Genomic DNA, 288,358 nt, shown 5'->3' with positions numbered 1-288,358 from the left:
GGAACGTTTTCAGCGTTGCAGGAGCTGCATTTTCTTTGCTTTGTTCCAGGACATTGTGGACCGCGCTGACTTTCAATGTAGCAACTGCTTGCTTGCGGAGGACTACAGGAGCGAAGTAGCTACTCTTAGCAAGCAAGTAGCAAACCTACATAAGCTACTGGGGAACCCACGCCTACCTACTTTTTCTTTTTCTTCCACCCCAGTAGCCAGACGCCGCTCTGGTCTGGTGGAAGTGTCGCCGCCGTGTCGGCTCTCCACAGTCAACAACCATACAAGTTTTTTTTGTTTGTTTATGTTTTATGACAGTTCGACATACATTTCTATAGCATGCAATAAGGCACCTATCTAACACAAGGAATACGCCTATGCTACTGTTTGAAGCACAATTGTTATTCAAAAAGGGGTAAAAGACTAAAGGCTGCTCAAAATCCCTGAAGGGGTCTCCCCCTTCCCTGGAGAACGGAGCTGATCTCGACCGTGGAAGTCGAAGAAGGTGTCCTCTGGCAACAGGGGTCTCCATCGAGATGTTGAGCCCGGAACTGACACAGACCAGAAACAGCTTTGCCGCCCTGGATCCAGAGGTTCCGGCGCCTTCGTCCTTGGTGGCTTCCCTATCAAGAACGAATCCAGAAGTACCTGCGTCTTCGTCCTCGGCTCTGTCTCCCTCTCCGGTGGCTTCTACCTCGGGTTCAGATCCTCGGAGCTCCCAGCCTCACCAGACCGTGAGGCTACCTGAGAGACCGGCCCATTCAACATCACAGGCAGCTCTATGGTGAGAAACATCTCGGTCCCAAAGGCAAAAACCCTGTGCTACCCAGGAGCATGATTACAGGACATAACAAGGCTGCTTCTGACTGTTCTACCACAGATGCCAGGAGCTGACACTGTTGTAGTCCATGTGGGGTCAAACGACATCAGGAGGACTAGCTCGGAACATTTAAAAATTGATTTTAAAGAATTGATTTTAACATTAAAAGACTCCAAAAAACTACCAATAATTTCAGGTCCAGTACCATCGTTGGGCCGCGGATGTGAAAGATTCAGCAGACTGCTGGCATTACACATCACAGCTAAAAGACTACTGTAGCTCTTCTGGAGTCACTTTTATTGATAACTTTGACACCTTCTGAAAATAGAAGATACTCTACAGGAATGACAGAGTCCATCCAAATCATCTTGGGTCCTGGACTCTGTCCACACATTTCAAGGCTGCATTGAAACAATGACTGGTAAATGATCCAAGACCAGCTCCGTTAATCCCTACCATTGTGACAATGAGTCGCCATAATGCTGCATCAAATGTACATGATCTTAGGGGCATTGGCAAACACAATGTAAGTCATTTTATTTATGTAGCCCTAATTGCACCGAATACATCTGTTTATCCTACAGATAAAGAGCCGTTGTGTTGAACACTGTGCAATGTTTAACAGTGAGAATGGCAGAATGGTGAACTTACTAAATGAAATGAGAGTTTGACTGTGTGATATTAGGTTGCTTCTTGTGTAAATATTTTCCGTCTGGATTTTAATGATTTGTAGTAATCAGTAGTAATCATGAGCCTATAAATCAGAGTTACACTGTTAGCACTGAGGCAGTGTGCAATAGTAGGAAGACCACTTTATGCAGCTCACCCTGCACTATCAGCTCCAATAACATGAGTAAGTCTACCTCTGATAAGCTTCCCAGTAAAACATTAAAAACAATCAAGCAACCCAAAAAAGTGCTAAAAATAGCCCATATTAACATATGTAGCCTAAGAAACAAGGTCCATGAAGTCAATAACGTGCTTGTACAGATGACATTCATATTCTGACTTTCTCTGAAACTCAGTTAGATAATACCTTTGATGTGGTGGTACAGTGGTGGCAATACATGGTTATAGCATCTACCGAAAATACAGAAATGCCAAGGCGGTGTTGCGGTCTATATTCAGAACCACATTCCTGTAAAGCTTAGAGACGATCTAATATTAAATTCTGTTGAAGTAATATGGCTACAGGTTTGTCTGCCTCTTGTGGGAAGCTGCTATAGACCACCAAGTGCTAACAGTCAGTATCTGGATAATATGTGTGAAATGCTTGATAATATATGCGATATCAACAGAGAAGTATATTTTCTGGTGATTTAAATATTGACTGGCCATTATCAAGCTGCCCACTCAGGAAAAAACTTCAAACTGTAACCAGTGCCTGCAACCTGGATCAGGTTGTCAGTCAACCTACCAGGGTAGTTACAAACAGCACTGGAATTAAATCATCAACATGTATTGATCACATTTTTACTAATGCTGCAGATATTTGCTTTAAAGCAGTGTCCAAATCCATAGGATGTAGTGATCACAATATATTAGCCATATCTAGGAAAACCAAAGTTCCAAAGGCTGAGCCTAATACAATGTATAAAGAGGACATACAAGAAGTTCTGTAGTGATTCATATGTTGATGATGTAAAGAATATTTGCTGGTCTGTGGTGTGTAATGAGGAGCAACCAGACGCTGCACTTGACGCATTTATGAAACGACTTATTCCAGTTACTAATAAGCATGCACCCATTAAGAAAATGACTGTAAAAACTGTTAAATCCCCTTGGATTGATGAGGAATTGAAAAATTGTATGGTTGAGAGGGATGAGGCAAAAGGTATGGCTATTAAATCTGGCAGCCCAACTGATTGGCAAACGTACTGCAAATTAAGAAATCATGTGACTAAACTAAATAAAAAGACAAATAAACTACACTATGAAACAAAGATAAATTATATAAAGAATGATAGTAAAAACTTTGAGGCTCCTTAAATGACATTTTGGGAAAAAAGCCAACTCGGCTCCATCACAAAGCCCACTGATATTGCAAACTACTTTAATGACTTTTTCATTAGCAAGATAAGTAAGTGTGCCCTCAGGCCTGAAGGGAAGCTAAAGTTATTCCCCTACCTAAGGATAGTAAAGCCCCCTTTGCTGGCTCAAATAGCCTATCAATCAGCCTGTTACCAGCCTTGTAAACTTTTGGAAAAAATTGTGTTTGACCAGATACAATGCTATTTTACATTGAACAAATTGACAACAGACTTTCAGCACGCTTATAGGGAAGGACATTCAACAAGCACAGCACTTACACAAATGACTGATGATTGGCTGAGAGAAATTGATGATAAAAAGATTGTGGGGGCTGTTTTGTTAGACTTCAGTGCAGCTTTTGACATGACCGATCATAGTCGGTTGCTCGAAAAACGTATGTGTTATACTGCTATATTGTGGATAAAGAGTCCCTGTCTAACAGAACACCAGAGGGTGTTCTCTAATGGAAGCCTTTCCAACAAATCCAGGTAGAATCTATAATTCCCCATGGCAGCTGTCTAGGCCCCTTCATTTTTTTAATTTTTTGAGTAAAGCCAGTATGTTTATGTATGCGGATGACTCAACACTATACACGTCAGCTACGACAGCAACTGAAATGACTGCAACACTTAACAAAGAGCTGCAGTTAGTTTCAGAATTAGTGGCAAGGAAGAAATTAGTCCTAAATATATCAAAAACTAAAAGCATTGTATTTGTGACAAATCATTCACTAAACCCTAAACCTCAACTAAATCTGTATAGATTACTGTGGTAATTGAGCAAGTTGAGGTGACTAAACTGCTTGGAGTAACCCTGGATTGTAAACGGTCATGGTCAAAACATATTGATACAACAGTAGCTAAGATGGGGAGAAGTCTGTCCATAATGAAGCGCGTGTCTGCATTCTTAACAGCACTATAAACAAGGCAGGTCCTATGGGCCCTAGTTTTGTCGCACCTGGACTACTGTTCAGTCGTGTGGTCAGGTGCTACAAAGATCGACTTAGGAAAATTGCAATTGACTCAGAACAGGGCAGCACGGCTGGCCCTTGGATCTACACAGAGAGCTAACGTCAATAATATGCACATCAATCTCTCCTGGCTCAAAGTGGAGGAGAGATTGACTTCATCGTTACTTGTATTTGTGAGAGGTATTGACATGTTTCCTCTAGCATCTGCTGTTTTGGGATTGATTTGCACTTTTCGCACCAAAGTACGTTCATCTCTAGGACACAGAACGCGTCTCCTTCCTGAGTGGTACAACGGCTGCGTGGTCCCATGGTGTTTATACTTGCGTTCTATTGTTTGTACAGATGAACGTGGTACCTTCAGGCATTTGGAAATTGCTCCCAAGGTTGAACCAGACTTGTGGAGGTCTGCTATTTTTTTTGAGGTCTTGGCTGATTTCTTTTGATTTTCCCATGATGTCAAGCAAAGAGGCACTGAGTTTGAAGGTCGGCCTTGAAATACATCCACAGGTACACCTCCAATTGACTCAAATTATGTCATTTAGCCTATCAGAAGCTTCTAAAGCCATGATATCATTTTCTGGAATTTTCCAGGCTGTTTAAAGGCACAATCAACTTAGTGTATGTAAACTTCTGACCCACTGAAATTGTGATAGTGAATTATAGTTGAAATTATCTGTCTGTAAACAATTGTTGGAAAAATGACTTGTCATGCACAAAGTAGACTTGTCAAAACATAGTTTGTTAACAAGAAATTTGTGGAGTAGTTGCAAAACGTTTTTTAATGACTCCAACCTAATGTGGACTTCTGACTTCAGCTGTGTGTGCGTGTGTGTGTGTGTGTGTGTGTGTGTGTGTGTGTGTGTGTGTGTGTGTGTGTGTGTGTGTGTGTGTGTGTGTGTGTGTGTGTGTGTACACTGCTCAAGAAAATAGAGGGAACACTTAAACAACACAATGTAACTCCAAGTCAATCACACTTCTGTGAAATCAAACTGTCCACTTAGGAAGCAACACTGTTTGACAATAAATTTCACATGCTGTTGTGCAAATGGAATAGACAACACGTGTAAATTATAGGCAATTAGCAAGACAGTGGTTCAGCAGGTGGGGACCACAGACCACTTCTCAGTTCCTATGCTTCCTGGCTGATGTTTTGGTCACTTTTTAATGCTGGCGGTGCTTTCAATCTAGTGGTGGGTTGTAGGCGGTGCTTTCACTCTAGTGGTAGCATGAGACGGAGTCTACAACCCACACAAGTGGCTCAGGTAGTGCAGCTCATCCAGGATGGCACATCAATGCGAGCTGTGGCAAGAAGGTTTGCTGTGTCTGTCAGCGTAGTGTCCAGAGCATGGAGGCGCTACCAGGAGACAGGCCAGTACATCAGGAGACGTGGAGGAGGCCATAGGAGGGCAACAACCCAGCAGCAGGACCGCTACCTCCGCCTTTGTGCAAGGAGGAGCAGAAGGAGCACTGCCAGAGCCCTGCAAAATGACCTCCAGCATGCCACAAATGTGCATGTGTCTGCTCAAATGGTCAGAAACAGACTCCATGAGGGTGGTATGAGGGCCCGACGTCCACAGGTGGGGGTTGTGCTTACAGCCCAACACCGTGCAGGACGTTTGGCATTTGCCAGAGAACACCAAGACTGGCAAATTCGCCACTGGCGCCCTGTGCTCTTCACAGATGAAAGCAGGTTCACACTGAGCACATGTGACAGACGTGACAGAGTCTGGAGATGCCATGGAGAACGTTCTGCTGCCTGCAACATCCTCTAGCATGACCGGTTTGGCGGTGGGTCAGTCATGGGGTGGGGTGGCATTTCTTTGGGGGGCCGCACAGCCCTCAATGTGCTCGCCAGAGGTAGCCTGACTGCCATTAGGTACCGAGATGAGATCCTCAGACCCCTTGTGAGACCATATGCTGGTGCGGTTGGCCCTGGGTTCCTCCTAATGCAAGACAATGCTAGACCTCATGTGGCTGGAGTGTGTCAGCAGTTCCTGCAAGAGGAAGGCATTGATGCTATGGACTGGCCCGCCCGTTCCCCAGACCTGAATCCAATTGAGCACATCTGTGACATCATGTCTCGCTCCATCCACCAACGCCACATTGCACCACAGACTGTCCAGGAGTTGGCGGATGCTTTAGTCCAGGTCTGGGAGGAGATCCCTCAGGAAACCATCCGCCACCTCATCAGGAGCATGCCCATGCTTTGTAGGGAGGTCATACAGGCACGTGGAGGCCACACACTACTGAGCCTCATTTTGACTTGTTTTAAGGACATTACATCAAAGTTGGATCAGCCTGTAGTGTGGTTTTCCACTTTAATTTTGAGTGTGACTCCAAATCCAGACCTCCATGGGTTGATAAATTGGATTTCCATTGATTATTTTTGTGTGATTTTGTTGTCAGCACATTCAACTATGTAAAGAAAAAAGTATTTACTAAGATTATTTTTTTCATTCAGATCTAGGATGTGTTGTTTGGGTGTACCCTTTGTTTTTTTGAGCAGTGTATATATATATATATATATATATATATATATATATGTACAGTGCCTTGCGAAAGTATTCGGCCCCCTTGAACTTTTCGACCTTTTGCCACATTTCAGGCATCAAACATAAAGATATAAAACTGTAATTTTTTGTGAAGAATCAACAACAAGTGGTACACAATTATGAAGTGGAACTAAATGTATTTGTAAGTCGCTCTGGATAAGAGCGTCTGCTAAATAACTTAAATGTAAATGTAAATGTTGAATGCACCGAGCAGTCTGTTTGAACTACTGGCACACAGCTCAGACACCCATGCATACCCTACAGGACATGCCACCAGAGGTCTCTTCAAGTCCAGAACAGACTATGGGATACACACAGTACTACATAGAGCCATGACTACATGGAACTCTATTCAACATCGAGTAACTCATGCAAGCAGTAACATTAGATTAAAAAAAAACAGATTAAAAAGACACCCTATGGGGACTGTGATGTCAATACAAACATAGGCACGGACACATACATACAAACACACGATAACATACGCACTATACACACACGTGCACATGGATTTTATGTTGTGGATATGTGGTAGTAGAGTAGGGGCCTGAGGGCACACATTTAATATGTTGTGAAATATGTGGGGGATTTATTATAATGTTTATTTTTTTTAATGTATAACTGCCCCAATAAATACAAATACAGCAAAAGCTAGAAAATCTGACATTATATGTGTCATTACCAAATAGGTACTTAAAATAGTTTTTTTAAAGTTACTTAATGTGTATGTCAGGCATAAGTGAAGGATTTGGCAAAAGCAATTTGTTCATTAAGTTAACTCATTATCCTACACAGCGGTGCAACTTCCTGCTTACAGAGATCAACAATAGAAAAATTCTAATCTGAAAAGTCTGTCACGTCCTGACCAAAGTAAGAGGTTATTTTCTATGGTAGAGTAGGTCAGGGCGTGACAGGGGGTGTTTTGTGTTTTTCTATGTTTTGTATTTCTATGTTTAAGTTCTAGTTTTTCTATTTCTATGATGTTTTTTGGGGGGGGGTTGATCTCCAATTGGAGGCAGCTGGTCCTCGTTGTCTCTAATTGGAGATCATATTTAAGTAGGGGTTTTTCTTCCTGGGTTTTGTGGGTTATTATATTTTGAGTAGTGTTTGTTTCTCTCTGCGGCACGGTTTGTTGTTTTGTCATATTCAGTTATTTATGTATTGCAAAGTTTCACGGATTAAATAAAATGTGGACCTACAACCACGCTGCACTTTGGTCTGCTCCTTTCGACAGCCGTGACAAAGTCTTCCATTATTGGCAATAAAGGACCGCTCATTAACTTGGTTTGTAATTAACTGCTTATCAATTACCATTCTCTTGTCACTGTAAATATTTTGTTTATCATTCACAAGGCACTGCAAATATATTTCATGATGCTTGCCCTCACCAATACAGCAGTAGGCCTATTTATTGAGAAACTGGATTATTGCCTGGTGGTTGCAAACATAACTTTAGGTTTTACAACATTTCTGAACTCTTCCATTTCCTGAGCTTTAGTAGTTCTGCAATTTGTGCCCCAGGAAGCTTGACTTGAAGCTCGCCAGCAAAACCAATTTGTGGCTGTTGCCTAAAAGGTATGTGAATGAAATTGTATTTTGTGACTCTAAAACATTTCCCCTGAGAGAGAATACATGATTTATTTTCATATAATTTAATCCTTTTCTTTATTCTGGCCACTTGTGGTGCGGATGTGTAGCTGGGTTTGAAACTCTGAGGGACTGTGTACATAACCTGGTGCTTTTAAATCAAATACACACGGCAACCAATCCCAGAATGACTGATTTCTAAAGCTTCCGACACAATACAAACGTTTCTCCCATGTATACACAAATATAAATTATACTATGACATATACTATGTTGTGGTGGATACTTCCCATCTTTCTCCAATGAACAGAGTCTTGTTTCAATGCTAGAAGAAGGCATACAAAGAAAAAGGCTTCTGGCCTGTTGGGTGATTTACCAGTCAAGGCAGTGCATTAAAGTGTTTATACAGCACTATTCCATTGGGTAATTTAGGATTCTTTTTGAGAGCCAATTGATTTTTAACATTAATAATACAGTATATCAGAAAAGTTTGAGATATTCATCATTTGGCTATAGTATCTCCGACATGCAGTATGTGGTTCTACCATACTTTATTTAATGCTTTTTGGAGTTCAGACTGAGCAGTGTTGCACCCTCACTAAAATGCTGACACAAACATGCAATGGAATATAAATGCAGAGTGGTTTGTATGAAGATGTAATTTACAAATATGATGCATTACTTTGATTTGTAATACCAGAACACTATAAATAATCTATGATGCTTTTTTTGTATGGACAAAGTTCTCACTAGAGACTTTGCACACACAGGCCTACAGACAGTATCATTTCTCATTTTGCTTTTGTAGCGCTAGATACCAATGATAACATAGCAATGACATTTCAAATGATTTCTCTTTGCAAGATACTGTTGATCATTTTATCATTGTAATATCCAATTTGTCCTTATAGTTATAGCTCAGTCGGTGAAAGAGTTGAGAAAGATGGCTTGGAGAGTTGTGAAAATGACATGGGATGTTAGTGAATGGCCAAAGCACTACACATGTGTAACGTCTGCTTTCAACTCACACCCTCAAACATATAGATCCCCTGAACACAGCTCACATTCCAGCTCACTCTCAAACACCTAGATCCCCTGAACGAGGCTCACTCTCCAGATCCCAATCACCTGAATTCTAATCACATGTTCACATGCCTGTCTGTCATTATCACACAATATTGAGTTCAGTTCTTTGCACTCCATCACTGAGGTATTGTTTGTTTTGTGACATGTCTGGCAGAGTGCTGTGGTTCCCATGAGTTACTCCTCTCGTGTATGATAGTTTTTGCCTGCCTTACTAATGATACCTTTTGCCTATTCACTGCCTGTACTTTAGCCTATCGGATTTCATGATCTCCCGGACTATATTACTAGCCTTTTCTCTGCCTGTACTGTTGCCCTTTTGGAACCCCTGTGTATGACCTTCTGCCTGGACCCAGCTACCCGCCGCCTCCTGTGGTCCTTTGCAATAAACACCTGCTGTGCCCTGCGCTTGAAACCAGCTCTGTCTCCCCTCGTGTTCATTAAAACATGTGAGTAAACACAACAATAGCTCTGTTCTTATCAGAAAGCAATTTGGTGAGTTTTTTTGATAAAACATTGTTCCATATCACCTTCCAGTTCAACTGTTCTCCAAAACCTGTAACTTCTCTTTTTCAGATGGAAGTGACCGCAGGTCCATTCTTGTCAGAGTTAAGCTTTAGAGTAGAGGATGGAGAACAGGCCAACAGATTTGGGAGTATTCAAAAAAGTCTCAACCAGGGGATGGGTGGCAATAGGGAATCACAGGGTACTCTGTAGGCTTTTAGAGCTGAGCAGAGCCTAAGGTTAAAAAAAAGGATGATGTCCCTGGGAGAGATGATTCTTTGAAGTCCTGAAAAGATCTAAGACCTGAATTGGTGACGATGTCTCTGAGGGTGAAATTATTTCTACTAGACCATTGAGGAAAAACTAAAGGCCTGATCATATTAGGTTACTTTTCCATAACGGAGAATAGTTGTGAAAGGGGTTGAGATCATGTCTTTTGGCCTGTTTTCACACTTCAACTGCATTAGGGATCATTGTTAACAGCCCTCTTATTCTCTAATAAGAGGTATTGTAGTCCTTTTGCAGGGATGAAGTTGTAGCTTTCCATCATAATATAATGTGTGTCTGCACATTCAGACATACAGTACCAGTCAAATGTTTGGACACCTAATCATTTAAGGGCTCTTATTTTTACTATTTTCTGTATTGTAGAATAATAGACATCACAACTATGAAATAACATGAAATCATGTAGTAACCAAAAAAGTGTTAAACAAATCAACATATATTTTAGATTCTTCAAAGTAGCCACCCTTTGCCTTGACAGCTTTGCACACTCTTGGTCATCTGATGCAGCACTCCATCACTCTCCTTGGTCAAATAGCCCTCCCACAGCCTGGAGGTCTGTTGGGTCATTGTCCTGTTGAAAAACAAATGAAAGTCCCACTAAGCACAAACCAGATGGGTGGCGTATTGCTGCAAAATGCTGTAGTAGCCATGCTGGTTAACTTCTCAGGGCTACGTGGGACACACTATTCAACAGCCAGTGAAATAGCATGGCGCGAAATACAAAACAGCAAAAATCTCATAATTTCATTTTCTCAAACAATCAACTATTTTACACCATTTTAAAGAAACTTCTCATTAATCTAACCACATTGTCCGATTTCAAAAAGGCTTTACGGCGAAAGCATAAAATTAGATTATGTTAGGACATAAACTTCACAAGAAAAACCACACAGCCATTTTCCAAGCAAGGACATGCATCACAAAAAACAAATACAGCTAAAATATTCACTAACCTTTGATCTTCATCAGATGGCACTCATTGGACTTCATGTTACACAATACATGTATGTTTTGCTCGATAAAGTTCATATTTATATCCAAAAACCCCATTTTACATTGGCGTGTGATGTTCAGAAAATGTATTCCCACTGAAACTTCCGGTGAATGTGCACATCAACTTACAAAAATACTCATAAACGTTGATAAAATTTACAACGGTTATTGAAAGAATTATAGATATACTTCTCCTTAATGCAAGCGCTGTGTCAGATTTTAAAATAGCTTTACGGAGAAAGCACATTTTTCAATATTCTGAGTACATAGCTCGCCATCAAAGCAAGTTATACAGATACCCACCAAGTTCTGGGGTCAACTAAACTCAGAATTAGTATTATAAATATTCTCTAACCTTTGATCTTCGTCAGAATGCACTCCCAGGACTCCAATATTATTTATGGTCGAAATGCTCCATATTTATGTCCAAATACCTCAGTTTTGTTCGTGCGTTCAGATCACTATCCAAAGGCATAACGTGCGAGTGTAAATCCAGACACAAAAAGTCAAATAGTTCCATTACCGTTCGTAGAAACATGTCAAACGTTGTTTACAATCAATCCTTAGGGTCTTTTTAACATAAAACATCGATAATATTCCAACCAGACAATAGCGTATTCGTTCAAGAAGAAAAAGAAGGAACGGTGCGCTGGCGGGCTCGCACATCACCAAGTCCTTTGTCCTCAGGCAGTCCACTCATTGACTGAGCTCCTATTTTCTGCCCAGTAACAGGAGAAGGATGAAACATGTTTCTAAAGGCTGTTGACAGCCAATGGAAGCCTTAGGAAGTGCAACTTGACCCCACAGACACTGTAGTTTCGATAGGGATTCAAAAGAACTACAATTCTCAGATTTCCCACTTCCTGGCTGGATTTTTCTCAGGTTTTTGCCTTCCATATGAGTTCTGTTATACTCACAGACATCATTCAAACAGTTTTAGAAACGTCCGAGTGTTTTCTATTCAAATCTACTAATAATATGCAAATATTTGACTCTGGGCCCGAGTATTAGGCAGTTTACTCTGGTCATGCTTTTCATCCGAAAATGAAAATATTGCCCCCTATTCCTTAAAAAGTTAAGTGTGCCTTGTATTCTAAATAAATCTGACAGTGCTTTACTGGTGACACTATCACACCTTGTTCATGCTTCACGCATGCATGCAGAGATCATCCATTCACCTACTCTGCGTCTCACAAACAAATGTCGGTCAGGAGCTCTTTCTCTTTTTCCTGTTTCCTGTTTCCGGTCACAACTTGCAGACTTGTTTACGCTGCTGTGCGTTTTGTTGCCGATCTTACTTTTTACTTTTTCATTACCGTATATTTTTACTTTTTCCCTCACTCAACTTTTTTCATTCAACTTTTTCACCCCGGAGGTTTTATCTGGACATGGTTCGTCAGGACTTCAAACAGCCGAAGCTAAGTAACATTAACATGATGCCTTCTAATTGCAGTCGTTGTACTTATAATATACAGGAGAACGATCGCCTTACGGCAAGGATAGCTGTGCTGCAAGCCCAGCTTCAGACGCGATCGTTAGGCAAGGGTAATTTCAGTGTAGGAAAGGATGAAACAGCGTCTGTGCCACCAGTAAGTACAGATAGTAACGTTAGTATAAACCCCCTCGCACGGTCCCCGCAGCCGGACATCTTTCTCATGGCTTCTGGAGGGAAACGCTGTAGGAATGCTCAACCGGTGTCGCTTATTCAGCCGACAGAAACTTTCAACCGGTTCTCCCCATTAAGCGAGTCGGAGTCGGAGGCCGAGACTTCTCTGGTCTCTACTCCTCTCGTTGTGGGGTCTGAGACGCCGACGGCTCCCACCATTAGCTCTGACAAATTGAAAACCCTAGTCATTGGCGACTCCATTACCCGCAGTATTAGACTTAAAACTAGTCATCCAGCGATCATACACTGTTTACCAGGGGGCAGGGCTACCGACGTTAAGGCTAATCTAAAGACGGTGCTGGCTAAAGCTAAAACTGGCGAGTGTAGAGAGTATAGAGATATTGTTATTCACGTCGGCACCAACGATGTTAGGATGAAACAGTCAGAGGTCACCAAGCGCAACATAGCTTCAGCGTGTAAATCAGCTAGAAAGATGTGTCGGCATCGATTAATTGTCTCTGGCCCCCTCCCAGTTAGGGGGAGTGATGAGCTCTACAGCAGAGTCTCACAACTCAATCGCTGGTTGAAAACTGTTTTCTGCCCCTCCCAAAAGATAGAATTTGTAGATAATTGGCCCTCTTTCTGGGACTCACCCACAAACAGGACCAAGCCTGGCCTGTTGAGGAGTGACGGACTCCATCCTAGCTGGAGGGGTGCTCTCATCTTATCTACGAACATAGACAGGGCTCTAACTACTCTAGCTCCACAATGAAATAGGGTGCAGGCCAGGCAGCAGGCTGTTAGCCAGCCTGCCAGCTTAGTGGAGTCTGCCACTAGCACAGTCAGCGTAGTCAGCTCAGCTTTCCCCATTGAGACTGTGTCTGTGCCTCGATCTAGGTTGGGCAAAATTAAAAATGGCGGTGTTCGCTTTAGCAATCTCACTAGTATAAAGACCTCCTCCATTCCTGCCATTATTGAAAGAGATTGTGATACCTCACATCTCAAAATTGGGTTACTTAATGTTAGATCCCTCACTTCCAAGGCAGTTATAGTCAATGAACTAATCACTGATAATAATCTTGATGTGATTGGCCTGACTGAAACATGGCTTAAGCCTGATGAATTTACTGTGTTAAACGAGGCCTCACCCCCTGGTTACACTAGTGACCATAACACCCGTGCATCCGGCAAAGGCGGAGGTGTTGCTAACATTTACGATAGCAAATTTCAATTAAAAAAAACAAAAAACAATGACGTTTTCGTCTTTTGAGCTTCTAGTCATGAAATCTATGCAGCCTACTCACTCACTTTTTATAGCTACTGTTTACAGGCCTCCTGGGCCATATGCAGTGTTCCTCACTGAGTTCCCTGAATTCCTATCGGATCTTGTAGTCATAGCAGATAATATTCTAATTTTTGGTGACTTTAACATTCACATGGAAAAGTCCACAGACCCACTCCAAAAGGCTTTCGGAGCCATCATCGACTCAGTGGGTTTTGTCCAACATGTCTCTGGACCTACTCACTGCCACAGTCATACTCTGGACCTAGTTTTGTCCCATGGAATAAATGTTGTGGATCTAAATGTTTTTCCTCATAATCCTGGACTATCGGACCACCATTTTATTACGTTTGCAATTGCAACAAATAATCTGCTCAGACCCCAACCAAGGAGCATTAAAAGTCGTGCTATAAATTCTCAGACAACCCAAAGATTCCTTGATGCCCTTCCAGACTGCCTCTGCCTACCCAAGGACGTCAGAGGACAAAAATCAGTTAACCACCTAACCGAGGAACTCAATTTAACCTTGCGCAATACCCTAGATGCAGTTGCACCCCTAAAAACTAAAAACATCTGTCATAAGAAACTAGCTCCCTGGTATACAGAAAATACACGAGCTCTGAAGCAAGCTTCCAGAAAATTGTAACGGAAATGGCGCCACACCAAACTGGAAGTCTTCCGACTAGCTTGGAAAGACAGTACCGTGCAGTATCGAAGAGCCCTCACTGCTGCTCGATCATCCTATTTTTCCAACTTAATTGAGGAAAATAAGAACAATCCGAAATTTCTTTTTGATACTGTCGCAAAGCTAACTAAAAAGCAGCCTTCGCAAATGGAGGATGGCTTTCACTTCAGCAGTAATACATTTATGAACTTCTTTGAGGAAAAGATCATGATCATTAGAAAGCAAATTACAGACTCCTCTTTAAATCTGGGTATTCCTCCAAAGCTCCATTGTCCTGAGTCTACACAACTCTGCCAGGACCTAGGATCAAGGGAGATACTAAAGTGTTTTAGTACTATATCTCTTGACGCAATGATGAAAATAATCATGGCCTCCAAACCCTCAAGCTGCATACTGGACCCTATTCCAACTAAACTACTGAAAGAGCTGCTTCCTGTGCTTGGCCCTCCTATGTTGAACATAATTAACGGCTCTCTATCCACCGGATGTGTACCAAGCTCACTAAAAGTGGCAGTAATAAAGCCTCTCTTGAAAAAGCCAAATCTTGACCCAGAAATTATAAAAAAACTATCGGCCTATATCGAATCTTCCATTCCTCTCAAAAATTTTAGAAAAAGCTGTTGCACAGCAACTCACTGCCTTCCTGAAGACAAACAATGTATATGAAACGCTTCAGTCTGGTTTTAGACCCCATCATAGCACTGAGACTGCACTTGTGAAGGTGGTAAATGACCTTTTAATGACGTCAGACCGAGGCTCTGCATCTGTCCTCGTGCTCCTAGATCTTAGTGCTGCTTTTGATACCATCGATCACCACATTCTTTTGGAGAGATTGGAAACCCAAATTGGTCTACATGGACAAGTTCTGGCCTGGTTTAGATCTTATCTGTCGGAAAGATATCAGTTTGTCTCTGTGAATGGTTTGTCCTCTGACAAATCAATTGTAAATTTCGGTGTTCCTCAAGGTTCCGTTTTAAGACCACTATTGTTTTCACTATATATTTTACCTCTTGGGGATGTCATTCGAAAACATAATGTTAAATTTCACTGCTATGCGGACGACACACAGCTGTACATTTCAATGAAACATGGTGAAGCCCCAAAATTGCCCTCGCTAGAAGCCTGTGTTTCAGACATAAAGAAGTGGATGGCAGCAAACTTTCTACTTTTAAACTCGGACAAAACAGAGATGCTTGTTCTAGGTCCCAAGAAACAAAGAGATCTTCTGTTGAATCTGACAATTAATCTGGATGGTTGTACAGTCGTCTCAAATAAAACTGTGAAGGACCTCGGCGTTACTCTGGACCCTGATCTCTCTTTTGAAGAACATATCAAGACTGTTTCAAGGACAGCTTTTTTCCATCTACGTACCATTGCAAAAATCAGAAATTTTCTGTCCAAAAATGACGCAGAAAAATTAATCCATGCTTTGTTTACTTCTAGGCTGGACTACTGCAATGCTCTACTTTCCGGCTACCCGGATAAAGCACTAAAGAAACTTCAGTTAGTGCTAAATACGGCTGCTAGAATCCTGACTAGAACCAAAAAATTTGATCATATTACTCCAGTGCTAGCCTCCCTACACTGGCTTCCTGTTAAGGCAAGGGCTGATTTCAAGGTTTTACTGCTAACCTACAAAGCATTACATGGGCTTGCTCCTACCTTTCTTTCCGATTTGGTCCTGCCGTACATACCTACACGTACGCTACGGTCACAAGACGCAGGCCTCCTAATTGTCCCTAGAATTTCTAAGCAAACGGCTGAAGGTAGGGCTTTCTCCTATAGAGCTCCATTTTTATGGAATGGTCTGCCTACCAATGTGAGAGACGCAGACTCAGTCTCAACCTTTAAGTCTTTACTGAAGACTTATCTCTTCAGTAGGTCCTATGATTAAGTATAGTCTGGCCCAGGAGTGTGAAGGTGAACGGAAAGGCTGGAGCAACGAACCGCCCTTGCTGTCTCTGCCTTGCCGGTTCCCCTCTTTCCACTGGGATTCTCTGCCTCTAACCCTTTTACAGGGGCTGAGTCACTGGCCTACTGGTGTTCTTCCATGCCGTCCATGGGAGGGGTGCGTCACTTGAGTGGGTTGAGTCACTGACGTGGTCTTCCTGTCTGGGTTGGCGCCCCCCCTTGGGTTGTGCCATGGCGGAGATCGTTGTGGGCTATACTCGGCCTTGTCTTAGGACGGTAAGTTGGTGGTTGGAGACATCCCTCTAGTGGTGTCGGGGCTGTGCTTTGGCAAAGTGGGTGGGGTTATATCCTGCCTGTTTGGCCCTGTCCGGGGTATCATCGGATGGGGCCACAGTGTCTTCTGATCCCTCCTGTCTCAGCCTCCAGTATTTATGCTGCAGTAGTTTATGTGTCGGGGGGCTAGGGTCAGTCTGTTACATCTGGAGTATTTCTCTTGTCTTATCCGGTGTCCTGTGTGTATTTAAATATGCTCTCTCTAATTCTCTCTTTCTGTCTTTCTCTCGGAGGACCTGAGCCCTAGGACCATGCCTCAGGACTACCTGGTATGATGACTCCTTGCTGTCCCCAGTCCACCTGGCCGTGCTGCTGCTCCAGTTTCAACTGTTCTGCCTGCGGCTATGGAACCCTGACCTGTTCACCGGACGTGCTTGTTGCACCCTCGACAACTACTATGATTATTATTATTTGACCATGCCGGTCATTTATGAACATTTTAACATCTTGACCATGTTCTGTTATAATATCCACCCTGCACAGCCAGAAGAGGACTGGCCACCCCTCATAGCCTGGTTCCTCTCTAGGTTTCTTCCTAGGTTTTTGGCCTTTCTAGGGAGTTTTTCCTAGGGAGTTTTTCCTAGCCACCGTGCTTCTTTCACATGCTTTGCTTGCTGTTTGGGGTTTTAGGCTGGGTTTCTGTACAGCACTTTGAGAATATCAGCTGATGTACGAAGGGCTATATAAAAATAAATTTGATTTGATTAATGTCCATTGCTTGTTTCTTGGCCCAAGCAAGTCTCTTCTTCTTATTGGTGTCTTTTGGTAGTGGTTTATTTGCAGCAGTTCAACCATGAAGGCCTGATGTACAGTTTCCTCTGAACAGCTGATGTTGATGTCTGCTACTTGAAGTCTGAAGCATTTATTTGGGCTGAAGTTTGAGGCTGCTAACTCTAATGAACTTATCCTCTGCAGCAGAGGTAACTCTGGGTCTTCCTTTCCTGTGGCGGTCCTCATGAGAGCCAGTTTCATAATAGTGCTTTTGCGACTGCATTTTGAAGAAACTTTCAAAGTTCTTAATTTTCCGGATTAACTGACCTTCATGCCTTAAAGTAAAGATGGACTGTTTCACTTTGCTTATTTGAGCTGTTCTTGCCATAATATGGGCTATCTTCTGTATACCACCCCTACCTTGTCACAATACAAGTGATTGGCTCAAACGCATTAAGGAAGGAAATTTCACAATAAACTTTTAACAAGGCACACCTGTTAATTGAAATGCATTCCAGGTGACTACCTCATGAAGCTGGTTGAGAGTATGACAAGGGTGTGCAAAAGCTGTCAAGGCAAAGGGTGGCTACTTTGAAGAATCTCAAATATAAAATATATTTCTTTAACACTTTTTTGGTTACTACATGAGTTATTTCATAGTTTTGATCGCTTCACTATTATTCTACAATGTAGAAAATAGTAAAAATAAACAAACTGTGGAATGAGTAGGTGTCTAAACCTGACTTGTACTGTAGGTATGAGTGAGCTCTGTTTTACAGATCACTCTCACTTGTCATTCTTTAGCTAGCATTGAAAATGATAGCATTGTTCCAACTGGTTCCAATACCAGTTCTTTGCCAAGAGGAAATGCGCACTTAGTAACTCTTACAAAATGTATAGTGAAGAATAATATAAACGCAAAGGTAATCTTTGAAATTGTTGCATGAGTTACATTTCATATAAGGAAATCTGTCAAATGAATACATTCATTATGCCCTAATTTATGTTTTTCACATGACTGGGCAATGGGAGAGCATAGGCGAACCCACTTGGGAGCCAGGCCCAGCCAATCAGAATTAGTTTAACTCGACAAAGGGATTTATTACACACACAAATACTCCTGACAACACAGTTTCTTCATGGACTACTGGAGTGTGGCAATGTTGGGGCAAAGACCCCTGAATACAAAGAGAGCCTTCCTTTTTCATAACTCTCTCAAAGCATTGGAGAAACAATTAATAAATGATAGAACCTAAGTTCAGAGAAACTAATGGTATCATGCTAAGGGGAAATGACAGCAGACAAACAAACAGACATAAGACTGGCTTCTTTATAAATAAAATGCATCTCGCTCCAACAAACATTTTTAATCACATTTGATGTGATGTATTATTCATTGTGTAATTTTAAAATGTACTCTAAAGAGTTTACATTTTATTATTTGAAAGGAATAACCATTCCGGATGCTCAGATCAAACATCAGACATCATTAAAGAGTAAGACTGAGAAACAAATACTTACTTTGTTTGCTGATGTGAGTGCTACACGTTGTGTGAAGCCTCACCCCTTCAAAGGCCTCTGGTTTTCATTTGTAATACTCTGTGCTATTAAAACAGTGACTCAGAACTTCAGCTGTGGACTGAGAGATTAAAGAAATAGGTTACTATGTATGTGACCTTCTGTGTCCACAAAAAGGCATTGAGTGTTGGACAGTCAAAGTTAAATACACACACCCAGTGAAATGAAAGAGGAGTTGTGTGAAAAGTAATCTCTCAAAGATTTGTCCTTACCAAAGTCAAGGTAAACTACAGTGTCATCAACATGAGGAAACGTACTTAGATCAGCGGTTACTTGATTTATCAGCCTATGAAGGTGGAATGTTTTTCATCTTTTCATTCCTTTCCTATTGCACAAGACAGTAGTAAAATACTTTTAGAAAAGAGGGTGTGAGATTTTTCTGCTATAGTCCAAAGGGATCCCTGCCAGTAAAGCTTCTGAAGGAAGACCAAACATAACCACAAACTTGGCGGCATGACTGCAATCCCTATGTTATCATTAATTCAAAGTAATTTCCTTTCATGTTAAATTACTTATGAGTAATTTTGCATTCATGTCTTAATGCCTTATTAGTATAATACCTTATTAGTGGCTAATACAAAGAAAAAGTATTCTTGGAAATCACCACCAACCACTTCGTTTGCATTAACTTAACAAAGTCACATTTTACATGAACAAAATAACCTTCAAAACAAACAAATTACTTCAGACAACAGACCGGCAGCTCTTCAATACACCAAGAGATAGTCGAGACACAGCGACATTATCAATAGAACAGCATGACATAAAACCTGGCAATTAATTGTGAAACGTGCCAAAGGATATCACCGAAAACCACACTGGTATGAAAAATCTGTCTATTTCTTTATTAACTACATTTATATTTCACTTCATAGCAGTCACTGTAGGCTCTGGGTAGTATTGTGAAGCTGTTTGCTAAAAGACTGATCCCCAAAGAATGTTATTTTAAATTAAGGGTGGACATACACTTTATATACACAAAAGTATGTGGACACCCCTTGAAATTAGTGGATTCGGCTATTTCAGCCATACCCATTGCTGACAGGTGTATAAAATCGAGCACACAGCCATACAATCTCCATAGGCCATTTTACAGCCAATGTTTCTCTTACTGAAGAGCTAAGTGACTTTCAACGTGGCACCGTCATAGGATGCCACTTTTCCAACAAGTCAGTTTGTGAAATTTCTGTCCCGCTAGAGCTGCCCTGGTCAACTAAGTGCTGTTATTGTGAAGTGGAAATGTCTAGGAGCAACAACGGCTCAGCCGTGACGTGGTAGGTCACACAAGCTCACAGAACGGGACCGGCGAGTGAGTCTGTCCTCGGTTGCAACACTCAACACACTACCAAGTTCCAAACTGCCTCTGTCAGCGCAAGAAGTGTTCGTCGGGAGCTTCATGAAATGGGTTTCCATGGCCGCTATTTTACAGTAAACAAATTTACAACAGACTTTCAGCACGCTTATAGGGAAGGACATTCAACAAGCACAGCACTTACACAAATGACTGATGATTGGCTGAGAGAAATTGATAAAAAGATTGTGGTGGCTGTTTTGTTAGACTTCAGTGCAGCTTCTGACATTACCGATCATAGTCTGTTGCTCGAAAAACATAAGTGTTATGGCTTTACACCACCTGCTATATTGTGGATAAAGAGTTCCCTGTCTAACAGAACACCAGAGGGTGTTCTCTAATGGAAGCCTCTCCATTCTCTCCATTTGTCAGGGGGCGTTTGTCTGAAAGCAGCAGCCCTGTTTGGTTTTCATGCACAGCAGCACTGTGGAACAGGTTTAGATGCAACAACGATCCGTCACCGTTGGTTCCAGGCCCTGAAAGCTAGAGCAGCTTAAGCAGGAGAGTGCATCTCCCGCTGGTGCTAACTCACTATAGACTAATGATTTTCTCCCGCTGGTGCTAACTCACTACAGACTAATGATTTTGTCAGGGAGGGTACAGTCTGCATTCATAATTTCTTATCTGCTGATGATGATACTGGGAACTGCATCTCGGCTCTCGTAGGGTCAAGGACTATGTGATTGAGTTGGAGCTATTGACCCCCTGCATTTTAAACCCACACATGCATGTGTACCTGTGCTCGTGCATGTTATCAAATAAAATTGTATTGGTCACATATACATCTTCAGAAGATGTTATTGCGAAATGCTTGTGTTTCTACCTTCAACAGTGCAGTAGTATCTAACAGTCCAGTATGTTAGCACACACATCTACATACACATGCATGTACACACACACATGGACTCACTCACACATGCACACACACACACTACTTGCACTGCATACTGTAATATGTACAGCATGGATTGCTCTCATACAGCACTAGGCTATGTTCTGAATCAGGATGTGATCTTGCCACATAAAGTCTGTTTTAGCTCTGTCCATTTTTTTTATGTCTAGGGATAACCTGAGTCTCTCTGCTTACGTACTTCAGGGCAGGACTGCCATTGTCAGATAAGACCATTTACTCTATAAGATGATCCTTGACCCACATTTTCAGTTAGTAATGGGGTGTAACAGCATCCCAAATGGCGTCCTATCCCCTATATACTGTTGTGCACTATTTTTGACCAGAGCCCTATGGGCCCTGGTCAAAAGTAGTGCACTATATAGAGAATAGGGTGCCATTTGGAAACATCCTTAGTTGCCAGACTAATGAATGGAAATGTATGCAATACTGTGGAATACCAAAGTGGGTTAAATGCGTCTGCAGTGAGCACACACCCAGCTGAGCACAGACTATATATTCTGCCCATCATAAAATGCAACTGAGCATAGCCAATGTGCTGTTGCACTATGACTTGTTTTATGACGCACCATTACATGTGAGTGAATCATAATTTTGAAGTCCGCCCGTTAAGGTTAGCTGAGGTCCTTCTCCCTTTCATATCATGTAACACATTGGAGGATGCTTCGAATCATAAAAGACCTGTTAATTCTAGAGTTCTGGGGCAGGAGATTTCATTTCTCTGTTCTCTTTGTATAGGTCTCTTCACACTGCCCTTGCCTTTGAATGAGGACTCAACACTTATCTCTTAACTTCACCTATTTTGTGGTCTGAGTCCTCTTTGCGTTCACATTGCGATGTTTAGAAAAGAACCAAGATCTTTTTTCAACATTCACTCAATGCACTCTGGGTTTTTACAAAGTGCAGGACAAGCCATTCCATCAGAACGTGTTAATGGACAGCTAGATATACCTACCACAGGAGGTTGGTGGCACCTTAAATTGGGAGGACGAGCTTGTGGTAATGGCTGGAGCAGAATCAGTGGAATGGTATCAAACACATGGTTTCTATGTGCTTGTTGCTGTTCCATTCGCTCCGTTCCAGCCATTATTATTAGCCGTCCTGGAGGCAGTATGCATTTTAAAAACATATACTTAATCGTTTGAAACCGGAACTTTTTAATACATATTATGAGGCATGTCTTACCTTGCGTCAAAGTAGCTTATTAGATCTATCTTTCAAACTGATATTTCCATCTCTGTCACATTAAACCGCTCGCAGGTGGCAAAGGTGTTTTCTTGGGAATTGCATTATGGAATGAACTTTGCTTGTAGCCAACTGCCTTGTGCACATTACACTTTATAATAATAGTTTAACAACATTTTAAGCTAAATGTTCTGATGTTCCATCAGACTCATTGCTTTAAAAAAACTAAAATAAAGTTTTTGTTTTATGCCTACTGGTTGTATGAATTTGGGATCTACTATCCCTCAATTGTCCCAGAGTCTGTTTGGAATAGGCTATTTATTTATTGACAAGCTCACCAATAGATTAGGTGGCCTAAACTTTTCTACTGTAGTAGATTGACATAGGCTAGTGATATTGTTTTTTCTTTGATTAGTGAATCTAAATTCTTGTGCTATAAAATCAAGTTGGTTTCATCAGCAAAAAGTCTTACATCTGAAAAAGAGAGAATAAAGAGAGGGCAGTTCAACCTCCTATTAACCACTTGTGGGAGAAGAGTTAATTGGGATAAACAGTCAGTTGCAGGAACATAGGAGAGAACTCCTGTTATCGCCTGTGTACAGGTGCAATTTAGGCAGCACAACCCTCACACACAGAATTTACAACCAGGAGAAGTCAGTCCAAGATTAATTCTGTCTTGTTTTAAGGAGCCTCCAGAAATGCTCCACTACAATTTGCATAACATCCAGGTCTGCATTTTTTGTAAGAGTATTGTAAGTAAATTCCTGCCACATCCCACCTAGAAAAAAATACCACGCTATTCAATTGATCATATCTGAAACAAAATGTAGATGAATAAGAAGTAGGCTGGAGTCAGAGTAGGGTCATTGTACACCTGATGAGATACTGCAGGACAGAGAAGTGAATCTGTGGAAAAAAATCTATGGACACTTAAAAATAAAAACATTTTGCAATCTGCATCCTGTAAAACCACTGTTTAATTATTATAAACTACATATTAACAAATAATTAACTGTCAATTAATCATTAGACTACTTATAATTTACAACCCCCTTATAGGGACACCTAAATATAAAGTTTTGCCTTTAAGTCATCATAACATGACTTGTTCATTGCATTGACCTATAATAGACAACAACTGCTTCATCACTCATACAGAAAACAACAAATTAAGTTGTGGAAACAGGGTAATCAGCATCCTTTTAGTTCATCTAAATAGTTTCACACTATCCACCCAACCAAAATGGCAAGCTTAGGTAACAAATTAATTAGTCATCATATGCAATCACTGATTGTTGGTCATATGCAAATAGCAGTAGGATGTGGAGAAAGTCTTTCTCTCTGGCGGCATCTGGCTAAAATAGCAGAATGAGGACTTTGGTTTGCTTGAGTGATGGCTCCTTCCCTCCAGCGGTATCTTATGCTGTTGTAAGGAGAAGTGAGCGGCAATGGTTCAGAACAGAGCAGGGCTGGATAGAGCACCTTTAATTAGATTGGCTGCGGATGGAGGGGGTGCTCTCTCTCTCTCTCTCTCTCTCTCTCTCTCTCTCTCTCTCTCTCTCTCTCTCTCTCTCTCTCTCTCTCTCTCTCTCACACACACACACACACACACACACACACACAGTTTATGGATTCCCTTTGCACGCCTCATTTAGATTCTATTGACTCATGTTTGTGTCGGCTGTCAATCCGGTCAAAACAACCTCCTTTTCTAACCCATTTTAGGGCTCTTTGAGGGGAGATGGGCAATGATTGAATAGGCAATCTAATCACAGATGAAACATGATGGTGACCCGGAGGCTTTTCTCTATTCAACGGTGCTGAGGGGAGGTTTCGAAGAGACATCTTCTGAGGTAATCCGGTGTCTGCAAGGCACACATTCTGAAATTGAATCCCTTCAACGACTAGCTCTCTCGTCAACGCACGACGGATTCATATAAAGGTCACCAAGTCAGTGTAACTGCCCCCATAAGATTCAATGGTGGCATCTATGAACGCAAACTTATTTTCATGGAAGTCCTCAGTTTGTCTCTCTCTAAATCACTCTAGGAGTTTTTATTTTATTTTATTTAACCTTTATTTAACCAGGTAGGCAAGTTGAGAACAAGTTCTCATTTACAATTGCGACCTGGCCAAGATAAAGCAAAGCAGTTCGACACATACAACAACACAGAGTTACACATGGAGTAAAACAAACGTACAGTCAATAATACAGTAGAAAAATAAGTCTATATACAATGTGAGCAAATGAGCTGAGATAAGGGAGGTAAAGGCAAAAAAAAGGCCATGGTGGCAAAGTAAATACAATATAGCAAGTAAAACACTGGAATGGTAGATTTGCAGTTGAAGAAAGTGCAAAGTAGAAATAGAAATAATGGGGTGCAAAGGAGCAAAATAAATAAATGAATACAGTAGGGGAAGAGGTAGTTGTTTGGGCTAAATTATAGATGGGCTATGTACAGGTGCAGTAATCTGTGAGCTGCTCTGACAGCTGGTGCTTAAAGCTAGTGAGGGAGATAAGTGTTTCCAGTTTCAGAGATTTTTGTTGTTCGTTCCAGTCATTGGCAGCAGAGAACTGTAAGGAGAGGCAGCCGAAGGAGGAACTGGCTTTGGGGGTGACCAGAGAGATATACCTGCTGGAGCATGTGCTACAGGTGGGTGCTGCTATGGTGACCAGTGAGCTGAGATAAGGGGGGACTTTACCTAACAGGGTCTTGTAGATGACCTGGAGCCAGTGGGTTTGACAACGAGTATGAAGCGAGGGCCAGCCAACGAGAGCGTACAGGTCGCAGTGGTGGGTAGTATATGGGGCTTTGGTGACAAAACGGATGGCACTGTGATAGACTGCATCCAATTTACTGAGTAGGGTGTTGGAGGCTATTTTTTAAATGACATCGCCGAAGTCGAGGATCGGTAGGATGGTCAGTTTTACAAGGGTATGTTTGGCAGCATGAGTGAAGGATGCTTTGTTGCGAAATAGGAAACCAATTCTAGATTTAACTTTGGATTGGAGATGCTTGATGTGAGTCTTGAAGGAGAGTTTAGTCTAACCAGACACCTAGGTATTTGTAGTTGTCCACATATTCTAAGTCAGAACCGTCCACAGTAATGATGCTGGACGGGCGGGCAGGTGCAGACAGCGATCGGTTGAAGAGCATGCATTTAGTTTTACTTGTATTTAAGAGCAGTTGGAGGCCACGGAAGGGGAGTCGTATGGCATTGAAGCTCATCTGGAGGGTTGTTAACACAGTGTCCAAAGAAGGGCCAGAAGTATACAGAATGGTGTCATCTGCGTTGAGGTGGATCAGAGACTCACCAGCAGCAAGAGCGACATCATTGATGTATACAGAGAAGAGAGTCGGCCCAAGAATTGAACCCTGTGGCACCCCCATAGAGACTGCCAGAGGTCCGGACAACAGGCCCTCCGATTTGACACACTGAACTCTATCAGAGAAGTAGTTGGTGAACCAGGCGAGGCAGTCATTTGAGAAACCAAGGCTATTGAGTCTGCCGATGAGGATGTGGTGATTGACAGTCGAAAGCCTTGGCCAGGTCAATGAATACGGCTGCAAAGTATAGTCTTTTATCAGTGGCGGTTAAGATATAATTTAGGACCTTGGGCATGGCTGAGGTGCACCCATGACCAGCTCTGAAACCAGATTGCATAGCGGAGAAGGTACGGTGGGATTCGAAATGGTCGGTGATCTGTTTTGGTAACTTGGCTTTCAAAGACCTTAGAAAGGCAGGGTAGGATAGATATAGGTCTGTATCAGTTTGGGTCTAGTGTGTCTCCCCCTTTGAAGAGGGGGATGACTACAGCAGCTTTCCAATCTTTCGTGATCTCAGACGATACGAAAGGGAGGTTGAACGGGCTAGTAATAGGGGTTGCAACAATTGCGGCGGATCATTTTAGAAAGAGAGGGTCCAGATTGTCTAGACCAGCTGATTTGTAGGGGTCCAGATTTTGCAGCTCTTTCAGCACATCGGCTATTTGGGTGAAGGAGAAATGGGAGAGGCTTGGGCAAGTTGCTGTGGGGGGTGCAGAGCTGTTTACCGGGGTAGGGGTGGCCAGGTGGAAAGCAGGGCCAGCCGTAGAAAAATTATTCTTAAAATTCTCAATTATCGTGGATTTATCGGTGGTGACACTGTTTCCTAGCCTCAGTGCAGTGGGAAGCTGGGAGGAAGTGCTCTTATTCTCCATGGACTTTACAGTGTCCCAGAACTTTTTGGAGTTTGTGCTACAGGAGGCAAATTTCTGTTTTAAAAAGCTAGCCTTTGCTTTCCTATCTGCCTGTGTATATTGGTTTCTAACTTCCCTGAAAAGTTGCATATCATGGGGGCTGTTCGATGCTAATGCAGAACGCCACAGGATGTTTTTGTGTTGGTTAAGGGCAGTCAGGTCTGGAGAGAACCAAGGGCTAAATCTGTTCCTGGTTCTAAATTTCTTGATTGGGGCATGCTTATTTAAGATGGTGAGGAAGGCATTTAAAAAAAATAACCAGGCATCCTCTACTGACGGGATGAGGTCAATATCCTTCCAGGATACCCGGGCCAGGTTGATTAGAAAGGCCTGCTCGCAGAAGTGTTTCAGGGAGCATTTGACAGTGATGAGTGGAGGTCGTTTGACCGCTGACCCATTACGGATGCAGGCAATGAGGCAGTGATCGCTGAGATCTTGGTTGAAAACAGCAGAGGTGTATTTAGAGGGCAAGTTGGTTAGGAATATATTTATGAGGGTGCCCATGTTTACGGCTTTTGGGTGGTACCTGGTAGGTTCATTGATAATTTGTGTGAGATTGAGGGTAGCAAGCTTAGATTGTAGGATGGCTGGGGTGTTAAGCATGTCCCAGTTTAGGTCACCTAGCAGCACGAGCTCTGAAAATAGATTGGGGGCAATCAGTTCACATATGGTGTCCAGAGCACAGCTGGGGGCAAAGGGTGGTCTATAGCAGGCGGCAACGGTGAGAGACTTGTTTTTAGAGAGGTGGATTTTTAAAAGTAGAAGTTCAAATTGTTTGGGTACAGACCTGGATAGTAGGACTGAACTCTGCAGGCTATCTCTGTAGTAGATTGCAACACCGCCCCCTTTGGCTGTTCTATCTTTTCTGAAAATGTTGTAGTTAGGGATGGAGATTTCAGAGTTTTTGATGGTCTTCCTAAGCCAGGATTCAGACACGGCTAGGACATCCGGGTTGGCAGAGTGTGCTAAAGCAGTGAATAAAACAAACTTAGGGAGGAGGCTTCTAATGTTAACATGCATGAAACCAAGGCTATTACGGTTACATAAGTCATCAAAAGAGAGCGCCTGGGGAATAGGAGTGGTTCTAGGCACTGCAGGGCCTGGATTCACCTCTACATCGCCAGAGGAACAGAGGAGGAGTAGGATAAGGGTACGGCTAAAAGCTATGAGAATTGGTCGTCTAGGACGTCCAAAACAGAGAGTAAAAGGAGGTTTCTGGGGGCGATAAAATAGCTTCAAGGTATAATGTACAGACAAAGGTATGGTAGGATGTGAATACAGTGGAGGTAAACCTAGGCATTGAGTGATGATGAGAGAGATATTGTCTCTAGAAACGTCATTGAAACCAATTGATGTCATCGCATGTGTGGGTTGTGGAACTGAAAGGTTGGTTAAGGTATAATGAGCACGCTAGAGGCTCTACTGTGAAATAAGCCAATAAACACTAACCAGAACAGCAATGGACAAGGCATATTGACATTAAGGAGAGGCATGCTTAGCCGAGTGATCATAAGGGTCCAGTGAGTAGTGAGGTTGGTTGGGGTCACGGCCATGGGTAGCAAGCTGGCAGAAGATGGACTGTTTTTAGCCACCTCGTGCGTTTCCGTCGGTAGATTAGTGGGGTTCCGTGTGGTAGAGGGGACCAATCCAATTGGCAAAATAGTTATAGTGGCCCAAGAAAATTGTCCAATAGACCTATTCAGATAGCAGCCGATAAGACAGCTAACGATTAGCGGGCCGCAGATGGACATTCAGGTTACGTCGCGACGGAGGGGCTAGTTGGATAACTCCCTTGGGCAGATAACGTCGGTAGTCCAGTCGTGAAGGCCCGGTGGGGCTCCGCATCGGCAGTAAAACGGGTCCGAATAGGTGATTGTAGCCCAGGCGTGGCTGATGGAACTCTTCAGCTGACTAGCTCCGGAATAATTGATGTTTGCTCCGGGACCGACGTTAGCCAATAGACACTCGGATAGCAGCTAGCTAGCTGCAAGATCCAGGTGTAAATGTCCAGAGCTTGCGGTAGAAATCCGGGGATATGGAGAGAAAATAGGTCCGGTATGCTCTGGTCTGAGTCGCATTGTACAAAACTGGCGATAACTCTTCGAGCTAAAGGATAGCTGATGACCACCAACCGTGGTTAGCTGAATACTAATGGCTAGCTTCTGCTGTGGATTTCAGATTTGAGGTAAATAATACTTAAAAAAAGAAAAATTGGTGAGGCGGGCGCAGGAGAGTGTTTTGAAGTTGAGTTTTTAGAAGAAAAAATACATACATAAAAAAGATATGCGAAGAAAAGATGTAAATATATATACACGGGACACGACAAGGACAAAGGACGCCTGACTGCTATGCCGTCTTGGATAATATCGAAGGTGAAAGAGATGAAAGAGAATACTTTGAAGAGAAAGGTGATTACTCTCAGAAAAAGGCCTATGGGCCATTAGGAGACTCATGGTGGGACCAAAACATGACTGTCCTTTGATGAAGTGCCATAGTGTTCTGCTTCAAGTGTGATGTGATGCAATGTACTGTACTGTATGAGCTTAATGAAGTGTCTCAGCAAATCAGTCCTCTTCTGTGACCTGGACCTTGTTTTAATATATATTTTTTTGCTTCCATGACTGGTTTAACATTCATCTCCATTGATCATAAGGAAAAATAATCTAAATGTCATGTGTGCTCCCTCTCCAGCCTCTAGGTCACCAGGCTGCTCATTATGACTCATACCTGTCATCATCGTTACACGCATTATGACACTCACCTGGACTCCATCACCTCCTTGATTACCTGCCCTATATATGTCACTCCCTTTGGTTCCTTCCCCACGTGTCATTGTTTCTGTTTCATGTCTGTGAGTTGTTTGTGGTTTGTATTATGTTTCATTTGATTAAATCACTCACTCCCTGAACTTGCTTCCTGACTCTCAGCACACCCGTTACACTAAAAATAATTGCCATGTGTATTTACAATCCCCTTCTCCAAATGGATTACTAATTTACCTAACTCTTATCAATAGCTCGTATCAAATTCAAAATTACAGTGCATGGAGAATGCAGTTATTTCTAATCAGAAAAAAACCCTGAAAAAATTATGAAATAAATCTTGTTTTTCTGTTTTATTTTACAATTTGTATCATGTTAAATATTAGCCACTTTCGGGAGCCACCGTCAGTAATACCCACATACATTTATAACTGTCACTTTCGTGTTAGTTTCCTTCAATTTGTAGCCTACATTTTGCATAATTTCATTCCATTCTGTTTAGCTATTTTTCCTCGGTCAAGTCCGTAGTTGTTACTGAGGTCGCTAGCATTAGTGGATCATATTAGGCTAACGTTGTTCAACAATTTGGGACGTGTAGCCTATTTGAATCATTATGGAACTCTGACCACATATACCTAGAAGTTTAAACCTGGAGCCTGGCGCACAGCTCACGATGACTGGACCGTTGTCATAAAGTTCCATGACTAGTGAGGATTAGGGTATATTTATAGGACTATTGTTCAACCCCTATTGTACACTTTATTCCACCTTTCAATATTTCATGGCCTGAACTTGAATATGGCAACTTTCAGGATGAATCAAACCAACATATTTTGTGCGTAAAGGCTCTCCAAACCTGTTTTTTATGATTCATACATAGTTGAAGTCGGAAGTTTACATACACTTAGGTTGGAGTCAATAAAACTCGTTTTTCAACCACTCCACACATTTCTTGTTAACAAACTATAGTTTTGGCAAGTGGATTAGGACATCAACTTTGTGTATGACACAAGTCATTTTTCCAACAATTGTTTAGACAGATTATTTCAGTTATAATTCACTGTATCACAGCTCCAGTGGGTCAGAAGTTTACATACACTAAGATGATGGGCCTTTAAACAGCTTGGAAAATTCCAAAATGATGTCATGGCTTTAGAAGCTTCTGATAGGCAAATTGACATTTCAATCATTTGGAGGTGTAGCGGTGGATGTATTTCAAGAACTACCTTCAAACTCAGTGCCTCTTTGCTTGACATCATGCGAAAATCAAAAGAAATCAGCCAAGACCTCCACAAGTCTGGTTCATCCTTCGGAGCAATTTCCAAATGCCTGAAGGTACCACTTTCATCTGTACAAACAATAGTACGCAAGTATAAACACCATGGGACCACACAGCCGTCATACCTCTCAGGAAGGAGATGCGTCTGACTCCAAGAAATGAATGTACTTTGGTGCGAAAAGTGCAAATCAATCCCAGAAAAATAGCAAAGGACCTTGTGAAGATGCTGGAGGAAACAGGGACAAAAGTATCTCTATCCACAGTAAAATGAGTCCGATATCCACATAACCTGAAAGGCCGCTCAGCAGGGAAGAAGCCACTGCTCCAAAACCGCCATAAAAAAGCCAGACTACGGTTTGCAACTGCACATGGGGACAAAGATTGTACTTTTTGGAGAAATGTCCACTGGTCTGATGAAACAAAAATAGAACTGTTTGGCCATAATGACCATCGTTATGTTTGGAGGAAAAAGGGGGAAGCTTGCAAGCCGAAGAACACCATCCCAACCGTGAAGCACGGGGGTTGCAGCATCATGTTGTGGGGGTGCTTTGCTGCAGGAATGACTGGTGCACTTCACAAAACAGATGGCATCATGAGGCAGGAAAATTATGTGGATATATTGAAGCAACATCTCAAGACATCAGTCAGGAAGTGAAAGCTTGGTCGCAAATGGGTCTTCCAAATGGACAATGACCTCAAGCATACTTCCAAAGATATGGCTTAAGGACAACCAAAGTCCAGGTATTGGAGTGGCCATCACAAAGCCCTGACCTCAATCCTATAGGAAATTTGTGGGCAGAACTGAAAAAGCATGTGTGAGCAAAGAGGCCTACAATCCTGACTTAGTTACACCAGCTCTGTCAGGAGGAATGGGCCAAAATTCACCCAACTTATTGTGGGAAGCTTGTGGAAGGCTACCCAACATGTTTGACCCCAAGTTAAACAATGTAAAGGCAATGCTACCAAATACTAATTGAGTGTATGTAAAGTTCTGACTCACTGGGAATATGATGAAAGAAATAAAAGCTGAAATCACTCTCTGCTATTATTCTGTCATTTCATATTCTTAAAATAAAGTGGTGATCCTAACTGACCTAAGATAGGGAATTTTTACTATAATTAAATGTCAGGAATTGTGAAACTGAGTTTAAATGTATTTGGCTAAGGTGTATGTAAACGTCCGACTTCAACTGTACTTTAAGCTAAAAATGTGTCTAAATGATATACAAGATTAGAGTATTTTTAAATTGGACATTTTAGTAATTTAGCAGACGCTCTTATCCAGAGCGATTTACAGTAGTGAGTGCATACATTTCATACTTTTTCAAACTGGTCCCCATGTGGGAATCAAACCCACAACTCTGGCATTGCAAGCAACATTCTCCACCAATTGAGCCACACGGTACCCATTTGGTGCTGAAATGGAGATGAATATGCATGTATTTAAATGGTTTTATTTCATTTATCCCTATTTTCTGAACCCGTTCTTTATGTTTTCTAGTGAGTCCATCAACAAAATTTGAATTAAAATGTATACTGAATTTAAAGGGATGGGAGGGTTTTTAACAGTTGAATTACATGTATTCAGTGTGTGCAAGGTAGACACCTGAATGCCAACTATTGAGAAGTGTGTAGGAAAGGCTTACAAGTCTGAATCGGGCCCCTTGTACATTAAAGGCCCAATGCAGTCATTTTTATCTCAATATCAAATCATTTCTGGGTAAAAATTACATACCTTACTGTGGTTGTTTTCAATCAAAATGGTAAAAAAAAAAAGAAACTGCTTCTTAGCAAGAGCAATCTCATTGCGCACAGATGTCAATTCAACGTCTATTCCACGTAGGTTCAATGGAATTTCAATGGAATGACCAGGAAACAAAGTTGATTCAACTAGTGTGCCCAGTGGGATTTCTCAAGCAAGAATTTTGCTAGTACTGTCTAGGAGTGGTCTGAGTGTGGAGGGAAAATCTGAGACTAGCTGTTGTTGGCTGAGGTTTGGAACTCTTTCTTATTGATCTAATAACCAATTTACCTCCTTGTGAAGATGTCACCAGGCAGGCCAAAAAATTTCAGGCGGTCTTTTGAAACAGCTCTTACACTAAAAGGGCATTATCATAATTTTCACAATTTCACAGTATTATTACAACCTCAGTGTGGAAATATACTGTATATAAAACACAGGAAAAATAATGTGTTTGAGTGCACAGGTTCTTTAACATTTTACTTGACCACTGCATAGGAATAAAAATCGCCAAATGTAGCCGCTTTGTTCATTATATGGTCCATTTGTAGAGGCATGAGTGTTTTTGGAAGTGAATCTGAGAATGACTCCCAGGATGTTGAAGAGTAATAGATTGGTGTTAAAAGACCAATGGTGTCTCTCAAAGATCAGGAGGCAGGATGTCCTTTTCACCTACAGATGTGGCCTTTATACAAATCAAATCAAATTTTATGTCACATGCACCGACAACAACAGGTGTAGACCTTACAGTGAAATGCTTACTTACAAGCCCTTAACCAACGATGCAGTTTTAAGAAAATACCTAAAATAAAAATTCAGAAAAAAGTACGAGATAAGAAAAACAAATAATTAAAAAGAGCAGCAGTGAATAAAAATAGCAGGGCTATATACACGGGGTACCGGTACAGAGTCAATGTGCCAGTGCACCGGTGTCAAGGTAATTGAGATAATTATGTACATGTAGGTAGGGTTGTTAAAGTGGCTATGCATAGATAAGAGAGTAGTAGCAGCATGGGGGGGGGGGGCAAATTGTCTGGGTAGCCATTTTATTAGCTGTTCAGGAGTCTTATGGCTTGGGGTAGTACCACCCCTTTTCCACATTTTGTTGTGTTACAGTTTGAATAATTTTTTAAATTTAAATTTAGATTTTTTTTGTCACTGGCCTACACACAATACTCCATACTGTCAAAGTGGATTGTGTTTTTAGAAATTCATTAATAATGAAAAGCGGAAATGTCTTGAGTCAGTAAGTATTCAACCCCTTTGTTATGGCAAGGCTAAATAAGTTCCGGAGTAAAATGTTTGGGGAAAATATACTGCTCAAAAAAATAAAGGGAACACTTAAACAACACATCCCAGATCTGAATGAAAGAAATAATCTTATTAAATACTTTTTTCTTTACATAGTTGAATGTGCTGACAACAAAATCACACAAAAATAATCAATGGAAATCCAATTTATCAACCCATGGAGGTCTGGATTTGGAGTCACTCTCAAAATTAAAGTGGAAAACCACACTACAGGCTGATCCAACTTTGATGTAATGTCCTTAAAACAAGTCAAAATGAGGTTCAGTAGTGTGTGTGGCCTCCACGTGCCTGTATGACCTCCCTACAACGCCTGGGCATGCTCCTGATGAGGCGAATTTGCCAATCTTGGTGTTCTCTGGCAAATGCCAAACGTCCTGCACGGTGTTGGGCTGTAAGCACAACCCCCACCTGTGGACGTCGGGCCCTCATACCACCCTCATGGAGTCTGTTTCTGACCGTTTGAGCAGACACATGCACATTTGTGGCATGCTGGAGGTCATTTTGCAGGGCTCTGGCAGTGCTCCTTCTGCTCCTCCTTGCACAAAGGCGGAGGTAGCGGTCCTGCTGCTGGGTTGTTGCCCTCCTACGGCCTCCTCCACGTCTCCTGATGTACTGGCCTGTCTCCTGGTAGCGCCTCCATGCTCTGGACACTACGCTGACAGACACAGCAAACCTTCTTGCCACAGCTCGCATTGATGTGCCATCCTGGATGAGCTGCACTACCTGAGCCACTTGTGTGGGTTGTAGACTCCGTCTCATGCTACCACTAGAGTGAAAGCACCGCCAGCATTCAAAAGTGACCAAAACATCAGCCAGGAAGCATAGGAACTGAGAAGTTGTCTGTGGTCCCCACCTGCCGAACCACTCCTTTATTGGGGGTGTCTTGCTAATTACCTATAATTTCCACCTGTTGTCTATTCCATTTGCACAACAGCATGTGACATTTATTGTCAATCAGTGTTGCTTCCTAAGTGGACAGTTTGATTTCACAGAAGTGTGATTGACTTGGAGTTACATTGTGTTGTTTAAGTGTTCCCTTTATTTTTTGGAGCAGTGTATAATACAACACATCACTGAGTACCACTCTTCATATTTTAAAGCATGGTGGTGGTTGCATCATGTTATGGGCATGCTTGTCATCAGCAAGGACTAGGGAGTTTTTTAGAGTATAAAAATAAACAGAATAGAGCTAAACACAGGCAATATTCTACAGAAGAACCTGGTTCAGTCTGCTTTCCAATAGACACTGGGAGACAAATATATGGCAAAGCTAATAAATGGCTGTCTAGCAATGATCAACAACCAACTTCAGAGCTTGAAGAATTAAAAAAATAATGTGCAAGTATTGTACAATCCAGGTGTTCAAAGCTTTTAGTCTTACCCAGAAAGAGTCACAGCTGTAATCACTGCCAAAGGTGATTCTAACGTGTGAATACTTGTGTAAATGACATTTCTGTATTTAATTTTCAATACATTCACAAAAAAAATCTAAAAACATGTTTTCACTTTGTAATTATGGGGTATTATGTGTAGATGGGTGAGAAATCTATTGAATCAATTTCCTGAAGCCACTGTATGTCTTTGTCCTTCCTGATTAATTCAGTGGTTAACAGGTAATAGGATTGTGCCGTTGGGAAAGCTTGGTATACAGGCACTTCTTTGAGCAACAAAATGCTCAATTTAATGGAGAAATAATGAATTGAGAGTACTTGTTTCGCAAGCTTGTTACACATCCACTATGATAATGGCCATTTGTCTTGCCTGTATATGTGTGTCTGCACCTTCCTCCTTCTGATGCTAGTTTCCAGCACAGTGTTTGAATGCCTCACCCCAGTTGTCATTCACATGTTATTCACCAATATCCAAAGTGACAGTGTCGTGAGGTCGCAGTCAAACAAATTCCATTTTCAAGCTTTTGCTCAGGTTAACACTAAGCCAGATGAAAGGGAAGACCAGAGCAGCCAATTCCCCCCTGTTGGTCCCTCTGAAGGTCAGAGACCAAAGCAGCAGATAGCAGAACCACCCCGTACCGAGACCACAGTCAATGTTTTTATTCCATGTGTTTCAAACACTCCTTTTGTGTTTTTAATTTGATCTTTTTCAAAGCAATGCCAACTTGTTGGGAGTTTGCTTCTGTGCATGACACCATATGGATTCAATGTTGAGTCTACAATATCTTATTTAGAAATCTACTTCTGCTAGGTGGGGACCTACTGTAGGCTAAAGCACAATTGAGGGTCAGTTAGGGGTTATAAGCCTGCTGAAGGGAGAAATAGGGGCCACAGAGAAATCCCCAGTGGAAGAGATCTGTGGCATACACAGAGATCACAGGAAATACATCAGAAGACTTAACACATACTCAGTGAGGGTTTAGAGAGTAATAGTCATACTCTATGCTGCATCCGAAATCGCACCGTATTCCAGTGTTGTAGTACTCAAGTCCAGGATGTGGACTTGAGTCCTTGTGACTCGACTTGGAATCGACCACTCAGACTTGACCAGCTGTTGTCAGACAATCTCTTTTTTTTCATAATTCAACATACTAGTTACGACAGCAAATGTTAGATAACTGTATTTTGCCTTACAAATGTGCAACAGTGTTATTAAATGTATATTTAAAATGCTTTGACAGCTACTTTTAGCACTACCAAGGGACTTGTGACTCAAGTATAAAGGACCGGACTCAAACACTAGGGAATTGACTCTGACTTGAGGTTTAGTGACCTGACTACATCACTGTCCTATTCCTTATATGCACCATGTTCAAAAGCAGTACACTATATAAGTAATAGAGTGGAATTTCAGACATGTCATTCTGAGAGACTTTGTGACGCTTCCCATCAACACAATAGAAAAAAAGGACAACAGTCAATAATACAATTTAACACCACTTCATGTAAAAGATCTCACAGAGCTTTCTGTTAATCATGCCTAGTGGATATTTTGCATGCACTTTATCACTCATATATTATGTTTGATGTGGACGTCCCCCTCTTTCACTAGCAGACAATTACTGCTGCATTGACCCACCACTTAATCTAGCTCACCGCTGAACGGATTACATCACCGCCAGGCAAGGAGTGACATCATCCATATCAATCTAAACAAAGCTTTATTGAGACGTCAGTCAGTCAAACACATGTAAGCCAGAGGCCATTCAGTGCAAAATCAAGCTATAATGTTCCGGTAAGCAAAATGATGAGCTAACACAAAATCAAGACGGGTAAGCTGAATTCAAAACGAGAGTAAACCTTTAGTTGACACAAACAATAAGTATTAGTGGTAAGTAATCCTTCCCTACATATTTATTTGGTCAGTGAAGCTAAAACGTTTCATTTGGCTCTATACTCCATTTTGTATTTGAGATCAAATGTTTTAAAGTTAGAGGCATAAATAGGCATAAACAGAGGCATGATCTTTGTACACCTGGAACTTTCTCTCTCATCATTATTCACGATTCATTCATGAATACCCGTAATCATGGTAGCATCCACATTCATGTAGACGTGTTCAGAAACATTCATCACAATAAAATTGACTACAAAATGACAGAATCAATTATTTACCAATAATTTATATTAGGCACAACATAATCCAAAAGACAACCAAAACAAACTGCAAATGCATCTAACAAGTTTGTAGTGTCACAAGCTTATGTAGTCATTGCGTGCTAGGAATATGGGACCAAATATTAAACCTTTGACTAAATTGAATACACTATAAGTGAATTTGTCCAAATACTTATGACACCTTCAAATGGGGGGACTAGATACATAAAGTTCATTGATTTCGAAAAGGTCAAAAAATGTCAACATAAAATACCCTCAAATAAAATGTGACATTCTGTACTGTAGCCTCATATAAAACATTTGATCTCAAATCCAAAATGCTGGAGTAATGAGCCAAATTAAACATTTTAGTTTCACTGTCCAAATGAATACGTAGGGGAGAGTAAATAAGTCCATATAATATCGATACGAGCAAGGCATATCATGATATTGTGTTGGAGAGATTTGCACACACGTCATCTGAACTATCCTCGTCTAAATCCCCTGTCATTATTTTAATTCGATTTTGCCTTCATTTAACCAGGTATTTGAGAACACATTGTCTTTTACAATAACGATTTGATATTAGAAATGTCATTGTTACTACCCATTCTATAAAAATAATTTCCTAGAACTGAGCAACCCACTTATGGCTACTACGAAAAGGAATTTCCAGACAATATGTAGCGGTCTAATTTTTCTCCACTTACCACCCACACTCAGACAAAATAGAAAATCTATTTAAGTATGATGTATCGTAGCCATTAATTCCACAGACATTAAGTTCCCAATGCTTTTACATGGTAAATAAAGGAGAGTGGCCAACAAGGTAGCTGTCCAGTCATAATTATATTCCACAGTACAGTTTTTGGAAAGCAAGAGAGAGACTTGCTCTTTTCGTTACTAAATTGAGATGCACATTTGCTTGGTGGGGTTGTCACAAGTGACAAATGGCCTTGCTTGTTGGGGCCTTCAGACCATAAATTACATTTACAACATAACCTAATGGCGAGGCCTCAAATCATTGCCGACTACAAGATCAGGCTAAGGGCAAAGGTTGGAAAATCATTGAGTTAAATTAAATCACATTACCCAGACGTTTTGGCAAATGAGAAGAAAAAACTGTGTATGGTGATGGTCCACAGGGCTGGCTCTAGGCATAAGCGACATAAGCAGTCGCTTAGGGCCCCCGGCCACAATTCTTTTAATAATATATATTTTGGAGGGATCTGAGTTGGGATCTCAACTTAGTACTGAAAGTAAGAATATGTTATGTGAATTAATTTATCAATGTTCTTAAACTGAACTTCAATTTAACTACTCAGTTTGTATACCAGAAGGTGTAAGGTTCCGGTTGAAAGAAACAGACTGAGACCCAGCTAACAATGGTCAGAACGATTATTTACGAGAGCTCTAAAATCCATACAATGCACAAAGCCTTTTATATTACCACACACACCCAAATGAACTCGCATCAGTAGAGAACTCCACCCTGCTTTAGGCGGCTGTAATTTTCCACAGTACACATACATTCATTATCAAACCTTGCAACCTGTCTTCTAATCTCCTGCCAGCTAAGCCGTTCTCAGGCCGTTGTTTCTCTCCCTAACTTAGGGAGGCCTCTTCTCCTGTTTCTTTCCCAAGGTTGTCTTATCAACTCTGCCCTGCTCATTTTGAAGTAGTAACAGTGTCCTAGTCTTACAAATCTACTCACACACAGCATTGGATTATAGTCTTTAACACCTAATAATTTCTAATACATTTCAACAGGTTATATGGTTTCTGAGTGAAATCATTTAGTCAAACCTTTAATCATATCATTTCCATTACCGAATAGTAGAATAAATCAGGTGCAATTTCGAAATGTGGTTATGCATCAGCATCTTTTCTCTTGTTATGTAAGTCAGTAACAGTCACTCAATTAGCTATGTCAGCTAAAATTTTTAGATTGTTAATTAGTCTGGCCAGCTATCTAAACTTGTAGCAATCATGTCCGAATACCGACCAGGCACGTGCCCTGACCATCAGGGGGCCCCAATTTATTTTGTTAGTAATTCTCACTCAGAATTCATATTAACATGGCATAAGTCATTTTTTATAGAATTGCAGGAAATTCGCTCTAAAACGGCAAAATAATTATCTCCGCCCCATGGCAAAATGTGTAGATTTGCAGGAAAGAGGGGGGCTACTGAAATGTTTGGACCCTCAACCAACTCTCGCTTAGGGCCCCCTAAAGGCTAGAGCCGGCCGTGATGGTCCATGATGCGGGGAGAGTATTTCAGAGAAGCAAAGCCATGAGATGGTTTTGGAGGAAATCAACCATGACAAAGGGTGGTTGACACCCAAGTTAATATCTGCGATTGAAGAGAATGTAACTTCTTAAATAACACTAATACAAAACTAAAGCAATACATACACATACAGTGCCGTCGGAAAGTATTCAGACCCCTTGACTTTTCCCACATTTTGTTACGTTACAGCCTTATTCTAAAATGGATTTTCAAAATCCTCAGCAATCTACACACAATACCCCATAATGACAAATCGTAAACAGGTTTTTAGACATTTTTGCAAATGTATAAAAATAAAAAAACAGAAATACCTGATTTACATAAGTATTCAGACCCTTTGCTATGAGACTTGAAATTAAGCTCAGGTGCATCCTGTTTCCACAACTTGATTGGAGTCCACCTCTGGTAAACTGAATTGATAGGACATGATTTGGAAAGGCACGCACCTGTCTATATATGCTGTGGGGATGTTTTTCAGCGGAAGGGACTGGGAGACTAGTCTGGATCATGGCAAAGATGAATGGAGCAAAGTACAGAGAGATCCTTGATGAAAACCTGCTCCAGAGTGCTCAGGACCTCAGACTGGGGCGAAGGTTCACCTTCCAACAGGTCAACAATCCTAAGCACACAGCTAACACAATACAGGATTGGCTTCGGGACAAGTCTCTGAATGTCCTTGAGAGGCCCAGCCAGAGCCCGGACATCTCTGGAGAGACCTGAAAATAGCTGTGCAGCGACACTCCCCATCCAACCTGACAGAGCTTGAGAGGATCTGGAGAGAAGAATGGGAGAAACTCCCCAAATACAGGCATGCCAAGATTGTTGCGTCATACCCATGAAGACTAGTTGTAATCGCTGCCAAAGGTGCTGCAACAAAGTACTGAGTAAAGGGTCTGAATACTTATGTAAAAGTGATATAGATTTGTTTTTATTTTTTATAAATTACCAAAAATGTCAAAAAAACTGTGTCGATTGATGAGGGGAAAAAATGATTTTATCAATTTTAGAATAAAGCTGTAACCTAACAAAATTTGGAACATGTCAAAGGGTCCGAATACCTTCCGAAGGCACTATACATTACTTCTGGAGATTGTTTTCTATTCAATTGTGTGCCCTACTAGAGCTGCCCCGGTCAACTGTAAGTGTTATTATGAAGCGGAAACAACTAGGAGTAACAATGGCTCAGCCGCTGTTTTAGGCCACACAAGGTCACAGCACAGGACAGCCAAGTTCTGAAGCGCATAGCATGTATGTTTTTCAACATCTCCACAAATTTCCTGTTAACAAACTATAGTTTTGGCAAGTCAGTTAGGACATCTACTTTGTGCATGACACAAGTAATTCATTTCACTATCACTATTCCAGTGGGTCAAAAGTTTACATACACTAAGTTAACTGTGCCTTTAATGAGCTTGGAAAATTCCAGAAAATTATGTCATGGCTTTAGAAGCTTCCGATAGGCTAATTGGCATCATTTGAGTCAATTGAAGGTGTACCTGTGGATGTATTTCAAGACCTACATTCAAACTCAGTGCCTCTTTGCTTGACATCATGGGAAAATGAAAATAAATTAGAGAAAAGAAACAAAGACTTCAGAGAAACAATTGTAGAATTCCACAAGTCTGGTTCATCCTTGGGAGCAATTTCCAAACGCCTGAAGGTGCCACATTGATCTGTACAAACAATAGTATGCAAGTATAAACACCATGGGACCATGCAGTCGTCATACCGCTCAGGAAGGAAATGTGTTCTGTCTCCTAGAGATTAACGTACTTTGGTGAGAAAAGTGCAAATCAATCCCAGAACAACAGCAAAGGACCTTGTGAAGATGCTGGAGGAAACAGGTACAAAAAGTACCTATATCCACAGTAAAACGAGTCCTATATCCACATAACCTGAAAGGCCGTTCAACAAGGAAGAAGCCACTGCTCCAAAACCGCCATAAAAAAGCCAGACTACGGTTTGCAACTGCACATGGGGACAAAGATCGTACTTTTGGAGAAATGTCCTCTGGTCTGATGATACAAAAATAGAACTGTTTGGCCATAATGACCATCGTTATGTTTGGAGGAAAAAGGGGGAGGTTTGCAAGCCGAATAACACCATCCCAACCGTGAAGCACGGGGGTTGCAGCATCATGTTGTGGGGGTGCTTTGCTGCAGGAGGGACTGGTGCACTTCACAAAACAGATGGCATCATGAGGCAGGAAAATGATGTGGATATATTGAAGCAACATCTCAAGACATCAGTCAAGACATCAAGACATTTTTACTAGGATTAAATGTCAGAATTGTGAAAAACAGTTTAAATGTATTTGACTAAGGTGTACGTAAACTTCCGACTTCAACTGTATATTTCGTATATATTTTAATCTCACTTTCCATCTACGGACTGAATATACTCTCCTGCAACCCGCCTCACCCAATGTGATACGGATCTGCTATTTTTATACTTTAGAACCGGAACCCCCTTCAGAAGCTAGCCAGCTAACTAGCCACTAGCTAGTAGTCAGTTAGCCACTGCTAGCGGTCCTCACCGTTAACTCGGACATCAGCCAGCCTCAGCTCGGTCAATTCCTGCCAGTCTACACAGCCGCAATATCAACCCAGAGCATATCGGACTGCTTTTTCTCTACCACATCTCCGGACTCCTACCGCAAGCTCTGAACCTTTACACTGGATCATCACAACTGCTATCCGAGTGGCTACTCCTGGCTAATGTCTCTGTCCCGAAGCAAGCACCAGTTAGCCTGCAGCTAGCCTCGAGCTAGGCCAATCTCCCGGCTACCCAAAGAGGTCCATCAGCCAAATCTTGGGCTACAATACCAATTTTGTCAAATGGCCTGGACCCTTTACTGCCGACACGGAGCCCCGCCGATCCATCACGACTGTTCTGCCGATGTAACAGTCTGAGGTGGTTTCAACAGGCTCTTCCGTAGCCCCGGCCCGCTGTCTGAATCGCCATGTCTCCAGCTCGCCTAGCGTAGTAGCGACTACTGAATTGGGTCCCTGCCTCATCTATTGCTACTCACTGGACCCTATGATCACTCGACTACACATGCCTCTTCCTAATATCAATATGCATTGTCTATTGCTGTTTTGGTTAGTGATTATTGTCATATTTCACTGTAGAGCCCCTAGCATTGCCCAACATGCCTTAGATAGCCCTTTGTTCCACCCCCCACACATGCGGTGACCTCACCTGGCTTAACTGGTGCCTCCAGAGACAAAACCTCTCTCGTCACTCAATGCCTAGGTTTACCTCCACTGTACTCGCATCCTACCATACCCTTGTCTGTACATTATGCCTTGAATCTATTCTTCCGCGCCCAGATATCTGCTCCTTCTACTCTCTGTTCCGAAAGCACAAGACAACCAGTTCTAACAGCCTTTAGCCGTACTCTTATCCTACACTCCTCCTTTGTTCCTCTGGTGATGTAGAGGTTAACCCAGGCCTTGCAGCCCCCAGCACCAGTCCCATTCCCCAGACACTCTCTTTTGTTAACTTCTGTAACCGTAAAAGCATTGGTTTCATGCATGTTAACATTAGAAACCTCCTCCTTAAGTTTGTTTTATTCACTGCTTTAGCACACTCCGCCAACACTGATGTCCTAGCCGTGTCTGAATCCTGGCTTAAGAAGGCCACCAAAAATCCTGAAATTTCCATCCCTAACTATAATATTTTCCGACAAGATAGAACTGCCAAAGAGGGCGGAGTTGCAATCTACTGCAGAGAGAGCCTGCAGAGTTCTGTTATACTATCCAGGTCTGTGCCCAAACAATTCGAGCTTCTACTTTTAAAAATCCACCTTTCCAGAAACAAGACTCTCACCGTTGCCGCCTGTTATAGACCCCCTTCAGCCCCCAGCTGTGCCCTGGACACCATATGTGAATTGACTGTTAGGAGATCTAAACTGGGACATGCATAACACCCCGGCCATCCTACAATCTAAGCTAGATGCCCTCAATCTCACACAAAACATCAAGGAACCTACCAGCTACAACCCTAAATCCATAACCATGGGCACCCTCTTAGATATCATCCTGACCAATTTGCCATCTAAATACACTTCTGCTGTCTTCAACCAGGATCTCAGCGATCACTGCGTCATTGCCTGCATGCGTTAATGGGTCCGTGGTCAAACGACCACCCCTCATCACTGTCAAACGCTCCCTAAAACACTTCAGCGAGCAGGCCTTTCTAATCAACCTGGCCCGGGTATCCTGGAAGGATATTGACCTCATCCAGTCAGTAGAGGACGCCTGGTTGCTCTTTAACCTGTTGAGGGTAGGGAGCAGTATTGACACGGCTGGATAAAAAACGTACCCGATTTAATCTGGTTACTTCTCCTGCCCAGTAACTAGAATATGCATATAATTATTGGCTTTGGATAGAAAACACTCCAAAGTTTCTAAAACTGTTTGAATGGTGTCTGTGAGTATAACATAACTCAAATGGCAGGTTAAAACCTGAGAGATTCCTTTACAGGAAGTGGCCTGTCTGACCATTTATTGTCTTTCTTTGACATCTCTTTCTAAAACTTAGGATCTCTGCGGTAACGTGACACTTCCCACGGCTCCAATAGGCTCTCAGAGCCCGGGAAAAACCTGAATGTCGTCATTCCAGCCCCAGGCTGAAACACATTATCGCCTTTCTCAAGTGGCCGATCAAGGGACAATGGGCATTAGGTGCGTGCACTGGCCGCCCCCGTCTTTGTGAATTTTCCTCTGTTTACCGAAAAGGAGATTCCCGGTCGGAATATTATCGCTTTTTTACGAGATAAATTGCATAAAAATTGATTTTAAACAGCGGTTGACATGCTTCGAAGTACGGTAATGGAATATTTAGAATTTTTTGGTCACGAATTGCGCCATGCGCGCGACCCTGATTTACCATTTCGGATAGTTTCTGGAACGCACGAACAAAACGCCGCTATTTGGATATAACGATGGATTATTTGGGACCAAACCAACATTTGTTATTGAAGTAGAAGTCCTGGGAGTGCATTCTGACGAAGACAACAAAGGTAATAACATTTTTGTTATAGTAAATCTGATTTTGGTGAAGGCTAAACTTGCCGGGTGTCTAAATAGCTAGCCCGTGATGGCTGGGCTATGTACTTAGAATATTGCAAAATGTGCTTTCACCAAAAAGCTATTTTAAAATCGGACATATCGAGTGCATAGAGGAGTTCTGTATCTATAATTCTTAAAATAATTGTTCTGCTTTTTGTGAACGTTTATCGTGAGTAATTTAGTAAATTGTTTGTAAATTCCCCGGAAGTTTGCGGGGAGTATGCTAGTTCTGAAAGTCACATGCTAATGTAAAAAGCTGTTTTTTGATATAAATATGAACTTGATTGAACAAAACATGCATGTATTGTATAACATAATGTCCTAGGGTTGTCATCTGATGAAGATCATCAAAGGTTAGTGCTGCATTTAGCTGTCTTCTGGGTTTTTGTGACATTATATGCTAGCTTGAAAAATGGGTGTCTGATTATTTCTGGCTGGGTACTCTGCTGACATAATCTAATGTTTTGCTTTCGTTGTAAAGCCTTTTTGAAATCGGAAAGTGTTGTTAAATTAACGAGAGTCTTGTCTTTAAATAGCTGTAAAATAGTCATATGTTTGAGAAATTGAAGTAATAGGATTTTTAAGGTATTTGAAAATCGCGCCACTGGATTACACTGGCTGTTGCGTAGGTGGGACGAATTCGTCCCGCCTAGCCCAGAGAGGTTAAAAGTGCTTTCCTCACCATCTTAAATAAGCATGCCCAATTCAAAAAATTTAGAACTAAGAACAGATATAGCCCTTGGTTCACCCCAGACTTGACTGCCCTTGACCAGCACAAAAACATTTGTTGTCCAGACCTCTGGCAGTCTCTATGGGGGTGCCACAGAGTTCAATTCTCGGGCCGACTCTTTTCTCTGTATATATCAATGATGTCGCTCTTGCTGCTGGTGACTCTCTGATCCACCTCTACGCAGACGACACCATTCTGTATACATCTGGCCCTTCTTTGGACACTGTGTTAACAAACCTCCAAACGAGCTTCAATGCCATACAACTCCCCTTCCGTGGCCTCCAACTGCTTTTAAATGCTAGTAAAACTAAATGCATGCTCTTCAACAGATTGCTGCCCGCACCCGCCCGCTCGACTAGCATCACTACTCTGGACGACTCTGACTTAGAATATGTGGACAACTACAAATACCTAGTTGTCTGGTTAGACTGTAAACTCTCCTTCCAGACTCACATCAAGCATCTCCAATCCAAACTTAAATCTAGAACCAGCTTCCTATTTCGCAACAAAGCCTCCTTCACTCATGCTGCCAAACATACCCTCGTAAAACTGACAATCCTACCGATCCTTGACTTTGGCGATATAATTTACAAAATAGCCTCCAACACTCTACTCAGCAAACTGGATGTAGTCCATCCCAGTGCCATCCATTTTGTCACCAAAGCCCCATATACTACCCACCACTGCGACCTGTATGCTCTCGTTGGTTGGCCCTTGCTACATATTCGTAGCCAAACCCACTGGCTCCAGGTCATCTATAAGTCTTTGCTAGGTAAAGCTCCCCCCCCTTATCTCAGCTCACTGGTCACCATAGCAACACCCACCCGTAGCACGCGCTCCAGCAGGTATATTTCACTGGTCATCCCCAAAGCCAACAGTTCCTTTGGCCACCTTTTCTTCCAGTTCTCTGCTTCCAATGACTGGAGCGAATTGCAAAAATCACTGAAGCTGCAGTCTTATATCTCCCTCTCTAACTTTAAGCATCAGCTGTCAGAGCAGCATACCGGTCACTGTACCTGCACACAGCCAATCTGTAAATAGCACACCCAACTACCTCATCCCCATATTATTCATCCTCTTGCTCTTGCTCTTGCTCTGGCCTCCCCTCATAGCCTGGTTCCTCTCTTGGTTTCTTCCTAGGTTTTTGTCCTTTCTAGGGAGTTTTTCCTAGGGAGTTTTTCCTAGCCACCGTGCTTCTTTCACATGCATTGCTTGCTGTTTGGGGTTTTAGGCTGGGTTTCTGTACAGCACTTTGAGATATCAGCTGATGTACGAAGGGCTATATAAATACATTTGATTTGATATCTCTACTTGCACATCATCTTCACATCTAGTGTTAATGCTAAATTGTAATTATTTCGCCTCTATGGCCTATTTATTGCCTTACCTCCCTACTCTTCTACATATATTTTTCTATTGTGTTATTGACTGTACGTTTGTTTGTGCAACTCTGTGTTTTTGTCGGACTGCTTTGCTTTATCTTGGCCAGGTCGCAGTTGTAAATGAGAACTTGTTCTCAACTGGCCTACCTGGCTAAATGCTAAGCATCGGCTGGAGTGGTGTAAAGCTCGCCGCCATTGGACTCTGGAGCAGTGGAAATACATTCTCTGGAGGGATGAATAACGCTTCACTGTCTGGAAATCCAACGGATGAATCTGGGTTTGGTGGATGCCAGGAGAACGCTACCTGCTCCAATGCATAGTGCCAACTGTAAAGTTTGGTGGAGGAGGAATAATGGACTGGGGGTGTTTTTCATGATTCAGGCTAGGCCCCTTAGTTCCAGTGAAGGGAAATCTTAACGCTACTGCATACAACGACATTCTAGACAATTCTGCGCTTCCAACTTTGTGGCAACAGTTTGAGGAAGACCCTTTCTTGTTGCAGCATGACAAAGCCACAGTGCACAAAGCGAGGTCCATACAGAAATGGTTTATCGAGACTGGTGTGGAATAACTTGACTGGCCTGCAGAGCCCTGACTTTATCCCCATCGAACACCATAGGGTTGAATTGGCACACTGACTGCGGACCAGGCCCAATCGCCCACCATCAGTGCCCGACCTCACTAATGCTCGTGGCTGAATGGAAGCAAGTCCCCATAGCAATGTTCCAACGTCTAGTGGAAAGCCTTCCCAGAAGAGTGGAGGCTGTTATAGCAGCAAAGGGGGGGACCAACTCCATATTAATGCCCATGATTTTGGAATGAGATGTTCGACAAGCAGGTGTCCATATATTTTTGGTGTTGTAGTGTATTTTGCACAGTTTCGGGATAATATTGGTTGGCCAAATTTCCAATGTGGATACTGTCCGATTATTGAGGAATATACAGTAATGTCTGAGTAAGCAAATTGAGACATTGCAGCGCATCCTGGATAGGTCCCACTAAGACATTTTACTTTTCTACTCCTCAGCCTGGTCATCATGCCACTGCCTCGCCACCGTGTTGCCACTCTCTGACTGATTTGCCAGGTCTGCCCTGCAGAGACCCCCTCCCTAGTGAAGCCACCTCTCCCCTCCCATCTCACCCACCCTTCCCATCCTACCCCAACCTCCCATAAAGGAGCAAGGACGCTTTATGAGGAGCTGGCGGATGCCATGGTTATTGATCATGCATCCCAGTGGAAGCACGTCACACACAGTAAGCCCATCGCAAGGGAGCGGTCTTTGGTGAATGGGGCTGAAATGGCTTTGGTGGTCCCATACTGCTGACCAAAGGTTTCGCCCACCTGCTCACAGAGATTCATGCTCCTTCATCCTCTACCCTGTCTACTGAGGGTCCAGTTCAGGGGGTCTCTACCACAGGCAAGTTAAGGGGTCTCTACCACAGACTCTACTACCGAGCTCCCTCTCACACCAGGCCTGAGGGTATTTGAGGCTCAGAAAAGGCTGGACGTCCACAACCACTCACTTTCCTCCAGCCATCATCATCATTGGTAGTTCCATAATGAGGCACATCTTGGTTCCTGGAACAAAAACCCTGTGCTACCCAGGGGCTACGGTGAAGGATATCACAGGATTTCTTCTGTCCGTCCTACATCAGCAGCCAAGGGCTGCTGCTGTCGTAGTGTATGTGGGATCAAATGATATAAAAAATGGTAAATCAGAGCTAATGAAACAGGATTTTATTGTGCTGATCAACACCCTAAAAGGCTCTGAAAAGCAGCCAATTATCTCTGGTCCCGTGCCATCGCTGTGTCGCAGCTGCAAAAGGTTCAGCAGGCTCTTAGCACTTCATATATGTCTTAAAGACTACTAACACCTTGTTGGCATAACTTTTATTGACAACTTCAACACTTTTTGGAAACAAAATATGCTCTACAGGGATGATGGACACCCAAACCATCTAGGAGCCTGGACCCTCATCATATTTCAAGGCCCTGTTAAAATATTGACTCAGGGACAGACCAAGCCCCGCTCAGGTAATATCTCCCATCCTTTCTAAGTGTTATTGTCGTACTGTTGTCTATACTGCCAGGGGATGTTGTCATTTGTAAATATCTACAAAAGAGGAGCCCACTATGGTTTGCTCACCCAGTGCTTTTAGATCAGATGTGAATTCCATAAACTTGAATACCCCCTCGGTTTTCAAATCACATAGAGGGCTTGGGATGTTGCATGATAGCAACCCAAGCATATATAAGTCAGTTTATAACATTCCATCATTGGTTACTCTGAGAGTTCCTCATATTGACATTGGCTGCAGCCTCAGGTCCTATGGTGCTAACCTTGGAAAAGTAATTCCAATTTCTTCACCTCCTCTATTTCTAATAGGGATAGACAAAATGGTGCAGTTCTATGCAATCTTAAAGCCATACCAACTATATCAACATCAACCATCAGAAAGGGCCCGCAACCGCCTATTGAACATAGCTTGTTTGAGTTTCCATGGACTTTAGATATCTTAATGGACTTGGTTTGATGCATCTGAACATTAGGAGCTTACTTCCTAAACTGGATTACATCAAGATCTGGGCTATGCAGAAGTATCCAGACATTCTGGTATTGACTGAAACTTGGATCTCTGGGGACATTCTGGACTCTGATATTGATATTGAGGGTTATCATGTGTTCAGAGCTGACAGACAGGGTAGAGGTGGTGGAGCGGCATTTTTATAAAAAATGATTTATCGGTCTCTTTACTGAAATCCAAAAATGTGCTACTATCCTTAAGCCTTTGTCTGGGGAAAAATGTATCCATAACTGTTATAGCGGTCTACTGTCCTCCCTCGGTTAACCTTTGTGCACTCGAGGAGTTAACTAGTTTGTTGTCGTCTTTGACTAAATCAGAAGTTATTATCCTGGGTGACCTAAATTATGATTGGGAAATTCAGGCTTCAGGCAATCTAAAAAACATGTGTAATGATCTAAAGCTAACCCAGCTGGTGACCAAGCCTACACAGCCCAACCCTAGAGATCCTTCAAAAGTCAACTCTGATTGATCTTATTTTAAGGACAACAACAAAAATGTCTACTGGTGTCTTCGCACAAGACATTAGTGACCATTGCCCAGTTGTTTCTGTTAGAGATGTGAGAATACAAAAATCAAAGCCTCATGTCATCACAAAGAGAGAATTTTTTTATTGAACAGGCTTTTTTTTTTTTTTACATGATCTTTATTTTAGTGACCTTGATTGTATTTCAGCTATCCTTGAACAGGATTTAGCTTTGAGCCTCTTTGCAGATGTCTTCAATACTATTGTGGATAATTAATCATGCTCCCTTCAAAAAATGAAGGGTGAAAGGTAGATTGAATGCCTGGTACACTCTGGAATTATCAGAAGTCATTCATAAAAGAGATGATGCTTGGGTCAAGGTCAGGAACACAGGCTTAGGCCCGGACTGGCAAGCTTTTAAGCAACTGAGGAATCATTGTGTTAAACAAATCAGAAAGGCTAAATTTGATTATTATGTAACCTCTTTCAGATTGTAAATGGAAACCCGGCTAAATTCTGGAAAACTGTCAAATCTCTAAAGGGTTTCTACTTCGTCCGCTCTGCCACAATAAATTAATTCAGACACTGGCCTCATTACTGGCCTCTCTCTTTGAAAGAACTTCTAAGCCTATTCACAATGATATTGGGCTGGATCCTGACAGGGGGAACTTGCTGAATGATCAGAGAAATTATAGTCAAAGCTTTTCTTTTAGGCTATTTACAAATAAAGAAGGCCTGAACGCTTTGCTAGCAGTAGACAAGAAATCCACATGGGCCGACCAATTGGATGCTTAAGTCCTTAAGTGTGTAGTGCTCGTCATTGTTGGCTCAATAACCCACATTTTTTATTTAACATTGTTATCAGGAAATATTCAAAAAGTATGAAAATCAGCTCATGCTGTCACTCCATGAGGGCGGGGATAGTAGTAATCTTAATAATTATTGTCCCATTTCAAGGCTTCCTTGTCTAGCTAAGATTCTCAAATCCTTGGTAAATGTACAACTTTGCTCTTTTTTATTTGAGAAATCTATTTTGAATGTAAACCAATCAGGGTTTAGGCCTGGGCATAGCACTATTAGAGCAACCACTTTAGTTGTTAAGGATCTTTTCAATACTTTAGACACTAAAATGAAACGTGTTGCTTTGTTTGTGGACCTGTCAAAAACTTTTGATCATGCTATTTTATTGAATAAGTTGTCGGGTGTAGGCCTAAGCTCTAATGCCTGTTCTTGGTTTCATGATTATCTTAGTGACAGAACTCAGGCCAACGTGATGGATGGGGTTAAGTCAGAATTTTATCTGTTCTTAATTATGGTGACATTTATCAAAGTGCATGTAACGAGTACGCTGAGAGTCGGGAAGCAAGTTCAGGGAGTGAGTGTTTTAATAAGTAAATGCAACTAAATACAAACAAGAAACACAACGCACAGACATGACATGAACCGAAACAATGACGCCTGGGGAAGGAACCAAAGGGAAGTTTACATACACTTTAGCCAAATACATTTGAACTCAGTTTTTCACAATTCCTGACATTTAATCCTAGTAAAAATGTCCTGTCTTAGGTCAGTTAGGATCACCACTTTATTTTAAGAATGTGAAATGTCAGAATAATAATAGAGAGAAGGATTTATTTCAGCTTTTATTTCTTTCATCACATTCCCAGTGGGTCAGAAGTTTACATACACTCAATTAGTATTTGGTAGCATGGCCTTTAAATTGTTTAACTTGGGTCAAATGTTTTGGCTAGCCTTCCACTAGCTTCCCACAATAAGTTGGGTGAATTTTGGCCCATTCCTCCTGACAGAGCTGGTGTAACTGAGTCAGGTTTGTAGGCCTCCTTGCTCGCACACGCTTTTTCAGTTCTGCCCACAAATTTTCTATGGGATTGAGGTCAGTGCTTTGTGATGGCCACTCCAATACCATGACTTTGTTGTCCTTAAGCCATTTTGCCACAACTTTGGAAGTATGCTTGGGGTCATTGTCCATTTGGAAGACCCATTTGTGACCAAGCTTTAACTTCCTCTGACTGATGTCTTGTGGTGTTGCTTCAATATATCCACATCATTTTCCTGCCTCATGATGCCATCTGTTTTGTGAAGTGCACCAGTCCCTTCTGCAGCAAAGCACCCCCACAACATGATGCTGCCACCCCCGTGCTTCACGGTTGGGATGGTGTTCTTCGGCTTGCAAGCACCCCATTTTTCCTCCAAACATAACGATGGTCATTATGGCCAAACAGTTCTATATTTGTTTCATCAGACCGGAGGACATTTCTCCAAAAAGTACGATCTTTGTCCCCATGTGCAGTTGTCAAACCCATTCACAGGATTGGTTAACTCTTGCTTTTAGTTACTATTTTCTACATCAAAACTATGAAATAACACACATGGAATCATGTAGTAAGCAAAAAAAGTGTGTGTATATATATATATATATATATATATATATATATATATATAGTACCAGTCATAAAATATATTTAGATTTGTTTAACACTGTGTTAACACAATTGAAAAATCTAAATGTTATTCCATATGTGTTATTTCATAGTTTTAATGACATCACTGTTATTCTACAATGTAGAAAATAGTAAAAATATTGAAAAACTCTTGAATGAGTAGGTAAAAGTGTACTGTACACACCCGGATTATGCCACATAACTTGCGTGGTAACTAGTCCACAGTTAGCTGAAATAACTTGTGTTTTCTTTTCATACAAGAAAATAACCCTAAATGTCAATTGGTTGTCATATGTACAGTATTTCCCCTGGAATAAACATCCTCAATTGATGGGTTTCGATAGTATTGGAAGTCTATCAAATACTTTGATTGTTTGCTTGAGTCTGCCTGGAGTGCTAGATGGGCACTTTTGGGACTATCCCATTGGTTCCATTGCGGCAGGCAAGCGGAATCGAGCACAGCTTAATTAAAATATATATTTTGAATAAGGTTTCAAATACTATTTGAACCCAGGTTTGCCTCAACATGTACAGCGTTAGACAAGTCAGTGTCAGATAAACACTCCAAGAATAGTAGAGTGTGGCTCAACTGTGATCGTGGCTATGAAAACAATTTAAATCCTGTCAAACCCTTTAGACTCGAGGGTCATCCACATACTGATAAGTGCGAGAAACAAAAAATCTAAAACCTCCTGTGTTCACACTTTTAGAACATTCAGGTAAACTTTTGCATACTAGACTAGCTATCAGCGGGGCCATATGTTCCCTGGCTAATATGCATGAGGGAGTCTTTGTACTGTACCTGGGAGCAGATGCACCTGCAGATGGGTGCCCTCCTGGCCAGATGTGAAACATGTCCATCTCATCTGCACCGAGAGAAGACGCTTTGCCTGGTGGCTCTGGAGAGATGGTTTACTTACTGAATACATAAACAATGTTTGAATGGAGAGAACACACGTTGTACAGTCAACACATTGCATTACAACTCAAGGTAAGGTCGGTTAGGTATCCCCAGGGCTTACAGTGTATGATATAAATATTTCAATGTTTAGCAGGGCCTAACCAAAGGCCAAGGGACAGTAAAAACGTATAATGAAAGTCAACAGAAGTTGTAAGGGTGGCTGTGGTCAGAAAACAGCAATCAGGTGTAAAGAAGCTTTCTGAGAATCAAAGAATTGTGACAACTAACGAAATCTACTGAAAAAGAACGATTTGTTCATATTCAGTTGTATTTTTATATATCACTGTAAATAATAAATACATCTCTCTCATCAACTCACTTCCAGACACATTCTACAAAGATGTATTTTCTCGTGATGAGTAGCAAAGTCGTGAAATATTACTGATCATCTCACTGACAACAAACTGTTGTCTAATAAAATAACAGATGACAAGATGGAAAACTACATTTAATGTATATTTATTCATAATAATGCGATGTAATCATCTGGGAAATCAAATCCAAATTATGACAGGAAGTCTATTGCAGATAATTATATAAAAAATAAAAGCATTCTGATACATTTAGACAAAGTTCTGTTCTGTGGGTTTTGTTGTCAAGAAAACGATTACCTCAAATAATACATGTATTTTGTTCCCATTAGAGGAAATCCATTATTGAGTTAAAATCCCTATTGAAATCTGCTGTACAATATAATATATGGGTTTTCTTTTGGGTAGAATTTAAACACTTGCTTGGCTCATTGAAGTCAAGATGGTAGCCTGGGGTAGAAAAAAATCAAGAAAAAAATCGACAAAAGCAATGAATTTCTCTAATAAAATCTGTTTGCTGGTGGTAGTTACGTAGAAAATGACAGAGGACCAGAAGCAATGGAGGGGGGGAGTTGTCAAGTTCCATTTCACTGTAAGTGCTGAGAGAGCAATTTGCCTGAACATTTTTATTTTTACCATTCCTTTGAAATAACACAAGTAGTCATGGGGGAGTTGTTAATTTCAGCACAAATTTGTAGATAAACAATGCAATAAAACATTGAATTGCGAGACATGGGGAAATGGAAGTTATAACTAATTGTTCAATATATATTTTTTATTTTTCATTATTAAAAGTGACCGACCACACATGCTAGGATTTACATGAATAATTTAATTGAACAGGGGAAATGTATATGCCTAAATCTTTGTCAAAATCAGTTTGTATTCCATTTTGTGTCATCTTGTGCTTTTTATATGAATACTGACAAATGGTTTCTTATGGAATCTTTTGCACTGTGGTGTTTAGCAAATTGATTAGCTTATAGTCTATTTATGATTATTCTGTAAAGAAAAAGGAATCAGAAAACAAAAAATATCCCAAATAAAATAAAATGGGAAATGTAAAACCTTCCCCCAAAACATTGTTACGAACAATAGTAGAGTCATTTTACAATATTTTTTTTCAAAAACCAGCTGGTTAAGGTAACTCATGGTCTCAGGTAGTTCCAATGTTTTTACAGTTTCTGTAAAAGTAGAGTTACACTCTCATTTGAGTAGTAAAATATGTAGGTCTGTGAGAACCAGATAGTCTGATCCAATTGACTGACAAACACCCAGGTAAACCAAGTCCATTATCAGCCGTAAGAGTCACACCTGAAAGGTCCTCCTTTCACAGTCCTTGGACATCGTCACAAAAATGTATTTTTCTCAGCAGGTCCAGTTGAAATGAATGGGGAGACTTCAAAAGCATCCCTCCCTCCAAGTAGTTTTTTTGTCGGAGCCCATTGTTTATGTCCAAGAGCTCCCCGTTCTCACTCAGTCACTCTGACAAAGCTGGACCACCATCCTTCCTCCGCTCGAGCACAAGTCCCACTCAAAAAGCCTGGACTGTCAAGGGTAGTAAGTCATTTCCAAGGTCAAAATAAAAAGAGCTGTGTGGCGATGGGAGTTAGCTGCAGATCACATAATTTTCTTCTCTGTATAAAATGTGCCTACGGTGTAAATGCTTGTATGGTAAAATAGCCCATGTTGGTTTTTCCATTCATGAGAATTTCCACTAAGTCTGAAGGCACTTAATTTTATGTCAGACAGCAGTGCCTTATCTTATCCCGAGAGGACTAGCTGTTGAGATATGACCAAAAGATGCAAAAACTGCTCTTTTGACTGCTCATAAAGTAACCTTCCAAAAGACTGTATGGGAACTGTATCATGATCAATGAGCAACTCATGCAGGGAGAGAAAGATTGTTGACATTCAATGTTTTTCTTTTTTGCACCTATTTTTATGTTCTTTATGGAGCCATGCTGAAATCAAAGGTCAAGATAATGACTTCTATTGGAAACGGGTGTTAATCTTGGCAGTTGCAAGAAGGAGAGCGAGTCAAACTACTACAACCTAAATTCAAATGAGCTTGAATTTCCTTCAATGTCCTTAAAGTAAGGTATGTTACAGGAGGATGATTCAGAGGGCATTGGAATACACACTGCTCTGGTCTTTAAGCACCACATATGACTTGACCTGACTAAATTATGATTGGTCAGGAGGTGAAAGGATAAAGAAGGCTCCAATCGAGAAGCTTAGCTAGATAATGGCAACTAAAAAAAGAGAGATGAGGATAGAAGCTCACCTTTCATACAAAGGGCTTGTTATTGGCTGTTTTCTCTGCTATCGCACGGCAAGCGGTACCGGAGCGCCAAGTCTAGGACCAAAAGGCTCCTCAACAGCTTCTACCCCCAAGCCATAAGACTGTTGGACAATTCATAAAATCGCCACCGGACAATTTACATTGACCCCCCCCCCCCCTCCCTTTGTACACTGCTGCTACTCGCTGTTTGTTTGTTACCTATGCATAGTCACTTCGCCCCCACCTACATGTACAGATTACCTCGACTAGCCTGAACCCCCGCACACTAACTTGGTACCGGTGCACCCACAACATCAATTGGGGCAGCAGCATAGCCTAGTGGTTAGAGTGTTGGACTAGTAACCAAAAGGTTGCAAGTTCAAATCCCCGAGCTGACAAAGTACAAATCTGTCGTTCTGCCCCTGAACAAGACTAATAAACCCACTGTTCCCAGGCCGTCATTGAAAATAAGAATTTGTTCCTAACTGACTTGCCTAGTTAAATAAAGGTAAAATATAGCATTGCTATTCATATTGTGTTACTTTTTATTTTAGTCTACTTGGTAAATATTTTCTTCTTCTTGAACTGCACTGTTGGTTAAGGGCTTGTAAGTAAGCATTTCACGGTGAAGTCTACACTTGTATTCGACGCATGTGACAAATAAAGTTTGATTTGATTGCAATTACCATTGTTAATAAAGCCTAGAGTACTTAAGGGAGGGAAAAACACAATCCCTCGTCAATCCCTTTTAGGTAATGAAAGAAAGATGTGTCATGTCCCTGTTTATTAAATCACCTTCTGAAATTTTAGGGCAGGTGGGACACAGAGAAGCCCCTACAGTACATCGAAAGGATCTAAGTTCTCAATCTCATAGTGCTTCGACTACGAGGACTCTAGAGGTTGATTACACATGAGGCATACAATGCACCATAGTTCAGCCACTGCATAATAGAGTAACCTAGCGAACAAGTGTATGCACACTGTAATGAAACCAACCTTACGCAAACCTTGAAGAGAGAAAAAAAAGGGAAAAAAGAACAGAAAGAAATAATTATGATGAATTGACTTACAGATATACATATAATGCACCAAGCAGTCAAAGTTTAGCCTCTGGGTAGAAAGTATGCAAATGTATTTGTTTATGCACATTTTGATGAATCCGACCATAGGCAGGGCAGCCTCCAAGTATTAAGAGAGGTGAAAAGCCACAACCCAGAGGAATACTAGCCTCTATCATATTCATGAGAAAATAGCGTCGGGGTCACTGTGGGTTGTTGAACAAATTTTGTACATTTCTCGACATACTTTAACATAAAATCAAACTCTTCCACACCAATCAATTATCATCATTCTGTGGCCCATTTAATAATAAATGGAACCCCACCATGCGTCCTTGTGCTTTACAGAAATGTACCCATACTCTGCATCGATTGCTTCAGCTGCAGAAAAAATGATGAACTGGAGTCCCTAATACGGAGACTATGGAGAGCTCGACTCTCCATCTTGACCTTGGAGTGCGCTCTGTGCATATTACGGAAAAATCCGGATGAACTGAGTTTTTTTTGTTTCCTTCATGCTCCACCCTGGACCAGTGCTGGGCTGCTGCTCTCCTGCAGACTGAAAAGGAGTGAATCTTTGGTAGTTTTTGGGGTTTGGACAGTCCAAGTCTGCAAACTCTTCCACTGGGTTTGGGCCAACGTCAGGTTGCTCCTCCTGGGAGAGAGGGGTCACCTCTGAAGGCCCACAAAGACCAGGGTCAGGGTGACCAAGAACTGCCATATATGGGGTGTGGTAGGAGGAGACAGTGACCTTAGATCTGTAGGGATAGAGAAAGAAAGCTGGTGACTTAGATAATCTAGGGAGCATGGTCCTTTTTCATTGAGCTAATGGGATGACGTGTGGGGAACGTGTACGATTCTATGTTTGATTTACGGAAGACTTTTCAACATATTTAATTGTTTTTAGTTGTTCTGAGGAGGACCATACTCTTGCTCCCTGGAGGAGACTCTGGCATGTACAGTGCCATGAAAAACAATTTGCCCCCTTTCTGATTATCTCTATTTTTGCATATTTTTGATACTGAATGTTATCAGATCTTCAACAAAATATTAGATGAAGGGAACCTGAGTTTACAAATAACAAAAAATTTATGTTTTATTTATTTAAAAAAGTTATGCAACACCCAATTCCCCTGTGTGAAAAAGTAATTGCCCTCTTACAATCAATAACTGGTTGTACCACCTTTAGCTGCAATGACTACAACCAAATGCTTCCTGTTGTTGTTGATCAGTCTCTCACATCGCTGTGGAGGGATGTTGGCCCACTCTTCCATGCAGAACTGCTTTAACTCAGTGACATTTTTGTGTCTTCAAGCATGAACTGCTCATTTCAAGTCCTGCCACAACATCAATTGGGATTAGGTTTGGACTTTGACTAGGCCATTCCAAAACATAACATGTGTTGCTTTTAAGCTATTTTCATTTAGACTTAATTGTGTGTTTTGGATCATTGTATTGCTGCATGACCCAGCTGTGCTTCAGCTCACAGACGGATGGCCTGACATTCTCCTGTAGAATTCTCTGATACAGAGCAGAATTCATGTTTCCTTCTATTAAGGCAAGTTGTCCAGGTCCTGAAGCATCCCCAAACCATCACACTATATGCAAAATGTGCAAAAGTAGAGAAAATTAGAAAGGGGCAAATACTTTTTCACAGCACTGTAGATGTGGTGTGATTTCTCCCAATCTAGTACCACAATACTTCAGAGGCAGCTCATCCACAAGTATGCTGTGTACTTATTGGTGAAATACAGTGGAAGTCGGAGGTTTACATACAACTTAGCCAAATACAATTCAACTCAGTTTTTAAGAATGTGAAATGTCAGAAAAATAGCAGAGAAAATGATTTATTTCTGCTTTTATTTCTTTCATCACATTCCCAGTGGCTACATACACTCAATTAATATTTGGTAGCATTGCCTTTAAATTGTTTAACTTGGGTCAAACGTTTTGAGTAGCCTTCCACAAGCTTCCCACAATAAGTTGGGTGAATTTTGGCCCATTCCTCCTGACAGAGCTGGTGTAACCGAGTTAGGTTTGTAGTCCTCCTTGCTCGCTTTTTCAGTTCTGCCCACAAATTTTCTATGGGATTGAGGTCAAGGCTTTGTGATGGCCACTCAAACACCTCGACTTTGTTGTCCTTAAGCCATTTTTCCACAACTTTGGAGGTATGCTTGGGGTCAAGCTTTCACTTCCTGACTGATGTCTTGAGATGTTGCTTCAATATATCGACATCATTTTCCAACCTCCCCATTTTTCCTCCAAACATAATGGTCATTATGGCCAAACAGTATTGTTTCATCAGACCAGAGGACATTTCTCCAAAAAGTACGATATTTGTCCCCATGTGCAGTTGCAAACTGTAGTCTGGCTTTTTTATGGCGGTTTTGGAGCAGTGGCTTCTTCCTTGCTGAGTGGCCTTTCAGGTAATGTCGATACAGGACTCGTTTTACTGTGGATATAGATACTTTTGTACCCGTTTCCTCCAGCATCTTCACAAGGTCTTTTGCTGTTGTTCTGGGATTGATTTGCACTTTTCGCACCAAAGTATGTTCATCTCTAGGAGACAGAACGCGTCTCCTTCCTGAGCGGTATGACGGCTACGTGGTCCCATGGTGTTTATACTTGTGTACTATTGTTTGTACAGATGAATGTGGTACCTTCAAGCGTTTGGAAATTGCTCCCAAGGATGAACCAGACTTGTGGAGGTCTTGGCTGATTTCTTTTGATTTTCCCATGATGTCAAGTAAAGAGGCACTGAGTTTGAAGGTAGGCCTTGAAATACATCCACAGGTACACCTCCACTTGACTCAAATTATGTCAATAGCCTATCAGAAGCTTCTAAAGCCATGACATAATTTTCTGGAATTTTCCAAGCTGTTTAAAGGCACAGTCAACTTAGTGTATGTAAACTTCTGACCCACTGGAATTGTGATACAGTGAATTATAAGTGAAATTTGTGGAGTGGTTGAAAAACAGGTTTTAATGACTCCAACCTAAGTGTATGCAAACTTCCGACTTCAACTGTACATGAAGTATAAGACAATTCCTCAAACAGTTAAGAGGTTCTTTAAACATTACCATTTGTACATTTTTTGGTAGTATTTTCACTGAACCTTGTTTATCAGCAAAGAGACCCAGCCGACAGTCTCAAGTGTACAAGTGAGAAAGCATCTAATGCCTAATATTTCATGGAAGTGGCTGATATCTTCCATTTGGGAGGATACTTAACATGATTTAAAAAGCCATTACCAAGTTAAGTAATATAAGTAATGAGTAAAATAACATTTTCGATTGCATTAAACATCTATCTTTTTTAGGTCAATAAGACAGTAACATTTTCTGGCTTGCATAACATTTAAAAGCAGCTGTTCGATCATTCCCTCTAAAATGTAATTTCACTGACGATACCTGAAACATCCATAAAGAAAAATACAGCGGCATAGCTATACTCTTGGAGAGCAAATGTGAGAGAGCTAACAATAGAGCTCTCTCAGTCCTTGAATTTTAGTTCCCAAGAGGAATGATATAAATGTATATGTTATTATAAGCCTTGCCTCTTCATGGTTGATTGGTTCTGGATGATGTATAGGTCCATGGTTGTCATGGATTCCCAGGTATAAACAAAAAAAAGCACTTACTGTTGGGTGGAGGGTCTTTACATTCTCCTTCCTCAATGGTGACATCATCTATGGCGATATCGCCTTCTATACCCGGACCACGAATTCCTTCCAGAACCAACTACCAAAACGGGATAAGACAGACAAAAACAAAACTTGTTAACATCAACTGCTTAAATGTCTTACTGCTACTAAGTCAATGGCTCATTCTGTGAAACATATACTGTAGCAAAATATATAAGACAAATATTTATATAAGACATGGCATAAGAGGGGAAGCACAGATGAAGGCAGTTTTGTACTTTGTACCTTGGGGCCACCATAGTTCTGCATTGGTGACCCACTGCTCCTCCCAAAGAGTTGTACCCACCTGGAAAGAGGCTATTGGGTGGATGTTGACTTTGGCTTGCTTCCATCGGTCCCCTTGGTTCCCGACCAAGTTCCACAAGGAACTGTCTGAGCCCGAGTGGCCCTTCTGCCGTAGGTACGCGTTCAACGCCCCTAGAGGAGAGAACATCATTCACTTTATGGACAACATGGCAAGCTCAATCAAGCACAGCTTTAGTATTTTAAAGATTTCAAGTACAATTGGAACACAGGTCTGATATCATCGATCATATACGGCCTCATCATGGTAGCACTTATCCTTTTGTGTTGAGACTTTACTCATTATTAATGTATGACCTTATACCATTAACAAAACACATAAAAGCTCATTACTGCAAATACTAAATGTCTCAAGGGGTCCACACATTAACTTTCCCTTATTGAGTGTGGCTTTTACTGAGTGGAATGTATGAATTTGCTAACATAATTTACTCTCAAGGGATGATCAGGAGAGTTAAATCTTGTATGTTTTTTTTTCAGTGCAAACGAGGAGATGCCAAAGTAGACGAGCCGTCAGCTACAATATGCCACATCCCTGTGAGGGGAGCCTTAAGTGGACCTCACTGGATGATCAAAAAGCAACAACGACAGATTCCTGAAAATACCCACTTACTTCAAATGAGAATTCAAAGTCTCTCCACCACTCACTCACTCACTCACTCATTCTGCACCGAATAAAAAAGGACTGAATGCAGGTTGCCTTTCTTTCTCTAACGGAAACCAATGAAAAAGAAAGACAGGTAAGAAGGACACGCCATCAGCCATTTTTGACTCCGGCTGCTGGTTGCTGGTTTCTGAGGCTGAGCAAGCAGAGAAAGAGAGGGCCCATTGAGACCTACGTGGATTAGGTTGACACGTCCTATTCAGAATCCCGACAGCTTTGCGGAGCAGAAAATTGAAGTTGCAGGCATGTCTGGCAGGTCAGAGGACACACCCATCGCTCAGATGCAACTGTCTGACACCGCAACAACAGGATGGCATGAGCAGGGTGTGAGAAGGCAACCTTGGTGACAGAAGCAGGGGAGCCTGACTAGATTTTGATGGATGATAAGGTTATTAATATTCAAATGGAAGGTTTGTAAACACCCAGAAATAGTTTTTTTTTTTTCTTGTGCAGTGTTCAATTTCCATTTCCACCAATGCCCGGGGGGCTTCACATATTCCAGTATGGAAGTGTTACTGAGTGGTTGTCAAATTAAAAAAGAAAGGTGGGAGTACAACTTGAGTGGTAAGCAAACACTTATCTAATCATCAGGGAGGTACCGAACAGGGAAATAGGGGATTTGATTGCAAGTGGATGCTAATGGAAAGCTCTCAGGTGTGTACTTAACAAATCAAACACACTCCATGCTAGATTTGCCTGATGAAATAGCTACAGTGCAGGATTTGCATTAATCCTTGTAATTTACACTACATTACCAAAAGTATGTAGACACCTGCTCGTCGAACATCTCATTCCAAAATCATGGGAATTAATATGGAGTTGGACCCTCTTTGCTGCTATAACAGCCTCCATTCTTCTGGGAAGGCTTTCCACTAGATGTTGGAGACTTGCTCCATTCAGCCACAAGATCATTAGTGAGGTCGGGCACTGATGTTGGGTGATTAGGCCTGGCTCACAGTCGGCATTCCAATTCATCCCAAAGGTGTCGATGGGGTTGAGGTCAGGGCTCTGTGCAGGCCAGTCAAGTTCTTCCACACCGATCTCGACAAAACATTTCTGTATGGACCTCACTTTGTGTATGGGGGCATTGTCAAGCTGAAACAGGAAAGGGCTTTCCCCAAACTATTGCCACAAAGTTGGAAGCACAGAATCATCCAGAATGTTATTGTATGCTGTCGTGTTAAGATTTCCATTCATTGGAACTAAGGGGCCTATCACAAACCATGAAAAACAGCCCCAGGCCATTATTCCTTCTCCACCAAACTTTACAGCTGGCACTATGCATTGGGGCTGGTAGCGTTCTGCTGGCATCCGCCAAACCCAGATTTGTCCATCGGACTGCCAGGTGGTGTAGCATGATTCATCACTCCAGAGAACGCATTTCCACTGCTCCAGAGTCCAATGACGGTGAGCTTTATACCACTCCAGCCGATGCTTGGCATTGCGCATGGTGATCTTAGGCTTGTGTGCGGCTGCTCGGCCATGGAAACCCATTTAATGAAGCTCCCGATGAACAGTTCTTGTGCTGACGTTGCTTCCAGAGGCAGTTTGGAACTCTGTAGTGAGTTTTGCTACGCACTTCAGCACTCGGTGGCCCCATTCTGTGAGCTTGTGTGGCCTACCAATTCGCGGCTGAGCTGTTGTTGCTCCTAGACTTTTCCACTTCACAATAACAGCACTTACAGTTGACCGGGGCAGCTCTAGCAGGGCAGAAATTTGATGAACTGACTTGTTGGAAAGATGGCATCCTATGACGGTGCCACGTTTATAGTCACTGAGCTCTTCAGTAAGGCCATTTTACTGCCAATGTTGGGCTATGGAGATCGCATGTCTGTGTGCTCGATTTTATACACCCGCAGCAACGGGTGTGGCTGAAATCGCGAAATCCACTAATTTGAAGGGGTGTTCACATATTTTTGTATAGTGTACATTTAATTCCTAATAGCACTAAGACAGGGTTCCCCAACTGGCATTTGGGAAGTGGGTGATTTTATGTAAATGGAAAGTGTATTCCCACACATAATAGAGAGATATATGTGATCACATACAAATGTAAGCAAGGTTAGAAATATGATATTGTTTGGGTCAATTTGCAGTCCACAAATTATTTGTAATTGCAGTTGAAGTCAGAAGTTTACATACACATAGGTTGGAGTCATTAAAACTAATTTTTCAACCACTCCACACATTTCTTGTTAACAAAATATAGTTTTGGCAAGTCGGTTAGGACGCCTACTTTGTACATGACACAAGTAATTTTTCCAACAATTGTTTACAGACAGATTATTTCACTCTATCACAACTCCAGTGGGTCAGAAATGTACATACACTAAATTGACTGTGCCTTTAAACAGCTTGGAAAATTCCAGAAAATTATGTCATGGCTTTAGAAGCTTCTGATAGGCTAATTGACAACATTTGAGTCAATTGGAGGTGTACCTGTGAATGTATTTCAAGGCCTACCTTCAAACTCAGTGCCTCTTTGCTTGACATCATGGGAAAATCAAAAGAAATCATCCAAAACCTCCGGAAACAAATTGTAGACCTCCACAAGTCTGGTTCATCCTTGGGAGCAATTTCCAAATGCCTGAAGGTACCATGTTCATCTGTACAAACAATAGTACGCAAGTATAAACATCATGGGACCACGCAGCTGCGGCGTTTAATCAAAAGCTGCGGCGTTTAATGTGGCGTTTAATCAAAAGCTTTGATTTGGGAATTCTAAATTCCAACAGAACAAAGTGTATAAATCAATATCAAATATTTCAATGCCCATGGACACGGGAAAAATGGGTCACCTTTTTTTAACACAAATGCTACCTGATTCAAAGTATGGAATGACCCTGTGTAGTGGTTGTTTAAGAGAGAGATGAACGCACTTTGGTGGGAAAAGTGCAAATCAATCCCAGAACAACAGCAAATGACCTTGTGAAGATGCTGGAGGTACAAACAGGTACAAAAGTATCTATATCCACAGTAAAACTAGTCCTATATCGACATAACCTGAAAGGCCGCTCAGCAAAGAAGAAGCCACTGCTCCAAAACTGCCATAAAAAAGCCAGACTACGGTTTGCAACTGCACATGGGGACAAAGATCGTACTTTTGGAGAAATGTCCTCTGGTCTGATGAAACAAAAATAGAACTGTTTGGCCATAATGACCATCGTTATGTTTGGAGGAAAAAGGGGGAGGCTTGCAAGCCAAAGAACACCCTCCCAACCGTGAAGCACGGGGGTGCCAGCATCATGTTGTGGGGGTGCTTTGCTGCAGAAGGGACTGGTGCACTTCACAAAACAGATGGCATCACGAGGGAGGAAAATTATGTAGATATATTGAAGCAACATCTCAAGACATCAGTCAGGAAGTGAAAGCTTTGTCGCAAATGGTCTTCCAAATGGACAATGACCCCAAGCATACTTCCAAAGCTGTGGCAAAATAGCGTAGGACAACAAAGTCAAGGTATTGGAGTGGCCATCACAAAGCCCTGACCTCAATCCTATAGAACATTTGTGGGAAGAACAGAAAAAGCGTGTGCGAGCAAGGAGGCCTACAAACCTGACTGAGTTACACCAGCTCTGTCAGGAGGAATGGTCCAAAATTCACCCAACTTATTGTGGGAAGCTAGTGGAAGGCTACCCGAAACGTTTGACTCAAGTTAAACAATTTAAAGGCAATGCTATAAAATACTAATTGAGTGTATGTAAACTTCTGACCCACTGGGAATGTGATGAAATAAATAAAAGCTGAAATAAAACATTCTCTCTACTATTATTCTGACATTTCACATTCTTAAAATAAAGTGGTGATCCTAACTGACCTAAGACAGGGAATTTTTAATAGGATTAAATGTCAGGAATTGTGAAAAACTGAGTTCAAATGTATTTGGCTAAGGTGTATGTAAACTTCCGACTTCAACTGTATATTCCGGCCCCCACCTGCTCAAGAAAAAAACAGAAGAAAAAAACCCACCCCCGGCTGAATATAGTTGATGATCACTTCACTAGGGGCACCTTACCTATGTGTTTCCCATACATATGGTAGTAGAAGCCAAAGCAGTAGGTGGGAGCGGCGGTCACAGTCCCATAGGGGCTTTTGGGGGCGACGTTGAATGTGGGGGTCAACAGTCGAGCCTTTTCTCCCTCCAGGCGAGGTCGAGACGTCTCAATGTACATGTAGAAACCTGTATGTTGAAAAAACAACAATCAATGTCCATGTAGAAACCCGTATGATAGCAAAACAACACTGATTAAACATTACATCATACTTTTTGAGAGACCATTACAATTGAGAGACCATTAGAATTCTAAACCAAACAGCAGAGTTCATCTCTCTACCTATAATAACTGCTACAAATCTGTAGCTAAGGCACATGCCGTTAGCAGTCCTTAAACTGTTGTGGTATCGGGAGAGTTTTCTGAACACTGCAGTGCAATTTTCTGACGAGGGAGATGAAAAGTTGAAATTGTGTACAGTGCAATCCATAAAACTGGCTTGCTCTGTGGATACCAATCAGATAAAAAGAGTAATCTTCTTAGAACAAGTTATGTTGGGAATTCAAAAAGCAGATGACTTGAACTGAAAGAAAAACAAACGGACTGGGAAACTTTGAGCCTCGTGTTTCATTGTAAAGCAATGCATTACTTATGACATTATCCATCGTAAAATGCCCTAAAACACAAACAAATGTATCTCGAGGAGTCCCACCATTTAATTGGTTTATTTTAACGGCTGGGGCTTTTGGCATTTAACAAGTGGATGGAATTGTGGGAGATTCTACATTGGGGGAAAAGCTACTGCTAGCTCCCTCAGGCGGTCGTCGATGGGCAGGTAGTGACAGACACTAATATTTCATAATGCTGCACACGGCGCTGCAGATGTCCATCACGGCTCACACACACCCTATAGAGACAGAGCACAAAGAGGAGGAGGAGGAGGAGGAGGAGATGGAGGCAGGTGAAGTGGTACTATACAGCAGGGGAGCATACCCAATTCCAGAAAAGAAAAGTACAAATGGGAACTGCAAAGAAAACTAACATATCACACGCATGACAAGTCTTACAAAGCATTATAAGTGCATCATATACCTGTTGGCTAAGTGTTACCTTCTTTTGCAAGGGTCATGACTGGGGTTAATTGATCGCAATTACGTATGTAGCTACCTTTGTGTATTTACTAGCCTTCCGCTAGACCGGAGAATTCAATAAATCATTTTAATATGAATAAAGGCTTGCTAAATTCAGCATTTTGACATCCTTCCGTCAACCCTGTCAGTGTCACTTCAAGGTAGATTTTAACCCACCCACTCCCAAAACTTCTCCAAGTTTCACCATCATTGTAAAGCCCTAGTTATTTTGTTACTTTGACATTAATTTCTGAAGATCTTTTTTTTATTTCATGTGATTAGCGATTCATTTACATCTGTCCCTGATTTTAAAGTCAACCTTGTTATGTGAACTTAACTCTCATTTTAATATGGTGAAACTATTGTTTTTTTTAAATAATTTTATAAAAAGAAACATTGAACATCTAATAGTCAAATCATAGTAAAAGCAGCTGGTTCATAGCCATTTTCTGGTCTTTTGTGGTGGAAAACTGAGTGGGATGGGCATAGCACGTAGATAGACAGGCTAGAAATTGTTTTAACAGTAAAAACATTTTTGTGAAGCTTGCATTCAATTGCCACTCCCTGTTGCACACAACAAGCTTCCATTCCCCCTGTCACAATGGAATTTATGACTGATTTAAGAAGAAATAATCAACCCTGATATGGACAACCCTGTTACTTTTTTTGGAACTTAATAGGCAAATGGGAATACTTGTTTTTTACGAAGTTGAAAGTGTTCTTTATGACAATGTTAAAATAAGGTGAAATGACCAAGTTACACTTCCACAAAAGGCACTGAATTGGTGGAATGACACAGGTAACATGTAGAGCAGTGGTCACCAACCTTTCCTGAGTCAAGATCACTTTCGCAATCAAAAAGCAAGCTGAGATCTACCGCTCAGATTTTTTTACTTAGAAAATGTAACATTAACCTAATTAAAAACAGTTCTGTAGGAATTACATTTGTGCAGTAGGCCTAAAACATTATCACAGCATATTGGCTATATGCCTGCCAATATTGTTCTTCTCAGACCATATAATATTTTAAAACTATAGCTTTTATAACAAAATAGACCTGTTGGTGTAGCACTTGCGAGGCACAGCTGAGCATAAATTGAAATAATTCGCTTTTTATTTTACTGGACTGATGGTCATGGTGCTTTCAAGACAACTCGGAACAAAAAAAAACGAGGTGAAATCATGACGTAAGTGATCTTCAGGTCGGAAAGTCGGTGCTCTAGAAAGGTACCCGAGTTTCCGACTTGGAATTCCGAGTTGGATGACCGTTCACTCGATTTAGCCACAGAGCTCCCGGTCCGCCAGGTAGGTGGAGTTTGTCTTTTCAGACAAATGAAATGGTAACACTTTTCCTACCCGGTGCGCAGGGCTTCTGAATCAAGTGCACCTACCACCAACAGTGCAACACCAATAAAAACACCAAGCCATCATTGGCTTTTCTACAGAAATGTTTGGTGATCGACTAGGAATGCTTTGATCGACCGGTTGGTGACCACTGATGTAGAGAATACTAAGTACATTTCAAACATTGTTTCAAATATGGATTCCATTCAACAATACACCTGCATAAATGTCCTTGAAATGTTTTCCACATTAATGCACTTGTATACTTGCATGGCTAAAGCGACAGACTGAGGCTGACTCCAGAGTCTGGGGAGGCTCTTTGATGTTGTCGGCATGACACGTCGATAATGAAGGGGGCTGTGCTTTTACAGTGGATGTCTCTCCTCCGTGTCTCTCTTACTCACCAAACACCCACACACTCAGCCACGAGTACCGCCCCCCCTTGCTTTACAACTGATGAGTGTGATAAACAATCAGCGCGATCACTCAAAACTAAGCAAAAACTTATTTTAACGTGGTGGGACTCAATGAGAGTTAAAAGCTTGATTGTGCCACATGGTCTGGTGTCAGCCAGTCCATTTGCATACATCGTCCCTTAGAAATTTACATTTTACATTTACATTTACATTTAAGTCATTTAGCAGACGCTCTTATCCAGAGCGACTTACAAAATGGTGCATTCACCTTATGATATCCAGTGGAACAACCACTTTACAATAGTGCATCTAAATATTTTAAGGGGGGGGGTTAGAAGGATTACTTTATCCTATCCTAGGTATTCCTTAAAGAGGTGGGGTTTCAGGTGTCTCCGGAAGGTGGTGATTGACTCCGCTGTCCTGGTGTCGTGAGGGAGCTTGTTCCACCATTGGGGTGCCAGAGCAGCGAACAGTTTTGACTGGGCTGAGCGGGAACTGTGCTTCCTCAGAGGTAGGGGGGCCAGCAGGCCAGTGGTGGATGAACGCAGTGCCCTTGTTTGGGTGTAGGGCCTGATCAGAGCCTGAAGGTATGGAGGTGCCGTTCCCTTCACAGCTCCGTAGGCAATCACCATGGTCTTGTAGCGGATGCGAGCTTCAACTGGAAGCCAGTGGAGAGAGCGGAGGAGCGGGGTGACGTGAGAGAACTTGGGAAGGTTGAACACCAGACGGGCTGCGGCGTTCTGGATGAGTTGTAGGGGTTTAATGGCACAGGCAGGGAGCCCAGCCAACAGCGAGTTGCAGTAATCCAGACGGGAGATGACAAGTGCCTGGATTAGGACCTGCGCCGCTTCCTGTGTGAGGCAGGGTCGTACTCTGCGAATGTTGTGGAGCATGAACCTACAGGATCGGGTCACCGCCTTGATGTTAGTGGAGAACGACAGGGTGTTGTCCAGGATCACGCCAAGGTTCTTAGCACTCTGGGAGGAGGACACAAGGGAGTTGTCAACCGTGATGGCGAGATCATGGAACGGGCAGTCCTTCCCCGGGAGGAAGAGCAGCTCTGTCTTGCCGAGGTTAAGCTTGAGCTGGTGATCCGTCATCCACACTGATATGTCTGACAGACATGCAGAGATGCGATTCGCCGCCTGGTTATCAGAAGGGGGAAAGGAGAAGATTAATTGTGTGTCGTCTGCATAGCAATGATAGGAGAGACCATGTGAGGATATGACAGAGCCAAGTGACTTGGTGTATAGCGAGAATAGGAGAGGGCCTAGAACAGAGCCCTGGGGGACACCAGTGGTGAGAGCGCATGGTGCGGAGACAGATTCTCGCCACGCCACCTGGTAGGAGCGACCTGTCAGGTAGGACGCAATCCAAGCGTGGGCCGCGCCGGAGATGCCCAACTCGGAGAGGGTGGAGAGGAGGATCTGATGGTTCACAGTATCAAAGGCAGCAGATAGGTCTAGAAGTATGAGAGCAGAGGAGAGAGAGTTAGCTTTAGCAGTGCGGAGAGCCTCCGTGACACAGAGAAGAGCAGTCTCAGTTGAATGCCCAGTCTTGAAACCTGACTGATTAGGATCAAGAAGGTCATTCTGAGAGAGATAGCAGGAGAGCTGGCCAAGGACGGCACGTTCAAGAGTTTTGGAGAGAAAAGAAAGAAGGGATACTGGTCTGTAGTTGTTGACATCGGAGGGATCGAGTGTAGGTTTTTTTCAGAAGGGGTGCAACTCTCGCTCTCTTGAAGACGGAAGGGACGTAGCCAGCGGTCAAGGATGAGTTGATGAGCGAGGTGAGGAAGGGGAGAAGGTCTCCGGAAATGGTCTGGAGAAGAGAGGAGGGGATAGGGTCAAGTGGGCAGGTTGTTGGGCGGCCGGCCGTCACAAGACGCGAGATTTCATCTGGAGAGAGAGGGGAGAAAGAGGTCAAAGCACAGGGTAGGGCAGTGTGAGCAGGACCAGCGGTGTCGTTTGACTTAGCAAACGAGGATCGGATATCGTCAACCTTCTTTTCAAAATGGTTGACGGAGTCATCCGCAGAGAGGGAGGAGGGGGGGGGAGGGGGAGGAGGATTCAGGAGGGAGGAGAAGGTAGCAAAGAGCTTCCTAGGGTTAGAGGCAGATGCTTGGAATTTAGAGTGGTAGAAAGTGGCTTTAGCAGCAGAGACAGAAGAGGAGAATGTAGAGAGGAGTGAGTGAAAGGATGCCAGGTCCGCAGGGAGGCGAGTTTTCCTCCATTTCCGCTCGGCTGCCCGGAGCCCTGTTCTGTGAGCTCGTAGTGAGTCGTCGAGCCACGGAGCAGGAGGGGAGGACCGAGCCGGCCTGGAGGATAGGGGACAGAGAAAATCAAAGGATGCAGAAAGGGAGGAGAGGAGGGTTGAGGAGGCAGAATCAGGAGATAGGTTGGAGAAGGTTTGAGCAGAGATGTCAAACAACAATTATAGATTTGGCAATCAAATTTTTGAAAGTACCAACGTTAGTTGCAAATGATCAGCAAAGCGATTTTGCAATAACCAATCGACTTCCTGATATGTCATCCCATCATTGTCCACTACATGAGAGCAGAACAGAATGGAGAAATTAGTTGAAAGATATAGAGCCCAGTGTTGTGTATTCTTGGGTAAGAGTGTGCATGTGTGTGTGTATATTTGTGTGTGTGCTAACTTTGCTTGGAGCCCGCTCGGTCACTGCTGGGCCCGGTGTTGGGCGTGTACTTGGTGTCTCTGGTGGCGGCGCTGTGTCGGGTCCAGTCAAAGTCATCCGTCTTGTCTTGGGTGAACATACACACGGCCTCATCTTCAAAGCTGCACTGGAACTCTCCTGGTGGGGAAGACACACAGAGAATACATTCAGATGCTACTGCACAGGTCAGGAAAAATAGATGTTATGCATTTTCAAACACGTTACTACAGATTACAAAAGGGGCTTAAAATGCATTATGAAGAATGTATTAATAGGTAATAATGTTGGACATTAAGGACCTGTGTATTACGATTGATGATTAACATTAATAAACTGTGTATTACATATTAAAACTCTTCACTTCTTTGTATTTATCTATGGCCTGTGTTAACTAAAATATTATGGTTGGCTTGGCTTATTAAATATTTCGATCAAAATGCCTAAGGTAGTCATAGCATTCATAGGAGTGATACTTACTCAAGTGAGGGTTGACTGGTGCTGAAAGAAAAAACAAAAGAGACAAATCATTTAGGTGTTCAAACTTCTGAAAGGAATGCCTGCGTTTAAGACTTAATTTCTACTCTCTTTAAAAGTGTTGTGTGGAAATATAAAAATGAAGAACTACTTTGTTTGTCCCCGCAGTCTAATTTGCGGCAAAGTTCAAGGGAGTAGTGATGTGCCATCGTTCCCTCTTATCATCTGGAGAGAGAGAGGGCTTATATACTGCAGAGGTCTAATGGAAGAGAGGAAGCACAATGCTCAAGTGAACTATACAGACCTGCATCTTTCTTAATTTAATTCACCACCTTCCCTATCTGCGCTCGCCAGGAACAGCGGCTGAGTCCTTCCCCAATCCCAATGAGGGCAGAACTGCATGCTGGGCAGAGGTTTCGCAACAATGTGCCGTGGAGATAGTTGACCTGAAATTGATCCCAATTTCAACCAATCAACTCCCAGAACCTAATCTGTAGAGAAAGCATTCTTTAAGCACAGTAGGAGTTTGGGAGATGTATTCAGGCTGTAAACTTTCACGGTGAGCCGTCTGCACTAGAGTAAACAGTGTGTCCATTTGGTGGTGTAACAGATCAGTGCGGCCCAAGAGAAGTACAGCCACAGGCCCATTGAATAGACTAATAAGGAATTATCAGATATTTATTTTACCTTTATTTAACTAGGTAAGTCAGTTAAGAACAAATTCTTATTTACAATGACGGCCTAGGAACAGTGGGTTAACTGCTTTGTTGAGGGGCAGAACGACAGATTTGTACCTTGTCAGCTCGGGGATTCGATCTTGCAACCGAGTCCAACGCTCTAACCACTATACTACCTGCCTGATATGACCAGAACGCAAAAACAATAACACATTCGAAAAACAAAAACAACAGCAGATGTTCAAGGGAAGAAGCTGCTATTATTAAAATGACGTCTGTACAAAATAAATTGCATAGAAATTATCCCATTGTAAAGAGAACCGCCAATTGATTTATTTCATATTGAGGATTAAATATGAAAATACATGCACCGGCATCAAATGATTGTCATTTGGGCAACTGTATAATATGGAGGTGTGGGTGGGTGGTTTTGTGGCAAATCGCATCAGATTTTCATTATTTTCCCATTTTTTACATATATTTCCCCCTTTCAGAGCTGCAATATTGAAGCCAATTATGCATCGGGAAGTTTCACTTCCCCCACTACTAAACCACCCAGCTGTTTCCAAATTGAGTGAGGAGGAGGTCGCCTTGGTGGAGAGGAGCAGATGCTGCTAGTTTGGAAACATGCTCTGCATTAGCACTGACTCTAATTGATAGGCTCTGTGCACTCGGTGCAGCAAGACAGCAATTAGGACTACAGAGGCAGGGAGGGGTGTAGGGAGGAAATAGGCTGGTGGGCGACGGTGGAAAACGCACATTTTCTCAACATCGTTAAATACACATTCAAATTGGTGCATCGCTCTTTCGCTCGTCGTGTAGGATAGACTACATATCTGGAAGACTTAGGTAGTTGCACGAACACATTTCAGTACATTCTGCTTTTCTCTTGTAGGCGTCACTTCATGAGACCATCTGAATATCCTTGTATTCTTTATCAAACAGCTGCTGTACAATATTTACAGTGTGATCAAGAAGTAAACACGATTCTTGAGGCTAAAGTTGCTCAGAGAAAAACACATACTGTAACTCTAACACCAACAACTTGTGGTTACGAAAGATGATCCAGTGTATCACACTGAAGTGGCTGCCCTGGCATGTCCTCGGGCCTTGAATGCTGTTATCCAGAGGACACAATTGTACGCAGTGCCACTGCACGTTGGAATCGAAAGGTGCAATGCTAGTATGCTACTGTACATATATGGGACGTCAGAATCATATCTCCATACATTTCTGAGCAATTACCTCCAGTCATACATGATTATTATCTACACTCATCTAACAACACTAAACGCACACCGCTGTACTACAGTATATTTCTGTGAGAAATAATGCTCAACTAGCCAGGTCCCAGACCTGCTTGTGTTGTCTTGCCAAGTCCTATGAACACAAACAGATCTGGCACCAGGATAATGCTCATCATCTTCTTACAGAATCCAAGGTCAATTCATTTAAGGCTTACTACACAAGCACTGTTAGCCTAGCTAAATTCTTTCTCAGAGCAATGACAATCTGGGGCATTGTCTTAGGTCAGATCTGTCTTGTAGAACGTTGATCCAAATTTGGGGATTCCAGAGCATCTGCCATTCAAAAATTAAAACATAGTTCCTATTTTTTGATAGTCATACAAGAGTGCGGTGATATCTATGAAACAGGCAGAATAGATAGCAAAATTACATGACAGTGATTTAATATACTGCTCAAAAAAATAAAGGGAACACTTAAACAACACAATGTAACTCCAACTCAATCACACTTCTGTGAAATCAAACTGTCATTGAGACCATTAAATATATTTAAAACAATGGTAGAAGAGAGTGTAGTTCTGTTCAGTTTATCGCTAACCTTATCACAGGGACTTTGAAGCACTAACTTACATGCATGCTGATCTTGGAATAAATTGACGATAGCAAAGATTCCATCTTTGACGACGCCACATAAATGGAATAGGTACTAGCTAGCTTAATAGTTAATATTTGTGCGCTAGCTCTGCATATTCAGCTAGTGTGTGTGCGCGATTGACTGGATTAACCTCACGCCAGTTACGTTCATTGAGTCTCTACGTTACCTCGCAAGCTAAGGAACTGGCAGTGGATCAAACCATTGTGAGGCAAAGGGTGGGGGGGGGGTCGCAATCTTTTGAAACTTAAAAACGAGCTATTAACCTCTTGGCGTTTCCCTAGGATAGGGGGCGCTAAAGCGATTTTTGAGAGGGCCATCACCATTATGATGCCGACGCCCCTGGTTACCCTCCCCTTTCGAAACGTTTTGAAACACAATGCAATCGTCCCCCTCGAATCTTATTGGCTCTCTTGTTGAAAAACGCCCTGAAGATTTATGTTATACAACGTTTGACATGTTTGAACGAACCTAAATGGGAAAAAAATGCATTTTATCGAAATGGCTGTCCCGTGGCCGACGGAAGTTTTGGAGCAGCCTTCAGACAAGAACAAGCTCTTGGAACATAAAGGAGTATTTTTTTCGAACGAAAATACATTTGTTGTGGACCTGGGATTCCTGGAAGTGCTTTCTGATGAAGACAACCAAAGGTAAGGGATTATTGACAATAGTATACAAGACTAGATGTGATATACGATTGTTCCAAGATGGCGCTGACCTGTAACGTTAGCCTATTTTTCAGAGTATCGCATCCCCTTTCATCGCAAAGTATGATTACCCAGTAAAGTTCATTTTAAATCTGGCATTACAGGTGCTATCAAGAGATATTCATCTATAAATCTTAGAATGACGATATTACATTTTAAAAATGTTTTCGAATAGTAATTTAGTAAATTGTAGCTCTGTTTCATCGGATGCATTTGAGGGAAAATAGTTAGTCAACGTTACGCACCGATGTAAAATGCTGTTTTTGTATGTAAATATGAACTTTATCGAACAAAAGAATGCATGTATTGTGTAACATGATGTCCTAGGTGTGTCATCTGATGAAGATTGGCAAAGGTTAGTGCTGCATTTAGCTGTTTTTTGGTTATTTGTGATGCATGTGGTTGGTCGGAAAATGGCTATGTGGCTACTTTTACGATATACTCCTCTAACATAATCTAATGTTTTGCTTTTGCTGTAAAGCCTTTTTGAAATCGGACAACGTGGTTCGATTCAGGAGAGGTGTATCTATAAAACGATATAATTTTAATTTTTTTTGTAATTTTTTGTATTATTAAATTTTGTTATGCTAATGGCGATATTATTTTTCGCTGGATGTGCGGGACGGAGGTCGCACAGGGGTTAAGTGTCTATAATCAGCACAATTGCTTTCATTGCGTATTATTAATATTATTTAAATTACATAGTTATGTTTCAGTGATATATTGAGGGGGACAAATCATATTTTTCCCAGGATGGGGGGGTCGTGTCCCCCCCGGGATTTCCGCCCCTGCATACAGGCACGTGGAGGCCACACGCACTACTGAGCCTCATTTTGACTTGTTTTAAGGACATTACATCAAAGTTGGATCAGCCTGTAGTGTGGTTTTCCACTTTAATTTTGAGTGTGACTCCAAATCCAGACCTCCATGGGTTGATAAATTGGATTTCCACTGATTATTTTTGTGTGATTTTGTTGTCAGCACATTCAACTATGTAAAGAAAAAAGTATTTAATAAGATTATTTCATCCATTCAGATCTAGGATGTGTTATTTTAGTGTTCCCTTTATTTTTTTGAGCAGTGTACTTTCCAATTCAATTTGCAAGAAAATAAAAACAAAATTGTGGCTAGGCCCTGCTAAAATTATTTGCAACCACTAACATTGGGGTCAGTTGAGCGCAGCAGCAGATGAGCTGACGGGAAGCTACTGACTTGTGGCAGAACAGGCTGCGCTAGCGGCTTTATTGTGATAAAATAATGTTGCTAAAGTAGCTTTCTAGCTAACTTATGGAGGAAGCATTTGGTGTTCAGCATTGAATGTGTACAGGTTAGCTTCCTATTCATATGAAGTGACTAGCTAAGAATTGCTTTAGCAAGCTAATGGACACATTTAAGCTAGTTGTCATGCACATGGTCAAACTCCAGAAATACTGGCAGAATAGAAGCTCTATCTGGGCTCCCGAGTGGCACTGCGGTCTAAGGCACTCCATCTCAGTGCTTGAGGCGTCACTACAGACACCCTTGGTTTATATTCCAGGCTGTATCACAACCGGCCGTGATTGGGAGTCCCATAGGACGGCGCACAATTGGCCCAGCGTCGTCCGGGTTATGCCGGTGTAGGCCGTCATTGTAAATAAGAATTTGTTCTTAACTGACTTGCCTACTTAAATAAAGGTTACATAAAAAATGTAATCATCTGATATAAGACAATGAATCTGAACAGTGAAATAATGTATTGCTGTATTCCCTATATAGGCTACTTGCAATAATCTCCCTGTCTAGCTTGCTTTCAAAGGCCCCTTCACCAAGCAATGTTTCTGATCTATGATTACAGCAACTTAAGCTCTGCCCGGTGATATACAACTAAAATGGTATCTAACGTTTTCTAATGATGTACAGCAGTAGCCTATCTGATGCTAAACCAACTAATGGTTTTGTCATCAAGCTCAGTATAATTTCTTAGTTTAAGAGCCTGTGTACAGTGTCAAGGAATAAACAAAGGCAGGAAAGTTTGGGAACAAGTTTGAAGGTGCCCTTTGGAGGAGCTCATTGATGTTTCCTCATGCAATGAAAATGCAATTACTAATGTATAATATAATAACAAGTTAATACAATGTTGTTAGAAGGGTAATTACAGTGTAAAGTCTTGCTACACAGGTATAATGTGCAACCAAAAGTGATTCAAGGCACTCCTCAGATTTTAAACTGTAGTGATTAAAACAGTATCGAGGTTCTGGTTTATAAAATTAACAAATATGCAAAAAGAGGTCATTTGATGTTAGTGTGCATTGTGTAATCTTGATGCAACTCACGCAGAGGGAGATTAAACGTTTCAGGTCTGATAAATTTGGAGGAATCATCTGTTGATTGTCAGATAATCTGCAAATCATTGAAGTACAATGTTGTATCACTGGAGAAAAACACGAAAATAAATCTCAATATTTCAGGTCACGGTATCATCTTATGTGAACAATCATGTGTAAGAATGTTTTCTCTCATATTCAAATAAATGTTATCCACAGGCCCTTAGTGTGTGTGTGAGTTTTGAGCATTTTATTGTATAATATGAGATGACTGAGCAATTATATTTTCCCCCATTGGTTTGCCAATTTGTTTGGCACCATCCGAGCATGCATTTGAACTGCAGCCATTGCAAATCTTGTTTAACAAACACAACTCAACCTTTGCCACAGGTCGTAACTGCCGGCTTAATAGCTCTATAAGACAAACTCATTGAAAGGAGAACCAACAGGCACATTCAAAGATGAATATTAATCTCAATAAGTCACATGTCAGTCTTACTAGGGGAGTAAGGGAATAGTCGTACATTAACTTACAAACATTCCCTTACCAATGTCCTTAGTGGTTGTATAAATTGTATTTGGAGAGTTTAATATAGCCTAAATAATTGTATGAGGAGGATAAGGGTCTCATACTGGTCATTACAGTATAGACATTCCTGTATACAATAAAATGTGCTTTCCCATGGGCTTAAAACTGTACACCGATGGGTTAAGTGTGTCACTGCTTCAACGGCGACCTTTCGAGTCCTGATGTTGTAGTTGCACCACAACCTATGGTCACACGGGACCTTAAACACTGTTAAGAGGAGACCGTAGAGTAGAGGTTGAAATGTCAAGTCAGGCGTGCCTGTCAGTATGGGCAACAACCATAACATGGATACAGCATATAGCATCGTCTCAAACTACAGGTCTGCAGGCCACAAATAAGCACCTTGGGGGCTGATGTGGGCCGAGGGCCGGGAGTTTCAGACCTCTAAAATGGAACATATAGCATACTCCCCCCCTAAAAACAGGATAATAAGTGGGTGGATGGAGCAATGCACTCTAGTGCTGCTATTACCTCACCTCACCTGGGCGCAGAGAACACATAATTAGAGAAAATAGGCTGGAAGCATCTAATTAGTGCATAAGGTCAGTGAACTGTTGTGTTTGCTTGCTAGTCAGAGCAACTCGTCACCAGACTGTAATTTTGTGTTTCTATGGGGTGGAAATAGCTGGCTGCGTGTGTGCGTGCATACTTCACATGCTAGGGCTGACAGCTGTAGGTTTGCACCAGGCGTGGATTTCAAAGGGTGGCACTAGCATAGACCCAGGCTAGGCTATTCATACCTGGGAGAAAAAGGTCTCAAAACCTGGACAGAATTGTTTATTGTGTTGTAGTGCTGCACTACAAGGGCTTCCATCTGTGTTGGTGTTGAAGCATTGAAGCAATGCTCAGGCTGTAATTCTAATTCCGCAGCCTGTTGTCCAGTCTTGAAAGGAGTTAATTTGTTGAACAGGTGGATTGGGCAGACATTTTCTGTGACTCTTTTCATTCCTTTTGTAAGAATGTACCAAAAAGAGGATGGATTGAGACAAATCAGTAAATGAGAGTGAAAGATAGATAAACACTAGTTAAATAGACAATGATTCTTCTCTGATGTGGAACGTTGTCTACATAAAGACCAGTAATAACAGATAGGTAATTCAAATCCGCCCCCCAACTACATTAAAATTGCATTTCATTCAAAATTCCTTTAAGTTTGTACCCTCGGCTGAAATCCTTCATGGATGACTCCTGATACTTTTAAGTTTGTCTGCCCGTCCACGATGATAATGCTTTACTTCCTCCTTTTAAATATGAACACTTTTACTCAGTCAGTGACCTATGTAATTATATTTTCCTAACCAGTAGGGGTCCCTATTATCATAGAAATACTCACAAAATATGACAGCGTCTGAGTGGCTCTTACTGTGATATTTTCTTCAAGCCATGTTTACATGACTGTGTAATTATGACAACATCCATACAGGGCTAGGATAGGACCTAGTAATCAATGCTAATAGTCTACATCAGGGGTGTCAAAATACATTTTCTCCCGGGTACGCATATGGTCTTCAATGAGGTCCGGAGAGCCGCACTGAAAATGTGTTATATTTCCACGCCATCAAAATTTCAAAAACATAGTCCTCTATCAAATTTTTTTAATTTAATTTTTGACACTCACTGACTGTCCATCTTTCCTTTAGTTGATTATTAGCGAGCTGGACACAGTCGAGAAACTGTATGAATGTAGGTCCATTATCATTTCGACACAGATTTGGTTTTGGTCATTTTAAAGTATATTGAGTTTGTCTCACCCCCATTTTTTTGTATTTTTTTTTGACTCAAACCAGCCTGCCATATGTTTGACACCCATGGTCTACATAGAACATTATGCCCATGTTACATATGGCGCTAGTCCTTGCTGAAGAACATTCTGTCTTTACAGTACAATGCTGAGGGTCACATACATTGTGTACAATATACAATACATGGCCATGCTAGTCCCTACTGAAGAACATAGTCTGTACAATGCTGAGGGTCAAGTACATTAGTATACTACAATACAAAATTGTGAGCATACACAGCATCTAGTTGGACAGTATGTACAGTCCAACTAGACAGAATGATTTCTGCTCACCACTGTATCTGATGATTCTGTCTGTGGAGTCTCCCTCTCCGAAGCGTGTGATGGGGGTGAGGCGGACCAGGTAGGCCTCGGGCTTGATGAGTTCCGTCAGGTTGTGGGTGATCAGCTCGCCCTTGGCAATTGCTCCCTCCATGGGGATCTCCTGCTCCCACCACCTTGACTGGCCCGTCTAGACAAAACAGGATTTTTTGGAAAAATCATTAGAATCCCCTTTTGTAATGTTTTTTTTTTTTTTACACATAGGCCAACCTGACCACATTATAATCAATTCCCATTGATCCCCTTTCTGAACTCAAGGTCAAAGAAAACATCCTTAAAATCCATACTATTAGACAGTGGTGGAAAAAGTACTAAATTCTCATACTTGAGTAGAAGTAAAGATACCCTAATAGAAAATAACTCAAGTAAAAGTAAGTCACGCAGTAAAATACTACTTGAGTAAAAGTTTGAAAGTATTTGGTTTTAAATATACTTAAGTATCAAAAGTAAATGTAGTTGCTAAAATATACTTAAGTATCAAAAGTAAAAGTACAAATAATAAAAAATTCCTTATATTAAGCAAACCAGACGGCACAATTTGTATTTTATTTACAGATAGACAGGGTCACACTCCAACATCATTTAAAAACAAAGCATTTGTGTTTGGTGAGTCCACCAGATCAGAGGCAGTCTGTCTGGTGTTAGCTAGTGTAACCGATGTGAAATGGCTAGTTAGTTAGCGGTGGTGCGCGCTAATAGCGTTTCAATCGGTGACGTCACTCGCTCTGAGACTTGAAGTAGGGTTGCCCCTTGCGTTGCAAGGGCCGCGGCTTTTGTGGCGCGATGGGTAACGATGCTTCGTGGGGTGTCAGTTGTTGATGTGTGCAAGGGTCCCTGGTTCGAGCCCAGGTTGGGGCGAAGAGAAGGACGGAACCTACACTGTTACACTAGTTACTGGCTAGCTAGGTCTTCATCTGTCTGGTGTTAGCTAGTTACTGGCTAGCTAGGTCTTCAGCCAGCATGGAACAAAAAGGGGGGTAAGGGTCATTCTAAACTCCAATGCAGTTGTCAAGTCAACACATCCGTCAGTGCTGCTGTGAACCACATCACAAGAGACATGCCAAATGGGAGATGCATATCAAAAAAATCATTATCCACGTTTCTATCCACAGTTTCTTTTGCGATTAAAGCCATACCGTATAAAAAAAATTACGTCAGCTGTGATGGAAACAGGTAGTTTTGGTACAATTTTATAAATGCTGAGAGATCATTTGTTCGTTCAACATGGTGGGATCTTTTTGTGTCGGTAAAATTAATTATGCGAGAAATGGCGGTGGAAATATTGATATAACAACCATCAAAATAAAGTAAACTTGGAGTCACGCGATGACATGGTGTGTGGTCCTCCCAATGCAGTTTATTAGGCTACAGATGAATTAAGTTATGATGAACTTCACAGGGTTGTGAAAGTGCAAGGTGATCTTGATGCTCCTTTCCAATAAATAGAGGGTATTATTCTGGTGACATTTTGATCGATGCTTGACTGTAGTGAAGTAAAAGGAAAAGTTGGCAAAAATATAAATAGTAAATCAAAGTACAGATACACAAAAAAATGACTTAAGTAGTACTTTAAAGTATTTTTACTTAAGTACTTTACACCATTGCTAATAGAATACATTTTTTATTTAACCTTTATTTAACTAGGCAAGTCAGTTAAGAACAAATTCTTATTTACAATGACGGCCTACTGGGGAACAGTGGGTTAACTGCCTTGTTCAGGGGCAGAATGACAGATTTTTACCTTGTCAGCTCGGGGATTCGATCCAGCAACCCAACGCACTAACCACTAGGCTACCTGCCGCCCCATATTTAATGAATTACGTATTTTGCAAGGAAGTGCAACCATCACTACAGCCTCCAAAACACTTGATCTTAGTCCCATCTACCATATAGTCAGACCAAACCTCTGATTTAACAGCATTATCCAATAAGTTAAGTTGGATTTCAATTGTATTTCCTTAAATCCTTGTGTTCTCCGTCCCTTGATCACGGATATACAATTGAGATTCTCCCAAGTTTGCCCTCACTTAGCTGTATGTTAGTTTGTGTGATTCTGGAGGAATATCAAGTGAAGACAACCCCTAGAGACTGGGGCTACGTCACAATTCTCTGCCCTTTTCTCCAAGTGTGCACTTGCACACTTCCAGTCAAGAATTGAAAAAATGGTGGAATCTCTCTCCAGCCAATACTTACATCAATCTAAGATTGTTTTATTCATGATGGGAAGTGCAGACTTGGGGATAAGGGTGGACAATCAGGACGCAACCTGGGAGTCTTCACATGGCCTCTGCTTCCCTCCTTAGAACACCCCACCCAGCCCAGGTTTTCAATGTCTCAGAGCTGTGAATCACTACATGCCCAGCTAGCACATTTGGTTCCTTGGAAGTTGTGGGAACGAAGCCATACATTTCCTGACCGTAAATCTGAAAGTTGTTTAACGTTCTGAAAACAGCAGTGAAAATGTTGCCTGTTCTGGGAACGTTTATTTTTATGTTGCAGGGAGGTTCTGAGAAAATTGTATTAACGTTTTGACAACGGAAATGTTAGGTTATTTTGAGTTATTATTTTTATAACTTCCTTAACTTTCACTGAATGTTTCAATAAGACTTAATAACACGGCTAGCTTATTTTGGGTTATCTTTTTTGAACTCCAACCACAGATAGGCATTAGTCATACGAACACATGTATTTTTTATTGTGACATGGCATCAGTGCGATATGAACCTATGATCTTCTGTTTTCTGTCTATGGAATTACTCCACTGCGCCACCAGAATAGAGCAAGCATGACATGTTTTTTTATGCCAACTGTTCCCTGTTCCTGGAGAGCTACCCGCCTGTAGGTTTTCGCTCCAACCCCAGTTATAACTAACCTGATTCAGCTTATCAGACAGCTAAGCACTAGAATCAGGTGTGCTAGATTAGCGTTGGAGCGAAAACCTATAAAACGGTAGCGCTCCAGGAACAGAGTTGGAAAGCCCTGGTCTATTCAAACAGACCCCATTTCAAAGGAAACAAACACTCATTAAGATCAGATGGGCGTGTCCAACACACCTAAACTCACAACTAGATAGAAGATAGTTTTGTTGATTGCGATAATGGAACGCTTAAGTATTCAAATAACATTCTTAGAATGTTCTCTGAACGTTGCTAAAGTCTTTTATGGATAGTTTTGTTAACGTTCTTGGAACAATTTGAGAACATGTCTTTAAATAGAACCATGAGGAAACCTGTAGGAAACGTTCTAATGAAGTACTGAAATTCCCACAGAAGAACATTGTTTCTTAACGTTCTCTGAACTATTTGAGAACATTCCCAATATTAAACCAGTTAGAGAACGTTCCTAGAACATTAAAAACATTTAAATTAAATGTAACCATGTTTGTACTTTTAGGAAACGTTCTGTTAAAGTAATGAAACACCAAGGTTTTGTCATGTTCCTTAAATATGCTGAGAATGTTCCAAAGCCAAGCTATCTATCCTGCACCAAAGGTCATACTCCCAAGACATGCTAGCCTCTCACCATAACCAATAACAGGGGAGGGTAGCATTTTTTTGGGGGGGTATGATATTTATGCCTCTAGCTTTCTTACTCATCATTATTCATTCATGATTATCTGTAATCATGGTAGCATCCACATTAATGTAGAAATGATTAGAAACATATTCCATTCTACATAATCATTGTATAATTTCAAATCCAAAGCCAAAACAACAAAACAATTGTCACTGTCCAAATACTTTTGGACCTTTCTGTATATGACCACACTTGTACTGTACACTCTGTTGTACAGTACTGTCTATCACTATGGCTTTTTATTTCTGTCTTTCTTACAAATAACACAGCCTGCCAAGAAACATATTGTGAAACTTCATAATGAATTGACCCACAGTTTTCAGTTAATTACAAATGGCACCTCAACATAATGAAAAGTGTTGTTTCCAGACATAATCAAAGACATTAACAAATGCATTTGAACATAACAAGCAGGCAGATGCGCGCACACACACACACACACGCACACACACACTACAGCTGCAATGACGACAATAGACTATTACTGCAGAGAAGATAAGAAATCTGTTCATGAATAGGTGACAATTATGAAATTGACAAACATGCTAAAGTGCAAAGACACCTAATTGGAACTGTGGTGCAACCGTGTTGGAAGCATTGAGACATGATAGGACGCTTTAGCGTTCTGAAATTCCCACCTGCATTGAAAACAAGTTGTACAAAAGAAACGTACAGTTGAAGTCGGAAGTTTACATACACCTTAGCCAAATACATTTAAACTCAGTTTTTCACAATTCCTGACATTTAATCCTAGTAAAAATGCCCTGTTTTAGGTCAGTTAGGATCACCACTTTATTTTAAGAATGTAAAATGTCAGAATAATAGTAGAGAGAAGGATTTATTTCAGCTTTTTATTTCTTTCATCACATTCCCAGTGGGTCAGAAGTTTACACACACTCAATTAGTATTCGGTAGCATTGCCTTTAAATTGTTTAACTTGAGTCAAACGTTTCGGGTAGTCTTCCACAAGCTTCCCACAATAAGTTGGGTGAATTTTGGCCCATTCCTCCTGACAGAGCTGGTGTAACTGAGTCAGTTCTGCAGGCCTCCTTTCTCGCACACGCTTTTTCAGTTCTGCCCACACATTTTCTATGGGATTGAGGTCAGGGCTTTGTGATGGCCACTCCAATACCTTGACTTTGTTGTCCTTTAGCCAGTTTTCCCCAACTTTGGAAGTATGCTTGGGGTCATTGTCCATATGGAAGACCCATTTGTGACCAAGCTTTAACTTCCTGACTGATGTCTTGAGATGCTGCTTCAATATATCCACAAAATCTTCCTCCCTCATGATGCCATCTATTTTGTGAAGTGCACCAGTCCCTCGTGCAGCAAAGCACCCACACAACATGATGCTGCCACCCCCATGCTTCGCGGTTGGGATGGTGTTCTTCAGCTTGCAAGCCTCCCCCTTTTTCCTCCAAACCTAACAATGGTCATTATGGCCAAACAGTTCTATTTTTGTTTCATCAGACCAGAGGACATTTCTCCAAAAAGTACGATATTTGTCCACATGTGCAGTTGCGAACCGTAGTCTAGCTTTTTTTATGGGGGTTTTTGGAGCAGTGGCTTCTTCCTTGCTGAGCGCCCTTTCAGGTTATGTCGATATAGGACTCATTTTACTGTGGATACAGATACTTTTGTACCCGTTTCCTCCAGCATCTTCACAAGGTCCTTTGCTGTTGTTCTGGGAGTGATTTGCACTTTTCCCACCAAAGTACGTTCATCTGTAGGAGACAGAACGCATCTCAATAAATTTGTGGAGTGGTTGAAAAACGAGTTTACATGACTCCAACCTAAGTGTATGTAAACTTCAACTGTATCTTCAAATCAAATATTAAAAGGAATAATTTAAAGCATGTAGGTTTTAATCTACAAACTCTCGCTGTCTTAGTTCCCTTGTTGGTTTCTTTGTCGAACGATTCATCTAGAACCAGCTAAGCATGTCAAATTAAACTCACCACCACCACTCCCTCGGTCCTCAGGTACTTAGAAAAGTATACCAGTGCATTAGTCAAAAGAGATGAGTCTCAAAATCATAGGCTTAATATGAGTACAATATATACAGTGCCTTCAGAAAGTATTCATACTCCTTGACTTATTCCACATTTTCTTGAGTTACAGCCTGAATTCAAAATGGATTGAATAGATTTTTTTCTCACCCATCTACACACAACACCCTATAATGAGGGAAAAGATGTTTTAAGAAATGTTTGCAAATATATTGAAAATGAAATACAGAAATATCTAATTTACATAATTGTTCACACCCCTGAGTCAATGCTTTGTAGAAGCACCTTTGGCAACAATTACAGTCTTTCTGGGTAAGTCTCTAAGAGCTTTCCACAGCTGGATAGTGCAACATACAGTGCCCTCGGAAATAATTCAGACCCCTTGACTTTGTCCACATTTTGTTAGGTTACAGCCTTATTCTAAAATTGAATAAATCGTTTCCCCCCCCCTCAATCTACACACAACACCCCATAATAACAAAGCAAAAACAGGTTTTTAGAAATGTTTGCTAATTTATAAAAAATAAAAAACTGAAATATCATATTTACCTAAGTATCCAGACCCTTTACTCAGTACTTTGTTCAAGCACTTTTGGCAGTGTTTACAGCCTCGAGTCTTCTTGTGTATGACACTACAAGCTTGGCACGCCTGTATTTGGTGAGTTTCTCCCATTCCTCTCTGCAGATCCTCACAAGCTCTGTCAGGTTGGATGGGGAGCGCCGCTGCACAGCTATTTTCAGGTCTCTCCAGAGATATTTGATCGGGTTCAAGTCCGGGCTCTGGCTGGGCCACTCAAGGACATTCAGAGAGAAGTCACTCCTGCGTTGTCTTGGCTGTGTGCTTAGGGTCGTTGTCCTGTTGGAAGGTGAACCTTCACGCCAGACTGAGGTCCTGAGCGCTCTGGAGCAGGTTTTCATCAAGGATCTCTCTGTACTTTGCTCCATTCATTTTAGCCTCGATCCAGACTAGTCTCCCAGTCCCTGCCGCTGAAAAACCTCCCCACAGCATGATGCTGCCACCACCACCATGCTTCACCGTAGGGATAGGGCCAGGTTTTCTCCTGATGTGACACTTGGCATTCAGGCCAAAAAGTTTCGTTTCATCAGACCAGAAAATCTTGTTTCTCATGGTCTGAGAGTCTTTAGGTGCATTTCGGAAAACTCCAAGCGGGCTGTCATGTGCCTTTTACTGAGGAGTGGCTTCCGTCTGGCCACTCTACCATAAAGGCCTGATTGGTGGAGTGCTGCAGAGACGGTTGTCCTTCTGGAATGTTCTCCCATCTCCACATACGAACTTTGGAGCTCGGTCAGAGTGGTCACCTCCCTGACCGTGGTCCTTCTCCCCCGGGTGGGCCAGCTCTCGGAAGAGTCTTGGTGGTTCCAAACTTCTTCCATTTAAGACATTTTTTGGTAGCCTTCCCCAGATCTGTGCCTCGACACAATCCTGCCTCAGAGCTCTACGGACAATTCCTTCGACCTCATGGCTTGGTTTTTGCTCTGACATGGACTGTCAACTGTGGGACCTTATATAGACAGGTGTGTGCCTTTCCAAATCATGTCCAATCAATTGAATTCACCCCAGGTGGACTACAATCAAGTTGTAGAAACATCTTAAGGATGATCAATGGAAACAGAATGCACCTGAGCTCAATTTTGAGTCTCATAGCAAAGGGTCTGAAAATGTATGTAAATAAGGTATCTGTTTTTTTTTCTTTTTAATACACTTGCAAAAAAAAAATCTAAACCTGGTTGTCGCTTTGTCATTATGGGGTATTGTGTGTAGATAGAGAAAAAAATATTTAATACATTTTAGAAGAATTTAACAAAATGTGGAAAAAGTCAAGGGGTCTGAATACTTTCCGAATGCACTGGAGTGTTATACTTTTGGAGTGTTATAATGTGCTTAATATTAGGAAAGTTGAGAAATAAATATAGTAGGCCTAGCCCATAGAAAGCTGATGGGATTCTCGTCTTTTTATTAGCGGCCATCACTCTGTTTTCTCCCGCAATTTCATAGCCTATAGAAATGTTGCGCAATATGAGCTCATGAGCTCCCATGAAGTGTTTGATTAGATTTTCGAAGACATTTGCATTGATGTCAGAGTGATTACAGGGACAATAGAGTGCTGCGTACCAGGCAGTTAGCACATTTTGTAGACTACTAATGACAAGCAGCAGCATCAGAGCTTGGAGAACTCTAATTACCGTGACTAAACGGTCATGTGGAATTTGACTGCCTTCATGACTTGTGACCGCCGGTGTGACGGTAATACAGTCACCGCAACAGCCCTAGCTACCACTACGCTTGAAAATATGGAGAGTGGTACTCAGTAATGTGTTGTATTGGATTTGCCCCAAACATAACACTTGGTATTCAGGACAAAAAGTTAAATCGGTTTGCCACATGTTTTGCAGTACTACTTTAGTGCCTTGTTGCAAACAGAATGCATGTTTTGGATTATTTGTACACAGTATAAATAAAAGTGTTAATTTAACTCCTATAGAGTTGAATTCAACACTGTTTCAGATAACATTTGGTCCCAATCTACATAGTGTTGAAGTTACTCCACAGGTAGTGTCACATTTTCAGAGTAAATTTGACTCAAAATGGTGTTAAAATTCATACAAACGTTTTTTCATTCCACTGAATTGAGTTGAATTTACACAGCAATGACTGCATCATTTTACACTCCGTTTTAATTCCGACACTGGATTATTTGTCAGAGTAGAGAACACACGATTTTGTGTGACAAAAGTGTACACTGATCCAGGAAAAAAAGGACCTTGTGCATTTCAGGTAAAATAACAACCAATGTTTATATCCCAGGACAAATTAGTAAGCAACAGCAAGCTAGCTAGCTAAATGTCCATGAATGTTTCATGTGATTCGACCTGTCCCCAAATTAATATAGTTGGTTCAGAGTTCATTTTGATATTTCAACCTGTGTGTCCTGATCGCGTCTGGTGAGGATAGACAGAAATCAACATGCAGCCAAGGTAAAAATCCACGATTCCAACATGGATTGTCTACTCAGGGAAAACAGGGTGATGAAGGAGTCGCTACTAGACGTAGCATGCGTGAAAATAATTATTTTTCTGGGATTCCTGAGGACGCATCCAATAATCCAGAGGGCATGATCAGAGAATTCATGCAATCCGCCTTGAAACTTCCTATTGAGACTGTAAACAAGCTGGCTTTCCAGCGAGTACACAGACTTGGAGCTCAGAGCGACAAGACCAAGGGTCCCCAACCGATCATTGCAAAATTTGAACACTACCAACAAAAGGAGCTGATCAAAAGCTGGGGAAGGGAGCTTAAAGGGACCACATTCGGTCTCAATTACCAATTTCCAAGGGAGATAAACGAACATCATAAGAAACTGTATCCGGTATAAAGGCAACAGAGTGAGAAGGGTGCCTTTCTCATTGTGGACAAACTCTTTACAGATGGACAGCTATTCCAAGACAGCTCCATAACGCCATGGCTGTACTAAATTCTACAGGTTCAGATATAAAAATATCTGAACACTATGAAGTGGATATGAACACACACGTACTCAATTACATGCTCGCTTACACATACGGACTTATACATACACACACACACACACACACACACCTGATCTCGCTCTCTTCTCACTCTCTTTTCTCTTCTCTCCCGCTCTCTCTATTGTCGAGAAATGTTTTATAATTTAGTATGTGTTCGTCTATCTTTTTTATGTATTTGTCTACAAGTTTAGAAATGTTTACAACAAGCAAGGGGAAGACATCAAAATAGGGGCATTGGGGAATAATACATATTGTACGGAATACATTTGTACTGTAGTGAAGCCGTCTCTAGAGTAATGCAAGGTCTCTTTCATGATCATGTGAAACGTCAATTGCTATGGAAATGCTGGGATGTGTTTTTCAATTATGTTAAAGGTAATTATTATGCAACTATGATGGTGATATATGGATTACAATTATCATCATGAATATTAAGGCTATACGCACTACATGTTACACAAATAGACAATCAACAATGCAAATTGTTGGACATCACACATTATAGTCTTACTCTTATACATACATCGTACACACTCTCACTAAATCACATCCAATATCATACACATCAACCTACTCAGATTTCCTACACACATAATATCTTGTCTCAATTTTCTAACATCTGTGGCATTGGCTCACAGGCAAACAGGCAAGGTAATAAAACAAATATTGCTAGTACCTATTTCTTGAATTCTAAATTTCAGACATTTGAAAGCTCTAGTTTTGACCTTCATAATACTTCTGATAGCAGTAACTTTCCAAGGACTAATTATGGTCAATTTAGACTGAGAATAGTATCTAGTTATGGTAAGGGGTGAAATAAGTATAGCCAGTTATAATTGTAACGGTTTAGCAGATTTTTAAAAAAGACATTCAATCTTTACGTGGCTAAAAGAAAAGGAATGTAACATATACTGTTTACAGGAAACTCACTCTACATCCTTAGATGAAGTTGCGTGGAAAAGGAAAGGGGTGGTGAAATAATTGTCTGTCATGGCCAAAGGAACTCAAAAGGTGTGATGATATAAATTAACAAAAATTTCAATCTGAATGTGCAAATAGTCAGGAATGATTCGCAACGAAGGTGGATCTTTTTGAATATGAAAGTGGCCGAAAAATATATTTGGCTCATTAATTTATATGGTCCAAATCAGGATGATTTGGTTTCTCAAATGATTGCCTCGCCTGGTTCACCAACTACTTCTCTGATAGAGTTCAGTGTGTCAAATTGGAGGGCCTGTTGTCCGGACCTCTGGCAGTCTCCATGGGGGTGCCACAGGGTTCAATTCTTGGGCCGACTCTCTTCTCTGTATACATCAATGATGTCGCTCTTGCTGCTAGTGATTCTTTGATTCACCTCTACGCAGACGACACCATTCTGTATACTTCTGGCCCTTCTTTGGACACTGTGTTAACTAACCTCCAGACAAGCTTCAATGCCATACAACTCTCCTTCCGTGGCCTCCAACTGCTCTTAAATGCAAGTAAAACTAAATGCATGCTCTTCAACCGATCGCTGCCCGCACCTACCCGCCTGTCCAGCATCACTACTCTGGACCATTCTGACTTAGAATATGTGGACAACTACAAATACCTAGGTGTCTGGTTAGACTGTAAACTATCCTTCCAGACTGACATTAAACATCTCCAATCCAAAATTAAATCTAGAATCGGCTTCCTATTTCGCAACAAAGCCTCCTTCACTCATGCTGCCGAACATACCCTCGTAAAACTGAGCATCCTACCGATTCTCGACTTCAGCGATGTCATTTACAAAATAGCCTCCAACACTCTACTCAACAAATTGGATGCAGTCTATCACAGTGCCATCCGTTTTGTCACCAAAGCCCCATATACTACCTACCACTGCGACCTGTATGATCTCGTTGGCTGGCCCTCGCTTCATATTTGTCGCCAAACCCACTGGCTCCAGGTCATCTACAAGTCTCTGCTAGGTAAAGCCCCGCCTTATCTCAGCTCACTGGTCACCATAGCAGCACCCAAACGTGGCACGCGCTCCAGCAGGTATATCTCACTGGTCACCCCCAAAGCCAATTCTTCCTTTGGCAGCCTCTCCTTCCAGTTGTCTGCTGCCAATGACTGGAACGAACTGCAAAAATCACTAAAGCTGGAGACTCTTACCTCCCTCACTAGCTTTAAGCACCAGCTGTCAGAGCAGCTCACAGATCACTGCACATAGCTCATCTGTAAATAGCCCATTAAATCTACCTCATCCCCATACTGTACGTATTTATTTATCTTGCTCCTTTGCACCCCAGTATCTCTACTTGCACATTCATCTTCTGCACATTCTACCATTCCAGTGTTTAATTGCTCAATTGTAATTACTTCACCACTACGGCCTATTTATTGCCTTACCTCCCTAATCTTACCTCATTTGCACACACTGTATATAGACTTATCTATTTTCTTATTGATTGTATGTTTGTTTATTCCATGTGTAACTCTGTGTTGTTGTATGTGTTGAACTGCTTGGCTTTATCTTGGCCAGGTCGCAGTTGTAATTGAGAACTTGTTCTCAACTGGCCTACCTGGTTAAATAAAGGTACTTTTTTTAAAGTATCCCAAACAATAAGGGGATTTGCTGAACCCATATTATTATGAAAAAATTCTGTTATAAATTATTTTGTCTTAGTTAAAAATAAGTTGTCCTCCGTAAACTTTGATTACATTTCCAATATCCCCGTGGAAAATCTATAAGAGTTATGTGAATGCCAATTAGATGATGATCCGATCACATTCTGATATAAATAAGCTCTCCACAATGAATTTCAATAGGTAGTAGGCTCCTGATGATTTGTTTTTCAAATTATTTGAGCAAAAAATATTTTGCTTTATCTGGGACGCTTAACCAGACAAAATAAAGCGATTAATTAATTTTGATTAATTGAAAATTATACTTTTTTCAAAGTATCTCTCTTTTTCAAACAAGCATTGCAGAGCTGGCTACAATTTCAATTTCATCCCCCTGAAAAGATAGAACAAATATTACAACAAATATTATGGCTGAACTCAAATGTGCTGGTTGATAAAATACCTGTATTTATGGGAAAAATGTTTGAAAATTTTATTTTGTTCTTAAATGATATTGTAAATTGGAATGGTAGAGGAGGTAAGGAACTGGTCTGTCTGCCCAATATAAAAGATCAAAACTGTGGAGGAATAAAAATAGCATAAATAGGAAAGTATACCAGTTTCATTTGAGGACCAGGATGTTGACAACTGTGCCATACAGATTGCAAAATAGTTGGGAAGAGATTTTTGATGTACCAATTCCATGGTACAGGGTGTATAAGTTGATATTAAAACAACTCAAGATTCAAGACCGTGCTTTTCAGCTAAAATTATTATATAGAATTCTTGCCACCAACAAAATGTTGAATATTTGGGGCATAAAATCATCGAAGCTCTGCAGATTTTGTTATGAGGTTACAGAATCAATAGACCATTTATTTTGATATTGCCTGTTTCTGGCTGAAAATGCATAGCATTGATCTTAAATTGACACTAAAATTGACACTAGAAATAGTACTGTTAGGAGATCTGGAGAGACCGGGTCAGTCAATTACTAATATACTAATACTCTAAGTAAAAGTATTTATCTTCAACTCGCAATTTGTAGATTCTGTTTGATTAGATAGATTCAAATTGTATGTTAAACATCACAGCATGGTTGAAAGATATGTGTTGCGTAGGAGACAAGTGGGAGTGGAGTTGCTGTGTGGGAGATGGGGTGGCAGCGTAGCCTAGTGGTTAGAGTGTTGGACTAGTAAACGAAAGGTTGCAAGTTCAAATCCCCAAGCTGACAAGGTAAAAATCTGTCGTTCTGCCCTGAACAAGGCACTGTTCCTAGGCCGTCATTGAAAATAAGAATTTGTTCTTAACTGACTTGCCTAGTTAAATAATGATAAAAATATCTAAAAATAGAATGATGGTCAAAGATAAAAGTAAAAAATGTTTTTAAACTAATAATAATAGTACGTTTGAATGACACTGAGGAATTTGTTTTTACAGCTAATGACGGTTTGCCTGAGGCTGATGCCGTGAAGGTGTTTGTGTACAAGCATATACACACACTCTCATTCAAATAAACACATACAAGAACACACATATACATGTAATAGCGCCAGACATGCACACAAACATATACAGTTGGCATTGCTGTTATGAATTTAGTTGTCCTTGATGTCCATTGTTTTTATTTGCATTGTTTGCTTGCTTCTGTCATTTTCTTTTTTCTCTTTAGTTTATTCTCTTGGTTGTTGGTGCATGGGGGGGGGGTTCTTGGGGGTGGGGAATGGAATTAATAGTATTTTTTATTTTTCCACTTGGGGGGGACTGTGGGAGGGGTCTCGAATGGTTGAGGGTAAGGTATTGGGGAACTGTGGGGGGATCTTGGAGGGTTCAGGTTCACATTTGTTGGCCTAGTGGGAGATCTGTCAACGTGCCCTTGAGCAGGGCATTGACCCCGGATGCTTCTGTGTGTCGCTCTGAATGGAAGTCTGTTGGATGACTGGTATGGTGTAGCTGTTGAGCGGCTTCAGTATATTGTATATTAAAAAAATATCAACATGTGCGCGATGGCATGGCACGCACGCGTGCCCGGTGTAGTCAGCATGTAACTGTACACCAAACACAACTACATGTATATTGTATCTCACTGATGCAAAAACACTATCTACTGTACTGCTGTTCACATCCTCATTTGTGCATCTGATACCTATGAATTTTACATCAGGGTTAGGCTCAAACAAACCATGAACGTCTCAAAATAATAGATTCAGTTTTTCTTTACTGAACATCTTTAAACATTGTATTCATGTCACTCAAAATGACAAAGAGTGACAATTGTTTTTATGCACTCAACACCAGTAACAACTTACACCAACTCATTCTCTTTCCATGCCAGAGGCACAACAACACTTGTTTACGTGGCCAACCCCTGCAGCTAATGGCTGTTGATCTTGGCTACAACAATTAGCATGCTGGCCATTTTCCTAGAGTGCCGTTTCTTTGTGGTGCCAAGTTCGACGCTGTCGACAAATAGCAGCCGACAAATAGAAGATGATTGGTCGAAGCTAGAATTCGACCAATGGAGAGTACCGCTGGTGGGAAGTGAGCGGGTGACCTGTGAGGCCCACAGTGTTCTCATCAGGACTTTTTTCCTCCTGCAGCTCCTGTTACCCCGCTAACCACATTTCCATCTTCCACACATCCAATTACATGGTTATGGCCTCGGCTAGCTTCCTAGTTCCACGTCTACAGGTCATACCAGGAAACTTGTATCTTGCCTGTTCTTTTGTCCACTTGAGCCGTAGAGATTTACAGTATAATACTACAGTATGTGTTCTAATACTATTTGTATGGGTTACCGCATGGACCCTAGATCGAAATGTTAGAGAAAATAGATTTTTCAGATAAAGTGTACTGTATCTGTTGTTGACTAGCTAGACATTGATTGATAGTATGTCCTCGCAAACCATGAAAAGTTACTGATCCTAAACCCCTTACAGCTGTTCAAAATTTACCTTGTAATTACTCATGATTTCCAGGTGACAAGAAAACAGTCGAAATGGACTACTGGGTAAAGTAACACTTTACTTAAAGCCTGCAGGTCTAATACTTCAAAAAGTGTTAAAAGCATGTAAAAGCCTCTATAATGTCTAATAATTAGGAATTTGAATCCTAAATTAATATGATCTCTCTATGCCTGCTGGCTTTAAGTAAAGGGTTGCCAATTCTACCTATAGGCCTATGTGTACTGAGAGACAACGCATATGTCCATTAGGGATGCAAAAAGACAATACAGACTCAAACTTGAATTGATATTTGACAACTCAGACTCGCAACACGTTGCAAGGACTACAGACTATCACGGACTACAAAGGCAAATCCAGTTGTGTGGTGCCCACTGAAGCCTTCCTTGCAGACGAGCTTAACACATTCTATGCTCACATCGAGGCAGACAATACCGAGCCATCCAGGAAGACTGTCGCTGCTCCGTACGACCTTGTACTTCGCGCTCTGAGGCTGATGTGAGGAAATCTCTCAAAATAGTGAATACTCACAAAGCACCGGCCCAGATGGCATCCCTGGCCATGTCCTCAGAGTGTGTGTTGACCAGGCGGCGGGCGTCTTCTCTGACATCTTCCACCTGCGCCTGTAGTCCCCACCTGCTTTAAGGAGACCAACATCGTCCCAGTGCTCAAGAAAAAAAGGTAACATGCCCAATGACCATCACCCCGGTCATCATGAAGTACTTTGAGAGGCTGTCATAGCCCATCAAGGCCAGCATGCCTGGCACACTGGACCCATTCCAATTTGCCTACCACTCCAACAGATACACGGAAGATGCCATTTCCATTGCTATTCACACGGCCGTAACACATCTGGATAAGAGGAACACCTATGTGAGAATACTGTTCATTCACTACAGTTCAGCATTCAACACTATTGATCCCTACAAGCTCGAGACCAAGCTCAGAGCCCTGGGTCTGGACACCACCCTCTGCAACTGGATCCTGACAGGCAGACCACAGGCTGTGACGATTGGCAACAACACCTCCTCCACACTGACTCGTAACACAGGCGAACCCCAAGGGTGTGTCCTCAGTCCTCTGCTGTACTCCCTGTTCACCCAGGACTACGTGGCTTTGCACGACACCAACTCCATCATCAAGTTTGCTGACAACACCAGTGTTGTAGTCCTGATAACCAATGACGAGTCAGCCTATAGGGAGGAGATCAGTGCACTGGCATTGTGGTGCCAGGCCAACCTCTCCCTCAACGTCAGCAACATAAAGGAGTTGATTGTTGACTTCAGAAGCAGAGGAGGCAACATGTCCCGATCTACATCAGACACACACAACTGCTGATATTAGACTTGATTGCAAAATACTGCCCTCCCCCCAATCCCCCATAACACGCGTAAATATTGGACTATAAATTGTGCCTTCCAGTAATATACTTAGGCTAAAAAATGTATTCCATTCTACTGAGCCATTTACTTCATGTTCGTATTCTTATCTTTTATTGTTTCTTATAGTTGTTGCATTGTCGAGAAGGAACCTGCAAGTAAGCATTTCGTTGGACCATGTATACCATGGGCATCCGTACAACTAAAGAACTTGAAACTATGTGCTGTTAAAATGGCATTGCATGCACTTTACAAATGGCACTTTGGAATATTCCAAAATACACTACTCTTCCGCGCCAGTTTAGGTCCCATGTCGCTGAGATGTTCGCAAGTTATCAGCTCAGTCTGCCATTCAAGCACTTCACCCCGAGCAGCACAAGGGCTATCGGCCTCGTCTGAGACGGCACTTGACTTTTAACACATCCTTGAGTATGAGCACTGCCCTCGCCCCTGGGCTGAGGGGGCTGGGACCGCAGAGATATCCACTCAAAAACAAGATGGTGTTCCACACGGGGTGTGTTCAGTAGGGCGAAAATGTGCCTAACGTTGCAGTTAGAAATGCAACGTATATGGCTCCCTATGCTTGAGGACGGGGCTCATATCTGTTCTATACAATATATTTATAAAGTATCTGAACATTCCGAATGTTGCAAATAGATATCGGTTGTATAAAGCTGAAATAACTGTCTATTCTTGAGGACATAGAATGATATCTGAACTTCATGGTGTCTCTCTACCCATCTCCTATCTCTGCCTGCTCCACCAGCCTCCTCCCGTCTCTACCAGCCCCAACAGCCTCCTCCTGATTCCTCCTGTCTCCTGTCTCCTCTTGCCTCCTCCTGCCTCAAACCAACTCATCCTGGCCCACCAGCCTGATATTTAATTTCCTAGAATGCTGACCTTTATATTCAAATATCAGCAGCAGGGGAAAACATATGCAGGTTGGTTCATCAACTCCAGTGTGTACGGCATAGACTCAGCCATAAAATTGGGTGAAATCTTAAAAATGCAGATGTGTTATTTACATTTTAATAATTTAGCAGACGCTCTTATCCAGAGCAACTTACAGCTAGTGCATTCATCTTAAGATAGCTAGGTGGGACTCCCACATATTCCAGAAAATATATTTTTCATTTAACCTTTATTTAACTAGGCAAGTCAGTTAAGAACAAATTCTTATTTACAATGACGGCCTACACCGGCCAAACCCGGATGATGCTGGGCCAATTGTGTGCCACCCTATGGGACTCCCAATCACGGCCAGTTGTGATACAGCCTGGATGACACCTCTAGCACTGAAATGCAGTGCCTTAGACCACTGCGCCACTCGGGAGCCAGGATATCTCAGTCATAGTAAGTACATTCTTTCTCAATAAAGTAGCTATTAGCAAAGCCAGTGCTAGTAGGAGGGGGAAAAGTCAAGTGCGAGTGTTAGTTCACGAAAGGCAAGTATTTTTTGTGCGGGGGTGGAGGGATGAGGAGGGGTGCTGTGGGATAATTTAAGAAACTCTTTGAAGAGGTAGGGTTTTCGATGTTTTCAGAAGATGGGCAGGGAGACTCTGCTGTCCTAGCTTCAGGGGGAAGCTGGTTCCACCATTGGGGTATCAGGACAGAGAAGAGCTTTGACTGCGCTGAGCAGGAGCTGCCCTCCCGTATGTGTAGAAACACTAAGAGACCAGATGTGGCAGAACTGAGTACTTGGGTTGGGGTGTAGGGTTTGAGCATAGCAAGTCACTGCTTTGAGGTTTGCGGAGAATGACAAGGTGTTGTCCAGGGTCATGCCAAGGTTCTTTTCACTCAGAGGGGGACACCGTGGGATTGTCAACTGTGATGGAGAGGTCTTGGAGCGGGCAGGCCTTTCCTGGGAAGAAAAGCAGCTCTGTCTTGTCGAGGTTGAGCTTGAGGTGGTTGGCTGAGATATCTGCCAGGCACACAGAGATGATCTTTGAGTGTTTTGGAAAGAAAATAAAGAAGGGTCCGTAGTTTTTGACGTCAGAGGGGAGCGAGACTGGCCATTTTGAAGTCAGAGGTTAACGCAGCCAGTGGTCAGGGATCGGTTGATGAGGGAAGTGAGGAATGGGAGAAGATCTTCAGAGATGGTCTGGAGAAGGGAGGAGGGGATGGGGTCTAACGGGCAGGTTGACGAGTGGCCATATCTCACTAGTCACAGGATTGCATCTGCATGGCAGATATGTCAGCAGAGGGGAGAAAGAAGTCAAGGCGTAGGGTAGTTCTGTGTGAGTGGACCAGTGGACTCAATAGGCTGAGTGAATGAGGAACGGATGTCGTCAACTTTCTTTTCAAAGGTTGCAGTGAGTAGACGAACAGCCTCTAGTAAAGATTAGATCAAGTATATTGCCTGCCTTGTGAGTGGGAGGGCACTGGGAAAGGGTGAGGTCAAAAGAGGCAAGGAGGGGAAAGAAAGGTGGGAATAAATAAATCTAAGGCAGACGTTTGGAGGTTGAAATCGCCCAGTACAATGAGCGGTGAGCCATCGTCAGGAAATTAGCTTATCAAGGTGTCAAGTTCATTGAGGAACTCTCTAAGGGCACCTGGTGGGCGATAAATGACAACAATGTTAAGCTTGAGTGGACAAGTGACAGCATGAAATTCTAATGAGGAGATGGACAGGTGAGTGAGGGAGGGAGAAAATAAAAAAATCTCCACTTAGGAGAAATGAGTAGCCCTGTGCCACCACCGCGATGACCAGATGCTCTCAGACAATGAGAGTACACATAGTCAGATGAAGAGAGAGTAGCAGTGTTCTCTGCGGTGATCCATGTGTCAGTCAGGGTCAAAAAGTCTATGGACTGAAGAGCAACATAGGCTGAGATGAACTCTGCGTTCTTGACCGTAGATTGGCAGTTCCAAATGCTGCCGGAGAACATGAATTGTACAGGGGTTGTGCGAGCAGGGTACAGCAAATTGAAGGGTTGCAGCCAAGGGGTGGGGAGCATCTGTAAAGGCTACAGGGAGAGGAGCAAACAGGAAAAGAAAACACACATAGTTGACAAAGCTACAGAGTACAATTAGATCTGAAAATAACTACGTAAAAAAGAGAAACCACTCCCCCTCCAATACAGGCACTGATTAACAAAACAGTCACAAATTGCCCCTTAATCCTGGTTGATGTGTCAACAATCAGCTGCAAGTTATGAGCAGTCAGCAGTTTACATATCAAGTAGGCTTCTGGGAATACAGATCGCACTTAAAGTAGATGGCCCTTGCTAGCAAAAAAAACAGTACTAGATAACAGATCAAGACAAAAATAATACTCCTGGAGATGTCAGGAGTCTTTTAGCTATAGATCGGCTTGTTTTGATGATTGCCCATGTTGCAGGTAGGAGGTAGAGAAGATAAGAGCCATTAACGTTCCATGTTAGGGTCATTCACGGTGATAATGGCGATTTGAATGCCATGGTTCTTTTTATGGTAATTATAATCGTGACCCAATGCTATGTCCTCTATAAAAATGCACCCACCTTTCAGCATTTACTGCTTAGATATATTGAGAGAGAGAGCAGATACTGACTCTCATGTATGGTTGCATACACAGTTAGACAAAATGTCATGTGATCCACCAAAAGAGTGACTATGAAGAAATCCAACAATGTCAGGATAAGAACTTGCAAAAACTCTCTATTGAAGTCTCTTCAACTACAATCAGCGCTGCCCTTTTTTGTATTCTGCTATGCAATGCATGTTGGAGGTAAAACGCAGTGTTGCCATGGAAACGACTCTCACTTCTTATTCAAGTCATCGTTCTGCAAATATTGTTGTGTAAAGGGGGAGAGAGAGGTAGAGGGAGAAAGAGACAGAAGAAGAAAGAGATCCCTTCTCATGCAAATTCCCCCTCTCACTTCCTCTGTGATTCATCGGGATACAGAAAACTAGGCCTCAAATCCACCGGAGATGAGGGGGAAATCATTTACTCTGAGTAAATAACAATCCGGGGAGAATTCAATCCAAGGCCTCTTTCTCGCAAGAAGCAAACATCACTAAATCATTAAAATGGCACCAATTAGCCTTGAGTTAGTTCTAATCTGTTTGAGCAATACCCTATTTTTTCATCCTCCATACGAATTCTGACACAAGACATGACAGCGAATGCACAGTCAGTTGATGATGATGACAATGAAACAGAAGGCCAGGCTAATGACGCCAAGGATGACAAACACACTGTGAGCACTCGAGACCAAGGCGTGGAAACTCGCAGACGACTTGGACTTGGCATTTCTCCACATCTCCTCCTTTTCTATGCTCTGTCAGGATGTATAAACACGGAGTATGTATAAACACTCTTTAACGTCCAAAGCTTGTTGCAGCACTAGGCCCGTCAGTGATGTCGCACTGGACTGCAGAGTTGCCTTGGCTTTATTTTTCCAACAATTGTTTACAGACAGATTATATCACTTATAATTCACTGTATCACAATTCCAGTGGGTCAGAAGTATTTCTGACCCGCTGGAATTGCGATACAGTGAATTATAAGTGAAATAATCTGTCTGTAAACAATTGTTGGAAAAATTACTTGTGTCATGCACAAAGTAGATGACCTAACCAACTTTCCAAAACTATAGTTTGTTAACAAGAAATATGTGGAGTGGTTGAAAACTAGTTTTAATGACTCCAACCTAAGTGTATGTAAACTTCCGACTTCAACTGTATGTATGTGTATATATATATATATGTGATGGGATGTATAGACATTATGGACAGTATGTGGATAGAATATGTAGTATATCTGAAGAATTTGTAGGATAGAATAGTACATTAACAGCAATAGGTGAATAGGATTGCCTTGACTAGAATACAATATCATACATACGAAATGAGTAAAATAGTAGTTCCATTATTAAAGTGACAAGTGTTCCATGTCTATACACATAGGGCAGTAGCCTCTAAGGTGCAGGGTTGAGTAACCGGGTGGTAGCCGGCTAGTGACGGTGACTAAGTTCAGGGCAGGGAACTGGGTGGAGGCGGGCTAGTGATGGCTATTTAACAGTCTGATGGCTGTTTTTCAGTTTCTCGGTCCCAGCTTTGATGCACCTGTACTGACCTTGCCTTCTGGATGATAGCAGGGCAAACAGGCAGTGGCTTGGGTGGCTGAGGTCCTTGATAATCTTGTTGGCTTTCCTGTGGGTGCTGTAGATGTCCTGGAGGGCAGGCAGTGTGCCGTGCCCACAGTGATGTGTTGGGCAGACCGCACCACCTTCTAGGGAGCCCTGCAGTTGCAGACTGTGAAGTTACCGTACCAGGCGTTGATAGGGCCCGACAAGATGTTCTCAACGATGCATCTGTAAAAGTTTGTGATGGTCTTAGGGGCCAAGACAAATTTCTTCAGCCTCCTGAGGCTGAAGAGGCACTGTTGCGCCTTTTTCACCATACTGTCTGTGTGGGTCGAACATTTAAGATTGTCAGTGATGTGTACGCTGAGGAACTTGAAGCTTTTCAGCTTCTCCACTGCGGCCCTGTTGATTTGGATGGAGGCATGCTCCCTCTGCAGTCTCCAGAAGTCCACGATCAGCTCCTTAATTTTGTTGACGTTGAGGGAAGAGGTTATTTTCCTGGCATCACTCCGCCAGGGCCTTCACCTCCTCCCAGTAGGCTGTCTCATCGTGCTTAATGATGAACTTGGATGGTGCTATGGTGTTGAAGGCTGAGTAGTCAACGAACAGCATTCTTACATAGGTATTCCTTTTGTCCAGATGGGATAGGGCAGTGTGCAGTGCTATGGCATCATTCGTGGATCTATTGGGGCATTATGCAAATTGTAGTGGGTCAAAATGTGTCGGGTAAGGCGATATAATCCTTAACTAGCCTCTCAAAGTAATAGTTATTTAGTTCAGTTACCTTAACTTTCTGGGGTACAGGAACAATGGTGGACATTTTGAAGCAAGTGGTGACAGCAGACTGTGATAGGGAGAGATTGAATATGTAAATATATCCAGTAAATATATAATATACATTTAAGATATCCAGTAAATATAAAATACATAACTAAATACTTATGTATTTGCAATAGGCTATGTATCCCTATTAGGTACGACAAGGACAAGAAAAGCACTTTGTCAAACAGATATTCTAACAGTAGTGTACTAAAGAGGGAGGGGGAGTTGTAAGGGAGGGGTGTGAATGAGTTGTTACATGTGGCCTTGTTAGGATGCTAGATAAATTGCAGGTAACTAACTAAAAATATGCCGGCCTTGACTATTATACTTAGCAAGACGACACTGTGTGTGAAGTTGAAGTGAAGTCCGCTGACCTGTCGCAGAGTTTAATACGCTATTAGCAGCAGTTTGGCATATCTCAGCCTGCATGAGCTTCTGAGAATGGGTGTGGGTGGGAGGGAGAGTGAGCAAGAGAAGAGGGAACTCACCATTGAATAAATTAAGCGGATAAACAGTATGGGGGCACGGGAATCAGAGGCGGATACGGGGTGCACAATTGGATAAGGGCGTCCTGCTGGGTTGCACGATCGGAAACGACCGCCATCAGGACCCCGCGAGGGCTTCCATCATCAACGGGAGTGTGTGTGTGGGGGGCAGAACGAGGCCACACCTCTGGGCCCCCTGACTGAAAAAGAATGGAGCTTGGAGATTTAGCGTGACGGAGGACGTTATCCCTCTGACTCCCCCCCACCTCTCTCCTCCCTCCCTTGCACCCAATATACCATGGGACACGGGTATTGAAAGACAAAGGGACAGACAGACAACCGGCCAGACAACCAGCCAGCCAGTCCAAACCAACAGAGGGACAAACTGCCTTTCTTCCTCAGAATGAATGAATGGGATGCTACTTCCCACAACACTGGAGCTGTATGATGACATTGTTACAGTGGAATTGCAACACTTTTAGGCAGCCCGGGCTGATCCCCGAACTCCCAATGGCTTGATCCATCTGGGATCTGATCAGCTATTGTTATCAAGGATAAAGAATGAGAACAGAAGATAGCGATATAGTGTGTTTGGTGAGAACGTGATATAGGCTCACATAGCCTAGTCTTTGCCGACGCTAAATCCCCCAGCCGAAGTGAGACTAACTCTGTTATCGGTTGGCTTATAACTATGAGAATTAATCTGCATGTCCTTAGACCACTGCGACTAATCCGTATAATAATGGTGGCATCTCATCATCGAGGTAGCTATCATTTCCTCATTATGTAAATAGTTTGTGACGCCAAAGCTATGATGTTGGAAAAGTGGAAGTGATTAAAAAGTGAATGGAAGTGTTCATTATTCATCAATACTCGTTGCCCGGAAAAAAAATGCTATTAAACTACGCACAATACAGAGAGAATAATAGCAGGCTGATTCTGCTTAAAGAATAGGACTGGTTATCTGTAATTTTGGCAAATGATTGGATTGGGAAGAAACACTTCGTTCACACACATACACACACGCACACACACACACACACACACACGTAAACAAGGACTAAATGAAACTCTAATATCAAACCAGCCAACTGGACACAAACAATATAAAAAGCGCTGGAAAGCATTCCTACTCAAACAGAGTAAGCTCATTTGTAAAGCAATTACCTTCTCCGTAACAAGATTTTAAAGGCAAGGGCAAAATAATGATGAAAGCTGGGGAAATTAGAAACAATATGAAAATCTCCAACGCTTAACACTTCAAAACAAGAAGTAGGGTTTGATTTACTTTTGACTGATTTTATGTCAAGTATTTGTTCTGTTTGCCTTCAGTTTGATGGCCAGAGATGGTGCTGCTTTGTTTTCCCCATGGATATTATTTCATAAAATTCCTGGTTTACAGGGTAATATAATACTACAAATAAGTGAGTAGTCTTTTCACTAGTATTGCAGTTAGATCTAGAGGGACACAAATGACTAGAGATTTCCCTGCTCTTATACTCAATTACCCAATTAAAGATCAATTAGCTGTAAAACACGAATAGGCATGTTATTAAAAAAATCCATACCTATAGCCCATTTATTGCTAGGAACTGCATATGTAGCAAGTGAACAAGCTAAGTGTCCAGTCCAGTCTGCCGCTAGGAGGGTTAAGTTAAACCCCATGCAGGCTGGTGTGCAGGTTAGCCTTTTTCGGCATGAATCTTGTTCTGGAGGCAGCTCTGCAGAGTGGACACAAGTTAGCATAGCCACAAAGTCATCAAATCTGATTTAAAACCTAACCCTAAACAAACTGCTAACCCTAATGCCTAAAATTTCTGTAAATTAAGACCAAAAAGCTACTTCTTTTGCTTTCAGGAACTTTTACAATATAGCCATATCGAATTTGCAGCTGGCCTATCTAAAAGGAAATCTCTCAGTTCTGCCTACAGGACAAGAATAATGACAATAAACATCAACCTGCGGCTGGTGTCCTGAAAATGTCCCACGTGAGCAAATGTGAGTGAGTGTGAGTGAGCGCCGGAGTGCCAGCCTAGAGAGGGTGAGAGGAGTATGTGGGCACAGCAGGCACTGAGCCAGGCGGAAAGGAGAGAGCAGTCACCAGCCATACTTCCATGATGGATGGGCCTCATCCAGGAAACCACTGGCGAGTAAAACACAAGCTCTCCATAATGTGCTACCATTGCAAAAGACAGGTGGTTAGAGAACGTTGTCTATTAAACAAGAGGGGCTGACAGAGAGTGAAAACCGGGCACATGCAATGTGATGAGTCCGGAAGAGTGGAAGAGTCTTCTTTTTACCCAGCAGCGACGTCTTCTCCTCTCCCACTAAAAGATACTGCCTGTCTGGTTTTCAGACGTCGCTCACGCACATGTAATCACGGCGCACACAGCTAACCTCTGTTCTAGTGAATTCTATCACTGGTTCCTCACCTTATTTTGGCAGCTATTCCCCTCTGGGTGAAGTCGTTAATTAGTTTCCTGCCCTCACTCATCTCCTGTTCTTGCCCCCCCCTCGTCCTCCTGCTCTTAGCCAGGTGTCCGCTTTGTTGCTGACTCTTATATGGGTAATTCTACAGAAGTGGTGCAATTTGGGGAATAAAAAAATATATATGAAAATGTGTGTCCTATTTCTCCCCAAACTTCCAAAATGTGTCAGGTGGACATATATACACTACACAAACACACATTCTTTCATATTTTAAATATTTACCTGAATTCCTTACCACACCACTAAATTTGTCAAAAAAGTAGCAATAAAGGGAGAACCATTACATCGTGATCATGATTAACCTTCTATTGCAGATAACATTTATAAAATGTATTTGTATACCAAATTAACAAAATAGTAAAAACATGTTGAATCTGATTTTCAAACCCTTTAAATTGAATTTAGAGAAATAGAATCTCTATATTTCTCTGTAAAATGTTCAATGTTGATTGTACAGTATGAATCCGAAATTTGATTTAATTACTTACGCATCTAATTAATTATGTTGTTAGATGTTTAAATGATCACTTTACCCATCTTTTTTTTTTTGCAAAATAGCAGGCGTTGCGATGTCAAGTGTCAATCATAGAGATTAAGGGAGGACTCTAGATGGATATAACTTGTTTTATTATAGACAATGCCATTGAGGGCTTCCACCTACTGCAGCCCTCATCCTCCACATACAACACTCGTACTGCCAGTCACATTCTGTTAAAGGTCCCTATAGCACACAGATCCCTGGGTCGCTCCTGTTTTCAGTTCGCTGCAGCTAGCGACTGGAACGAGCTGCAAAAAAACTGGACAGTTTTATCTCAATCTCTTCATTCAAAGACTCAAATCATGGACACTCTTACTAATAGTTGTGGCTGCTTCGAGGGATGTATTGTGGTCTCTACCTTCCTGACCTTTGTGCTGTTGTCACAAATAATGTTTGTACCATGTTTTGTGTTTTGTGGCCTTTTGGTCGGCCGTCACTGTAAATAATCATTTGTTCTTAACTGACTTGTACAGTATTTATTGAATTTTATCCTTTATTTAAATAGGCAAGTCAGTTAAGAACAAATTCTTATTTACAATGAGGGCCTACCAAAAGGCCTTCTGCGGGGACGGGGATTTAAAAAAAATATAAGACAAAACACACATCACGACAAGAGACACCACAACACTACATAAAGAGCGACCTAAGACAACATAGCATAGCAGCAACACATGAAAACACAGCATGGTAGCAACACAACATGACAACAACATGGTAGCAACACAACATGGCAGCAGCACAACATGGTACAAACATTATCGGGTACAGACAACAGCACAAAGGGCAAGAAGGTAGAGACAGCAATACATCACGCGAAGCAGCCACAACTGTCAGTAAGTCTGTCCATGATTGAGTCTTTGCATGAACACAGTAGCATACAGTAGAGCACAGTACAGTAGGGTACAGTAGAGCACAGGACAGTACAGTAGAGAACAGCGCAGTAGAATACAGTAGAGTATAGTACAGACCCAAAACAACGGCGCCGCAGAAGGGGCAGACGGAGCGGTCTTCTGGTCAGGCTCCGTAGACGGGCACATCGCGATCCGCTCCCGAGCATACTACTCGCCAATGTCCAGTCTCTTGACAACAAGGTAGACGAAATCCGAGCAAGGGTTGCCTTCCAGAGAGACATCAGAGATTGTAACGCTCTTGGTTTCACAGAAACATGGCTCACTCGGGATACGTTATCAGAGTCGGTACAGCCACCTGGTTTCTTCACGCATCGCGCCAACAGAAACAAGCATCTCTCTGGTAAGAAGAAGGGCGGGGGTGTATGCCTTATGATTAACGAGATGTGGTGTGATCATAACATAAAGGAACTCAAGTCTTTTGTTCACCTGACCTAGAATTCCTTACAATCAAATGCCGACCGCATTATCTACCAAGAGAATTCTCTTCGATCATAATCACAGTCGTGTATATCCCCCCCAACTAGACACATCGACGGCCCTGAAAGAACAACATTTGATTCTACGTAAACTGGAAACCACATATTCTGAGGCTGCAGTTATTGTATCTGGGGATTTTAACAAGGCTAATCTGAAAACAATGCTCCCTAAATTTTATCAGCATATCGAATGCGCGACCCGGGCTGGCAAAACCCTGGATCATTGTTATTCTAACTTCCGCAACGCATACAAAGCCCTCCCCCTCCCTCCTTTTGGAAAATCTGACCACGGCCCCATTTTGTTGCTCCCAGCATATAGACAGAAACTAAAACAGGAAGCGCCCCTGCTCAGGTCTGTTCAATGCTTGTTCGACCAATCGGATTCCACGCTTCAAGATTGCTTTGATCACGTGGACTGGGATATGTTCCGCGTAGCGTTGGACAATAATATTGATTAATACGCTGATTCGGTGAGTGAGTTTATTAGCAAGTGCATCGGTGATGTTGTACCCACAGCATATATTAAAACATTCCCCAACCAGAAACTGTGGATTGATGGCAGCATTCGCGCAAAACTGAAAGCGCGAACCACTGCTTTTAATCAGGGCAAGGTGGCTGGAAACATGACCGAATACAAACAGTGTAGCTATTCCCTCTGCAAGGCAATCAAACAAGCTAACCGTCAGTATAGAGACAAAGTAAAGTCGCAATTCAACGGCTCAGACACGAGAGGCATGTGGCAAGGTCTACAGTCAATCATGGACTACAAAAGGAAAACCAGCCCCGTCGCAGACCTCGATGTCTTGCTCCCAGATAAGCTAAACAACTTCTTTGCTCGCTTTGAGGACAATACAGTGCCACTGACACGGCCCGCTACCAAAACCTGCGGGCTCTCCTTCACTGCAGCCAACGTGAGTAAAACATTTAAACGTGTTAACCCTCGCAAGGCTGGTGGCCCAGACGGCATCCCCAGCCGCGTCCTCAGAGCATGCGGCTTGGGATGCTGTTCCCACATGCTTCAAGAGGGCCACCATTGTTCCTGTTCCCAAGAAAGCTAAGGTAACTGAGCTAAATGACTTCCGTCATCATGAAGTGCTTTGAGAGACTAGTCAAGGACCACATCACCTCCACCCTACCTGACACCCTAGACCCACTCCAATTTGCTTACCGCCCCAATAGGTCCACAGACGACGTAATTGCAATCACACTGCCCTAACCCATCTGGACAAGAGGAATACCTATGTAAGAATGCTGTTCATCGACTATAGCTCAGCATTTAACACCATAGTACCCTCCAAACTCGTCATTAAGCTTGAGACTCTGGGTCTCGACCCTGCCCTGTGCAACTGGGTCCTGGACTTCCTGACGGGCCACCCCCAGGTGGTGAGGGTAGGTAACAACATCTCCACCCCGCTGATCCTCAACACTGGGGCCCCACAAGGGTGCGTTCTCAGCCCTCTCCTCTACTCCCTGTTCACCCATGACTGCGTGGCCATGCACACCTCCAACTCAATCATCAAGTTTGCAGACGACACTACAGTGGTTGTCTTGATTACCAACAACGACGAGACGGCCTACAGGGAGGAGGTGAGGGCCCTCGGAGTGTGGTGTCAGGAAAATAACCTCACAATCAAAGTCAACAAAACAAAGGAGATGATCGTGGACTTTAGGAAACAGCAGAGGGAGCAGCCCCCTATCCACATCGACGGGACAGTAGTGGAGAAGGTGGAAAGTTTTAAGTTCCTCGGCGTACACATCACGGACAAACTGAAATGGTCCACCCACACAGACAGCGTGGTGAAGAAGGCGCAGCAGCGCCTCTTCAACCTCAGGAGGCTGAAGAAATTCGGCTTGTCACCAAAAACGCTCACAAACTTTTACAGATGCACAATCGAGAGCATCCTGTCAGGATGTATCACCACCTGGTATGGCAACTGCTCCGCCCACAACCGTAAGGCTCTCCAGAGGGTAGTGAGGTCTGCACAATGCATCACCGGGGGCAAACTACCTGCCCCCCAGGACACCTACACCACCCAATGTCACAGAAAGCCCAAAAAGATCATCAAGGACAACAACTGCCTGTTCACCCCGCTATCATCCAGAAGACGAGGTCAGTACAGGTGCATCAAAGCGGGGACCGAGAGACTGAAAAACAGCTTCTATCTCAAGGCCATCAGACTATTAAACAGCCATCACTAACATTGAGTGGCTGCTGCCAACATACTGACTCATCTCTAGCCACTTTAATAACGAACAATTTATGTAATAAATGTATCACCAGCCACTTTAAACAATGCCACTTTATATAATGTTTACATACCCTACATTACTCATCTCATATGTATATACTGTACTCTATACCATCTACTGCATCTTGCCTATGTCGTTCGGCCATCGCTCATTCATATATTTTTATGTACATATTCTTATTCATTCCTTTACGCTTGTGTGTATATAAGGTGGTTGTTAGGTTAGATTACTTGTTAGATATTACTGCATGGTCGGAACTAGAAGCACAAGCATTTCGCTACACTCGCATTAACATCTGCTAACCATGTGTATGTGACAAATAAAATTTGATTACAGTACATCTATGTTTCGCCAAATAGATGTCAATGTTTGGGCTCTTGGAGGGTTGGAGCCCCCTTGCTGGCTATGCATCTGAATATTCTAAAATTTTTACTGGTGCGCATTTGTCCACTACCCACATGGTGGTCCTCTGTAGCTCAGTTGGTAACATCTGTTACCCAGAAGTAAAATTATCTTGCAAAAGTTTTTCATTTCCTGTTTTACTTCTTGGGGGGGGGTGGAATGCCGAAGTCCTCCCTTTCTCGCAAAAGGAAACACTTGGCCAAACCCCTCCCTTCCGCTAAATTGAACCGTGTTTATCACGGCCAAAAAGCACATTAATTTTCATGAATTTTTACGATACAGACAATTTTGACTTTGTGGCTGTGTAATCTTGTGGAAACCGTTTATCATCTGCACACAGGCTTAACATTTAAAAAAAAAAATCACAGCACCAGTTTAAGCACGGCCTTCACCCAATCTTGATTCGTCCAAATGGTCAATGACAAAAACCCAAAACCAGGAACTACTGCTGCTCGTAATCACATTAATCGCCATTTCATCTGTCCACGAGAATCAGTCCAGGAGAGCTTACTCAGTTGAGCATGGAACACCTTAAAGGCCCAGTGCAGCCAAAAACATGATTTTCCTGTACTTTATATATTTCCACACTACGAGTTTGGAATAATAGTGTGAAAATGATGATATGCCCTTTTGGTGTAAGAGCTGTTTGAAAAGACCGCCTGATAATTCAGCCTGCTTTGTTTTGGCCTCCCTAGTGACATCACCAGGTGGTAAATTACACTGAACAAAAATATAAATCGCAACATGTAAAGTGTTGGTCCAATGTTTCATGAGCTGAAGTAAAAGATTCCAGAAATGTTCCATACGCCCAAATTTGTTTACATCCCTGTTAGTGACCATTTATTCTTTGCCAAGATAATCCATCCACCTGACAGGTGTGGCATATCAATAAGCTGATTAAACAGCATGATCATTACATAGGTGCACCTTGTGCTGGCGACAAAAGGCCACTAAAATGTGCAGTTTTGTCACACAACGCCACAGATGTCTCAAGTTTTGAGGGAGCGTGCAATTGGCGTGCTGACTGCAGGAATGTCCCCCAGAGCTGTTGCCAGATAATTGAATGTTAATTTCTCTACCATAAGCTGCCTCCAATGTCGTTTTAGAGAATTTGGCAGTACGTCCAACTGGCCTCACAAATGCAGATCTCGTGTATGGCGTTATGTGGGCGAGCGGTTTGCTGATGTCAACATTGTGAACAGAGTACCCTATGGTGGAGGTAGGGTTATGATATGGGCATGCATAAGCTACGGACAATGAACACAATTACATTTTATCGATGGCAATTTGAATGTACAAAAATGCACCGTGAAGAGAGCCGGAGGCCCATTTTCTTTTAGGTATCTGTGACTAACAGATACATATGTGTATTCCCAGTCATGTGAAATCCATAGATTAGGGCCTAATGAATTTTTTTCAATTGACTGATTTCCTCATATGAACTATAATTCAGTAAAATCAATTAAATTGTTGTATGTTGCGTTTATATTTTTGTTAAGTATAGTTAGACCAATAAGAAAGAAAATTCCAAACCTCTCTGCCAATAACAGCTAGTTTTCAATTTTCCCCTACCCACTCAGACCACTCCCAGACAGTCATAGGAATATTCTTGCTTGAGAAACTGCTCTTTGCTAAGAATAAATTTATTTTTATTTTTGACAATTTTAATTGAAAACAATCATAGTAAGGTACTTAAATTGTTACCAAGAAATTATTTGATATTGAGATAAAACGGCTGCATTGGACCTTTAAAATGTTGATAGCCTCAATGTTCCCTATAAACTGCGCGCGTGCACGGCCACGCACTTCCTCCGGCATGCAGTGCAGAAGAAATGCCATGTAGCACAGAGATGCAAGAGATTGAATTTCACTAAGTTCGCACTATATAGATCAACGTTTTTTCTGTGGTCGAATCAAAATTATATCAGCCCCTTTTCAATGCAACAAACCAAAACAATTCTAACTTGGCAAGATTGTGTTGTGATTTTGTTGTAGACAGAGCCAGAGCGCAACGGAGTAGAATTCTAGTGACGGGGTAGCCAACAAGCGGTCTTTCAATCACCTTCGAGTGAATGCGCTTTTCAGATCAGTTCAGAGCGCAGTGCCACGCGCGTGCACATTTGTTAATATTTTTAGCTAGTTATTAGCCCAGTTATAGATGAGTATAGGTCAACAATTGGGAGTTACTGCTTCCTACAAGAGCACAAAACGTGTAGACTACATTTCAAGCTGTTTTTGAAAAGTCAGTCAGGGAAAAAGCTTATGTCTGAATTAAAGTGGCAGTGTTGTGTTTTGAGACAGCTTATTTGCATATTCAAGCCTTAGGCAGAGAGGTTGTCTACATTGTTTTATTCACTGTATGGTAATAATGATTCATTTTATTTTGTAAAGTGGTTTATTGCATCATACAACACAATACAATGCAATTTATGGTCACCTATTTGGCCCATGGTGTTACAGACTAAGTAAAAAATAAATGTCAAGCCCTTCATGAAGTAAAAACGACTTATGTAATGTAGGCCTGTATTAAACACCACATATAGGCTACTGTAGGCTAATATCATAGAAATAAAAAGCTATTTCCATGTGAAAATGTTATGGGATTTGCTCCATTGATTTTGTTGATAGACCTACATTATGCTAAAATAGCCAAAACTGTAAGGGTACAGCCTCACTGTAAACGCATGCCGGAAGTTGCACAGAATTCTCACAACGTTTAAGTTTCCGCACACAAGACATAAAATTTGCTCAGTGCCCCCAAAATTTGAGGGAACATTGGTCTCAATGGCACTGCCCGTGCTGTCACAGACACCATAATGACACACTAAATAATATATATATCAATAATGGGTCAACTGTTTCAGTTGTGACCGTTTCGGTTTGGACAATTGTGACTTAATTTGGACATTAAAGAATCCCCATAGCTAACATAGTGTTGAGCAATTAACCAAAATGTGGTTTAATTTCGGTTTTTAAATAACTAATTGACCAACGTCGATTCAATTCTTTGAATTCCATTTAGTTAATTTTTTTTTGAGGTCAACTTACCGTTTCTCTAGAGAGATTCCTCTCTAGGACATGTTGTCCAACTCTTGCCTGAGACTCAAACGGAATTCTTTCGCTGCTCTATGTTCGTTACATACTTCTGTCTGAGACTGCCATCTTGAAGTCGTTTGTGGTGACGTCAAAATGAGGGTGTTGTACAAAAGTCATAAGCAATTAGATCATCTAGCCAGAATATCAAAGCCAAAGACGAATTTTCAACGTGCGTTTTGGCTCTGGCCCAAACCATTGGTTTCTGGGACCAATCAGAACGGTTAGAATGTGTTTGCATTCTAAAAATCATTAGGTACTCAGATCCAGACTCACTGCTGAGAAGAAACTAACGTCCGTGGGCGTGACGTAGCGTTTGGCCAGAGCAAGGAAATTCAGTAGCCAGGCAAGTCCAACTCATCATAGTTAAGTGCAGAAAACGTGGTAATTAACTACAATGACCAGAATTTATTGCGCCTACAGCTACCTGTTCTCAATGGTTCTTGCCCGGGCAAGTGGGGCCGGCAGACAGACAAGGAGAAGAGAGGAAGAGCGATAAAGAGACAGGAAAGGGATAGAGAGCAGTTACTTAGGTATCTCTACCCGACAATACATCTAATTGATTGATAGCTGTTATTTTGCAGTCTTAAAAGTATGCCTTATCTACTTTGAAGAAATTGTGATTTCGTCAGACAGCAGGTAGCTAGCCAGCTAGGCAAGCCTACTAGCCTGAAGGATGACTCTTAGGGGAGCACAGAGATAGATGGCGGCTGGCTTCTACTGCAGATGAGATTAAATAATAAGTCATGAAATTGAAAAAAGTTAAAGTAAAGTCATGTGAATAAAGGATGGTTTATTAATAAGTGATAAGCAGTAATGGGCAGTCACTACCATCATTGGTATTTTATTAATGAGATAATGTCGTCATCATACTTTAAAAAAATCTAAAAAATAAATGTGTAATATACTCAACCAAAATATTTATTTTAAAGTAAAGTCATGTGAATTAATGATGGTTAGAGCCTAAGTGATAGTACTGGGCAGTCACTACCGTAAATTGTTTTATTATGTGTCGTTACAGCATTGGTCCCACAATGCAGTTAATGTAAAAAAAAAAAAAAAAGCTGTGATTATTTTTCAAAAACCAAACCCACCTCAAAAAGCACTAATCACTCCATACTACTAACATAGTAGTATGGACAGATGTACATCCCAACAAATATATATTTTAGTCCCAAAACCACACTAAATATTTATTGATATATTAGATGTTCGGTAGTGATACCTTTTAAACATACATAAAGATTTATCAACTTGTCCACTCATTTTCTCCAAAATGTTTGCAGACAGGCTACTCGCCATGTGGCTATACTGGAGAGGGGTGCAATCACATCACCTGGTGATATTTGTAGGGGTGTGGTTTAAGGCACATTCATTCTACAGTCTTTTAATGTGTGTGTTTCAGAAGTAACTTCAAATGGTGGGACAGCATTTTTTAAAGAAAGATGTTCAAAAATAAACAAAACTACTAATCAGATCAGTTTCTTTCAATGTAATAATAGAACAACTCAAGATGTTCTATTGAAATAATAGTGTTACAACATTTTTTTTATCATTAATTGCTTTAGGAGTCAGGGTTTGGGACAGCCACCTCTCAATAGAAATAGGTGTACAAACAATTTATTGCCTTGGATTGAATTAGAAAATATCATGACGTAAATAAATGTCCTAAGTTTGGAGATGTAACTTTTTTTTGTATATTTTTTTGGGGGGTGGGACTGCAATTTTCACCAGTTCTGTAGAATCACCTATATAGCAATGACTGTCAGGCTCCTCTCCTATGCAGACCTAGCAAGAATGAGGAAATAAGAAACAATTGCTAGCTGCTTTGTCATAATAAAGAAAACACAAAAGCAGGAGAGATGAACGAAAACAAGTAGAACAGGACTGGAACTTGGGCCGACTCAATGACGATGCAGACACACCACCTCCCATGTGAAAAGCCAACCAGCTCAAGCACTTAAAGAAGTCCCTCGAGCCTAAAAAAAATCTGTGCAGTCAGTGAAAATGTGCTTCGGTGTGCTAATAATAATGCTGAGCGTGTTGTGTGAGAGAGTTGCCCCCAACATGTGTGAAACCACTGGGCAGAACACCTGATGTGTACAAAGTTAGTCATCCCCGCAGTGATGACTAACAGCACGCAAGAGTGGTAATTTTGTTAAGAAATAAGAAAAAAAAAGAATGAAATCAGTGACTTGTTTTTACCTAGTGTTGACATTGAACCAGGAAATGACAACCCTGACGGGGAATAAATCATGCAGTGTGATGTCATTACAAGTGGCTGAGGACTCCTCCATTCCAGCTGAGTGATGACAGTGCTGAAGTTGAGGGAGAGGGAATGGTGAACGGAGAAGACGTGACTGACAAGTGGAATGCCATCCCTAACTGGAACACCACTAACATGGAGGAGGTTTGAAGAACTGAAACGTTCTCTGCTGGCTTCCTCTGTCTTTGGGGGGGGGGGGTAACGACCCCCACAAGAGAATGCGACGCAGTCAGAAAGGACAAATGCTAATGTATTCACAAGTGCATCATGCACAAGCTTTAGTGGGATTGGATACGTTAGGTCTCAGGCTCATCTTCTGCAATGCTTATCAATCTCCTTGGTTTGGTCTTTCTGCATGAAATGACTGCAAAGTAATAACATTTGTTGCAATAAATAATGTCAAAGTCATTACTTGGCTAGAATGACATAGCCTAACTCGCTCTCATGAGTGACAACACAATTAGGAACTAGTGTGTGCTACAGTTAATTCAAACATACAAACTTTATTGATCTCTTACCATTGAGACAAAAGCAGACGTAAAAGGGTGAAACTGGGACAAAACCGAGAGCATAAAAGTGAGAGTAGGTCCCTGTATTCTTGCTCACCTGTTTCATCCCCAGTCGGTAGGCCACGATGCGGTCCACAGACAGGGGGTTCTGCTGGGTCCACTGTAGCTTGAAGCCGTAGACCCTGGGCCGGTTCTGCCACAACGCACTGTATGTGTCATAGTAGAACTCTGGGGCATAGGCCCTCCCTGTAACAAAAAAATAAAAGCAGACTGGTTTTAGCATAAGGCTGTGTTAGTGTGAATGCATACATCGCCATTTAACAATACTCTTCTACGCCTAAAAATAGCCTACACTGAATGTACAAATCATTAGGAACAGCTTCCTAATATTGAGTTGAACCCCCGTTTGCCCTCAATTCATCAAGGTGTCAAAGGCGTTTCACAGGGATGCTGGCCCATGTTGACTCCAATGATTCCCACAGTTGTGTCAAGTTGGCTGGATGTCCTTTGGGTGCTGCACCATTCTCGATACACACGGGAAACGATTGAGCGTGAAAAATCCAGCTGTGTACTACTACTACTACTACTGCTACTGCTACTACTACTACTACTACTACTGCTACTACTACTACTGCTACTCTGCTACTACTACTACTACACCCAGTTCAAAGGCACTTCAATCTTATGTCTTGCCCATTCACCCTCTGAATGGCAATACATACACAATCCATGTCTCAATTGTCTCAAGGCTTAAAAATGCTTCTTTAACCCATCTCCTCCCCTTTATTTACACTGATTGAAGTGGATTTAACAGGTGACATCAATAAGGGATCAGAGCTTTCACCTGCTCAGTCTGTCATGGAAAGAGCAGGTGTTTCTAATGTTTTGTAAACTCAGTGTACATTCTAAGCACTGTCACTATAGCATTGAAGCTTTACTTTCCCCAATGCAGAAACGAGAAAGACAATTTTTCTGTAGTTCAAAGAATGCATGGACACAGAACTATGCAGTAAAGAAGAAGAGGGCCCCTCTACGAGCTGAAAGCTGACAAGAAATTGAAAACAGCTTAACAGCGAGGGCTGTCTCGTTCTTGTCAAATGAAAACCTAAATTGCTACTAGAGAAGCAAGAAGAGGTGCACAGGAGCTTCAGTGTGACTATTAACCCAAAGGGTAAAGGATTAGTCCAATGTGGATGTTAATGTGACATTGATGTATTAGGGCTGTCCCCGAATAAAAAAAAAAAGGTGTATTTTTCCATATATTAGACACACCCTATTTTTTTAAATAAAATAAACTATATATGCATTGAACTTGTCTCATGCTTTAAGTGCACTGTTTGATGAAAAAAATATATATACAGTGGGGGGAAAAAGTATTTGATCCCCTGCTGATTTTGTACGTTTGCTGATAAAGAAAGGATCAATCTATAATTTTAATGGTAGGTTTATTTGAACAGTGAGAGACAGAATAACAACAAAAAAATCCAGAAAAACGCATGTAAAAAATGTTATACATTGATTTGCATTTTAATGAGGGAAATAAGTATTTGACCCCCTCTCAATCAGAAAGATTTCTGGCTCCCAGGTGTCTTTTATACAGGTAACGAGCTGAGATTAGGAGCACACTCTTAAAGGGAGTGCTCCTAACCGCAGCTTGTTACCTGTAAAACAGACACCTGTCCACAGAAGCAATCAATCAATCAGATTCCAAACTCTCCACCATGGCCAAGACCAAAGAGCTCTCCAAGGATGTCAGGGACAAGATTGTAGACCTACACAAGGCTGGAATTGGCTACAAGACCATCGCCAAGCAGCTTGGTGAGAAGGTAACAACAGTTGGTGCGATTATTTGCAAATGGAAGAAACACAAAAGAACTGTCAATATCCCTCGGCCTGGGGCTCCATGCAAGATCTCACCTCGTGGGGTTGCAATGATCATGAGAACGGTGAGGAATCAGCCCAGAACTACACGGGAGGTCTTGTCAATGATCTCAAGGCAGCTGGGACCATAGTCACCAACAAAACAATTGGTAACACACTACGACGTGAAGGACTGAAATCCTGCAGCGCCCGCAAGGTCCCCCTGCTCAAGAAAGCACATATACATGCCCGTCTGAAGTTTGCCAATGAACATCTGAATGATTCAGAGGACAACTGGGTGAAAGTGTTGTGGTCAGATGAGACCAAAATGGAGCTCTTTGGCATCAACTCAACTCGCCGTGTTTGGAGGAGGAGGAATGCTGCCTATGACCCCAAGAATACCATCTCCACCGTCAAACATGGAGGTGGAAACATTATGCTTTGGGGGTGTTTTTCTGCTAAGGGGACAGGACAACTTCACCGCATCAAAGGGACGATGGACGGGGCCATGTACCGTCAAATCTTGGGTAAGAACATCCTTCCCTCAGCCAGGGTATTGAAAATGGGTCGTGGATGGGTATTCCAGCATGACAATGACACAAAACACACGGCCAAGGCAACAAAGGAGTGGCTCAAGAAGAAGCACATTAAGGTCCTGGAGTGGCCTAGCCAGTCTCCAGACCTTAATCCCATAGAAAATCTGTGGAGGGAGCTGAAGGTTCAAGTTGCCAAACGTCAGCCTCGAAACCTTAATGACTTGGAGAAGATCTGCACAGAGTGGGACAAAATCCTTCCTGAGATGTGTGCAAACCTGGTGGCCAACTACAAGAAACGTCTGACCTCTGTGATTGCCAACAAGGGTTTTGCCACCAAGTACTAAGTCATGTTTTGCAGAGGGGTCAAATACTTATTTCCCTCATTAAAATGCAAATCATTTTATAACATTTTTGACATTGTTTTTTCTGGATCTTTTTGTTGTTATTCTGTCTCCCACTGTTCAAATAAACCTACCATTAAAATTATAGACTGATCATTTCTTTGTAAGTGGGCAAACGTACAAAATCAGCAGGGGATCAAATACTTTTTTCCCCCCACTGTATATTTGCTACTGCTCAACTAAAACAAATATCAATCGACCAACAGCCTATTGACCAAACAATCGTCTAGTCGACTAATTGGGGTCAGTCCTAGTATCTATCACATACAGTGCATTCAGTATTCAGGCCCCTTGACCTTTTCCACATTTTGTTACGTTACAGCCTTATTCTAAAATTGATTAAATAATTTCCCCCCCCTCATTAATCTACACACAATACCCCATAATGACGAAGCTAAAACGGTTTATTTTTTTCCCAAGTATCAAAATATAAAAACAGAAATACCTTATTGACATAAGTATTCAGACCCTTTTGCTATGAGACACAAAATTGAGCTCAGGTGCATCCTGTTTCCATTGATCATCCTGAGTTGTTTCTACATCTTGATTGGAGTCCACCTATGGTAACTTCAATTGATTGGACATGATTTGGAAAGGCACACACCTGTCTATATAAAGTCCCACAGTTGACAGTGCATGTCAGAGCAAAAACAAAGCAATGAGGTTGAAGGAATTGTTCGTAGAGGTGCGAGACATTACTCTGACAGAGCACCAGACTTCCGGTGTTTAGATGGGAGAACTTTCAAGAAGGACAACCCTCTCTGCAGCACTCAGGCCTTTATGGTAGTGGCCAGATGGAAGCCAATTTTCAGTAAAAGGCACATGACAGTTCGCTTGGAGTTTTCCAAAAGTCACCTAAAGGACTCGCAGACTATGAGAAACAAGATTCTCTGGTCTGATGAAACCAAGATTGAACTCTTTGGCCTGAATGCCAAGTGTCACGTCTGTAGGAAACCTCGCACCATCCCTACGGTGAAACATGGTGGTGGCAGCATCATGCTGTGGGGTGTTTTTCAGCGGCAGGTACTGGGAGATTAGTTAGGATCGAGGGAAATATGAACGGAGCAAAGTACAGAGAGATCCTTGATGTAAACCTGCTACAGAGCGCTCAGGACGTCAGACTGGAGCGAAGGTTCTCCTTCCAACAGGACAACAACCCTAAGCACACAGACAAGACAACGCAGGAGTGGCTTTGGGACAAGTCTCTGTATGTCCTTGAGTGGCCCAGCCAGAGCCCAGACTTGAACCCGATCAAACATCTCTGGAGAGACCTGGAAATAGCTGTGCAGCGACACTCCCCATCCAACCTGACAGAGGATCTGCAGTGAAGAATGGGAGAAACTCCCCAAATACAGGTGTGCCAAGTTTGTAGCTTCATACCCAAGAAGCCTCAAGGCTGTAATCGCTGCAGTAAAGGGTCTGAATACTTATGTAAATGTGATATTTCCGTTTTTGCTTTGTCATTATAGGGTATGGTGTGTAGGGTGATGAGGGAAAAAAACAATAAGGCTGTAACGTAACAAAATGTGGATAAAGTACTGTTTATTTGATGTTACAGTGAATAATGATTCAACACAACATACTGCATCAGTCTCATAGTTTAGGATTTTTAACATGAAAGGTATGTGTGTGTAACAGACGTTGTTTGCGAGCACGTTCGAGTGATGTTTACTCTTGTCTGGAACCTGGAGACTTGCGTTGGCTCCTGAGCTAATGCCTTAGCTTTAGCTCAGCGGTCTAATACTATCCAATTGTATCGAATCTATTCTAATATTGAATTGTTTTCATTGAGAAAAGAAAACATCATAATGAAAATATAAATATTTGATTGTGTTTGACACAATCTAGCTAGATCAACAGAGCTCCCTCTTGTTATTATCTCAAAGCTTGATTGAAAGAAAAAGTTATCCAAGCTCATCCATTTCCCATCAATCATTTACAATAAAAACATGGAAATGTTGTTTGTGGACAAAATATATAGCCTATGAGTAAGAAGGAAATAAACACTGTATATGATTAAGCATGGACGTGTTGTTTGAAGTCAAAATATAGCCCATGGATGCCTCATATACAGTGGGGAGAACAAGTATTTGATACACTGCCGATTTTGCAGGTTTTCCTATTTACAAAGCATGTAGAGGTCTGTAATTTTTATCATAGGTACACTTCAACTGTGAGAGACGGAATCTAAAACAAAAATCCAGAAAATCACATTGTATGATTTTTAAGTAATTAATTTGCATTTTATTGCATGACATAAGTATTTCATCACCTACCAACCAGTAAGAATTCCGGCTCTCAAAGACCTGTTAGTTTTTCCTTTAAGAAGCCCTCCTGTTCTCCACTCATTACCTGTATTAACTGCACCTGTTTGAACTCGTTGCCTGTATAAAAGACACCTGTCCACACACTCAAACAGACTCCAACCTCTCCACAATGGCCAAGACCAGAGAGCTGTGTAAGGACATCAGGGATAAAATTGTAGACCTGCACAAGGCTGGAATGGGCTACAGGACAATAGGCAAGCAGCTTGGTGAGAAGGCAACAACTGTTGGTGCAATTATTAGAAAATGGAAGAAGTTCAAGATGATGGTCAATCACCCTCGGTCTGGGGTTCCATGCAAGATCTCACCTCGTGGTGCATGAATGATCATGAGGAAGGTGAGGGATCAGCCCAGAACTACACGGCAGGACCTGGTCAATGACCTGAAGAGAGCTGGGACCACAGTTTCAAAGAAAACCATTAGTAACACACTACACCGTCATGGATTAAAATCCTGCAACGCACGCAAGGTCCCCCTGCTCAAGAAACGCATGTCCAGGCCCGTCTGAAGTTTGCCAATGACAATGGGAGAAGGTCATGTGGTCTGATGAGACAAAAATAGAGCGTTTTGGTCTAAACTCCACTCGCCGTGTTTGGAGGAAGAAGAAGGATGAGTACAACCCCAAGAACACCATCCCAACCGTGAAGCATGGCGGTGGAAACATCATTCTTTGGGGATGCTTTTCTGCAAAGGGGACAGGACGACTGCACTGTATTGAGGGGAGGATGGATGGGGCCATGTATCGCAAGATCTTGGCCAACAACCTCCTTCCCTCAGTAAGAGCATTGAAGATGGGTCGTGGCTGGGTCTTCCAGCATGACAACGACCCAAAACACACAGGCAGGGCAATTAAGGAGTGGCTCCGTAAGAAGCATCTCAAGGTCCTGGAGTGGCCTAGCCAGTCTCCAGACCTGAACCCAATAGAAAATATTTGGAGGGAGCTGAAAGTCCATATTGCCCAGCGACAGCCCCGAAACCTGAAGGATCTGGAGAAGGTCTGTATGGAGGAGTGGGCCAAAATCCCTGCTGCAGTGTGTGCAAACCTGGTCAAGAACTACAGGAAACGTATGATCTCTGTAATTGCAAACAAAGGTTTCTGTACCAAATATTAAATTCTGCTTTTCTGATGTATCAAATACTTATGCAATAAAATGCAAATGAATTACTTAAAAATCATACAATGTGATTTTCTGGATTTCTTTTTTTAGATTCCGTCTCTCACAGTTGAAGTGTACCTATGATAAAAAATTACAGACCTCTACATGCTTTGTAAGTAGGAAAACCTGCAAAATCGGCAACGTATCAAATACTTGTTCTCCCAACTGTGTGTGTGTGTGTGTGTGTGTGTGTGTGTGTGTGTGTGTATATATATATATATATATATACATACATACACACACACATATGGATGAATGTAACACATTCCTATACCACTAGCACGCCGATGGCCACAAAGTCATTGGGATCAATGGTAGTATGACTTCAGACAAAGAAGCCTATTTGAAAGCATATTGGCTATAAGCTTAAACTCAGCAGGACTGCCCCTGGAGTGATGCCGACCCCTCCCATCTGTCTTTTCCTTTAGCCTCACAGTCACAGAAAGGTCAGGGAAGGGTCACAAGGTGGCGGGTAGCTTACACACACGCTGGCTGCTCACACACTCCAGTCTCATCTTACCTGCCCATACAGAGTTACTACACGCAGCAAATTATATGTATTTTTTTAATGGCACACGAGGCAGCTGTCTTATTTGCACCCATCTCCGTCAACTAATCAATTGCGGAGGCCAAAACTAATCCATTGCAGAGGTCGTGGGATGGCACGGTAGAAAAAGGGGAGTGTGGCACAACGCACGATATCTCTCCTGAATGCACTCTTCCGTGAATCTGTGCACATTCATTGTTTCATAACTTCATTGTGTGGATTGTTCACGTTTGACTGTTAACGTCTATCAATTCCCCATTACATACAGTGTCCGGCCAAACTGAGCAATCGGGGGAGAAGGGCCTTGGTCAGGGAGGTGACCAAGAACTTCCTCTGTTTAGATGGGAGAACCTTCAAGAAGGACAACCCTCTCTGCAGAACTCCACCAATCAGGCCTTTATGGTAGAGTGGCCAGACGGAAGCCACTCCTCAGTAAATGGCACGACAGCCCGCTTGGAGTTTGCCAAAAAGCACTTAAAGACTCTCAGACCATGAGAAACAAGATTCTCTGGTCTGATGAAACCAAGATTCAACTCTTTGGCCTGAATGCCAAGTATAACATCTGGAGGAAACCTGGCACCATCCCTACGGTGAAGGATGGTGGCAGCAGCATCATGCTGTGGGGGCGTTTTTCAGCAGTAGGGACTAGGAGACTAGTCAGAATCGAGGCAAAGATGAACAGAGCAAAGTAAAGAGAGGTTCACCTTCCAACAGGACAACGACACTAAGTACAGAGACAAGACAGGAGTGGCTTCGGGACAAGTCTCTGAATGTCCTTGAGTGGCCCGGCCAGAGCCCGGACTTGAATGCGATCGAACATCTCTGGAGAGACCTGAAAATAGCTGTGCAGCAATGCTCTCCAACCAACCTGACAAAGCTTGAGAGGATCTGCAGAGAAGAATTGGAGAAACTTCCCAAATACAGGTGTGCCAAGCTTGTAGCGTCATACCCAAGAAGACTCGAGGCTGTAATTGCTGCCAAAGGTGCTTCAACAAAGTACTGAGTGAAGCTTGATTGATGGACTGGTAAGATGGCAGACTGAACACAGCGGTGCAGATCGACTCAAGATAAATAACAAAATATTCAATATCAAACTTAAACTAAATATTAGCACTTCATATACTCAGGGGTAATAACATTCAACCTGGATAACAACACAAAACAAATCAAAAGGCTAGAGAAATGTATTGACAAATATGACGAAAACAAGCAACACTCCGCACAAACCTCCAGACGAGCTTCAATGCCATATAACACTCCTTCTGTGGCCTCCAACTGCTCTTAAATTCAAGTAAAACTAAATGCATGCTCTTCAACCGATCGCTGCACGCACCCGCCCATCTAGCATCACTCCTCTGGACGGTTCTGACTTAGAATATGTGGACAACTACAAATACCTAGGTGTCTGGTTAGACTGTAAACGCTCCTTCCAGACTCACATTAAGCATCTCCAATCCAAAATTAAATCTAGAATCGGCTTCCTATTTCGCAACAAAGCATCTTTCACTCATGCTGCCAAACATACCCTCGTAAAACCGATCCTTGACTTCGGCGATGTCATTTACAAAATAGCCTCCAACACTCTACTCAGCAAATTGGATATAGTCTATCACAGTGCCATCAGTGTTGTCACCAAAGCCCCATATACCACCCACAACTGCAACCTGTATGCTCTCGTTGGCTGGCCCTCGCTTCATATTCGTCGCCAAACCCACTGGCACCAGGCCATCTATAAGTCTTTGCTAGGTAAAGCCCCGCCTTATCTCAGCTCACTGGTCACCATAGCAGCACCCGTAGCACTCGCTCCAGCAGGTATATTTCATTGGTCATCCTCAAAGCCAACTCCTCTTGGCCGCCTTTCCTTCCAGTTCTCTGCTGCCAATGACTGGAACGAATTGCAAAAATCACTGAAGCTGGAGTCTTATATCTCCCTCACTAACTTTAAGCATCAGCTGTCAGAGCAGTTTACCGATCATTGCACCTGTACACAGCCCATCTGTAAATAGCCCACCCAACTAACTCATCCCCATATTGTTCTTTTTTTTTGCTCCTTTACACCCCAGTATCTCTACTTGCACATTCATCTTCTGCACATCTATCACTCCAGTGTTAATAACTAAATTGTAATTATTTCGCCACTATGGCCTATTTATTGCCTTACCTCCCTAATCTTACTACATTTGCAAACACTGTATACCAATTTTTCTATTGTGTTATTGACTGTACGTTTGTTTTAGAGGTCGACCGATTATGATTTTTCAACGCCGATACCGATTATTGGAGGACCAAAAAGCCGATGCCGATTAATCGGACGATTTTTATTTATTTATTTGTAATAATGAAAATTACAACAATACTGAATGAACACTTATTTTAACTTAATATAATACATAAAATCAATTTAGCCTCAAATAAATAATGAAACATGTTCAATTTGGTTTAAATAATGCAAAAACAAAGTGTTGGAGAAGAAAGTAAAAGTGCAATATGTGCCATGTAAGAAAGCTAACGTTTAACCTGTCTGGGCCAGTGGGACGCTTGCGTCCCACCCTAATCAACAGCCAGTGGAATCGCGTCGCGCTAAATGCAAAACCTCATGAATGCTATAACTTCAATTTCTCAAACATATGACTATTTTACACCTCTCCTGAATCGAACCACGTTGTCCGATTTCAAAAAGGCTTTACAGCAAAAGCAAAACATTAGATTATGTCAGCAGAGTACACAGCCAGAAATAATCACACAGCCATTTTCAAAGCAACTAGCATGCATCACAAATACCCAAAACACAGCTAAATGCAGCACTAACCTTTGACAACCTTCATCAGATGACACTCATAGGACATCATATTACACAACACATGCATTTTTTGTTCGATAAAGTTCATATTTATGTATAAAAACAGCATTTTACATCGGCGCATGTTGTTCAGAAAATCTTTTCCCTCAAATGCTTCCGATGATCAGCGCTACAATTTACAAAATTACTATTCGAAAACATTGTTAAAATGTAATATTGTCATTCAAAGACTTATAGATTAACATGTCTTGAATGCCATCTCTTTGCCAGATTTAAAAATAACTTTACTGGGAAATCACACTTTGCAATAAACGACGTGGTATGCCCAGAAAATAAGTCTATGTTGGAGCCATCTTGGAACGATCAACCATCAAAAATACTATTGTAAATAATCCCTTACCTTTGATTATCTTTATCAGAAGGCACTTCTAGGAATCCCAGGTCCATAACAAATGTAGTTTTGTTCAAAAAAGTTAATAATTTATGTCCCAATAGTGTTAGCGCGCTCCGAAGGCTAGTAAAAATGTACCGTGTGCGTCTGACTTGTCGTCAGGAATGAGCAAAAAATATATATTTAAGTTTGTTCAAACATGTCAAACGTTGTATAACATAAATCTTTAGGGGCTTTTTCAACCAGGGCTTCAATAATATTCCATTGGGACGGTTGCATTGTCTTTCAAAACGTTTCGAAAAGGGAGAGTACCCATGGGCGCCGACGTCACAATGGTAATGGCCCATCCCCTGTGACCAAGGTAAACATCCTCTCTTTCAGTGAATTTTGATGGTAGGAGGCTCAAACCACTTTGTAAAGACTGAGGACATCTAGTGGAAGCCATAGGAAGTGCTAAATGAATTGCAAGCCCCTGTGTGTTTCAATGGCAAATGTTTGAAGTGATATCCACACATCAGATTTCAGTTTCCTGTCAGGATTTGTCTCAGTGTTTTGACTGCCATATGAGTTCTGTTATACTCACAGACACCATTCAAACAGTTTTAGAAACTTTAGGGTGTTTACTATCCAAATCAAACAATTATATGCATATTCTAGTTACTGGGCAGGAGTAGTAACCAGATTAAATCGGGTACGTTTTTTTATCCGGCTGTGCAAATACTGCCCCCTAGCCCATAAGTGCCTTGCTCAGAACATGGGAACATATGAAAGCTGGTGGTTCCTTTTAACATGAGTCTTCAATATTCCCAGGTAAGATGTTTTAGGTTGTAGTTATTATAGGAAAATTTCTCTCTATACGAGTTGTATTTCATATACCTTTGACTATTGGATGTTCTTATAGGCACTTTAGTATTGCCAGTGTAACAGTATAGCTTCCGTCCCTCTCCTCGCTCCTCTCCTGGGCTCGAACCAGGAACACATCGACAACAGCCACCCTCGAAGCAGCGTTACCCATGTAGAGGAAGGGGAACAACTACTCCAAGTCTCAGAGCGAGTGACGTTTGAAATGCTATTAGCGCGCACCCGCTAACTAGCTAGCCATTTCAAATCGGTTACACCAGCCTAATCTCTGGGAGTTGACAGGCTTGAAGTCATAAACAGCGCAATGCATTGTGAAGAGCTGTTGGCAAAATGCACGAAAGTGCTGTTTGAATGAATGCTTACGAGCCTGCTGGTGCCTAACACCACTCAGTCAGACTGCTCTATCAAATCATAGACTTAATTATAATATAATAAACACACAGAAATACGAGCCGTAGGTCATTAATATGGTCGAATCCAAAAACTATCATCTCGAAAACAAAGGTTTTTTCTTTCAGTGAAATACGGAACCGGTCCGTATTTTATCTAACGGGTGGCATCCCTAAGTCTAAAAATTCCTGTTACATTGCACAACCTTCAATGGTATGTCATAATTACGTAAAATTCTGGCAAATTAGTTCGCAACGAGCCAGGCAATGAACGCAAGAGCAGTGACACAATTTCATGTTAACAGGCAATATTAACTAAATATGCAGGTTTAAAAATATATACTTGTGTATTGATTTTAAAGAAAGGCATTGATGTTTATGGTTAGGTACATTGGTGCAACGACAGTGCTTTTTTCGCAAATGCGCTTGTTAAATCATCACCCGTTTGTCGAAGTAGGCTGTGATTCGATGCGAAATTAACAGGCACCGCATCGATTATATGCAACGCAGGACACGTTAGATAAACTAGTAATATCATCAACCATGTGTAGTTAACTAGTGATTATGTTAAGATATTGATTGATTGATTGTTTTTTATAAGATAAGTTTAATGCTAGCTAGCAACTTACCTTGGCTTCTTGCTGCCCTCGCGTAACAGGTAGTCAGCCTGCCATGCAGACTCCTTGTGGAGTGCAATGTAAGGCAGGTGGTTAGAGCGTTGGACGAATCCCCCCTGAACAAGGCAGTTAACCCCCGTTCCTAGGCCGTCATTGAAAATAAGAATGTGTTCTTAATCTCACTTGCCTAGTTAAATAAAGGTGTACATTTTTTTTATTTTATTTAAAAATAAAAATCGGTGGCCAAAAATACCGATTACCAATTGTTATGAAAACTTGAAATCGGCCCTAATTAATCGGCCATTCCGATTAATCGGTCGACCTCTAGTTTGTTTATCCCATGTGTAACTCTGTTGTTTGTGTCGCATTGCTTTGCTTTATCTTGGCCAGGTTGCAGTTGTAAATGAGAACTTGTTCTCAACTGGCCTACCTGGTTAAATAAAGATGAAATAAAAAATAAATAAAAATGTGTTAATGATGTAAATTAAGATACACAACATTTCTGAATATATACACTACCGTTCAAAAGTTTGGGGTCACTAAGAAATGTCCTTGTTTTTGAAAGAAAATCTTTTTTTTTGTCCATTAAAATAACATCAAATTGTTCATAAATACAGTGTAGACATTGTTAATGTTGTAAATGACTATTGTAGCTGGAAAGGGCTGATTTCTAATGGAAAATCTACATAGGCGTACAGAGGCCCATTATCAGCAACCATCACTCCTTTGTTCCAATGGCACGTTGTGTTTGCTAATCCAACTTGATCATTTTAAAAAGGCTAATTGATCATTAGAAAACCCTTTTGCAATTATGTTAGCACAGCTGAAAATGATTGTGCTGATTAAAGAAACAATAAAACTGGCCTTCTTTAGACGAGTTGATTATCTGGAGCATCAGCATTTGTGGGTTCAATTACAGGCTCAAAATGGCCAGAAACAAAGACCTTTATTCTGAAACTCGTCTTGTTCTGAGAAATGACGGCTATTCCATGCGAGAAATTGCCAAGAAACTGAAGATCTCGTACAACGCTGTGTACTACTCCCTTCACAGAACAGCGCACACTGGCTCTAACTAGAATAGAAAGAGTGGGAGGCCCCGGTTCACAACTGAGCAAGTGGACAAGTACATTAGAGTGTCTAGTTTGAGAAACAGACAAGTTCTCAACTGGCAGCTTCATTAAATAGTACCCGCAAAACATCAGTCTCAATGTCAATAGTGAAGAGTCGACTCCGGGATGCTGGCCTTCTAGAAAGAGTTCCAAAGAAAAAGCCATATCTCAGACCAATAAAAAGAAAAGATGAAGATGGGAAAAAGAACACAGACAGTGGGCAGAGGAAGATTGGAAAAAAGTGTTATGGACAGACAAATCTAAGTTTGAGGTGTTCCAATCACAAAGAAGAACATTCGTGAGACACAGAAAAAATGAAAAGATGCTGGAGGAGTGCTTGACACCATCTGTCAAGCATGGTGGAGGCAATGTGATGGTCTAAGGGTGCTTTATTGTTGGTAAAGTCGGAGATTTGTACAGGGTAAAAGGGTAAAAGGGATCTTGAAGGAAGGCTATCACTCCATTTTGCAACGCCATGCCCTGTCGACGACACTTAATTAGAGCCAATTTCCTCCTACAACTGGACAATGACCCAAAGCACAGCTCCAAACTATGCAATAACTATTTAGGGAAGAAGTAGTCAGCTGGTATTCTGTCTATAATGGAGTGGCCAGCACAGTCATCGGATCTCAACCCCATTGAGCTGTAGTGGGAGCAGCTTGACCGTATGGTACGTAAGAAGTACCCATCAAGCCAATCCAACTTGTGGGAGGTGCTTCAGGAAGCATGGGGTGAAATCTCTTCAGATTACCTCAACAAATTGACAACTAGAATGCTAAAGGTCTGCAAGGCTGTAATTGCTGAAAATGTTGGATTCTTTGACGAAAGCAAAGTTTGAAGGACACAATTATTATTTCAATTAAAAAGGCATTATTTATAACCTTGTCAACGTCTTGACTATATTTCCTATTCATTTTGGAACTCATTTCATGTATGTTTTCATGGAAAACAAGGACATTTCTAAGTGACCCCAAACATTTGAAAGGTAGTGTATATATTTTGAATAGCTATATATAAAGCAAATTGAGGTGAGAGCATTGGAAATACTTTTAACGGTTGATATGTGGGTGGAACTGTGTGGTGTTTTTGAAGGATGGGTCCTGGCTTCTCGGGGGGGCCTAGGGATCCGGGGGTGGTCTGCCGGTCACTGGGATGACAACCCAACTTGGGATGTGGAGGGGCTTTAGCGGGTGGAATAGTGGAGAACAATTGGAGGGTTACTTCATAGCAATGCAAATATCATGGTACAGCTATATGGACATTCAATCGTTGAAGAATCTCAAATATAAAATCTATTTTGATTTGTTTAACACTTTCTTGGTTACTTTCTTTGTTGTCTTCACTAGAATTGAGATTCTTCAAAGTATCTACCCTTTGCCTTGATGACAGCTTTGCACACTCTTGGCTTTCTCTCAACCAGCTTCATGAGGTAGTCACCTGGAATGCATTTCAAATAAGAGGTGTGCCTTGTTAAAAGTTAATTTGTGGAATTTCTCTCCTTCTTAATGCATTTGAGCATATCAGTTGTGTTGTGAGAAGGTAGGGATGGTATACAGAAGATAGCCCTATTTGGTAAAAGACCAAGTCCATATCATGGCAAGAACAGCTCAAATAAGCAAAGGCAAATGACAGTCCATCATTACTTTAAGCCATGAAGGTCAACACGGAAATTTCAAAAACTTTGAAAGTTTCTTCAAGTGCACTCGCAAAAACCATCAAGCGCTATGATGAAACAGGCTCTCATGAGGACTGCCACAGAAAAGCAAGACCCAGAGTTACCTCTGCTGCAAAGGATAAGTTAATTAGTTACAGCCTCAGAAATTGAAGCCCAAATAAATTATTCAAAGAGTTCAAGTAACAGACACATCTCAACATCAACTGTTCAGAGGAAACTGCGTGAATCAGGCCTTCATGGTTGAATTGTTGCAAAGAAACCACTACTAAAGTACACCAATAATAAGAAGAGACTTGCTCGGGCCAAGAAACACAAGCAGTGGACATTAGACTGGTGGAAATTTGTCCTTTGGTCTGATGAGTCCAAATTTGAGATTTTTGGTTCCAACCACCGTGTCTTTGTGAGACGCAGAGTAGGTGAACGGGTGATCTCTGCATGTGTGGTTCCCACCGTGAAGCATGGAGGTGGTGGTGTGATAGTGCTTTGCTGGTGACACTGTCTGTGATTTGGCTACCAAAGCATTCTGCAGCAAACAGGACAATGACCCAACACAGCTCCAGGCTGTGTAAGGGCTATTTGATCAAGAAGGATAGTGATGGAGTGCTGTATCAGAGGACCTTGCCTCCACAATCACCCGACCTTAACCCAATTGAGATAGTTTGGGATGAGTTGCACTCCTTCCAAGACCGTTGGAAAAGCATTGCAGGTGAAGCTGGTTGAGAGAACGCCAAGAGTGTGCAAAGCTGTAATCAAGGCAAAGGGTGGCTACTTTGAAGAATCTCAAATATGTGCTATTTCATAGTTTTGACGTCTTCACTATTATTCTACAATGTAGAAAATCATAAAAATATAGAAAAACCCTTGAATGAGTAGGTGTCCAAACTTTTGACTGGTACTGTATGTAAACGTGATAATTCTGTTTTTTATTTGTAGAAACTAGCAAAAATGTCTAAAAACATGTTTTTGCTTTGTCATTATGAGGGATTGTGTGTAGATTGATGAGGGAAAAAAGGGTATGACTACTTTCTGAAGGCACTGCATATTACCAGTATTGCATTTACCATTATTTCCTAAATATATATTTCACAATGTTTGTTTGTTTACGGCAATTTATGTTTATGCATTCAATATATTATTATTATCGCAGTATTTTGCTGTTCTCATTGTCGGCTCATTGTTTGCGGAGCGCACTTGTGAGAAACAAGTTTTGGTTTATTTCATTCAATTTACGAATTTAGTCAATTTAGTCATTGTCTTTTGTTTGGCGCGTCATTGAAGTTGGCTTATAGGCTACCTAGCCTGCGCGCAAATGTAGGCTTATAAATGTGCCCATTTGGGGATCTGATAGTCTGATTTGCTTAACACACCACCACTGATGAGCTGTGGAGTTTCTCAAAGTAATGTTTTCTTCACCTCAGCAAACAAAGTCTGTTTTTACATCCATTGAGAATGACAACAGTTCCTCTCCTTTTCGATAACCACTCTGAGTGAATGGAAAAATGTCATGCTCTGATCCAGTGGAAACGTCATAAAATAGGCCTACATGCTTACTTTTTATCCCTTGAGCAAATAGCCTACACCTCTATATTATTACCCATCGAAAACAGACATCTGAGATAAACCAAGGCCATCAATATTTCACAACCAACTCCCCAGAAATGTGGCGCTGTCAGCTTGTCAAGCATTCATTACTAGCCTCGGACGCAGCAACGTTACTGCTACGCCACATGTTCTGCCATCGCGCAATCAGAAGGCGGCACCCAGAATATATGCGCATTGTAACGTGACATGACACATAGAAGACCACAACCAATCACATCAACCATATTGATATAAGCGAGATCCAAGACTTCGCTCTCACACAGTTTTTGCGCATGTGCACAGGTTCGCTTCACGCTGTTACAGCGTTGTAGCCACGGGACCAAAAATGCGGAGAAGTAGAGCTTCGCACTTCAACTCTTAGTTGTTGCGGAAATTGACCCATTATGCATCTAAATCGTATCACTGAGTTTACCTTCAAGGTTTGTTATTGCCTTGCTTTCATGTGACTGAACTCCTCAAAAAAGCACTCAAATATGAAGCATTAATCCGTAATAAAAGCAGAAGAAGTGTTGTTTGGAAGCTAATGGTCTTTCCAGACAGAATATATATCAACGATTGTCCCCTCCGAAGTTGATATCAGATTTTCGCCCCTGCTTATCAGCAGTAAAATATTCTAGCCATTTTCTCCCATCCATCAGAAAATGGTTGATAGCAAGATAGGGGTTGAACCTCTGATGTTGAAAAAGCTTAAGAGCAGAACAACAATATCCCAACACCATATCACATTGACAACTAAGACATTTTCTCCCTGCTGATTCTGCTTCATGTCCACATAAGAAGTTGTCTCGTGGGACAAAGTTATTAGAATTTGAATATATTATGAAGTCTCATTGAAAGATAACATGATTCAGCAATAAACAACAAACCAGGGCTTTCTGAGGCTTCTTCCTTGAATAGGTATTTTCCCCAAACAGCCACTTAAAATCACAGTGACACTTTCTATGTGCAGTAGTGTTGATACAGTGCCATGTAAAAACACACACTAAACTTACATCTCGCTGAGAGCTAAGAACACTAATACATAAAACACTAATGCGGTCCATTTGTATTTTCACACCTTGCATGTTAAAACATATATTCCTCTCATCTGTCTATTCAATAACTCATTGAAATTCTGTGCAAACTTCGCTGCTTACGTCATTCATGCTTACAGCGAAAACAAGTGACGTTTTGTTGTGTCGGCGATAAGCAGCTTATTAGGTATTTTTAAATGTATTTTTATGAGGGCTGACAAGGCCATCTCCATGGGATACATTTCATTAGAATAGTCAGGGAGTGGATTCTACTTGTCTCCGGGTATTAACAATGGGAGTCTCTCGCTGCAACAGGGAGCACTCACACAAAGTGAACGTGAATCAAATCAATAGGTTGGCTACGTTCCAAAAGGCACCCTATTCCCTAAATAGTGCACTCGTTTTGACTCGAGCCCTATGGGGCCTGGTTAAAGGTAGTAAATAGGGAATGGGGTGCCATTTGGGATGCAACCGTTGTGTCCAGGAGTGACGGGCAGGAGCAGTTGAACGGACTTATTAAAGGGGCAGCTCTCCATTGATGCACAATTCTCGGTTAGTCCACTGCTTGTTACTATTTATACTGTAGATCTGACTGATACACATCCAAAAGCAGTGCATTACATACATTAATGTACACTACAGTCTGCAAAAGCTGTTTATCCTTCGAGGAAAGAAATTGGACATAACATATAACAATAATACATGCCATTTAGCAGACACTTTTATCCAAAGGGCTCCCGAGTGGCGCAGCGGTCTAAGGCACTGCATCTCAGTGCAAGAGGTGTCACTACAGTCCCTGGTTCGAATCCAGGCTGTATCACATCCAGCCGTGATTGGGAGTCCCATAGGGCGGTGCACAATTGGCCCAGCGTCATCCGGGTTTGGCCGGCATTGTAAATAACAATTTGTTCTTAACTGACTTGCCTAGTTAAATATTTAAAAAATGAAAGACGTCTGTTATACATACCTGTGACTAAGAACCTGCAGGCACCCACCCCGGCCTCGTTGGTCACTTCACAGGTGTACTCCCCGTAGCCCTCCCTATTGAGTGCCCTGACGTGGTAGTCCGTCTCGTCGCGCTGGTCGAACTGGCCCATGGTCAGCAGCCTGGTACCCAGCTTCCACTCGTACTTGAGCACTTTGGACGGGTGGGCCCGCAGCACCCGGCAGTTGAGGGTGAAGGCGCGACCCAGACCCTGGCGGATCTCTGTGAACACCGGCTCCACCACCGGCGGATCTATGGAGAGGAAGACCAAAGGCCCTATTAGTCAGGCAGGCAGGGAGGCAAAGGCTGAATTCCAAATAAATCCCTTGCCCCTGGCCTATATCACATCAGCCAGCCACAGAGCAGCAACGGCCCGGTCCTAAAATAACCCCTATCCCCTATGCACTTGTGGAGATCTGAGAAGATTTGGTAGGTGCAGTGGTGGAAAAAGTACCCAATTGTCATACCTTTATAGATACCTTAATAGAAAAATGACTCAAGTAAAAGTATCAAAAGTAAATGTAATTGCTAAAATATACTTAAGTATCAAAAGTAAAAGTATAAATCATTTCAAATTCCTTTGCAAACCAGACAGCACAATTTTCTTGTTTTTTTTACAGATAGCCAGGCATCATTTAAAATTCACACGTGTGTTTAGTGAGTCCACCAGATCAGAGGCAGTAGAAATGAATAGGGTTGTTCTCTTGATAAGTGTGTGAATTGGACCATTTTCCTGTCCTGCTAAGCATTCAAAATGTAACGAGTACTTTTGGGTGTCAGGGAAATTGTATGGCGTAAAAAGTAGATTATTTTATTTTGGGAATGTAGTGAAGTAAAAGGAAAAGTTGTCAAATATAAAGTACAGATAACCCAAAAACTACTTAAGTAGTTCTTTAAAGTATTTTTACTTAAGTACTTTACACCACTGGGTAGGTGCAAGCAATATGGTAATTGCTTCCCATATTGTTTACACCTATAAACCTCTCAGATCTACAGGAGTGCCTAGAGAGTAGGAGGGGCTAGGCGTTGATTTGGAATACAGAAAAACTGTCCTTCTCACACAGGCAGCATCTGAGCCTGTCTCCGTATGTCAACCCAAACATAATCCATTCATCTGCATCCAGAATTTCTCCATCTGCAGGACTTTAAAGTCCCATCAGCTCATATTTATTTATCCAGCCTTTAGATTATCTTGCGCTATAATTACCACTAACCCAACAACAATGAGATGCCAGTAGCCATGGCTTTATCAATTAGCCGCTCCAACTTCAGTGGAAAGTGATCTAAACACAGTGCTAAATCTGCAATGTTCCTGTCGCTCTTTTGTACACGTCTAGCAGACACAGCTACACAGTGGAAGTCGGAGTATGTGGGCAAAACGGGCTACTTAGCACTAACATGAGAACTCAGAAGTCACACGTCTAGGATAATATAGCTTCTAGTGAAAAGCTTAACTTGGAATTGTTGTTGTATATATGCGAGGCAATTTAGTAGGAGATATTTTAAGGGCCTCGTGATATATTTTTCCCATTTTGTGTCTAATTTTGAGAACTCTCAGTGGAACTGTCCTCTTAACTCGACTGAATGAAAGAGCTTGCTGCTTGAATACACAGAATGGCTGAGAGAGTCCGTAGGGACCGCCTTCCGCTCGGAGACAAACGAGCGTGATTCACAGAATTTCTGAGTGACACCTTACTAGATAATACTCCAGAAACACTTAAAGGAACAGTTCTACTAAATAGTTACCAAATAGCTACACGGACTATCTGCATTGACCCTTCTTGCACTAACTTTTTGACTCATCACATACGCTGCTCCTACTGTTTATTATCTGTCACTTTAATCCTAGTTATATGTACATATCTACCTCAATTACCTCGTACCCATGCATATCGACTTGTACCCCGTTTATATAGCCAAGTTATTTTTACTCATTATGTATCTATTATTACTTTATTACGCGTTTTACTTTTCTATTATTTTCTTTTCTCTCTGCATTGTTGGGAAGGGCCCATCAGTAAGCATTTCACTGTTAGTCTACAGCTGTTTATGAAGTATGTGACGAATAACATATGATTTGATTCTCCAGAATTGCAAATATACTTGATGTTATTGATACCTAGAATGTAGTTTATAGAGGCCGAAGGTCAGTGTCGGAAGTGGTTTGTTTACTACACCCCATCAATAGCATAGTTGAGTGCAAAACATTGAAAGTGGTAGGAACCCTGTTAGCATGCTACAGCCCAGCAAGCAAGCATCTAACGGACCGCTATCTGTAATGAGGCTGGAGGCAAGCCCTCCTCAGGCCACCGTCGGAAGAGCTAATATTACTATGCCTAAATGAACTAACTTCAAACGTTTCTGTCGCATACAATATGTTTGGAATTTTGTAGCAGCAATCCCTTTTGATTGTAAAGTAGAGAAATACTCTCAATTCAAATATCCTCAAAAACTCAGAATACAACAGGCTCTAGAGGATAACATGACCTTTCAAGTCATACAAGGAAGTGAATTATAGAAAAACAAAAACACTTGTTTGCCTCCTAAAATCCATCCGTATTACTCATTAATGGTGTAAGGTTTGTACCTGTTATTTACCACAGAGATTAAAACATAAGAGGTAGAACATAAAGTAGGCCTAAACAAAAGTAAAGAAGGGAAGAGAGAACCTTAAAGGCACAATATGTCATTTCAACAGACTGATCCTGGCACTGTTTGGTAAGCTGAGGGACGGGGCTGTGCTATGGATGCAACCGAGCTATAGATGACAGTATGGAGTGATTTTAGTGCCACCAAAAATGTAATCTCAATTTACTGGCACTAAAATCACTCCATATGACAGTCCATGAAGTAGTCATAGAACATGTTCCATTGTTTAACTGAACATTATTATGCTAATGCAGTGTTGTTACCAGGGTAGTTTCATTGTTACTACACAGATAGGCCTATAAGAGCAACTTCATGTAAAGTGTTATGCAAGTTCTTAAAATGATCCTGTGATGTCTCTGCAAGACTTCATCCCCTTGTTAATAGAACCATTTTGCGAACCCAAAAAGCACTGTTAACACTTTATAGTCTTTAATTCTATTTCTATGCACTGCTACTCGTGAATGGGTTTTTCTAAAATATTCATGATGACAATATATTTAAATGGGGGAAATGGCAGCAAAAAAGTTGGTGTGAATAGTTCCATCCGTGCCACATTTCATGGTCGGCTCAACTGGGGATTTCTCAGTCTACTCGCATTGCATGACTGGGTGATGATAGCACTTTCAGAATTTCAGTGTTGTCGTTTAGTTTTTCTCTCTCCAAACGTATTCTCTCTTTTTCGTAAATTAATACTGGTGGGGATAAATTAGCGCTTCGCTAATTAGGCTGGGAGCCAGCTTTGAATGCCATACTTAACGAACAGCCCAGGCTTAAACAAGTGTTTCTATGACAGAGCGTTGGTCATAGAAACCTTTTAGAGAGTAATGTTCACCCTCCATGTAGATCACCCTCCAGCTAGTTCCCCAATGGCCAAATTTATTAACCCATAGTCAGGGGGCTTGACTAGGAATTTGCCATTCATCCTATAGTATGTGCTGTTTTCTCTTCCCTTCTTGCCTTCCAACTGATGCCCATAGCTAATTTCAAGCATTTATTAAAGAGGCTATGATTTTATGGTAGAGCAGCTTACATCAATATACTTCAGAACATATTTAATTTCTTATAACCAGGGTAAAGCAAGAATAAAATTGCGGGCCATAGATTAAATGCTTAAACTAACAATAATTGGGGCTTTTCAGAGACAGATGGATCTTCGCTGGTTGAGGGTTTTTCTTTTTCGTACGTTTAATCCTTTTGCACTCATGTCGAGGGGAGAAATATGCAGAAAGGGTCGTGAAATGTCAGAGTATGACTGCAATTATCCCTTCATTATGCTTTAAATAGCAACATTAATAATCATCAGTGTCTTATCAGAATTTTGAGACAATTCATTATGGATTTTGGGTTAACTACTGTAGCACAGTGCCTGCCTAAGAGAAAGTAATCAATCTGTAAAGCCTATGATTTTATTAAAGATAGACCCGTCATTATATAATTCTCACAATATGACCGACAACCTTATCTTAACATGCACTCCGAACCAACTTTTTTACCTACAAGTAATGTGATACTATATCAACGCTTTAATATGGACCACACTACAAAGTACTGGGCTTTGGCTCGGCGGACTAACTCAGTCAGTGAGAGTAGGAAACTCGGGTTTGAACCCCAGTCTGACACAATTGCAAATTGGCAAAGCACACTAATCCTAGTGCTAACAGCTATGTTTTTGTCCTGTCTGTGACACATCTGTGATAGTGGTACCAGACACTGAATGACTGTACTGTTTCAAAGAACAATGCTCCAGTGCAAATGGCACGCTGCCACACTTCCAAAAGCCTCGCTATCTCCCTTTTCCCTGTTACCGCTCCTGCCTGCACCACCTCAAAGAGGGTGAATCAGTGACAAGTATGGGCATTGACCTTTCCAGTCTGCAGAGAGTCCCCCTTCGGCCAGCATGTCTGATTAGGTTGAGATCCTTTGACAAAGCCAACCAGGCCCTCCGTGAACCCAGCTCGCTTGGGAGCCCACCTGTTGATCCAGCTGAATCACTGTGCCTCGTAATTGTATATTGGGCGCATTGCCGGAACACGCCTGGCCAATAAACTCAATTAACCCTTGGAATGATAAGGTCTGTAGACTGCAGGGAACTGACTTACTGGCTGGCTGCTGCAGCACCCACACTGTTAAGGTGAGACAGGAGTTAATTGGGTTCAAGTATATTACCTGAGAGCATTCAATTACTTGGGTGTGGGGCTGTGGTCTCTACATTGGGTGCTGCTCCCCATTCCTAGTTGTAGTATGAAGTCATAAGAATCAGTCTTGCGGCTATTTATCAATATATACTTTTTAATGTTTCTGCCTTTTTGAAGGTTTCTGCCTCTCCGATGTTTCAATGTTTCTGGTTAATTAAAGCTTGAAATATTTTACGGAGCAGATGGACATACACTGTACAGTAGCAATGAATATAATTGAGCTGTGAAGTCTCCAGACCAAAGCTGCACAGGACACCAATAGTTTCAGTGAGGAAGGCTTTTGAAATGGGCTGCTGGTCCTCTGGAGCTTTCAGAGAAGTTCTAGTGGAGTCAACCGAGGTCCTGTTCCTAGTTTCCAAGGTTAACATTTATCTTATGATGTCGTCAACAACAGCCATCACAATGGCTTCTATGCATATTAAAATGCAATTAAAAACAAAGTGGCTATCATACATGTACTGGCCCTGACACGTAGAACAGAGCGAGGCCAAATACAAGGGGCTGCAACTAACAGATGGCCTCCAGGCCTTAATGGTGTCACTTTGTGTAAAGGGTGATGCCGGGCGGTAGAGAGAGAGAGAGGGAGAGTGAAAGAGAAGAAAAAGAGAGAGGGAGACAGAAAGAGAGAGGAAAAATGATGTTTTAATTTCATTACCAATAAAACAGAATAATGCTGATCTTTAGGCTTAAATCTCTATATTTCACTGGTGAGCAGCATTCTCCAATCTCTCTCTATTTCCTTCCTCTCTCATCCTCCTCTGTTTCTCTATTTCACTCTCTCTCCCTCTTTCCTCTCCTGTCTCTCTCGCTCTCCTCCCTCCTCTCCATCCACCGCCTCCGCAAACTCTGCTGCAAGAGCCTGCTCAGCTGTCACAGATATAAGTACACATTATCCAGTGGCATACATTGGTACCCAGACCTACCACAAGTAATGAGTCCTGTGCTAGGGATTATACTCCTAGCTACCCTTCTCTCTTCCCTGCCCTAGTTCCCTTCCCTGCAATAACAATTTCTGCAGGAAGAGGAGGAGGAGTAGGTGGAGTAATCAAATCAAATCAAATAGTAGGAAGCATTTGTGAAATGGAGGAAGCATGACAAACACATACATTGCCTTAGGAAAGTATTCAGAACGGTTACTTTTTTCCACATTTTGTTATGGTACAGCCTTATTCTAAAATTGATTAAATTAAAACATTTCCTCCTCAATCTACACACAATACCCCATGACAAAGCGAAAACAGGTTTCGAAATTTGTGCAAATGTATAACAAATAAAACAGAAATACCTTATTTACATAATTATTCAGACCCTTTGCTATGAGACTCGAAATTGAGCACAGGTGCATCCTGTTTCCATTGATCATCCTTGAGATGTTTCTACAACTTGATTGGAGTCCACGTGTGGTAAACTCAATTAATTTTTTCATGATTTTGAAAAGGCACACGCCTGTCTATATAAGCTCCCACAGTTGACAGTACATGTCAGAGCAAAAGCTAAGCCATGAGGGACGAAGGAATTGTCCGTAGAGCTCCGAGACAGGATTGTGTCGAGGCACAGATCTGGGGAAGGGTAGAAAAAAAAATGATGCAGCATTGAAGGTCACCAAGAACAAAGTGGCCTCCATCATTCTTAAATGGAAGAAGTTGGGAACCACCAAGACTCTTCCTAGAGCTGGCCACCCGGCCAAACTGAGCAAATCGGGGGAGAAGGGCCTTGGTCAGGGAGGTGACCAAGAACCCGATGGTCACTGACAGAGCTCCAGACTTCCTCTGTGGAGATGGGAGAACATTCCAGAAGGACAATCATCTCTGCAGCACTCCACCAATCAGGCCTTAATGGAAGAGTGGCCAAACAAAATTCTCTGGTCTGTTGAAACCAAGATGTACTTATTTGGCCTGAATGCCAAGCTTAACGTCTGGAGGAAGCCTGGCACCATCCCTACGAGGAAGCATGGTGGTGGCAGCATCATGCTGTTGGTATATTTTTCAGCGACAAGGACTCGGAGACTAGTCAGGACCGAGAGAAAGATGAACGGAGCAAAGTCCTGAGAGATCCTTGATGAAAACCTGCTCCAGAGCGCTTAGGACCTCAGACTGGGGTGAAGGTTCTACAGAGAAGGAAGGGATAAACTCCCCAAATACAGGTGTGCCAAGCTTGTGGAAAAAAAAAACGATTTAATCAATTTTAGAATAAGGCTGTAATGTAACAAAAAGTCAAGGGGTCTGAATACTTTCCGAATGCACCGTATACAGTGAAGTTTGTATGTATGAATCATCACTAACAGGCATCTCCTTCAGTCAGCCACACACACAGTCCACCGGGCCTCTGCTATGGAGGAGGGAACACAACACGCACAACACACAGCCTAGGGATGACTACTGAAGACTATACCCTAAAGGACTACACATACTAAGGAGAAGAGAGCTGTATGACATACTAATAGTGCCCGCAGACTGACAGAATAGACATGTGACATAAACAATGTGATCCTTGCCTCCAGACCAGAGGCTTAGGGGGACACAAACAGTTGGTTTACAGATATCTGTCACGCACAGTATGCACTACATAACACCGGTACACCACATTATGTTTTACAATTTAATACTTAATAACTTCCGCTAAATATAATTGGTGCGCTGCACAGATATGAAATAATTCATTTAATAACAGTCATTAATTTAATAATTTAGTCGTTGAGCAGCTGTGGATTTTGGTACTGGGTCAATTTCAAACATCCCATTTATGATAACATGTTCTCTCTTATTTTCTGAGTGCCAGGACTCATTTGAACAGGGGCAGAACATTCAGTGGGAACATGCCCGCCCCCCACATCCTGAAATTGCATTTTTGTCCCCCCCAATTTCATCATTGGAATGTAATACAAAACGAGGCAACGGTGTGCTTTGAGACCATGCGGATGCCTCCTAGTGGTCGGGTAGACTGTTTAGAGTGTTTAACCGACTGGAAGAAAAAAAATATATATAATAATACACGCAGAACCAATCAAAAGTTTGGACACGCCTACTCATTCAAGGGTTTTTATTTATTTTTACTATTTTCTACATTGTAGAATAATACTGAAGACATCACTATGAAATAACACATGGAATCATGTAGTAACCAAAAAACTGTGTAAAAACAAATTAAAATGTATTTTCTGTCTAAGATTCTTCAAAGTAGCCACCCTTTGCATTGATGACAGCTTTGCACACTCTTGGCATTCTCTCAACCAGCTTAATGAGGTAGCCACCAGGAATGCTTTTCAATTAACAGGTGTGCCTTGTTAAAAGTTAAATGCGTTTGAGCAAATCAGTTGTGTTGTGACAAGGTAGGGGTGGTATACAGAAGATAGCCCTATTTGGTAAAAGACCAAGTCCATATCATGGCAAGAACAGCTCAAATAAGCAAAGAGAAATGACAGTCTATCATTACTTTAAGACATGAAGGTCAGTCAATTCGGAAAATGTCAAGAACTTTGTAAAGTTTCTTCAAGTGGACTCGCAAAAACCATCAAGCGCTAGGATGAAACTGGATTTCATGGGGACCACCACAGGAAAGGAAGACCCAGAGTTACCTCTGCTTTAGAGGATAAGCTAGAGTTACCAGCCTCAGAAATTGCAGCCAAATAAATAGTTCAAGTAACAGACACATCTCAACATCAACTTTTCAGAGGAGACTGTGTGGTCGAATTGCTGCAAAGAAACCACTACTAAAGGACACCAATAAGAAGAAGAGACTTGCTTGGGCCAAGAAACACGAGCAATGGACATTAGACCGGTGAAAATCTGTCCTTTGGTCTGATGAGTCCAAATTTGAGATTTTTGGTTCCAACCGCCGTGTCTTTGTGAGACGCAGAGTAGGTGAATGGATGACCTCCACATGTGTGGTTCCCACCATGAAGCATAGAAGAGGAGGTGTGATGGTGCTCTGCTGGTGACACGGTCAGTGATTTATTTAGAATTCAAGGCACACTTAACCAGCATGGCTACCACAGCATTCTGCAGTGATATGCAATCCCATCTGATTTGCGCTTAATGGGACTATCATTTGTTTTTCAACAGGACAATGACCCAACACACCTTCAGGAAGGAAAGTGATGGAGTGCTGCATCAGATGACCTGGCCCCCACAATCACCCGACCTCAACCCAATTGAGATGGTTTGGGATAAGTTGGACCACAGAGTGAAGGAAAAGCAGCCAACAAGTGCTTAGCATATGTGGGAACTCCTTCAAGACTGTTGGAAAAGCATTCCAGGTGAAGCTGGTTGAGCGAATGCCAAGAGTGTGCAAAGCTGTCATCAAAGCAAAGGGTGGCAACTTTGAAGAATCTCAAATATAAAATATATTTTGATTTGTTTAACCTGTTGGGGGTAGGGGAGCAGTATTTGCACGGCCGGATAAAAAACGTACCCGATTTAATCTGGTCTTTTACTACTGCCCAGAAACTAGAATATGCATATAATTATTGGCTTTGGATAGAAAACACCCTAAAGTTTCTAAAACTGTTTGAATGGTGTCTGTGAGTATAACAGAACTCATATGGCAGGCAAAAACCTGAGAAGATTCCTTACAGGAAGTGACCTGTCTGACAAGTTCTTCTTCTTGGCTCTCTTTAATGAAAACTGAGGATCTTTGCTGTAACGTGACACTTCCTACGGCTCCCATAGGCTCTCAGAACCCGGGAAAAAGCTGAATGATGTAATTCCAGCCACTGGCTGAAAAACATTAGCGCTTTTGGTAAGTGCTCTATCAGAGGACAATGGGACGGAGGCGCGTGCACGAGTCGACCCCATGTTTTTATTTTCTCTCTCTTTGAACCGAAACACGCTTTCCCGGTCGGAATATTATCGCTTTTTTCAGAGAAAAATGGCATAAAAATTGATTTTAAACAGCGGTTGACATGCTTCGAAGTACGGTAATGGAATATTTAGAAATCTTTTGTCTGTCACGAAATGCGTCCTGCGCGTCACCCTTCTTTACCATTCGGATAGTGTCTTGAACGCACGAACAAAACAGAGAATATTTGAACATAACTATGGATTATTTTGAACCAAACCAACATTTGTTATTGAAGTAGAAGTCCTGGGAGTGCATTCTGATGAAGAACGGCAAAGGTAATAACATTTTTCTTATAGTAAATCTGACTTTGGTGAGGGCTAAACTTGGTGGGTGTCTAAATAGCTAGCCCTGTGATGCCGGGCTATCTACTTAGAATATTGCAAAATGTGCTTTCACCGAAGAGCTATTTTAAAATCGGACATAGCGGAGGAGTTCTGTATCTATAATTCTTAAAATAATTGTTATGTTTTTTGTGAACGTTTATCGTGAGTAATTTAGCCTCTCTAGGGTAGGTGGCACCAAATCGTCCCACCTACGCAACAGCCAGTCTAATCCCGTGGCGCGATATTCAAATACCTTAAAAATGCTATTACTTCAATTTCTCAAACATATAACTATTTTACACCATTTTAAAGACAAGACTCTCCTTTATCTAACCACACTGTCCGATTTCAAAAAGGCTTTACAACGAAAGCAAAACATTAGATTATGTCAGCAGAGTACCCAGCCAGAAATAATCAGACACCCATTTTTCAAGCTAGCATATAATCTCACATAAACCCAAACCACAGCTAAATGCAGCACTAACCTTTGATGATCTTCATCAGATGACAACCCTAGGACATTATGTTATACAATACATGCATGTTTTGTTCAATCAAGTTCATATTTATATCAAAAAACAGCTTTTTACATTAGCATGTGACGTTCAGAACTAGCATACCCCCCGCAAACTTCCGGGGAATTTACTAACAATTTACTAAATTACTCACGATAAACGTTCACAAAAAGCATAACAATTATTTTAAGAATTATAGATACAGAACTCCTCTATGCACTCGATATGTCCGATTATAAAATAGCTTTTTGGTGAAAGCACATTTTGCAATATTCTAAGTACATAGCCCAGCCATCACGGGCTAGCTATTTAGACACCCAGCAAGTTTAGCCTTCACCAAAATCAGATTTACTATAACAAAAATGTTATTACCTTTGCTGTTCTTCGTCAGAATGCACTCCCAGGACTTCTACTTCAATAACAAATGTTGGTTTGGACCCAAATAATCCATCGTTATATCCAAACAGCGGCGTTTTGTTCGTGCGTTCTAGACACTATCCGAAATGGTAAATCAGGGTTACGAGCATGGCGCATTTCGTGACAAAACATTTCTAAATATTCCATTACCGTACTTCGAAGCATGTCAACCGCTGTTTAAAATCCATTTTTATGCAATTTATCTCGTAAAAAAGCGATAATATTCCGACCGGGAATCTGCGTTTCGGTAAATAGAGGGAAAAAAATAAAGACAGGGGCGACCAGTGCACGCGCCTAAGCCCACTGTCCCCTGATCGGCCACTTGACAAAGGCGATAATGTGTTTCAGCCTGGGGCTGGAATGACGACATTCAGCTTTTTCCCGGGCTCTGAGAGCCTATGGGAGCCGTGGGAAGTGTCACGTTACCGCAGAGATCCTTTGTTTTGGAAAGAGATGTCAAAGAAAGCCAATAAATGGTCAGACAGGCCACTTCCTGTAAAGGAATCTCTCAGGTTTTTGCCTGCCATATGAGTTCTGTTACACTCACAGACACCATTCAAAGAGTTTTAGAAACTTTAGGGTGTTTTCTATCCATATCTAATAAGTATATGCGTATTCTAGTTACTGGGTAGGAGTAGTAACCAGATTAAATCGGGTACGTTTTTTATCCGGCGGTGTAAATACTGCCCCCTAGCCCTAAGAGGTTAATAAATTCACCGGAAGTTTGCGGGGGGTATACTAGTTCTGAACGTCACATGCTAATGTAAAAAGCTGTTTTTTGATATAAATATGAACTTGATTGAACAAAACATGCATGTATTGTATAACATAATGTCCTAAGATTGTCATCTGATGAAGATCATCAAAGGTTAGTGCTGCATTTAGCTGTGATTTGGGTTTATGTGACATTCTATGCTAGCTTGAAAAATGGGTGTCTGATTATTTCTGTCTGGGTACTCTGCTGACATAATCTAATGTTTTGCTTTCGTTGTAAAGCCTTTTTGAAATCGGACAGTGTGGTTAGATTAACGAGAGTCTTGTCTTTAAAATGGTGTAAAATAGTCATATGTTTGAGAAATTTAAGTAATAGCATTTCTAAGGTATTTGAATAACGCGCCCCGGGATTCCACTGGCTGTTACGTAGGTGGGACGAAATCGTCCCACTGGCCCTAGAGAAGTTAACACTTTGTTGGTTACTACATGATTCCATATGTGTTATTTCATAGTTGTGATGTCTTCACTATAATTCTACAATGTAGAAAATAGTAAAAATAAATAAAAAACGTTGAATGAGTAGGTGTGTCCAAACGTTTGACTGGTACTGCTCAAAAAAATAAAGGGAACACTAAAACAACACATCCTAGATCTGAATGAATTAAATAATCTTATTAAATACTTTTTTCTTTACATAGTTGAATGTGCTGACAACAAAATCACACAAAAATAATCAATGGAAATCCAATTTATCAACCCATGGAGGTCTGGATTTGGAGTCACACTCAGAATTAAAGTGGAAAACCACACTACAGGCTGATCCAACTTTGATGTAATGTCCTTAAAACAAGTCAAAATGAGGCTCAGTAGTGTGTGTGGCCTCCACGTGCCTGTATGACCTCCCTACTACGCCTGGGCATGCTCCTGATGAGGTGGAGGATGGTCTCCTGAGGGATCTCCTCCCAGACCTGGACTAAAGCATCCGCCAACTCCTGGACAGTCTGTGGTGCAACGTGGCGTTGGTGGATGGAGCGAGACATGATGTCCCAGATGTGCTCAATTGGATTCAGGTCTGGGGAACGGGCGGGCCAGTCCATAGCATCAATGCCTTCCTCTTGCAGGAACTGCTGACACACTCCAGCCACATGAGGTCTAGCATTGTCTTGCATTAGGAGGAACCCAGGGCCAACCGCACCAGCATATGGTCTCACAAGGGGTCTGAGGATCTCATCTCGGTACCTAATGGCAGTCAGGCTACCACTGGCGAGCACATGGAGGGCTGTGCGGCCCCCCAAAGAAATGCCACCCCACACCATGACTGACCCACCGCCAAACCGGTCATGCTGGAGGATGTTGCAGGCAGCAGAACGTTCTCCACGGCATCTCCAGACTCTGTCATGTCTGTAATGTGCTCAGTGTGAACCTGCTTTCATCTGTGAAAAGCACAGGGCGCCAGTGGCGAATTTGCCAATCTTGGTGTTCTCTGGCAAATGCCAAACGTCCTGCACGGTGTTGGGCTGTAAGCACAACCCCCACCTGTGGACGTCGGGCCCTTATACTACCCTCATGGAGTCTGTTTCTGACCGTTTGAGCAGACACATGCACATTTGTGGCATGCTGGAGGTCATTTTGCAGGGCTCTGGCAGTGCTTCTCCTGCTCCTCCTTGCACAAAGGCGGAGGTAGCGGTCCTGCTGCTGGGTTGTTGCACTCCTACGGCCTCCTCCACGTCTCCTGATGTACTGGCCTGTCTCCTGGTAGCGCCTCCATGCTCTGGACACTACGCTGACAGACACAGCAAACCTTCTTGCCACAACTCGCATCGAGTTTCCATCCTGGATGAGCTGCACTACCTGAGCCACTTGTGTGGGTTGTAGACTCCGTCTCATGCTACCATTAGAGTGAAAGCACCGCCAGCATTCAAAAGTGACCAAAACACCAGCCAGGAAGCATAGGAACTGAGAAGTGGTCTGTGGTCCCCACCTGCAGAACCACTCCTTTATTGGGGGTGTCTTGCTAATTGCCTATAATTTCCACCTGTTGTCTATTCCATTTGCACAACAGCATGTGAAATGTATTGTCAATCAGTGTTGCTTCCTAAGTGGACAGTTTGATTTCACAGAAGTGTGATTGACTTGGAGTTACATTGTGTTGTTTAAGTGTTCCCTTTATTGTTTTGAGCAGTGTATATATCCCAACAACTTCTAAAACCAAAGTTGCGCCCCTGCATTTGTACACATCATTAATCATATCAAAACATGAAAGCGACATAAAAAACCAACAAACCCAGATTGGCAAACTTGTGTGTTTTCCTAATGGCACCCTATTCCCTACAGTGCACTACTTTTGACCAGGAGCCATCTACTGTTGACCAAAGCCCTACGAGCTCTGGTCAAAAGTAGCACACTACAGTGCCTTCAGAAAGTATTCATACCCCTAGACTTAGTCCACATTTTGTTGTGTTACAGTTTTTAAAATGTATTAAATATATTTTGTCTCTCACCCAGCTACACAAAATTCCCCATAATGACTAAGTAAAAACACTTTTTTTAAACATTTTTGCAAATTTACTGAAGATGAAATACAGAAATATGTAATTTACATAAGTTTTCACACCCCTGAATTAACACTTTGTCGAAGTACCTTTGGAAGTGATTACAGCTTTGAGTTCTTCTGGGTAAGTCTTTAAGAGCTTTTCACACTTGGATTGTGCATTATTTGGCCATTATTCTTTTCAAAATTCTTCAAGCTCTGCCAAATTGGTTGTTGATCATTGCTAGACAATCCGTTTCAGGTTGTGCAGTAGATTTTCAAGTAGATTTAATACAAATCTGTAACTCGGTATATTTGTATTTTAGGTTATTGTCCTGCTTAAAGGTGAATTCATCTCCCAGTGTCTGGTGGAAACCAGACTGAATCAGGTTTTCCTCTCGGATTTTGCTTGTGCTTAGCGCCACTCCGTTTCTTTTTTATCCTGAAAAATTCCCTTGTGCTAAATGATTACAAGCATACCCATAACATGATGCAGCCACCATTATGCTTGAAAATATGAAGAGTGGTACTCAGTAATGGGTTGTATTGGATTTGCCCCAAACATAACACTTTGCATTCAGGACAAAAAGTTGCCACATTTTTTGCAGTATTACTTAATTGCCTTGTTGCAAGTTTTTGAATGTTTTTTTTAATTCTGTACAGGCTTCCTTGTTTTATCTCTGTTCAGTCAATTAGGTTAGTATTGTGGAGTAACTACAATGTTGTTGATCCATCCTCAGTTATCTCCTATCACAGCCATTAAACTCTGCAACTGTTTTAAAGTCACCATTGGCCTAAAGGTGTAATTCCTGAGTGGTTTCCTTCTTCTTGTCACGACTTCCGCCGAAGTTGGTGCCTTTCCTTGTTCGGGCGGCGTTCGGCGGTCGACGTCACCGGCTTTCTAGCCGCCACCGATCTACGTTTCTTTTTCCATTTGTTTTGTCTTGATTGTACACACCTGGTTTCCATTACGTTATAATTTATTCCCTATTTAACCCGTCTGGTTCCCACATGGTTTTGTGCGTGTTTGTTCTTTGTTAAGAGGTCGCTCTTTTGTGTCGAGCTGGATTGTTTTCCCTGTATGGAATTAGTTTGTGATTTTTTTTGAGTAAAGTACATTTTTACTCAGTTCTGTGTCCTGCGCCTGACTCCGTCCTAGCCCCTGTACACAGACACTTGACACCTCTCCGGCAACTGAGTTAGGAAGGACGCCTGTACCTTTGTAGTGACTGGGTGTATTGATACACCATCCAAAGTGTAATTAATAACCTCATCATGCTCAAAGGGATATTAAATGTCAGCTTTTTTTGTGGGTTGTCAGTTGTAAATAACAATTTGTTCTTAAATGACTTGCCTAGTTAAATAAAAAAAATAAAACATCGACCAATTTGGTGCTCTTCTTTGCGAGACATTTTAAACCTCCCTGGGCTTTGTGGTTGAATCTGTGTTTGAAATGCACTGCTTGACTGAGGGACCTTACAGATAATTGTATGTGTGAGGTACAGAGATGAAGTAGTCATTCAAAATTCATGTTAAAGACTTATTGCACACAGAGTGAGTTCATTCAACTTATTATGTGACATGTTAAGCACATTTTTACTCCTAAACTTATTTAGGCTTGCCATAATAAAGGATTTAAATACTTATTGACTCAAGACATGCCAGCTTTTCATTTTAATTCATTAGTAAACATTTCGAAAAACATAATTTGACTTTGACATTATGGGGTATTGTGTGTAGGCCAGTGACACAAAATCTCAATTTTAAGTTCCGTCTGTAACACAACAACATGTGGAAAAAGTCAAGGGGTGTGAATACTTTCTGAAGGCACCGTATATATTGACTAGAGGTCGACCGATTATGATTTTTTTTCAACGCCGATACCGATTATTGGAGGACCAAAAAAGCCGGTACCGATTGATCGGCCGATTTTTATTTTATATTTTTTTATATGTATTTATACACACACGCACACGCACACACACACACACAGCTCTGAAGTGACAACGATACTGAAGAGTCTGCTTAGGAGACAAATACTCTCAACTGTTTGAATAATAAAAATAGAGTATAAGTTACCTGTGATTAATGCTGAAAACAAAAACTGTAATTTCTATATGCAGGAAATCCTATTTTAATAATGGGCATGGTAAGAATTGACTACCAAAGTGCGAGTCATAATTCCCATGACACCTTCTAGCAAAATCTGAAAAGCGGTTCCTTCATTTATTCCATAGGATATTTTTAGATGAACTTAAAATAAGGTCTGTGTTTTGTTTAGGCTTACACCACCTTGCCAATTTTATGACTGTGTAGATATCCATAGGATATAACTCAGATCAATATAAGCCAAGATCATTTTTTTTGTAGAGTGGATTTATGAAAATATGTTGACAAACGTTACCTAGAGAGATTTACACGGGTATTAAAACGCTGAGGCAGTTTAAGCACAAAACACAGACCTTATTTGAAGTAGATCAAGACATTCTCTATGGAAGACATGAACGGTAAAATAACGAAGGAACCCCTTTCAAGTTCAGCCGCAAGTTATTACAGGAATTATGACGCGTCGACTATTTCTCTCTAAACCATATACCTTTGACTATTACGAGCCTGCTGCTGCCTACCACCGCTCAGTCAGACTGCTCTATCAAATATCAAATCATAGACTTAACTATAATATAATAAACCTTTGGTCATTAATATGGTGAAATCTGTAAACTATCATCTCGAAAACATTCTTTCAGTGACATACGGAACCGTTCCGTATTTTATCTAACGGGTGGCATCCATAAGTCTAAATATTCCTGTTACATCGCACAACCTACAATGTTATTTCATAGTTCCGTAAAATTCTGGCAAATTAGTTCGCAACGAGCCAGATTCTGTATACCCTGATTCTGCGTGCAACGAACGCACGAGAACTGACACAATTTCACCTGGTTAATATTGCCTGCTAACCTGGATTTCTTTTAGCTAAATATGCAGGTTTAAAAATATATACTTCTGTGTATTGATTTTAAGAAAGGCATTGATGTTTATGGTTAGGTCCAGTCGTGCAACGATTGTGCTTTTTTTCGCAAATGCGCTTTTGTTAAATCATCCCTGTTTGGCGAAGTCTGCTGTCTTTGTTAGGAAGAAAGTCTTCACAGTTCGCAACAAGCCAGGCGGCCCAAACTGCTGCATATACCCTGACTCTGTTTGCAAGAGAAGTGACACATTTTCCCTAGTTAAAAGAAATTCATGTTAGCAGGCAATATTAACTAAATATGCAGGTTTAAAAATATATACTTGTGTATTGATTTTAAGAAAGACATTGATGTTTATGGTTAGGTACACATCGGAGCAAAGACTGTCCTTTTTCGCGAATGCGCACCACATCGATTATATGCAAAGCAGGACAGGCTAGATAAACTAGTAATATCATCAACCATGTGTAGTTAACTAATGTTTATGATTGATTGATTGTTTTTTTTATAAGATAAGTTTAATGCTAGCTAGCAACTTACCTTGGCAACGTAAAGCAGGTGGTTAGAGCGTTGGGCTAGTTAATGTAAGATTGCATCCCCAAGCTGACAAGGTAAAAATCTGTCGTTCTGCCCCTGAAAAAGGCAGTTAACCCACCGTTCCTAGGCCGTAATTGAAAATAAGAATGTGTTCTTTAACTGACTTGCCTAGTTAAATAAAGGTTTAAAAAATAATAATAAAAAAAATACATAAATATAGGCAAATCGGTGGCCAAAAATACCGATTACCGATTGTTATGAAAACTTGAAATCGGCCCTAATTAAAATCGGCCATTCCGATTAATCGGTCAACCTCTAATATTGACTCGGGTGTTATTTAGGATGCACCCCAAATCAACATGGCATCAGCACATTTAGCATGGTGTACATGCATATGCTTAACATGCACTGAAGAAAACTCTTCTAATCATTGGTAAACCATACAAAACAGATTGATTTAAAAGATGTTTTAAACACTCCTCAGGCCTGGAATATGAATGTCTTCATTTATCATGTCCATGACACAGGAAGAACAGTATTCCCTCTCTGCCAAGGTTTTGTGTTTCAAATATGTTTTGCTGAGGAGCAGAAATACACTTGCAAGTAATGTACATCTTCCTGCTGTACAGAATGTACAGACCCCACGGCTAGCAGGCGAACTACTGTGGAACATCACATTCAATGTACTTTCATTATTAGAGGCTAACAATACGGCATGCTGTATTCATAGTGAATTAACCTAAGCCCTCATGCTCAAGGACATGACTGCATGGGAGTTGCGTAATGAGTGGAGAGCCGTTAAAATGGCTAGCAACCACAAACAACATCAGTGAGTCACTCACTTGCACGATTGCACGCACGCATACAAAACAGCAGGAGCAGCTGTAAAGCTGTTTACATACATCTTTGAGTGTGAAACTCAAACTATGAGTTACTACTGTGGATCTGGTAGACTAGAGTATTGCCCATAGAGATGTAATTATATATAAGTGTTACATTCAATTCAGTGGTATTGCCATTGTGGATCTGGTTGATGAAATATTGTCTGTGTCGTGATCTGTAGAACAAACAAATGTAATTATTTTAATATTTTATTTCACCTTTATTTAACCAGTTGTGACCTGGCCATGATAAAGCAAAGCAGTGCAATACAAACACAGAGTTACACATGGGATAAACAAATGTATAGTCAATAACACAATAGAAAAATCTGTATATAGTGTGTTCAAAAGTAGTAAGATTACGGGAGTAAGGCAATAAATAGGCCATAGTGGCGAAATAATTAGAATTTAGCAATTAAACACTGGAGTGATAGATGTGCAGAAGATGAATGTGCAAGTAGAGATACTGGGGTGCAAAGGAGCAAAAAAAATTATAATATGGGGATGAGGAAGTTGGGTGGGATATTTACAGATGGAATAGCACTACACAACCTGTATAGAGACTATAGAGATAACTAGCTAGCCAAAATAGGTCACACATTACATGACTGTGCCCTTGTTACTGTGTAATTATTCCTGTACAGTGTAACAAGTATTATAATTACTTATGGTTACACTGTACTTAGGGTGAGGGTAAGGGTTAGTGCTAGGATAAGGGTTAGGGCTACAGTTGTGTAAAGTGTTAACTAGAAATACCTTTGGATGCACCCAGCCGCTGTGAGATGGGGCTGGAGAAATGTAACCACTGTCAAATTCATGGACAGAGCTATGGCTACAAGGACTGATCATCCATCATATCAAAATGATACTTTTAACCATGTTTTGAAGCTATACAGTATTTTGAGCAATTACATTGTTTACAAACAAAAGAGTAAAACAAGCTTATATTTTGGGTTCTGATGGGGTACAGCAGTTGAACTGAGCTCATGAGGCATCTATAAGTAATATTCTTCAATACATTATTGGGTATATACACAGTTGAAGTCGGAAGTTTACATACACTTAGGTTGGAGTCATTAAAACTCGTTTTTCAACCACTCCACAAATTTCTTGTTAACAAACTATAGTTTTGGCAAGTCGGTTAGGACATCTACTTTGTGCATGACACAAGTCATTTTTCCAACAATTGTTTACAGACAGATGATTTCACTTATAATTCACTGTATTACAATTCCAGGGGGTCAGAAGTTTACATAGACTAAGTTGACTGTGCCTTTAAAACTGCTTGGAAAATTCCAGAAAATTATGTCATGGCTTTAGAAGCTTCTGATAGGCTAATTGACATCATTTGAGTCAATTGGAGGTGTATCTGTGGATTTATTTCAAGGCCTACCTTCAAACTCAGTGCCTCTTTGCTTGACATCATGGGAAAATCAAAAGAAATCAGCCAAGACCTTGTAGAGCTCCACAAGTCTGTAGAGCTCCACAAGTCTGGTTCATCCTTGGGAGCAATTTCCAAATGCCTGAAGGTACCACATTCATCTGTACAAACAATAGTACGCAAGTTTAAACACCATGGGACCACGCAGCCGTCATACCGCTCAGGAAGGAGACGCGTTCTGTGAACGTACTTTGGTGCGAAAACTGCAAATCAATCCCAGAACAACAGCAAAGGACCTTGTGAAGATGCTGGAGGAAACAGGTACAAAAGTATCTGTATCTACAGTAAAACGAGTCCTATATCCACATAACCCAAAAGGCCGCTCAAGCAAGGAAGAAGCCACTGCTCAAAAACCACTATAAAAAATCCAGACTACGGTTTGCAACTGCACATGGGGACAAAGATCGTTCTTTTTGGAGAAATGTCCTCTATTCTGATGAAACAAAAATAGAACTGTTTGGCCATAATGACCATCGTTATGTTTGGAGGAAAAAGGGGGAGGCTTGCAAGACGAAGAACACCATCCCAACCGTGAAGCACGGGGATCGCAGCATCATGTTGTGGGGTGCTTTGCTGCAGGAGGGACTGGAGCACTTCACAAAATAGATGGCATCATGAGGAAGGAAAATTATGTGGATATATTGAAGCCACAACTCAAGAGAGAGAGACGTGCGCGCAACAAGACACTGTACTGTCTACACTCGGTTTGTTGTTTACATTAAAACTTTTTCATGAAATCGATTTTAATCCGTACTAAAGTTTTGTTACTAAGGATTCCACAACGCGGTTAGCCTTTACAGCTGGGACTGCAAGTTTGTGTTTTCTTTTTTTTGAGTGGATTCCGCGAGTGCTTGCTGGCTGTACTATAGACACCTGTCGTCGTCGTGGGAAAGACTCATTGTTATGTTACAAGACCATGGTGATTGCCTACGGAGCTGTGAAGGGAACGGCACCTCCATACCTTCAGGCTCTGATCAGGCCCTACACCCAAACAAGGGCACTGCGTTCATCCACCTCTGGCCTGCTGGCCCCCCTACCTCTGAGGAAGCACAGTTCCCGCTCAGCCCAGTCAAAACTGTTCGCTGCTCTGGCACCCCAATGGTGGAACAAGCTCCCTCACGACGCCAGGACAGCGGAGTCAATCACCACCTTCCGGAGACACCTGAAACCCCACCTCTTTAAGGAATACCTAGGATAGGATAAAGTAATCCTTCTAACCCCCCCCTTAAAAGATTTAGATGCACTATTGTAAAGTGGTTGTCCACTGGATATCATAAGGTGAATGCACCAATTTGTAAGTCGCTCTGGATAAGAGCGTCTGCTAAATGACTTAAATGTAAATGTAAAATGTAAATGTTATATTTTTGTAAAACAACTGGTTGCAGTATAGAGCCAATCTGGATACCAAGCAGATCCTGAGGTAAATTGATGAGTACCAACAGCTTTACGCTATGGAGGAACAACATACTCCTTTGTGGAAAAATCCGACCACCTCATAAAATAACTTTAACCCGACAAAAAAAAAGAAAAACAGATTCATCCACACACACGGCCGATTGACTTACCATTGAGGTAGAGGCTAGTGCTCTGGCTGGAATCCATGCAACAATGGAAAAGTTATGTTAGGAGGTAGCAGGGCTGAGGGGGAGTTTGGAGTTCAGCCAGAGTGAAATTCTCACGCTCCAAAGAGAAAACAAGACACTCACAGCCAAGGTAAAAATGCACGATTCCAACATGGATTGTCTACTCAGGGAAAACAGGTTGATGAAGGAGACGCTACTAGACATACAAAGTCGTAGTACGTGTGAAAATCTTTTTTTTCTGGTATTCCTGAGGACGCATCCAATAATCCAGAGGGCGCGATCAGAGAATTCATGAAATCCGCATTGAAACTTCCTTTAGAGACTGTAAACAAGGTGGCTTTCCACCAAGTACACAGACTTGGAGCTCGGAGCGACAAGACCAAGGGTCCCCGACCGATCATCGCAAAATTTGAACACTACCAACAAAAGGAGCTGATCAAAAGCAGTGGAAGGGAGCTTAAAGGGACCAAATTCGGTCTCAATGACCAATTTCCAAAGGAGATAAACAAACATCGTAAGAGACTGTATCCGGTACAAAGACAACAAAGGATGGAAGGTAGGCGTGCCTTTATCATTGTGGACAAACTCTTTATAGATGGACAGCTATTCCGAGACAGCTCCATAACACTGTGGCTGTACTAAATTCTACAGGGACTTCAGGTTACGAAAAAAAAGAAGGTATGGGAACTGTATAAAATATCTGAACATTATGAAGTGGATATGAACACACACGTACTCAACTACACATACGAACTTATACGTACACACACACACACACACACACCTGATGTCGCTCTCTTCTCACTCTCTTTCTCTCTTTTCTCTTCTCTCCCTCTATTGTCGAGAACTGTTTTATAATTTAATGCGTTTATTGTTTGTCTATCTTTTTTATGTATTTGTCTACAAGTTTATAACAAGCAAGGGGAAGACATCAAAATAGGGGCATTGGGGAATAATAACATATTGTATGGAATACATTTGTACTGTAGTGAAGCCGTCTCTAGAGTAATGCAAGGTCTCTTTCATGATCATGTGAAACGTCAATTGCTATGGAAATGCTGGGATGTGTTTTTCAATTATGTTAAAGGTAATTATGATGCAACTATGACGGTGATACGATATGGATAACAATTATGAATATTAAGGCTATACGCACTACATGTTACAAACATAGACACTCAAACATGCAAATTGGCAGAGTTATTATTTATTTGGACATCACACATTATAGTCTTACTCTTATACAGACATCATACACACTCTCATTATATCATATCCAATATCATACACATCAACCTACTCAGATTTGTTACACACATAATTTGTCTCAATTTTCGAACATCTGTGCCATTGGCTCACAGACAAACAGGCAAGGGAATAAAACTCTAAATATCAGACATTTGAAAGCTCTAGTTTTGACCTTCATAATACCTCTGATAGCAGTAAATTTACAAGCACTAATTATGGTCAATTTAGACTGAGAATAGTATGTAGTTATGGTAAGGGAGGAAATAAGTATAGCTAGTTATAATTGTAACGGTTTAGCAGATTATAAAAAAAGAAAATCAGTCTTTACATGGCTAACAGAAAGGGATTATAACATATACTGTTTACAGGAAACTCACTCTACATCCTTAGATGAAGTTGCGTGGAAAAAGGAATAGGGTGGAGAAATAATTTACTGTCATGGACAAAGGAACTCAAAGGGTGTGATGATATTAATTAACAAAAATGTCGATCTGAAGGTGCAAATAATCAGTAATGATTCGCAAGGAAGGTGGATCCTTTTGAATATGAAAGTGGACGAAAAAGAGATTTGGCTCGTTAATCTAAATGGTCCAAATCAGGATGATCCACACTTCTTCGAAAACATTTATACCAATTTATTGAACTTACAGGCAACAAATGATCTAACCCTTATGGTAGGAGACTATAACACAGTGTTAAGTACCTCAATGGACCGTAAAGGTAATCACTCTACAAACTATCATCACCGTGCCCTTAAGGAAATCACAAATATTATGGACACATTAGAAATAGTGGATATTTGGAGAATAAAAACCCCCGACCTAGTGAGATATACATGGAGGAGACTTAATCAAGCTAGTCGTCTTGACTACTTTCTTGTCTCTTTCAACAAAGGTCAAAAAAGTTTTAATATGAGACAGAATGCGATCGGATCATCATCTAATTGGCATTCACATAACTCTTATAGATTTTCCACGTGGACCGGGATATTGGAAATTTAATCAAAGTTTACTGGAGGACAACTTATTTTTAACCCAGACAAAATCATTTATAACTGAATTTTTCCAGTATAATATAGGTACAGCAAATCCCCTTATTGTTTGGGATACCTTTAAATGTACCTTCAGAGATCATTCAATTCAATACTCATCAATAATAAAAAATTTGTTTCTGGCTAAAGAAACAAGACTAACAAGGGAAATCCATGAGGTAGATAGCAATAAAAACGATACAACAGAGATACAAAATAAGTTAGAGGAAAAACAAAAAGAACTTGAGGAACTTATTCAAGAACGATCTAATGTAATCTATTTAAAAAATAAAGCAAACTGGCTGGAATATGGAGAAAAATGCACAAAATTCTTCCTGAATCTCCAATACAGGAATGCTAACAAAAATAATTTGCAGAAACTCGTTACTGAAGACGAAGTCATCTATGTTTTCCGAATGATATTTTAAAAGAGGAAGCTAATTATTTTAGGCAGATGTTCTCTTTTCTGTCTCATCCTCTCCCACTGAATGAAGATTACAGTAAGGAATTCTTTCCAAATATTATTTAAAAAAATGGAAAATTAACAAATGTACAGAAAGATCAGTGCAAAGGCCAAATTACAGAGGAAGAACTTTTTGAGGCTATTAAATCCTTTCAGTCTGGAAAAACCCCAGGGCTTGATGGCATACCGGTAGAGGTATATCAAGTATTTTTTGATATACTAAAAGCTCCATTGTTAGATTTTTTTAACTACTCCTATAGAAATGGTAGTTTGTCAGGTACTCAGCAGGAAGGTCTGATTTCTCTGTTATTAAAACAAGACCCAGATGGCAAATATAAAGACCCGGTCTATCTAAAAAACTGGAGGCCCCTTACACTTCAATGTTGTGATGCAAAAATACTAGTAAAATGCATAGCACTCAGAATGAAAAGGGTTTTACCAGGTATTGTTCATCCTGATCAGACAGGTTTTTTACATGGACGATACGTTGGAGATAATATACGACAACTACTAGAAATAATAGAACATCATTGTAACGGCTTCGGTAGTCGGGTAGGAGGAATGAGGCGCAGGAAGCAGCGAACACAGGGAGTGGTGTTTTTAATAACACAGGATAAACAAAAGTTCCCAACCATAGGGAATAAAATACAAAATAGACGACCAGGTAAAGCCGACGAACAACACGTCGTCACTGGACACAAATTAATCCCGCACAAACAACAGACGGGCCAGCTAAACTAAATACCCCCTCTAATAGCTAATTGGCCACAGGTGCCCAAAACCCAAAAAAGGGAAAACCAAAAAGGGATCGGTAGTAGCTAATAGGCCAGTGACGACGAACGCCGAGCGCCACCCGAGCAGGAGGGGGCGCCACCGTCGGTGGGAATCGTGACAATCATGAAACATATAAGAAGCCAGGAATGGTATTTATAGCGGATTTTGAAAAGGCATTTGATAAAGTAAGATTGGATTTTTTTTTATAAATGCCTGGATTTTTTCAATTTCGGTAATTCTCTTATAAAATGGGTAAAAATAATGTATAGCAACCCCAGGTGTAAAATAGTAAATAACGGCTACTTCTCAGAGAGTTTTGAATTGTCAAGAGGAGTTAAACAAGGGTGTGCGCTATCACCATATCTACTCGTTATGGCCATCGAAATGCTAGCTATTAAAATCAGATCCAATAACAACATTAGAGGATTAGAAATCCAAGGCTTAAAAACAAAGGTGTCCATGTATGCCGATGACTCAAGTTTTAGTCCGCAAGCTAGATCCCCGCAATGTCTCATTAAAGATCTAGATAACTTTTCTGTACTCTCTGGACTAAAACCTAATTATGATAAGTGTACAATATTACATATTGGATCCTTAAAAAATACATATTTTACAACTTTTACATTACCTTGCAGCTTACCTATAAAATGGGCTGATGGTAAAGTAGACATACTCGGTATTCATATCACAAAATATATCAATAAGCACTTCACAATGAATTTCAATAGAAAACTTGTAAAAATAGACAAGATCCTGCAACCATGGAGAGGTAAATACCTGTCTATTTATGGAAAAATTGCCCTGATTAACTCCTTAGTCATATCTCAGTTTACTCACTTACTTATGGCGCTGCCTACTCCTGATGATTCGTTTGTCAAATCATATGAGCCAAAAATATTTCGTTTTATCTGGGATGCTAAACCAGACAAAATAAAACAAGCCTATCTATATAATGAATATGAATTGGGTGGGTTGAGATTATTAAATATAAAAGCACTAAACCTCTCTCTAAAAGATTCACTCATTCAAAAGTTTATTTGAACCCTAAATGGTTCTCAAGTAGATTAATAAGAAAAGCTCATCCATTGTTTAAAAATTGCCTTTTTGCCTTTGTGCAGATTGCCATGACTCATTTTCGATTAATTGAAAATGATACTTTTTTCAAAGTATCTCTCTTTTTCAAACAAGCATTGCAGAGCTGGCTACAATTTCAATTTCATCCCCCTGAAAAGATAGAACAAATGTTACATCAAATATTATGGTTGAACTCAAATGTGCTGGTTGATAAAATACCTGTATTTATGGGAAAGATGTTTGAAAAGGGTATTTTGTTCTTAAATTATATTTTAAATTGTAATGGTAGAGTTATGCCCTTCATGGAGTTATCAGAATTGTACGGGAAGGTCTGCTCAATCCAAGAGTACAACCAATTGATTAAAGCATTGCCCAAAAAATGGAGGAGGCAGGTGGCAGCGGGAGGAGGTAGGGAACTGGTCTGTCTGCACAATATAAAGGATCAAAACTGGCGGAAGAATAAAAATTGCATAAATACAAAAGTATACCAGTTTCATTTAAGGACCAGGATGTTGACAACTGTGCCATACAGATGGCAAAATAGTTGGGAAGAGATTTTTGATGTACCGATTACATGGTACAGGGTGTATGAGTTGATATATAAAACAACGCAAGATTCAAAACTTCGTGCTTTTCAGCTAAAATTATTATATAGAATTCTTGCCACCAGCAAAATGTTGAATATTTGGGGCATAAAATCATCAAAGCTCTGCATATTTTGTTGTGAGGATACAGAATCAATAGACCATTTATTTTGGTATTGCCCTCAGGTAGCCTGTTTCTGGTCTCAGGTTCAGGAATGGCTGAAAATGCATAGCATTGATCTAAAATTGACCCTAGAAATAGTACTGTTAGGAGATCTGGAGAGACCGGGTCAGTCAATTACTAATACTCTTAATAAAATTATTTATCTTCAACATGCAATCTGTAGATTCTATTCGATTAGATAGATTGAAATTGTACGTTAAACATCATAGCATAGTTGAAAGATATGTGTTGCGTAGAAACACGAAGTGGGTGGCCAGCAGAGATAGATGGGATGGGCTGAGGGAAGCTGAGGGTTGGTATGTGGAATTGGTGACAAGTGGGAGTGGAGTTGCTGTGTGAGAGAGAGAGAATGATGGTCAAAAGATAAAGGAAAATAAAAGTCAAAATAAAACATAATAAAAGTACATTTGAATGACACTAAGTGGCAGTGTTTTTACAACTAATGCCGGTTTGCCTGAGGCTGATCATCTCTTTTGTTTTGTTGACATTGAGTGCGAGGTTATTTTCCTGACACCACACTCCGAAGGCCCTCACCTCCTCCCTGTAGGCTGTCTCGTCGTTGTTGGTAATCAAGCCTACCACTGTAGTGTCGTCTGCAGACTTGATGATTGAGTTGGATGCGTGCATGGCCACACAGTCGTGAGTGAACAGGGAGTACAGAAGAGGGCTGAGAACGCACTCTTGTGGGGACCCAGTGTTGAGGATCAGCGGGGTGGAGATGTTGTTTCCTACCCTCACCACCTGGGGGCGGCCCGTCAGGAAGTCCAGGACCCAGCTGCACAGGGTGGGGTCGAGACCCAGGGTCTCGAGCTTAATGACGATTTTGGAGGGTACTATGGTGTTAAATGCTGAGCTGTAATCGATGAACAGCATTCTAACATAGGTATTCCTCTTGTCCAGATGGGTTAGGGCAGTGTGATGGCGATTGCGTCGTCTGTGGACCTATTGGGTCGGTCAGCAAATTGGAGTGGGTCTAGGGTGTCAGGTAGGGTGGAGGTGATATGATCCTTGACTAGTCTCTCAAAGCACTTCATGATGACGGAAGTGAGTGCTGTCATGTCCTACACCTCCTTATCTATGTCAATACACTGTTTAGTGCACTCATCCAGAGAGAGCAGGACGAGAAGAGAGAGAGAGGGGGAGGAGGAGAGGCATCTGCAATGCTGCAGCTAGGCTGTGTTCCAAATGGCACCCTATTCCCTATATAGTGCACTACTTTTGACCAGAGCCCTATTGTTGTAGTTTTGATTGTACCTGACTAGGTCACACTATGCCCGGCTCTCTGGGCCCAGCCCTCCTTCCTCTTCAGCCCCCCTTTCCCCTAGCCTCCTTCTCGCCTGTTTCTGCACACTCCACAAACCTTAAACGGTTCTGTTCGGGCCAAACTAAGGACAACTCTGAGGCCAGGCTGCCTGGGGTGCTCTCACTCCAGTGACTCAGTGAGAGCTTCTGTGGAATAGTGTGTGTGGCCTAGTGACACACACACACACACACACACACACACACACACACACACACACACACACATTAATCCATGTATGCACACAGGCACCCTCAAAACAAACACAGACCTTCATGAATCCATGAACGCACGCACATGCACACGCACACACACACACTTCCTATGGCTCATTAATCCTCACCCACCTCACGGTCCATGTATTTTTGCGTGGTGGTGGGAGGGATATAAGGTCACAGATCACAGATTTTTCAGAGGCCTGACACTAGTAAGTTAGAAGTGGTGATCCGAGCGATGAGCAGCTCTGCATTTCTATAAGCCATCTTCCCTCCGCTCCGATATTAGGAGTAACACAGACGCTATAAATTAGACTGGATGTTTCTCACCCTATGTAGTGCACTACTTTTGACCTGAGTAGTGCACTACATTTGGATTTGGGTCCATTTGGTATGCATCCACCAAAGCTCTATGACCTCTAATAGTGTCTTCCTCCATCATGTCACCAGATAATTTCCTCGTACGCATGTATGTACAAGGTCAATAAACGTTATGGATTATGCAATTCTAAAATGCCTCTTGTTTCTCTTAAGTGTAGGCCGCTAATGGTCATTAACACTGAGATATGACCCTTTCCCGTCACGTTTTTGGCATGACTAAGTTAAAGTCGTGTTGAAATGTTTTCTTTGAACGTGGAATGTACATAGGGAATTGATTATGTTACATTAACCTTTCAACCTGGGGAAATTGAATCCAGACGTTTTAATGATTAGCCGAGGCGAGATGATTTGCGAAATGCGTAACGCACCAAGGTTATGTGCTGTTACAAATTTAAATTAATGATGTATTGAATTGATGAGGTATGATGTATCGAACAAAATATAATACCGATAGCAACATAAGAAATTCCCACACATCTAACTTAAACCCCTTAAAACTTATGTGCATTCCAGTGTACAGTCGACTCCTGATAAGTGCCACTCAGATTGCAAGTCACAATTGAAATATATAATTTTTGAATTTTGGACGGTTCATTCACCTCTCCTGACCTCCTCCTTACAGAGACCTATCCAGCTCATGGAACCAACGTAACCCACCGTGGTTCAAACCCATTGCATTTATCAGAAGTGTACTGTAAAAACACAGTATATCCAGAATACTCACATTGCACGGTGAGCTCCACCAGCGCTTCCCGGGGCTTCACGTTGAAGCCGTTGTACTGGCTGGTGGCGCAACGGTAGGTTCCAGTCATCTCACGCGAGACATTGACGATGCGCAGCACACCATCATAGCTTTCTGTCTGAAGGCTGCCATCGGGCATAGGCACTTCCTTGTCGGCCCTCGACCAGAGGATGATGGGCTTCGGCTTCCCCGACACCAGGCACTGCAGGTCCACTGTGTCACCCTCCTGGACCACCATGGGGGACTTGCCTCGCGGCACCGTCAGCTCCGGAGGGACTGGAAGAGATGGAAAAAGAAACTTAACGTCACTTAACTTTACGTGGTGCTACTTTGTGATGTTTCGTTGCGTTACATTGCTTTACATGATGTTACCTTATGTGATGTTACCTTATGTGATGTCACTTTGCGTAATGTTCCTTTATGTGATGCTATTTTAAGTTACGTTTACGCAATTGTTACTTTACGCAATGTTACTGGGGTAGAGCCAAGTTTTATCCCAACCCAGCACTAACACTTGATTCAACTAATCAACAAATCACCTAGACCTTGAATAGCTGAATCAGGTGGGCAAGAACAAAAGCCTGCACACCCTATAGTTCTTTAGCCAGGATTAGGGGTTGGTAGACAGTATATCACAAATCACTCAGTGGGACGCAGGAAGCCCTTAGATTTTTGCCCTTTGTATTCTGACCATCCAACCCTCTGAACAACCCCATCATCCTCCCCCCTCTCCAACAGTGCTATGACTGTGGTATCCTTGTTTCAATTCATCCTTCATCCCCTGCTACTGCAATCCCAATCCGCCGCTGCTACACTGAAATAAAAAGCTATGAATACAAAATAGCGCCAAATATGTAATAGAGTAAGGGAAGGGAACACAGAACAGAGAGGCAACGAATGAACAGACAGGTCTCATTTATTTGGCACGTTTGAGGGGTAGCCATCTCCCCCTGAGCTTTAAGCTCTGCTCCCCTATGGGGGTTCTCTGCCAAAGGCATATACTATCATCCCAACCCAGGCCAATCATTCTGGATAGGCTTTACTTTGCTTAGCTCAAATGGATTTTAGTAATGCATGTTGGAAACTGCTTCTCTGCTCCATTGGTTAATATACTGGAGGTGACAACAAAGGCAAATGCAGGTCTTAAAAATGTGAATCTGACGAACCGATCAAGACAGCTAGATGAGAGGGAAGGAAAGAACACACACCACCTGAGACTTACGTAAGTAGTTGCAGGAGACCTGCGCCAGAGAGGGAAGCATGTGTGTGTGTGTGTGTGTGTGTGTGTGTGTGTGTGTGTGTGTATTTCCAGGTTGATGCACATTAGCATGTCCTACAAAGGCTCCCGCACAAATAGACTCATCTATTTCTGGGTTTATGCATTGTAGCTACTCACAAAAGTAGTTTTAATGGACTTCAATGATCCTAATGGTCAGCTCCTTGATGTTTTTAAGTTCTCCTTCCGTTTCATTGACAATTTACCAATCCTCCCGCCCACAACAGGAATAATAATGTCCGGGCTTATCATCAAACATTTGATGTTCCGCTCCGGCATTACTAACTCATTATCAATTGTTTTAAAAAAAACACCTAAAGATCTTTTGCATCAGTTCGTACGCCAACAAACTAAAGGAAAATTACAGAGGGAGTAGCTAATTAGGAGAAAATAACACAGGTGACCCTACACTAGCAGGCTGTAAATAATCAGTAGGTTTGGAAGTAGGAATGCGCATATTAGCGACAGATTTAGACCTGATTGAATGGACAGATCCCAACAATCTGGCCCGAAAACACTCCCATTAGAATCTGGACTTTACTGGAAACTCATCATGCTTTAAAATCCAGCACATAAGGTTTATGGACTGTATATGAATGGAAGTCTGTGTTTTTGCCACGTCTGCCCATCGTTCAGTCATGGCGTGTCCTTCCTATCGAAGTACACATACTGTAGTATGTACTTTGTGTATTGCCTACTAAGAGGGTTAGGTAGGGGTGTGGAGGGGCTGTCCCATCATCTCATCCTTCATAAACACTGAAAGAGCTTGATGACTTTCCATATCCCTGTAACCCAGGGCTCTCCAAACTTGTTCCTGGAGAGCTACTGTCCTGTAGGTTTTTGCTCCAACTCTAATCTACCACACATGATTCTAATAATTAGCAGGTAGATAAACTGAATCAGGTTAAATATAACTGGGTTTAGAGCGAAAACCTACAGAAGGGTAGCTCTCCAGGAACAGGGTTAGAGAGCCCTGCTGTAACCTATGACGTCCTGTAATGATGAGCCCTACAATATGCTACTTTAGTCAACTGTGCCAAAAACCTATTAAACGACTAGAAGGACAACAGTACAGTCCATTGCTCACCTGTAGTCGAAGAGATATTGACATCGATGCTGACTTCGGGGATGCCGCCGTTCTTCAGCGCCGCCACGCAGGTGTACGTGCCAAAGTCTGTGAACTTGAGGTCAATGATGTCCAGGTTGGTAGTGCCGGGCTGGACGTCGGGGTCGGTGTGGGTGATGACCATGCGCTCCGAGCTGCGCAGCGGCCGGCCATTCTTCAGCCAACTGAACAGAAGCTCTTCAGCGGGCGTTGCCTCTACCTGGCAGGAGATCTTGACCTCGCGGCCGATTTGGATGTTGTCGTCGTTGTGGTACGGGTCAGGCGTGATCCAGAAGCGCCCCTTCTTTAGCCCTATGGAGAGAAAGAGTAATAGGCAACATCAGCACTAATGCTAAGAATTTTGGTTCCGTGTTTTTCCTATAAATAAGCAACCTTACTGTACTGATTGTATTTATAATTATGGCTGCCACCTGGGGACACAAAAAGTTCCAGTTTTTAATAAAGATGGCTGAACGAAAGCTAGCTCACCAAAGCTAGCTAGCATCATTTTGGTGTCAGAACCAGAATCAGAAGTCACGTCTCCCTTTAGAGACCAAGAAAAAACACTGGGTATAAGTCATTGTATACTATACAGTGGCAAGAAAATGTATGTGAACCCATTTTACATATAATGTGATCAGATCACATTTTATCACATCAGTGTGCTTAAACTAATAACACAAATGATTGTATTTTTCTATTTTGAATACATAATTTAAACATTCACAGTGTAGGTTGGAAGAAGTATGTGAACCCCTAGGCTAATGACTTCTTCAAAAGCTAATTGGTGTCAGGAGTCAACTAACTTGGAGTCGACTCAATGAGACGAGATTGGAGATTTTGGTTAGAGCTGCCCTGCCCCATAAAAAACATTAACAAAATTTGAGTTTACTATTCACAGGAATAGGATGTGAACCATGCCTCGAACAAAAGAGATCTCAGAAGACCTAAGATTAAAGTATGGTCGCCTTGCATAAAGCTGGAAAGGGTTACAAAAGTATCTCTAAAAGTCAGTCCACGGTAAGACAAATTGTCTATAAAAATGTTGACATTTCAGCACTGTTGCTACTCTCCCTTGGAGTGGCTGTCCTGCAAAGATGACTGCAAGAGCACAGCACAGAATCCTAGAGTGTCAGCTAAAGACTTACCGAAATCTCTGGAAGATGCTAACATCTCTGTTGACGAGTCTACAATATGTAAAACACTAAACAAGAATGGTGTCCATGGAAGAAGCCGCTGCTATCCAAAAAAAACATTGCTGCACGTCTGAAGTTCGCAAAAGAGCACCTTGATGTTCCACAGCGATACTGGCAAAATATTCTGTGGACAGATGAAACTAAAGTTGTGTTGTTCGGAAGGAACACACAACATTATGTGTGGAGAAAAAAAGGCACAGCACACCAACATCAAAACCTCATCCCAACTGTAAACTATGGTGGAGGGAGCATCATGGTTTGGGGCTGCTTTGCTGCCTCAGGGCCTGGACAGCTTGCTATCATCGACGGAAAAATGAATTCCCAAGTTTATCAAGACATTTTGCAGGAGAATGTAAGGCTATCTGTCCGCCAATTGAAGCTCAACAGAAGTTAGGTGATGCAACAGGACAACAACCCAAAAGACAGAAGTAAATCAACAACAGAATGGCTTGAACAGAAGAAAATATGCCTTCTGGAGTGACCCAGTCAGAGTCCTGACCTCAACCCAATTGAGATGCTGTGGCATGACCTCAAGAGAGCAGTTCACACCAGACATCCCAAGAATATTGTGGAACTGAAAAAGTTTTGTAAAGAGGAATGGTCCAAAATGCCTCCTGACCGTTGTGCAGGTCTGATCCACAACTACAGAAAACATTTGGTTGAGGTTATTGCTGCCAAAGGAGGGTCAACCTGTAATTAAATACAAGGGTTCACATACTTTTTCCAACCTGCACTGTGAATGTTTACACGCTGTGTTCAATAAACACAAAACAATTATAATTGTTTGTGTGTTATTAGTTTAAGTAGATTGTGTTGGTCTATTGTTGTGACTTAGATGAAGTTCAGATAATACACTGCTCAAAAAAATAAAGGGAACACTAAAATAACACATCCTAGATCTGAATGAATGAAATAATCTTATTAAATACTTTTTTCTTTACATAGTTGAATGTGCTGACAACAAAATCACACAAAAATAATCAATGGAAATCCAATTTATCAACCCATGGAGGTCTGGATTTGGAGTCACACTCAAAATTAAAGTGGAAAAACACCCTACAGCCTGATCCAACTTTGATGTAATGTCCTTAAAACAAGTCAAAATGAGGCTCAGTAGTGTGTGTGGCCTCCACGTGCCTGTATGACCTCCCTACAACGCCTGGGCATGCTCCTGATGAGGTGGCGGATGGTCTCCTGAGGGATCTCCTCCCAGACCTGGACTAAAGCATCTGCCAACTCCTGGACAGTCTGTGGTGCAACGTGGCGTTGGTGGATGGAGCGAGACATGATGTCCCAGATGTGCTCAATTGGATTCAGGTCTGGGGAACGGGCGGGCCAGTCCATAGCATCAATGCCTTCCTCTTGCAGGAACTGCTGACACACTCCAGCCACATGAGGTCTAGCATTGTCTTGCATTAGGAGGAACCCAGGGCCAACCGCACCAGCATATGGTCTCACAAGGGGTCTGAGGATCTCATCTCGGTACCTAATGGCAGTCAGGCTACCTCTGGTGAGCACATTGAGGGCTGTGCGGCCCCCCAAAGAAATGCCACCCCACCCCATGACTGACCCACCGCCAAACCGGTCATGCTGGAGGATGTTGCAGGCAGCAGAACGTTCTCCACGGCATCTCCAGACTCTGTCACGTCTGTCACATGTGCTCAGTGTGAACCTGCTTTCATCTGTGAAGAGCACAGGGCGCCAGTGGCGAATTTGCCAATCTTGGTGCTCTCTGGCAAAATGCCAAACGTCCTGCACGGTGTTGGGCTGTAAGCACAACCCCCACCTGTGGATGTCGGGCCCTCATACCACCCTCATGGAGTCTGTTTCTGACCGTTTGAGCAGACACATGCACATTTGTGGCCTGCTGGAGGTCATTTTGCAGGGCTCTGGCAGTGCTTCTCCTGCTCCTCCTTGCACAAAGGCGGAGGTAGCGGTCCTGCTGCTGGGTTGTTGCACTCCTACGGCCTCCTCCACGTCTCCTGATGTACTAGCCTGTCTCCTGGTAGCGCCTCCATGCTCTGGACACTACGCTGACAGACACAGCAAACCTTCTTGCCACAGCTCGCATTGATGTGCCATCCTGGATGAGCTGCACTACCTGAGCCACTTGTGTGGGTTGTAGACTCCGTCTCATGCTACCACTAGAGTGAAAGCACCGCCAGCATTCAAAAGTGACCAAAACATCAGCCAGGAAGCATAGAAACTGAGAAGTGGTCTGTGGTCACCACCTGCAGAACCACTCCTTTATTGGGGGTGTCTTGCTAATTGCCTATAATTTCCACCTGTTGTCTATTCCATTTGCACAACAGCATGTGAAATGTATTGTCAATCAGTGTTGCTTCCTAAGTGGACAGTTTGATTTCACAGAAGTGTGATTGACTTGGAGTTACATTGTGTTGTTTAAGTGTTCCCTTTATTTTTTTGAGCAGTATATTTTATGACCAATTTATGCAGAAATCCAGGTAGTTCTAAAGGGTTCACATACGTTTTCTTCTGTAACTATTGTAGGTCCGAGAGACTTTCCTGGTCAGGTTATGTGGTCAGGCCAAACTTATTAGGAACGGCTAATAAGAGCGCAGAAATAAGAGCCAAAGTCCCAGATTCTCTGAGAGAGGTTGTATTTTAGTGAATGAACAAATTACTTGAGGTTGTTTGTTTTCCGACTTCATTGTAACTGTCACACACTTTCCCACAAAGACAGCGGTACATGTTTCACGACAAGAGGCTCATACATTTTTTTACCACAGTGTTTTCGATAAACATCACTTTCCCCATTTACCTCAGAGTTCATATGCATATTTGCAGGACACTAAAAGCATAAAAATATTAGCAAAAAATATTTCCAATGTACCAATTTATAATGACGTAAATAAGTGATCTACCAGTAGTCTCTCAGGCCCTTTTCCATTTACTATATATTTGGTATCTAATACTTTGAAACAACAGGAAAATATTTGTGCCTTCAGTTAAATTCAAATGTTTGAGCAGGCAGCTTCAAAGGTTAAAGCCACTTCCAATACAAAAATAGCTGTTCCCACACTCCCCAAAACAACGTATATTACTTTAAACATGATTTTTCACAATCAAACAGTGAATTTATTTGTAAATGTTAGTTTTACGCTTGTTGTAAGTCCATATGCCATCTCTCCAGAGTTGCGTAGTGGCCGGCACCTAAAAATAGCCCAGGCAAGTGTGTGTGAAGCATCATATTGTCCCTATTAATCAAGATGAAAATAAAATGCCTCCAAGACACTGACTTTGAGAAAACCACTGCACCACGGGATCAAGCTAGAATGATGAATGTGAAGTCACTCACTCATACAGTAGGGCTACATTAGTAGTAAGTGACTACAGATGGAGTCATGAAGTCAATCAGCCAGCTTCATTCAACAATATTTATTTTGTAAGTAATGACATCCACCTTGTGCTTGAATGTTACGTAAGTCATTTTACTAACATGGCAACAAAAAATAATGTCAGTGAAGCTTGCTAGCAGCAGGCAGGCTAAATCAGCTTATATCACTGGTGACCGATATACAGTACTTGCAAATATTTTGTGCAGGAGTGTTTTTACAACTTTCTGACTGTCAGAGTATGCGCCTGTGTCTGCCACAGTGCCATTGTTTCATAGCAAGTGAGTCATCCCCAAGACAGGTTGTGACAGCCAGAATATTTAGAATTTTTATGTCACGAAACGCGTCGGGCGCGTCACCCTTCGTCACCCTTCGGATAGTGTCTTGAACGCACGAACAAAACAGAGGATATTTGAACATAACTATGGATTATTTTGAACCAAACCAACATTTGTTATTGAAGTAGAAGTCCTGGGAGTGCATTCTGACGAAGAACAGCAAAGGTAATCCAATTTTTCTAATAGTAAATCGGAGTTTGGTGAGGGCCAAACTTGGTGGGGTTCAAAATAGCTAGTCATGATGGCTGGGCTATCTACTCAGAATATTGCAAAATGTGCTTTTGCCGAAAAGCTATTTTAAAATCGGACATAGCGATTGCATAAAGGAGTTCTGTATCTATAATTCTTAAAATAATTGTTATGTTTTTTGTGAACGTTTATCGTGAGTAATTTAGTAAATTCACTGGAAGTTTGTGGTGGGAATGCTAGTTCTGAACGTCACATGCTAATGTAAAAAGCTGGTTTTTGATATAAATATGAACTTGATTGAACAAAACATGCATGTATTGTATAACATAATGTCCTAGGGGTGTCATCTGATGAAGATCATCAAAGGTTAGTGTTGCATTTAGCTGTGGTTTGGGTTTATGTGACATTATATGCTAGCTTGAAAAATGGGTGTCTGATTATTTCTGGCTGGGTACTCTGCTGACATAATCTAATGTTTTGCTTTCGTTGTAAAGCCTTTTTGAAATCGGACAGTGTGGTTAGATTAACGAGAGTCTTGTCTTTAAAATGGTGTAAAATAGTCATATGTTTGAGAAATTGAAGTAATAGCATTTCTAAGGTATTTGAATAACGCGCCACGGGATTCCACTGGCTGTTGAGTAGGTAGAGAGGCTAATGTTATTAGCATTCTCTCTCTAGCGTTGATTTATTCCTACCTCGCTTTCAACAGTTAAATGAAGTAAGTTTTGTTATCCTTATCTTCATCATTCTAATGACATGCTTGAATAATATAGAACTAGAATTGGATTGAATAGTTATGGCTCTGAATAAATAACTGCTAGCCTACCACCATCACGTGTTCGCTCTTCTTTCAAACTACCCGTGAGTTCTATAGGCTGCTGTATTTAACATTCAGCAAACAAGAGATTGCGTCCCTCTTTGAATAGTCTATTGGTATAAGAAATGAGAAAAAAAAGTATGTCCAGCAAGCTATTCTTGTCTAGCTTTTCCTGCATGGGACTCCAAGAGCTAAGGAGCATTTTTTAAGGAGAGAGGCCAGAGGAGCACAGCTGGGTGAGTATTGCACAAGAGACAGAGGCTACAAGTTAGAAGCTTATTACATACATACATTAGCTAAATATAAGGCTAATACTGCATAGAATGTATTACCTGAAAGAGGTAGGCTTGGACATCTATCTATCTATCTATAGGCCTATATATCAATCTTGAACAGGATGGTCTATTTTGGATAGAATTTGAATGAAGTTGATGGAGGGAGAGAAAGAATGTGAGAGAGTGCTCGCACATGCACTGATTTAAAGCAACGATATTCAAGTGATAGGCTGTTTTAAAACTGCAGCTGCAATATAATGTTTTTTTAATCTTTACAATTAAAAAATAAGGTGACCCTTCGAAAGCCAAATGGAGATGTGTAAATTAGACGTACATTCAGTCTTTATAATACTTTAGTATAGGCTATGCTTGAGCAAATGTATGCCTACCTGTCACAAGAAAAAGTTACCGTGATGAGATGATAGGTCTACATGCATTGTGAACTGTGCTCCATACTGAGATGGTCTGTCCCCACCCTGAGCGTTGATGATTCATCATGCAGAGAGAAGGCCGTAGAGAAGCCAGATTTAGACATTGCATATAATTTATCAGTTCCATTTCACTTCATGCTGTTCATATAAATAATTTATTTGAATTTACCGGTTTCTTGCAGTTATTTACCCCTGGAAAAGGGAGTGGTTTTGGGCGATAAATCTCGGTAACCGGTTTCCGCCATTCAACCCTAGCGAGCATTGTCTCAAATCAAATCAATCATCACTCATATGATGGTGGTTTTCATTGCAGATAAAGACATCCACGACCTATGTTGTGAATTCTCCTTTTAAAAGCCCTGTCTGCCAGTCCCTGTGTCACACGCATTCTCTCTCCCCCTGAATGAGTTGTGTAACCCTGCCATCCGTCTCTCCTTTACTCATACCTGCTGAGCAGAGTAGACTGCAAGCGTTTCCATGGCAGGAAAGAAAGCACTGTGGGACTGGTGATTACCATTCAGAGAGATCGGCACGCTGCTTCAGATGCTCTCTGCTGTCCTCTCCCCTCCTCTACTCTACTCTTCTTCTCCTCCCCTCTCCCTTTCTCCCCTGCCATCCTCTCCTTTCCCCATGCTCTATTCTGCTCTCCTCTTCCCTCTCTCCATCTTCTCTCCTCTACTCACCTTCTCTCTCCTCTCCCTCCTTCTCCACCCTCTCCTCATGCTCCTCCTTATCTGCTCTCCTTCCCTTTCCTCCTTTCTGTCATTCCCTTGCCTCTCCAATCCTTTTCTCCTCTCCCTAGAGAACTTCTACAGAATAGCCCCATCTGCCCGCCAGAGTGTCCACTGGTTCTCCATCTTCACTCTAGGGTCCTTGGCCAGCCATCGACCAACTGTCCCCTGCTATAGCACCACTCTCACCAACAGCCCTCATTTGCAAGTCATTAATGAAATAGGATGCGTTGTGAGCCAATCAGTTATTTTTGAACAAATTTGTTGAAAATCGGATTAACATGCTGATTTACATACAGGGCAGCAAATGTAACAAGTTCCTATTGCGAAGGCGAAGGGGGTTCGGAGGGCAGCCAAGTGGCAACATTAGGGGAAGGCTGTATAAATAATACCCTCGCTCTGCCCCTAGTAAAAATGCAGCGGTAGCTCAGGCGGATCACTGCATGCAAGGGGTCAGCTTGGCTCACCTCTTGTTGGCGAATTTGCAACTTAATCGATATCGTAATTGAGCCGGAAAGGCTGGAATTTCCTTCGATGAGCGCATAAAGTCTGAGGTGTGGTGATTGGGAATCCCTACCATGCATACAGCCATTATCAACAGAGCTTTTATATTACTACTTACGAGACGGTGTGTTAGACCAATCTTCACACAGATAGTCTAGGAAAGTAACTTGCAAGGCAGAGAGCCGAGTTCCGTCAAGTCCTGGGTTTAATTTAATTTCAATTTGTTCATCTCAACAGGGCTGTTAATCCTGACACTTGAGCTAACTCTAGAAAGTAACTTAAAAAAATGCTTTCGAGAGGGAAGTCTAACGCTGCACTATGTTTGATGCTACACAGTAAGGGACATGCCATTTCCCTTGGTGGTACATGGATTTAGTGTACAGGTGTAGCTTTCATCTGAGAGTCATAGATTTCATACTCTAACAAGCGATTTAAAAAGGGCTACTTCAATGAAAACAAGAAAACAAATTGCTAAAAACATTGTCTAAGATCAAGCCACTTAATAAATCCTCTTTCGGCTAGGGGGCAGTATTTTCACATCCGGATGAAAAGCGTGCCCAGAGTAAACTGCCTGCTACTCAGGCCCAGAAGCTAGGATATGCATATTATTAGTAGATTTGGATAGAAAACACTCTGAAGTTTCTAAAACTGTTTGAATGATGTCTGTGAGTACAACAGAACTCATGTGGCAGGCGAAAACCTGAGAAAAATCCAACCAGGAAGTGGGAAATCTGAGGCTTGTAGTTTTTCAAGTGATTGCCTATCCAATATACAGTGTAAATGGGGTCATATTGCACTTCCTAAGGTTTCCACTAGATGTCAACAGTCTTTAGAACTACTGTGAATGGGAAGAGAATAAGAGCTAATGGAATCAGGTGTCTGGAAAAAAGGCATGAGCTCAGTCACGTGCGCAGCCTTGTGAGCGAGCTGAGTTCCTCTTCATTCCTAAAGACAAAGGAATTGTCCGGTTGGAATTTTATTGAAGATTTATGATTAAAAACATCCTAAAGATTGATTCTATACATCGTTTGACATGTTTCTACAAACTGTAGTATAACTTTTTTGACTTTTTGTCTGGACTTAGTAAGTGCGCACCTTGCATTTGGAATAGTGAACCTAACGCGCGAACAAAATGGAGGTATTTGGACATAAAGATTAACTTTATCGAACAAAATGAACATTTATTGTGGAACTGGGATTCCTGGGAGTGCATTCCGATGAAGATCATCAAAGGTAAGTGACTATTTATAATGCTATTTTTGACTTCTGTTGACTCCAACATGGCGGGTATCTGTATGGCTTGTTTTGGTGTCTGAGCGCTGTACTCAGAATATTGCAAAGTGTGCTTTCGCCGTGAAGCTTTTTTGAAAATCTGACACAGCGGTTGCATTAAGGAGAAGTGTATCTTTAATTCTGTGCATAACACTTGTATATTTTATCAAAGTTAATGATAAGTATTTCTGTAAATTGATGTGGCTCTCTGCAAAGTCACCAGAGGTTTTGGAGGCAAAACCTTACTGAACATAACACACCAATGTAAACTGAGATTTTTGGATATAAATATGAACTTTATCGAACAAAACATACATGTATTGTGTAACATGAAGTCCTATGAGTGCCATCTGATGGAGATCACCAAAGGTTAGTGATTAATTTTATCTCTATTTCTGCTTTTTGTGACTCCTCTCTTTGGCTGGAAAATGGCTGTATGTTTTTTTTGTGACTAGGTGCTGACCTAACAATCGTTTGGTGTGCTTTCGCTGTAAAGCCTTTTTGAAATCGGACACTGTGGTTGGATTATCTTTAAAATGGTGGATAATACTTGTATGTTTGAGGAATTTTAATTATGAGATTTTTGTTGTTTTGAATTTGGCGCCCTGCAATTTCACTGGCTGTTGTCAAATCGATCCCGCTAAAGGGATTTGATCCGCAATAAGTTTTTTAAGCGCTAACGCTGACCTCAATCTTTCAGTGACAAAAAAAATGGTTTGTTTCCTTGGATACGACCTTACTAGAGTCCAGGCTTCTCAGATGGAACCTCAGTTGGAGTTATGTATGCTTTAATTAAGAATTGGCCTACCTATATCTTCCCACAATTCGAGCAAGTAGATCGTAGAAAATCCTGGAAACGAATTAAATTCTTTCTAGCTCTGATTACTCAGATGCCATACAACAATAGAGCATTGTGCAGATATGCAGCCATGGTCAATTCCAATCAAACCAAATTCAATCTGTATTGTCATTGATACAACCCAATTTGTCAGGAAATGCCCCAACCACCTAAACCCTAAAACCTTCCAGTAGATCCCAGAGAGTGTGAGAGAAATACAGTTCAGAAAGAGCATTGACTTTTCTTTGTAACATTAACCCCCCAAAAACATACCATAACCACAGAGAGCACTTGCACGATCCTCCACCTGCTTTTAATGAGGACAGTTTCTTCGATAGCGGCCCACTCATCAATTAGGCCAGACTGACAGCCAGAAAAGGCCATTGATCAGGCCTTTTTCTGCTGAGGCAAACACTAGTGCTGCCACCTGCCCAGGACTCCCGTTATATAATGGAATCTATGCAGTATAACTGGACTGTTTGCCCCCCCAAAGAAAACTAAATATACTGTATCTCAACTGCCTATTCTGTTTGCCTCATGGAGAAACAGACCAAGTGGAGATATGTGTAAATTAATAAAATGGGTGAGTTGCATGGTCAGCAAGCCCGGCTCACCCCCAGCCCGGCTCTACCTACCTGCCCGCCACCTCGACTGCTAAATAAGTTATAAACCACAGAGTCAGGTAATTTTCCTCCTACCGAACGCCTTCAAAAGCACTGAAATACTGAATGGCCCCTCTCAAGATATTTGACGCGTTTCACAGTCCGGTTGTATTACGATGGCTAAAGTGCGCCTGCCATTTATTTTATTGATGATGTTATCATTGCTGAGGGTATACCTGCCAGTTTACTCCAAGCAGGATGCTAAGGGAGGCTGGATTTCCACCGTCCAGCCCCCACTCTCAGAAAAGGTCCAGAAAGAGTTAGTCTCTTTTGTACAGTGCATGCATCTATTACTATTAAAGCCCAACGTAAGTGGACCCAGAGTAAAGTGGCAAGAAACACAATGAGATTACATGGGCGGCAGGTAATCTAGCGGTTAAGAGCATTGGGCCAGTAACAGAAAGGTTGCTGGTTCAACTCCTGAGCAGACTAGGTGAAGAAATTGTAGATGTAGTCTTGAGCAAGGCACTAAACCCTAAATTACTTAAATGTAAGAGCAATCCCCCTCTGCTGCTACCCCACAAATTAGATTCTACAATCTGTGCTGTGGGGCAGCGTGGCAGAGCTTGTAAATGTCTCTCCAAGTCACCGGAGGCTGAATATCTTATTTGAGAGAGGCAGTCGAATGAACGACCCCTCAGAGCGGCTGCACAGCACAGACCATATCAAGGTTATTGTCTGATGAGTTGTCTGTTATATGTTTCTCATCCATAAAGCCTGTGTAGAAGAACTTTGATGAAGGACCAGGGAGACAACTGTTCACTCTAACACATTTTTTGCGAGCGTCTACAAAACCGTAGTATAATACAGCGGCTGCCACTCTGTAATCTCCTTGGTTGCCGTATCATGTGGTTACACTGGAACACCTTCACCAGTATGATGTAATTATTATATCGTACGTTGAGCACAAGCATCCCGATTCTATAGTATTTCAACACTTACTACACATTCACACTACAGTATTCAATGTCCTTTGAGGTTTTTACAGACTAAGAGTGGCAATCTTTCCACAAAGAACCAAAACAATACTTTGGATGAAGACTGTCACAAATCCTAGATTGGAATGTATGGATGTGCTTTTTCTCCATAGTAGACCAAAAATGCTGAGTGTGGAGTCAGTATTGCCTTTCCCTTTGGGTTTTCTACCACCCAGGGTCTCTCTAGCTGAGCTCCTAGCCTGAGCTACCTCCAGTCCTTCTCTCAACGGACTGATCTCCTGCCCTTGCAAAACATCTGAATCCCGCTAACTAACCACCGCTCTCCACCTCCCAAAACACACACACACACACACACACACACATACACAAACATTCTCCTTCCCCATGCAAATGTGGAGCTTTCTGTTATCGGACTTAGTGTGCTGTCAGGGCCCAAGACTCCACAGACATAAATGGATCTCCTCTCAAAACCTGCAGCTTATACCCGTCCCGAGGTGCCAGCAGATGTCTGCGCACAGACGATCCGCTTTGAAGAGGGGGTGACTGTGAAATAAGATGCAACAGCTGCTGCAGCATTTGCCCTGGCAAGTTACAGTTTCTGAGCCTCATGAGTGGAATGAAAATGACTTTTTGGGGTGGTACCCACAATTCTGTTTGCTGGCTGGCTAGAAACGTTTGATTACAGAAATTTGTGACAGAAAAATTATTAAGACGCAAGAGGCGGAATGAACGTTTGATCGTACTAATGACCATATAAACATACGGGTGTAAACCATTGCTGTAGCAGCCATAATAGACCACATATGGTCCAGCCCCATTAGAATTTGACTCACAGTTTCTCCTAGATCGAGTCTGAGTGGGTGCTTGTCTGAGGCAAGAGAAAGGGGTGGGTGGGTTAAAAAGTAGTACATTTGCACTCCTCTGTTGCAATGCTTAAGCAGTGTTTTCCATATTATCTACTGCAGGGGCGGGCAACTCCAGTCCTCGAGGACCTGATTGGTGTCACACTTTTTCTCCATCCCTAGTAAACACAGCTGATTAATCGAATTGCATTCTAAACTGAAGATCATGATAAGGTGATTATTGGAGTCAGGTGTGTTAGCTGAAGCTGGGGCAAAACTGTGATACCAATCAGGCCCTCGAGGACTGGAATTGCCCACCCCTGATCTACTGTACTTCTACCTGGATCCAAAAATGGTTCTCCTATGGGGACAACCGAAAAACCCTTTTGGAACCCTTTTTTCTAAGCGTGTTGGATGTCGGGGTTTGCCAGACAGTGACGCTAAAGTGAATGGCTCTCGTCTCGTCAGTCAGTGTAGCCTAATTTGCAAATGCTACTAGTAGGCCTAAGGGTTTTGCCGATTATATATCTAAGTAACAAAAGTAAATATAATTGCTAAAATATACTTACGTATCAAAATAATTTCAAATTCCTTATATTAAGCAAACCAGACGGCACAATTTGTAATATTTTTTTTAATATACGGATAGTCATGGGCACACTAACACTGAGCCAAAATTTGCAAACAAAGTATGTGTTTAGTGAGTCCACCAGATCAGAGGCAGTAGCGATAACCAGGGATGTTCTTTTGATAAGTGTGTGAATTTTACCATTTTCCTCTCCTGCTAAGCATTCAAAATGTAACAAGTACTTTTGTGTGTCAGGGAAAATGTATTGAGTAAAAGTACATTCTTTTCTTTAGGAATCTAGTGAAGTAAAAGTTGTCAAAAAATATCAAAACTACTTAAGTAGTACTTTAAAGTATTTTACACCACTGCCAGAGGACACCAAAATAGAGCTACTTCGGTAAAATAATTCTAACCCTGACTGGCTACTTTTTCTATTTGGCTGGCTACTCTATGTACTTGTGGAAAACAATGGCTTACGTCTTTCTAGTCCTTTTCAGGAGGTAAAGTAGCATCACAAAAATCCAAGAGTATATCACAGAAGCCGGGGTAAAAAACATAATTGCATAGGAATCAATAAAAGAGGGTGCTACTGGGAGCATCAAACAGTAAGCATGCGTTCGTTTTCTTTGATCTTACTCATTTGTCCCCCGAGAGTTATATCATATCTCTGGCCCTGATAGTAATTCACTGACTACACACACACACACACACACACACAGCCCAGTGGCAAGGCTTTTAGAGGGGAATCAAACACGCATTGGTGCCATTTGGTCAGAATAGACCAGTTTCCAAAGATTCTTTACACGTTTAATTGAGCATCCACATCTGATATGACCTTGTACACGCTTAGAAAAAAATATGCTATCGAATTTAATAAAGGGTTCTTTGGCTGTCCCCATAGGAGAACTCTTTGAATAATCATTTTTGGATGCACATAGAACGCTTTTGGTTCCAGGTACAACCCCTTTGGATTCAAAGTAGAACCTTTCTACAGAGGGTTCTACATGGAACCCAAAAGGGTTCTCCTATGGGGACAGCCAAAGAAACCTTTTGGAACCCGTTTTTCTGAGTGTAGAATGGACACCATTCAGGTAATTCACTAAGGCCTGAATCCTAACTTGAGATACATGTGCATGTAATTCCATTGTTTGTGCAAATCTTCCACTGACCTCAATGCAATAATTACGTGAAGGTTTAGCCCCTAGACGATCCTAGCTACTGTTCTCCTAGACAGAGTCAGGCTTGTCCTTATGCTACCTAACTGTTTTAGTCATATTTTGAGAGTTTGTCCGGGATAAAGGTAACAAATGGAGGCTTGTCCGGGACCAATGCATTACCTCCAGGGCCTTACCTCGGACCACGATGGCAGTGGACTTCTTAGCCGGGTTGCCGACGTTGTTGCTGGCCACGCAACTGTAGACTCCTGCTTCCTCCATGGAGATGGCGGGCAGCGTGAGGGTTCCCCCGTTGAGTCGGCTTTTCTTGGACAGCTCATCCGTGTTGCGCACCCAGGTGAGGGTGGGTGTTGGCTCCCCACCGGAGGTCACACACACCAGGGTCACGGACTGCCCGGGGTTCACCACGATAGGGTCCTCCACCAGCAGTTTAATGGTGGGGGATGCTTGAAACCACAGGAATAAGTAGAATGCATTATAATGTATGTCTGTATGAAACAAGTCAATAGTTAAATCTCGGCAACCCATAATTTTTATCTGCTGCCAGCTACTCAATTAGGTTCTTGAGATGAGAGTTATGAGAAATAAAACTAGAAACCTGAAACGACAACGGAAACTCTCAGCCAAAGCATGGGCCAAATGTTCCCACACCTTCCGAAATTCAAAAGATGCGTACACCTGCAAAATTCTGATATTGTCCATATAATCAATGACGAAAAATCTTCGCACCGGAACAATTGTTACTCATTATTTGTTCCATCCCACAGTCTATTGAGAGATGTTACAATACCATTTATGTTACGTACATCTGTCCATGAGAGATTAGTCAAAAGTCAACAAACAAGTCAATAGGTACTGCAGCTGCTGTAAACTGAGTATGTGGACACCCCTCCAAATTAGTGAATTTGGCTATTTCAGCCACACCCATTGCTGACAGGTGTATAAAATTGAGCACCCAGCCATGCAATCTCCATAGACAAACATTGGCAGTAGAATGGCCTTACTGAAGAGCTCAGTGACTTTCAACACGGCACCATCATCTGAGCAACAACGCCTTACTTTCATCTGAGTAACAACGGCTCAGCCGCCATTGGACTCTGGAGCAGTGGAAACGCGTTCTCTGGAGTGATGAATCATGCTTCACCATCTGGCAGTCTGACGGACGGGTTTGGCGGACGCCAGGAGAACGCTACCGGCCCCAAGATCGGTGTGGAAGAACTTGACTAGCCTGCACAGAGCCCTGACCTCAACCCCATCGAACACCTTTGGGATGAATTGGAACGCCAACTGCGAGCCAAGCCTAATCGCCGAACATCAGTGCCCGACCTCACTAATTCTCGAGGCTGAATGGAAGCAAGTCCCCGCAGCAATGTTTCCACATCTAATGGAAAGCATTCCCAGAAGAGTGGAGGCTGTTATAGCAGCAAAGGGAGCAACTCCATATTATTGCCCATGATTTTGGAATGAGATGTTCGACAATAGCATATCCTATTCCGTGACTAGTTCATATTCGGTTCTATAGTGTAGCTGTATAGTTGATGATAGGTTTTACGTTTGTAAGTTCATAACCTTTATAGGTTTATCAATAGGCACATGGCATCCCAATGCCAACCAGTGGGATAAATACATTTACTAGCACGGCATAAGCAAGTCTGCTCACATACACTGTAAGTCTAATCAATGTTGGTTAGGGGGTATAGGGCCGGAGCAGGAAACCCGCAGGGCGGTGTATTAGGACCGAGTGCTTTCTCCTCTATCATTATTGGCCCTATATATGGGTGAAGCATCACAGAGAAAAATGGCGAGCCTACAGGATTCCCATCCGTAATGAATCCAGCAATTCTGCAGCTTTTCATAGGCGGAATTGCCAGATCCTTGATGTTATGAGTGCTAAACAATACAGAACAGTGTTCTCAGCCGCCCCAAAGGTTTACCTGTTTTGTTAGAGAGTTTGAAGAGAACATTCTTCTCGGGGATGCCGCACACATTCCGGACAGAGGCGATACAGCTGTAGTTGGCGTAATCCTGAGGTCGAAGGTTCTTCAGCTTTAGAATCTTGGTCTCCCCCTGCAACTCAGAAAGAGAAACAGTGTAAAGTGATGTGCCGCCTGTCACTCTTAATGTGTCTTACAAAGTAAGATAGCAGCGGTATTGAACTGGTCTCGTCGCCTCATCCTCATCAAAGAGCTTCCTTGGCAGTGCTTCAACAATGAGCTCATTCCCCGTCCTCAAACTAGGAGTATTATCTTTACACCGAGCTTTCAGTTTCATGAAATTCATTAGCTGTCTATTTGGATGTGCTTGAAGCGGTGCGCTTGGGACAAATGTCAAGATGCATACAAGCATATTTGCATATTAACACACATGTATGCATATTAACCTGTTTAGGATAGGGGGCAGTATTTTCACGGCCGGATAAAAAACGTACCCGATTTAATCTGGTTATTACTCCTGCCCAGAAACTACAATATGCATGTAATTGTTTGATTCAGATAGAAAACACCCTAAAGTTTCTAAAACGGTTTGAATGGTGTCTGTGAGTATAACAGAACTCATATGGCAGGCCAAAACCTGAGAAGATTGCATACAGGAAGTGCCCTCTCTGACCATTTCTTGGCATTCTGTGTCATCTCTATCGAAAATAGAGGATCTCTGCTGTAACGTGACACTTTCTAAGGCTCCCATAGGCTCTCAGAAGGCATCAGAACGGGGAATGATGACTCTGCAGTCCCTGGCTGAAAAACAGTAGCGCATTTGGATAGTGGTCGATCTGTGAACAATGAAACGGGTGCGCTTGTGCACGTGAAGAGTCCATTTTACATTTTCAGTCTTTGAACGAAAACAACGTCTCCCGGTCGGAATATTATCGCTATTTTAAGAGAAAATCGCATAAAAATTTATTTTAAACAGCGTTTGACATGCTTCGAAGTACGGTAATGGAATATTTTGAAATTTTTTGTCACGATATTGTCTTGAACGCTATCGGATAGTGTCTTGAACGCAAGAACAAAACGGCGCTATTTGGATATAACTATGGATTATTTGGAACCAAAACAACATTGGGTGTAAACTAGAAGTCCTGGGAGTGCATTCTGACGAAGAACAGCAAAGGTAATCCAATTTTTCTTATAGTAAATCTGAGTTTGGTGAGTGCCAAACTTGGTGGATGTCAAAATAGCTAGCCATGATGGCCGGGCTATCTACTCAGAATATTGCAAAATGTGCTTTCACCGAAAAGCTATTTTAAAATCTGACACCGCGATTGCATAAAGGAGTTCTGTATCTATAATTCTTAAAATAATTGTTATGTTTTTTGTGAACGTTTATCGTGAGTAATTTAGTAAATTCACTGGAAGTTTGTGGTGGGAATGCTAGTTCTGAACGTCACATGCTAATGTAAAAAGCAGTTTTTTGATATAAATATGAACTTGATTGAACAAAACATGCTTGTATTGTATAACATAATGTCCTAGGAGTGTCATCTGATGAAGATTACATTTACATTTAAGTCATTTAGCAGACGCTCTTATCCAGAGCGACTTACAAATTGGTGCATTCACCTTATGATATCCAGTGGAACAACCACTTTACAATAGTGCATCTAAATCTTTTAAGGGGGGGGGGGGTAGAAGGATAACTTTATCCTATCCCAGGTATTCCTTGAAGAGGTGGGGTTTCAGGTGTCTCCGGAAGGTGGTGATTGACTCCGCTGTCCTGGCGTCGTGAGGGAGCTTGTTCCACCATTGGGGTGCCAGAGCAGCGAACAGTTTTGACTGGGCTGAGCGGGAACTGTGCTTCCTCAGAGGTAGGGGGGCCAGCAGGCCAGAGGTGGATGAACGCAGTGCCCTTGTTTGGGTGTAGGGCCTGATCAGAGCCTGAAGGTACGGAGGTGCCGTTCCCCTCACAGCTCCGTAGGCAAGCACCATGGTCTTGTAACGGATGCGAGCTTCAACTGGAAGCCAGTGGAGAGAGCGGAGGAGCGGGGTGACGTGAGAGAACTTGGGAAGGTTGAACACCAGACGGGCTGCGGCGTTCTGGATGAGTTGTAGATCATCAAAAGGTTAGTGCTGCATTTAGTTGTGGTTTTGGTTTTTGTGACATTATATGTTAGCTTGAAAAATGGGTGTGTGATTATTTCTGGCTGGGTACTCTCCTGACATAATCTAATGTTTTGCTTTCGTTGTAAAGCCTTTTTGAAATCGGACAATGTGGTTAGATAAAGGAGAGTCTCGTCTTTAAAATGGTGTAAAATAGTCATATGTTTTTGAAGTTTTTGGATTTCTGTATCGTCATGACATTGTAAATCATTTTACCAACAATAGCGGTTTTGTCTGCTCTCGTGTATACCGCCACATTTGTAGCACTGGCAACATACTTAGAATATGTTATTGTTCCTTATGTTCTTAATTAAAACTCAGGAGGGCATTACTAGGCTGAGGATGGCACAACATGTGAAGTCTACCTGAAAAACTAGGTCCTGATGTCCTCGTGTGTGTGTGTGTGTGTGTGTGTGTGTGTGTGTGTGTGTGTGTGTGTGTGAAAGAGAGAAACTCCACTGGGAGAAAAATACAGCGAGCCCCTGAAGTGCCGTCTTCCTCTGCTCATTTCGAGCATATCTGAGTTGTGTGAGTTTCATGCCACCGCGAGCCCAAGCTGTTCCCTTCTCTATCATAGTTTGTCTGCTTATGAAACCAGCCTTTGTGAAGCCTGTCAGACATACGACTGTCAAAATGCTTTCATCTCTCCTGTCAACGGAGCTGACTTTGCAAGGAGAGAGGAGATTAGATGAGATGTTTAAAAAAAACCTGGTGCAATTTCCCAACTTAAGTCACTGAAATTGCGCTCACAAAACATCCTCCCATTTGGGATTTGAATGCTCAATGGGGAACTTTCTATATGCTGTGAAGGGGATAAACACACACAATTAAAACACACAATTTGCATAATAAGAAATTACTTCCTTTATGAGAATAGGGGTTCCTTAATATCTAAAATGCTGATCAGAGGAACAGGTTGTTTGATCAAGCTAAGGGTTCTCAAACAAATATTACCCAAATGCCCAAAAAATTCCCCTGAGGGCCTGATACCAATTTGTCTGGGGAACCACAAGAAACAGCTCTTGGCCGGATTTGGCACCCAGGCCACGAGTTTTAGACCCTGATCTAGATGTCGCAGCAGGTGTGGACTTTCGGCTTACTTGTGTAAAGAAGGGCTCGTAGATCTCCACGCCCTTATCCGAGCCTTGGGACAAGAACTCTTTGCCACGCCTCCAGCTGTAGCGCACTGGGGGGTTGGAGTTGGCCATGCAGCGCAGGAACACCGTCCTCTCATAGTAGAACTGCTCCTTAGCCTCCCCGATGCTCTGGTGGACGGTTACAATGGGATCATCCAAATCTAGAAAGTGAACATAGAAACAGTGGTCCTTGGCATCAAGGCGCCTCCAAACAGCCTCTGTTTGCCACACACTTGTGTAGGTCAACGCATGAAGGGCAATTACCTTTCCTTCTTAATCCCAGGGACCTATTTATATACAGTGGCTGACTTTTAATGAAGTGTGCTGGTTCAAGTGGTTAACAGCTGTTGTCCTCTTTTGCAATCAAATCCTCCCCTTAAGCTCTTTAAAGTGCCTGTGATACCACAGACGTAATACTCATACCAAATGTGCATGACAAGAGGGAAAGTCATGATTTGTTTTACATGTGAAATATAATATCCATCATATAAATATCATATGAAAGATCATAGAAATATTTATATTTTCTATTTTTCTGGAGATTTTTCTGGAGAGCATCAGTAATGACAATCCCTGACTTCTACAGTCGACAACCACATCAAAATTACTTTTTTTTTCTCCTATCTATCATACATCCAACATTTCAGGAATCCTCAACTCCATCCATAATTGTCAATTAAAGGCACACGCACTCCACTGAGGTGCTTTCAAACGTTTTTTTGACAGCCAGAATAATGCTTGAAGTTCAATGAAAAGGGCCACTTTGGAGTCTAAGTTCCAGCTCTAATCGAGAGGGAGCTTTTAAAACTGTGATTTTGACAAGAGCTCGATAATGACTAAAAAGTGCTCCACGGGAGAGCCACTGGCTTTTATGGGCTACTTTGAGATGCAGACAAGCACCTTCAAAAAACTGTTTCCCACCAGCCGACTAACTACTGCCACGGGCAGTCCAGAGCCAGACAAATTTCCTGTACAAACCATTATAATGTCTTTGCATTTTTTTATAATAAATAATGGCTTTGCAGATTAGTCTGAGTCAATTCTCCTAACGTTTTCCTTATTTATTTCTCCTACTGCCGTGGAATGTCAGTCAGACTCAATCAAGGTTATCGTTGTGCTTTAGCCTTGCCAACCACCAAGGATTCCAACACAGCATCGCCAAGTGGCAGCGAACAGCAACACGTGTCATTGCTTTGATCAGCTCGTCTCATTTAGCGAAGCAGGCAGGATCGATAAAAGTGCATGTGTGCTGGTACGCCACAGTTTAGCAGAGCTTAGACAATAAGCAAGTGCTCTGATCTCTGAGTCAGGGGTAATGACACTATGCTCATTGTCTCCCCCTGGCAATGTTTTCTGCCACTGTCCATCTCCGGTCCTATTTATCTTGCATCTCTGCAGTAAACTAACCCATGGCCCTCTATCGTCTCCTCCTCTCCACTCTCTCGGAAGCACATCCTCAGAGTGCAGACACACCAGATTTGTCTCGTTTTTGTATTTGCCAGCTCCAGGCAGCCGGGGAACGCTGAATGTCAAACACGGAAACACTGACTCGATCAACCTCATTTTTGGGGGTTGAATAATTTGTAGCTCACTTTTTCGTGGGAGGACCGAGGTAGGGGATGATTGCAGAGTAAGGCTTCTCGGGGTCTTCCGATACAACTCATCCACAGAGAGAAAGCCTTTTAACAGGGTATGGTAGTAGGTGCCAGGCGCACCGGTTTGTGTCAAGAATTGCAACGCTGCTGGGTTTTTCACTCAACAGTTTCCCGTGTGTATCAAGAACGGTCCACCACCAAAGGACATCCATCCAACTTGACACACCTGTGGGAAGCATTGGAGTTAACATGGGCCAGCATCCCTGTAGAACGCTTTCTACACCTTGAAGAGTCCATGCCCTGACAAATTTAGGGTGGTCTGAGGGAAAAAGGGTGCAACTCAATATTAGGAAGATGTTCCTAATGTTTGGTATACTCAATGTATACATCTAGCCCGCCACAGTAAATGGGAAAATGGATATGCAAAACAGTACATTATGTCCTCAGACATTTGAATTTGAATTGCTGCTTTGGAGAGAGGTATGCAAACACCAACAATGGGATGCACTAAAACTTGCAGTATCCACATAATGCTTAATTTGAGTCATTTTGCAATTATCAGCCCTGATTAACAGAGCAATTAGAACAATTGATGAATTCACCATCTAAAAGGCTTAACCCAATCTGTCTCTTAAGGCCTATAACAGTCACACAAAGGAAACACTATAAAGTACTCTTTAAGAATTTGAAGTGAACACCAATGGGTGGCCATCTCTGTGGGTCTGCAAAGTACTTTCTACAGCCATAAAATTAGATTTGCAATTTGGGTGATCTCTCTCTCTCTTTAGGTAGTGTTGCTGCTTTTTTTCCATTTGCAATGTTGGGATTACGCACCATGACTTCAGACGTCTAAGTCTGCGTTCCAAATGGTATTCTGTTCCCAGAGTGCAATTTTTATACATTTTTATTATCTTCATTTAACTGTTGTCCCTGGTCAAAAGTAACGCAGTATGTAGGGAACAGGGTGCCATTTGGGATGCTGGCTCTGTCTGTATTGCTGGAATTCACAACCCCTTTGTTTCACAACTATCCATTTCTTCAGCAATGTGCACTGTCAGGCCTTCACACAGCTGAGGGGCAGTTCCCTTACTGAGTGAATAAAAGCAGCGATGACACTGATATGATGGCAGCGTCCACAGCATTAAGAAATGGCTGCAATTAACACTTCGGATTGTCCTGAGTAAGGACGAATAATGTGTTTGTTACCTTTGGCTTTATAGTGAGGGTATGGTACATTTAATTTACTCGGATGTCATACCTGTGGTGGCTTTCTTTTGAGGCCCTTTGTGTTTCAAAAAGTTATGTTGTAATTCTACTATAGCCTTAACCTGCTTGAAACAACTTTCTTCAACATTTACATTTAAGTCATTAAGCAGACACTCTTATCCAGAGCGACTTACAAATTGGTGGATTCACCTTATGATATCCAGTGGAACAACCACTTTACAATAGTGGATCTAAATCTTTTAAGGGGGGGGGTTAGAAGGATTACTTTATCCTATCCTAGGTATTCCTTAAAGAGGTGGGGTTTCAACTTCATGTTGTCTGGGACGGTAAGGACTACGAGTGAGTGAGCTAATGCCTCTGTTCAGTAGCTAAAGCACAAGGCATGAGTAACTGAACAAGGGCAATTTTAGAGGGTAAAGGACAATCGGCAGAACTTATGATGCATGCTACGATGGGGTAAAAATCAATACAGTTACATATCACAATATTATTTTGGGACGATATTATATCGATACTTTCCGATTTGCGCTCCATCTTCTTTTTAAATAGTGAGCCAACATTTTTCAGCACTTATTTCCATGACTGATCAAAACTAATTTTTTCACATCTCTCTGCAGCAGCCATATAGTGAGCAATATGTTTGGAACATCAAGATTACAGTACCGAATCGCAATACATATAGAATCATGAAAATTGTGAGAATCGCAATACACATCATATAGGCACCTAAGTATTGTGATAATATTGTATCGTTAGGTCCCTGCCAATTGCCAGCCCTAGCAGCGAACATCGGAGGAGTGCATGGGAAAAGGGCAGGCAGGCGACCGAGGCAAGGCCTGCTCACTCACAGTAGACGTCCACTCGGATCGACTTGATGGCCGGTGAGCCCAGGCCATTCTCGGCCTTGCAGTAGTAGCGTCCGCCCTGGTGCCTCTGGATCCGGATGATGCGCAGGGTCTCGTTGAACACACTGGAGTCCTGGAAGCGGTCGGAGGCGCTACCGGCCGTTTTGGTCCACCGGATCTGGGGTCGGAGAGAGATAGAGGCCAGAGGTGACCGAGAAGGTCTAATGCTATGGACAACAGGCTCAGGCTGGACAGAGAGCAATGGGGTCAGCCATGGGATAAATATATTGCAACACACACACTGGATTAAAATGAGCATGTTCAAATACCGAACTAGTAATAATGCATTTTCAAATATGGGCTTAATAACTTTTCAAATATAGGCTTTGTTATGCTCCCATGTGAGGAACAATCAATTAAACAAATATACTGAACAAAAATCTAAACGCAACATGGAAAAAATGAAAATATTTTACTGAGTTACTGTTCATATATGGAAATCAGTCAATTGAAATAAATTAATTAGGCCCTAATCAATGGCTTTCACATGACTGGGCAAGGGTGCAGCCATGGGTGGGCATAGGCCTACCCACTGGGAAGCCAGGCCCAGCCAATCAGAATGAGTTTTTCTCCGGGCCGGTGTGGTTTCATTTATTTTTATTTTTTATTTTTTTTACCTTCAGTTAACAACAAATTCTTATTTACAATGATGGTCTACCCCGGCCCAACCTGGACCAATTGTGCGCAGCCCTATGGGACTCCCAATCACGGCCGGATGTGATACAGCCTGGATTTCAACCAGGGACTGTAGTGACACCTCTTGCACTGAGATGGAGTGCCTTAGACCGCTGCGCCACTCGGGAGACCAGGAGCTTGGGAGTGGTTACTCGGTCTCCAGTTGTGAGGCCGGTTGGACGTACTGCCAAATTCTCTAAAACGACGTTGGAGGTGGCTTATGGTAGAGAAATGAACTCTGGTGGACATTCCTGCAGTCGGCTTGCCAATTGCATGCTCCCTCAAAACTTGAGATATCTGTGGCAATGTGTTGTGTGACAAAAATGCACATTTTAGAGTGCCATTTTATTGTCCCCAGCACAAGGTGCACCTGTGTAATGATCATGCTGTTTAATCAGCTTCTTGATATGCCACACCTGTCAGGTGGATGGAATATATTGGTAAAGGAGAAATTCTCACTAACAGGGATGTGACCAAATTTGTGCACAAAATTTGAGAGAAATAAGCTTTTTGTGCATTTAGAACATTTCTGGGATCTTATTTCAGCTCATGAGACTTTATATGTTGCATTTATATGTTTGTTCAGTGTAGTACCACACATTTTTTTTACTTTCTTTATAATATATTATGTCCATATACTCTCGATTGAGAATCACAACAGAGCAAAGTGTTTGTGTAATACAGTACATGCATAACAATGATATAAATGGTAAAATTGACTGAAATGTATATCTATGGTGCCATTGATGGATAAGCGCATAAAATATTTAGGTGGCTCGTGTTTAGTGGCTCTCGTGAGACTGCGACATGTGTCCACCATTCCAACGCCATCCAGTGGGTCTGGATTCCATATGGCACGTCAAGTTTCACACAGAACTCTGACAAAACCTCAAAAAACAGCTCTGACAATTTTGTGCAACTCTTTGAGGCATTCTCAATGGTGCTGAAGATGTTTGATCAACAATCTCTAACACCTAATATGTTTGAATGTTTGGAGAGAAATGCCTCTGATATCACAGAAATCAAATGAACATGGCATCTTATGATCCTTCCCATCATGCATCTGGAAACAAGAAACAATGCATCCGTGGCATTTGGACAGGTAAAATAAATTTGTGATCTGAGAAGGGAGAAGGATGAGAACATCAGTCTCCCGCTGCCTGTCTATGCATTTGCACGGATTCTGCATTTACATATATATATACGATCAGTGAAGCGGTTGGCCTCCGAAGGCGAAGAAGACCGCAGCGGTCAGCAGCAGCAGTATTCTCGGGAATGCGCAAATGGCGCTTGCAAGAAAGTGGATGTGTGGCCCCCTGTGTACACTCACTACACTCACTCTGCCAGTCATGCCGACGAGTAGAGCAATTTGCCCATTCAGCCCTGGCATGGCCCTTGCTGGGGCCTGTGTGAGCTTTCCTGTGTGGTTGACCTACATTGCAACAAAACCTTCCTTTATCATAGCGGGTCCTTATGAGCGGGGACGGCAGGGGGTCGGCAGTCAAGGGAGCTGCAGCAGAGACCCATTCAAGAGGGTAGGTGGAGGGGCATTGAGGAGCCACTAACAGCCCCACCCTTCACCACCTCCACCCTGCAAATTATCCCCTCCCACTTCCCCATTTTCCAAGTAAAATGTACTTGTTGTTTGGCTCGGTTAGCTACTTTTCTCATGGCACCACGGGTGTGGAGGCAGAATAATAATTATAATATCACTTGGGTTAAGACACGTTCCGAGCCCGAACAGAGTCACAACCTAGCTTTGCGTGTAGAGAGGAGGGATAAAATCAATTTCATGCTTTGCTGAAGATGGTAGGTAGCATGGATTTGTTTACATGCATATTGGTGTTGGCTAAGGAATAACATGGCGTTGGAATCCATGGGGCTTAGCTTAGCCACGCCGGCTTTCTTTTTGGGGGGTTGGGAGGATAAGATGTCGTCTCTTTCCTCGGCAACAACCTCGGCTATAAAACTTCTAGGTCCCCACACAGTGTCTGAAATGAAACCAGGCATGCAGAATTCCAATTCGACTTATTAGTACTGAACAAACCAGGACGGTGAAAGACATTGGACAATGGCACATATATTATCACTGTCAACTCAGGGATGCCATCTAATTTGGGTGAGTGCTAGTTGCTGCTAATGAAAAAAACTAAGATTTTCATGATGGACCACTGTATAGTCAGGTCTCGTAGGTATTACTTAGAAAATTCTCTATGTAGTTATGTCACGTTTACAAGGTGCTTATAGATGTGTTATATATGCTTTATTATAAACAATATAATATCGCAATGCATCTTTTGTGATGTGGCCGGCTTCAAAGTCAGCATGTGCTTATCACGTATTCCATCCAGTCTATCAAAGCCACTGGTTGTAGCCTATGATACGATCATGAAGCACATTACAGAATGTTCCAGAAAGAGAATACAAATAAGCTGTTCTCTGCCTTGTATGTCACTCACATAGTCGTTCACAAACACAGCAGGGCTATCATATGGTTGCCGGTTTGCCTGCATGTAGCTAGTCAGCATCAGCAGCAGCAGTAACAGCAGATGACTGGCATATGAGAGAAGCGCCTCAGTCCCTCGATCAGCACCCTGCAGTGACGTAGGCTCCAGTTTGGGAAAAGACAGGCGAGCATGCCCATACGCCAGCCTATTTATAGCGCCACTGCCTCCGCAGTCTGTTATAAGCAGCAGTCCCAGGGATCTGCCAGTCAGCCACACTTGTTGTCTGTGGGAGCCCCGGAAGCACAGATGATCTTGGACTCTTGAATGTGTGTGTGGGGTGGGTGGGTGGGTGGGGGGGACGTGCATGCATGCATGCATGCATGTGGACAGTGGCTGAGCAGGGAGGAAGAAAGGTGCATCAGTGTGCTAGCTAGCTGAATATACTGAAACCGTGGGATGACATAACAATATTTTCTGTCTGCTACCACCTGTTGCCCTCCCTCCCCTCCCTCCCTTCCTCCCTCATGCTCTTTCCATATCAAAGAGAGGGAGGCAGAGTGGAGGAGGAAGAGAGGAAGATACAGTACAGTGCTGCTTTAACTGGGGGGGATATGGCAGAGGAAGGGCTCAAGTTGGAGACTCCACTTGAGCTTCGTGCAAAAAAGGGTAATCCTCCCCATAATACGAGGTGTCTTTTGAACTGTCGAACACTTCCTGTGGAGTTTCAAACGGCTTCTTGAAAATAATGTGTGGGATTGTCTTAAGATAAATTACTGCTTTGTCACCACAGACTTCACACACTCACTCAAACATTAGCGCCTTCAGAATACTAAACCAGCCAGCTCTACACTCTTAGAAGTAAAGGAGTCTGGAAGAACCTTTTGGGGGTTCTAAAATTGGCCACGCAAGGGGAACCTTTCCAGTTCAAAAAGGTTCCTTGAGGAACACCTCTGAAAAGGATATTTGAAGAACCCCTGTGTCAAGGTTCAAACCAGAACCTTTTTAATAATATATTGTAGCGGTGGCAGCCTATCAGAAGATTGGGGGCATGGCTTATTGGAGGCGTGGCTTTGAGATAGTTATTTTTGTCCATGCGTTACAGTAAATGTAACGCAGTTTCCTTAAATATTTAAGCATATTACATATTCTAATACAATATTCATAATATTAACATTGCTGATTACATATAGTAAATAAAGTGGTAACTATTCCTACTTTGGGATATGTATAGGCTCAAGGAACTCATACACCTCTAAGACTAATTGAAGCTAAAAAAAACTGTCAGGGTTCAACCTTAACATGTGATGACAATACAACAGAACAGAGGAATTACATTTATTCACACGGGTAGCCTAAAAATTATATTTCTGGAATTCACCCTCTTATTAAGCCACACCACCAGTTCAGGATTCCTCCAGGAACACTTTGCTACATTGAAACATGAACGGTTCCTCCAAGAACCCCTCAACAAACAAAGGTGCAAATATGAACCATTGACTAGCACTGGTTCCTTGAGAAACTCCAGGGGTTCCTCGAGGAACTCCAGGGTTCCTCAAGTCACCACCAATTCTAAAAGTGTAGAGAGACGATATGCTGGTGCGGAGTGATTGAATACATGCCAATCTCCATACTAGCGTGCTACATGAAATGCATACCCAATATACAGTACTACTTCCTTGCCAGTAGAATGATTGTGTGCTACTTAGAATACATGTCCAATACATTACTTAATTCTAAGTAGTATGCTAGTACACTCTTAGAAAAAAGGGTTACAAAAGGTTTCTTTGCAGATGGATAGGGTTCTACCAAAAACCATTTTCATCTGAAGAACCCTTTTTTGTAAGATGAAGGTTCTTTGTAAGGCGAAGTCCTAAGAACCGTTTTTGGAAAAAGGGGTTCTTTGATGATTATTTTGAAGGCAAGAAGGATTCTTTGGAAGGCATAAGCTTTTTAATTGTACTTTTTTTTTTTATTATTATTTTTTTTTAAATAGTGCCTGAGCATTAGTGTTTACCTCAGTGTTTAAACTTTAACATCAGGAGTTTGATTAATCTGATACATTTAAAACGATAGGTGTGAGAATGTTTTAAACTATACCTATATTATGGGAATATTTGTGCATGTATCTGGTATCCCCTTAATTATTGTACATATACAGTACTGACAGTTGATATCTTGGCCATGATTTCTGTTTTTTAAATTAGTATTTTCTAGAAGGGAGTGTACCAGCAGTTTATGGCACACATCAAATTGGCCAGTGTTACTGTTTTTCAGTGTAACATTTCTAGTGTTGATTATGCGAAGGGTTCTACCTAACACCAAAAAGGGTTCCACTATGGGGAAAGCCGAAAAACCATATGGTTCTACTTTTTTCTAAGAGTGTATGCTACTTTGAATACACGTCAAATACATTACTTCATTTAGAGCATGTTAATCAATCATGTCATCAGCACATACTTACAATGCATGTCCATTGGCGAATGCATTTCGTCATTTAACGTAGTATGCTAGTGAGGACATTGAAACAGAGCAGCATGCATTCCCAGTAGTATGCCAGATAATCCTGGAGGAAGTATCCAACAATTATCCATCACATTTGGCCTTTTAAAAAAAAGTCTCTGCCATAACAATAACAATCATCCAGAGCCCATCTAGCCTTGCACGCCAATTAAAGGGCTAAAACAAAACGGGCCATTAGAGCTCATTAGTCTAGCAATGTGTCAGCGGCTGGAATAAATACCATCAACAGATCAATAGTCACCACTACCAGTCATGGCACGTGTCACTTTGATCATGTCCAGAGCTGAACACAGAGTCCTGGACTGCAATCGTCTACTTTTGTCTGAATTACAGTAAATTGTTCAAATGTGGCCACTGAGGTCACTGACTGAAAACAAGACGGAAAGATGGCTTTACACTGTAAATATTCTAGGCTATGCCAAAGATAGCCTGGCTAAACCAGACTGAACGCTGCGCTCACCATTGTTATCACGATGGAATTCAGCTAATAAATGGGTATGTGGAATCCTCCCCAAAAATAACTGGTTCAATCAGCATCATGTTGTTTATTTAAAAAAAATGTAATCCCTTTTTCTCCCCAATTTCGTGCTATCCAATTGGTAGTTACAGTCCTATCCTATCGCTGCAACTCCTGTACGGACTCGGGAGAAGTGATGGTCGAGAGCTGTGCGTACCCCGAAACACTGCCCAGCCAAGACGCACTGCTTCTTGACACAATGCCCGCTTAACCTGGAAGCCGACCGCACAGATGTGTCGGAGGAAACACCGTACACCTGGCGACCGTGTCAGCATGCATGCGCTCGGCCTGCCACAGGAGTCGCTAGAGCGGGATGGGACAAGGAGATCCCGGCCGGCCAAACCCTCCCCTAACCCGGACGACGCTGGGCCAATTGTGCACCGCCCCATGAGTCTCCCGGTCGCAGCCGGCTGCGACAGAGCCTTGACTCGAACCAGGATCTCTAGTGGCACAGCTAGCACTGCGATGCAGTGCCTTAGACCACTGCGCCACTTGGGAGGCAATCAGCGTCATGTTTGAAACTATGGGTGAATATTCAGCACACAAACCCATGTGTTAGAACACTGTGCTTTGGATTAAGTCAAAACATCTGGGGCTCCATTTTACACATGGATGGAAGCCAGGCCACTCCAAAGACTCTTCCTGACCCTATAATATCCGTTGACTTTATGAACATTAAAAGTTCCATTCAAACCAATAGACAAAAGCATCATCACATACTAAAATGACAATCACATTAAAAAGGACTTAATCACGTACTAAAATCTATTGTAACAGTACAAATATTCAAACTAGTACAAAATGGCTTGGCGCAAATGGTGATGGAAAGGTACAATTTGGGTTGTGCAGTATCCAGATTTTCATACCGGTCCTGTACCGTAGCGGGATATACAGTATTACCGGCAGTACACACAAGGGGCGCTATTTCTTTCCAAATGCACAAAACTATTTATTTAGGCAGCAGGGCTCATGATTCAGGAAGGGATTTCTTGTCTCTGCTATAACCAAGAAGCTTACAATCTTCCAAGCTAGCCACTCAGCTGGCAAGTTAGAAAACCAAATGCATAATTGGAGCCCTGATCTGTAGCTAATTTATTTGGCACATCTTACTAAGATTGTTAACTTATACACTGCTCAAAAAAAATAAAGGGAACACTAAAATAACACATCCTAGATCTGAATGAAATAAATAATCTTATTAAATACTTTTTTCTTTACATAGTTGAATGTGCTGACAACAAAATCACACAAAAATAATCAATGGAAATCCAATTTATCAACCCATGGAGGTCTGGATTTGGAGTCGCACTCAAAATTAAAGTGGAAAACCACACTACAGGCTGATCCAACTTTGATGTAATGTCCTTAAAACAAGTCAAAATTAGGATCAGTAGTGTGTGTGGTATGTATGACCTCCCTACAATGCCTGGGCATGCTCCTGATGAGGTGGCGGTCTCCTGAGGGATCTCCTCCCAGACCTGGACTAAAGCATCCGCCAACTCCTGGACAGTCTGTGGTGCAACGTGGCGTTGGTGGATGGAGCGAGACATGATGTCCCAGATGTGCTCAATTGGATTCAGGTCTGGGGAACGGGCGGGCCAGTCCATAGCATCAATGCCTTCCTCTTGCAGGAACTGCTGACACACTCCAGCCACATGAGGTCTAGCATTGTCTTGCATTAGGAGGAACCCAGGGCCAACCGCACCAGCATATGGTCTCACAAGGGGTCTGAGGATCTCATCCCGGTACCTAATGGCAGTCAGGCTACCTCTGGCGAGCACATGGAGGGCTGTGCGGCCCCCCAATGAAATGCCACCCCACACCATGACTGACCCACTGCCAAACCGGTCATGCTGAAGGATGTTGCAGGCAGCAGAACGTTCTCCACGGCGTCTCCAGACTCTGTCATGTCTGTCACGTGCTCAGTGTGAACCTGCTTTCATCTGTGAAGAGCACAGGGCGCCAGTGGCGAATTTGCCAATCTTGGTGCTCTCTGGCAAATGCCAAACGTCCTGCACGGTGTTGGGCTGTAAGCACAACCCCCACCTGTGGACGTCGGGCCCTCATAACCCCCTCATGGAGTCTGTTTCTGACCGTTTGAGCAGACACATTTGTGGCCTGCTGGAGGTCATTTTGCAGGGCTCTGGCAGTGCTTCTCCTGCTCCTCCTTGCACAAAGGCGGAGGTAGCGGTCCTGCTGCTGGGTTGTTGCCCTCCTACGGCCTCCTCCACGTCTCCTGATGTACTAGCCTGTCTCCTGGTAGCGCCTCCATGCTCTGGACACTACGCTGACAGACACAGCGAACCTTCTTGCCACAGCTCGCATTGATGTGCCATCCTGGATGAGCTGCACTACCTGAGCCACTTGTGTGGGTTGTAGACTCCGTCTCATGCTACCACTAGAGTGAAAGCACCGCCAGCATTCAAAAGTGACCAAAACATCAGCCAGGAAGCATAGAAACTGAGAAGTGGTCTGTGGTCACCACCTGCAGAACCACTCCTTTATTGGGGGTGTCTTGCTAATTGCCTATAATTTCCACCTGTTGTCTATTCCATTTGCACAACAGCATGTGAAATGTATTGTCAATCAGTGTTGCTTCCTAAGTGCACAGTTTGATTTCACAGAAGTGTGATTGACTTGGAGTTACATTGTGTTGTTTAACCTGTTATGGCTAGGGGGCAGTATTTTCACGGCTGGATAAAAAATGTACCCGATTTAATCTGGTTACTACTCCTGCCCAGTAACTAGAATATGCATATAATTATTGGCTTTGGATAGAAAACACCCTAAAGTTTCTAAAACTGTTTGAATGGTGTCTGTGAGTATAACAGAACTCATATGGCAGGCAAAAACCTGAGAAGATTTCATGCAGGAAGTGGCCTGTCTGACAAGGTGTCGTTCTTCTTGTCTCTGTTTATTGAAGAGTGAGGATCTTAGCTGTCCCGTGACACTTCCTACGGCTGCCATAGGTTCTCAGAAGGCGGCAAAACGCTGAATCGTGGCTTTGCAGGCTCTGGCTGAAACAAAGTAGCGCGTTTGGGTAGTGGCTGGTTACAGTACTGTGAGACTCAGGCTCGTGCCCGCGTCGACCGAAAGCTTTATTTTCTTTCCTCTGTTTAGCTAAATGGAGATTCCCGGTCGGAATATTATCGCTTTTTTACGAGAAAAATTGCATAAAAATGGATTTTAAACAGCGGTTGACATGCTTCGAAGTACGGTAATGGAATATTTAGATTTTTTTTGTCACGAATTGCGCCATGCGCGCGACCCTTCTTTACCATTCGGATAGTGTCTGGGACGCACGAACAAAACGCCGCTATTCCGATATATATGATGGATTATTTTGGACCAAACCAATTTTTTTATTGAAGTAGCAGTCCTGGGAGTGCATTCTGACGAAGACAACAAAAGGTAATCAAACTTTTATAATAGTAAATCTGATATTGGTGAGTGCTAAACTTGCCGGGTGTCTAAATAGCTAGCCCGTGATGCCTGGGCTATGTACTTAGAATATTGCAAAATGTGCTTTCACCAAAAAGCTATTTTAAAATCGGACATATCGAGTGCATAGAGGAGTTCTGTATCTATAATTCTTAAAATAATTGTTATGCTTTTTGTGAACGTTTATCGTGAGTAATTTAGTAAATTCTTAGTAAATTCGCCGGAAGTTTGCGGGGGGTATGCTAGTTCTGAACGTCACATGCTAATGTAAAAAGCTGGTTTTTGATATAAATATGAACTTGATTGAACAAAACATGCATGTATTGTATAACATAATGTCCTAGGGTTGTCATCTGATGAAGATCATCAAAGGTTAGTGCTGCATTTAGCTGTCTTCTGGGTTTTTGTGACATTATATGCTAGCTTGAAAAATGGGTGTCTGATTATTTCTGGCTTGGTAACTCTGCTGACATAATCTAATGTTTTTCTTTCGTTGTAAAGCCTTTTTGAAATCGGACAGTGTGGTTAGATAAAGGAGAGTCTTATCTTTAAAATGCTGTGAAATAGTCATATGTTTGAAAAATTTAAGTTTTTGTATTTTTGAGGAATTTGTAATTCTCGCCACGCCTATCATTGGATATTGGAGCAGGTGTTCCGCTAGCGGAACGTCTAGATGTAAGAGGTTAAAGCTTGGGAAATCTTTTTGTATCCAAATCCGGCTTTAAACTTCTCCACAACAGTATCTCGGACCTGCCTGGTGTGTTCCTTGTTCTTCATGATGCTCTCTGCGCTTTAAACGGACCTCTGAGACTATCACAGAGCAGGTGCATTTATACGGAGACTTGATTACACACAGGTGGATTCTATTTATCATCATTAGTCATTTAGGTCAACATTGGATCATTCAGAGATCCTCACTGAACTTCTGGAGAGAGTTTGCTGCACTGAAAGTAAAGGGGCTGAATAATTTTGCACGCCCAATTTTTCAGTTTTTTATTTGTTAAAAAAGTTTGAAATATCCAATCAATTTCGTTCCACTTCATGATTGTGTCCCACTTGTTGTTGATTCTTCACAAAAAATTACAGTTTTATATCTTTATGTTTGAAGCCTGAAATGTGGCAAAAGGTCGAAAAGTTCAACGGGGGCCGAATACTTTCGCAAAGGCACTGTACTTGCATAGTGGAGTCTTTTGTTTAGACATGTAGCTAGCTAGCTAAACAATTACCATAATCCCAACTCATAACGTTACTACCATGCATGAATCTGCAGGTAGCTAGCCACGCCAGGTTCAAATGTTAGCTAGCTAACATTAGGCTATAACTAGCAATGCAAATGGCTCTGAGATACGAATAATATTACTACACAGATCATACACATGACGTTAGCTAGCTAACAATACACTTTAGCTTGAAACAACTTTGACAAAATTATAAACGTGTAATATCTGAAAATGTAAATAGCTAGACTCTCTTACACGTATACATGGATGGACGCTTCTCCCTCTCTGTCACGGATGCCATGTTTGCCCTTAGTTTGAAGATGTAATCCGGAGACAGGTGTTTTATAAAACAACCTTCTGTGGGTTCTCTTTTCGACTTGGTCTGCATATTTGCAATCAAACGGCAGAATTTTCTCCATCTCCTTAGCTATAATACTCTAATTCCACAAATTTCAAAACTCGGTCCTCCAGAAAGTGGAGAGCAACACTTACGCAGTTCTACTACGTGATGTCTTTCAAGAAAGCTGCATTAGAAAGCATTACCTACACATACTGACCAGCTCATGATCTAGACAGAAGCATGCTACAATGCAGACCAATCTGCATGTCCAGCCCACTCATTATCTCAGCCAATCTTTGCCAGCGGGAAGGTTGCTGTATTTTTCCATGGCTAAACCAACTAGCCTTGTAATTTAACAATTTTAAATAGATTTACAAATGGCAAACAAGTTTATTATTAAGGCACATGAAAGTTCACATGTTCCAGAATGCATTTCTGCCAAAAACGCAATTCGATTTAAAAAAAGGTTTACGTTCAAATGTCTCTCCTCTGAAGTAGTGGCGTGCGACATACGCCTAGTTTCCTGAAACGAATCACATTTTGTTAAGTTACAGCCTTATTCTAAAATGTATTAAATTGTTTTCCCCCCCATCAATCTACACACAGTGCCCCATAATGACAAAGCAATGTCTAAAAACCTATTTTTGAAATATCACATTTACATAAGTATTCAGACCCTTTAATCAGTACTTTGTTGAAGCACCTTTGTCAGTGATTACAGCCTTGAGTCTTCTTGGGTATGACACTACAAGCCTGGCACACCTGTATTTGGGGAGTTTCTCCGCTTCTTCTCTGCAGATCCGCTCAAGCTCTGTCAGGTTGGATGGGGAGGGTCGCTGCCCAGTCATTTTCAGGTCTCTCCAGAGATGTTCGATTGGGTTCAAGTACGAGCTCTGACTGGGCCATTCAAGGACATTCAAACTTATCCCGAAGACAATCCTGCATTGTCTTGGCTGTGTGCTTAGGGTCATTGTCCTGTTGGAAGGTGAACCTTCTGGAGCAGGTTTTCATCAAAAATCTCTCTGTACTTCGCTCCATTCATCTATCCCTTGATCCTGACTAGTCTCCTAGTCCCTGCCACTGAAAAACATTCCCACAGCATGATGCTGCCACCACCATGCTTCACCGTAGAGATGGTGCCAGGTTTCCTCCAGACGTGACGCTTGGCATTCAGGCCAAAGAGTTGAATCTTGGTTTCATCAGACCAGACAATCTTGTTTCTCATGGTCTGAGAGTCCTTAGGTGCCTTTTGGGCAAAGTTCAAGCGGGCTGTCATGTGCCATCTACTGAGGGATGGCTTCCATCCATTTCCAAGATGGCGCTGCAGTAAGACGTGTATATCCGTCTCTGTCTTTTGTATTTTCCTGTGTAAATAGCCTGTCTTTTTCGTATACATCTTAATCTCACTTTCTATCTACGAACTAAATATACTTTCCTGCAACCCGCCTCACCCTATGTGGTACAGATCTGCTATTTTTATTCTTTATAACTGGAACTTCCATCAGGAGCTAGCAAGCAAACTAGCTACTAGTCTTTGTTAGACACGGCTAGCGGTCCTCGCCTTTTTTCCCCGTCATCAGTCACCTGCCAGTCTGCACAGTGCAAAATCAACCCAGAGCATATCGGACTGGTTCTCTCTACTATATCACCGGATTCCTGCCGCTCTGGATCATTACACCGGATCGTTACTCCGGATCATCGCAGCTAGCTAGCTGCAAAAGAGTGGCTACTGTTAGCTAACGCCTCTGTCCCAAAGCAAGCACCAGCTAGCCTCGAGCTAGGCCCATATACCAGCTAATTCTATACAATACCTCCATTGCCAATTAGCCTGGACCCTTTATTGTCGACATTGTGATACAGTGAATTATATGTGAAATAATCTGTCTGTAAACAATTGTTGGAAACATTACTTGTGTGACGCACAAAGTAGATGTCCTAACCGACTTGCCAAAACTATAGTTTGTTAACAAGAAATTTGTGGAGTGGTTGAAAAACGAGTTTTAATGACTCCAACCTAACCTAAGTGTCTGTAAACTTCCGACTTCAACTGAAGCTACCTCAACGACCTTGTATCCATGCATATTGACTTGGTACTGGTACTCTCTGTATATACAGTAGCAATGTTACTTTTACTCATTATTGCTTTTCATATTCACTGTGTATTTATTCCTCATGTCACTTTCTTTTTTGCATTTTTTTAAATCTATATTTTAACTGCATTGTTGAAAAAGGACCTGTAAGTAAGCATTTCACTGTTAGTCTACACCTGTTGTTCACAATGCATGTGACAAATACACATTATATTTGAAAGAGAGAAATGTGAATGTGTGTGTAAAAGAACACATGAGCAGAACGTGATTTGGATGCTTAGATTTGAGAAAGAAGTTTCCAGGGGGGCGGACGTGGCAGAAAACTCTTTATTCGTTACCTAAAACATTTTAGAAAAAAGGCTCAGTGCCCTTATCCTCGCAAGGTAAAGTATTGATAGGTATTGAAAACAGGGGGGGTCAATCATTTTGACCCCTACCTTTTTGAGAGAAAAAAATATTACTTGATAAACAAAATCTCTTCTGTATTGGTATAAAATTATTTCCCAATTTTTTGGAGCATACAATGTAGCTCAGTATTTGAAATATATATTTTATCCAGTTATTTTTGGTCATCTTTATCAAGGGCGTCAATAGTTTCGGACCCCACTGTATATGCTTGCTGGTGACCTTCAACTAAACTTGCCGATGGATGGGTTTCCTGTGGAACAAGTTAAAAAGACCAAACAACTTCGCATCACTTTGAACACAACGCTATACTCGTCTGAACATATACAGTAGGGGGAAAAAGTATTTGATCCCCTGCTGATTTTGTACGTTTGCCCACTTACAAAGAAATTATCAGTCTATAATTTGAATGGTAGGTTTATATGAACAGTGAGAGACAGAATAACAACAAAAGAATCCAGAAAAACGCATGTCAAAAATGTTATAAAATGATTTCCATTTTAATGAGGGAAATAAGTATTTGACCCCTCTGCAAAACATGACTTAGTACTTGGTGGCAAAACCCTTGTTGGCAATCACAGAGGTCAGATGTTTCTTGTAGTTGGCCACCAGGTTTGCACACATCTCAGGAGGGATTTTGTCCCACTCCTCTTTGCAGATCTTCTCCAAGTCATTAAGGTTTCGAGGCTGACGTTTGGCAACTAGAACCTTCAGCTCCCTCCACAGATTTTCTATGGGATTAAGGTCTGGAGACCGGCTAGGCCACTCCAGGACCTTAATATGCTTCTTCTTGAGTTACTCCTTTGTTGCCTTGGCCGTGTGTTTTGGGTCATTGTCATGCTGGAATACCCATCCACGACCCATTTTCAATGCCCTGGCTGAGGGAACGAGGTTCTCACCCAAGATTTGACAGTACATGGCCCTGTCAAATGATGCGGTGAAGTTGTCCTGCCCCCTTAGCAGAAAAACACCCCGCAAAGCATAATGTTTCCACCTCCATGTTTGACGGTGGAGATGGTGTTCTTGGGGTCATAGGCAGCATTCCTCCTCCTCCAAACACGGCGAGTTGAGTTGATGCCAAAGAGCTCCATTTTGGTCTCATCTGACCACAACACTTTCACCCAGTTGTCCTCTGAATCATTCAGATGTTCATTGGCAAACTTCAGACGGGCATGTATATGTATTCTTGAGCAGGGGGACCTTCCGGCGCTGCAGGATTTCAGTCCTTCACGGCGTAGTGTGTTACCAATTGTTTTCTTGGTGACAATGGTCCCAGCTGCCTTGAGATCATTGACAAGATCCTCCCGTGTAGTTCTGGGCTGATTCCTCACCGTTCTCATGATCATTGAAACCCCACGAGGTGAAATCTTGCATGGAGCCCCAGGCCGAGGGATATTGACGGATCTTTTGTGTTTCTTCCATTTGCGAATAATCACACCAAATGTTGTCACCTTCTCACCAAGCTGCTTGGCGATGGTCTTGTAGCCCATTCCAGCCTTGTGTAGGTCTACAATCTTGTCCCTGACATCCTTGGAGATCTCTTTGGTCTTGGCCATGGTGGAGAGTTTGGAATCTGATTGATTGATTGCTTCTGTGGACATGTGTCTTTTTTACAGGTAACAAGCTGCGGTTAGGAGCACTCCTTAATGAGTGTGCTCCTAATCTCAGCTCGTTACCTGTATAAAAGACACCTGGGAGCCAGAAATCTTTCTGATTGAGAGGGGGTCAAATACTTATTTCCCTCATTAAAATGCAAATCAATTTATAACATTTTTGACATGCGTTTTTCTGGATATTTTTGTTGTTATTCTGTCTCTCACTGTTCAAATAAACCTACCATTAAAATTATAGACTGATCATTTCTTTATCAGTGGGCAAACATACAAAATCAGCAGGGGATCAAATACTTTCCCCCCCCACTGTAGATAACATTGTAATTAAAATGGGTATGGGCATTGCTATAACATGAAAATGGTCTGAGTATGTAACATCCAGCACTCTGAATCAGTTGATCCAAGCTTTGGTTCAATCACACCTAGAGTACTGTCTAGTGTCCAATCTTATGGTCATCTGCAGCAAAAACTTGCTCAAAACAGGGATGCCAGATTAGCTCTTCATTACTCCATCGGTATGGATGTCAACAGAATGCACCAGCATCTCTCATGGCTTCCTGTTGAACACAAATTAGTATCCATATTTTTCTAGAAACCACTGTATTTGTCTGACCAATTCATGTATATTAGCAATGAACATAATCACCAAAACAGACAGGCTAGTTTAGGACATCTGATAACCCCCAGACCAAGGACACATCTCCTCAAATCTATAGAGCCATCACGTAATGGAATTATTGCTAGGTATTACTGTACTGTTGGAGCTAGAAACACAAGTATTTGGCTGCACCTGCTATAACATCTGCAAATCTATGTATGCAACAAAACTTTGATGTGATTGGTTTTAACCAAAATCACATTTCTCAGGCAAAAAATAAACCCACCTTCAAGAAAACAATAAAAGAACATCTAATGTGATCGACCATATGACTGGACAGATACTAATCCCACTGAATGTTAAATGCATTACCTGTCAGGTATTTTAATTGTCTGTAATATCTACTTGCTAAATGTTTGTAATGTCATAACGTAAATGTAATTATTTGTAATCAAATCAAATTGTATTTGTCAAATGCGCCGAATACAACAGGTGTAGACCTTACTGTGAAATGCTTACTTACAAGCCCTTAATCAACAATGCAGTTCAAGAAAAAGAGTTAAGAAAGTATTTACTGAATAAGCTAAAGTAAAAAAATATATAAAAAGTAACACAATAAGTTACAAACAATGCAAAAATACACACAAAATAGCACAGTTAGGAGCCCGTAAAACGGTAGCCATCCCCTCCGGCGTCATTGGTGTCTATCTTTTAAATTCTGTATTGGACCCCAGGAAGATTAGCTGATGTTATGGCATCAGCTAATAAAATTCTAATTAAAATCCCACAATAAAACATTGCATCCCCCAGTAATACATCCCCCAACTCTACCATCCATTGTGTCAAATTAATGTATGCCTTTCCCATTCACTCACTCAAATATGTAGAGTAATAAAAGATTATCACACGGAATCACTAAGACTCTCCCCCCACGTCTTTTCCAGTTCTCTCTTGTTTTTAGTGTAAATGTTTGATTCCCTGAGGGGCTGGTACTGCAGTAGAGCACATCTGATGATTTCCCCTATGGCCATTTCCCCCAATGGGGAGCTCCTCTTCACTCGGTGTGATTGAACTCATTTGCACGTATAAAGACTTCGACAGAACAGCGTACCGCCAGAGTGCTTAACTGAGCCCCGCCGCTCCGGCAAAGGAAAGGTGGGTACAGAAAGGCAGTTAAGTGGAAGTCTAAAAAGTGGAGGCTTTACAGGAGCAGTAGAAATAGAAATGCTAGACCATGGCAACCTGACTGGTACAGTTGTGGGTACACTCAATATGGCCGCCTGTCCACTCATCACAGAACGTTCATTTAAATTAGTGTATGTTCTAGTAATTCTAATTCTATGCTCAGACCACAGCAATTTGACTGATACACTCAATATGGCCACAGTTCCACCCATCATAGAATGTCGACTTGAATGGTAATGTCCGTTATAGTCTTTCTAATTTGATGGCACAGACAACGCAGTACATAAGTAAATTGGGTCTGGGGATAGTGCAGTGATGATCTCACCTGAGGTCGAGGGTGGCCTGAGACCAGACATGCTAGCTCCAGGGTCTCTCCCTCCCGGATGGTGTAGACGCGCTCGGTGTAACGCTCCTCCTCGATGTTGCATGCGTGGCCAGAGTGGATTATTCGGACTGTAGGAGGTGCTGTGGAGAAAGAAAAGATCAAAGATCTTAACTTCAGGAGCATGTTCAATAGGGGTGTAACAGTACACGTATTTGTACCGAACTGTTCAGTACCGGGACCTCGGTTCGATCCACACTGTGAACCCAAATTAATTCATAAAAAAATATACAGTACCAGTCAAAAGTTTGGACACACCAACTCATTCAAGGGTTTTTCTTTATTTTGACTATTTTCTACATTGTAGAACAATATGACAGCTTTACACACTCTTGGCATTCGCTCAACCAGCTTCATGAGGAATGCTTTTCCAACAGTCTTGAATGAGTTCCCACATATTCTGAGCACTTGTTGGCTGCTTTTCCTTCACTCTGCGGTCCAACTTATCCCAAACCATTTCAATTGGGTTGAGGTTGGGTGATTGCGGAGGCCAGGTCATCTGATGCAGCACTCCATCACTCTCCTTCTTGGTATAGATACAAAATAAAAACACTAGGCCTATAGGCTATGCCTACGCTGTGTTGTATGCCTCATGAGTAAATTGGAGCTGAAATGTATTTTCTGCAACTGCCCAATGAGCTCAGGAGAGGCGAAGGTTGAGTCATGCGTCCTGCAAAACATGACCCACCAAACCGCCCGCATAACCGTAAACCAGCCGCACCAATGTGTTGGAGGAAACACCATTCAACTGACGACAGCTTGCAGGCGCCTGGTCCACCACAAGAGCGTGATGAGCCAAGTAAAGCCCCCCCGACCAAACCCTCCTCTAACCCGGACAACTTTTGCGCCGCCCTATGGAACTCTCAGTCACGGCCGGTTGTGACACAGCCTGGGATCGAACCCGGGTCTGTAATGACGCCTCAAGCACTGTAATGCCGTGCCTTAGACCACTGCGCCACTTGGGAGGCCAGAATTTAGTGCAACTAACGTTTAAAAAAATACTGAATATTATGGCAAATGTCCTTAAAATGTATAATTTATAGCTTAACTTAACATCTCTTGAGTTATTTTCACTTCATTTTTGAATGTGAATTACATTTTTTTTTTACAATTGTATTTTTGTTTAGCATTTTATTGAGTCCATTGAAACACCATTACGAGCAGATCATTCTTGAGTTCATAAAATAAACAATACAAGGTACAAACTGCCAGCTACAGTGCCAGTGCAGCTTCAAGTTCATATACTGTATCTTGCAAGACTCTACAATGTCTTCTTCAATGAAAAGGTTTTTACCTAAATTAGGAATCTCCTCATTGTCTGATTCATTTTCAGTCAGAGAGAGTCAACATGTATAATAGCATACGATATTGCCACTCCTATTTGCCACATCTTCAATTTAAGCCTACTAGAGAGCGTGTGCCCTCAGACCTGGAGGGAAGCTAAAGTCATTCCGCTACCCAAGAATAGTAGAGCCCCCTTTACTGGCTCAAATAGCTGACCAATCAGCCTGTTACCAACCCTTAGTTAACTTCTGCAAAAATTGTGTTTGACCAGATACAATTGTGTTTGATTAGCATGCTTATAGGGAAGGACAGTCAACAAGCACAGCACTTACACAAATGACTGATGGTTGGCTGAGAAAAATGTATGATCAAATTATTGGGGGGGGCTGTCTTGTTAGACTTCAGTGCAGCTTTTGACATTATTGATCATAGTCTGCTGCCTGAAAAACATGTGTGTTATGGCTTTACATCCCCTGCTATAATGTGGATAAAGAGTTACTTGTCTAACAGAGCACAGAGGGTGTTCTTTAATGGAAGCCTCTCAAATATAATCCAGGTAGAATCAGGAATTCCCCAGGGTAGCTGGGGACTTTGAGTAAAGCCAGAGTGTCTATGTATGCGGATGACTCAACACTATACACATCAGCTACTACAGCGACTGAAATGACTGCAACACTCAAAGAGCTGCAGTTAGTTTCAGAGTGGGTGGCAAGGAATAAGAGCCCTAAATATTTCTAAAACTAAAAGCATTGTATTTGGAACAAAACACTCACTAAACCTCAGCTAAATCTTGTAATAAATAATGTGGAAATTGAGCAAGTTGAGATGACTAAACTGCTTGGAGTAACCCTAGATTGTTAACTGTCATGGTCAAAACATATTGATGGAACTCTATTCCACATCAAGTAACTGACGCAAGCTGTAAAATTAGATTTAAAAAAAACAGATTAAAAAAAACACCTTATGGAACAGCGGGGACTGTGAAGCAACACAAACATTGGCACAGACCAGAGGTGGGAGCAAGTCATTGTGTCACAAGTAAGTCTCAAGTCTTAGCACTCAAGTCCCAAGTCAAGACAGGCAAGTCCGAGTCAAGTCTGAAGTCAAGTCTCAAGTCCTAAACTTTGAGTTTCGAGTCATAAACAAGTCATAATGTGCTCTTCACCAAATGTAATACCATTTCATATTTTTAACAAGAGTAATAGTTAGTATATTACATTTCCGCAAATCACGAATGCTTTTAAAAATATATTTATTACTTTCCAAATAAACTTTATATTTCCAGGAAATACATGGGTAGCCATAAGAAAGACCTCCCCCAATAGCGATCAACTATCGAGGATCGCTATGGGGCGCAATCGGCGATGTAGGCTTGTACACAATCACCCAACCTTAACACACAAACACACACACAGTGTGTGTGGTTACAGTAGGCTAACATATATCAATGGCTTTAGGAACAGCAGTAACGTCAGGCAGGATTTAGGCTACCAACTGCTTAGCCAGTTGTAGCTCAATCTTGGGTGCAATAATCACGTCCCCGGACTGACTGACTGTGTGAAGGCTCATTGATTTAACGTTACGTTAGCCAACATGCTACACTTGCAAAGTTATGAATGATATAGCTGTCGGCTATATTAGCCACGACTTACCGTTCTTTGCGCAGCTTCAAATGTCGAACAAGGTTCGAAGTTGCGCCTCCGTCTGTCATTTTCTTCCCGAATGTTTTGCAAGTTGCAATCCGCTTTTTCTTGATACAGCGTAGTCTTTATATCCGAAAATAATAATTTTGGGTATCATCTTTCCAAGGGCTCCATCTGAATTCACCTGCCGACGTTCCTCTGCACTGCCACGTGCAACTTTTTCTCAGCTGGCACAATTTGATTGGCTGCTGTCCGATTCAAACTGTAATCCGTTAAATGAAGAGTTTATGCTCTGCACACTTTTTTTAATAGCATAATGTTTTATATTTGGGCTTGGCGAGGGTATCAAGTCAGTTCGAGTTAAAAGGTTCAAGTCCAAGTTAAGTCACGAGTCATTGGTGTTGAAGTCAAAGTCGAGTTATAAGTCATCATATTTGTGACTCGAGTCCAAGTCATGTGACTCGAGTCCACACCTCTGGCACAGACACACACACACACACACACACAATACATAGACATGGATTTAGTACTGTAGATATGTGGTAGTGGTGGAGTAGGGGCCTGAGGGCACACGGCGTGTTGTGAAATCTGTGAATGTATTGTAATGTTTTTAAAATTGTATAAACTGCCTTAACTTTGCTGGACCCCAGGAAGAGTGCCAAAGCAGCAGCTAATGGGGATCCATAATAAATACAAATACAAACATGGCACGACCGTCCTCCAGAAAGTAGTCCATCACAACTTTTTCCCACTGACCTTTGACAATAGCGCCTGATAAATTCAGGGCACCAATATTATTGAGAGCAATAGCAACATATTTGCAGTTCTCCATTGCTAACGTTTAATCTTTCAAAAAAACTGCTGTAGAACTGTAGAAAGGATTATCTACGCATAATGAGCAGCTCATTTATCAACACACGATGCTACACCGCAGACCAATCAAACTAATCTCTCGGCATGTCCAGCCCACTCATTATCTCAGCCAATCATGGCTAGCGAAAAAGTTCCTGTCTTTTTCTTTGGCTAAACCAACTAGGCTCGTAATTTAACCTGTTAGGGCTAGGGGGCAGTATTGACACGGCTGGATAAAAAAACATACCCGATCTAATCTGGTTACTAATCCTACCCAGTAACTAGAATATGCATATACTTATTATATATGGATAGAAAACACCCTCAATTTTCTAAAACTGTTTGAATGGTGTCTGTGAGTATAACAGAACTCATTTGGCAGGCAAAACCCTGAGACATTTTCTGACAGGAAGTGGATACCTGATGTGTTGTATTGCCTTTAAACCTATCCCATTGAAAAACACAGGGGCTGAGGAATATTTTGGCACTTCCTATTGCTTCCACTAGATGTCACCAGCCTTTACAAAGTGTTTTGAGTCTTCTGGAGGGAGATCTGACCGAACAAGAGCCATGGAACGATGATGTCCCATTAGACACCTGGCGCGCGAGTTCATGTTGGGTACCCTCGTTCCAATACGTTATAAAAGAGTATGCATTCGTCCACCTTGAATATTATTCATGTTCTGGTTAAGAAAGGCCCTAATGATTTATGCTATACAACGTTTGACATGTTTGAACGAACGTAAATATATTTTTTTCCCCTCGTTCATGACGAGAAGTCCGGCTGGCTTAGATCATGTGCTAACAAGACGGAGATTTTTGGACATAAATGATGAGCTTTTTTGAACAAAACTACATTCGTTATGGACCTGTGATACCTGGAAGTGACATCTGATGAAGAGAATCAAAGGTAATGGATTATTTACATAGTATTTTCGATTTTAGATCTCCCCAACATGACGTCTAGTCTGTATCGCAACGCGTATTTTTCTGGGCGCAGTGCTCAGATTATTGCAAAGTGTGATTTCCCAGTAAGGTTATTTTTAAATCTGGCAAGTTGATTGCGTTCAAGAGATGTAAATCTATAATTCTTTAAATGACAATATAATATTTTACCAATGTTTTCTAATTTTAATTATTTAATTTGTGACGCTGACTTGACTGCCGGTTATTGGAGGGAAACGATTTCCTCAACATCAATGCCATAGTAAAACGCTGTTTTTGGATATAAATATGAACTTGATAGAACTAAAAATGCATGCATTGTCTAACATAATGTCCTAGGAGTGTCATCTGATGGAGATTGTAAAAGGTTAGTGCATCATTTTAGCTGGTTTTATGGTTTTGGTGACCCTGTCTTTGAATTGACAAAACATTACATACAACTCTTGTAAATGTACTGTCCTAACATACTCTAAATTTATGCTTTCGCCGTAAAACCTTTTTGAAATCGTAAAACGTGGTTAGATTAAGGAGATGTTTATCTTTCAAAGGGTGTAAAATAGTTGTATGTTTGAAAAATTTGAATTTTGACATTTATTTGGATTCAAATTTGCCGCTCTTGAAATGCACCTGCTGTTGATGGAGTGCACCACGGGTGGCACGCTAGCGTCCCACCTAGCCCATAGAGGTTAACAACTTTATTCATATTTACAGATGGAATAGAAGTTTGTTATTAAGGCACATGAAAGTTCACATGTTCAAGAAGGAATTTCTGCCCCAAAAATATTTTTTACGTTCAAACGGCTCTTCTGTGAAGTCGTGACTTGCGACATACGCCTAGTTTCCTGAATCGGGTCACAAATAAGCAAAGTGAAACGACAGTCCATCATTACTTTAAGATATGAAGGTCAGTCAATGCGGAAAATTGAGACCTTTGAACGTTTCTTCAAAGTGCAGTAGCAAAAATAAATAAAGCGCTATGATGAAATTGGCTCTCATGAGGACCGCCACAGGAAAGAGTTCTCTCTGCTTCAGAGGATAAGTTCATTAGAGTTTCCAGCCTCAGAAATTGCAGCCATAATAGATGCTTCGCAGAGTTCAAGTGACAGACACATCTCAACATCAACTGTTCAGAGGACACTGAAGGAATCAGGCCTTCATGGTCGATTTGCTGCAGAGAAACCACTACTAAAAGGACACCAATAAGAAGAGGAAACTTGCTTGGGCCAAGAAACATGAGCAATGGACATTAGACCAGTGGAAATCTGTCCTTTGGTCTGATGAGTACAAATTTGAAATTTTTGGTTCCAACTGCCGTGTCTTTGTGATACGCAGAGTAGGTGAACGGATGATCTCCACGTGAGAGGTTCCTCATGGTGAAGCATGGAGGAGGAGCTTGTGCATGGTCTGCCAGGCAATCACCCAACCTCAACTCAATTGAGATGGTTTGGGATGAGTTGGACCGCAGAGTAAAGAAAAAGCAGCCAACAAGTGCTCAGCATATGTGGGAACTCCTTCAAGCATTCCTCGTGAAGCTGGTTGAGAGAATGCCAAGAGTGTGCAAAGCTGTCATCAAGGCAAAGGGTGGCTACTTTGAAGAATCTCAAATGTAAAATATATTTTGATTTGTTTAACACTTTTTCGGTTACTACATGATTCCATATGTGTTATTTCATAGTTTTGATGTCTTCACTATTGTTCTACATAGTAGAAAATAGTACAAATAAAGAAAAACCCTTGAATGAGTAGGTGTGTCCAAACTTTTGACTGGTACTGTATACAAAAGTATGAGGACACCCCTTCAAATTAGATACACCCGTTGCTGACAGGTGTATAACATTTTGCACACAGCCATGCAATCTCCAAAGGAAAACATGGGCAGTAGAATGGCCTTACTGAAGAGCTCAGTGACTTTCAACGTGGCACCGTCATAGGATGTCACCTTTCCAACAAGTCAGTTCGTAAAATGTCTGCCCTGCTAGAGCTGCCCTGGTCAACTGTAAGTGCTGCTATTGTGAAGTGGAAACGTCTGGGAGCATCAACATTAATTTAATTTTAGGGGAAATGCAATTGCATGAATAATGAGGAAGATGGATGGCCCTGATCAGCCCTGTGTAGTCGAAAGGGGTCTAATAAGTCTAATTCAGTCTCAGCCTCTCACCCAAATCTCCTCTCCTGCCCTCCCCTTCTCAGTCAGTGTGTCTCAGCTGGCTGTGCTACAGATGCTAGGCCAGGGCAGGGTCAGGCCAGGCAGAGGTCCTGCCAGATTGAACACTGGCCCACCCAATTAGGATGGCTTAAAATATATTTTTTTTATAAAAAATGAAATCAATTAATTTGATTCCCTCCCCCCGAAAGGGCGCTGGTTCGAATACCAGAGCCGACAAGGTGAGAAATCTGTCGATGTGCCCTTGAGCAAGGCACGTAACCCTAATTTGCTCCCGGGGTGCTACACTACTATGGTTGACCTTGTGAAACAACACATTTCACTGCATGTGACAATAAAAAACATTTATCAAATTGTTTTGACCCACTGCAAATCATTGCTGATGCAAACTAGCGCTAGCTAGTCACAAGTTAAGGTCAAAACAAAGTTCACTCATGTGCTTTTTCAAAAAGCCACAGATGGAGGATGAAGACAACACTTGCTCCACTACCTCCATCGGCCGAGCCCAATCTGTCACTCACAAGTACACCTGCGGGTTTGTCTGCAGTTGATGAACCACCCACACAACCAAAAATGTGAGTGTTCCCCACTACAGTGATCAATGGAAAATCGCTGTGTTTCTCATAGAAGTGGTATGGACAGTTTTGTTGGCTGGAATACAGTTTGACAAGGGACGCTGTTTTCTGTAAAATGTGTACACATTTGCCTGAGGCCACTATGGAAGGCTCATTTGTTAGAGATAGATAAAAGGATTGGAAGCTTCTTCACGAGACATACTTTAAGCACCAGGCTAGCAAACCACACTCCTTTGCACTGGACAAATTTGAAGGTTCCAGTGCAAGCCATCGCAATCAAAGCTGGGGAAATGTTTTAAATCAACTTAACCGCGAGTACATGGACTATTCATTTGTAGAGAAGAATCATGATCATGTGAAAGCGGTTCTGGGCATTGTTATGCTATGTGCTAAAGAGAACATAGTGGTGGAAAGACAATCACGGATTACAAAGGGAAAACCAGCCGTGTCGTGGACACCGATATCTTGATCCCAGACAAGTTAAAAACACCTTCGCCCGCATTGAGGATAACACAGTGCCATCAATGCGGCCCGCTCCCGGCCCGTTCGCCGTTGCCGACGTAAGACATTTAAGCGTGTTAACCCTCGCAAGGCTGCCGGCCCAGACGGCATCGCTAGCCGTGTCCTCAGAGCATGTGCAGACCAGCTGGCTGGAGTGTTTACGGACATAGTCACCTCTCTCCCTATCCCAGTCTGTTGTCCCCACTTACTTCAAGATGTACACCATTGTTCCTGTACCCAAGAAAGCAAAGGTAACTGAACTAAATGACTAATCGCCCCATAGCACTCACTTCTGTCATCATGAAGTGCTTTGAGAGGCTAGTTAAGGATCATATCACCTCTACCTTACACCCTAGACCCACTTCAATTTTCTTACCGCCCCAATAGATCCACAGACGATGCAATCGCCATTGCACTGCACACTGCTCTATCCCACCTGGACAAGAGGAATACAAACCTATGTAAGAATGCTGTTCATTGACTATAGCTCAGCCTTCAACACCATAGTACCCTCCAAGTTCGGGGCCCTGGGTCTGAACCCCGCCCTGTGCAACTGGGTCCTGGACTTCCTGACGGGCCGCCCCCAGGTGGTGAGGGTAGGAAACAACCACTCCACTTCACTGATCCTCAACACAGGGGCCCCACAAGGGTGTGTGCTCAGCCCCCTCCTGTACTCCCTGTTCCCCCATGACTGCGTGGCCACACACACCTCCAACTCAAACATAGTAGGCCTGATTACCAACAATGACGAGACAGCCTACTGGGAGGAGGTGAGTGGCCCTGGCGGAGTGGTGCCAGGAAAATAACCTCTCCCTTAACGTCAACAAAAAGAAGGAGCTGATCGTGGACATGAGGAAAAAGCAGGGGGAGCACACCCCTAACCACATTGACGGGACCGCAGTAGAGAAGGTGGAAAGCTTAAAGTTCCACGGCGTACACGTCAGTGACGATCTGAAATGGTCCACCCACACAGACAGTGTGGTGAAGAAGGCGCAACACTTTTACAGATGCACAATTGAGAGCATCCTGTCGGGCTGTATCACCGCCTGGAATGGCAACTGCTAAATATGTGTATGTGACCAATAAAATTTGATTTGATGATTTGATTTGTTAAATAATGCAATGTGATTGCACACATTTCAACTTAAATATGATGGGCAGTGTGGCATGGAGGTTATACACAGGTATACGCCACCCATTTTCTTTCAGTGGGCATTGCGTATTCTCACTTCTTAATCCTCAATGATGCATATCAAAGTAGTGTAGTGTAATTGCCATATCAATTATGTAGTACAATAGCGAAATCATGCAAGTAGCCTACACAAAAACAAATCACGTGAAATATTTGGCAATATGGGTTTGAAAAGTGTTAGTGTGAAACCATAGCATACTGTAGGCCTATACTATTCAGCACCACATGGGTAGGTAATTAATCACTGGCTGAGTCTGCGAAAGTCGGATCAAAGATTTCAGCACCGGACAGCTCCGCACTCCACTCTGTTCTCTGACTTCTGATATTCGCATTCACAACGAGAATTGTGCATTTATTCCCATGTCTCATGAGTTCTACAGTTTAGCCTAGTCTCTTTATTTTGCTTCTCAATAGAAGAGCTTTAGGGACAGGCTATAAATGAAGTAGCCTCACAGAAATCATGTGGCAAAGACTACAGCCTAGAAAAGTTATACAAGAATAGTAATATTAGGGTATAAATATGTGGAAACCATGGTGTAAGGAATTGAATGTAGCCTAGGCCTTTTTTTGTAACCCATAAATCTCCTTTAGCAAAACGCACAATACAGAGATTAATCAGCAGTGACTAGAATCCAAGCATTCAGCTCCTGTGAAGTGTAGAACCTCCTTGAGTATCCTGTTTTTTATGTAACGCACCGCCACAGAAATATGTTCCTTTTCTTACCGCCGTGTTTATCTGGCTCCTTCGCCTAACATACAGCCATAAGGGCTAGGCCTATTATTTAATTATTGATATCATGGTGAATGTATTTCACATTGCCATGATTGTGGGCCATTCAGAGTAGCCTAAATCGGTTTCTCATATACTTTTTCACACAGGATGCCTTTTATTCACCAGGCAGGCCATTTTGGATATACCCACTTCTCCATGCACCACTGATGGCTGGGTATTTATGTATTTTTGCTGGAAAATGTTGACCCAGTCAATTTCTGCCTACGCCTCTGCTGTGCTGTCAGTGTCACTCCTGCCCTGTTTCTCCGGTGATATTTCTTGGCATCTGACCCGGATGGTACCCTTCGAGTACACTGTACCCTTCAATCATTCATGTGTATGGTTTATTTGATCTAAACTAGGTAACTGAGGAACTGCCCATACTGTGATTCCACGGTCCATTTCATGTAGGCCTATAAAGTGTCCCCAGATAAATTGGACATGTGCCTACTTAAGTACTTAGTTACCTTTGAGTGCTGCAAGCAATGGCATGAAAAACCAATAAGATATATCAAAATATATATTTGGACAAATCAACTCTACAAGGGTGATAAATACATGTAAAAATAAATGTGTATGTACCATTGAGCTATAAAATAACACTTTAATGTATGTATGTATGTAGTTAAATATTTTTTGGTTCTTATGTAGGCCTACCCTTTAATTTAAACATTTTGCGCTGAGAGAAGATGGGCGTATAGGTCAATGACCGTTGTTGTTTGATCCTACCGCCCCTTTCTCCTTTGTGCTGCATCAGTGCTACCACGGGCTAGTCATTCACATTCACAGCATCGTTTAGTAGGCGGGCTATGCAAAAACAAACAGGTGGCCGATACAAGGTTCTGACAACTTTGTCTGGAGGAAAACTGAAGTTGTATGCAGAACTATTTCAATAATTTGTTCGTTTTATACAACTTTTCATAGTCTGGGTGGTTCGAGCCCTGAATGCTGATTGTCTGAAAGCCATGGTATATGAGACAATATACTACAGGTATGACAAAAACGTATTTTTACTGTTCTAATTACGTTGGTAACCAGTTTATAATAGCAATAAGGCACCTCGGGGGTTTGTGGTTAATGGCCAATATACCACGTCTGGCCATGCAGCCAGCTTCAACAACTAGCTAGCTTAGCATGGCAAGTTAGCTAGCATGATGTTGTAGCTATGATGGGTAGCTAGCATCACTAGCTCGTTAGCTAGCTAGCTTGCTTGCCTGCCACAAGTTTAAGAGTCATTTTAGCAGGCTGGGTACCAGGTAATTACCCACTGGGCAAAAACTGGTTGAATCAACATTGTTTCCACATCATTTCAACAAAACAATTCTATGTGATGACGTTGAATCAATGTGGAAAACTGATTTGATTTGCAAAAAGTAATCAACATAAGGGAATGTACTTTTTTCACCCAACTTTTAACCTAAATCCAATATCATGGTGCCATTCTTAGTTGATTTCATGTTGACTTCACGTTAGTTGACAACTCAACCAAATGTAAATAAAAAATAGACGTTGAACTGATGTCTGTGCCCAGTGGGTAGTTAATGTTTGTAACGTTAACGTAACATTAAAAGGGATACTAGCTAGCTAACTTGACCCATATTCTCTCTAACAGAGTTTGCTGCAATGAAGCAACATTACACCAGGCATGTTTTGAGAAATGTAAGCTAAGCTGACTAGCTAGCTAGCTATTTTTAGATACTGTGATTTGTTTGGCCTAAAAAACAGAGGTAAATGATTAACATTGAAGGACAATTCCACAGTTTTTGACAAGTGGTTCCTCAATCACTCAGAGTTAGCTAGCTAATTCCTCAAAACAGTTAGCTACAGTATTTGAATGTTCTGTATTTGAAGTGTATTGTTTTTAAACAATGCACAAACAAAAATTAACAGTTGCACCTCAAATGTTGAATAGTAGCTCTACTGAGACCCTTGTTCCCTTTTTGAATAAAGTTGTTTATTCCAACAACTTATAGAGTTCGCTAGCTTGTAGTCCTAAAAAAACGGCAATGAGTCACCTCTGGTTCGTACAGCCATTCCTATGGGGGAAATGAATGGGGAAATAATTATTTTGACATTAAGTAAGCAGAGAGGAAGTGGGTCTACAACAGACCCCCATTTGGAAAGTCAGTTTAATAATATTTTGGCTGAAATCCCCCCATCATAATGGGAAAAGGAAAGGGGATACCTAGTCAGTTGAACAACTGAATGCATTCAACTGAAATGTGCCTTCTGCATTTAACCCAACCCCTCTGAATCTGAAAGGTCCACATCATCAGCCCCTAGGATGCCCGCAACCACAGTAAGTTGAAATGGAATTGTATTTAACTTTGTGCTTCCCATGGACTGTTTTTGTGCATTCCAATATAATTGAAAGCAACGGTAGTGTATGTAAACACACCCACGTTGCTAAAAGCACCTATCTTGCAACCATTGAAATTTCTGTTATTGTAATACTTCAAAATGACTCTCAGACTCTGGATTGGGCCTTTAGCTTGAAAATGTTCCTGAAATGTTTTCCTTCTTTTGCAGACAAACAATAATTTCATATCTCCAATTCACAGAGTCGCCCCGACCATGCTATGGAAGTGTAAACTGCTATTTCTCCTGCCATTGATTAGGCAATCTTCTCAACCATTACCGATTAAAGCCAGACTCAGTCAGTATTTTTTTTTATATTAAACAAAAACAGAAAATGTGATATCTCGAAATGGATAGAGGAAAGCTTAATTTGCCATTTGTGTCAAATGATAAAAAACAAAGTTCAGCAGCTTTGTTATCAAATTGCAAGTCAGATTTCTCCAGGTAATTATGAAACATTGCCTATGTTGATCCATTTTCTTGTGCACATTCTAGGCCTATCTGTTCCTCTGATCCCTCCCTCTGATCCCTCAATGACTACAGCAACAATACAAACAGACCTATCTATATCGCTCTTATTATAAACAATACTAATTATAAATGAGAGTTGAGTGATACAGAATAAAAAAGTGGAATTTAGCTGACAAATGTGTGCGCTGACGGTTCATATTGGCTCCTGGCTGTAAGTCCATAGCCTAAGTGTCTGTCTGTGTAGTATCGGTATTGTATTTACTACAGTGTTGTGTGTGTGTGTTTCTTATGTTACAGTTGTGTGCAGATTATCACTTTATCAAAAACCAGAAACTCCGGCAATTCATGTACTCCATGTTAGACCAACACACAGACCGCTTGCTAGCCATATCCAGAGAGACATTGCTAAAGATAGAGATTTCTGCACGAGGCTCCAGTAGCCTACCTGCTCCTTTCAGACTCCGTGACTCCACTGCCACTTGTACACACAACAGTTTGAACAAACTTAGTTCTCTCTGTCTGTTGTAACAATAGGCTATTACAAACATAAGTACGACACAATCAGGCAGTCTAGCAATTTCATGTTCAATTTAGGCAAGCTGTTTGAAGCCTATGCAGCATATCAAACAAGACATACAGACAGGCAGTCAATAGCAATGTAATGTTATGCTTTCATAATTGCAAACATTGGTTAAACAGGAGGCAGACTGCTGGCTATATAGCAGCATAAATATAAAGATTAAATCATCGCACAAAACGCTAATTGTTTTTGCCCCAATGCAATGTGTAGACTGCGTCTTGCTTGTGCTATAGCAATATCCGTTACAACAGACAGAGAAGGTTAGCCTTCATATATACATTTTTGGAATGTTCGTTCAAATCGCTGCAAGGTTTTTATTTAAAACATGCATGTTTTGAACAATTCAGAGTCGTCCTCTTGGAGTAAAGCTGGTAGATATTAGAAGACAGCTATTCAATCTGTGTTCACATGTTTGTTACAATGAAACATTGCTAAATTATTAATTGAAGAATGAATGACCTCGCTTAAAAAAATAAGCAGAGGCCACAAAACGGTATTTCTCAAAACTAAGGATTCAAATCTCGTTCTGTTCTTCTCTTTAATCATCTCCTCAACCAATTTCATCAATATGCCTAGGCGTCTGCCTCATATTTCTGAACAGCTGTCCTCAAATGTCTACCAGCTTTACTCCAAGAGGACAACATCGAAGTGTTCAAACCTTGCACAGTGGGTTAACAAGCATGGTTTAACAGTCTAGGCAGTTGTGACAGTCCTTATAATCACCAACTGTTCAATTCGGTGACTGTTTTTGTTTTCCTTTCTCAGGAGGAAACATCTCAAGACCCTGCAGTCCTGAAGAGTCCAGCGTTCATCACTGAGGATGACGGGGTCGTACATGCTGTTCCATTCCATCCAGGAAGAATCTACATGGTCCTTGAAGGGAAGGTGGTGGAGGACTTTATGCTGGCCTGATGCTGTTATGTGTTTATATGGACTACTGTACTCGCTCCAAAAGGAACACCTAAAATGCATAAAGAACACGTTTGACTTCATACAGAAAGTGCTTCTGAATTAAGATGGTGACAGACTGAAACCACAGCTTCTTTAACAACTACAAAAGACTTGGTGCATTGCACGTGCTTGCTAAATATACCCTTGTGAAAGGTGGGTCAGAACTACAGTTGAAGTCGGAAGTTTACATACACTTAGGTTGGAGTCATTAAAACTCGTTTTTCAAACACTCCACAAATTTCTTGTTAACACTATAGTTTTGGCAAGTCTGCTTTGTGAATGACAAGTAATTTTTCCAGCAATTGTTTACAGACAGATTATTTCACTTATAAATCACTGTATCACTATTCCAGTGGGTCAGAAGTTTACAAACTCTGTTGACTGTGCCTTTAAATAGATTGAAAAATTCCAGAAAATGTCATGGCTTTAGAAGCTCCTGATAGGCTAATTGACATCATTTGAGTCAATTGGAGGTTTACCTGTGTATGTATTTCAAGGCCTACCTTCAAACTCAATGCCTCTTTGCTTGACATCACATGGGAAAATCAAAAATAAATCAGCCAAGATCTCAGAAAACAATTGTAGACCTCCACAAGTCTGATTCATCCTTGGGAGCAATTTCCAAACACCTGAAGGTACCACGTTCATCTGTACAAACAATAGTACGCAAGTATAAACACCTTGAGACCACGCAGCTGTCATACCGCTCAGGAAGGAGATGTTCTGCCACCCCCGTGCTTCCCAACCGTGAAGCACGGGGGTGGCAGCATCATGTTGTGGGGGTGCTTAGCTGCAGGAGGGACTGGTGCACTTCACAAAATAGATGGCATCATGAGGGCGGAAAATTATGTGGGTATATTGAAGCAACATCAAGACATCAGTCAGAAAGTTAAAGCTTGGTCACAAATGGGTCTTCTAAATGGACAATGACCCCAAGCATACTTCCAAAGTCAGCTTCTTGATATGCCACACCTGTCAGGTGGATGGATTATCTTGACAAAGGATAAAATGCTCACTAACAGGGAAGTAAACAAATTTGAGCACAGCATTTGAGAGATAAGCTTTTTGCGCATATGGAACATTTCTGGGATCTTTTATTTCAGCTCATGAAACATGGGACCAGCACTTTACATGTTGCATTTAGATTTTTGTTCAGTGTATAAACAACTGGAGACATGGTAGCTAGCGAGCGGTGGCTCATTAACTGTAAACAACATCTAGCTAACTAAGTAATCTAGCTTGGCTAACTGTGGAGCAAAACAAATCCCTTAGTTTAAGTTGGTTAGATACTGCATCACTTTTTTCTAGCAAATGTGAAGCTGGCTAGTGTCTTCATTAATGTTTACATTTCTATTTTATTTTGGGGGTCAAGTCACATGGTTAGGAAAAATTGTCTCTGCTACGGATTCACATATAACATTGACACTGAAATGTGAGACAGAAAGAAACCAAAAAGTACCCAACGACTCCACACAGCAATGACCTGTGTGCAATTACCTGCATCTCCCCGACAGATGTAAAGCACAGCATATTTGAGAGGCCCACAATTTATGCAATAAACCAAAGATATTATAAATATCTGAAAAGGGATAGAAGGTTATTTTTTATCTTATTTGACTTCACAAAGTTGTGCATGGGAGACCGTTGAGCTGGGACATTTCCATTACTGCCCCCCCCGAACAGGCAGAACAGAAGCCATCAATATCACAGAGCTTCAATGATCTACACTTGCAATCCTCCAAGTAGCTCTGAAAGGACTGCAATTTTCTCCTATTCTTATTGAGGTTCTGGCACAGGCAGCCTACCATTATGTAGAGTGGTTTGGTGCAATGTGTTTGAAATGTGCTGTAAGAAATGAATGGATTTAATGTTTAGAATGTGTATCGGGAGGCCATTACGGAACATAAGAAAACTTTACGAGCCGGGAATAGATACATTTTTACTCATACTGCATAATATGTTTTCCACTGTGGGGGGAAAAAAAGCACACAGCAATCAGTTATACTAATTTAAATGCACAGGCCCAAAATAGCTAACGAGCTAAAGGTTAAGGCTATTCCATCGGATCGCACATCAAAGGGGAAAAAGAAAGTATTCTTCTTCCTTTGTACCAGCTGACTGATGTACCCTGGCCTACTTTTCTATTATCTGTTTTTAGAGAATGAGTCTCTTTTACCCCCCCCCTACATGACTCTGCTAATATGGCCGTCCTGTTATGTCAGTCTTTTCTGTGGTGTGCATCACCAAAATATGCCCCCATAGGATGACAATGACGTGTTCCCATCATGCACCTTAATTAAAGCCATTTCCATGTTCGAGGAGTAGCATATGCTCAGGGTTTAACATATGGAAATGTGTGTGGTGTGGGATTCGAATAGGAGAACACAACATCGGAGAAAGGAGAAGCAAACAATTGGTTTGTGTGTTCATGGAGCCTGCAATCCAAGTTGGATTGCAGGCTAGCGGTCATGTGTTTGAGCTGAAATATTTTATTTTTATGTGACATTCCATCAGTGCTTGGAAAGGGCCAGGCAGTCTGTGTGTGGTTATGTGCTGCTCCAATCATACAGAATACGATTGCCCGTTAACTTTTGTTTCAGTCATCATGGTATGACTCTGGCACTCTAGCTCTGACTACAACTTGTCTTGGATACAGGAGAAGTTAGAAATATTTGAGGCCAAGAGATCCATGCAATGTGTTATTCATGAAGCTAGATCAGTATATATCACTGAAACTCCTCCACAGAGAAAACTGAGGTAGTAGCTAGATGAACTCTGCTGTAAATTGAAATTTAAAGTCCGGATGAGCAGCAACATCATCGCTCAGCTTTCCAAAGGATTTGTCTTCATTTCCATAAACATAGTCGTTTGCATCTATCATATTTTTGGTGGAGTAATTGTTGGACTCACTTCTCTGACATGAACTGCACAGACATCTGAGTGTTTCAAAAGCAGCGGAGAAAGTGGCAAACCAAGTACCAGGACAATAATAGGGACAAACATAGCCACTCTTTTGGATAACTCCACACAGTCAGTGGCAACGGAGTTCGCTAATGGTTATCACTTTGAGCTAGACCCAAGATGGCAGAAGTGGGACATTACTACTGCTTCTCGAAAAAAAAATGAATACAGAAACCATTAACAAACTTGTATAAGCAACAACCATAAAGGGGATGGGAAAATAGGCCTACATATTTTCACTCCAGGTACCGTGAACGACACAAATCCCAGCTTTGATTACATGCTCCTTAACCTGGAGGTTAAAGCTAGCGAGTGTTTTAGCAGGACTTGGTCACAATGGGTCCACACACACACACAGACGCACACACTGAACACACACATACGAGCCACAGTCCCATTTGTACCCGTAATCCCATTTTTACAGTGAGCTCTTCTCTCTCCGCTCTCCCTCCTCAATCACTCTAATCATCCGTGGGGCCGGGAGGATAATAGTCCTGATTGGACGAAGCGGCCCGCTGCCCTCCCTGATAATCACTTAGATACACATGACAGGACAACTGCAAGGGGACTACGCCACATCCACAGGTTGCTCCCGGCTGCTCCTCAGTCTCCTGCCATAATGGGTCGACTCTGGCTTGGCATGGCCTGCTAACCTGGCCTGTACTCCCTGCATCTACCCCCACCCACCACACTCTAAACTAACGCAATAGAACAGCCTTCTGGGAGGGAGAGAAGAGTAGCAGATCCATGTTATATCCCATTTCCCTTAACGCTTTAATCCCCCCCCACCCAATTCGGGGAATTGTTTTGGGAAAAGCTCTTGACCGTTTACATGACACCACATGGAGCTGCTGAGGACTGAGCAGCTGGCCAGCAAGCTTGGTTTGCTTGCCGGGTTCCGGCACCATCGCTCGCTGGACAAGGCAAAGATGATAAGGGGACCTAGCTGGACCTGGTGGGCAGTGATTGTAAGAGGCAGTCTCTGAGTCTCATGACGTGTAATTATATAAAATGGGGAATGAGTAAACTGCTGGATGGGATGGCACAGTCTGGGAGGAGGCACCGCAGGGGTACCGCCTGATGGAATTCCCCTCGTGCTTTATTCATAAAGTGGCAATTGAATAAGCGCAGCAAAATTACTTTTTTAACGAAGTTGCTAATTACTAAGGGGTTATTGTGCGATTGAATGGAAGCTTGGCAACTGTTGTTTCAAAGGCCTGCATCATCGTCGCTGCTGGTCAATACGAGTCAGTCTTAATAAGCAAATCTGTTGTTAAATGTGAAATAGGCCTAATTTCCCAAGCAATTCATAACCCAGAGAAGTTTTGTTTGAAATTCTAAATGCATCCGAGATCCCTGTAATGAGGCAGGAAACGTTGTTTCCATTCGTCTCGTGCCTTGAGAAATGAGGAATGGAGAGACTGTGCCAAATGAATGTAACGTCCCGTCAAGCATAATGATGACAAAGAACAACCTCCAGGGCTTACTGTATGACAGCATTTTCTCTCCCTTTTCTACATGCAAATAGTAGGTGAAGGAACCGGCGCTAAGCTCCAGTGCACTCTTCAACCGCAATCACCCATTCTAAACCGATTCGTCCACTTTTTACCCTGATTTGGAAAACTGTGCCCTTCCTTCCGTAATCCACACCACAACTCATGTCTTTCTATCCATCTCCACTTTGTTGGGAAACACTTTTTTTTAATAAGTTGTGCATCCTAACGTTCAGCTGCCTTAGAAGAGCAAATTGAGCCCTATTTACAAGGGCAAGTCGAGTACAGAACATGGCGAAGGAATGAATGATATTGCTTGGTGGTGCTAAGCAAGTATTACCTGGAATGCACCAACAATAATCCATTCAAAGTGTAAGCACTGTAAAGAGATTCTGTGGGAGTAGAATGCGTTTACTTTTCACACCGATGGTTCCGTGGTGTATCCAACAGATTTCCGTTACTTCCATTTTTTGGGGGGGGGTATAAATACAATACATTAGCCTTCTCTGAACCTGGGTCTTCAAATGATATGCATCAGTTCTATATCTGCACCATTGAGAGCATCTTGACTAGCTGCATCACCACTTGGTATGGAAACTGCTCGGCATCCGAACGCAAGGTGCTACAGAGGGTAGCGCGTACGGCTCAGTACATCACTGGGGCCGAGCTCCCTGTCATCCAGGACGTGTATACCAGGCAGTGTCCGAGGAAGGACCTAAAAATTGTCAGACTCCAGCCACCCAAGTCCCAGTCTGTTCTCTCTGCTACCGCACGGCAAGTGGTACCGGAGCGCCAAGCCTGGGACCAAAAGGCTCCTGAACACTCTGGGTATTCTCTCAACCAGCTTAACGAGGTAGTCACCTGGAATGCTTTTCAATTAACAGGTGTGCCTTGTTAAAAAGTTCCTTTGTGGAATTTCTTTCCTTAATGCGTTTGAGCCCATCATTTTTTTAAACATTTTAGTCATTTAGCAGACGCTCTTATCCAGAGCGACTTACAGTAGTGAATGCATACATTTCATAATTGAATTTTTTTTCTGTGCTGGCCCCCCGTGGGAATCAAACTCACAACCCTGGCGTTGCAAACACCATGCTCTACCAACTGAGCTACAGGGAAGGCTGTAGCTCAGTTGTGTTGTGACAAGGTAGGGGTGGTATACAGAACATAGCCCTATTTGGTAAAATACCAAGTCCATATTATGGCAAGAACAGCTCAAATAAGCAAAGAGAAACGACAGTCCATCATTACTTTAAGATGTGAAGGTCAGCCAACGAGGAAAATTTCAAAAACTTTGAAAGGGCAGTCCCAAAAACCATCAAGCGCTATGATGAAACTGGCTCTCATGACGACCGCCACAGGAAAGGAAGACCCAGAGTTAACTCTATTGCAGAGGATAAGTTCATTAGAGTTAACTGCACCTCAGATTGCAGCCCAAATAAATGCTTCACAGAGTTAAAGCAACAGACATCTCAAATTCAACTGATCAGAGGACACTGAAGGAATCAGGCCTTCATGGTCGAATTGCTGAAAAGAAACCACTACTAAAGGACACCAATAAGAAGAAGAGACTTGCATGAGCCAAGAAACACGAGCAATGGACATTAGACCGGTAGAAATCTGTCCTTTGGTCTCAACCGCCATGTCTTTGTGAGACGCAGAGTAGGTGAACGGATGATCTCCGCATGTGTGGTTCCAACCGTGAAGCATGGAGGAGGTGTGATGGTGCTTTGCTGGTGACACTGTCGGAGATTTATTTAGAATTTAAGGAACACTTAACCAGCATGGCTACCACAGCATTCTGCAGCGATACGCCATCCCATCTGGTTTGCGCTTAGTGGATCTATCATTTGTTTTTCAACAGGTCACAATGATCCAAAACACACCTCCAGGCTGTGTAAGAGCTATTTGACCAAGCAGGAGAGGGATGGAGTGCTGCATCAGATGACCTGGCCTCCACAATCACCTGACCTCAACCCAATTGAGATGGTTTGGGATGAGTTGGACCGCAGAGTGAATGAAAAGCAGCCAACAAGTGCTCAGCATATGTGGGAACAACTTCAAGAATGTTGGAAAAGCATTCCTCATTAAGATGGTTGAGAGAATGCCAAGACTGTGCAAAGCTGTCATCAAGGCAAAGGATGGCTACTTTGAAGAATCTCAAAATATAAAATATATTTTGATTTGTTTAACACTTTTTTGGTTACTACATGATTCCATATGTGTTATATTATAGAGTTGATGTCTTCACTATTATTATACAAATGTAGAAAATAGTACAAATAAATATCCTGTATACAGTGCATTCGGAAAGTATTCAGACCCCTTGACGTTTCCCACATTTTGTTATGTTACAGCCTTATTTTAAAATGGATTGTTTTCCTGAATCTACACACAACACCCCATAATGACAAAGCGAAAACAGTTTATAAATGTTTGCAAATTAATAAAAAAATTAAAAACAGAAATCTTATTTACATAAGTTTACAGTACTTGGCAATAACTGCTATGAGACTCGGAATTGAGCTCAGCTGCATCCTGTTTCCATTGATGATCCAAGTGATGTTTCTACAACTTGGAGTCCATCTGTGGTAAATTCAATTGATTGGACATGACTTGGAAAGGCACACAACTGTCTACATAAGGTCCAACAGTTGAAAGTGCATGTTAGAACAAAAAAAACAAGCCATGAGGTCGAAGGAATTGTCTGCAGAGCTCCGAGACAGGATTGTGTCAAGGCACAGATCTGGGGAAGGGTACCAACACATTTCTGCAGCATTGAAGGTCCCCACACAGTGTTCTCCATCATTCTTAAAAATGGAAGAAATTTGGAACCACCAATACTCTTCCTTGAGCTGGCCGCCTGGCCAAACTGAGAAATCAGGGGAGAAGGGGCTTGGTTATGGAGTTGACCAAGAACCCGATGGTCACTCTGAAAGAGCTCCAGAGAGAACCTTCCAGAAGGACAACCATCTCTACAGCACTCTACCAATCAGGTCTTATTGGTCGAGTGGCCAGACAGAAGCCATTCCTCAGTAAAAGGCACAACAGCCCACTTGGAGTTTGCCAAAAGGCACCTGAAGACTCTGACTATGAGAAACAATATTTTCTGATGAAACCAAGATTGAACTCTTTGGCCTGAATGCCAAGCATCACATCTTGAGGAAACCTGGCACCATCCCCTATGGTGAAGCATGATGGTGGCAGCATCATGCTGTGGGGATGTTTTTCAGCAGGAGGGACTGGGAGACTAGTCAGGATCGAGGGAAAGATGAACAGAGCAAAGTAGACAGAGATCCTTGATGAAAACCTGCTCCAGAGCGCTCAGGACCACAGATTGGGGAGAAGGTTCACCTTCCAACAGGACAATGACCCTAAGCACACAGCCAAGACAACGCAGGAGTGACTTTATGATAAGTCGATCGAACATCTCTGGAGAGACCTGAAAATAGCTCTGCAGCGACGCTCCCCGTTCAACCGGACAGAGCTTGAGAAGATCTGCAGAGAAAAATGGGTGAAACACCCCAAATACAGGTGTGCCAAGCTTGTACTATCATACCTAAGAAGACTCTAGGCTGTAATCACTGCCAAAGGTGCTTCAACAAAGTACAGCGTAAAGGGTCTGAATACTTATGTAAATGTTATATTTCAGGTTTCTAAAAACCTGTTTTTGCTTTGTCATTATGGGGTATTTTGTGTATCAATTTTAGAATACGGCTCTAACGTAACAAAATGTGGAAAAAGTCAAGGGGTCCGAATACTTTCCGAATGCACTGAATAGCCTCATTGTTATTTTATTCTGTTACCATTGGTCTTTTTATCTATTTATTATTTTCTTACTTTAACTGCATTGTTGGGAAAGGGCTTGTAAGTAAGCATTTCAGGGTTAAGTCTACACTTGTTATATTCGGTGTGACAAATAGAATTTGATTTGATAGTAACAGAACACAGACATTAGCCATCTAATTGCTGGCATAAAAATGTCATTGGGTGCATGAAATATAGCATTTTCATACAGTGTGTAGACTACATCTTGTTCGGTCATACATTAGAGTACTGAATGTGGGGGTTTTGTGATAGTGATGTGAAATGAATGCATGGGTGGCCTGTGACAGAGCAATTTGAGAGTTCCTTCATGCTCTCTGCTGCCGCAGCACCCACTCTCTATAAGTCTTTGTACCGTAGGCAATATCACACAACCATAATAAATTATCATTGCATTTTCAATATCCACTCACTTGTGAATAAGCTCGTTTCTGTTCTTATTTCCCCCCCCAATAGAGCAATATCTGCCATTCCGTCGACGTTGTCGTGCCGCTCTGCTCATGCTTCCAACATCGTTGCAGTGTACATAAAGTCATCATAGCCCATGCAGTCAGTAAACAGGGACCCTCCGTGGTTATTTTCCCATCATCCACTAGGTTAAGTGAACCGGGGAAAGGCTGATGCAGCAAAGTTCTATAACCTTGGTACAATTTGCTCACAAGAGATAGCTTTCAAATCCATTTGTGCTCGTCTTAGCATGTAGAATGTATACGAGAGACTGGCAAGTAGGTCATATATTGTAACCCAGAGCAATGAGCTGGACATGATGAGGCTGGTCAGATGCAAAAGTTGAAGTGGGTGTATAGGTCATTATCAATAAAACGTTACAATAAGGTGCAGACCGTTCGATTTGCCTGCTGTGGGGCCAGAAGACCCACCCGCCAAAACCATTGACAACTGGGATTGTTAAATAAACGTTAAATATTTGGTTGTAATATCATCACCTTGAAGAGCATAGTTAGAAATATACATTTTCAATTATTCCATGCAAAACAATTGAGCACATTTAGCTCCATCATCAGTTATACAGCAAGTAACTGCATGCTTTTCATGATCAGTAAACATCAATTGATCATGTAATTTCAGATACTTGAGGGTAGCCTCGCTATCTCTCAATATTGGACACCATGAATTGGACATTTGAGTGATAAAATAAAAGTGAACTATACCTAACAAGTATGTTTAGGTTAATTTCCCATCCTTTGTGGACTCTGCCTGTCAAGCAGAAGAAGGGCACATATCTTACCAGATACTTTTATCACCTAATCATATTTAATTACATTTTTATCTAGTTTGAAAAGGCTGATACCACATTTCCAAACTTTTTAGGAGATCATGTCAACACCTTCCTTGTTTTGTTTTTATACTTTGAATGTAGTAATTTTGTAAAAACGCATATCAAATGAGATTTTGTTTTACTACAATGTGAAAACAATTTAAACTGAGCCATGTTGGTTTAAAAAGCTGACTCTTCCAAACGAAAAATTGATCACGTCATTGTGTTTAGTTGATAGCTACCTACACAAATAGCTAGCTAGAACAAAGAGTTAATAAGATAAAAATTCATTAAAAAGATTTAACCTCTTACATCTAGACGTTCCGCTAGCGGAACACCTGCTCCAATATCCAATGATAGGCATGGCGCGAATTACAAATTCCTCAAAAATACAAAAACTTCCATTTTTCAAACATATGACTATTTTACAGCATTTTAAAGACAACTCTCCTTTATCTAACCACACTGTCCGATTTCAAAAAGGCTTTACAGCGAAAGCAAAACATTAGATTATGTCAGCAGAGTACCCAACCAGAAATAATCAGACACCCATTTTTCAAGCTAGCATATAATGTCACAAAAAACAAAACCACAGCTAAATGCAGCACTAACCTTTGATGATCTTCATCAGATGACAACCCTAGGACATTATGTTATACAATACATGCATGTTTTGTTCAATCAAGTTCATATTTATATCAAAAACCAGCTTTTTACATTAGCATGTGACGTTCAGAACTAGCATACCCCCCGCAAACCTCCGGTGAATTTACTAAATTACTCACGATAAACGTTCACAAAAACATAAATTATTTTAAGAATTATAGATACAGAACTCCTTTGTGCAATCGAGGTGTCCGATTTTAAAATAGCTTTTCGGTGAAAGCACATTTTGCAATATTCTGAGTACATAGCCCAGCCATCACGGCTAGCTATTTAGACACCCACCAAGTTTAGCCCTGACCAAACTCCGATTTACTATTAGAAAAGTTTGATTACCTTTGGTGTTCTTCGTCAGAATGCACTCCCAGGACTGCTACTTCAATAACAAATGTTGGTTTGGTTCAAAATAATCCATTGTTATATCCAAATAGCGGCGTTTTGTTCGTGCATTCAAGACACTATCCGAAGTGTAAATAAGGGTCACGAGCACGACGCATTTCGTGACAAAAAAATTCTAAATATTCCATTACCGTACTTCGAAGCATGTCAACCGCTGTTTAAAATCTATTTTTATGCCATTTTTCTCGTAAAAAAGCGATAATATTCCGACCGGGAAAGCGTGTATACGTACAAAGAGAGAGAAAATAAAAGCATGGGATCCCCTCGTGCACGAGCCTGAGTTTCACAGTACTGTGACCAGCCACTATCCAAACGCGGTACTTTTTTTCAGCCAGAGCCTGCAAAGCCACGATTCAGCTTTTTGCCGCCTTCTGAGAGCCCATGGGAGCCGTAGGAAGTGTCACGTAACAGCAGAGATCCCCTGTATTGGATAGAGATAATCAAGAAGGGCAAGAAATCGTCAGACAGGGCACTTCCTGTAAGGAATCTTCTCAGGTTTTGGCCTGCCAAATGAGTTCTGTTATACTCACAGACACCATTCAAACAGTTTTAGAAACTTTGGAGTGTTTTCTATCCAAAGCTAATAATTATATGCATATTCTAGTTTCTGGGCAGGAGTAATAATCAGATTAAAATCGGGGTACGTTTTTTATCCGGCCGTGAAAATACTGCCCCCTAGCCATAACAGGTTAAAAGCAATACAAATAAGCCGATGTACTGTTAGCTGATGATGTCTACTTTGCAAGCTACCGGTATAACTTTGTACAGTTGGCTAAACATATTGGTACGTAGAGCTAATGTACTTTTTTCTCCAACCAACGTAGGCCTAACTTGCGAAGTTAGCTAACATTATCCCCTTTTCAACATTGTTTTTAAGAGAGATTAAGCAGGATTGCTGCTGACAGACATGATAAACCACATTGATTGATGGACCACATCAAATTGCCTAGCTAGCGAATAACAGATCACGTCAATATGGCTAGTTAACAAGCTAACTTTCAGGGGATAAACTAGATGGCTATATCCAAATATTGTTTGATTTGCTTGCCATCTATAATGATGACAGTGGTCCAACTGACAACTTTACCAGGACTTGCCGATGTTAATCTCTTTCCAAAAGCCTAATCTCTGATGAACCAAGCTAAATGACACGTTGTTTAGCTAGCTAGCTACATGCCAAATGAATAGGCTACCCTAACGTAACTGAAAATACATGATCGATGTTATCTGATCATGAAAAGCTTTCAGTTATTTGCTTTATAACTCTGATGATAGAGCTAAATGTGGAATAATCGGAAATGTGTAGTTCTGACTACGCTCTTCAAGAGGCAATGATATTAAAACCAAATAGCCTAGTTATAAAATTGATTTAACAATCTCTTGAAAACGGCACATAGTTGTCAATGGTTTTAGCCGAGCTGGGAGGTCTCCTTGCCCCCCAGCAGTGAAATTGAACGCTTTGCACCGTATTGTGATGTTTTATTGATAACGACCTATTCAGTGAGGTAAAACGGTCAGAACGTTGCGGATAGAAACCCTCCTGAATGACCCCAGTAGTATACTGTAGATGTGTATAAGAATACTACAAAGCAAGGGTTTCTCTATGATAATGCAGGTGGACCATCAACTGAGCTCAATACAAGTAGTTTCAAGTTTTTACAGGGCTAAAATGAAAACCATTGGTGACTAATGTTCAAACGTTGACAGCTCAGCAATTTCCACAGAACTTGTAAGACTTAATGAAACGTTTCCAGACATCATACTTCATTCTATAGCTAGAGGACTCCTGATATCTCCAGGAGTGATAAGTATAACTTTTTTTGTCTTTATCTGTTGTGGTCTAGTATAGTCTTTTTGTAAGCTATTTCCATCTACTTTAAGTGCTGCCTGTCTTCCCAGTGGCCTACTTGGTGTGTGAACTTCTGACTGCTCATCATTTGCCGATAGTTGTTGACACATCAACCAGGATCAAGGGCAGGGCAATTTGGGACTTGTTTTGGTAATCAGTGGCTGTATTGGAGGGGGAGTGGTTTCACCTCTCCTAGGCCATCAGCAATTAGTGTTAGTTCTACAGTCTCCCCTGGTTTCTTAGCGGCACCTGTAGTTGGCGGTCGTGTCAGTGGCGGTTTTGTCGCAAAACTAAGACCGTCGCCAAAACAAAGACTGTTCTGCCTAGTTATTCTGCGGAGTTGTTCAAAAAGGAAAGGGGAAGGCTCCACACCACTATCTTACTTGAGGATCTTACCTAGTTATTTACAGAATATCTAATTTAGCTCTTTTGTAGCTTTGTCAACTATGTGTGTTGTCTCTACCTGTTCACACCTCTCCCTGTAGGCTTTATAGACGCTCATCACTCCTTGGCTGCAACCCTTCTAATTTAGTGTACCCCGCAAGCACAACCCATGTGGAATTCCGGGTCTCTGGCAGCGTTTGGAACTGTCGGCAGGTCGGCAAGAACGCAGAGTTCATCTCAGCCTATGTGCCCTTCAGTCCCTTGACTTTTTGGCCCTGGCGGAGACATGGATCACCCCAGAGAACACTACCACTCTAGCTGCTCTTTCTTCATCGGACTATGTTTTCTCTCATTGTCCGAGAGCATCTGGTCGTCGCAGTGGTGGCACAGGTCTACTCATTTCTCCTAAGTGGAGATTCTCTTTTCTCCCTCTCTCACCTGTCCCTCTCCTCATTTGAATTCCATGCTGTCACTGTCACTTGTCCACTCAAGCTTAACATTATTGTCATCTATTGCCCACCAGGTGCCCTTGGAGAGTTTCTCAATGAGCTTGACACTTTGATAAGCTCATTTCCTGACGATGGCTCACTGCTCTTCGTACTTGGCGACTTCAACCTCCCGACGTCTGCCTTCGATTAATTTCTTTCCAACTCTCTCTTTCCCCTCCTTGACCTCACCCTTTCCCAATCCCCTCCAACTCACAAAGCAGGGAATACGCTTGACCTCATCTTTACTAGAGGCTGCATGCCTACTAATCTCACTGCAACCCACCTCCAGGTCTCTGATCACTACTTTGCTTCCTTTTCTGTCTACCTTTCCTCCAGCCCTAACCACTCAGCCCCTACCCAGATGGTCATGTGCCGTTGCAATCTTCGCTCTCCCTCTCCTCTTCTATCCTATCATCTCTCCTTTCGACTAAATCATCTCCCTTCTGATTCTGCCTCTTCGACCCTACTCTCCTCCCTTTCCGCATCCAATGGCATGCACTGTCCCCTTTCCTCCCAGCCGGGACGGCCCTCCCCTCCTGCTCCGTGGCGGAGTGAGTCATTGCGAGCTTACAGAAGCGGTCTGCTGAGCGAAAATGGAGGAAAACTAAACTTCTGAAGGACCTATCATCCTTTCACTCCCTCCTCTCTACCGTTTCTTCCTCTGTATCCGCTGCTAAAGCCACTTTCTACCACTCTAAATGTCAAGCTTTAACTCTAACCCTAGGAAACTCTTTTCCACCTTCTCCTCCCTCCTTAACCTCTTGGGGCTAGGTGGGACGCTAGCGTGCCACCTGTGGTGCACTCCATCAACAGCAGGTGCATTTCAAGAGCGGCAAATTTGAATCCAAATAAATGTCAAAATTCAAATTTTTCAAAAATACAACTATGTTACACCATTTGAAAGATAAACATCTCCTTAATCTAACCACGTTTTACGATTTCAAAAAGGTTTTACGGCGAAAGCATAAATTTAGAGTATGTTAGGACAGTACATTTACAAGAGTTGTGTGTAATGTTTTGTCAAGTCAAAGACAGGGTCACCAAAACCATAAAACCAGCTAAAATGATACACTAACCTTTTACAATCTCCATCAGATGACACTCCTAGGACATTATGTTAGACAATGCATGCATTTTTAGTTCTATCAAGTTCATATTTATATACAAAAACAGCGTTTTACTATGGCATTGATGTTGAGGAAATCGTTTCCCTCCAATAACCGGCAGTCAAGTCAGCGTCAGAAATTAAATAATTAAAATTAGAAAACATTGTTAAAATATTATATTGTCATTTAAAGAATTATAGATTTACATCTTTTGAACGCAATCAACTTGCCAGATTTAAAAATAACCTTACTGGGAAATCACACTTTGCAATAATCTGAGCACTGTGCCCAGAAAAATACGCGTTGCGATACAGACTAGACGTCATGTTGGGGAGATCTAAAATCGAAAATACTATGTAAATAATCCATTACCTTTGATTCTCTTCATCAGATGTCACTTCCAGGTATCACAGGTCCATAACGAATGTAGTTTTGTTCAAAAAAGCTCATCATTTATGTCCAAAAATCTCCGTCTCGTTAGCACATGATGTAAGCCAGCCGGACTTCTCGTCATGAACGAGGGGAAAAAATATATTTCCGTTCGTTCAAACATGTCAAACGTTGTATAGCATAAATCATTAGGGCCTTTTTTAACCAGAACATGAATAATATTCAAGGTGGACGAATGCATAGCCTTTTATAACGTATTGGAACGAGGGTACCCAACATGAAGTAGCGCGCCAGGTGTCTAATGGGACATCACCGTTCCATGGCTCTTGTTCGGTCAGATCTCCCTCCAGAAGACTCAAAACACTTTGTAAAGGCTGGTGACATCTAGTGGAAGCAATAGGAAGTGCCAAAATATTCCTAAACCCCTGTGTCTTTCAATGGGATAGCTTTAAAGTCAATACAACACATCAGGTATCCACTTCCTGTCAGAAAATGTCTCAGGGTTTTTGCCTGCCAAATGAGTTCTGTTATACTCACAGACACCATTCAAACAGTTTTGGAAACTTTAGAGTGTTTTCTATCCATATATAATAAGTATATGCATATTCTAGTTACTGGGTAGGATTAGTAACCAGATTAAATCGGGTACATTTTTTTTATCCAGACGTGCAAATGCTGCCCCCTAGACCCAACAGGTTAACCTGTTGGGGCTAGGGGGCAGTATTTTCACGGCTGGATAAAAAAAACGTACCCGATTTAATCTGGTTACTAATCCTACCCAGTAACTAGAATATGCATATACATGGATAGAAAACACCCTAAAGTTTCTAAAACTGTTTGAATGGTGTCTGTGAGTATAACAGAACTCATTTGGCAGGCAAAACCCTGAGACATTTTCTGACAGGAAGTGGATACCTGATGTGTTGAATTACCTTTAAGCCTATGCCATTGAAACACACATGGGCTGATTAATGTTTTGGCACTTCCTATTGCTTCCACTAGATGTCACCAGCCTTTACAAAGTGTTTTGACTCTTCTACTATGAGATCTGACCGAACAAGAGCCTTGGAACGGTGATGGCCGATTAGACTCTGGCGCGCGAGGTCATGTTGGGTACCCTCGTTCCAATACGTTTTAAAAGAGAATGCATTCGTCCACCTTGAATATTATTCATGTTCTGGTGAAAAAAGGCACTAATGATTTATGCTATACAACGTTTGACATGTTTGAACGAACGTAAATATATTTTTTCCCCTCGTTCATGAAGTGAAGTCCGGTGGGCTTAGATCATGTGCTAACAACACGGAGCTTTTTGGACATAAATGATGAGCTTTTTTGAACAAAACTACATTCGTTATGGACCTGGGATTCCTGGAAGTGACATCTGATGAAGAGAATCAAAGGTAATGGATTATTTACATAGTATTTTCGATCTCTCCAACATGGCCGTTTGTCTGTATCGCAAAGCGTATTTTTCTGGGCGCAGTGCTCAGATTATTGCAAAGTGTGATTTCCCAGTAAGGTTATTTTAAAATCTGGCAAGTCGATTGCGTTCAAGAGATGTAAATCTATAATTCTTTAAATGACAATATAATATTTTACCAATGTTTTCTAGAGTGTTTTCTATCCATATATAATAAGTATATGCATATTCTATTACTGGTGATTATAACCAATTAAATCGGTACATTTTTTTTATCCAGACGTGCAAATGCTGCCCCCTAGCCCCAACAGGTTAATTTGTTGTGCTGACTTGACTGCCGGTTATTGAAGGGAAACGATTTCCTGAACATCAACGCCATAGTAAAACGCTGTTTTTGGATATAAATATGAACTTGATAGAACTAAAAATGCATGCATTGTCTAACATAATGTCCTAGGAGTGTCATCTGATGGAGATTGTCAAAGGTTAGTGCATCATTTTAGCTGGTTTTATGGTTTTGGTGACGCCTGTCTTTGAATTGACAAAACATTACACACAGCTATTGTCAATGTACTCTCCTAACATAATCTAACTTTATGCTTTCGCCGTAAAACCTTTTTGAAATCGGACAACGTGGTTAGATTAAGGAGATGTTTATCTTTCAAAGGGTGTAAGATAGTTGTATGTTTGAAAAATTTTAATTTTGACATTTATTTGGTTTCAAATTTGCCGCTCTTGAAATGCACCTGCTGTTGATAGGGTGCACCACGGGTGGCACGCTAGCGTCCCACATAGCCCCAAGAGGTTAATCCTGCACCCCCTGCACCCTCCATCACAGTTGAAAACTCCACAGTGTTGCCCTCCCAGAGTGAAATGAACCTTGGCGTGACCCTGGACAACACCTGGTTGTTCTCTGCAAACATCAAAGCAGTGACCCGCTCCTGCAGGTTCATGCACTACAACAACCGTAGAATACGACCATAACGACCCTAACTCTGCGGACGAATTAGTCAACCACTTTGAGAAAAAAAGAAGGTTGACGACATCCACTACTCATTCACTCAGCCTATTGAGTTCACTGGTCTCACTCACACAGAACTACCCTACGCCTTGACCTCTTTCTCCCCTCTCTCTACAGATGACATCCAGTGACTAGTGAGGTCTGGCCACCCCACAACCTGCTCGGTTAACCCCATCCCCTCCAGACCATCTCTGGAGACCTTCTCCCATTCCTCACTTCCCTCATCAACTAATCCCTGACCACTGGCTGCATCCCCTTTAAATTCAGAATGTCCAGAGTTGCTCCCCTCCTCAAGAAACCAACAATCGACTCATTTGACGTTAACTATTGACCTGTGTACCTTTTCTTTCTAAAACACTTGGATGTGCCGTCTCTGATCAACGTTCTTGTTATCTCGCTCAGAATTATCTTCTTCACCCTAACCAGTCAGCCTTCAAGACGGGTCACTCAACTGAGCCCGTGACACAGAGAAGAACAAATCTGGGGGAAGGCCTAAGTGTGCTGAGAGGAGATGGCACAGACAGCGCCTGACAGCGGAACTTCTCTGTGAGCCTGTCGGATGAGTCACTCTACATTCTGTGTGACAGCGTCAAACACTAAACACCTCCAACTATTCCATGTCCTGTTTTTCCCCTCCTCTCCACCTGCTCAGGGTTGGGCGTCTCAGGCTCTGCACACTCTTCGATTGCATGGCAGGCCGCTCCTATCAGGTGACGTTGAGAGGATCTGTGTCTGCACCACGTACTCTCACTACTGGTGTCCCCCAGGGCTCGGTTCTAAGCCCTCTCCTCTTCTCGCTATATACTAAATCACTCGGCTCCATCATATCCTCACATGGTCTCTCCTATCCCTGCTATGGAGATGACACACAATTACTTTTCTCCTTCCCCCAGCTGGAGTAGGGGCCTGAGGGCACACAGTGTGTTGTGAAATCTGTGAATGTATTATGTTTTAAAATTGTATAAACTGCCTTAATTTTGCTGGACCCCAGGAAGAGTAGCTGCTGCTTTGGCAGCAGCTAAATGGGGATCCATAATAAATACAAATACACCCAGGTGGCGACACGCATCTCTGCATGCCTCGCAGATATCTCAACTTGGATGTCTATCCACCACCTCAAGCTCAACAAGTCGGAAATGCTCTTCCTTCCAGGGAAGGCCTGCCCGCTCAAAGACCTCTCCATCACGGTTGAAAACTCCACAGTGTTGCCCTCCCAGAGTGAAATGAACCTTGGCGTGACCCTGGACAACACCTGGTTGTTCTCTGCAAACACCAAAGCAGTGACCCGCTCCTGCAGGTTCATGCACTACAACAACCGTAGAATACAACCCTAACTCACACAGGAAGTGGCGCAGGTCTTAATCCAGGCACTTGTCCTCTCCTGTCTGGACTACTGCAACTCACTGTTGGCTGGGCTCCCTGCTTGTGCCATCAAACCACTGAAACTTGTCCAGAACGCTGCAGCCTGCCTGGTTTTCAACCTTCCCAAGTTCTCAAATGTCACCCCGCTCCTCCGCACTCTCCACTGGCTTCCAGTTGAAGCTCTCATCCACTACAAGACCATGGTGCTCACCTACGGAACAGCAAGAGGAACTGCCCATCCCTAACTTCAGACTATGCTCAAACCCTACACCCCAACCCAAGCACTCCGTTCTGCCACCTCAGGTCTCTTGGCCCTTCCACCCCTACGGGAGGGCAGTTCTCACTCAGCCCAGTCCAAGCTCTTCTCTATCCTGGCACCCCATTGGTGGAACCAGCTTCCCCCTGAAGCTAGGACAGCAGAGTCCCTGCCCATCTTCCGAAAACAACTGAAACCCCACCTCTTCAAACAGTATCTTAAATAATCAGACTGGGGCGAAGGTTCACCTTCCAACAGGACAATGACCCTAAGCACACAGTCAAGACAATGCAGGAGTGGCTTCGGGACAAGTCTCTGAATGTACTTGAGTGGCCCAGCCAGAGCCCAGACTTGAACCCGATCGAACATCTCTGGAGAGACCTGAAAATAGCTATGCAGCGACGCTCCCCATCTAACCTGACAGAGCTTGAGAAGATTTGCAGAGAAGAATAGGAGAATGGAATGCTTCAACAAAGTACTGAGTAAAAGGGTCTGAATACTTATGTAAATGTGAAATGTATGTTTTTTACTTACACATTTGCAAAAATGTCTAAAAAAACAGTTTTGGCTTTGTCATTATGGGGTATTGTGTGTAGATTGTTATTTTTTTTTCAATTTAATACATTTTAGAAAAAGGCTGTAACGTAACAAAATGTGGAAAAAGTCAAGGGGTCTGAATACACTATATATACACACAGTTAATTGACTAAATAAAGGAAACACCAGCAAAGTGTCTTAATAGAGCGTTGGGCCACCATGAGCCGCCCGAACAGCTTCAGTGTGCCTTTGCATAGATTCTACAAGTGTCTTGAGCTCTATTGGAGGGATGCAACACCATTCTTCCACGAGAAATTCCATCATTTGGTGTTTTGAGGCACTGCTTCAGAATATCCCATAAGTGTTTAATTGGGTTGAGATCTGGTGATTCATTCAAATTCACTGAAATCTCTTCTTCTAGCCATGGTAGCCAAAATAATGTGCAACTGGGCATTTTATACATGACCCTAAGCATGATGGGATGATAATTGCTTAATTATCACAGGAACCACAACTGCGTGGAAGCAACTGCTTTCAATATACTTCGTGTCCTTAATTTGCTCACGTGTTTCCTTTATTTTGGCAGTTACCTGTACATAATATACACCGAGTGTACAAAACAATACTCTTTCCATAACATTGACTGACCAGGTAAATCCAGGTGAAAGCCCTTCTTGATGTCACCTGTTAAATCCACTTCAAATCAGTGTAGATGAAGGGGAGGAGACAATTTAGTCAATTGAGACATGGATTGTGTATGTGTGCCATTTAGAGGGTGAATAGGCAAGACAAAATATTTAAGTGCCTTTGAACAGGGGATGGTAGTTGGTACCAGGCGCACCGGTTTGAGTGTGTCAAGATCTGCAACGCTGCTGGGTTTTTCATGCTCAACAGTTTCCTGTGTGTATCAAGAATGGTCCACCATCCAAAGGACATACAGCCAACTTGACACAACGGAGTGAAGATGGGCCAGCATCCCTGTGGAAGACTTGACACCTTGTAGTCCATGCCACGTTGAATTGAGGCTGTTCTTAGGGCAAAGTGGGGTGCAACTCGATATTAGAAAGTTGTTCCTAATGTTTTGTACTGTGCACTCAGTGTATATCTGAGCGTACACAACACTGTGCCCTGCTGAATGCCGCCCTGTCTGAGTTGGCCTCAGATTAATCTTTGATGGCACTAACGCAACACTCCAGTCCTCTGGGGATAAACAGGACGTGGAATAGTTGGCCCAGTTGGAGGTGTTTAGTGTTTAACGCTATCACACAGAACGGAGAGTGACTCATCTGACGGTCACAGAGAAGGCGCTGTCACAGTGCCATCTCCTCTCAGCACACTTAGGCCTTCCCCCGTCAGATCAGGCCCTGCGTATGAATACATCACAGTGTGTTTATTTGGGGGTGGGAGGAGGGTGTGTGAATGTGTGTGTGCTTGTGCACATGTGTTCTGCTTTCCATCAGATCAAAGGCTACCAATACGCCTACAGAAATAAAATAATACATTTATAATCTGATCAGCGGGTATTGTTTACCAAGTTTGTTGATCAGTGTTCTGTAGTTACCTCTGAACACATTCTATTTTAGATGTGTATTCATATTTGACGCAACAGGGGGCATAAACACAATTCTGTACAGTTCTTCAAACTGAGAGGCCATTTCCGCTACACTACAGAGAACAAGGTTGAATCAGGATGAGAGGAAATAACATACATGTATTTGGTGAAATTAGCACAAATATGACTGTGAATTGAAATTCACCCACACAACCAGCACCCGGGAGAAACAACCAAACGACGAGCCAACCTGTCAGCTCCCTCTCAAAACACAGCCAATCAACTAACCAACCAATTTGCCAGCCCCCTCAGAAACACAAGGAATTGTTTTTAATACAACACCTGATCATGAGGAAGACAGTAATGAAATTTAGCAAAGCAGCTTACAGTATGGTTTAGAGATGGCTAATCCTTTAATACTGCAGCATGCTGTCCACATGAAAGGTGATGATTAGATTAGGGGTTTGATTCACAAATGCTCTCCGCTATATCCATTGGATAGGAGACATGAGGAAAGCTCCAGTTGGGAAATTGGGCGTAACACAACATCACAAGTTAATGTAATTGCCTAGAGCCTACCTCGAATGCAAATTCTCCTTCACACATTCTGCTGCGTTATTGGTCTGCCAATGAGGACATTACTGGCTACGATTAAGAGAAAATTGGAATAGTTTCTATTAACCTAACTCATGAATTATTCAAACATGTTTGGCTGAAGTTTAGTTTAAATCAAATTAATGTGGATTCTGTTTTTCCTATATGGGATGACTGAGTGATAGGATTCAATAGCATAAAACTAGATTGGGCTTCAAGTAAGATCTAAAATATGGAGAACGGGTAATATACTGGTAACTGCCCCACAAAAATAAACACTTGAGTAAATGAGGGATACAAAGTACACAAAAAAATATATAAAAACGCAACATGTAGGTCCGATGTTTCATGAACTGAAATAAAAGATCCCAGAAAAACAAAAAACAAATTCCATAAGAAAAAACATTTTGTGTACAAATTTGTTTACATCCCTGTTAGTGAGCATTTCTCCTTTGCCAAGATAATCCATCCACATGTATGGCATATCAAGAAGCTGATTAAACAGCACAATCATTACACAGGTGCACCTTGCACTGGGGACAATAAAAGGCCACCCTAAAATGCGCAGTTTTGTCACACAACAGAATTGGCATCCTGACTGCAATTGGCATGCTGACTGCAGGAATGTCCACCAGAGCTGTTGCCAGAGAATTTAATGTTAAATTTCTCTACCATGAGCCGCCACCAACGTCCTTTTACAAAATTTGTAGGTACGTCCAACCGTCCTCACAACCGCAGAACACGCGTAACCACGCCAGCCCAGGACCTCCACATCTGGCTTCTTTACCAGCAGGAACGTCTGAGACCAGTCACCCGGACAGCTGATGAAACTGTGGGTTTGCAAAACTGAAGAATTTCTGCACAAACTCAGAAACCGTCTCAGGGAAGCTCATCTGCTTGCTCGACTTCCTCAACAGGGTCTTGACGTGACTGCAGTTTGGTGTCGTAACCGACTTTAGTATACAAATGCTAACCTTCAATGGCCACTGGCACGCTGGAGAAGTGTGCTCTTCACAGATGAATCACGGTTTGAACTGTACCGGGCAGATGGCAGACAGCGTGTATGGCATCGTGTGGGTGAGTGATTTGCTGATGTCAACGTTGTGAACAGTTCCCCATGGTGGCAGTGGGGTTATGGTATGAGCAAGCATAAGAACCTACAGACAACAAAAACAATTGCATTTTTTCGATGGCAATTTAAAATGCACAGAGATACCGTGCCAAGATCCTGACGCCCATTGTCATGCCATTCATCCGCCGCCATCACCTCATGTTTCAGCATGATAATGCACGGCCCCATGTCAAGGATCTGTATAAAATTCCTGGAAGCTGAAAATGCCCAAGTTCTTCCATGACCTGCATACTCACAAGACATGTCACCCATTGAACATGTTGTGGATGCTCTGAATCGACGTGTATTACAGCGTGTTCCAGTTCCCGCCAATATCCAGCAACTTCACATAGCCATTGAAAAGGAATGGGGACAACATTCCACAGGCCACAATCAACAGCCTGATCAACTATGCGAAGGAGATGTGTCACGCTGCATAAGGAAAATGGTTATCACACCAGATACTGACTGTTTTTTTGATCCACGCCCGTTCTTTTTTTTTTTTTAAAGGTATCTGTGACCAACAAATGCATAACTGTATTCCCAGTCATGTGAAATCCATAGATTAGGGCCTAATGAATTTATTTCAATTGACTGATTTCCTTATATGAACTTTACCTCAGAAAAATCTTTGAAATTGATGCATGTTTCGTTTATATTTTTGTTCAGTGTATATTGAAAGCAGGTGCATCTACACAGGTGTGGTTCCTGAGTTAATTAAGCAATTACCATGCCATTATGCTTAGGATTATGTATAAAAGTTGCATCCCTCCAATAGAGTTCCAGACACTTGTAGAATCTATGCCAAGGCGCATTGAAGCTGTTCTGGCGGCTTTTGGTGGCCCAACTCCCTATTAAGATACTATGATGGTGTTTCCTTTATTTTTACAGTTATCTGTATATGTCCTTGGTAGGCATCTGTGCTTCGCTTTGATGTTTTCCCTCATTCATTCTTACTGAACACCTAGCATTCTATCCCGGGGGGAAAAAATACAACACAAATTGAATCTGAACAAAAAGCTCTGAAAACAGCAGCAGATGCTGTGGATGGGCCACTTGGGGCAATAGTGGACAGGGATCAGCATTCCAATAACTTTATTTGGAAAGCTTGCTGGGCAGAGCCTGTTTGTTTGTGTGCATCATAGTGCATGTGTATATTAGGGATATGAATTGGGATCTTTAATGTTAAGAAAAAATCCCTAATTGAAAAACAATGTTATTTTTTTTCCCTTTACAAAATTAAAATCACACACTGGAGTTAAATCACAAAATCCATAAGGTAAAATAAAAATTAAGCAAATACTTAAACGCAAAAATGCTGCAACGTTTGTAGGAGGAAAAAAATTGCTACTTGATTAACCGGAGCTGAAATGGACGAGGGAGAGCGAGAGGCTCAAAGCAGAGCAACAGTTCAAATGTGAGCAACGAGGGGAGCAGGGAGGGGGAAAGAGATAGCAACCAAGTCAACCTGCGCTGGTAGACTAGTTTATTGATAGTTATTTATCATTACATAGGTTTGATGCAATTAAGACAGGTACTAACGTTAGCTGGGCTTAATGAGAGTTCATAATCTTAACTGTGCACTTTCTCCCCTTCCGAATCCTAAGTAAACAACTAAATTCAGATTATTAAATAGCAGCCTACATGTTGGCTCTTGGTGTTCTATCCTTCTCATTTAAGTTTTAGTTCTGTCATTTTATTTCCAACTTCCATTGATTAGCATAGATATCTCCTAATAATTTCCCTCACGGAGGTTGTAGCTCTATGGCTGTAGCCTAGTGCCAGTTTGATGACTTGTGATTGTAAGACAACAACAACAAGCTACACGTAACACTCACGTGAAAAGCAAGAGCAGCAGCAGCATAAATGATACATTTTCTCTCTCTGCGAATTCACATGGAATTTCATGATTTTTTATTATCGTTTTGTCTGTTAAAAAAAATGGCTGTTTAAACATTAAGAAAATATATGTTTCTATTTGTCACATCCCTAGTGTGTATGCACGTGGATTGGAACAAGCTCCACTAAATCTGTGGCGTGGTGAGTACAGTAAGGCAGGTGGCAAGCAATTGGTATATGGGCCATCAACTGACTTAACTGGGGCTATGCAGATGTACACTACATGGTCAAAAGTATGTGGACACCTGCTCGCCAAACATCTCATTCCAAAATCATGGGCATTAATATGGAGTTGGTCCCCCCTTTGCTGCTAGAACATCCTCCACTATTCTGGGAAGACTTTCCACTACATGTTGGAACATTGCTACAGGGACTTGCTTCCATTCAGCCACAACAGCATTAGTGAGATCGGGCACTGATGTTGGGCAAGTAGGCCTGGCTCGCAGTCCGAGTTCCAAGTCATCCCAAAGGTTTTTGATAGAGTTGAGGTCAGGGCTCTGTGCAGGTCAGTGAAGTTCTTCCACACCGATCTCAACAAACAATTTCTGCATGGACCTCGCTTTGTGCACAGAGCATTGCTGAAACAGGAAAGGGCCTTCCCCAAACTGTTGCCACAAAGTTGGAAGCGCAGAATCGTCTAGAATGTTATTGTATGCTGTAGCGTGGCTGTGTGCTCGATTTTATACACCTGTCAGCAACAAGTCTGGCTGAAATAGCGGAATCCACTAATGTCCACATACTTTTTGGCCATGTCGTGTATCTGGATTTTTATTTTACAGAGGTTTCTCCTGTGTATTCAGCTGTATCAGATAGGCTGGTAATGGGAAATGTTTTGATAGAGGAATATAGTCAATGTTACCTTCTCAGGTATTGAGGCTTTGATGAGAAATCTTAGATTTCTTGATTCTAGGCATTCATCTGTACAATTAACATTATTTCTGACAAAACTAGCAATAGCAATTCTAGCATCAGCTATGTCTCTACACGATGTTATGATAATGGTTGAAAACATGCCTAGTGGTCTCTAGCTACACACAGCTATAGCCTTTTTAGCTAGCATTTCAGCAGGGGCATCTTAACAGTTGCTTGCCTTTGATTCTGCCAACACATGCAGAATGTCACTGTTTGTTAGCAAAGGTTAGAGACTCTGCTGTGACCAGAGCTGGGGCTTGTTAAATTGATCCCCCATATGTGAGTGTTTTAGAGATGTCAACCGACATGAACCGTGACTGCCAATTGGAAAATTGCTTCAAAGGGCTAAGATGTAACGTAGTCAAATCTCTGATCTAAAACGTCCATCATACTTGATCATATTCAGACGCCATGTGGCAATACTGGCAACACCGAAAAGGTCCAATGTATCATGGCTATAGCACATTGATGGAAGACATTCACAAATTTCCACAGCCCAATACTCCAACTGTAACGCTTCAGGCTATTTGATCTGTGAAGGCCCGCGAGGGAGGCCTGTGCTGGAATGGAGATTTCAGATTCGATCTGCTTGATCCCAGAAAGCCTGATGGTAGCCAGACAGCAGAAAGAAATTACTTTTACTGCATTATCGGCACAGACGTTTCTTCTTTTTCATTCGTCACTGTAATTTCATTCCCATTCAGTCCTGTGTGCCCTTAAAAGGCTCTATCCAGCCTCATATCTCTCTCTCTGAAATGCAACTGAACCCTCTTGTGTTTGGGCCCCTGGAGCAGTTCATCAGTGCTGGCGAATCAAATGATACGCCTTCAAGTTACATAATGTACACAACCTATTTTAAGGCCGCTAAATAACATTTGAAAGGTACCAAGCTTTAGGTGTAGTCTAAAAATTCTGGTTGAGTGACCATGTATTTCCATATATTGTACACCGATTATACAAAACATTAAGAACACCTGCTCTTTCTATGACAGACTGACTGACCAGGTAAATGCAGGTGAAAGCTATGATCCATTATTGAGCTCACTTGTTTCTATGTCAAACAGTTGTGTTATATTTCAGTCTTCTGTGTAATATTGGGATGCAAACAACATTATTTATACATTTCAACTCTATATCTGACATGGTAGCCGACTTGACACAACTGTGGGAAACATTGGAGTAGACATGGGCCAGCATCCCTGTGGAATGCTTTCGACACCTTGTAGAGTCCATGCTCCAACGAATTGAGGCACTTCTGAGGGCCCAACCATTTTAATAATCGTTCCTAAATGATTGAGGCTGACATTAAGTAATTTTGGGATGTAAGTTTTGTTCAGTATAAAGTTCACATTTACAATCACACAATAGCAGGGAATTGGTTGCTTGTACTTATGGTACCTAATATTCTATACAAACAGATGTGTAGCCTGCAGTATTTAATCATTTTAACTCCCCCATTGCAAACTATCATTGTAATTACATAATATAGTACAAAGCAGGGAAATCCATAATAATTGGAAGCAATAAGACAGGTCATGCACAAAATATAGCTCCACCAAAACATGTGGAAATTTTTATTTTTTCCCCACAGTTACCGATTCCCAGTTTCACATGTGCACTGGTGCCTTATTGACAATTGATTAGTGAGAAAACAAATATTACCAAGTTGTTCTTGTGTTTACCTTTCTCGCATTCCTTTATTCACTTTAGTAAAAATGTAACTGCCAACAATTCCAATGAAACGTAATATATTTGTCAAACCCAGGCTAGTACATTTGAATAAGTACAGTACACCCTGAATCCTACCCTGACTAGCTACCATCCACCAAAAATGTATATAAAAAAAAATGATAAAATTCTGATATCCATTACATTTCTTATGGGGGATCCAAGATCACATAGGCACAAGAAGAAAACAAGGTAGCTTGTGATGCCCCGATCTGCTGGGATTTCTATATAATCCCCTATCGGTGGTTCGTTGACCAGCTCCATTATTGCAATTCTTAAATCGATAATAAAGATTGACTGTTTGAAGAAATTAAAGTCTCTCTCACTTGATTAGAATTTTCCACGACACTGGAGCCACACAGTAATGGAGTCAAGCAGCGCACGAGCGACATTGAGTAATTTGCCTATTCCTATAGCCTATTTCAATGAATATGTTAAAGAAAGTAAGAGATGAATGTAGGCCAGACAGAGCGGAAAATTCCACCGATGCAGGTTATACCGAAACTTTGGTACATTAAGAAAATAAATGGTTCAGAATGGATGATAAATAGCATTGTGGCTGCTACAAGTTAACTAGCACAAGTTGGCTTGGCTGTACTGCATCTCTCCAGTCTGCTTCGATCTCACACACACACACACACCCCTCCCCCGCTGCAGCACAAGTGACACGTCTCTCCATCATGTGCATGCCATACAGACCGACACATATTCCTGTTCCATGCTGAAGCTCCAAAAATGATTAGACAAAATTGTTTCAGCATTATTCGTCCAGTTGTAGCATGCAATTTCAAGCAATAGCCAAACAGTGGTTATAGCGGCGTTTTATAATTGTTTTGTAGAACATACTGTGCCTTCGGATAGTATTCAGACCCCTTGACTTTTTTCACATTGTTACATTACAGCCTTATTCAAAAATCCTCAGCAATCTACACACAATACCACATAATGACAACGCGAACAGGTTGATAGAATTTCTTTTGCAAATGTATTATAAATAAAAACAGAAATACCTTATTTACATAAATATTCAGACCCTTTGCTATGAGACTTGAAATTGAGCTCAGGTGCATCCCGTTTCCATTGATCATCCTTGAGATGTTTCTACAACTTGATTGGGGACTACCTGTGGTAACAGCAATTGATTGGACATGATTTGGAAAGGCACACACCTGTCTATATAAAAAGGTCCCACAGTTGACAGTGCATGTCAGAGCAAAAACCAAACCATGAGGTCAAAGGAATTGTCTGTAGAGCTCCCCGACAGGATTGTGTTGAGGCACAGATCTGGGTAAGGGTACCAAAACATTGAGCATTGAAGGTCCAAGAACACAGTGCCTCCATCACTCTTAAATGGAATAAGTTTGGAACCACCAAGACTCTTCCGAGAGCTGGCCGTCCGGCCAAACTGAGCAATCGGGGGAGAAGGGCCTTGGTCAAGGAGGTGACCAAGAACCTGATTGTCACTCTGACAGAACTCCAGACTTCCTCTTTGGAGATGGGAGAACCTTCTAGAAGGACAACAATCTCTGTAGCACTCCACCAATCAGACCTTTATGGTAGAGTGGTCAGACGGAAGTCCCTCCCTCAGTAAAAGGAACATGACAGCCCACTTGGAGTTTGCCAAAAGGCACTCAAAGACTCTCAGACCATGAGAAACAAGATTCTCTGGTCTGATGAAACCAAGATTGAACTCTTTGGCCTGAATGTCAAGCACCACATCTGGAGGAAACCTGGCACTATCCCAACAGTGAAGCATGGTGGTGGCAGCATCATGCTGTGGGTATTTATTTTTTCAGCGGCAGGGACTGGGAGACTAGTCAAGATCGAGGGAAAGATGAACGGAGCAAAGTACAGAGAGATCCTTGATGAAAACCTGCTCCAGAGCTCTCAGGACGTCAGACTGGGGCAAAGGTTCACCTTCCAACAGGACAATGACCCTAAGCACACAGTCAAGACAATGAAGGAGTGGCTTCAGGACAAGTCTCTGAATGTCCTTGAGTGGCCCAGCCAGAGCCCAGACTGAACCTAATCGAACATCTCTGGAGAGACCTGAAAATAGCTGTGCAACGACGATCCCCATCCAACCTGAGAGCTTGAGAGGACCTGCAGGGAATGGGAGAAACTCCCCCAAAACAGATGTGCCAAGCTTTTAGCGTCATACCCAAGAAGACGCAAGGCTGTAATCACTGCCAAAGGTACTTCAACCAAGTACTGAGTAAAGGGTCTCAATTCTTACAGTACCAGTCAAAAGTTAACACACCTACTCATTCAAGGTTCTTTATTTTTTGTATTTTCTACATTGTGCTCAGCATTGTGCTCAACATGTGGGAACTCCTTCAAGACTGTTGGAAAAGCATTGCAGGTGACTACCTCATGAAGCTGGTTGAGAGAAGGCCAAGAGTGTGCAAAGCTTTAATCAAGGCAAAGGGTGGCTACTTTGAAGAATCTCTAAAATAAATAAATCAATATATTTTAACACTTTTTTGGGTACTACATGATTCCATGTGTTATTTCATAGTTTTTATGTCTTCACTATTATTCCACAATGTAGAAAATAGGAAAAATAAAGTAAAACCCTGGAATGAGTAGGTGTGTCCAAATGTTTGACTGATACTGTATTTAAATGTGATATTTCATGTAGTTTAAAAAAAATAAAAACCTGTTTTTGCTTTGTCATTATGGGGTAGTGGGGTAGTTAAGTTTCAGTTAGCTTACTAGTTTTAGTTTGGTAAAAGCATTTATATTTTGTTTTTATACTATTTAGTTTCAGTTTAAGTGTTAAGAACAGAAAGTAGCCTATATGGGGGAGGCTAGGAGTCATTTATGCGTAGTTGGCCTATAGTGTTTGTTTTTTGGGATGACACTTCTTGCCACTGGGTGGCAGTAATACAAAAGGTCATAAGTCAGGTCATAGGTTAGGTTTAGTTTAAAGAGTGACTAACCTTAAAAACAGCCTGTTGCATCAAGTCAGAAACATTTATTCTAGTATAAAAAATGACTACAATGTGTAATATAATTTTGGTCATAAAGTCAATCTCGTCCAGATGATAGAAAAAAATATGTCACGAGTACCGTTACAGTTTTCCTTGGGTACGCAACCCGATTGTCATGGCTGCTGCATTTCTTAATGACCAAGCTGAAAAACTAGGCCAAATCAAGATGTTCAGCCCCCCTTTAAAATTATAAAGTCAATTTCAATAGGACTTGGATTTAAAATGATTTAGAGCCTAGACTGGTGCAAGAAATATGATGGAAGGAAACTCTTGCCCATGTTCATGCCAATCCAAAGATTTTTTTTCTTTAGCAGCATGAAAAATCAAGTTCCTTTACCTTTATCTGACTGAAAGAGAGAATAAATAACAAATGAATTCATGGCATATTTTACACAAGTTATGTTTATGTAAAGGCTATCGCCATTGTTAACGCTCTGCGCACGCCCTTTGGCTAGGCTAGCTACCGAGCTGATTTATTCTCTGTTAGCTAGTGATAGCTGGCGGTAGTGATTTACAAGCTAGGTCTATTTGAAACGTCACCCTCTCCTTGCAGCATTTTACCCGCCAGATTTAGAAGCTTGAAATCCCCATTAGAAAAAAAAGCTTAAACCACATTCTAATTTTGCCAAAAAGTTCTGAAATAAATGAATAAACTGAACATAATTTGCTGGTTTTTATTTTATTCTGGAGTCAAGTTTCTGTATAGTTTATGTTTTCAAAACAATTTTTTAAATTATTTTATTTCAGTTTGATTTGTTTTTGGTTTAGTTTACTATAATAACCTTGGTCCCAAGTTCTAAAACCTTTATACTTGAGTCCGGGTTAACTTACATCATGAGTCCAACAATCGTTGAAACTAAATTAACTAGGGATGCACGATATCAGTGAACATATCGGAATAGGCCGATATTAGCTTAAAATGACAACATCAAAGCTGATGTGCATACCTATATAACGTAGGTACATGACGTAATGACACCGCGTAAAATTTTGCGCTACTCGTGCAACACAGCATTCCTAACCTAGCCCACAATGTCCACTGTGTGGATCGAGCAGTCAACAAGTCGAGCAGTCATTTGAAAGACTAAGAACATTTCAGCGAGGCAACTCAAAGGCGAAAACCATTAACGCCAAGATAATGGAATTCATTGCCCTTGACAATTAACCGTTCTCTGTCGTGGGTGATGTTGGCTTTAGCACGGGTACACACTACCAAGTGCGCAATTTTTCAGATGTTGCCCTACCGGAGTGGGACAGTAATACGTTTGAATTCTTTTTACAAAAAATGATATATGATTTTTTTTTTTTTTAACCCCCTCCACCAACCTCCCTCGGAGGACAAATATCTTCGTGATTTTTTTTACAGCTTTTTTTGCTACATATACTTAACCTCTCTTGGGTAGGGGACAGTATTTTCACGGCCGGACGAAAAACGTACCCAGATTAAACGGCCTACTACTCGGGCCCAGGAACTAGAATATGCATATTATTAGTAGATTTGGATAGAAAACACTGAAGTTTCTAAAACTGTTTGAATGATGTCCGTGTATAACAGAACTCATATGGCAGGCAAAAACCTGAGAAAAATCTAACCAGGAAGTGGGAAATCTGGTGTTTGTAGTCCTTTCAAGTCATTGCCTATCGAACACACAGTGACTTAGGGTTCATTTTGCACTTCCTAAGGCTTCCACTATATGTCAACAGTCTTTAGAAAGTTGTTTGAGGCGTCTATGGTGAACAGAGAGCGAACAGAGGAAGTTGGAAGTTGTTGACTCAGGAAAGGACATGAGTTCATTGGTGCGGTTCACGTGAGGGGTAGCTGTGTTCCAAAACGTTTTCAAGACACAGGAATCGTCCGGTTGGAATATTATTGAAGTTCTAAGTTAAAAAGGCCCTAAAGATTGATGCTATACAACGTTTGACATGTTTGAACGAACGTAAATATAACTTTTGACTTTTCGTCGTGACATTTTGGCCGCGCTTCCTACACTTGGAGTAGCTTACTGAACGCGCAAACAACAAGGAGCTATTTGGACATAAATTATGGACTTTATCGAACAAAACAACATTTATTGTGGACCTGGGATTCCTGGAAGTGCCTTCTGATGAAGATCAAAGGTAGGTGAATATTTCTAATGCTATTTATGATTTTAGATGACTCCCAATTGGCGGGTATCTGTATTGCTTGATGTCTTTTTCTGAGCGCAGTACTCAGATTATTGCAAAGTGTGCTTTCCCCATGAAGCTTTTTTGAAATCTGTCACAGCGGTTGCATAAAGGAGATGTTCATCTATAATTCTTTGAATAACAGTAAGATTTTATCAACGATTATGATGAGTATTTTTGTAAATTGTTGTGATAATTCACCGGCAGTATTGGAGGCAAAATATTTTCTGAACATCACGCGGCAATGTAAAATGCTGTTTTTGGATATAAATATGAACTTGATCAAACAAAAAAATATATGTATTGTGTAACATGATGTCCTAGGAGTGTCATCTGATGAAGATCGTCAAAGGTTAGTGCATAATTTTAGCTGGTTTTTGTGATGCCTGTCCTTGCTAGGAAAATGGCTGTGTGGTTTTTCTTGTGTTGGAACTGTCCTAACATAATCTAACTTTATGCTTTCGCCGTAAAGCCTTTTTGAAAATCGGACAATGTGGTTACATTAAGGAGACGTGCATCTTTAAAATGGTGTAAAATAGTTGTATGTTTGAGAACTTTGAATTATGACATTTTGTGGTTTTGAATTTGGCGCTCTGATTTTTCACTAGCTGTTGAATAGTGTGAACCGTGGGTGGGACGCTCCCCAAGAGAGGATAACAAACAAACTCTTTAATCCCAACCCTCAGCCCATCCCACCTATCAACATAGACCGCCCTTGTTTGGTTTCCATGTGCCATATATTTTTCAATTGTGCTGTGATGTTTGACAACATTTTTTAATCTTTCTAACCGTATTTAACTGTAAGCTAAAAGATGAAAACCTTTCCTATGAGTTTTATTATATTATTTATTGATTGGCTATGGCTTTCAAGATCGCACAACACTGCTATTTGTAAGGTTAATTTTAAGTGCATGTTGTGATTTTTAACAATTCCTGAACCTGTGACCAGAAACAAGCTACATTGGGGCAACACCAGAATAAGTGATCTATATATTCTGTCTCTTCGCCACAAAATCTACAGAGCTGAGATTGTTGTATGCCCCATATATATAGCATTCTGTTGGTAGCAAGAATTTTATATAATAATTTAAATTGAAAAACTCGGAAGTGTTGAGTCAAGTGTAGTTCTTTTGTACCAGTTCATAAACCATGTGCCATGGAAATGGTACATCGAAAATCTCCTCCCATTTATTTTGAAACCTGTATGGCGCAGCTGTCAACATTTTTGTCCTCAGATGAAACTGGTATATTTTTCTTTTTATGCCAGTTCCTTTCAGCCAATTTGTATCTTTAATATATGGCAGGCAAACAAGTTCCCTACCTTCTCCCTTTTCCACTTGCCTCCATTTTTGTGGTAGTGCTGCAATCAGTTGGTTTTAAGTTTGGATTGAGCAAATATTCCCATATTTATTATTATTATAATTATTAGGAAAGAAATCCTTACAGTTAACATCATTCAGTGGAAATGGAGGAGACTGAAAAGAAAATGTATGCTTAAAATATTTTGCTTCCTCTTTCAAAATATAATTTGGTGAATCATGGATAACTACATCTTTTGTAACGAGTTTCTGTAAATTCTTTATGGTAGAATTTCTGTGTTGAAGATTCAAGAAAAATGTTGTGCATTTTTTCCCCCAATTTTTTGTTGTTGTAATACATTACACTTGATCAATCTTGAATAAGTACCTCCATTTCTTCTGTTTTTTTTCCTCTAACCTATTTCGTGCCTGTATATTACAGTTTCCATTACCATCTACCTGCGCTGTTACTTCCTCTATTTCATTGATTAGTCTAATCTCTTTTGACCTAAACTGCTTTTGTTTTAATGATGAGTATAGTATTGTAGGTGATCTCGTGTGCCTATGTTGTACATAAAATAAATATTAATTAATTAATTAATTTATCTTAGTTAAGAACAAGTTGTCATCCAATAGGCTTTGATTAAAATTCCAAAATCCCCGTCCACGTGGAAATTCTGTAAGAGTTATATGGAGGCCAATTAGATGGTGGCCCGGTCTCATTCAGTCTCCTATTAATACCTTTTCAAACTTTTGATGCCAGCAAGAACGAGACTAGGAAGTAATCAAGACGGATGGCTTGATTAAGCTTCCTCCATGTATATCTCACTAGGTCAGGGTTTTTCGACCTCCATATATCCATTAGTTCTAATGTATCCATGATCTTTGTAATCTCCTTAAGTGCTTCAGGGTGATAGTTTGTAGAATGATTTCCTTTACGATCCATCGAGGTACTTAAAACCATATTATAATCTCCCACCATAATAATAGATTATTTCGTTGCCTGAGATAGATAGATAGATAGATAGATAGATAGATAGATAGATAGATAGATAGATAGATAGATAGATAGATAGATAGATAGATAGATAGATAGATAGATAGATAGATAGATAGATAGATAGATAGATAGATAGATAGATAGATAGATAGATAGATAGATAGATAGATAGATAGATAGATAGATAGATAGATAGATAGATAGATAGATAGATAGATAGATAGAATTTTTTTAAAGTGTGGATCATCATTATTTGGCCCATATAGATTAATTAGCCAGATCTGTTTTTGGTCCAAAAGCATATTTAAAATAATCCATCTTCCTTGAGGATCTGGTTGCATAATCGGATCAACATTTTCATGAGTATAATCACCCCCTTTTGAGTTTCTTTGACCATGACAAAAATATATTTCGCCATCCTTTTTCCACCCAACCTTAAGTATATTTGTAGAACAAGTTTCCTGCAAATAGATATTATATTCCTTCTCTTTTAGCCATGTAAAAATTCATATTTTTGTATGATCTGCTAAGCCATTACAATTATAACTTGCTATACTTATTTCCACACTTACCATAATAATACAACAACCAATGTTGGTAAACTTACCATTAGAAAGCACCGTGATGATTAAGTGTTCATATAGCTGTACCATAATAATTTGCACTGTTAAGCATACTGTAGCTGCAACTTTGTAAACCTCCAATTGTCCTAATATTCCACCCACTAAAATCTCCCCCCATACAGTTGAAGTTGGAAGTTTACATACACTTAGGTTGGAGTCATTAAAACTCGTTTTTCAACCACTCCACAAATTTCTTGTTAAAAAAAACTATAGTTTTGGCAAGTCGGTTAGGACATCTACTTTGTGCATGACAGAAGTAATTTTTCCAACAACTGTTTACTTATAATTCACTGTATCACAATTCCAGTGGGTCAGAAATTTACATAGACTATTTGACTGTGCCTTTAAACAGCTTGGAAAATTCCAGACAATGATGTCATAGCTTCTGATTGACTCAAATGATGTCAATTAGCCTATTGGAGGTGTACCTGTGGATATATTTCAAGGCCTACCTTCAAACTCAGTGCCTCTTTGCTTGACATCATGGGAAAATCAAAAGAAATCAGCCTCCACAAGTCTGGTTCATCCTTGATAGCAATTTCTAAATGCCTGAAGGTACTACGTTCCTCTGTACAAACAATAGTACACAAGTATATACACCATGGGACCACGCAGCCATTATACCGCTCAGGAAGGAGACGCGTTCTGTCTCCTAGAGATTAACGTAATTTGGTGCAAAAAGTGCAAAATCCCAGAACAGCAGCAAAGGACCTTGTGGACATGCTGGAGGAAACGGGTACAAAAGTATCTATATCCACAGTAAAACGAGTCCTATATCCACAAAACCTGAAAGGCCGCTCAGCAAGGAAGAAGCCACTGCTCCAAACCCGCCATAAAAAAGCCAGACTTCAGTTTGCAACTGCACATGGGGACAAAAGATTTCTCCAAAAAGTACAATGTCCTCTGGTCTGATGAAACAAAAATAGAACTGTTTGGCCGTAATGACCATCGTTATGTTTGGAGGAAAAAGGGAGAGGCTTGCAAGCTGAAGAACACCATCCCAACCGTGAAGCACGGGGGTGGCAGCATCATGTTGTGGGGGTGCTTTGCTGCAGGAGGGACTTGTGCACTTCACAAAATAGATGGTATCATGAGGAAAATTACGTGGATATATTGAAGCAACATCTCAAGACATCAGTCAGGAAGTTAAAGCTTGGTCGCAAATGGGTCTTCCAAATGGACAATGACCCCAAGCATACTTCCAAAGTTGTGGCAAAATAGCGTAGGACAACAAAGTCAAGGTATTGGAGTGGCCATCACAAAGGCCTGACCTCAATCCCATAGAAAATGTGTGGGCAGAACTGAAAAAGCATGTGCGAGCAAGGTGGCCTATAAACCTGACTCAGTTACACCAGCTCCGTCAGGAGGAATGGGCCAACATTGTGGGAAGCTTGTGGAAGGCTACCCGAAACGTTTGACCCAAGTTAAACAATTTAAAGACAATGCTACCAAATACTAATTGAGTGTATTGTAAACTTCTGACCCCCCGGGAATGTGATGAAAGAAATAAAAGCTGAAATAAATAATTCTCTCTACTATTATTCTGACACTCACATTCTTAAAATAAAGTGGTGATCATAACTGACCTAAGACAGGGAATTTTTACGAGGATTAAATGTCAGCAATTGTGAAAAACTGAGTTTAAATGTATTTGGCTAAGGTGTATGTAAACTTCCGACTTCAACTGTATCTAGGTCTGTTGTCACTAAGACCATCAAACCATCTCCCTGACTCATGACGCACCTTTGAGTTCAAAGGCAAACCCTTGGCCGCCAATTGGCATTGGCCAGAGGGAAATATATTGGCAGTCCATTGATAACATAATTATCTATGAGGATGCCTAAGAGAACAAACCAAATAACATGGGAAAAAAACTGTCAGAAAACAAATTGTAACAATAATAGATAATATTAATATAAATAATAATAGCACAATCTTATACATGCATGCTCATATTTCAAAGTCCTAGCAAGGCTATAAGCATGTCAGCCCAGCCTGCTCAGTTCATTGGATTCAATTGTTCGTAAAACAAAAAAATTAAGAGAGAAAACAACCTAAATATATCGCAAGACCAGTCCCTTTTTTATGTCCATTACATGCAAGACATAATTCAAGTAGTCCTTATTATATCCTGTTGTATTCTGACAAAAAAAGGAAGAAGGAAAAAGGAACATAGAATCTAACGGCCGCTAATGACTGCAAGTACTCTGGAGCCGATGAGATCTTTTTGAACGCTACCCTGGCTTCCGAGCTGTACATCCCCACTCAGCCCCTCTCCATTCCCATGGATGTTGGACGGACGCTGGACGGGCGTGCTATAGGCCGGGTCACTTATAATACTACTCCCATCAACCTACGGGTGTCAGGTAATCACAGCGAGACTATTCAATTTCAAGTCTCCTCAGATTCCCGTGGTTTTGGGATTCTCCAGGCTCCAGCGACACAACCCCCTCATCAACTGGTCTATGGGCGCCATCACGGGCTGGAGTTCGTTCTGCCACGCCCATTGTCTGAAGTCAGTGCAACCTGCCCAGGGACGTCTTCCTGGGGGATCAGAAGGTGCCCCGGACCTCTCCGCGGAGTACCAGGACCTACGAGAGGTGTTCAACACTTTGCTTCCGCCGCACTGACCCTACGACTGCGAGATTGACCTTCTCCCTAGCACCACACCACCCTGGGGACGTCTGTACTCTCTGTCGGGACCGAAGACGAAGGCTATGGAGACCTACATTGGGGTCTCCCTAGCTGCAGGATTTATCCGTCCCTCTTCCTCTCCCGCAGGGTTCTTCTTCATGGAGAAAAAGGACAAGTGCATTGACTACCGGGGATGCAATGACATTACTGTTAAGAACCGTTACCACTCGTTTCCTCGGCCTTCGAGCTGCTCCAGGGGGCCACTGTGTTTTCCAAGCTGGATCTACGGAACGCCTACCTACCTGGTGCGGATTCGAGAGGAGGACGAGTGGAAGACCGCCTTCAACATGGCCAGCGGCCACTACGAGTATCTGGTCATGCCTTTTGGCCTCACCAACACCCCTGCTGTGTTCCATGCTCTGGTAAATTATGCTCTCCGCGACATGCTGAACTGGTTCGTTTTCGTCTACATTGAGGACATCCTTGTCTTTTTCCGCTCCCCCCCAAGAACACGTGCTCCACGTCCGGCAGGTTCTTCAACACCTTCTGCAGAATCAGCTGTTTGTGAAGGCGGAGAAGTGCAAGTTCCATCGCTCCACCATCCCCTTTCTGGGTTACATCATCTCTAATGTGTGTGTCCAGATGGATCCCAGGAAGGTGAGAGCAGTGGTAGGCTGAGGCCAATCCATGTCCAGGGTGCAGCTGCAACGTTTCCTGGGGTTTGTCAACTTTTATCGCCACTTTATCCAGGGTTACCCTGTCTTCCCCCTTGTCTGCACTCACCTCTACCTAGGTTCCGGTCACGTGGTCCTCTGCCGCTGACCGGGCATTCCAGGACCTCAAAAACCGCTTCTCCACTGCTCCCATCTTGGTTCATCCTGACCCTTCCCGTCAGTTCGTGGTGGAGGCTGACCCTTCGCCCAGTCCAATAGCCAGTCGGGGCGAGCCAACCAGGACCTCAAGACTACTCTGCGCTGCCTGGTCTCCTCCAACCCCACCACCTCCAGCCAGTAGCTTTTGTGGGTGGAATACACCCGCAACACCCTTCCCTGCTCTGCCATGCGCCTATCGCCATTTGAGTGTTCCCTGCCTTGACATGTCTTTTGCCTGCCCCTGTTGGATTAATAAACTGTTGTTCATTTGATGTTGTCTGCATCTGGGTCTTACATGAAACGTGATAATTATAGAATGTTGTGTGTTCTGAATTTGCACGTGCAAGCCAAGCGACACCACTACTATCAGTAGCACTGTCAAAGCTGTACAAAGAAGTCTGCAATCAAGCAAACACCGGCCACGAACGATGTGTTACCAATACCACGACAATAAAGCATTATTTGTTCGACCACAACTTCTGGGGTAGCTAGCTTTAGCTTGGTACCTAACTAGCACCAATACAACCAGCCTGAAAACAATGACCAGTTGAAACTGCAGTCATTTTCATTATACTTAGCAATGATTTAGGAATCCTTGTGAATAAGTATTAGCTAGGTAGCGACTTGTTCAATTTCAAATAGGCGAACTTCAGTTCATGAAAATAAATAGCTAGCCAGCTACTTAAGCCTATTGCCCAAAGCTAACATTATAAGCAGCCAGCTAGCTTCCTCTGGCTAGTGAGGCTCGACCAGACCGGGTTGTGTTGTGAAGCTAGCCACAATAAGGATTGGGCACAGTTTTGCGTGAATGCTGCCATCAAGCCACAGTTCCTGGTTGGGGAAGGTTTTAATAGTCGGTGTGGGTACCATGTCACTGATGCACTTGCTAATAATAGCTCACTGAATCGGTGTATACATCAATGTTATTGTTTGACGCTATCTGGAACATATCCCAGTCCACGTGATCGAAGCAATCTTGAAGCGTGGAATCAGATTGGTCGGACCAGTTTTGAACAGACGTGAGCGCGGGCGTTTCCTGTTTTAGTTTATGTCTATAGGCTGGGAGCAACAGAATGGAGCCGTGGTCAGATTTGCCGAAAGGATGGCGAGGGAGGGCTTTGTATGCGTCGCGGACGTTCGAGTAACAATGATCCAGGATTTTGCTAGCCTGGGTCGCGCATTCGATATGCTGATCAAATTTAGGGAGCCTTGTTTTCAGATTAGCCTTGTTAAAATCCCCAAATACAATATATGCAGCCTCGGGATATGTGGTTTCCAGTGTACATAGAGTCCAATGAAGTTTTTTCAGGGCCGTTGAGGTGTCTGCTTGGGGGGGGGATATACACGACTGTGATTATAATCGAAGAGAATTCACTTGGTAGATAATGTGGTCGGCATTTGATTGTAAGGAATTCTAGGTCAGGTGAACAAAAGGACATGAGTTCCTGTATGTTGTTATGACCACAGCACGACTCGTTAATCATAAGGCATACATACACCCCCACCGTTCTTATCTGAGAGATGTTTGTTTCTGTCGGCGCGATGCGTGAAGAAACCAGGTGGCTGTACCAACTCTGATAACGTATCCCGAGTGAGCCATGTTTCCGTGAAGCAGAGAATGTTGCAATCTCTGATGTCTCTCTGGAAGGTAACCCTTGCTCGGATTTCGTCTACCTTGTTGTCAAGAGACTGGACATTGGCAAGTAGTATACTCGGGAGCAGTGGGCGATGTGCCCGTCTACGGAGCCTGACCAGAAGACCGCTCTGTCTGCCCCTTCTGCAGCGCCGTTGTTTTGGGTCGCCTGCTGGGATCTGATCCATTGTCCTGGGTGGTGGACCAGAACATCCGCTTCGGGAAAGTCGTATTCCTGGTCGTAATGTTGGTAAGTTGACGTTGCTCTTGTATCCAATAGTTCCTCCCGGCTGTATGTAATAAGACTTAACCTGTTGAGGGTAGGGGGCAGTATTTGCACGGCTGGATAAAAAAACGTACTCGATTTAATCTGGTTATTACTACTGCCCAGAAACTAGAATATGCATATAATTGTTGGCTTTGGATAGAAAACACCCTAAAGTTTCTCAAACTGTTTGAATGGTGTCTGTGAGTATAACAGAACTCATATGGCAGGCAAAAACCTGAGAAGATTCTGTACAGGAAGTGCCCTCTGACCATTCCTTGGGCTTCTTGACTCTTTTTATTGAAAACTTAGGATCTTTGCTGTAACGTGACACTTCCTACGGCTCCCATAGGCTCTCAGAACCCGGGAAAAAGCTGAATGATGTCGAGGCAGCCCCTGGCTGAAAAACATTAGCGCCTTTGGTAAGTGGTCTATCAGAGGACAATGAGACTGAGGCGCGTGCACGAGGCGACCCCATGTTTTTATTTTCTCTCTCTTTGTACCAAAACAGGGTTTCCCGGTCGGAATATTATCGCTTTTTTACGAGAAAAATGGCATAAAAATTGATTTTAAACAGCGGTTGACATGCTTCGAAGTACGGTAATGGAATATTTAGAATTTTTTTTGTCACGAAACGCGTCGGGCGCGTCACACTTCTTTACCCTTTCGGATAGTGTCTTGAACGCACGAACAAAACGCCGCTATTTGGATATACCTATGGATTATTTTGAACCAAACCAACATTTGTTATTGAAGTAGAAGTCCTGGGAGTGCATTCTGACGAAGAACAGCAAAGGTAATAACATTTTTCTTATAGTAAATCTGACTTTGGTGAGGGCTAAACTTGGTGGGTGTCTAAATAGCTAGCCCTGTGATGCCGGGCTATCTACTCAGAATATTGCAAAATGTGCTTTCACCGAAAAGCTATTTTAAAATCGGACATATCGAGTGCATAGAGGAGTTCTGTATCTATAATTCTTAAAATAATTGTTCTGCTTTTTGTGAACGTTTATCGTGAGTAATTTAGTAAATTCACCGGAAGTTTGAAGGGGGGTATGCTAGTTCTGAACGTCACATGTTAATGTAAAAAGCTGGTTTTTGATATAAATATGAACTTGATTGAACAAAACATGCATGTATTGTATAACATAATGTCCTAGGTGTGTCATCTGATGAAGATCAAAGGTTAGTGCTGCATTTAGCTGTCTTCTGGGTTTTTGTGACATTATATGCTAGCTTGAAAAATGGGTGTCTGATTATTTCTGGCTGGGTACTCTGCTGACATAATCTAATGTTTTGCTTTCGTTGTAAAGCCTTTTTGAAATTGGACAGTGTGGTTAGATTAACGAGAGTCTTGTCTTTAAAATGGTGTAAAATAGTCATATGTTTGAGAAATTGAAGTAATAGCATTTCTAAGGTATTTGAATAACGCGCCACGGGATTCCACTGGCTGTTACGTAGGTGGGACGAAATCGTCCCACTGGCCCTAGAGAGGTTAAGACCAGTACGGGGAAAAAATATATGAAATGTATGCATTCACTACTGTAAGTCGCTCTGGATAAGAGCGTCTGCTAAATGACTAAAATGTAAATGTGTAATTATTGAACGCTTGTGGATTTATATTAAGAAACAAAGTGGAAACACCATCGTAGTCATCAACATTGTTGCATGTGCTACATTGACCATGCAGACTGAACGCAAGTGTCTCGTAGTCAAGCTACAACAAATGCGCTCCTTGAGTACTGGTGCCCCGTGGGATTTGAACCCACAACCCTGGCGTTGCAAACACCATGCTCTACCAACTGAGCCACACGGGACCACACTCCTGGTGGAGTCCAAAATTGAACTAAAAGTACGCAGTTAGTAAAACATGATTTAGGGTGGACAAATACTACTTTCAGATATGAATGAAATGATTATTTTTATCCTATTCCATAGAAATCCTATCAAGACTACATCCTGAGGTTGTCCATATCATATTCTGACAAATCCTCACATTCCTAGTCCAGTATCCAGATTGGACATAACAAATCAGTTTGTGTTTCTTACATCTACAAACAACTAGTTTGTCTTTTCTTAGCAAGTTGTGGCTAAATAAACCGCTAATGCTAATCTGTAGTTATATAAATGTACCGAGTCAGAGCAAAAGTAGCTTGCTATACAGCCTGATACCAGCATGTTTGTGTAACAGTGTCTTCTAAATCAAAGAAGACTAGACAAAGCATGAATGTTAGCTGCATGAAGTAGCCAAGAGAAAACATTTAATGTAGCCAAAGATTATAGGGTCCCTTAGAAAACACTGACCAACACTTTGGTTCCTACCCTGTCACAACTCCTCCTCCCTGGCATTTACATTCATTGTCATGTCAAACACTGTATTCAAAAACGCCCACTATTATTTTCTAACTATAGAATTAGAATAATCATTATTTTTCCATGATTACAACAGTTCACCCAAGTGTTTTGATATAAATTGCCATTCAAATCGCAAATTGCAACATTTGGTTAAAAATAAAGCCTAGATTTTTTGCCCATATCGTGCAGCCCTATGTGGCAGTGTGGAAATTCTCTCAAATGAGTGCAGGAAATGCATGAAAATGCAGAATTTTTGGGGGGGTTCAAGTTTAATTGAACAGTATAAAACAAATCAGATTGGAAAGAGACCCATTGGAATCACTTAGAATGTATGTGTTGTCACCCTAGGATCAAGCACTACTCATAAAGCAAAATGTAGAACTTTTATTATTCAAATTTGTATTTTTTTTTCATACCATATGATATGATATTTTGCCCATAGCGCCCTACCCAGAGCCATGTGTTGGCCTAAGTCATGCTCATGCTAGTTAACTGACACCAGACTCTCCTCTTCTGGGATAATTACACTCAAACGTAGATTGTTGTGTGATAACAGATTTACTCCCAAGCCGACTTTGCCCCTAAACCTTGAGCCCCGATGGACTATTCCTCTGCCTCTGATGAGAGTAGCTAGCTAAGGTGAAATCCCATGTTCCAGGGAGGTGGCAGCGGGGCAACCAAACCTGGATAGACAATTATTCAGTGTGCAGCCAAGCATAAAATGAAGCGCGCCCATATTTCTCCCAGTAATCTGAAGTGCTATATCCTCATTCCCTCTAAAATCTACAGCTAATGGCTTGATAAACGCAGAAACAGAGAGAGCGCTAACGGAAACCTCCGACGTGCCTTTTAGGCTCCTCCATACGTCACTCCTACCGTCTCCAGACCAAAGGCAGTCTATGTAGTGGAGCAAAACCTTCAGCCTACAGTCTCAGCGGAAGCTGGAGAGAATACCCAATGGGCAAACTGGTTGAAATAACAATTTACAACCAGAAACTGGTTAAGTGCCTCTTACTGTAGCTTCCATTGTTAAAGAGTAGTAGGGATGAAAAGGGTAATCTATCGATGAAAGGGTTTTCTTGGCAATAAAGGGCAAATATATTACAAGGCACTCCTGTATAACTCCTAAAAGCCTTTATTAAATTGGCGTATATTCAAAAGGTACATTTTTTAAACAAAAACACTACGTTTCATCCTTTGTCAGAGTGAGGCAATGTAGAATGCAACGGTGTTGTACTCTAAGTGCTTTATCAAGGTGATGTACAGTACTAAAGTGCTACAGCTATTTGAATCATCATGTTCATGTAAAACATGTTTGGGCTGTAGTTATGATTCTTGTACCTAATAAAGTAATTTCTTCCTCAGGAATCAGTCTAGTCAATAATTCCATTCCCTTCTGAGAAACAGTATGTTACATATCCAAGTTCATTGCTGCCGTGGCTTTTTCTGGGTTTTAAATGTAAAGTTTGATATCATTCTAATCCCAAAGTTTGGGATTATCCTGATCCTATTGAGAGGTTAAGTGATGCCAACGTCCCGTCATCCTAATGCAATATTTTTTCAATATACAGCAGCCGCCTGTGTTGTTACTCAATCTTCCCATTTTCCAACTGGTCTAGTAAAATGGATAAGAATTGCAACAAAATATTGACCAAACACAGCTTTGAAAACCCATAATGAACATGTGTATAATTGAACATTAATTTAGTTGAAGCAGCTTTCCATCATATTAGTGATGGATTAATACGTTTTCCGTATTGGCTGGTTGATGGGAAGCTTTACACAACACCTTTAAGTGATATTGATTGGATCGAGATGATGGTATATGCTCTGAAAATATTGTTTCTCTGGTCCAATCTGCCTTTGGAAACGAACTGCGCCCTCACGGGTGGATGCCTCCGAAAGACTTCTAATAGAAGAATGAATAATGGGTGACAAAGAAGCTGCTGGAGGACTACAACAACGTTATTTCGTTATCCCAACTCTTCCTCATAAGCTCATGGAAACCACTACACACAAGGGCAATTTCTATACGAGCATCAAATGTTATCATGTGGTAGGAAATCTGCAACGCCATGTTTTGAGGCTCTGCAGTTAAAAATAGCAGCAGGATTACAAATATCACAGGGATTACATTTTGATATGGGAGGTACAAGTAACACAGTAAAGATGTGAAAGCTAGACCAAACACAATCAGAGGGAAAGCTATTATAGCTAAATATGTTTTATAATGTATCCGTACCCACATCCATACCCACACATGCAGTCAGAGCCAGCCCTAGCCTTTTGGGTAACCTAAGTTCATTTCACGCTCAGTCTCTTACGTCACTAGTTTTTCCCATTCTAACGTTCAATCAAAAAGTAACTGAATGCCTCGATGCCTGTCTGCCCGTTTTATATAGCAAGCCACAGCCACGTGACTCACTGTCAGTTGGAGCGATCAATTTTTTGCGAACGGGGTGGTGTACCTAAAAAAAAAAATGTCCGGTGAGTGAATATTGTATATCATGTGACACGATATATCGTATTTTGTGACACAATACATAGAATATCCTATTATAATATATCATATTGAATATAATATATCGTAACTACAGTGCCATGCCTAACTATCCCACACAGGCTTAAACTGGCAGTCACAAAGGTCTGTCTGTCTTTTGCACACATCTGCCATCTGACACCTTGAACCCATTTCCAACCTCTTAGGTTCTGTCATAATTCTGATTTATCATGTTAAACTGGAATTATAATATATACACACTACTCAATTTAGACCACGTGTCAAATTCAAGTATTTGGCATTGTGTGCAAGGAATCAGCAAAATATCCATTGCCATCAATAGAATCTGTGTCGGATTCTCTTAGTGCAAGTTACCAGTCTGGCACTGAGCCTGAGGAAGGATAGTGGCTTTCCCGCTTCATTGAGAGGGCTTCAGTTTTTCTAATCTACAACTGGCCTCTTCAGTGGTCTGTGAACTGAGCATTTGCCTAATCTGTGTGTGTTGATAAAAAACATTCAGTCCTCTCTCTCTCTGGCAGATGGGTTCCTAAGGCCAAAGAATGCCATTATGTGCGCGATGCAGATTAACGAGGGGCAAATGAGCAGATACATTCAGTCACACAATATCACTGTCTGTCAACAAACTGACGTCTTTCCATGCAATAGGCTATATCCTTTCCTTACATGCAATATATACACAACATTATTTAAGTCAATGAGAAGGATGTGAATGCAATAATGTAATGCCAAAATGTGGTAGAAACAAGGTTGTGTAAGAGACCTATTTTCCATGTTCCAACCAGACATATAATAGAGTATTTCTTATGTAATGTGGTTACGTAGCCTAATTGTGTATCACAACAATCTTGACTCCTTAGCAGATGATAATTAGCTGGGAAACAGAGGGGAAAATAAACAAATACATTACAATGATTTATTGAATTAGGGAGACTTTTCATGGTGAGTCATTTATCCTCAAAATGTTCTTGTACTTTGCCCTTTTGCTCTCTCTGGTTAACATTTTATTCTTTCATGTCTTGGCCTTGCAGGTAACCTTTGAGACCTTTCTGCAGTTTTTTCTGCAGAAAGTACCAATGGAGAAAAAAACATGCAGAGGGTTGTTTGTTATAGCAATACGTTCTTCCCGAATGTTGTTAGAAGACCAGAGCGAAAGTAATATGAAGATTGGATCACAAGTGATGCTTCATGATAATCATAGATGATATGTGAGCATTTTTATCCAATAAACAAACCATTTCTTGGTACAACGCAACAAATAATCTAACTGATTACAACTATAGCTCAAAATTATGTTTAAAAACGCCATAAGGTGGAAAATGTGCTGTAGTTCATGAAAAACTCTCCAAGCCGTTGGTGTGAAAGCACCCTAAATGTAATGGGTATTATATTCTCAACCTCCAAAGGCCTCTCTAGATCACGAAAATGTATATTTCAAAGCTTGGCTTCTGTTCAGTGGACACTGGGCATAGGAGCGACTGTGACAGTGGGAGAGGACACATTTTGCTACGGGGGTCCGTAGCATGCTTCTGTCTATAACGTGAGCTGCTCAGTATGTGTTGATAATCCTTTCCACAGCAGCTTTTTTTAAATGTATAACGTTAGCCATCAAGAAGGACAAAAGTTTTGCTACTTTTCTGAACAACATTGATGCCCTGAATTTAGCAGGCGCTATCAACAGATCAATTGGAAAAGTTGTGATGGGCTACTTTCTGTGAACTGGAGTGACCTGACACACTGGCCAAACAAGATGTAGCTACAAACAAAACAGATGGTTCTAGTGAGCCAAGATGCGTACGGGCAAGAGTCTAACTACATTTTCAGATATTATAAGTTAAAGCGTATCCATTTGCATTGCTAGTTATAGCCTAATGTTAGCTAGCTAAAATTTAAAACTTAGTTATCTTTAGCTACCTGCACAATCATACTACAGCTATAACAATCTGTTTGTTTTGGTAGTAGTACGAGTTGAGATTATGCTGGTTCATTGTTTAGCAAGCTCGCTGCATGTCTAAAAATATTCCATGACCCATCAAGTTAGCTTGGTGTGTTTGGGGGTGATTACGGCGATCTATTGTATTTCATGAACATGTATACATTTATAGACAATAGTGACCCATCCACTTAGCTAGATGCGGCAGGGGGTGGTTATAGCATTTATTTCACATCAATTTAGACAAGTGTGTCTGGGTAAGCATCATCAAATAATTATCTGGACACTTTCTGTTTTTGATATTGCTACTATACAAATATGCAAGTAACCATTTCACTGTACCGTTTACATCTTCTGTATCCTGTGCATGTGACAAATAAACGTAGATTTTATTTGATATAGTGTGTGTTTAGCAGAGACAGTAATGTAAACAACATGATCTGCACCAAAGTCATATTAGGATATAGGCCAAGGACAAAATAGTGTATTTTTACCCGGAGTTTTTCTTTACTGTAGGCTACTACTTTTAGTCTTGAAATTGTTTACAACACTTCTCACTCTGTTTAGCACATGGCCTCACATGTGAACCCTTAAAGAGACGGGTGGGGCTAAGGCTTAGAGGGTGTGAACGATACTGAATGGGTTTAGACAAAGAAGAGCTCTCCAGTAGGTGTACAAAAACATTCAAGGACCATTTTCTCAAAAGTGGGGTTACAAGTTTATCAACTTCCAAAGCAGAATTACTTTCTCATTGTTCCTCAACTGCAGTTTATGAGTCTCTACTTTAATCCAATGTAAAAATCACAAGTTCAAATTTTGCTACATAGGACCGAATCCAGGTGGTGGTTCACAAATGCTAATTTCTAGTGACTTTTGAGAAAACGATAGACAAATCTTAACTTACAAATGGGCAAATTTATAAGGCTATGTGCTCCATTTCATTGCTTCCCATTCTTAAGTTTCGTTTTTGCATCTCTTACTTTCGATTTTGTGCACCAGCTTGAAACAACTGAAAACACAATATTTTTTGTTTATGGAAAATATATTTCACAGCTGTTTAGATGGTACAATGATTCTCTACGCTATACTTGCATGTTTTGTCAGATAAACTGAAATTAAGCAAACTATTAGAATTTTAGCAACCAGGAAATGACGGAGCTATTTCTGCATATTGCACCTTTAATGTGGATATATTCAATTACACAACCATTTTGTACTCTCTCTGCTACGGTATGATACATTTCCTAGTATTTTTCTCACTTACCCCTTGTCACGTTGTTACTACTGCTGCTTTACATACTGTATGGTTAGAAGCTTAACGCAATATTTTCCATTTATAATACAGTTATTATATTGTAAAAATAACCAACATACACAAATAAAAAATAAAAATTACTTAAGGTACGCAACTAATATTAATAAATCTCCACTCTACACAATTGTCAAAAATGAAATATCTTCATAGCTGCCTCTCTCCTGCATGAAGTTGACACATGCAATACACACACTAGATGCTATTATTTCAGAGATAATTTTATGATCATTCAGATTGATTCACACATCAGCAGATACACACACACACAGTTGAAGTCGGAAGTTTACATACACCTGTCATGACATTGGCCTGAGTGGGGGAAGTTTATGACCCCCATAAATACCTTTCTCCCTTTCCTCTCTCTTGACTCTACCGAAGGACTCTTGAAAAGCCTTTGTTAAACATAGAGTCTGGGAACATCATTAGGTGGGGGGGAAAGGAACCATATTTCGATAATCCAACCAGTTGAAAATATGCGTTGGTACTTAATGAATATGATGCCAGATCAGTTGGCGTCTGAGACATTATGACTGATGACAAGACGACAAACTGTATCTTGGAAAGTCTACACATTCTAGTTATCAGATTCACATGGAATTGTTGTGCAATTTAAAAGTTTAAATATGAAACTATTTGTGAAAAGATGAAATGTAATTTTAGCTTCCAAATGAGAGAATTGGGTTTTCATAAGGTTAACCTCTCTGGGCTAGGTGGGACGTTTGTGTCCCACCCTAGTCAACAGCCAGTGGAATCCCGTGGCGCGATATTCAAATACCTTAGAAATGCCATTACTTCAATTTCTCAAACATATGACTATTTTACACCATTTTAAAGACAAGACTCTTGTTAATCTAACCACACTGTCCGATTTCAAAAAGGCTTTACAACGAAAGCAAAACATTAGATTATGTCAGCAGAGTACCCAGCCAGAAATAATCAGACACCCATTTTTCAAGCTAGCATATAATATCACATAAACCCAAACCACAGCTAAATGCAGCACTAACCTTTGATGATCTTCATCAGATGACACTTCTAGGACATTATGTTATACAATACATGCATGTTTTGTTCAATCAAGTTCATATTTATATCAAAAACCAGCTTTTTACATTAGCATGTGACTAGCATTCCCACCGAACACTTCCAGTGAATTTACTAAATTACTCACGATAAACGTTCACAAAAAGCATAACAATTATTTTAAGAATTATAGATACAGAACTCCTTTATGCAATCGCGGTGTCAGATTTTAAAATAGCTTTTCGGTGAAAGCACATTTTGCAATATTCTGAGTAGATCGCCCGGCCATCACAGGCTAGCTATTTTGACACCCACCAAGTTTGGTACTCACCAAACTCAGATTTACTATAAGAAAAATTGGATTACCTTTGCTGTTCTTCGTCAGAATGCACTCCAGAAGAGTCCCACTTCTTCCTCATCATTCATGACAAATAGACCATCTAGGTTGATTCATGGCTTAACATAGTGCTATATATCATTTGGGCAGTATAAATGCCATTTGGACATGGTTCACTGACTTTTGGGTTTGGAAACTGACTTCCTATGATCGTACATGGCAAATGGACATAACATCCTGATTTGGCACTTTCAATACTTTTGTATTGCATTTGGACATTTCTTATTGCATTTGGCAATGTTTCACCGATTTTTGACTTAGACTTTTGACTTCCTATGAAATCATATTGCAAATGGACAACAAGTTTAAAAGAATGACAATAAAATATGACAAAAGTATGTTCATACAGATCTTATACATGTATAATTGATAACAAAAAAATAATAATAAATGTAAAAAAATATATATATATTAAATAAATCAAAAGACTTTCGAAAAAAACGGTCCAGAAAGCACTTTAAGGGGTGATAAGTTATCGAATTTTTTTTCAAATTCAGAAAATTTTACCCTTGGGTCTTGATGTGCATTTGCAATATGAAAATTTACGGTGGAGTGCGCTCGCCATCTATTGGATTTTTGCTATGTGACACTTGGCATTTGCCGTATGGCATTTGCAATCAGTTTTGAATGAAACGACGTCCATTTGAGTGGCATTGTACATCGTGTATATGTTTCGTATGGTGCCAATAAGATCCCATTCATTTTTGTCCATTTCAGGGGGGTATTCCCTTAAGTCAGTTAGGATCACCACTTCCTTTTAAATGATGTGAAATGTCAGAATAATAGTAGAGAGAATGATTTATTTCAGCTTTTATTTCTTTCATCACATTCACAGTGGGTCAGAAGTTTATACACTCAATTAATATTCGGTAGCATTGCCTTTAAATTATTTAGATGTCCTAACCGACTTCCCACAAATTTCTTGTTAACAAACTATAGTTTTGGCGTGGTTGAAAAACTCATTTTAAATGACTCCAACCTAACTGTATGTAAACCTCCGACTTCAACTGTATATCTATGTAATAATGACAATTACAACAATACTGAATGAACAATGAACACTTTTTTTTTTTACTTAATATAATACATCAAATATATTTAGTCTCAAATAAATAATGAAACATGCTCAATTTGGTTTAAATAATGCAAAAACAGTGTTGGAGAAGAAAGTAAAAGTGCAATATGTGCCATGTAAAAAAAACTAACGTTTAAGTTCCTTGCTCAGAACATGAGAACATATGAAAGCTGGTGGTTCAATATTCCCAGTTAAGAAGTTTTAGGTTATAGTTATTATAGGAATTATGACGCGTCGAATATTTCTCTCTATACCATTTGTATTTCATATACCTTTGACTATTGGATGTTCTAATAGGCACTTTAGTATTGCCAGCCTAATCTCAGGAGTTGATAGGCTTGAAATCATAAACAGCGCTGTGAAGCAAGCATTGCTAAGAGCTGCTGGCAAACGCAATAAAGTTTGAATGAATGTTTACGAGTCTGCTGCCGCCTACCACCACTCAGTCAGACTGCTCTGTCAAATCATAGACTTAATTATAATAAAACACAGAAATACGAGCCGTTTGTCATTAATATGGTCAAATCCGGAAACTATCATTTCAAAAACAAAACGTTTATTCTTTCAGTGAAATACAGAACCATTCCGTATTTTACCGAACGGGTGGCAACCCTAAGTCTAAATATTGCTGTTACATTGCACAACCTTCAATGTTAGGTCATAATTATGGCAAATTAGTTCTCAACAAGCCAGGCGGCCCAAACTGTTGGATATACCCTGACTCTGCGTGCAATGAACGCAAGAGAAGTGACACAATTTCCCTAGTTAATATTGCCTGCTAACATGAATCTAACTAAATATGCATTGATGTTTATGGTTAGGTACATTCGTGCAACGATTGTGCTATTTTCGCGAATGCCCTTTGTTAAATCATCCCCCTTTTGGCAAAGTAGGCTGTGATTCGATTATAAATTAACAGCCACCGCGTTGATGATATGCAACGCAGGACAAGCTAGTTAACCTAGTACTATCATCAACCATGTGTAGTTAACTAGTGATTATGTGAAGATATAAGATACGTTTAATGCTAGCTAGCAACTTACTTTGGCTCCTTGCTGCACTCGCGTAACAGGTGGTCAGCCTGCCACGCAGTTTCCTCGTGGAACACAATGTAATTGGCATCCAAAAATGCAGATTACCAATTGATATGAAAACTTGAAAATCGGCCCTAATTAAATCGGCCATGCCGATTAATCGGTCGACTTCTACCTGGAGAGGCACTTCCCCACTATCTTACCTGTTGGTTTGTGGCCTCGCTCTCTCGCTCTCTGCCCGTCTGTTCATGGCTTTCACTCTCCTGCCATGATCATGATAGCGCCAAACCAAGTCTTAGCACATGGAACACACCTTCATGACCCATAATCACTGTGATGAAGTTAAAGACATCTAGGCTGAGAGCACTCAAATTTAGACAGCTTGTTTGCCAGGGATGGTGTGCGGGCAGTTCCCAAGTACCTTACTTACAGTCCTTGGAAAAAAATGAAATTTAAATAAAGGTTAACTAGGCAAGTCAGTTAAGAACTAATTCTTATTTACAATGAGAATTTGGGGACCTTTAACAGAATGTGACTGGCAGAATGTTGTATGTGGAGGATGAGGGCTGCAGTAGATCTCCCAGATAGGGGGAGTGAGGCCAAAGAGGGATTTATAAATAAGCATCAACCAGTGGGTCTTGCGATGGATATACAGAGATGAGAAGTTTACAGAAGAGTATAGAGTGCATTGATGTGTCCTATAAGGTGCATTGGTGGCAAATCTGATGGCTGAATGATAAAGAACATCTTGCCGCTCAAGAGCATCCTTACCTGCCAATCTATAAATTATGTATCCGTAATCTAGCATGGGTAGGATGGCCATCTGAATCAGGGTTAGTTTGGCAGCTGGGGTGAAAGAGGAGCGATTACGATAGGGGAAACAGCCTCTTTTTCTCTTCTTGACTGGCGGCACATCCATTGCTAACTTGTTGACCCTATGATGAAGACTAAGTAATTCTGTACTAGCTAGCAAGTATTATTGACTTCAAAATATTAGCTCAGGTTTTCACACAGCCAGAACTACCCAGCATTAGCTAGTTAGATATAACATACTGGTGTCCCTTGCCCATTTCAAAAATGTTATGGAGGATCAATATGATGTTGTCTGTGATTGTTTCTGTTGAATTGTTTCTTTTGAATTGTGTCTTTGTTGTATGTTTGAAATGTTCTTGTCTGTATGCCTAAAACTGTACATGTCAACATTGTTTACACAGGGCACAGCCGTAAAAGAGATCCAGGTCTCAGTCTGTTTTCCCTGTTAAAATAAAGATTAACCTGTTAGGGCTAGGGGGCAGTATTGACACGGCTGGATAAAAAAGGTACCCGATTTAATCTGGTTACTACTCCTGCCCAGTAACTAGAATATGCATATAATTATTGGCTTTGGATAGAAAACACTCCAAAGTTTCTAAAACTGTTTGAATGGTGTCTGTGAGTATAACAGAACTCATATGGCAGGCAAAAACCTGAGAAGATTCTGTACAGGAAGTACCCTGTCTGACCATTTCTTGGCCTTCTTTGCCATCTCTATCCATTACAAAAGATCTCTGCTGTTACGTGACACTTCCTACGGCTCCAATGGGCTCTCAGAACGCGGCAAAAAACTGAATCGTGGCTTTGCAGGCTCTGGCTGAAAAAAAGTAGCGCGTTTGGGTAGTGGCTGGTTACAGTACTGTGAGACTCAGGCGCGTGCCCGCGTCGACCGAATGCTTTGTTTTCTTTCCTCTGTTTACCTAAACGCAGATTCCCGGTCAGAATATTATCGCTTTTTTACGAGAAAAATGGCATAAAAATCGATTTTAAACAGCGGTTGACATGCTTCGAAGTACGGTAATGGAATATTTAGATTTTTTTTGTCACGAATTGCGCCATGCTCGTAACCCTGATTTACCATTTCGGATAGTGTCTAGAACGCACGAACAAAACGCCGCTATTTGGATATAACGATGGATTATTTTGGACCAAACCAACATTTGTTATTGAAGTAGCAGTCCTGGGAGTGCATTCTGACGAAGACAACAAAGGTAATCAAACTTTTGTAATAGTAAATCTGACTTTGGTCAGGGCTAAACTTGGTCGGTGTCTAAATGGCTAGCCGATCTACTCAGAATATTGCAAATGTGCTTTCACCGAAAAGCTATTTTAAAATCGGACATAGAGTGCACAAAGGAGTTCTGTATCTATAATTCTTAAAATAATTATGTTTTTTGTGAACGTTTATCGTGAGTAATTTAGTCAATTCACCGGAGGTTTGCGGGGGTTATGCTAGTTCTGAACGTCACATGCTAATGTAAAAAGCTGGTTTTTGATATAAATATGAACTTGATTGAACAACACATGCATGTATTGTATAACATAATGTCCTAGGTGTGTCATCTGATGAAGTGCTGCATTTAGCCGTCTTCTGGGTTTTTGTGACATTATATGCTAGCTTGAAAAATGGGTGTGATTATTTCTGGCTGGGTACTCTGCTGACATAATCTAATGTTTTGCTTTCGTTGTAAAGCCTTTTTGAAATCGGAAAGTGTTGTTAGATTAACGAGAGTCTTGTCTTTAAAATGCTGTAAAATAGTCATATGTTTGAGAAATTGAAGTAATAGCATTTCTAAGGTATTTGAAAATCGCGCCACTGGATTACACTGGCTGTTGCGTAGGTGGGACGAATTCGTCCCGCCTAGCCCAGAGAGGTAAAAAAAAAATAAGACAGCTAAAAATGACTAAACTGTAAATTAAGGGTTTGATTGCAAAACACGATAAACGCCAATTTTTTATCTAGAACAAATACTCATGGGTCCCTGTATATGAATTATGGCTGTTCTCCTACTTTTAAAACATTAACTTTAGATGTGCTTTAGAATGCCTTTTATTTGTTTTGCCAAACGAGAAATCCGACACACTTGTTTCATACCAAAACGTTTTTGGCTTTTCCTTTCAATTAAGGCCTAGACAACCAGGTGAGGGAGTTCCTTACTAAATAGTGACCTTAATTCATCAATCAAGTAGGGTGGAGTGAAAACCCGCAGACACTCGGCCCTCCGTGGAATGAGTTCGACATGTGGTTGAGAGAGTTGGGACATTGAGCTATCTACATTACATATGACGCATTTACATGACGCTACAACATTCTATGGCAGCAATATTAGCACTCATTAACACTACATGGGGAATATTTTTTTAAAGCCATGTAACTGAATATCTAGAATTAGAACAATATTAGAAATTCGTAAAGTTGCACCAACTCTAAATATATGGCTCTGGCTACATCCATTGTCCAGATAGATTACATACTCTATGGTTTTTGCCGCTGGTGCAAATGTGGGTCATTTAGCGAATAATATCCATTACATTTGTCTGTTCAGTCGTAAGTTAGATTTCTCTAAATATTTTTTCCACAATTAGGAACGTAATCAAAACCTTATTCATTTAGGCTAACCCCTAGCTTAGTCAGCCAGATGCGGTGATAGACCGCTGTCATTTTCAGCTGTTTGCATGCTGGCTACCGAGCGTTGTGTTAGCTTTGAGCTCTTGAGTGTCGTGAACCTTTTGGTTATGGATCCCTTCAACAGTTTGGAGCCTGTGATATCTGTTCCTGTTGTCCTAAAGAGGAAACTTTCTAAACAAGCTCATGAAAAGGAGAGAGCCAAGAACCAGCGACGGAAAACAATAATAGGCTACTGGCTGCAAACACTCCGACAATAAGAATCAATCCATCCTTGACCGGCAAATGCGGCTGACTTTCAATGTCCTTAATATTCCGTAAATCCCTCCCTAAAGTCTATATACACTAAAACTCAAAAAAGCTTCCCTTGATTTATCCTAATGAAGAAAAAATTTAAAAAACTAAACCCCCACCCATAAAAAATGAAAAATGTCTAAAAGTTGCTTAAATAACCAAAAAGAGAAGGAAAAAAACTGTTCAACCTCTGGATACAATAAATCAGCTATTGATTACATGTAATTGTTTAAATCCCAATTGGGATACGGGGGTGGCGGGGGGGGGGGGTACCATATTATACATTGCCCAACAACCCTACTATGGATCTTTCTCCAGCTCTACATTAGTACATACAGTTGAAGTCAGAAGTTTACATACACTTAGGTTGGAGTCAGTAAAACTAGTTTTTCAACCACGCCACAAATTTCTTGTTAACAAACTATAGTTTTGGCAAGTCGGTTAGGACATCCACTTTGTGCGTGACACAAGTAATTTTTCCAACAATTGTTTACAGACAGACTGTATCACAATTCCAGTGGGTCAGAAGTTTACATACACTAAGTTGACTGCCAACCTGTTGGGGCTAGGGGGCAGTATTGAGAATTTTGAAAAAAATATGTGCCCATTTTTAACTGCCTCCTACACCAACTCAGAAGCTAGAATATGCATATTATTGTTCAGGTTTGGATAGAAAACACTCTGAATTTTCTAAAACTGTTTGAATGGTGTCTGTAAGTATAACAGAACTCATATGGCAGTCAAAACCCTGAGACAAATTCTGACAGGAAGTGGATACCTGATGTCTTGAATTACCTTTAAGCCTATGCCATTGAAACACACAGGGGCTTATTAATCGTTGAGCACTTCCTATGGCTTCCACTAGATGTCACCAGTCTTTACAAAGTGTTTTGAGTCTTATACTGTGAGATCTGACCGAACAAGAGCCTTGGCACGGTGGTGGCCGACAAGACTCTGGCGCGCGAGTTCATGTTGGGTACTCTCGTTCCAATACGTTTTAAAAGAGAATGCAATCGTCCGCCTTGAATATTATTCATGTTCTGGTTAAAAAAGGCACTAATGATTTATGCTATACAACGTTTGACATGTTTGAACGAACGTAAATATTTTTCTTCCGCTCGTTCATGAAGAGAAGTCCGACGGGCATAGATCATGTGCTAACAACACGGAGCTTTTTGGACATAAATGAGCTTTTTCGAACAAAACTACATTTGTTATGGACCTGGGATTCCTGAAAGTGACATCTGATGAAGAGAATCAAAGGTAATGGATTATTTACATAGTATTTTCGATCTCTCCAACATGGCGGTTAGTCTGTATCACAAAGCGTATTTTTCTGGGCGCAGTGCTCAGATTATTGCAAAGTGTGATTTCCCAGTAAGGTTATTTTTAAATCTGGCAATCCGGTTGCGTTCAAGAGATGTAAATCTATAATTCTTTGAATGACAATATAATATTTTACCAATGTTTTCGAATAGTAATTATTTAATTTGTTGTGCTGATTGACTGGCGGTTATTGGAGGGAAACGATTTCCTCCAACATCAACGCCATAGTAAAACGCTCTTTTTGGATATAAATATGAACTTGATAGAACAAAAAATGCATGTATTGTCTAACATAATGTCCTAGGAGTGTCATCTGATGGAGATTGTCAAAGGTTAGTGCATAATTTTAGCTGGTTTTCTGCTTTTGGTGACGCCTGTCTTTGAATTGACAAAACATTACACACAGCTATTGTCAATGTACTCTTCTAACATAATCTAACTTTATGCTTTCGCCGTAAAGCCTTTTTGAAATCGGACAACGTGGTTAGATTAAGGACATGTTTAGCTTTCAAAGGGTGTAAGATAGTTGTATGTTTGAAAAATTTGAATTATGACATTTAATTGTTTTCAAATTTGGCGCTCTTGATATTTCACCTGTTGTTGATAGGGTGTACCAGGGGTGGGACGCTTGCGTCCCACATAGCCCATAGAGGTTAAACAGCTTGGAAAATTCCTGAAAATTATGTCATGGCTTTAGAAGCTTCTGATGGGCTAATTGACATCATTTGAGTCCATTGGAGGTGTACCTGTGGATGTATTTCAAGGCCTACCTTCAAACTCAGTACCTCTTTGCTTGACATCACGGGAAAAGCAAAAGAAATCAGCCAAAACCTCAGAAAAAAAATTGTAGACCTCCACAAGTCTGGTTCATCCTTGGGAGCAATTTACAAACGCCTGAAGGTACCACGTTCATCTGTACAAACAATAGTACGCAAGTATAAACACCATGGGACCACGCAGCCGTCATACCGCTCAGGAAGGAGACACGTTCTGTCTCCTAGAGATGAACATACGTGCAAATCAATCCCAGAACAACAGCAAAGGACTTTGTGAAGATGCTGGAGGAAACAGGTACAAAAGTATCTATTTCCACAGTAAAACGAGCTCTGTATCGACAACCTGAAAGGCCGCTCAGCAAGGAAGAAGCCACTGCACCAAAACCCCCATAAAAAAGCCTGACTACAGTTTGCAACTGCACATGGGGACAAAGATCATACTTTTTGGAGAAATGTCCTCTGGTCTGATGAAACAAAAATAGAACTGTTTGGCCATAATGACCATCGTTATTTTTGGAGGCAAAAGGGGGAGGCTTGCAAGCCGAAGAACACCATCCCAACCGTGAAGCACGGGGGTGGCAGCATCCTGTTGTGGGGCTGCAGGAGGGACTGGTGCACTTCACAAAATAGATGGCATCAGGAGGATGGAAAATGATGTGGATATATTGAAGCAACATCTCAAGACATCAGTCAAGAAGTTGAAGCTTGGTCGCAAATGGGTCTTCCAAATGGACAATGACCCCAAGCATACTTCCAAAGTTGTGGCAAAATGGCTTAAGGACAACAAAGTCAAGGTATTGGAGTGGCCATCAAAAAGCCCTGACCTCAATCCTATAGAGAATTTGTGGGCAGAACTGAAAAAGCGTGTGCGAGAAAGGAGGCCTACAAAGCTGACTCAGTTACACCAGCTCTGTCAGGAGGAATGGGCCAACATTGTGGGAAGCTTGTGGAAGGCTACCCGAAACATTTGACACAAGTTAAACAATTTAAAAGACAATGCTACCAAATACTAATTGAGTGTATTGTAAACTTCTGACTGCCCGGGAATGTGATGAAAGAAATAAAAGCTGAAATAAATAATTCTCTACTATTATTCTGACATTTCACATTCTTAAAATTAAGTGGTGATCATAACTGACCTAAGACAGGGAATTTTTACGAGGATTAAATGTCAGCAATTGTGAAAAACTGAGTTTAACTGTATTTGGCTAAGGTGTATGTAAATTTCCGACTTCAACTGTATGTCACACGCGATATCGCAGACACCACTGGCCGATTTTCGCGAAACTTGGGTGAATGATGCGTCTTGCCCTAAAGATCCAGCATTTACAAAATAACACTGATTGGCCAAAGGGGGGTGCTGCATCATTCGTGGGGGACAACATGTTCACTGTTGCCTTGTTTTCTTTAGTAACTTTAATGAAGAACAAAAAAGAATCATCAAAAACCAGACGTTTTAGTTACAGTGAAACTACGATTACCCACCCCCCAAATGAATATTCCCCCCCACCCACAACTTCTAACCTGAATGCATTTTTTTTACATTAAGGGGTTGGGCAAAGGCTGAAATTGGCCTTGAGAATTACTCTTTAAAAAGGTGCAATATGCAGAAATCACACCGCCATTTCCTGGTTGCTAAAATTAGAATAGTTTGCGACAATACAAGTGTAGAGAATCATTGTACAATATAAACCGCTGTGAAATGTTCTTTCAATAACCAAAAATATTGTATGTACAAAATTGAAAGTAAAAGACGCAAAACAAAACTTAAGAATGGGAAGCACAGAAATAGCACACATAGAACAGATCTACTGTTTCTTAGACTTGCTTTCAACAAGAATGATATATAACTCACATTTCTATATGAAATTGGTCAGGTCACCCAAAAAGTGACGTATTGCAGCTGTGCTTGGCTGGCTCAATGGAACCAATGGTCTCAGAAGTGCAGGGGCTTTAATTGGGCATTCGTTCCCTAGCCCAACACCAACAATTTAAAATAGGCTACTAAAATAATTACAATCCCGATTAAAAGGCAAATTCAGTTTAGCGGTATTAGAGGCTGACTTCAGGGCCATGCCGACAACTGAGAGCGGGAGGGAAGGTTCATTGTACGGCTAGCTGGCTTTATGGAGAGCAGAGATCTGTATACAATGACGAGATGCTCATGTCTACACCCTAACAATGGGAGTCGTTGTCCCAAAGGTGGAAAGGCAGCTTAGGTCCAAAAATAAGCCCATAGATACCCATTGGGCTTATTTTGGACAGATTTTGGCGAGAGTGTAACCTCTCGCGTCGCCTCTTCCTCTCTATTGAGAGTGCATTGACGCAGTTTCAGGGAACAGCGGGACTTTTTCTCAACACATTGCAAAGGTAAAGATGGCTATAGTAGATTGCTTTGGCTAGGTAACTGCTGTTTGATTTGAGATTAAACTAAGCTAGTTTTATTTGCGATGTTCAGCAAGTGCGTAGCAGGCAACTAATAATTGTCAGACGTGTTTGTATAATGTTAAATCTCCTATTGACTGAGGTGAATGAAGCTACAGCATCAAGGTGATAATGGCTGGAGTAAATTTAGCTTGTTTCTGCTGCATTTTACAGTTTATAAATTGGGTAAAAATTCAGTAAATGGGGATTTCCGCCAATCCACCCATTATGCTATCATTGATTTGAATGGGGACGCCGTTCTATTCATTCTATTTCTAAGGCAGCACATGCAGTCAGGAGCACAGGAAAGGAGAAAATGTGCGTAGAATAAAAAAATATGTATACATTAATAGTCAAAAGTTGACACACCTACTCATTCCAAAGTTTTTCTTTATTTAACATTGCAGCATAATAGTGAAGACATCAAAACTATGAAATAACACATGGAATCATTTAAACTCAGCAAAAAAGAAACGTCCTCTCACTGTCAACTGCGTTTATTTTCAGCAAACTTAACATGTGTAAATATTTGTATGAACATAAGATTCAACAACAGAGAAACTGAACAAGTTCCAAAGACATGACTAACAGAATTTAAATAATGTGTCCCTGAACAAAGGGGGGGGTCAAATTCAAAAGTAACAGTCAGTATCTGGTGTGGCCACCAGCTGCATTAACGACCGTTCCACAGGTGCATGTTCATTAATTGTTTATGGTTCATTGAACAAGCATGGGAAACAGTGTTTAAACCCTTTACAATGAAGATCTGTGAAGTTAATTCGTAAAAATCCAAATATCTTTGAAAGACAGGGTCCTGAAAAAGGCACGTTTCTTTTTTTGCTGAGTTTAGTAACCATAAATGTGTTAAACAAATCAAAATATATTTTAAATTTGAGATTCTTTGAAATAGCCACCCTTTGCCTTGATGACAGCTTTGCACATTCTTGGCATTCTCTCAACGAGCTTCATGAGGTAGTCATCTGGAATGAATTTCAATTAATAGGTGTGCCTTGTTAAGTTAATTTGTGGAATTACTTAATGCATTTAATGTGTTTGAGCCAAACTTTAAGACATGAAGGTCAGTCAATAAGGAAAATTAACAACTTTGAAAGTTTCTTCAAGTGCAGTTGCAAAAACCAAGCACAATGATGAAACTGGCTCTCATGAGGACTGCCACAGGAAAGGAAGACCCAGTTACCTCTGCTGCAGAGGATAAGTTAATTAGAGTTACCAGAAATTGCAGCCCAAATAAATGCTTCAGAGTTCAAGACAAAACATCAACTGTTCAGAGGAGACTGCGTGAATCAGGCCTTCATGGTCAAATTGCTGCAAAGAAACCACTACTAAAGGACATCAATAAGAAGAAGAGACTTGCTTGAGCCAAGAAACACATGCAATGGACATTAGACCGGTGGATGGTGTGGGGGTGCTTTGCTGGTGACACTGTTGGAGATTTATTTAGAAATCAAGGCACATTTAACCAGCATGCCTACCACAGCATTCTGCAGCGATACGCCATCCCAAACTGCGGGCATTTGGCTGGCTAATTACCATCATACAAAATTCCATGACCATCAAAGACCTACTTCTGACATCAAATAGTAATCTCCTCTGACCTGATCCCAGAGCAATGGGATTTACCCTCTAGTACAGCATTTGCATTTTTTTTTTTCACTGACCCAGCATCACGAGCGATTTTTAATCACGTCAGTCCCTGTAATGCTGAGCAATGCATGCCGGAGATGTGACAAGTGTCTTAATAATAGATGCCTAATGGCTGGGGAGAAGCCACTTTAAAAAAAACGCTTTTCACGTGAATGATGACTATTTTTGTTTGCAGAGGCTAGCGAATGGAATGTTTGTCCTGTGAGAACTATATTTTCTGCTGTACATACTGTAGCTAAAGTACATTGCCGCCTCATCACAGCTAAAAGATTAATGGAAATGATCAAAGGACCATTTTGATTCCCCAGCTTGCAGATCATTTAACCTACAGTACCATACTACAGCACAAAGGAGGCATACGGTAGTGTATAAGCATGGAATAATTACTTGAAGCATTCAGTCTCAGGGGTCAATGTTCACACCACCCACTGAAAGACTGCAGACTGATCGGATGCCTTCGAGAAATGAATATTTTTATTTGAACTGAGCCGAACGCTCCATATAGGAGCGCATACTTCTATTCGTTGCAGCATGTTCTCTAGGCAATTAACTAAGTGAATGTGACTGGGGAATCAGGTATCTCTGCAGCCCGTGGTCACAAATTGCAAGTTGTGTCGATTCTATGAGGCAGAGGTGACTTCATCGTACCGTGAAAAGGATTCAAGATGTGTGTAGAGAAGTCAATGAATTTTTCAATGAATTTTTATTCAGTCACAGTGTCTATAGTCTCCCAAGTGAAGGGAGCCTGGACCTGAGGCTACACAGTATATGACCGATGGATCAAGTCTACCCCTCTGAGAATTTGTAGGATAGATAGAAGCAGGTGGGTGAGAGAGGACTCATTTGAATATGGTTCCCAGTCCCACTGCTAGAGAATGAGGGGGCCTGGATGCAAGATAATTTGTGAAGGCGTCTGTGGAGGAAGAAATAAGAACTTAAATGCAAAAAAAAATCCTCATCTTTTGCAATCAACGTTAATTTGAATAGCTTAGAAGTCAAATTCGGGTCTAGGCCATGAAGAAGACCCACTGAGCAGGCATGTTCAAGGTTTTATAGACTTCAAAAGCATTGAAAGAAAAGCTATACAACTATATTTGAATGCTGCAGAGATTTGACATACTGCATTTAAAGTGAGGTGCAATTAAATCATTCTCAGGAGCAAATGTAAATTATGTATGCCTACTGTGACGGCAGTAAATTACTGAACACTACAAGATACTGTAAAAATCACAATCTTAGTTTTCTACAAAAAAGTCTCAATGCTACACAGCTTTAAAGAATGTATGATTTCCTAACAAGGTATGAACATATAACCTATGTAAATTTGGCATGTACAAATTCTGGTAAGATTTGACACAACACTAATGCCAGCACTCCAATGGTAACCATTAGCACTACTATATCCTTCCAGGTTGACAATTAATTCAAGTCTTTGTTCATTTAACTTTACATTTCTACTTGATCTTCAATAAAACACAAAATGAGAATTTAAAAAAAGACTGATTAAAAATGTACCTGCTTTCAGACCAACCAAATGAAAGTGCTAAGGTGTACCATTATCCGTCAAAGCCTCTGAATCCATTACAGTCACTATGCATATCTAAAAGCAGTAATATTGCAATTTGGGGCCAAGGAGTGAGTATTAATGATTTTAGCTGGTCTGTGAGGAAAAAATATGTAGATTTTTTGCCTACATAAACATTTGCCTACAGATAAAGATGTGCAGACAGTAACAATGTTGCAACCTACCTACTTATGTATTCACTGTATAAAAAAAATGTAATAAAGTTATCTTAATTTGAGCCAGTTTCACAAAGCAGGAAATGTGAATTGTTTTGTGGATTATAATTAATTGAACCCTTTTTATAGGGGTTGATTCATTTTTCATTAGGGCAAATAAAGTCTGACATTTTTAAGCGGAAATTACACACTTTAAGAAGACTTTTTAAACCTTGAATACCCTACAACTTTGCATTCCTGCATCAACAGGATCATCAAATTGCTCATAGACCACCACGGAGGCTAGAGTTAGGCATCACTACATCTCAATGGCCTAATTCTTTATTTTAGAATATTTGCGATCAGATTTCTAAAATTTACAACTGACTATGATCTGTGTGGTTATTAGGTGAGTTATTTGGAATGTGCAAGCTGTTTGTTTAATGGATGCATATATGTTGGTATAACACCCTATTGTGGAGGAATGTAGAGTGACTAACCAGAAATCATCATAACTTTCTAATTTTAATCACTTTTAAAATTAATGCCATAGAAGTATTTTGCGTTACATTGTATATTCACAAAATCTGTCGAAGGTAAATCATGGACCAATTTCCTGTTTGATTTTATATTAATATCTTAGTATTTTATATTGAATCTGTTTTGCATGTTTAGTATTTTCTCACTATATTTGTACTATCCTGTCAGATAGTTTGTTAATGTTTTTTTTTTTAAATATATACTCTAAATTTGTAAATTGTACTCTAAAACTGGAAAGTTCAATTAAATGTTTTTATTTTGTAGATGAATACAATGCATTAATGTGTACATTTAACAATAAATGCCGTTTTCAGTGCATTCAAATACTTGATTAGTGGACTCCTACATTGTTAGAAACAATGTTGGTTGCCCATTTTTAGACTTGGTAACCTAGGCCTAGATAGTCCCATTACAACAAGGGTAGGGACTGCTGAGAGGAGAGGAATAGGAAGACAGGAATAAATGCACATTTGTTTTTTGTACCCCAAAGTTACTTTGTATCAGAAAAAAACCCTGAATAAAAATAATAGTCAGCCACATTCCAGTAGGAAACCACTCATAAAGGTTGGGTCACGTGTAACATATAACAAAACAATACTGTGGCCTCCCTGTGAGTGAGCAATGTATACTACAGCCTCTGCCAAAAGTCTGGAACTTGTTGCTAGTGCCCTCGACCTGTACCCACAGAATAGCTTATTCAAGCCGTGGTCCAGCTGTTCTCCATCAATTGCTACATTGGCGGCAGTGGTTGGATAGTCCTAATGTATACTCCCTGTATGTGAGTGGACTACAGTCAATAACAAGAGGTCTGAACCTTTATGGCACAGGTGATCATGCACTCGGCTCACCCCATAACCACAGGCAGTGCCACTGATTCATGCCCAACACCGGCAGCTGGCTATTGGCCACCATAGTATTTAAATCAAGTGGTACCGATGCACCAAGTCTGGAACCAACAGGACCCTGAACAGCTTCTACCCCTGAGCCATAAGACTGCTAAATAGTTAGTTAAATAACCAAATAGCTACCCAGTCTATTGCCCCTTTTTGCCTGCTGTTACTGTTTATTATGTATCATGTTGCCTAGTCACTTTATTCCAAGTTATATGTAGATACAGTATCTACATCAATTACCTCGTACCCCTGCACATCCACTCGGTACCTGTGTATATAGCAAAGTTATTGTTACTCATTGTGTATTTATTATCACTTTTCTATTATTTCTCTGCATTGTTGGGAAGGGCCTGTCAGTAAGCATTTCACTGTTAGTCTACACCTGTTATTTACAAAGCATGTGACAAATACATTTTGATTTGATCATGCATTAAGTTGAACAGTGGATCAAATATGACACCAAATGAGGAATAGCCCTCCCTCCCAGTTGCAGTCATGGACTGATGAGATTGTGGGTGCCAAATTCTCAATGCCAGTAATCTGATTTTGTAAAATTATTAGTCTCTGGGAACGACATTGAGCTAATGATTATTAATCGGTAATGAAATGGGGCAATGAAACCCTATTTCAAGACCATTTCTAGTGTTGGTTTTAAAAGGCCCACAATGACATTATTGCTCATATAACATTATTCTCACATTTCAACCTTCAGCATACAATATAGGCTATCATTTTCTCTAAACGTTCTGATGTGATTGAATCCAACATTTAGATATATAGGTCTAAGGACAGGATTCCATCAAATTCCACCAGCTCTATACATCAGATTAGAGGTTGATGCCTTTGCCAGGCTTGTGCTGCCGTGGGTGGTAGATTGAGGCTCTACAATCGGTCGTGGGTTGGTGCTAAAACCAGTCGCTTTAACGCACGCACAAACGCGGTGGCGGAATATAAACACCACCACTGATGAGATGTATCTTTTTAGACGCTCGGAAACAGTGTCAATGCTACATTGGTTCAAATAGCCAAATGCCTTGAGAGCACCTGTGGTTAGAGCGAGCCACCGTCTTTAAATGTAATGATGACATACATACCTGTTGTAATCTACTACATTGTGGGCGAGTCATAGGCTATTATAGCCTACAGAAACTGAGATACATTGTACAACATATTTCGCATTCGACTCAATTTTCACAAGGTCAAGTTGATATTAATCCTAGCTGTTGGGTATTTAGAAATGCATTGGCTTACCATACACTCCTTGGCAATGAATGCCCTCCAAAAATATGTTGAACAGCCACAAGAGACCGAAAACTAAACCCATCTTCACGTTAATGTCAACATATCCACTTCGACGGTGACAGCTTCTTCCCAAGGCGAGATGCAGATGGTCAGAACTCAGTTCCCGCCGTTCCGCACCTGGATTCAGCGTAAATCTGGTTGAGACACCCTATAACGACTTTTCATTTGATGCGCTATGAAATACATTTGGTTCTGCCCATATTTCATTGAGGACAGCAGGTGTATTAAGTTAAATGATTCACAATGATGGATACAAACGGGTAAATATTGTGCCTTGATAGGCGGTTTTGACTGATGTGCCAATGTCCGTGCATACTTCAAGACTCAAGAGGATCTCCTTGATTTTGACATTGTAAAAGTAACCGAGGATGCAACGCCAAGAATTCTTTCGAGAACAAGCTTATTCGGTGTCCAGTGATATCCACGCGTATCCACTGCCCCTTCACCAATTCCAGCAACTTCCATTGCTAAACAGAGATGAAACACATTCTGATATACACTTGCGGCTTTCCCTCCCCTCTCAAAGGTTTGCCACAGCCTTCCGAGGACAGCGAGGCAAAAGGTTTTCCGAGATGAGGCTGAGCCTCTGGATGTGATGCGTTCATACTACCACTGTGGCCAAATACGGTGAACATGAGAATTCCCGGTTTTAGAAGCGCATTTTGCTCATGTAGGTTATCTAAAAACTCCAGTTTGTGTCTATCGAAATAAAGATGAGTCGTCGTTACGTGCGCGTTTTTATCTCAAAATGTCTTGTACATGATTATTTGAAGAGGACTTGGTCAGTCACGCTGCGCACTACGTGCAGCAGTGACACGCCGGGCCTCCGCTTCCTGCCTACGTCAAGTGCGTGACTCCTCAGATCTAATTTGTATGGGAGGCACTTGCACAATGAAAAATGAACCATGAAGCATGGTGCTATGACTATGAGCAACTGTTTTATTAAAGCATGCATTTAGGAGGCACGTTCCGGGCAAAACAATATTTTAAAAGTATGACGCATAGACTAAAATCCTGAGGCTTTGGTAAGAGTTCAAAGCATTTGCTTGTGTGGCAGATGAAGTTAAGTTTTGCATGTGATTTGCCCTCAAACTATACCGAACAAAAATGTTAATGCAAAAATGTCAAAGATTTTACTGAGTTACAGTTCATACAAGGAAATCAGTCAATTTAAATAAATCCATTAGGCCCTTATCTATGGCTAACACATGACTGGGAATAGTGTGGATCAGAAAAAGTCAGTATCTGGCGTGACCACCATTTGCCTCATGCAGGGTGACACATCTCCCCATAGTTGATCAGGCTGTTGATTGTGGTCTGTGGAATGTTGGCCCACTCC

The 288,358-nt window shown here is 41.5% G+C and overlaps 1 protein-coding gene across 1 annotated transcript; it reads right to left on the bottom strand.

Annotated features, from left to right (window-relative positions):
- Positions 1 to 55,965: 55,965 nt before the first annotated feature.
- LOC106610629 (MAM domain-containing glycosylphosphatidylinositol anchor protein 2) lies at positions 55,966 to 287,815 on the bottom strand. Its single transcript, XM_045723335.1, has 17 exons — positions 286,969 to 287,815; positions 205,937 to 206,076; positions 188,504 to 188,678; positions 184,798 to 184,994; positions 181,535 to 181,667; positions 179,777 to 180,046; positions 165,451 to 165,780; positions 163,070 to 163,363; positions 133,482 to 133,751; positions 115,330 to 115,478; positions 79,806 to 79,983; positions 71,560 to 71,580; positions 71,065 to 71,220; positions 65,539 to 65,703; positions 60,843 to 60,973; positions 60,494 to 60,593; positions 55,966 to 57,610 (listed from the first exon to the last, which is right to left on the bottom strand). The coding sequence occupies exons 1-17, from the start codon at positions 287,039 to 287,041 to the stop codon at positions 57,522 to 57,524; spliced, it is 2,871 nt and encodes a 956-aa protein (XP_045579291.1). The 5' UTR covers positions 287,042 to 287,815; the 3' UTR covers positions 55,966 to 57,521.
- Positions 287,816 to 288,358: the final 543 nt, after the last annotated feature.

Source organism: Salmo salar, chromosome ssa09 (assembly GCF_905237065.1).
Source record: "Salmo salar chromosome ssa09, Ssal_v3.1, whole genome shotgun sequence".
Classification (NCBI taxonomy): Eukaryota; Metazoa; Chordata; class Actinopteri; order Salmoniformes; family Salmonidae; genus Salmo; species Salmo salar.
Note: the sequence above shows the minus strand (reverse complement) of the source record. Positions and strands in the feature narration are given on the sequence as shown.

Bases quoted from the DNA above. Each gene is read 5' to 3' on its own strand.
- LOC106610629 (XM_045723335.1), bottom strand. From the start codon at position 287,041: ATGGGTTTAGTTTTCGGTCTCTTGTGGCTGTTCAACATATTTTTGGAG. The intron at 163,364-165,450 runs GTGAGCAATGGA...CATCTCTTCCAG, and splicing joins CAATATCTCTTCGACTACAG to TCCCTCCGGAGCTGACGGTG. The intron at 115,479-133,481 runs GTATGTATAACA...TTTTTGTTACAG, and splicing joins CTGCAGGTTCTTAGTCACAG to GGAGGGCCTATGCCCCAGAG.